At 38.4% G+C, this 288,358-nt stretch overlaps 3 protein-coding genes and 1 long non-coding RNA gene across 4 annotated transcripts; 3 read left to right on the forward strand and 1 right to left on the reverse strand.

Annotated features, from left to right (window-relative positions):
• The first annotated feature begins 10,616 nt into the window (after positions 1-10,616).
• Positions 10,617-156,832, forward strand: LOC127650984 (ephrin-A3-like). The gene is made up of 5 exons (XM_052136672.1): positions 10,617-11,246; positions 141,144-141,445; positions 147,382-147,447; positions 148,474-148,545; positions 155,441-156,832. Exons 1-5 carry the CDS (start codon positions 11,137-11,139, stop codon positions 155,557-155,559), a joined length of 669 nt encoding a protein of 222 aa, XP_051992632.1. The 5' UTR covers positions 10,617-11,136; the 3' UTR covers positions 155,560-156,832.
• An 80,303-nt stretch (positions 156,833-237,135) lies between these two features.
• On the forward strand, positions 237,136-254,905 carry LOC127650604 (ephrin-A1-like). Its single transcript, XM_052136116.1, has 5 exons — positions 237,136-237,416; positions 250,937-251,232; positions 252,304-252,369; positions 252,478-252,567; positions 253,099-254,905. The coding sequence occupies exons 1-5, from the start codon at positions 237,316-237,318 to the stop codon at positions 253,221-253,223; spliced, it is 678 nt and encodes a 225-aa protein (XP_051992076.1). The 5' UTR covers positions 237,136-237,315; the 3' UTR covers positions 253,224-254,905.
• Positions 254,906-271,067: 16,162 nt separating this feature from the next.
• On the reverse strand, positions 271,068-273,731 carry dpm3 (dolichyl-phosphate mannosyltransferase subunit 3, regulatory). Its single transcript, XM_052136119.1, has 2 exons — positions 273,687-273,731; positions 271,068-273,054 (listed from the first exon to the last, which is right to left on the reverse strand). The coding sequence occupies exon 2, from the start codon at positions 273,000-273,002 to the stop codon at positions 272,724-272,726; it is 279 nt and encodes a 92-aa protein (XP_051992079.1). The 5' UTR covers positions 273,003-273,054; positions 273,687-273,731; the 3' UTR covers positions 271,068-272,723.
• A 3,080-nt stretch (positions 273,732-276,811) lies between these two features.
• LOC127650610 (uncharacterized) lies at positions 276,812-281,404 on the forward strand. The gene is made up of 3 exons (XR_007971470.1): positions 276,812-277,136; positions 279,100-279,297; positions 279,885-281,404. It is a non-coding gene; the product is annotated as an uncharacterized LOC127650610 (long non-coding RNA).
• Positions 281,405-288,358: the final 6,954 nt, after the last annotated feature.

Below are 288,358 nucleotides of genomic sequence, written 5' to 3' on the forward strand. Positions count from 1 at the left end.
TTTTTGAAAGCATGACTGATAGAAATTGCAATCTTGAGAAATTCAATTACATGGGACTATGTGTGAGCACTCATTTGGTGATTTTGTGGCTGTCATGTCACAGTGTTGTTTTAACCTGTTTGTTAATGAAGGCATATAAGCCTATCTATCATCATTGATAGAATAAAGCTTAGTAGCTCATTTTATATATTTTATTGTATATATTATATTTAAACTGTATACAGTTCATTTTGACATTCATTTTGAGTTCCTAAGCTAATGAATCAATACTCTGACAAACACACAAAGAAAATATGTACAGTATACATAAATATTGGGTAAAACATTACACACTTGGATTTCCTATCAATACTGTTTAGTACTAAATAAAATGATATTTATTACCAACATTTCCCCCGCTTGGTCTGTCATCTTTCATGAAATTTTTAGCTGAGATTGCCACAATTCTTTGTCTTATACATAAAAGATACACTACCGGTCAAAAGTTTTGAAACACGACTGAAATGTTTCTCATGATCTAAACAATCTTTTGATCTGAAGGAGTATGCTTACATTTTTTAAATTCGTTTTGTAGAAAAAAATATAATTGTGCCATCATATTCATTTATTACATTATAAAACAAAAATTTTATAATAATAAAAAGTTTTTGAAATGGTTGACTTGGACCAAATAATAAAGAAAAGCATCCACTAAGTGCCCAACATAGAGATGGGAACTCCTTCAATACTGTTTAAAAAGCATCCCAGGGTGATACCTCAAGAAGTTGGTTGAAAAAATGTCAAGAGTACATTTCTGCAAAATCTAGGCAAAGGGTGACTTCTTTGAAGATGCTAAAATATGACATTTTTGATTTATTTTGGATTTTGTTTAGTCACAACATAATTCCAATAGTTCCATTTGAGATATTCCATAGTTTTAATGACTTAACTATTATTCTAAAATGTGAAAATAAAATAAAACAATTATAATAAATAATGAGTAAGTGTTTCAAAACCTTTGACCGATAGTGAATATGCAATCCTTCCTCCTGCCTTGGGGCAAAATATCTCAGAAGCATGCCTGATGCCCCAAAAAAAATTATATCTAGGTAGTCAATACAGACCAAGTTTTGAGACCCAGCCAAAGTCACAATCTGATTCAAATATTCCCTTGAGAAACAAGGCTCAGGAAGCCAGACAAATTCAGGTCTGCAATGAAATGCAGACTAACTTTTCTGATGCAATAACTGAGCAGATTTATGGATGAACCCATGGTGCACAGTAATTTCTGTGGTTCTGTCTAAAGCAGTGTTTGATCAGCCATAGAGCCTAAAACTGACTTGCTTTTGCGCTAGAGTTAGATTCTGTAAAATACGGTTTTGTCTTTTGTGAATCATCACACAACTCTGATACGGTTCCTAAGGTCTGGATGGTTGGGCAGCTCCTGTTACTATCTCAAAGCAACTTACAAATGAGGAACATCACAAGCAAGGCAGTTCAGTAGATTGTGGGACGAAGTCCACAACTTTGTCCCAAATCAGGCACTATACACTATGCAGTAAACCGTGTAGTGCATGAATTTCAAAGAGCAGTATCGTCCCAAATGGAACACTTAAAAAAACATTTTTACTACACAGAAGCATTTGCCGTTTAACAACTGACAGAAATTACATTTGAAACACGTGTAATGTGTTGCCACTAGCTTAAGCATATTAACAAACCTCAGTTCAACACTTGCATCTCAAACAACGTTCATATTCACAAAGGGTGAAGTGTTGGTAAAGCATTTAACCTTGATATGTATGGTGCTGTTTTCACTGAAGCTTCACTAACCACATTCTCCATTATTTACATTTATTTTGTCTGGCCAGCATCATGGCCAGGTAACTCCGCTTCTTCCGCAAGCCCTATGTGCATAAAGTGTACAACATCCTCTCTCTGTTTTGACGGTTAAAAAAATGCATCATCCAGGTCCTTTTTAGTACACTTTTTTTTTAGGTGTAAACATACTACTTGCACTACTAACACTACAAAATGATGTAGAATAGTGCAGAAGTGTGTCGTTTGGGAGGCACCTCATGTCTTTGTTTTACACATGTAATGTAAGTGAGAGCAAACAAAGACTCACATCATAACATATATAACTACAAGCTAGGTTTTATGAATTTTCATCTTTTTTATTTTATTTCATTCATCTTCCCATATGAGAATAAGAAAGGAAAACTTTTTAATCTTTTTAGTCAAACTGACCACACACATACGCACACAACTGACCCCGCTAGACCTCAAACCAGACTTTCAGGCAATTATTCAGACAGCTAATTAGGTCATTTGCCTCCTTAAGGCCCCAATAGTACAGCAACATGAAACACCACAGACTGACCCATTGACCCTCCTGCCTCAAGGCTCTGAATAACAGAATCTGTGATTGGTTCACTACCTGCCTCAAGGATGTACTGGCGACTGAAGTCTCCTGAAGTGGTCGCCAGTCTCTAGAGTCCGCTATAAATACCAGGCAGCTTATGGAATATTCTGGAACTCTGGAGTGTGATCTAATATCCATATAGTGCAGTTAAACATTTGATTTGCGGTCTGTGCTAGATAAATCAATAGTGTTACAAGCTTGTGGAGTTTTTCAAAGGTGTGTACCATAATTTTTTTGACTTCCTTCTATTTCCATTTAACATTCTTGTCTCTGCATATTACATTGATTTGTCCAGAAATATGATAGCATCACAGTCACAGTGTTATCAAAACATTTCTTGTTTGAGCATCCCACTGACAACATTGGCTCAACCAGTGACATCAGTTTGGGGCCAGAGTATCTCTTTCTAACTTATTGGAGGAAGGGGGATTGTTTATGAAACCTATTAGAAAAAAGTCAGTGTTGGCTTGACAAATAAACTCAAACTTAAACTAATTTAAACAAACCCACGGGTTGTGATTCTTTGAATGATGTTTTATGTCCACTTTAAGTACAAAAGTCAAAAAAAGAGTGTAACTTGGTGGTAATAAGGTTTTAATAAAACTCATCGAACACACATACACCGACACACTGATTGTGTCAGTAGGGGAGCAATCTGCAATGCCCACCAAGATCAGCACCCATTGAATTCCCCCTCTCTTTGCATTAAGCATGGACGAGATCAATGTAATTGTGAACAAATTGTAATTCTTGAAAACACAGTCAGATGAACACTTGAAAATGATGAACACAAAAATTAGGTTTCTGGTTCATCCAAACACATACACTAATATCATCCCTCAAACAAAATGTTGGTCTACCTACTACCATTATGAGGACTTTCCATAGACATAATGATTTTTATACTGTACAAACTATATATTCTATCCCCAAAACCTAAACCTCACAAAATATTCCATCCCTTTCATTACGATCGCAAAATTCTCATCTGTTAATAGTTCCTAGAATATCAAAATCCACAAAAGGAGGTAGATCCTTTTCATATTTGGCTCGTAAACTATGGAATAGTCTCCCTAACACTGTTCGAGATGCAGACACACTCACTCAGTTTAAGTCTAGACTAACGACTCATCTATTTAGCCAGGCATACACCTAATTTATCCATCAACTCACAATTAGGCTGCTTTAGTTTAGTCTGCCGGAACCAGAAACATTGATCATGACATAAAACTGCAATAAATTGAATGGCATCTATGCTTATATTATTTTATTTGTTTCCCTGTCTCAACCTCGGGACTCCTATCCTGAGGTCACCAGAACCAGCTGTATCCAGCACCATTCCTGCTTCATGTTGGACTCCATTGCTACGTGTTGCTGAATGAAGATGACTAAATGCATCCAGGGCCAGCCAAACATCACTTCAGTCTATTATGATCAGAGGATGAACTGATGTTTTACATACCACATACTAATTTTAGGCTGAGTCAACATAGGGGAGGTCACTGGTGTTTTACACACCACATACTAATTTTAGGCTGAGTCAACATAGGGGAGGTCACTGGTGTTGGCCATGAGCGGGAATCAAACTCAGGTCGCCAGGTTCGTAGCGCAGCGCGCTAACCCCTACACTACCGCTCCCTACACTGGATGTTTTTTGTTTTTGGCACCATTCAGAGTAAATTCTAGAGACTGTTTGTGTGAAAATCCCAGGAGATCATCAGTTACAGAAACACTCAAACCAGCCCATCTGGCACCAACAATCATCCATGCGATTATCTAAGCAGCCAATCATGTGATAGCAGTCCAGTGCATAAAATCAGGCAGATACGGGTCAGGAGCTTCAGTTAATGTTCACATCAACCATTAGAATGGGGAAACATATGATCTCTGTGATTTCGACCGTGGCATGACTTGTCAAAATCAGTGATTACTTCAAGAGCCCAAGGATATTGTACACTGGACCAATCGCAGCTTCGGTTTTCTTTAGCTTCACCAAGTACACTGACTTGAGCTTAAACTTTGCCAATTTCCTTTTAAAAATAAAGGGGAAGAAACCGCTAAAATTAAGCATTTCTGTTAAGTTGGCAAACTTATCCTTGGCGTAAAGCTGACAATTTACACAAGGTTTATTTCTATTTCTTCTGCTTCAAACTTATTTCAAACGTACTTCTCTGTCTGCTCGTATGAATGTAACACATCATAACAAAGCATTTCCCTGCTGTTCAAATGCACTTTGGATCACATCATTTATATGTATAAATGTTTTCCATCTGAAAGGACTAAATATTAAATGAAACAAATGACAATAAAATGCAACATAATCTCTTTGAATGTAACTAAATTCTAATTACCAATTTAAATTGTAACTGTAGTGGAATACAGTTACTTATATTTTGTATTTTAAATACGTAATCCTGTTACATGTATTTTGTTACTCCCCAACCCTGCCTACACCAGCTGAGCATGTTTTTCTTGAAGTCTTCACATCTTCCTGAGTGGTCAAATCAACATTAGTGCATAGCAGTCCATTAACATGACCTTATCAATCAGCGAGAGTCATCAGTCACCCTCAAATTCATCTCTGACTAAACACTGAGCCAAGCTCAGCAAAGTCAATCCAGACTTCTGGCTTAGATGAGGCCAAACACAAATGTCATTCAATCCTTCTGGACTACATAGCTTATATGAAAGCAGGCAAAAAGAGGCAAACTCAGTGTAAGAGATAATAAGAGTTGAAGAAGAAGACAAAGACATAACAGGAACAACAAATGAATGGAAAACCACCCATAGATTCATTGGGAGTCTTACTTAATTACTTCCTTAATCGATTGGTCTGGTTGCAGCTTGGTCAGTGGAGACGGCTGATTTGGGGTCAGTTATTGACCCATGTGTTGATTTTGCATTTTCTGTGCTGTATACAACCAATCCCTCAGCTTTAGAGAGAAGCTGGGAAAAAGACATGGCCTATATGTGAATGGAATTTAATCTAAGCACAAAATCAAAATTTTGAGCAGAATTGTCCATTATTTTAGTGGATTTGTTGAATAAACCTAAGCCGTAGATGTTTGTGCTTCTCATAAGTATCTGTGCATGTTCATATTAGACACACTGAAGAAGATCTGTGAAGTTCTCATGCTTGTGTATTTATATGCTTTTTAAATTTTTTTTATCATATGGTTATTTCCTTTTAAACTGCTTGTAACCGGCAAACTTTAAACTCTTGTATTACACATAAATGTGATGCGTTTAGATGCGTTTTTGACCACATACATATGTGTTTTTTTTATTTAATCGTTTTAGACCCTGTTGAGACCTGTATTTAGCGCTGACCACATGTGATCCAGTCACCAAAAAATGCACTTTAATACCAGGTGGTCCAGGATTGGAGTTTAAAAAATTCAAATTCAAACCTATTTAAAATACAACATAATATTAAATTTGGCAAAAATCTATATAAAAAGTCTATAATTCAGATTTACACAATTCAAATTCAAATTGTTTTGTCATATTTCTGGCTCTATAGTGGAACGGGGTCAATAATAATGCTGATTTGAAGTGTTGGTAACTTGGAGTTTGCAATAGTCTCAGAAATGGTGTAGAATTCTACCAAATTTTATAGAGTCAGTAATATCGACAGATACAAACAATAAACGGACTACCATCAAATAGTTCCAGACCAGACTGATCGCACTGTGAATTTGGCAATGGTAGGTCAAACGTTCTGCTGCTGAAAATCAATCTCTGCTTGCCGAAATTCAAATCAATGCCCCCAATGGCTGAAGCTGCAAGTGTTGTTGAATGTTAAGTATGGGGACGTGTGAGCTCCAGTTTCCAGCATAGCAATGTTCTAATGGGGGGCAGTTGATGTTCTAATGAACATGAGCTACAGGATGGCTTTCACGGTTGTGCACCATCTCCATGTTTACAACAGCATCTCCCGCTGAAAGCATTTAAATGCGTTCCTCCCACGAACGTCGAAGGGGGACAATTGGGTGGTGGATGCCATGAGAGGGGCCCCAATGGGAGTTGTGGGCCCCTGTGCTTCAGCTCATGTAAGCCCAGGTGTTAATGTGCCCCTTACAGTCCAGACTCAGATTCATTAAGTGTTACTGTCTGCCACCAACACAGTAGGTGAACATTCAAAAAGTGACAATGAACTATGGCAAACACTAGGGATATACAGTACACTAATTGGCTAAACAAGCAACATGTGCCAACAATTAGGGCATGGAAAAGAGAACAAGATAATTTCAAATGACTACAAAACAGATGAACCAAGGTGGGGGAGTTAGCGATACAGTTTAGCAGCTGTCTCTGTTGAAGGACAAGTTTTTAAAGCTTTAAAGTGAGGTACTCACACACAAGTGCATTTATTCTTGGCCTTTCCAGCTTATGCCTTTGTACTTTCTGAACATTAAAATTTACATTTCCTATTGCCCTACATCATCCTCTTCTTTAGTCAGTTAATAGCAAAATTGCCTCTATTTTCACTGTCATTATCTGTTTGTTTGTTCCTCTTCATCTTGTTTGTTTCTACCATTTTCTGATTGTCCCTGTCTGTTCCTTCTCTCTTGCTTTCTAACTTTTCCTTTCTCCTCTCTTTTACCATCTATCTTTATAATTAAATTTTGTATGTCTCGGTACATCTTTCTTCTTCTCATTTTCTTCCCGCTTCCTTTCTCACTCTAAATCAACCTTTATGTCATGACACGACAGAATATTGCCAGCGATTTGCCTGGCAGATGCCTTTATCTAAGGCTTATGTTTCCACAATCACATTAGACATTAGGATAGCTGGGGAGGCACTGGAGCGAATCAGGTTAAGTAGCTGCTCAAGGGTACAAAAGCAGAGGCCCACCTGGAGTTCAGACCTGCTCGCCTTACTGATACTCTCTCTCAGACGCACACAAACACACATTTGGACTTTTGTTGGAGTGTGCACATTTACCCATTAAGATGTATGCACATGCATGCAGAAGTTTGCTAATTCAGGTTTGGCATGTGCAGACAGAGAAAGTGCAGTGAATGCATCATAGTTGGTGGGGTGGTTATGTCAGTTCAGTTGAATACGTTTATATAACCCTGAATATGCAGAAAGAGAGCAAAAGAGAGACAGAACGAGAGCAAGAGAGAACAAACCGTTCTCTATATAGCCTATTCTGTTGCATTGAATACATTTCCAGAAGACTTCCCAGCAGAGTGGAAGCTGTTACAGCAGCAAAGGGAGGACCAACTCCCTAATTACACCAATGGTTTTTAAATTAAATGTTATACAAGAACATATGGGTGTGGTTTTTAGGTGTTCAAGTACTTCTGTCTGGGTATCTCTACATACTATCCTAAACAACATACTTTAAAAGTCATCCATGGGTTCAGCACCATGGAAAACATGGGACAATTCAGGACCATGGACAGCTCCCATGGCAGCTCAGTGCAAGTGAACTGAATGCTCCCTACAGTACAGTATATTATGACTCACTTTTTTTTATCTCTGTTCAGGCTGTGCAGTTCTCTAATTGTAAATGAATTACGGGGAAGTGATCATCCCTATGCCTTACTCCAAAGGGCAGAGCCCTAGATATCTTTAGAAAGGAACATGGCATTAATGTCTGAATGTACTGGTATTTATCCCCAGAAGTACAGTCCATATTCAGAATGCTGGATGGTGCGATTGACCAATCAAAATAGAGTATTCCAGGCAGCGGCATTTTATGCACTATAATAATCTATCTATCTATCTATCTATCTATCTATCTATCTATCTATCTATCTATCTATCTATCTATCTATCTATCTATCTATCTATCTATCTATCTATCTATCTATCTATCTATCTATCTATCTATCTATCTATCTATCTATCTATCTATCTATCTTATCTGATAGTAATTTCAAGTTCAAGGAAATATGCCTTTCATAGATTTTTATTATCTTATCACTTAGACCTTAAAACACAATTGTTAATTCATCCACAGTCAAAAGATATGTTCCATGGAAATGTAAGCTGGTTTAGCTGCAGGTCAGTGTGTTTGTGGCTGAAATGTAAGCATTAGAAAAAATAAAGTACATACTGAACAACATCTATCGCAACTGAATAGACTTTGTTAAACTAATTTTACTCGTAGGCATTTGAGTCTATTGGATATAAAACCGACTTGTAATCGCAACAATAAGTCAAATTAATTAATAAGAAGTAAATAAAATGTGTGCTTGAGAGTGAAATGTCCAGACCAATGTGTGATAGCAGACAGCAGGGAAAGAATAAGGAAAGATGAATTAATTAGTTGACATGGAAAAAGTGATGGATGAGGGACAGCTAACAGAAGGGGGAGAAAAGAACTCACCCATCTTCGTGTGATCTTGCATGCCCTGTGAATAAAAACCTTGGGAAAAGCAATTAAACACCAAACAAGGATACATGACTGCAGCGAGTCAGATTGATGATAATGGATTATCTGGATAATCAATGTGCCCATAGCAGGGCTACTCATGAATTAATCACAACCAATACGCGAAAGCAAACAGAAACAGCCTAGTTTTACTAATGCCTCCCGCTGCCTAGCAACGCCTGAGCCACAATGTGCACATCAGCACTTCCCCATTACTCAAAAGCAGAGCCAGATGCATCTGATTGCAGGAGACACATGAAAACATAAAAGACCTATACACATATACATAAAAGACACATGATAAGTCCTGCAAACACACATGAAATGCTGATGTACTGATGGCATACAGTGGCACAGTACTAAACTCTAGCTGCATTCCAAGGTCCCTATGCAGTGTTCACTGCTCCATATACACTAAGCAGAGGATATCTGTATAGGTTTACACTAGTTGACAAAATGTGTTAATTTGGGAATGCCATGCATAGTCATTAAACACGGACAACACTTGAGTGGCACAAATTAAAGGTTTTGGGAAATGATAACATAATTTACTCTTGTAAATAATATAAACAAAAACATTTAATGATAAATAACTGTTGCAATATTTAATATGACAACAAATATGTTTCCATTATTTTTAATTTGCATCAACTTAAAAAATTATGTAATAAGTACAATAATGGCTGAATTGTTAAAATCTCTCGAACTTTATACCCACCTGAGGTGAATTAAAAGACAGACCCTCGCAAACTTCTTCATTGCGTTTATTTTAGCCATTTTTGCAGAAGGTGGTGCGCAATGACTGTTGAGTCAATTTCTCTCTACACTTCCTATGAAGTGATGTATCGATGTACCCTACGCACCCTTTGTGATGGGACAGAACAGGTGTGCCTCATGCACACATATTTGAATGTGCGACAACTGATTTTGGGATAGAAAGTTGATTTGAGAATCTTGTGATACAAAGGTATGGGGCACTACAAGAGAAACATACTGGATGAGAAATGGACTCTGGAGAGAGAAAGAGAGAGAGAAAGAGAGAGAGAGAGAGAGAGAGAGAGAGAGAGAGAGAGAGAGAGAGAGAGAGAGAGAGAGAGAGAGAAAAAAAATTTGATTGACAAGAGCAGCAATTGACATGGCATTGTAGGCCTATGCACAGACAGTCAAGTGCAAGGACGGTAGATAAAGCGAGTTAAAGAAGTGATAGTCTCTCTCTTTCTTTCATTCTCTCCCTCAAGTTCTCTCTCCCTCAATCTCTCTCTCTCTCTCTCGCTCTCTCTCATCCCCTTTACTGCAGTCACCACAGCAACATGCCTGGAGGGGACACAAGAGAGGCAGCGTCCCTGACAAAAACAAAAGAGAAGGGGAGCAAGGATTGAAGGAGGGAGAATGCAAGGAAGAAAAAATGACAGAGGGAAAAATTATACAGGGAATGACTATAGGCGATATACACAGAAAGAAAAGAGAATAAACAAACCAGTTATTAATATAGTATGGAATGAATTGATTCAAAGCTTATTACTATAAGCGTATCAACGTTAAGAGGAAGGAAAAAGCAGGCTGTGCATCCAATCAAACTCTATTTTTGGTGCACAATCATCTTTCAGTGACTCAAAAAAAAGTTTTACAACAATACCGAATAATGAACGTTTTCTAAACAGGTTATAAAAAAAAAGAAAAAAAGAAAAAAAAACATGCTTTAGCTATCTTGTGAGTGGGAGGCGTGGGCGTGGCCGCTAACAGGGCAACTGCAACCTGTCAATCACCCACTGTGGCGGGTGTCTGAAGAGAGAACGAGTGTCTTTGAAGACGCCCAAGGTTGCCTTACTGTTCTTATTACTGTTTGACATAATGACTGCGCTTCGTCAAGAAACGCAACTAAAAGCATAGAGGGATGAGGGAGAAGCTCACACAAGTTCACTCGCTGTTGTGTATCGTTCTCTACACTTTTTTAGTCGTTTTTGTGTCTTTTTTCACCAGTCGACCGCACGTCGCCTAACCAAAGAGACCCCTGCTATTGCTCGTCGACATTTTTTGTTTTCTTGTAGACTATTTTAGTTCATAACGGAATTATTTTCTAACTTGTTTTGGTGAATTCCAACAGGATGCCTTGGATGAGTGTCTCTCTTATGGAGTTACATTCGGGAATGCGCAAAGATCTGTGACTATAAACTCACCACACTGTGGCACGGCTTCGCGATATAAACGCTTTGCGACCGTCTGTCTACTTGCTGAGTCGCAGGAATGTTGTAAAGTACTGTTCGTTTAACGCAGGACTGGGGGACAGAAGAAGGTGAAGAGACTCAACGGGCGTCGGGTGCGCGGGAAAGCGGGAATATTATAATGGCGCTCGCGGCGGTTTCCCTCTATCTCCTCGCGCTCGTCTGGACGAACTTGCGCCCGGTCCACGGGAACAACCGCCACGCCGTGTACTGGAACAGCTCAAACATACAGTAAGTGTGTCAATAAGTTTTATTCGGTCTCAGAAGACGGGTGTGTAGAGTGTACTGTCCCGTACGTTATTTATCACGTAGAGAATGATTGAGAAAATAAAACACATCGTGATGGAACTCACGGAAACATGTCCAGGTCACATTTCACCCCAAGATTAGAAGGATATACTGTATGTATGATATTTTGTTTGGAGAAAATAAGCATGTTATTAAGGACCATGAAATTGTATTTATTTATTTTGCATTGTGACATTATTTTAGCACTTTAATAACACATAGCACATTTCCCCCAAATGTCTCATATTTATAATGCGTCGACACTGAATGGATTGCTACAATTACATTGCACTTTTGAGTTTTAATCCATAATTGTAAAATACTCAGATACAATGATTTTTCAAATGTAGCCTAAATCAATATTAATATTAGTAAGGAAGTAATACCATGATGTAGGTACGTAACCATGTAAATAATATTGAATAATGTTTTTCTGCATTACAGTAATGACAGTCATATTACACAAGGCAAGGCAAGTTTATTTACATAAGCACATTTAATACACAATGGTAGTTCAAAGAGCTTTACATATAAATGATAAAGAAAATACAAGATCAAATTAATTTGAAAACCAATTAAGAACAAGAAATGAGAATAAAAAAGTCATACAATTAATTCACCAAATAAGAAAACAATTATTCAAATGAATAAAAAAGGAAAAAGAATACAGAAATAAAATTATGCTGTTCAATCAGTAAGTGCAGCACAGAGCTCTGTGAATAAATGCACAGTTAAACAGATGTGTTTTCAGTCTGGATTTGAATGTGGCTAATGTTGGAGCACATCTGACCTCTTCTGGAAGCTGGTTCCAGCTGCGGGTGGTATAATAGCTAAACGCTGTCTCACCTTGTTTTGAGTGAACCCTGTGCATGTCTAACTGACTTGATTATAATGATCTGAGAGGTCTGTTAGGTTTATATTCAACAAACATATCTGAAATGTATTTAGGTCCTAGACTATCAAGCGATTTATAAATGAGCAATAGTACTTTAAAATCAATTCTAAATGTAACTGGAAGCCAGTGTAAAGACCTGAGGACTGGAGAAACATGCTCAGATTTATTTGTTCTGGTGAGAATCCTGGCAGCGGCATTCTGAATGAGCTGCAGGTGTCTAATGTTTTTTTATTGGGAAGGCTGGTGAGGAGTCCAAGGCAGTAGTCCACCCTACTGGTGATGAATGCATGAACAAGTCTTGACTGGATACAAAACATCTAATTCTGGCTAAATTTTTAAGATGATAGTAAGCTGATTTAGTTATTGTTTTGATGTGACTACTGAAACTAAAGTCTGACTCCAAAATGACACCAAGATTCCTTAATTGATTTTTTTGTCTTTAGACCCTTGGAGTCAAGGAATGTGTTCACCTTGGGAATTTTGCCTTTGTTGCCAAAAACAATGATTTCTGTCTTGTCATTGTTTAACTGAAGGAATTTCTGGCTTATCCAACTGTTAATATAGTTAATTTAGTCTAATGCACTGGCATAGAGAGCTGGCATAGAGAGCTTGTGGGAGCATATACAGGTTGAACAGGAGCGGATCAAGAATTGAACCTTGTGGGACACCACACGTCATGGATATACACTCAGATTCATAGTTGCCTATGTTCACATAATAACCCCTCCCTTCTAGATATGAACTGAACCAGCTGAGGACCATCCCAGAAAGCCCTACCCAGTTTTCAAATTTGTCTAGGTGAATGTTGTGGTCAACAGTGTCAAAAGCAGCTCTGAGATTTAATAAAAACAGCACTAATATTTTGCCTGAATCAGTATTTAGCCAAATGTCTTTAAGATTCATTATGAGTGCCTGTAACAAGGTTCAGAAAAGGAGTAAGCGGGAACCGAATTAACAATTAACAAAACTTTAATCAAACACAAACAATGAACTGAAACATAACAACAAATTGACACACACAGTGGTTGTGTGCGTCTCTCTCTCTCTCTCTCTCACTCTCACTCTCTCTGGAATCCCCGGCTCACGACTGCTCCGTTCCCTGGAGGAGGGTAATGGCTCCTCTGCTGCCTTGCGGACAGCAGCGAGCTTGTCCACCAAGGAGTTGCGAGTTCTCCCGGACAGCGTGCTCTTCCTCCCTTCCCGGGATTCGGCACTAGTGTTTCAAGGTTCAGTAAAGGAGGAAATGGGAACCAAGTTAATAATTAACAAGACTTTAATCAAACACAAATGCTGAAATGAAACATAACAAATTGGCCCACACACATGCGTCTCTCTCTCTCTGGCGTCCCCGGCTCCTCCTTTATCTCTCTCTCGCTGATTGGGCAACTCCACGCTGGGTGTACACCCTCCTCCTCGGCACTGTGCCATCTCTGTGCAATAATGCAGTCGGAAACCAGACTGGAAATTGCCCAAGAAGCCATTCGTGATTAAGAATTTGTTCAGCTGATGAAAGGAATATTTTAACTTGGTCTGTAACTGTTCAAAATCGAGATCTTTTTAAGAAGAGGCTTGACAACTGCAGTTTTCAGGGACTTCGGAAAACTTCTAACAGATCTTTTTCCAGACAATTAAACAATTATTTAGAAAAAGTATGTGGGGAGTGTGTCAAGACGGCAGGTTGACGTTTTAAGATGCTGTACTTTTTCTTCCTGGGTTTTGACATCAGTTGCCTCAAAATCAGACATCGTGACTCATTTGAGTTTTTGTGGTGGGTGCTGTCTGACCTCAGTGCAATATGACAACGAGCTGATTGCCAGTCTGATATCATTGATCTTCTTCATAAAAAATGATGCAAACTCATTACATTTGCTGTCAGAGAACATTTCACAAGGAACCTGTGGTAATCTCTCTGCAGTAGCAAAAAAGAATGCAGGTGTTTTTTTTTATTGCCGTTAATAATGTTTGAGAAGAAGGTCTGCCTAGCTGTGCCTAGTTCTAAATTGAAAGCAAGAAGGATGTCTTTATTTATATTATAATAGACTTCAAGTTGTGTTTTCCGCCACGTTCATTCTGCTTTGCTGCATTTACTTTTCATGTTTTGCGCTGCTGTTGTGTTATTCCAAGGTGCTTTACACCTGCCAGTAATCATCCTGACCTTTACAGGAGCAAGGCCATCAATAGCATTTTTAACTTTTGCATTAAAGTTATCGAGGACAACATAAACACGTCTGTGGATATACTCAGTGTCATAGATATAGCCTTGATAAATTGCACACTAGAATTCTCATTTATATAGGGGGAAGTGACCTAGTTAAGCCCACCCAAATCTAAGTTTGACATGTTTTCTTATGTAAATGTTAACAGCCTTCGAATAAAGTGAGTATTATATCGAAGATTAATCTCTCATCTAAACACTTATGTTATGTTTTGTCATAAACCTGACAAAATTAAGTTACTTTATTTAACTGCAAATATGAAATGTCCAGAGTGGGCTTATAAAGGAACTTGTTAACCATTTAAGCCCACATGTGTTCTTAATAAGCCCACTATGATTTAAAAAATTTAAATGCTTCACATTTGACTAAATAATCACATCACATTTTTTTTATTAAAAATTACATCATAACCAGTAAATGAAATATATAATTTCTGAATCTGACAGTCCTATTTATTTATTTATTTTTTGCCTATTCATTTTCTCCCTGTAATGAAAATAGATTCAGTATGTAGAGTTGATAAGGAATTCAGATTAATATGAGGTTCAATGGGTTATTTAATCAGTGGGCTTATTAGGAACAATAGGGGTCAGTCAAAAATCAGCAGGAATAATTTAGTCAATGTAAACATAATCTTTTTTCATGAATAAAAAACACAATATTTTCATTTAATGTGGTTATAAGCAGTTTTTATTCATTTTATTTTAAAATCTTTTCAAATACAAAGTATTGGTGTTAAATACAAAGAAAATAAATAATATAAAGTATCATTTGATTTATTAATCTCTTAATTAATTTTTTTTTAAATTCCTTATATGGTTTGTAGCACATGGTCCCAATAACTCAAGAACGAAACATTTGATTGGCTCAAAATAAAAAGTAAAATGATACCAATGGATATTTGCCTTTCCTCTGCAACACATTTTTTTGTCTTTTCTATCTTTCAAAATAAAACAGTAAGTGAAAGTGGTCTTATATGGTACGTGGGCTTAATTGGGTCACTTTCCCTACTTCTTGTTGACAGAGACAGATCTAACTTCAGTGGCAGGAGAAATCAATATTTCAAAGAAAATAAAGAAATGGTCAGATATCACAATGTCCTTAATAGTAGTGGATGAAATGTTCAGACCCTTACTAATGAGCAGATCAAGAGTGGGTCCATGTTTGTGTGTGGGTCTAGATAAAAAATGTTTAAAACTGTTATGAGTTCTTTGGCAGTGTTATGTTCAGGATTATCTATAAGAATGTTGAAATCTCCAGTATTAACAAAACAGTCAAATTCAGAGGAAGTTGTTGATGTAAAATCATCAATAAATCCAGGAGACAGTTTGGAGGCCTATAAATAATTATAAATATAATGCGTGGAGCACCTTTTAGTGCAATGCTTAGATATTCAAAGGTCAAGTAATCACCAAGATTTTGTTAGACTGTTGTAGGTGGACCTTAAACCCTCTAGGGGGGTACAGGGACATGCTCCCTCGTAAGAAAAGTTTGTACATTTTAAAGTTAAATGCATCAATCTTGTGCACTTTGAGAGCAAAATTAAGAGGCCAGATATATGGTAGTAGTAGTAGTAGTAATTTAATCATAAATACATTGGTTGTATAGATATCAATGGTGATGACATGGCAAAAAACACCCACATGGTAAACGAGACAGACTTTAATGCAGTTCATAAATGGGTCTTGTATCTTGGAGCAGTTCTAAGTTGTCACAGTCTGACTGTAGTATGCTCTGTGTGTGGGGCTCAGTCTGGATAGTGTCCCTGAGCAGTGGATGTTGTGTCTTCGCTGTGTTATTGTGAGATTTGTCGATCAAATGTCCATCCAGGTGCTGAAGTGTGATCCTGTGGTCATCCTGTCACTGCGGTGGTGTTTGTGTTTCTTCCAGGTTGAGTGGATTTGTGCACATTGCAGATGGATGAAGGAGGGAGAAGTAGATATTTTCCTTCAGCACTTTTGCACCAAGTTTGTTTGGGTGGAGGCCATCTGATTTAAACATTTCTCTCCAGAAAAGATTGAAGTTGTCAATATAGTTCAGTCCACTCATGTTGCAGGTTTTGTGCAGCTAAATGTTTAGACTTAGCTACCAAAAAAAAACTATTTATTTCTCAGGCTGGGCGCAGTCTACTGATGAATGACTGAACTTTCAATCTCCCAGCTGTTTCAAAAAGGTTAATTGAAATCCCTCTTTAGGAGTTCTGACTGCTCTTTCCGAATTCCCCCCCACATGTATAGTAACCGGAGACAGGAAACAGGATGGGAAAAAATTATGACAAAAGGTGGAATCAAACCACCTTTCCACACAAAGTAAATAACACCCAACAATATGATCATACAGAAAGTCGACATTTTGTTTCCGAAAGTTTCGGTACCGTAGGATTCCTGTCTCCGGTTGATTTCCTCAGAAATTATTTGGTCATGGTAAGGGTCGGGGAGTTGAGAGAAAGGGTAATATTGTAGTAATATTGTAATAACCATGTTTTTTGGAGGAAACCATAGCTTTAATACAATTATCTGCAGTGTTACTACAACATTATGCCGACTAACTGACATGCGTAATTTCCCACCAGACATTTTTGCATTGTTTTCAGTGTGTTTACCTTCCCACATGGCTCAACCGGCAACGTGTTGTGTCAGTAGCGTGACAGACCTGGGTTTGTATCCACGTTGAAACCAGGAAGTAATCGCTTTCACGTAATCAGAGACGAGCTTGATAAGGAAGTTGCACTTTCCCCCCTAACATTACATTTTTACTCTACTAATGGTTAGGTTGGGGTTGGGGGGTATAGTCCATAAAATATGCATTCCTCTTCATTGTATTACATCCTGTACAGCTGAAAGGAACTCGCTTCACAACTAGCTTTTGGCAAATACCCGTGGACATAAGTGGAGTTCACACGTGCCTGTACGCCCTACAAGACTTCTGCTTTGACCACTGGGGACGGGACAGTGTTTTAAATTTTGGTAAGCACATACAGATTTTTGCTCTAGAAAAGGGGACCTACTCTTTCCAATTTCACTGTGAAATCCTGCTGCACCCACACTGTTGTTACACCCCACGCTACTGCAGTGACAACAGGGCTGCAGTTTGTCTTCAGTTTCAGACTATTGGAGGGCAAAGTTGCTATTTACACCTTGTGCATTACGATAATGAGAATGAGGGAGGGGGCTACTTAATTGTCATGAAAATAATGTCACCGTACATACTGTCTAAATGGTCCTAATAATATGCATTTTAAGCACAATATAATTTATAATTTTCGTCTTTTCATTTTGGGGCATGACCCAGACATGTTCTTGACACACACACACACACACACACACACACACACACACACACACACACACACACACACACACACACACACACACACACACACACACTTAAATTTGTCCTCGGGAGTTTTGATTCTGGGGCTCCTGCAGTGAGGAAGTTGATAAAGTGGCTACTGATTGAGTCATGTTTGGTTCTTCCTCTAGACTGATTTATTTCTCTTGCTGTATCTGGACTTGATTCTGTGAATTGCGTGCTGACAGCTGATAATTCAACATTACCTGACTGCCAAGACATGGTAGTTAAATCTGTATGGTCCTTTTTGCCTACCATTCTTCTCTTTTCCTATCTTGCCACAGATCTTTTTCCCCCCACTTTACCTTAGCTGCTTGGCTCCCTTGTCTATTTGAGCTTCTGTACTGTAGCTCTTTGTCAGTTTAATTTCTTTGGTCGGTAATTACAAGAACTGTTGTGGTGATGAATGGGACGTCTTGTGCCTTCAGTATTATTATCTTAAGATTAATCACATTTATCTCTCCTCTGATAAAAAGCGTGGGCGAACACCTCCTCCCTTTTTTCCGCTCATGTCTATTCGTATTCATCTCATTCACTTTTCTCCCGGCTATATTCTGCTTACCAGCTCTGTATTACTTTCTGTCATCCTTTTCCCTAAATTTTTCCCTCTTTCATCTTGCTATTGATATGCATCACTCTGATGGAAATAGTATGGAAATATTCCTAAGAGTCAAACTGGGGGCCAGAATATGTGGCATGAACGCCAGCGAGCATTACACACCAAACATGGGTTTAGCATGAGTCAAAAACCTCTGATGCAAACTACTGGCCCAAACAAGCACCAGCTGCAGCAGCAATTAAGTGTGTCAGAGTGTTAGTTTGTGTGTGCAATGTGTATGTGTGTGTTTGTGTGCCTCTGTGTAGATGTGAGAGGGGAGCCTCATTAATACCCAGATCGTCATTATCTTAACTGCAGCATCTTCAAAGTGCACAGCAGCAGTCACACATTTCCCTGTGTGTCACATTCTGTTGATACCTATTATCTTTAAATATCCTTACTGTTTGAACGAAAGTTTGGTTAGATGTCTACAGATGTCTGTTTAAATGTATTTAAGATGAATCCGTAGCCTTGATATACAGCCCAACAGTCTAATTGCAGAAGTAAAATCTGACCAATTTGAAATTTAATTGATAAGTATGATAACATATACATCTTTATTGACGTACTATAATCCCTGAGGTTGTTGATGGTAGGCTATATGCTCCTGCTGAAGCCGTGAGCCTGCATTATTTCAATATTTCAACTTTAAATTTAACAAAACATTCTGGTGATGAACTACGCTATTCATGATCCTGATGGGGTATATCCACCAATCAGAGAATCACTGTGACCACCCACTCCCATGACACATTGTGAATGATACAACAAGTCGGTCCATACTTAAACTACTTATTTATTAGGGATGAGCACAAGGACTCGGGTACTCGGACGTGGCAACAATGATCAAGTATTAGGGATGGGCACGAGGACTCGGGTACTCGGACGTGGCAACAATGATCAACCATGATCACACATGATGTGACTTTTCACTTAATTTGATATCCAGTGACCTGAAAACTAAACACAAACGTGTCAAAAAGTGAGCTTATTTAAAATTTTTAGATTGATTACGTTTTGACTTAATGTGACATTATCAGTTGACTTTTAGTTTGTGTACTTTTATTTTGAAATTTCCTGTTAAGTTCCTGTTTCCTAGTCTTGTCATTTCCTGTTTTCCCTTCTTGTTCATGTGTCTGGTTTTCATTGGTTCATTGTTTGATTACTTTGATTCAGTTCTAGTTTGTCATTGGTTTTAGTTAATTGTCTTGTTATCTTGTTTGAAAGTTCTGTTTGTTTATTGGCCTTTGTTACCCGTGTCTTGTGTATTTAAACCCTCATGTTTACCTGTGTCATTTGTCAGGTATTGTTTGTGTAACCTTGTTGTCAAGCCATAGTTTAGTCCAGTTTGTATACATGTACCTTGTAGTTTTGTTCTTAGCCTTAGCCTTAGCCTTAGCCTTAGCCTTAGCCTTAGCCTTAGCCTTAGCCTTAGCCTTAGCCTTAGCCTTAGCCTTAGCCTTAGCCTTAGCCTTAGCCTTAGCCTTAGCCTTAGCCTTAGCCTTAGCCATTTCATGTCGTGTCTAGTTTTGTCATTATTAGTTTGGTCCTTGGTTTCTTGTTTTGTTTTCTTTCACACTTATAGTTAGGGGTACTGGTTTCACGTTTGGAAGAAATAAACTGCACTTGGGTTCATCTTCACTTCATCATCATCGTCTCTGCCTGTTTTGTCAACACCGTTACAGTACATTGATTATCAGAGACCTCTCATGGCAAACAAACTGATACAATGCTGCAATGATATTGTTACAATAATCAAAACAAAGAGAGTGTAATTAACTGTTTTTTGAAAACCTGTCTCTGTAAAACATTTGCTTAACACACTTTATTATAATTTAATGTAAGAACTATGACTTGTTAATGGATATTATTTAATAAAAGTTAATGCTTGCGACTGACTAAACCTCCTTGCCCTGTGTGACGTAACACACACCTGCATCTCGACAAAACAAATTAAGATTTCCACTTGAGTTTCCAAGTTAGATGTCCGATATAAAGTGTTATTTTGTTGCACTTTCTTCAGTTGAAAGATCTGGAAATTCAGACTCTCCGAGTTGAATGAAACGTTTCAAGAATCACAGCAACAACAAAACAGAGCATTTCTCAATAGAGCGAACATTTGGACACACACACACTAACACATACACACCAGGCACGTGTAGCAGTGTACAGCAGGCGAGTGTTTCAAACAGCTAGACAGAGCGCATTTAAATGGAACACAATGCAGCATCTTCAAAACTAAACTTCAACTTTACATGCATATTAAATTGCATTGGTTATGGCATTTCCAGTTATTTTAAAATAAACAGATCAGACAGTCACTAAAAAAACTGGTGCACACTTACTAAGATTACTACGGTATGAAGGAAGAACAGACAGACATGCGTTGTGCACATTCTTTCAGAGTTGGGCAGCGAATCTTCACCTAATGACAAAATATGATGCATTATATTTTGATTATGCAATCTTTTTAACATTTTGTAAAATACTATTTTATAACAGCCTGTAATAATAAATAGACAATACACTGGAACAACAAGATGCAATGCAGCAGCCATTGACGTTTGTCAGACATGTTTATATATATATATATAGTATTTTTTGATATACTTTAAATAAGTTGTTTTTTTACTTATTTATCAATTTTTTTTTATTACATAATTTGCAACACTTTATGGGATTGTAGTTAATTGCTACATGAAAGACGTTCATTACACAGTCTTGTACCTCTGGTTGGTTTGGTTTATAGCTTAGAAAACATTTATAAAGTACTTTATGAAATCCCATCAAAAATTAATGGGGAAAATGCTTCTGGAACCAAGACAGCTTAAAAAGAGGGCGGGCATTGTTGCTCTCTATATACCTTATTCACAGTAGTGCTGTGGCATTGTCTTTAATGGCACGGATGGTATAAAGCTGTTTAAAACTCCTAGATCCCATCTGATTTTCCAAAACTCATGTTGTCTGGGTTTTTTGTTGTCTACTGAATGTTCTTGGAAAGTTTTGTCCACGAAATTATCCAAAAACTCTTTAAACTGCAGTACAACCCTTTGAAGAGACAGGTCGTCTGTCCTTCAGAGCCTTGTTGCCATTCCAGTTCAAAAACAAAGATGGCAATGTTGTGCATAAGGTCTATAATTATAGGTGTGTCTACCTCTATGTCAGGCAATGAAAGAAAAGAAAATGCTAAATACATGTAGAGTTGTGTGATTTTAGTCTTGGCAGGTGCAAGTCATGTTATCTGTTTAAATTAGAAGGTAATGGAGAAAATTTCACTATTTGTGAGAACTGGTGAATATTTCTGATGAATATTTCCATAAATTGTTAGTGTTCAGAGCTCTGTGTCAAGATATTTGTACCTGTATATCTATGTTGGTATAAAGCCTATTTCTACGCCTTCCTCCCACACTGGGAGAAGATCTACAAAATAATGCGGAAACTGACCTAGATTGCAGGTAGCTGAGGAACCCGCTGAGGCCTTACGGCATGAATACTGATCCCAGAGCAATCCTGAGAGGCTTAGAGCTCCAGGCCACACACTACTCAGAAGCGCATATAGGCATGGTACAAACTGGAGCAACGTTGTTCCAACTAACCGGATCCCATGAGCCCCTCAAGAGCATGAGTGTGTTTGTGGCCAGGGAACTGCCCCAGTGGGTCATCACAGTTCTAGGTGAGACCCTCCTGGAGTTTAAATGGATAGTTAAGCCAACAATGACAATTCTGTAAAAATGTCTTCACCCTCTTTTTATTCCTAACAAGTAAGATGTTCTTTCCTATGCGGAACACAAAAGGAGATGTTAGGCAGAATTTTAGGGACTGGAAAAACTGGGACATCCAATAGAGATGGACAACATAGGTTTATGCCAACAAAAAAGTTAGTAACATGGCCCACAGCTTACTGTCACTCCGCTTCCCAGCTCTCACAAAAGTGAGACAGATAAAAGTGTTGATTGATAAAAGCACTTAGTTTCATGGATGCAGCGAGAAACCTTGCTCACAGAGTCTGTTTGAAATTTTGCTGGAAAGTCAAGTGAATAGAGGATAATCAATCATGTGAGATGATGTGTCTGGGGAAAATGTCAAATCTAGAAGAAAGTCAGAGAGAACACAGCTCCTGGTGTAATACAACAGAAACTCGCAGGGAGTCTTCTTAGTGGCCCATGTATGTATAAACAACCAAACCGTACAAGTATGGAGCATGTAGATACGGATGGTGAGGATGAATCAGTAACACATGGCTGGGCTTTGATTGCATCTGCACGGCTCCATTAGGAGGCAACGCTCTCAGATTCTGCTGGCACTGGCACTGCAACCCAGGCTCATTACAGCTGTCCCAGCTAATGGAACACACACTCGCACACAAAGTCATTTAGATATGTTCTGTCCTCACGCACATGCAAAGTCCCTTGAATACAAGTGTGCATACTAATGTACTTAATGCGGATCAAAATGACTAGTGCACAAAATGAGAAGACTCGTGCACACAAGAAGGGATTCATTGCCATTTTTTTTTAAAATACCAGAACCGAATGATGTTAATGACTTTCAAATAACCGTTCTGGAACATGCATTAATTCGTGGATGCATATGGAATACTGTACAAAAATATTTGACAGTTTCCTGCTACCACTCACCAGCACCGCAACACCACTATTGAATAAGCAGCACAAAACACCCGATTGGATGACTCTTATGAATCAGATCTTCTGAATCTACACCTCAAAACACTCAGCACGACCAGTGTAGTCCATTTCCCAAATGGATTACTATAACGAGTCAGTTGTTGGGAATCTACACCGCAAAACACATAACAAGACCAGTGTAGCCTGATTCCCTAACGAGTGACTCTTTCATTCATGAAAATGATCTCATCGTTTTGTAACTGGCTGCTAAGGACAGTAAATCAACATTAATTGCAAATATTGCAAATATTTCTTACTCAAACGTAGCTTATTACATTTTTGAAACGTTAATGGAACTGTTCTTGAATTTGAAATGCTAAATTCCTTACATTTCCCATCCCTATTTTTAAACATAAAATATGTTGTTTTTTATAAGCAGTGGTGCTTGATGGAAAAATTCCTTCAATTCATACCATTTAACTACTTATTCTGTTCCATTCCATTACACTCCTTCTAGCTGTTCTCATTTTTCTGTTCTCAAGAACTCATTTTTATATAAACTCCAGAAATGTGTCCATTAGGTGAACACAAAGCCAGCCTAACAGTGCTTTCTTTAAGGCCAATTAGTCCACTAGTGGTTCAGGCAACTCTAGATCATTTTCAAAAAATGTGATTTTGCACATCCCTATACACAAAAGACAGGAATAATCCAGTGTCTTGGACGAAAGAGTATATACCTCCAACACACTGATTAAATAATTGCTGCTTTCAGGTTCTCTGTTAATAAGGCAAGTTTGATGTGGAACATGTGTAGCTAAGCAAGGTGGCCTTAGGGTAAATTTCCTGTGGTGGCGTGGCCTCATGTACCTTGCACCAGGTTGGTGTCACAGCCTGGGATCAGAGCAGGGCTCTGTAATTGGTCAACCTCTGTCAAAATGATGATAACAAATGAGAGCCCTGCTCTCAGACTGCACAGCTGAAAACATTTAGTTTTAGGCAACAGTGCTGGAGTACTGCTTAGGCCTATGTATAGAGCAGAGTTACCTTAAAAGATAGACACAATAAAGTGGTGTGTGTCTACTCAAAAGCAATTGCTGTGTCAAAAAAAGATCAAGCACCCAGTCATATTTTGATCTTTAAGAGCTGGTTCAAATGAATTTGAAACTCACTTCTGGTGAATTTATTCTCACCTGTGGCAATAGAGCTTCTAAATAAAATTTTAGTTCATGTAATTGTTTACCCCTAAAGTAGCTGCAAGACATGATGGTGGCTGCAGATTTCATACCTGCAATTCCACATTGTTTAGCTTGTATCTATAATGGTGGTATGCTTTCAGACATAGAGCTTTGATTTGAACTATAAAATCAAATTATAGAGGTGATAGTGCAATGCTGCTACCATTATGGATTGTTTCTATAATATGTGGTCAGACCAAATGTATTCTGCTTTTCTACTAGATGAAACAAGATAGGGGGTGGGAAAAAACAGTAGCAAAGAGTAGGAAAGTTATTATATATAGTGCACAATCTCCTGTGCTACAGAGTGAATTATCATCTTGACAAATGGTTTTCCTGGGAAATGGAGGCATTGGGTAGAGTGATCAATGACCAACCGAGCAGGAGGCTTCCTCCTGCAGCTCATTACAGTCACATATAACCTATTAATGAAGAAAACAAAAATAGAAAATAGACAAAACTCACACTAAAAAACAATGTCACACACTGAGTACAGTTGCTGACAGCAAAGAATGTCTGCTCTGATAAGAAATACATAGAAGCACGTCTACCATTCTAACTATGGCTGTGCTTTAGAAGTTTATTGACTTGTTTTAATGCTTTTTACATTCTTACAAAATGGTAATATATAAAATTATTTAGTTTTAAGCATTCCTGGATTTATGGTATTTTGAGATACAAGGTCAAGAATAATCACAGTATAGTTGAATGTTTTGGAACTTTGTGGAAATAGCAGGGAAAAGTGCAGTTATGTAATTCTGATAGGAATATGCATTTTGGCATTTGGGCTGCTGGATAAATCAGCTAAAATCTCTGGATGTGACATTGGGTGATGGAGCAAGTTCAGTCAGCGCTACTTTTGACTTGTTGATGTACATTTACATCAGATGAATGTTTTAGCTGTTGCATAGTCTTGCTCAGTGAGCATGTCGTTTCGATATTACAAATATTTTTAAGACCCCTACGTTATGTTCCATTCCATCAGTTGCGGTCTGTCGAGCTGTTTTTGAATGCAAGAAGGCATCCAGTGTGAATTGTTTTAAAGTTAAAAGAGAAATCAGGTGGAAATTTTCACCACACCCTCCTTTACTTAAAATAGATAAAATAAAATAAAGAGCACAAACCGAGGTTACAGTGAGGCACTCACAATGGAAGTGAATGGGGCCAATTTTTGGAAGGTTAAGGGCAGAAATGTGTAGCTTCTAATTTTATAAAACACTAACATTAATTCAAAACATGTGTTGTTTGAGCTGTAAAGTTGTTTAAATTGTCACCATGACTGTCGTTTTATGGTTTTGGAGTTTACGGTTATAGAAAAGGTTAGTAAGTGATTTTATAACACCTAAATCATGTTAACAACACACATGGCATTTATTTCTTGACTCTATTGACTATAATTTTGAAACAGTATACTCAAATTCCCTTACATTTGATAGCCTCCATTTCCAATTAATTTTCTAATCTCCATTGTTGCTGCTCGTAATTTATCTATGTTAATTAATTTTCCAGTCTCGGATTCGTAGCACCTTTTGAGTAATTCCTTGGTCCTCTAATGCTTTTTTCCTTGTTCCGATCCATCAATACCTGACTCTCCTCTTATTTTAGCTAAAAAAAAAAACATGCTCAAAGCCTGAAATAGATTTTATCTACCTGCACAAATTAAGTCCCTTTGGCAAGAGGACTGACTTGGGGAAATAATTTTGAATTCATTACTTTTTTCCTTTTTTTTTTTATATCCAAGTGTGAAATGTGAGGGCAAATAGATCCTCTTTTTGATATTTATAAGTCTGTGTAAAAGCAAATCAGCAATCTCTGGACAATGTCATACATGGTTAATAAGCAACAAAAGTAATTCTATCATTTGCTTGAGTAACATGTCATTTTAATAGGAAATTACGGGTTTAAAATAATTTAATCTCAAACAGCATTTGTGGCATAATGTTGATAACCACAAAACATTTATTTTGACTCATTCCTCCTTTCCTTAAAAAAAAAAGAAGCAAAACTCTGGGTTACAGTGAAGCACAAAATGGAAGTAAATATCAAAGACTTAATGGGACCAATGAGAAAATGTTAAAATAGGTGTTTTTCCACTGAAAAAAAGGTTATATTTAGGAGAGTTATTCAACCACACAGGGTTTAATTCTTGCTATGAGACAAAGGAGCATGTGCTACACAGATCTGTGCTCGGCTGTGCTGTGGCTAAGAAGAAAAAGAAAAATGGATTTGCCAGCCGATTACATGCAAGCCTGTCCATCTGGCTTGGCCTGACAGTAAAATATAAATTTTGCATACCAAATGAACCTTACTAACCAGCATTCAGGATTCAGTCATTCATCTTCAGTGAGTGCGTTTACATGCACAATTTTACATTGATTACGATAAATAAATGTACAAAGTATAAACCGTTTGAGCAAAAGGGTCAATTACATGATGCTCATTGTTTTTTGTCTGGATCAGTCATTCAAAAATACAAAAAAAATGCAATTACACAGAATATTTACTGAACATAGCTTTATTATGATGAAATTGTTTGCAACTTTGATCTGGGGCTTAAAGTTATGAAATGTCTTAGTGGTTTAACCTTCTGGAGGCAGTGAATAAATAAATAAATACATTTTCATTAAAAGCAGAAATTGTTGAAAAAAGAAATGTGGAATATGGAATCATTTTTTTATTGTTATTTCTTAAAGAAAAAAAGAATAAAAAAACTGTGAAATAATTGTGTTCAAAAATATGATTAAATATAATAAAAAAAAATACCCATTTAAAGTCAGGTTGTGTAACCAACATGCAGGTAGTCATTCTGTTATCATGGACCACTTTAGCCCATATGACTGTATATAAAAATATCTGATATTTAAAATAAAAATAATTTGTATATCTCTGTACTCAAAGAGCCCTGCTAACCTGAAAAAACACTCGATATTCATGACAATTTGTTTTGGGTATTTGTAAAAAAAAATATGGTTTGCATAAGCCTCGTGTTTCCTCAAAGCCTTCAGATACCTAATAAATCACAACCCTAATCAAGGTGTGATCTACTTGAGTGAATCTTTAAAGAGGTGGAAGTGTGATAACCTGTTTTCTGTTGCCCTCAACAAGGCTGAATCATTCCTGTAGAAATGACACATCTGTGCTGAACATCCCCCTGGTTCTCTGCCTGCTGCATGCATAAAAAGAATGACTGCCTTGGCTGTCTAGAAGAACGTTACGCAGAGTGGTTAGGTGGATGTATGTGTCCATCCTGTTCCTTCTCTTTATTTTCGACATGGAGGATGACAGTGCGTAAGAACCTCAGTGAATTCCCTGCCATGTTGTGACTCATGCGCACAGCCACATCGAATGGAAACCAGCGGCTTACCATGTAATTCCTCATCGTTTCCCTCTGGAAAGTCAGACTGAGGAAAGAGAAGGTGATCGATTCAAGCTTAATGCAGGAAAGTCCTCTAGCCTCCAAATAAATATATAACCATTAACTACAAGGCCTTTGGTGCGCAAAGAGTGGTCGATTTCAGGCCTTGTGATAATCAATGCGCAAATTCATTTTTGGTTGAATGTGACAGCGTGTGAGAAATACCAGTTAGAATTAAGAGCAGAGTAGGATGAGAGAGGAGAAATTGATTTGAGTTTGAGAGGATAGAAAGTGTACATTTTGGCTCTTTCAAACATTCTACTCGAGGTCACCCCCTCAGACACCAGTCGTTGAGGAACAAAGCGAGAATGCAGAGAGATGGAAAGCAGAAAACGATCGTCAAATGGAAGTCAGTGGTGGAGTGGATGATTTGGTCTGTTTGGGCTTATAAACCTATGACCAAATCCTTCACTCAACCACTTATTTATGCATTGAATGATTCTTTAATAAATATTTTGGCTAACTTGATTATGCTTTAAGCTGTCAATGCAAGTATATAACTTTCAGCTCTATTTAACCTGTTTTACCAAATTTAAATCAGATACATTTTGCAAATTATTCATAGAAAATGTGACCAAGTTCAAGATCCTTCTGAATATTTTCCCATTTTCTGTGCTGATTTTTCAGGAAAATCTGTGGAATGGAAGTGAATGGGGACAGCCCATAAACATTAAAATACATGCTGTTTCAAACGTATAGCCTCAAGACATAAACATAATGTTAACATGATTTTTGTGTGATAAAATCAGAGATTTTATGGTATTAACCAGACTGCAAGGTTTACCTCCATGTCATGACAACAAAGTTGTAGTAATGGTTATAACTTTATACAGATAAAATAAGTAATTCAAGCACACCAAAATCATGTTGTTAAAATGTTTAATGTTTATCTAGTGGCTATACTTTTGAAACTGTGTATTTTAATGTTTATGGACTGGCCTCATTCACTTTCAATTTGAGTGCCTACTTTAATATTGATTTTTGCCTTTTTTTAATCAACAGGGGACAAGTCAAGCAAGATAAAAAAAGGTGGTTGCAGAGGAAATTTTACCTTTTATTTGGAGCCAATAAAATATTTTGTTCTTGAGTTATTTGGGAACATTTGCTACCACTGTTCGGCAGCCATTTTGGAAGTTGCTCTAAAATGTCACTGTCCCCTATCTGTCACTCAATCGAAGTTGTGTCGATGAGTTGACACTAGGGGTCGCTCCTGCGGAGCCCAGATATCTCTGATCTTCAGAAAAGGCCAATGGAAATTGGCGTGTGTAATTTGCATGCCACTCCCACGGACATACGGGTATAAAAGGAGTAACGCTGCAAACACACATCAGAATCTCCTTCGGAGCCGAGCGAGCAAGTCACAGAGCTGAATTCCTCTGCCGCCTCCATTCATCTCTACACACTGTTGGATCTACGGCGCTTTCCAGCAGTTCTGCCCCTCGCACACTACGTTGTGCTGAGCATACACCCCTGGGCGCTTCAGCAGCAGAAAAAGTTCACGGAGTGAATAACTTCCTTTATATTTATATATTCCTCCCTCTAATATATATATATATATATATATACATACCCCAGCGGCTCCCCAACTCGGTCCTTCTACCTACGGGTATGAGACGGGGTCGTTTAACACTGGGGGCAATATGGGGACCTCAGTGGGAGCCTCTCCGCCGGGTATTCCCCCACGGACCTCCCACTCCCCGTCACGCTCGTATGCTCCAACCGAGCGCTGGGGCGAGGTTGCCGGTTTGTTTCACGCTATCGATCACGGCATTGGAGAGCAGGTTCACCCGGCCAGGTCCCCAGGAACGTCGTGGTTATGACAGATGAACAAACTAGACAAGTAATGATAAAAAAATTTAATTAAGTGATTAATAAATGAAATGATACTTTAGATTATTTATTTTCTTTGTATTTAACAGCAATACTTTATATTTGAAAAGATTTTTAAAAAAAAAACTGCTTATAACCACATTCAGTGAAAATATTTAAGAAGCTTCTTGACCTTGGTTACTGGTTATGATGTAATTTGATGGGTTTATTTAGTTAAATGTGAAGCATTTAAAAATATATATTCATAGTGGGCTTATTAAGAACACATGTGGGCTTAAATTGTACACATGTTCCTTATAAGCCCACTCTGGACTTTTCACGTTTGCAGTTAAATAAAGAGTTTTTTTTAAATCCCCGTTTTCTCCCAATTCAATTCGCGACTCCAGGGGTGGTAGTCAGCATCAATAATTGCTGAGCGACCCAGGCCCTCTAATTTTGTCAGTTTATGTCAAAACATAACATGAGTGTTTAGATGCGAGATTCATCTTTGATTTAATACTAACTTTATTGAAAGGCAGTTAAAAATGATATAAGAAAACATGTAAAACTTAGAATTGGGTGGGCTTAAACCCAAAGTATACTCCAATTTTGACACAAAATTGCGTCACTGACTGCGTTCAGCCAAACGCGAGCCTGTCAAAGTATACTCCATTTGATGATATATGCGCATACACAGGCGGTTGGCAGATGCGCACTACGACTGTACAAGACACCAGACTATTTCTCTTCAGGAGTTTAGACCATTAAAGATGTCTATATAGTCCTTCAGACTCGAGTTAATACAATTACAGGTATCTCCAGACCTCCTCACACATGTGCTCTTGACTTACACATCCGCTGTTGACGCGTTTATCTCTGTCTCCTGTTGATTACTGGCGAGCACATCTTCGTAACAACAACTGCTCAAATATGAGTGGTAACAAATTAGAGCACATAATTCCAGGTGCATGCGTATTCTGCACGTTCAAAGACACACTTTTAAAAAAATCGGGCTGCGCATGTTCAGTGCTCGAGCACTCTGCAATTGATGAGAATTGAGTCACACCTCCTGTAAAATAGTCTGACTCTGTTTACTCTAAATCTAAGCATAGGTTAACCAAACCTGTCGTATGCAGGACAGATCATAGTTTAAGAGACCCGTTTTCGGTTAGACCTCAATTTGGACTATTTGTATTTACTGTGTTTTGATTTGTAGATTTCAGGCTTTCCCTATTTAAGTACATAGGAGCTGTAATTGACTAGAAAATAGTTACCCAGTGGCGTTACAAAGATGGCCGGTGAGTGACCTGACTTGCCTTAAAGAAACTTTACCAGACAGAACGACATACTGAATGCACTGTGCTTTTAGCCCTTATAGCCTTGTTTTTGCTTGTGTCAAATGAATGCTATCTTCTCCGAATAAGGTCTATGTTTGCCCAGACACATATTGCTTCACTCCAGGTGTGTCATGTATGAAATAAAATAAAAACATGTTCCACTGAGCTCTCTTTGTTGTACGTATGGTAGCCGTGTATGTGACATCACTCCCTTCAGCCCCCCTGATTGCGTCTCTGGAGAGGCACTGTCAGCATTTTGACCTAATCATCGCACTCGCCATAAGTACAGGTGTTCGGTATGATTGCCATGATGGCATCAAAATAATTAAATATCCATACCATACCTTGCAATCTTGTCAGCCACTAGTCCTAAAACAATTGTAAAGATAATACAGTAAGTGTAGTGGAATACTTGACAAAGCAAGGCGGTGCCATGGGATTTTAATGGTGAAAGAATAGCAATGGAATGTCCCTTTATAACAAGGCTAGAGAGAGAGAGAGAGCAAGCGATTCCATATTGACTTCAATCACCATCACAAGCCATTAATATTCCATCAGTTCCAAGGTTATGGAGTGTTCACTTAAGCAAAGCTCCAAATCCTGTAGAGATGGGTTCCCACTCCAGACAGGTGAAGTCAATTCCAGACTCAATGATTTGAATGCAAATGCTGTAGTGAAGAGCCACCCCAAATTCAAGTCTCTTCTCATTGCATTAATGTACAGTACTTGTGACACTGGAGAGAGGTGCCTATAATTTTCACTGGCAAGTAAAATAGCTTTTGTTGTTAAGCTATAGCTGCTAATCTATAAGGTTGGCATGAGGAGGACATGATTTCTATATATATATATATATATATATATATATATATATATATATATATATATATATATATATTATTTTTTTTGCATACTGTATGATGTGTGTAAAGGCCTGGGCAATATAGCTGAAAAATATTATGTTATTGTAGAACCCTCACGGGAAGGATGACAGGAAACGAGGCTCCAACTAAAAGGTAAGGCTTTAATTGCCGTCTTTCTCACAATAATGTAGCTACAATGGTCTCACACAGAATAACATGGTACAGTAAAAGCACACTGGGTTCGCTTGTCGGGCCTTCCTGACTGGAGGCTCTGTGTCTGCTTTTATGCCGCTCTCCTCATGCTCACTGGAATTAGAGACAGGTGTTAGGCATAATTTAGCTCAGGTGTAAGTGCCCTTACCACTTTCCTCTCCCGGACGGGCGCTTGACAACGCCCCACTGCCACATACCCCCACCGCCCGACTCAGGCCCGGGGCACCATCCGGCCTGTCTACCACTCCCCCCCATTTCTGGAGAGAAAGTCGGCGACAGCCATCTGCACCCCCGGTCTGTGGACCACCTTGAATTTAAAGGGCTGGAGAGCCAGGTACCAACGGGTGATCGGGGCATTAATATCTTTCATGCGGTGGAGCCACTGGAGTGGGGCGTGATCCGAGCAGAGGGTGAAGGCCCGCCCCAGCAGGTAATACCGGAGGGTGAGGACCGCCCACTTGATGGCCAAACACTCCTTCTCCACGGTGCTGTACTTGGTCTCCCTCAAAGAGAGCTTCCGGCTAATGTACAGCACTGGGCGCTCCTCCCCCTCCACCACCTGCGAGAGTACGGGCCCCCAGCCCTCTGTCTGAAGTGTCCGTCTGCAAAATAAAAGGGAGCGAGAAGTCAGGTGCATGAAGAAGCGGCCCCCCACAAAGTGCGGCTTTAATCTGCATAAACGCCTGTTGACACTGCTCCGACCATTGAACCGGATCTGGAGCCCCCTTTTTAGTGAGGTCAGTCAGCGGGCTGGTGACGTCCGAATAATTGGGCACAAACCTTCTATAATTGCCAGCCAGCCCCAGGAACTGCCTCACCCCCTTTTTGGTCTTAGGTCTAGGGCAAGTCGCAATCGCCGCGGTCTTATCAATTTGGGGACGCACCTGGCCATGACCCAAGTGGAACCCCAGATACCGTACCTCCACACGCCCAATCGCACACTTCTTAGGGTTTGCTGTGAGCCCCGCCTGCCGCAGCGATCTCAGGACGGCCCTCAGATGTTGCATGTGCCGCTGCCAATCATTGCTATAAATGATAATATCATCTAAATAGGCAGCGGCATACGTGGTGTGAGGTCTGAGGATCCGATCCATGAGTCGCTGAAACGTGGCTGGAGCCCAAAACAAAACGAAAGGAAGCATCACAAATTGGTGTAATCCAAACGGCGTCGTGAAGGCTGTTTTCTCACGGGACATTGGTGTCAAGGGGATCTGCCAATAACCCTTTGTTAAATCCAAGGTCGAATAAAATCGAGCAGTACCTAACCGATCGAGCAGTTCATCAACACTGGGCATTGGGTACGCGTCAAATTTAGACACCGCGTTGACTTTTCTGTAATCCACACAGAATCGAACAGACCCGTCGCTCTTCGGAACAAGAACAACCGGGCTGGACCAATCACTGTGGGATTCCTCTATTACGCCCATATCAAGCATCGCATCTAATTCCTCCCGAACTATTTTCTTTTTATGTTCGGGTAAGCGATAGGGGCGGCTACGTACCACCACGCCGGGTTCGGTCTCGATGTTGTGCTGTATGACGTTTGTACGGCCCGGTAGAGGAGAAAACACGTCTGCAAATTCCATTTGTAAATCGGAAACCTCTGTGAGTTGACGCGGTGAGAGGTGGTCTCCACAAGTAACCGGGGTGTTGAGATTGCGAGCTTTGTTTACCTCCGGTCCGAGCTCCGCCCTCTCCGGAACTACCGTGGCCAACGTCACAGAGACCGCCTCTTCTCTCCACAATTTCAGGAGGTTGAGGTGATATATTTGCCGCGTGCCCCCTCTATCGGTATGTTTAACCTCATAATCGAGATCCCCAACTCGTCGTGTGACCTCAAAGGGTCCTTGCCACTTGGCGAGTAATTTAGAGCTCGATGTTGGGAGCAATACAAGTACCTTATCTCCTGGTGCAAATTCCCGTAGCCGAGCACCCCTGTCATACAGCCGGCGTTGGCGTTCTTGAGCCTGTGTTAGTCGCCCCAGTGTGTGGAGTTTTGCTCTAAGATCAAGAACGTACTGAATTTCATTTTTGCTATTAGAAGGTCCCTCCTTCCAAGCTTCGCGGATGACGTCGAGGACCCCGCGTGGGCGTCGCCCGTACAGCAGCTCAAACGGGGAGAACCCTGTGGAGGCTTGTGGGACCTCTCGTAGTGCAAACAACAGGGGGTCCAGCCACTTATCCCAATTTCTAGCGTCATCGTGTACGAATTTACGAATCATGTTCTTGAGCGTTTTATTAAACCGTTCTACTAGGCCATCAGTCTGCGGATGGTAAACGCTAGTACGAATCGATTTAATACCCAAGAGCTCGTAAAGTTCGCGGAGTGTTCGTGACATAAAAGTCGTGCCTTGATCAGTGAGGATTTTTTTCGGAATCCCCACCCGGGAGATTATCTTGAAGAGTGCCCCTGCAACACTACGTGCGGAGATGTTGCTCAGAGGCACTGCTTCCGGATGTTGCGTCGTGTAATCCACTAAGACTAACACGAAGCGATGCCCGCGTGCTGTCCGTTCTAATGGCCTGACGAGGTCCATCCCAATTCTTTCGAAGGGGACCTCGATCAATGGTAGAGGGCGCAATGGCGCTTTTGGGGTGGCCGGTGGGTTTACCAGCTGACATTCACGGCACGCCGCACACCACCTGCGGACGTCACCGCCAATGCCCGGCCAATAGAAACGGGCTATTAGACGGAGAAGTGTTTTTCGTTCCCCTAGGTGACCGGCCATAGGATTATAGTGAGCCGCCTGGAAAACCATTTCCCGGTGGCTCCGTGGAATCAATAATTGTGTCACTTCCTTGTTTGTTTGAGCGTCCTGCGTCACTCTGTATAGCCGATCTTTAATCAAGGCAAAATATGGGTATGAAATGGTGATGCCCGGCCGAAGCTGTTGACCATCAATTACTCTCACTTGATCAAGAGCATGTTTAAGGGTTTCATCCCGCGACTGTTCCAGAGGGAAGTCCCCCTCAGGGAATTCCCTGAGAGGAGGGGTGGCCACCTCGCCCCTTCCCTCGTCACTCAGAGCAGCCGAGGATGGCCCCGGCTCCGCCTCCCCTGCCAAAGCATCGCACACCGCACACCTCTTTATGCAGGACCCATCCGCGCAAATACCCTCTAAAATATCTTTAAAACTCGGCCAATCAGTACCCAAGATTAGCGGATGAATGAGGCGGGAACTAACCGCGGCCTCCACACTATGGTTTCTTCCCCTGAATTTAATCGCCAAAGTCACCATGGGATACTTGTGAACATCCCCATGCACACAACTCACCCTCACCAGTTTAGCTAAACCCAAAGCCCCGGGTTGAACCAAGCTTTGGTGGATGGTGGTCTGATTGCAGCCAGTATCCAGCAAAGCTTGGTAAATACCCCCCCTGATCCTTACCGGAATCCGGTATGCTCCAGCCCGATAGGGGGCAGCCTGCGGGACGTCGGAGACCCGCACCACCGTCACCACCTCCATCAGCGGACACTGATCCCGGAAGTGGTCCGGGTCTCCGCACCTCCAACAGGCCGGCCCAGGCGTTGCGGCCGCACTTGTGCTGGCGGGTGCCCCCACCTGAGGAGGAGAGCGGCTGAATGATGGGGAATGGGAGGGTACATTCTCCCAAGGCCGGGACGCTGGTCTCTGGAACCCTCCACGCCTGCGCGGGGCAGGAACGGGCCCTGGGGAGAGAACAGAGGGAGAGAACATAGGGGCGGGGGAGAGGGCAGGGGCAGACACAAGGGAATGGGAAAGCGAGAGAGAAGAAGAGGGCTCGTCTGCCCTTGGGATCGCCGCCAAATGGTCCTCCGCAAGACGAACGGCTTCTTCCAGCGACGCCGGGCGGTGGCACTGGACCCACTCCGCCGTTTCCCGGGGAAGCCGTTGGACGCATTGCTCCAGTACCACCTGATCGACCACTCCCTCGACGTCGCGGCCCCCCGCGAGCAGCCACCTCCGACAGGCGTCCCGGAGCCGTTGAGCAAACGGGCGATCAGACTTTTTAATTTCATGCCCCGGAAGAGCTGGCGATTCTCTTCCGGGCTCCGACGGGTCTGTTGCAGAATGGCTCTCTTCAGGTCTGTATAGGCCAGGAGGTTCGTCGCCGGCAGTTGTTGCGCCGCAAGTTGAGCTTCCCCGGACAGGAGAGGAATTAGGCGGGCTGCCCACTGTTCGCCTGGCCAGCTCCAGATTTCTGCCGTGCGCTCAAACAAATCGAGGAAAGCCTCAGGATCATCTGCTGCCCCCATCTTCTGCAACGTGGGCGGGGCCAGCGTAGCGCCGGTGTCCGGGGACGCGGTTGTGGCCGACGCGGTCTCCTGGCTGAGAAGGCTCCGGATGGCGTGCCGGTCCTCTGCCTGAGCCCGCATTATTTCAAAAAACTGGCGGTCTTGGTCCTGCCGGAGCTCAAGCAGGGATTGCTGGTGGCTTCGGTGTAACGTCGCGAGGGACTGGAGGACCTCCGCCAGCTGGGAGGACTCTATGGGGCGACCTTTCTCCATGCTTGGAATTTTATTTATTTATTATTTTCTTTTAAATTTTCCCGGGTTTCGGCACCAGTGTAGAACCCTCACGGGAAGGATGACGGGAAACGAGGCTCCAACTAAAAGGTAAGGCTTTAATTGCCGTCTTTCTCACAATAATGTAGCTACAATGGTCTCACACAGAATAACATGGTACAGTACAAGCACACTGGGTTCGCTTGTCGGGCCTTCCTGACTGGAGGCTCTGTTTCTGCTTTTATGCCGCTCTCCTCGTGCTCACTGGAATTAGAGACAGGTGTTAGGCATAATTTAGCTCAGGTGTAAGCGCCCTTACCGCTTTCCTCTCCCGGACGGGCGCTTAACCACGCCCCCGCTGCCACAGTTATTTATGAGGTTTTTGATGATATTTGACAGTTGAATTAGAGTTTAATTGGTACATTGAAACTTGGGAACGCTGATTTTCATAACTTTTAGTTCCATTAATGGTTATTGAACATGCCTTTTTCTGGCATGTGTTTCCTGCAGCTGTGCAGCCTTTCTACTGAATCTACTGTGTGAATCACACTGCGCGACCAGTGTAGACTGATTCCCAGGCAAATTACTGTTATGAGCAGGTTCTTTTGAATCTTCAGCACAACCAGTGTAATCCAATTCCAGAAAAAAAATTACTCCATAAGCCATTTTGTTTTAATGAATCAAAAGCCCTTTCTGTAACACATTCATCATGTCCAACTCGAAATAAACCAAGAACAGGTGTGTCATAAAATGTTCTATTTAATGAGCAAATGTTATGAAAGTTATGAACGCTACATTTATATAGAGCTTTTCTGACACTACACTCAAAAGTGCTTTACACAGTAAACAAGGGACCAGCTATTGGTGGAGAGGAGAGCGTAGAATTATAGAGCCAATTAATGGATGGGGATTATAAACAGGACTGGAATGAGAAGGGCCAATAGGAGGAATTTTGCCAGGACACAGGGGTTACACCCCTACTCTTTACTAGAAGTGCCCTGGTATTTTTAATGACCATAGAGAGCCAGGATCTCAGTTTAACATCTCATCCGAAGGACAGTGCCTTTTTACAGTATAGGGTCCCCGTCTCTTCCATTTAAGGCTTATGTAACTTCAATCAGTCAGTGCAGTTACTCACTAGTTGTTCATATGACAATGCATAGTTAAAGATACACATGAGTTTTTTTTTTTATAATAATAGGCCTAATAAAAAAAGCTAACAGGAGCATTGCAGTTTTGTTTCCTTGAACGTCATCTTCCGAATATCGGGGAATGGAATGCATTTATGGTCGGAGATATCAAGTAGGAATATCCCACATCCAACTTGAATGGAACGTAGCATAACCGTGAACCCTGACGAAACTAAATTTATTGCAAGCAACATTTGAATCGCAAATATTTTTAGATCGATTTTTCCAGGGATTATAGACCTCCTTGGTAGATTAATATGACAAATTATGATTTTTAACTGTTCGGTTTCATAAACAGTCATGCTGCAGTTAAAATTAGTGTGTGGATGTGTTTTTAAATTGTCAATTGGTATTATTAGTTAGCTGTGACAATGTATGATGCCCAAAGGCATAGCATGTCTTATAGTGAAACTGTGTTTTCTTAATGGCATGAATCATACTGAAGGCCTAGACTTTAAATGCACAGCTCACCATTGATTTTGTGTGTATGGTGACTAGATTCACAAATTTAGAGCAACGCTGCGCCTCTCATCTGGTGTGGGACAATTAAGTACAGTAAATGTTATATTACTCCTTTGTGGTCCCTTAAAGCTATTAAACAGAAGGCTGAATTTAAATGTGGGCTAATATTAATATGTCGATGCCTCAAAAAAGTATTGTATCAATGTATCAATATTTTATGTCATACCTATTAATTTGTTATAAAGTATCTGCTCTGTCAAATTCTGATATGATTCTATCATTTAGCAAAAGGCTGCTGAGAACAGTAAATACAATAAAAATTGTATTTCTTGTTTACAAATATTTCTTCCTGAACATTACTAAAGAGAATCTTAAAGAGAACCATTAAGAAAAAAGAATTGATAAGAGGAATTATAAACTGAAATGGAGTTGTTCAACTCCTTATGATCCCTATCATTTCTTCACTCTCATTTTGTTCCAAACATGTATTACTTTTTCCATGAAGCACAAAATGAGATTTTAGTCAGATTGACAGCCTCAGTCAACATTCACTTTCTACTGCATTGTATGAAAAAAAAAAAAAGAATTAAAGAGAATGGTGACTGAGAATGCCATTTCACTTAGTATCTCCTTTTGTGTTCCACAGAAGAAAGTTTTGAACAACGTTAGAGTGAGTAAAGGATGACAGAATTTAAAATGATTGGTGATTTATTCCTTTAACACGTGATTTAGCTTGACCATGTATATTGCAGAGCCCTATGTGAGGCATCAACTTTAAGAGCATATCTGTCATTGCTGACAGTATATTTAGATTTAGGACATTCGTTTGCTCTGATCTCTTTGCACATTGTCAAAGCTTGTCTATAACGACTGTACCGCTGGCTGCCATGTCTGAGATTCTAGGCTAAAGCATTTGATTTTAATAAAGAGACAACCACCTCTGACTCTTCCTTGAGCACTGTAAAAATGAGGCACTTTTGACAATTCATCAAGAAAGGTTATTTTGAGTCTGTAAATTAGTTATTCTGTTATAATTGAGAATTTGCCTATTGATGCAGTAATTATAAGATCTTAGACCCTTTAGCTGCCATCAGCGTAGTAATGAGAACATCAGAGGCAAATTTAAATCACTCTCCAGTGTTTTGCACATTTACTCACTCAAAAATTTAATTTGACCTCCCTTCAATGGCAGTCGTGAGTGACCAGAAGTTAAATACAACTACTTCAAATGTCCAGGAAAGTTTAAATCTGTTGATACTTACAAGCAAAGCAAATCCATTAAGATATGGCATCATGCACAATGTAGTTTCAACTCACATTAAGTGATGTGGACAGGACATCACTGCATAGTTAATTGCATACAACCATCCCACTAAAGGGCAACAGAGTAAGAATTCTCCAAAACCAAACCTTTCAAAGACAACTTGGTGGAGCTAATGCCTACTTCATTGCTTAGGTCTAAGCAGCCTACTTCAGAGCTCACAACATCACTCTTATCACCCTACATTTGTTCCTTGATTGAAAAACAAGACTGCAATTATCCTCAATGTATCATCCTTGAGCGAGCAAAAATGGGAAAAGAAACCATCTCCACTGATTAAGCTCAGACTGCCTTGAGTCTCTCAGTGTCACCCCATTTCACAGCTAAACTTGGACCAGAAATCACAAACTAGGATCAATACAAAACCCCCTTCGACATCAACATAGGCTGCTCGAGATTGTTGTGGCCGATGCTCCCTGCACATTTCAACCTCATCATTTACTCTTGTCTCGTGTAGGCATGCATCAGAAATCCATTTGGAATGCATTTGGCTGCCTTGATGTGTAAATTTCTCTATGGTTAATACATGAGCTGAGATATCATCTGCCTACCTGTTACAAATATTATCTACAGCAATGTTTGAAATAGCTTAGAACCACTCTTACTATTGCTGCAGGATATACAGTATGTGTACTGTGCACACAGTATGCCAATTATGCTTATGTACTGTATAAAATACACAGATGACCTACTATATTTGCCAAAATATGCAGTATGCAACAGATGATATGATACAAGTTGGCGCCACGGATGGCAGCCTCTGTGTGGAGCTCTCCAATTCTTTTATTTTTGGATTGCCCTCTGTTTAGTAATTTCTTTCCAATCAGTTTTACCAGGGACGAATTGCTGAACATTCGCAGTCCCATACCAGACTATTTGGATGTTTTGCTGGACATTTTAGTCAGAGGCGCAGCTGTGTTGTTTAAGGGTGCTATGAGATGCAGGCGAGGGAAGCGAGCCGGCGTGCTGGTCAAGCTCCGACAGCGTGGCTTTTGAACAGCACTGCCGAGTATTCATCTAGTGAATCTCTGCTCTCTCCCTAACAAAACAGATGAACTACATCTCCTCATCCATACAAACAAAGACTTTTCAAACTCTGCTGCCTTGTGCTTCACAGAAACCTGGCTGAATGAAGCTATTCCAGACAGCGTTACATCTGCCGGGCTTTCGGCTGTTCATAGCAGTTCACATTGCGGAGTTAACGGGGAAACCGAGAGGTGGTGGAACTTGCTTTTACATCATTGAAAGTTGGTGTACAGCTGGAACAATTTGGAAGTGCTCTTTATCAACTGGAAGCCTTTCTAATCACCGGGGGGATTTCCTTGTTTATTCTGGTGAGTGTTTATATTCCTTCACATGCGTGTGTGAACGCAGCAATTCAACAGCTGGCTGATCAGATCACAGATATGGAACAACAATATCCGGACTCACTTATTGTTATTCTCTGTGATTTTAACAAAGCCAACCTCACGTGTGAACTACCAAAATACAGACAGCAAATTACATGCTACACAACAATAAAGGATGCATATCACTCTGCCCCTAGAGCAGCTTTGGGACTCTCTGATCACTGTCTGGTTCATCTTCTTCCAACCTACAGGCAGAAACTAAAATTAGCTAAACCTGTAGTAAAAACTGTAAAGAATAGACCAATGAAGCAGAGCTGGAACTACAAACCTGTGTTGACTGCACTGATTGGATTGGATTTGAGGCTGGAGACACCAATCTGAATGAGCTCACAGATATTGTGACATCATATATCAGTTTCTGTGAGGATATTTGCATTCCTACTAGCACTTATTTAACAATGACAAACTACGTTTTACAGCTAAACTCAGGCAGCTTTGTCAGCCAAAGAGAATGCTTACAGAAGTGGGGATAAAGTCTTGTACAATCAGGCAGAGAACACTCTGAATAAGGAGATGAGAGTGGTTAAAAGAAGCTATTCTGATAAGCTGAAAAACACATTTTCAATTAACAACCCTGCATCAGTGTGGAGAGGCCTGAAAGACTATACTAACTTCAAGACACCACCCCCCAACAATGTTGGGAACCAACAACTGGCTGACGAATTGAATGTGTTTAACTGTAGATTTGAAAGGCCCATTCTCACACCTCACACCCGCTCTGACCTTCACTTCAAACAAACATCAACACCTCCTGTAACCCCCTCCTCCCCCCTCCTGCTACTCAGTCTGCACTTATGGTCTGTGAAGAGTAGCTGTGCCATGTCTTCTGAAGCAAAAGTCAAGGAAAGCACAGGGCATCTTTACACAGACCTTCAACAGATCACTGGAGCAGTGTGAAGTTCCCTGCTGCTTCAAATGATCCACCATCATTCCTGTCCCAAAGAAACCCAAAATCCCTGTCTTAATGGCTACAGGCCTGTCGTTCTGACAACTGTAGTCATGAAGTCATATGAGATATTGGTGTTGGCCCACCTGAAGGACATCACTGGAACCTTTTTTAGATCCCCTTCAATTTGCTTATCAAGAAAACAGGTCTGTGGATGATGCAGTCAACATGGGATTGCATCATATCCTGCAACATCTGGACAGACCAGGGACATATGAAAGGATCCTTTTTGTGGACTTCAGTTCAGCTTTCAACACGATCATTCCAGCTATTCTCCAGACTAAATTACACCAACTTTTTGTTCCCACGCCAATCTGTCAGTGGACCACTAGCTTTCTGACATATAGGCAGCAACTAGTGAGACAGGGGAAATTCACTTGCAGCACATGCAGGACCAGCACTGGTGCCCCCCCAGGGATGTGTGCTCTCCCCACTAGTCCTCTTTCTGTATATCAATGACTGCACTGCCAAGGACCTCTCTATCAAGCGCCTGAAGTTTGCAAATGACACAACTGTCATCGGCCTCATCCAAAATAACTAGGGTAACTAACTAAAAGTTGTGACACTACTAACATTTTTCAGTAGTATGACAGTAGCTCAGCTATTCACAATAGTGAATTGTTACTTTTCAACTAACAAGCTACTTTTTCCAAAGAATAGAGGTGTAGCATCACAAACCGTTACATTTGTCACATTGTATTGTGAGTGTAGCAATAAATCCGAGGCAGTAATTAAACTCACTTACACTGTCTTCTCTCTTATAGTTATTGCTGGAAAATCCAAATAATTGAAATAATTTTTTTTTTCTTCTTACAGTTCATGTAAATTAAACAGTTAGAATGAACGATTCACTTATATTTAGCTCTGGGAACTCTAATTCAGTAAGTTGATTCATTCGGACACTTAATTTAAATTAATTTGTTTACATAAATTATTCACTGATTCACTGGAGCCCCTGTACAGCTTTAAGGGGACTATCCATTGTTTTTCTGAAGTGAATTTTTTTTTATTTTCTATAAAATAGTGTTTTCTAGTTTTATTAGTCTATATTTAGTGTAAATGTATAGTTCAATTTAATGTTGTCACTCTAAGGACTAAGCACAGCACTATGCAATACGTCATATGTGTAGTCAGTGGGCATGGCTATGAGTTCTGGTATTTTTGTGCGAGCGTGCGCTAAGTCTAGGCGCAAGTGGGTTTGGTTAAATTGCACATGCACAGCGCTAAGGGCTGGGTCAAGTGCAATTTAATTAGGTGATTCTTCTCCGGTTATGGCACCATCTGTGTACTATTATATAGTCCATTCCCTCAAACACCAGCGTTATAAACAAAAACAGCACATTCAAAAGAATTTGGTTGAGTAAAAAGGCTGGTTACAATGAATCGTAAGGATAGAAATATGAACTTATTTTATTTTGTGCATTAACTGCGTACTGCATATTTCTAAGACATGCTCCTATAATATGCATGAAAAATTTGGTGCTTGTAAGGACTTGGATGTAGGCTGTGTTAAATTATAGAGAATGGAAGTATTACTATTAAAATTTATTTACTGACACACAAATCTTGGCTAGTATTAACAGTGATTGTATTGGCCTATCAGGTTAGGCCGTGGATTTTTTCATGCACTTCACTTTTACTGGTCGATTTTGCTTTAAAAATAAACCAAAAATATTTCTAAATTCAAATTACAGTTACAAAAAAAAACATTAAAAATAATCAAAATAATTAAGTGTAGTAACCCCAACCTCCCCAAATGCAGATATTTTACTCTCTTCAACTTTTTCCACCAATCCGTTGGAAAAATACCAATATATATTAGGTAATTAAATACAATTGTAAATGTAGCATAATAATAATAATAATAATAATGAAAAATCAACCAAAAATAAATTTCTCTTTATCACCACCTGCTGGTGGAATCCACAAACTGCGAAAGCAGTATGTTTGAATGTGATGTCTCTACAGCGGACATGGATTATGGAATAGTAAACTGTCCAGTGGAAGCACATTTTATGTACATAGTAGGTCACCTGGGTATTTCACACCTACTATTACTGAAGATTCAGACACCGTAATCCATTGACATACTGCTTTTGGTGTACTGTATAGAAGTATGCATATTCAGATGCAGCCATAGTGTAGCTAACAACTTTTTTTTAAAGAGCAACTTGACTGCTGTTTAACTACTTATGAAGCTACAGTTTCAAAGTAGCATCCCAAACACTGGTTCATGTAAGGTAGTAATCCATTTCAAACATAGCCAACTGATGGCAATAGATGCCATAGCCAATCTATTTCCATTGATGGTTCCACCGAGTCATCCCTCTATACATGTGTGCCACTAATCACTTCGCTGATTCTTGCCTGCATGCAGCGGATCTCATTGACGTCATTTCCAGAGCATAAAAATTGGTGTTAGCTTGTGCATAATTAGTATTCAAAGTAGTATTCATGGGTTTATTCCAATATTTTTGTGTGGAAGCAAAACCTGTCTGTGTTTACATTATATAGAGCAATTTGGTCAGGAATAATGCAGAGTACGCGTGTGTGCCCATCGGTAAATTTGTGTACATTGTGAGCGAGTCTGCCTAATGATGATACTGCAGTGGACTGCAGCGTGTGTTAACTAGGAAACTCTGGGAGAGTCCACATCTCAGATCCTAACCACACTGTGTGGGTGTGCTGAATATCAATGTCCTGCTGTGCTCTCTTCTTGTTCGCCCATAAGAGAGAGAGAGAAAGAGAGAGATGTTAGTCAATTAGTGTTTGCCTGTTCACATACAGGTAACTTATGAAGTTTTATTGTTTATTAAAATAGCATTGTTGTACTGTTTATTTCATTGCATATTATGGGGTTTAAAAGTGTGTAGATGCTCAGAGCATGTTGGAACCTAGGGCAGGATTTGTGTTGGTGTGTGAGTAGGTGGATGGAGTCAAGTGTGTAGCCTGTGTGGGTGAGTTTGTATGCCGATGTCAGGGAGCTATTTAGCTCTTGGTCTTTGTAGTCCACTGCCCACATATAAAAATGTGTAAGTGTTTCCCACTAAAATACTCACTCAATATTGTTTGTGGTGGGCACCTAATGAGCAAAACTGTGTGTGGGTATGAGAGACAGGATATAGTTTGTGAGACCTGTTGTATAGTACTGCACAAGCTCTGCATCAATGGAGAGTCCCAGAGGAAAATGCATGGGATGTGGGAGGTATGTGTATTGGGAAATTGGCTTTTATGATCAATGCCAAGACTATGTTTGGAATACTAGTATACTGTTTACTGCCTACTGCCAAAGTCTTTGTATGGCAAGTCAGGTCACTCACCGGCCATGTTCGTAACGCCTCCGGGCAGCCTGCGGGACTATTTTCTATGGATACATGAACAGCTCCTAAACTTAAATTGTGAAAGATCAAATGCCATGTGGCTGGTAAAGATTGACAGTACATTTTGACAACAATCATATTCTATATATTTGCGTCTTTATCTCAAATAACGCTAAAAAGATTTTTCCCCTTCTGTCCCTCTCTTGACGTTGTGTAGATTGTAGTGAAACAAGGGGTCTCTTCTGAGAGCCTCACATACCTCTGAACTTGAGACAAGGCCAATGTCAAATTAGCAGACAGAATTTGCATGTCCCCATGTATGGGTATAAAGGGGAGCATGCAAGTGTCTGTCAGAGATTTTTTCTGCTGAGCCGAGCGGTTGTGCAACAGCAAAGCTGAGTTCAATACTGTTCCACTCACCTCTTCTGGCGATAAGCACTGCTGTTGGATCTACGGAGCATTCCAGTGGCTTTCTCCTCTCTGTACACTGTGCTGTCCATGCCCCTGGGTGCTTCGACAGTGCTTTCATTGCCTGAAAGAGAGTTTATCCTCCTAAAAGAGTTTCATCTAAAAGAGTTTGAGTTTCCACTCTTAAAAGAGCAATACATAGCAGGTGTTGAACGTCCTTTTCAGGACGCGTCTTTTTCCAGATGCTCTTCCGCCTCTGTGTAGTTCCTGGATGTGGACGATTTCTCTCCACTTCTGACGGTCTTAAAAGCTGCCTCACGTGCCTGGGCTGCGATCACACGCAGGCAGCATTTTATGAATGGTTCATGTTCTCTGTGTGAGAACATAGCCATGGCAATATTGCGGTCACGGCTTTCTTTTCTCATGAGAGAAAGCCACTTCAGCTGCCCCCCCGCGTCGTTCCTTCTTCCCACGGGATTGTGGCATTCACTTTCAAGACCCCGTAATTGGATGATGATTTCGCCGCTGCATTGGAGAGAGTCACAGCGGCGTCTGATGCTGATGACTCGTATGGGCTGCCACCTTTGGGTCTGCTCGCCCAGTCTGAGCCTGATGCTTGGATGTCCGCTATGCTTTCCAGGGCCGCCGCGAGTGCGAGGTGGACTGGAAACCTCCGTCCCATCCTCACGGCTACTTGATCGGTTCCTCGGGCCAGGGCGCCGTTCATAGCCACCCCCCCGGTACCTCCTCACTCGTCCGCTCTCACTACCGTGGACGATGGGGTGGTCAACGGATACACAGAGGTCCCTCAGGTGGGCAAGGCGGTTACGATCCACTTGTGTCCCGAGAATGCCGCTACCTGGCGGGACCGCCCAGTATTCCCATCCAAGGCATGTAGGACCTGCAAAAGCCTACAGCGCCACTGGACAGGCCACCTCCGCCCCGCATGCCATGGCTCTCCTGCAAGTTCACCAAGCCAAGGCACTTAAACAAGGCACTGCACCTGGGTTGTCCTGATCCCGATATGCTGCAGGAACTGCGCCTTGTCTCCAACCTTGTTCTCAGAGCTACGAAGGTCACAGTGCAAGCACTCGAGTGGGTGATGACCACCCTCGTGGTCCAGGAACGGCATTTGTGGTGGAATTTGGAACCTCTGGAACCTCCATGTCTGGCCCCTGGACGTGACGTGTAAGACTTAAGCAGTCCACCACCTGCAGTGCTCACTTCCATCAAGAGGGTTGGGGATCTGCAAGCGTTCTCTGTCAGCGACACTTGCCTGGAGTTCGGTCCGGCAGATGCTCACCTCATGCCCATGCACGACCTCCTTCGGGGTTTAGGCAGTGAACCTGCAAGTGAAGCTGCCCCGGGAGGAGGCAGACCCAGCCTCTTTGTTGCTGTGTCCGGTACGTGCTTTGCGTAGCCATGTGGATGTACACAGGGCTCTAGATGCTCTGAACAGCTCTTTGTCTGCTTTGGCGGACAGCGGAAAGGGAACACTGTCTCCAAACAGAGGTTAGCTCATTGGGTTGTTGATGCTATCCCCTAGCCTATCTCACCCAGGCACCGAGTGTGGCATCCTCGTGGGCACTGGCCCATGGCACCTCCCTAGTAGACAGCAGGCTGGGCAACACCCACCATCTTTGCTAGGTTCTACAACTTCAGGGCTGGGTCTGCCTCCTCCCGGGGCAGCTTCGCTTGCAGGTTCAAAGCCGGTAGAACTCGGTAATACATAACAGCCGAACAGGTGTTCCGCTTGCACCGAGTGCTCTGTGTTGGGCTTCACAGGCATAGTTCCTGCTTCAGGCAACTCCCTGTGATGTATTTTCCACAGTAGGGTCTCCCTGGTGGCAGGACCCGCATCTCACTTGGGCAGTCCTCGCTGCCCCTGATCGCTGTGTCTGTAGCAACTCCTTCCTTGTCAGGCAGGATTTACCACCGCACCATGTCCACAGGTGGCTTGACAACCCCCGTGTGTATTAGCCACAAGTTACACCCCGCCAGTCTGTAGTTACACCCTGCCAGATAATTAATAGTAGCAATGCTATTAACTTAAGTTTTTCAGTAGCATCACAGTAGCTTAGCTAGTTTCACATTTGTGTAATTTTTTCAGAAACAAGCTATCATTTCCAACATGTACAAAAGCTATATTAATCACATTGTATTGTGAATGCAGCACTAGAGCCGATGAAGTAATCAAGTTCACCTAAACCATACTGTCTCTCATGTTGCTCTGGGAAAACCAAATAATGTAAGTGAGTCTGTTCTTTTGGGAGGTTTATATAAATTTATTTATTTCAAATACGTAAATGATTCACTAATCCACCTAAGCTCTTTTATTAAGCAAAGTACAATAGTAAAACCATGTTAATTATCATAGGGAATGTTACCCTATTTACAAATATATTGTACTGTTACTATCAGGTGATATTATTGAATAATCATTAAATGCAGTATCAAATAATACCATCCGGTTGTTATATAAAAACATTTTCTTTTTTAAATGAGTAGCATGACTGTAATATAACTACTTTAAGTTATTAGATTGTAGCTTGGGAATTTACATTTTCAAATTAGCTTACCCAATATTGGTGTTAAATATTATGCAGTATGCTACGATAAACTTTCAAACAGAAGTAGGCAATATTGTTAGTGTGTGTTCATACGAAATCATTCTTGCACTAAACAAAGATAAACAGAACACAGGTGTTTCAAAACACGTTTTCTTTACCTTGACACAGTGTCTAAAATATTTGAGGTCCTGTGTGAAATGGTGAAAATAACACAGTGCAACGAAGGTCAACAGTGCAACAAAAAGGCGTTCGCCGTGAATGGTCCCTTACATGTCACATGATGCATTGCACGTTTAATTCAGCAAGTGTCCTCTGAACACACCTCAGAAATAAAAACTGTTATTTTGCATTTTTAATCCAATTGTGTGTAAAATATGTTTTAACTTTTGTCAGTTCAATCAAATAATGAGGTTTCCGATTAATTCGTCACATCTGAAATGGAAGGTCAAGTTAAGTGCATTGCATTATGAGACACAGTATTTAGCATTTTAGGCCTAATATGCAGTGTTCTCAGGTTGCTTACTGAAAAAAATTGGCAAATGCACTAATTCATTCAGGTTTTATGCATGCAGAAAATTTGCATAACATGCACAGTATGCATAATGCATAGTACTTACTTTCAAAAAATAGTAGGTAGTATGCCTTTTTGAACATACAGAGTTTGTATTTAAATTTAATTAAAAAATGCATGGCTGAAAGGTTACGATGCATAGATTTGCTTTAACAGCAACTTAAAGATGCAAAGCAACTTCCTGAGAGTGAGAGAGACAGGTTGAGGGAGCAAGACTGTATTGCACATGAATAAAAGAGGAAATGGAGAACAAAAAGAGGAATTCAAAAGACAAATATAAACAAATGGCTTTAAAATGAGGAATGACATGAGAGGAGGTGGTAGGAGTTCCGATAAGAGCTATGGAGGGAAGATACAAAGTTTGATGGAGAGACGGACAGAGTAGGGAGGGAAAGACACAACGGAGGCAGTAAGAATATTAATGTTGTGTCAGACAGTTGAGATTCTTCATAGACCAGGAGCATTCCTCCCTCCCTCACACACACACACACACACACACACGTACACACACACACACACACACAGAGAGGTGCTAAAAAAAGGACCACCTATTATCATACATTTAAACACAGACCTGCCAGATTCATGTTCTAATATGAGACACACTATGAGATACACATATTTTAAGGGATAGTAGATCAAAGTAGTCTTCGATCTGAACTCATCAGCAATTAAAAACTGTATTGCCCTCCACTGATTGTGGATCATTGTAATCAAACCTTGGCCGGCTGTAGCCTGTTATGCTTCCATCGTACAAACCTGCAAACACACTGTTTTAATAACTCACACACACACACACACACACACACACACACACACACACACACACACACACACACGTCCATTCCTACAGGTGCTTTGCAAGTTAACGCTATGTCAAGATTGTGAAATCTCTGACAAGACCTGTCACAGGGCAGATTCAGCTTACAGACAGAATGAAGAAGACAAGCTGCAAAAATAGAAGGTGAAAGATTGAATGGGAGAGAGGAAAAGATAGAGAAGGGGTAAGATAAAGGATATTTTTTTGATGTTCGTGATTGTAAAAAGACATCCTGTCGTTCATATAAAACTGTTATATCTCCTAGTCAATGGACAATGACAGGTAAGGTTATATTCATAGAGGAGAGATAGACTAAAGCAAATATAGAATAAAAAAAAACGGGAGAGATAATGTCAGATAGAATTCTGAGAACGATCCGAGCCAGCCATCACGGCACTGTGGTCTTCGAATGTACACAAGAAATAAACCAGTCGTTACCTTTCGTTACGCAAGAGTTCAAGGATTGCGTGAGAAGTGTGTGTACTTTGCCCAAATAGTGCGCTTGACCAGCTACAGAGATAAAACAAGTAACCTTGGCAACTGACAAGTGACCAATCGTGAGTTGCGACATCACTGCAGGCTTTCCACCAGCACAGTTGAGCACGGTTGTCTAACCATGCTGAGAATTCCAGGCCGAGAACGGTTACTAATCATGCTGTGCCAAATCATGCCCAGGTGGAAAAGCTACTGTAACCATTCCTCACTATGCTCAGATCCGTTCGGCACGATGGTGGAAAAGAGACTGCGGTCCTATTCCGAGTGCGATTGTTCCCGGTGCCCCTCGCAGCGTTGGTCTGGTTTCACTCTCACTTGATTCTATCGAACCCTGGTTCATTTGCGTACAATCCATTTGATTGAAAGTCATTGTGGTGTCATTGCTTTTTTTGGACTTTCAGGAATGTGTGGATCCTCGTGTGTTGTCGAAAATAATGATGTCGTCATCGGCTAAAACGCTTGCGTTGGTTACTTTACTTCCTGAACAAGTGCGCACCTGAGTCCGAGTTGCTGTCACATTTATGCGAATCATGCTACACTTCCTTTGCAACCGAACTCAGACCACCTTCTACAGGTAGTCCGCATGACAGCTTTCACGTGACCAATTTTTCATTCGAACCGTGCTCTGTTTCGAACTAAACTGCCAGTGTGAAAGCACCCTAAGAAATAAAGTGTCAGTATTATTGCCTGCTGCAAATAGTCTGTAGGCCTTAAAGGAAACTGTGCTACAGATTTTCAGAATTCAAGCACCCATCATCCACAAATTACTACATATTCGCCGGCTCTTGCATGCTCATCAAGCTTATTCAGATTTTTATTGCAAATGTGCTAATTTAGCCAGGGATTCCAGACATAAAGAAAATTTTAATGCCGTGCACAGCCAATTATATGTTTGTATGTGTTTTGTGTGTTTGTTTGTTTTGTCTATCTATCTATCTATCTATCTATCTATTTATCTATCTATCTATCTATCTATCTATCTATCTATCTATCTATCTATCTATCTATCTATCTATCTATCTATCTATCTATCTATCTATCTATCTATCTATCTGTCTATGTCTGTCTGTCTGTCTGTCTGTTAGGGATGAGCACGAGTATTTGGGTACTCGGACCTGGCAGCAATGATCGATCATGAAAATGATGATCTATGGTGATCATGCATATATATATATATATATGAATGATAGAATGGTATAGTAGGTACAGAGAATGAAAGTTGCAGGAAATGAGCTTCAGACATTATTTTCAGGAAACTTAAGCACATTTAACCCATTATTATAATTTTTTTTTATTTCACTATTGTTTTACCTTGTATTTTTCAGTGATGGCCCTTGTTACTGTAACTTTCTTGCTTGAAAAAAAAGATGTTGTTGTGCAATGATTTTTCAAAGTTAAATTCAGTAACAATGAAAAGCTGTACCAAAAGAGTACTGCTAATGATGTATGTATACTTTACAATTTAAATATATATATATATATATATTTTTTTTCATGTTGCTGTTATCACAATAACCATCTTTTTTTGCATTGCCATGTCCATAGGAGGTTAAAATGTGCACGAAAGAAGATGTTTCATGAAAATAATGTCTTAAAGGTGCACTCAGTAGTTGCTTTCCATTAAAAAAGTTTTACTCCTAAAGAAATGAATTGTAATTTTGAAACATATGTATAAAATCGTGACAACTCTCTTGAGATGAGGATCTAGTCATATCAGTAACCTTATAAAAGCTGTTTTATTCTACATGGGGCAGGAGCACCCTCATGGGATCAGCCATGTTGAGATCACATGACCGGCTGAAAACTACTTGCGTAATATTAGTAACCGTCTTGTTATTGGACACTTTCACTCTTTTAACCTGAGGCATTATGCTTGAATTGGCTGATTTTATTTTATTTTTTTAAATACCTGATTCATGTTTGGTTTTAAATGACTTCAGAACGACTGAAGTTTTCCAACTCGCCATTTTGAGTGTTAGAATCTTGCAATTTCCCATTGATATTCTGCATTGTCATTATCCACATGCAACATGAGCGATGGAGATATAATAGCATAACCATTGCACAGATTGCATGCGTAGTCTCACTTTTAAAACCCAACATGAAATGAACTGTTGTCAGCAGCCTCACCCTCTCCGCTCATTAGGCATCTCATCAGTAGTCAGTCGTCTCATGGATTATTTATAAGTGCAGCATTTTGGTTAATTCTGCAGGCAGCACAGGTTTGCTCTTTAGCTTGCGCACCACACAAGGGAGGTTAGCATTAGCTCATTGTCTGCTCTGATTTCACAGCCCAGAGCAACAGTGCCATTTAGAAAATAAAGTCAATCCCAACAGATACCTGCAAGGTTGAGTCTCAGGTGCTTGATAGCATGCAGATGCCCATTTCTAAACAACCTTTAATGGGATTTGGTAAGCTGCCAGGTTACTAAATGATTTATCCAGCTTTCCACTGACCCACAGTGTAACTCTGTTAACAATCATCCTTTAATCAGTGCACTCCTTTTAACAATGATTGGATCAGTGTCAGGAAAAGTTTACTTTATGCTAACAAACCACAATGGGCTGCTCACCTGCACAGTGTGGTTACCAGTGATTGTCTTCTATGACAGCGGTGTGAACTATTCTAAAATGGTTTCTGACTTTACAGATAAGAAAGAAAACTTCCCTATTTTAATTTAAAGGGTTAGTTCAGTCAAAAAAAAAAGAAAATTCTGCCATCATTTACTCAACTTTTTTTCTTCCCACATGAGCACCACAGCACACATTGTCATAGCATATGAGTTGACCACTAGGCTCTAAAAAGTCTAGACTCACTTTTACTTCAAGCCCTTCTGCACCTGGCAAGGAGCATGGGGGTGAAGTATTACAACCCATAGCTTAAGTATTTCATCAACCTGCAAGCTCGTTTGTCTCCCCCAGTGCATCGCATATTGTAAGCAGATTGTAAAGGGTACATGTACCTCACAATATACTAAGTTTGAGTAGGAATTAATCCTCGAGGGTCTCTGCAGTTTTTTTTCCTCATATCAACTTTGAAACCTAGCTTGTGTGGTCCTGACTTATGGAGTTGGATGTGTAGCATTAGCTATCATTGGTATTTAGTTCCAGTTCTGAAGAATTCCCCAGTCTCTCCCAACCTCACACTCCCCACATGACAGAGGACCGCAGGTTAAACACAAGGGGGAATGCTCCATCATGACTAGATTTGATCCAATTAAGTACAGATTTAATCAGACTCCGTGCATTAGGAGGTGAAGTGTGATCAGCACGGTAACCTCAGACTCCTCGGCATGGCCCATGAATTTCCTGCTTGGCGTGATGATTGCTGGAGAATGCAGGTGGAAGGGTTGGGCCATGATTCAATCCAACTTGTCAGCTAGTTTCCACTTAGATTTTATGGACACCATCTTTTTCTGATGTAATGAGCAAGGTAGCTAGGTTCCGGTTTAATGAGAATCTATGAAGCGGAGCCTGAAAGGAGGGCGAAATGTGTGGATTTTGTGATTGGAATGTGAATGGCGGGATGGGGAATAGGGAAATGGCTCCTCTATAATAGGGTGCAACAGTCTGGTTTTGGAAGTAAAAAAACACCATTTATTTTCTCTTAAGATAAAGTAAATGGTGTGATTTCATTTTCATTCTTTAATTTTTCATAAGTTGTGTTTAATAGATGATCATACAATGTAGAACTAATCAAGATCCTGAAGAGAGTTCCACCTATCAGAGAAGTTGCCGTTAACATAAAAATGACTTTAATTAGTCATTCACCCTACACTCTCACTTACTACTTAACCTATGTATTTGTTCAGTATATGGATGTTTCTTCAACTTTTAGCACTGTGGACTAGGGATGGGCATTTAGACAAATTTTGTAGTCGAGTAATCGATTATTTAACATTTAAAATGTAAATTAAACCTTCAACCTTTGACCATAATTTTCTTCTGAAAGAAATTAGTCCTACGAATTATGAACAACATCTAGATTAAAAAATGACATCATGCATCAACAGCACAAGATGTAGGTGAGAGAAGCAGTTTCATCAGCCTAATCTCACAGTAAAATCGGAAAGAGTAGGTTGACTTTTCTTTAGTAAAAATCAGTATATGCTTACCAATATTTAAAACACTGCCCAGAGTAGGGCTGGTCAATAGGACGATGTTATCGGAAATCGCCGAAATCTTACAAAGACCCCGATGCCGATTGCAGCACTCAATTGACAGACGATGATCAACAATATCGGGAAATGGCAAAACCATATATCTGGGAAGTCTGCAAATATATTAAACAGTGGCCAGGATGTGAAACTAGCACCCACCACCCGCCAAAAGCAACGAGGCTGAATCCAATTCACAAGATTCTTGTCCAAATATATTTCATGCCTGAGTAATTTTTCTTAGCTACCCGCAACAAGCGGTTGACCTGTAAGACGTCTCGGAGTGACACATGACAAGAAATGCTTTTAGTCACAAAGACACGCGCTTGAAGAAAAACACGTTATTATATTTTTATGAATGGATAAAAGAAAAGCTGTCAATGTTTGTGTCTGATTCGCGTTTTTTTCAGAGGCATGCAGCATTATCCTGTCTTTTGGAACACATGCATGTAGGCATGCAGCGTGAGCCTGTCTCGACTCATGGAACAAGCGCCTGTAAAGAGTTTTCACTTTAAGTTGTTTCATTTGTCTGAAAACTGTTTGCAAGTAAAATGTAGTCTATGAAAATTCTGTAAATGATCTCTGATCATCTCAGGAGGTGCTGTGAGTTTTGTTTGCTTTATTTCCATGGATACAGTCGTGGTTAACATTGTGAACGCAACTCTGCAGGTTCATATATATATCTTTGTATTAAAGAAACAAAGGCGAAAGTGATTAAACCCTAATATAATACAAGACACGTTCACCTTGAACCCTAAAATTGAGTTCATATTTTCCTTTAGGCAGCATTATTTATATTACCAAAACACAATACAAACACAAATTCGATAAGAACACACATTTGGCAGCATTATTTTGGGAACACAAGGGAATTTAATAGGCTTATTTATTATGATTATTATTATTTTTAAATGTATAATTGTCTTAAGTTCTTAATTTGTAGGCAATTAGTAATTTCCACCTGTTGTTGTTGACGGATGCTTGCGTGATGGCTAATGGAGCCGTTGGAGATGGTAAATATTTGGATTTGGGAAAGTGATTAAATATGATTTTTTGATAAAGCAAAAATATTCACTGGCCTTCGGCAGCGGGGTTGATGATATAATCGATTAACGCAATATTTTTTAAGGCGAAATATTTTTTATATGGCCAAAGTGGTAATTGCTGTAGGTCTTATAGGCATGTGTGAGCTCCATTTATGACCAGGAGAAGCAAATTCCTTTCAGCTGTACAGGATAGTGAACACAAATGCATATTTCAGGAACTACCCCCCCAACCCAAACCTAAACCTACACCTAACCATTAGTGGAGTAAAAATGAAATGTTAGGGGGGAAAGTGCATCCTCTGAATCACTGATTAAGCAGACATGATTACTTCCTGGTTTTATCATGGATACAAACCTGGGACTCTCATGCTCCTGAAGCTCAATCTCACAGATTTTTTTTTTATTTGTCTACTGACAATGCCCAACAATGTAGAGTATGTACATACATCACACTTTATTTAATTTTTTTGTCCTTTCAGAAATCAATAAAATTAGAAAATCATTAAAATTCCCACCACTGTGTCATTTGCACCACATCTCAAGTTCTGTATTGTGTTTAATAGAATTGTCTGGAAATGACGGTATATAAATTAAATTTTTTATGTTTTTGACTGTTGCTACAACTAGTTTCATAGCAAAATATTTTTGGTATCCTAAATACACACAAATTAAAATGGTATTTTCACACTTTTATAATATTTGGCAAAATTACAGCTCTTTGGAAATGACGGCCAATAATAATTTTCTGCTCACAAGAAATATTTACCTTGAATTTTCTTTGTGTTATTCAGACATCATTCATTTCATATTTAATCTCAAGCATGTTCTTCACTGACACCTTTGGAAAACTTTTGGAAAAACTTTTGGGGCAAAATTGTTTGGTGTGGTGGAAATGACGGCACTACTGTGGGACAGTCATACTGTCCCATAGGAAATAATTTTCACCATAATGAATAATTTGTAACATAATTTAGAAAATTTATTTAATTTGTATTTTTATAATGTATTTCCATAGTTTAATATTGAAAGTCTGGGTCAGGATCAAGGCTAAAATAATTAAATCTACAGGCTTACAGAAAGATAATTTAAAAGGAACCAGCAATCATTTATTAAGACCTGGTAAAAAGTTTCCAAGTCAGTGTTAATTTGACCTTCATTTAACAAAAAGAAGAAAAGTTTAAATCTTTTAGTAAAAATCATCCCCTGGGACATGAAAATGCCTGCAGCATCTTAATATTTTGTAATAAACTTTACACACCGGTAATGAATGACTGTAACTCAATACTTTTATGTTGTATTACTTTGTTAATTAGCAGTACATCATTTGCGAGTAGTTCATAAGTAGTTCATTTAATTTTGTAAAGTGAACGAGTTGCATGGGGATGATAAACAATGTTATTGCCTGACTCTCTCTGCCTGATTTAGCACATCTAAACACAGCCGGTGATTATGCAAAAAGAGAGAGGCGAGCACGGATTCAGTGTTGACACAAATGCTTGATTATTTAAATAATGAAACGATTGAATTATCATCCAAACTGGCAGAAGAAAGACAAAGGAGAGGATCATCTTTCATTATTGCAAGCAAATACAAGCCTATATAATTGAGGACAGAAAGAGGAGATACTTCTGCGTGTGAGGTTTTGGTAACGTTTGTGGCATTTTTCAGAGGATCTCTGAGTTTCTCAAAAGAGAAACTGCAGCGCTGCATGAAATATGGCTCCCTGGTGACACATCTTCTCTCCGATAGAAATTGCATCGTCACCCCGTTGGTTTCTGGAAGGGCTCATTAATGAATCTTGAGTGATTTAAATGACCAAATGTTGAGATCATATTTTAGATCATTCTCAATCCAGTGTGAGACTATCAATCAAGACAGACCAATGTAACCACACTGGACTTAATTAAAGCATCTAAGATACAGGTGTCAGCAGTTTAGAGAGATCTTTGTTTAGTGCTATCTGTATTTATGGATGTACTGTACAGTAGTATAGACGTCTTGTAGCTTTGCATTGATTAAACAAGACCTGAAAACAAAAGCAAGATGACATTATTTGTGGAGGGATATGTAATGATCTCACAACATGAATTAGAATTAGATTTAGAAAAACACTTTCTAAAATGCCAATAATTTGTAGAACCTCCAAGTTACAGTTCATTATGTTTATACTAAATTTGGTTTATACCCTTGTGCTGGAACAAAATCATTAAAAGGTTATTTCAGTCAAAAGAGACCATTCTATACAATGAAAGTGTATCTTTCCCCATTAATGTACAGAGCATGTGAACGAAGCGGTGTGACACTCCGCTCAATAACCTGCTCCATGAGCGTGCACTCTGCTCAATCGTTCACGGTCAAAGCGGACGTTCCGCTCAAGTACCTCTTGCGGGTAAAAAAAAGTTAGCTTAAATCCTGCTCCGACATGATATGTCTGTGTAGTATACTTGCTTCTGGGCACGTACACAGGGGGGTCACTACATTGGCCCAAGCACTGCCCCTTTGCCCACATGGGCTGAGGTGCCCCTCTGGGTGAAATATAGGCCCGGCGTGGAGCCTCCTACAGGAAGCAGACGTCACCCATCTTACGGCCTGCCGCCAAGAACCCAAAAAAGGCTTCAAAGCACTCCTGAGACGGGTGATCCAGGGAGCCAGGAACCCGCTGCGCAGGAGCTGGTAAGCAGACCACTTCATCCCCTGGTGGAGGGCCGGGTGGAAAATACTTATTTACATTTTATGTTGATTATGCCACACCCCCAAGGGGATGTGGTACCCACATTTTCAACAAAAGAGTACACAGGGGGTCGCTACATTGGCCCGAGCACTGCCCCTTTGCACACATGGGCTGAAATATAGGCTAGGCTATTGGCTGACATTGATTAAATGATCAAATATTTAGTAACATACATATCTGAAATTTAGTGATTTAATTTTTTTTTGTAATGGTTTACAACGGCTGTTAGATAATCGGATCTACCAGACCTTCGTTATCATTTGTAATCAGTAAAATATTTCTCAGTTAGCACGTCATTAAACCTTTTTAGATAATGCCTTAACATTTTTTTCAGTTCTAAATTACCTTACTGGCGACCTGTCCAGGGTGTCCCCCGCCTTTCGCCCAATGTTAGCTGGGATAGGCTCCAGCCCCCCGCGACCCTGTACACAGGATAAGCGGTTGACGATGGATGGATGGATGGATGGATGGAAATTACCTTTATTTACTTTCAACAAGTCATCAAACTAGCCTCTTTAAGTGATAAAACAAATGTTCCTTACTTCCTGGGTCACGCATTCGGTGTCCACGGCCATCGTTATCATGACTGCCAGGCATGTTCCTTTATGACAGGTTTAGCACTATGGAGGCGGGCCCCCTGCCCCCACACAACCCGCTGTGGCACAATCACGCCCACGACAGGACTGTCGCGACAGGCCGCAAGGATAAATTCCCTCCTCCCCCGTCCCAGACCGCTCCAACGGTGGGTATATGGAGCCAGGTAAGTGCTTCGATGTCCCTGGACTCAGCACGGCCACTTGTATATGGCCGCTATAGCTGTGCACCACTATGCAGTTTATGATAAGTCTCTTGGGAAGCACGACCTGATCATCAGGTGCCTTAGAGGCGCCAGGAGGCTGAATCCTCTAAGATCGCGCTCATTGCATCATGGGATATCTCTGTGATCCTATAGGGCCTACGGGGAGTGCCGTTTCAGTCCTTGGAGTCAGTTGAGCTTAAGGCGGCCTCTCTGAAGACTGCCCTCCTGACTGCACTCATGTCCATCAAGGTGTTCTCTGTCAGCGACACGTGCCTGGAGTTCGGTCCGCAATACTTTCACATGGTCCTGAGACCCTGAACGGCTATGTGCCCAAGGTTCCCACGACCCCATTTAGGGATCAGGTGGTGAACCTGTAAGCACTGCCCCAGGAGGAGGCAGACCCAGCCTTGTCGTTGCTGTGTCCGGTGCGTGCTTTACGCATCTATTTGGATCACATACAGAGATTTAGTTGCTCTGAGCTGCTCTTTGTCTGCTTTGGAGGACAGTGGAAAGGGAGTGCTGTCACCAAACCGTGGATCGCCCACTGGGTCATTGACGCCATTGCTTGGGGCTACAAGCACACTCTACTAGGAGTGTGGCACCTCTTTAGCAGACGTCTGCAGAATAGTGAGCTGGGCAACGTTGGTAAAAGTTTTTTTCCTAATGCACAATCATTTATAGCTTTTTCTCTGCGCATGAATGCAGCAAGCGATGTCGGAAGATTTTATCTACTAATCTAGAGTCACTAATCTAGAATTTTTTACATTTCACTTATTGTTAAGGTGTGTATTTGGCTTTGGGAAACTGACCAGCAGTTATGTGTACTTTATCCCGAAGCAGATATCGAAAGCATCAGGTGGTTGATTAAGTAAGATAATTTTGCTTTTAAATTCTTTATGCAAGAGCGGAAAACTTTACCAATCAAATGCACAATTGAACAATGGAGGCATGAAAGCAGAATGCTGCACCTGCAAATTAGGCAAATTAGGGCAAGGTCGCAAGTTTATTAGTTTTGATCCAGGATTTTTTTTGTGTGTGTGTGTTCGCCAGGATTCAAGGAAATATGCGTTTGCCAATTTACAGTATTATTAAGCTTACATATTCAACTTAGGGTGCTCTAACATTCGCAACCCCACAGAACCAGGCTTGCTGGCATCTGCACTGACATGATTGCAAAAAATCAAGATACCTTACTATCTACTTATCTATTAATTTAATATGGAATAGTAGTGTAGCTTACTAGCTCACCTTTTGCTGCACAACCATGTTTGCATAGCACATCCTAGTGCTTTCTGGCCATGTGACGCATTCCAAAAGGAATATTTGCCAATTCTCCACACTCCCATTCGATTTCCTCATTATTAACTTTGATTTATACTTTGAATTTATGTAGGCTGTAAGGTTTGCAACTTCACTTGAACAATGTTTGAACTCACTCAGACTTATTGCTAATTTCTAGGGATGCACCGATCCAATACCTGGATCGGTATCTGCTCCGATACAGAAGCCTATAGACGGATCAGCAATCTGTTTCGACGAGCCCGATCCAAATCCGGTATTGTGTTAGTCATGTTCGTTACTGTCAAGCTCAAAAAATTATATAAAAAAAAAAAATAAAAACTCTATTAAAGTATTTCATATGACTCATGCGATTTATTCAAAGCCACTTGAAGACATGCGATAGCTCAGTTAATCACAAAACGCTGTGTTTAATAAGTAAATATATAAAATGCATGCGCAGCTCCAGCGCGTCAGTAAATGGCGCTGCTCTGTTTACACACACACTCGTGACTTTTTTAGCCTTCAAGTGGTGTGCAAAATTTGATCACTACTCATGAAAAACATCTCAGATGTAGATGCTCAAAAGACCGGTTCAGTTATAATATGCATTCAGAATGGCACTGGAGGTGCTTTTTTCTTTGCTTTCCTTTTCTTTCCTTCCTGGATAGTTCAGAATGTCAAAATAAAAGCATTGTGGTTTAAAAGTTAAAGGTGCACGATTGAGATTACTATGTATTACTATTATAATATATTATTATTATTTACATTTTTTTACAAACGATAATAATATTTAAGTTGAATGGGTTCCAAAAAATAACTATGTGAATGAAAAATGAGCTGATATCTTACAAATAAATTGAACAAAAAAGAGATCTGAAACCTTTAATTCCTGATACTTGAATGACTTATACTGGAATTAGTGTTCATTTTGCTGCTACATTATCCAGTATACTAGTTAACAATATTTAATAAGCAATCTTATTAAGCTATAAACTGAGCACACTCAATTAGTTCCACACAAAAATTTTGTTTGTATCCGATAGGTTTCGGCCGATACTGAGATTTCCGATATCAGAATCGATCAGAAGAGAAAAAGTGGTACAATGAAGATATTTCACACAATTTAATATAGTAACAAACATAAAATTGCACAAAAAAAAGCACTATATTTATTCAATTTCACACAAGACAATAATAAAATGATATTTGATTTTAAATGTTAGATAGAAGTTTCTTCAGATTTCTGCTTAGTCATCCAATTTTAGTAATTTTTGTAATTTATTTATGAAAATGAAGAAATTGTTAATATATTAGGAAGGAGATAACAGTACACACAGTTGTTCAGCAACCATGAATTGCATGTCCACGTTAGCAATCACATTTACTCAAAAAATACAGAATCAAACCAATTGTATATAGAGTGAATAGTGATTAAGACATTTACTTTTAGCACTTTTAACATTGGCTGCATCTGAAAACGTAGGCAGCTGACTTGCTACCTTGCTGCCTAATCATTTAATACACTTTTTATTGATATTTGCTTTTTATCTTTTGTGGAGAGACTGTTAGAATATGTGCTTCAGAGGAAGCTTTATTAGCGTTCCACAGGATGTTGGATCTGCTGAAGTTGTGTAAGGTTGGTTTATTGTATATGTGCATATTTGCAGACAGTTCATGATATTATTTTTATTGATATTTGCCTTTTTCTCATTAGACAAGACAGCAAAAAGTTTCAGGGAACTGTTTAAGAGAGAGAGCGAGAGAGAGAGAGAGTGAGAGAGAGAGAGAGAGAGAGAGAGGGAGAATGAAACAGGTGAGCACTTTAACATTATGAGCTCAAACTCGTCTTCCGCGACTCTGATATGCAGACCATTTAAATGACACTATGTTGCACACCGGCATATTATTGTAGTAACATGATGGCATGTAACAACAAAACGAACAGTGACTGGTTGTTTACATGTGTCAGTCGTTTCACATGAAATCACAAGATTTTGGCACCCTCAAAAAAAAAACTTTTAACATTTATCGGCATCTACGATATATTGGTCGGCCACTACTTATATTGCAGGTTCCCATACCAGCATATCACAAAGCACATTCTGGGTTGAGCTAGCAGCACTTAGCGTCCTGAGCAGAATCTTCAAATAGGTGCCCTCCGCTCAGGTGGTATTATTACCGCTCCACTCAATGATCCACTCCGCTCACATGCTCTGATAATGAATGAGTATTGTGACTGAACATTCTGCCTAACATTTCCTTTTGTGTTCCATAGAAGACAGAAAATCGTAGGTTTGAAATAATAAGAGGGTTCTGTAGATAGATTATTCTAAATTCAGTCAGTTGCCTTCTATGTAATTTTAAGTTAGGGGTTCTATCTTTTAAAAATACTTGATTATCATGGTCCCTCAGGTCCCTTCTTTTGATGAAGATGACACAAAGTACATTCAATTAAGAGTACTTCATTTCTGCCTTCAAGTGACTCAATTATTGGATACATTTTAATAAACATCATTGAACTCTCAGTGAGCGGTATCCAACAACTTCCTTAAAGGAAGACTTTTTAAATGTTCTTTTTTATCCCCTTTTCTCCCAATTTGGAATGGGCAATTACCACTACTTTGTAGGTTGTCGTGGTGGTGCGGTTACTTACCTCAATCCGGGTGGTGGAGGACAAGTCTCAGTTGCCTCCGCTTCTGAGATGGTCGATACTCTCTGCGATCCATGCACATCTTATCACGTGCCCCAATGAGAGCGAGAACCACTAATCATGACCACAAGGATGTTACCCCTTGTGACTCTAACCTCCCTAGCAACCAGGCCAATTTGGTTGCTTAGGAGACCTGGCTGGAGTCACTCAGCACACCCTGGATTCGAACTCTACTCCAGGGGTGTTAGTTCGCATCAGTACTCGCTGAGCTACCCAGGCCCCTCTTAATGGAAGACTTTATTAAATGTTGGGAGACTGTTTATCGACCCAAGTAGAAAAAAGAGACAAAGACAATCCACTTAATAAGTGTTTTTTTTCTTATGGCCAGTCCAACTGGAAAGGCCTGCTTCTTATTCAACAATGTATTTGGTCAATTTTAGGTCTGGGTTTTGATTCAGATTTCCGGATTCAATTATTAGTTTGAATTAAGAATGTCTCAATTCGATACAATTCGATATTGGTATATTTTGGTATATGGGTATATGTCAATTTTGCTTACATATAAAATAATTATAAAGTGACCTTCTAACCTTCTTGATAACCCCTTTTTGGTATATTTCTAAAATATAAATTTTACTAATTATATTTGTATTAGTTTTGATCGTGTTGGTAACATTTAAGCATTTTAAAATGTTTCTAATTCAGTGTATACCACAGATGTAATTTCATCACCACGATGAGCTGGGAGGGGGCCAGAGCATATTACAGTGTCTGACATAGTTTTTGACAGTTCACACCTCTTTAACATTATCTCTAGTGATCTCTGACTGGCGAAGCCAGACATCATTAGTGCTGAAATTAATAACAATTTTAGAAAATCTACGTTTAGCATAAGCCAGCACTTTTAAATTTGATCTGATGTCAGGCGCCGAGCCCCCGAAATGCATTTAACAATAGTGGCTGGAGAAACAGTATCTACCAGCTTCTCTTTTTCTCTGACCTCCACTAGCGTTCGGATGCGTGCCTCTTACTCATTAACCTTCTCCATCAGCCTGACTAATTCCTTACATTTATCACATTTAAATCCCTCAATGCTGATAGAAGAAACTATAGTAAGCATGTGGCATGCAATGCACGAAGCAATAACATGAGCGGATGTCATGACAAACTGTTGTTATTGTTGTGGTTGTTCTTGAGCGGCGAGGGTTTGAGATAAATGTCAATCCCTCATGCAATTGTTTGCTGTTGCTGTGGTGGCTCCTGATCAGTAGAGGTTTGAGTTTGATGCAATAATCTGTGTAAAACACAGAGGACAAAACAAATGCATGCAGTTGAAATGTGAGATGTAGACAAGTGTAAAAAATAGAAATGAAAATGGGTGTAAGCGGTAATGTACATGCAGTTGAAACGGAAAAAACCAAAGCATGAGTAAAATGGCAAAGGATAAAATTATGAATTTAGAGGAATAAGCAAGCTAGCATGCTACAAACAAACACAGACTAATGCAGCCTGCCTATGTATATTTTTAAGTGTTGTATCAATCAGCGTTGTATTGGCCATTTACCTCCTTGATCTATCTGCATTGCTCATAAAAAAACATATTGGGCGACCACTAATTTTGTTTTAATTTAAAAGTATAATATTTAGTCACATTTTGTTTTTTTGTTTTTGGCCCATTACTGAGATAAACTTTTGTTTTTGGACACCTTCTCCACTGTGTGAAGAGCACTTATATTGATCCAGTCCAGCCTCCTACTGTTGTTGGAAGGAGAACAGACCTTATAGAAGGGCAAACTTCAACACCAAACTGCTAATGATAAAGGAATATTAATGCCACTGCTAAATAGTTAGCCTTTTTATACAACAATTTGACACTGCATCCTCTATCCTTGGGTTGGCATCGACTTTTATTCCCCATGCCACCCTAGAGCCGTGGGGTCTATAATTGTATTCAAGATGGGATGGAACATAAACAGACTACCCTCCTGTTGTGCTCAGGTATGAGTGGCGAAGGGAAAGGTCAACAATAAAAACTTCTCCCTAAGGATCTGCCTCTCTTCAGGGATGAGCTCGGCTCACCTCCTGGCCTGGCCTGATTGCTCAGACTCCCTTTCTTTTTGTTTTTTGAAGTGCTCAGTTGGGTGTCTGCTCCGCCGTTTGCTTGACGCTCAGCTTGAGGTGCCAAGTGCCGCCCCCCGGACATACATAAACACTCTCATTCTCGTTAAGCATCTCCTTTTCTGCATTTGCATACAGAACAAACAGGAAATTGTGTTAATTTGTATGCAAATGCTTTCGTCCCCAAGGCAGAGCTTTTGAATTAAAAGTTTTACCATCCCATTAATTCCAAATTACAGTCAGGCACAGACACGGGCGCCCATCTTCTCTGACTCGAGGAGGATAGATACCGAAGGAGGGGTCCTCGTCCCAAACAGCCGTGTCTGACTGGGGTGGTTTAGTGTGCCATCTGCACATCACCATCGTAATTTGGCCAATTCAGTGGTCTACAGATTGATCAGTTGTGCTCGGTCCTGGTGTTCGTCTGAACTATCTGGAGAGGAATATGCAGTGATCTAGCGTGATTGATAATGCTCAATATTCTCGAGGACGGGTGAGCTGAGACCTTGGCGTAGATTTGATGGACAGGCTGTTAAGCAGAAAAAGTATGGTGAAGGCCAACGTGCAATATCTTGGCAGAGGGTGTGTGGTTATTACTGATTCATTAACATATATGTAGAGCACATGCAAAATGCATGAGACCTTTATTTTTTGCTTACCTGAACCAGTACGACACTTGGGAAAACATTGTGGTTCTGCGTTAACATTAATAATAATGAAGGGGAAACAGATTGTACAAAGCAACTGCATTTCAGTGAATATTTCCCAGGATATGTATGAGAATATAGAATTTCTATCTTATGAAACCTGTAAAAAACATTTCACCCCAAAATGAAAAGAAAGAAACAAGAAATTATATTTTGCTCAAAATTAATGATCCTGATATTTTTTACTTCAGTTTTGGTTGTGTTGAATATTATATTTGTTAAATAAATAGCAGTTCAACTGCATCAATTGGGCCCTGCAGTTATTTTATAATTAAAAATGTATATTTTCACAATGTACACAGTATCATTTACAGAATTAGCTGAGAGAGCATCGAATCAGAATTGTATCAAATTGTAGTGAAACTGGAATAGTGTTATTGCCTTTCATTTATGCTTATTTAAATAATAATACAAAAATAATCATTGTATTACAGTTTTCTTTTTTTTACTGTAATATAGTGAAAAGATACTGTCATTAGTAATGAGATTATATGGACAATCACTTGAAAAAATTTGGATAATAAGTTGAATTACATTAATGTGAAATTTGAGGGAATTTTAGTTGTTTAATGGTCTTATAAAAAAAATTCACAATGCAAAAATTGAATTGGTCCTAAAGATAGGCTTCATATACTTTATATAAAAAATATAAATTCTTTTTTTTTCTTTTTTTTTGGGGGTAAAATGTGACCTGCACATGTTTTCTTTACTGTAGATTCACCCACATGGTAAAGACTACACTACCAGCATGATATCGACCTTCCTTGATAAACAGATGAATAGGTAAATTAAACCCCTCATGAATTGAGCTGCTTGTATTTATCTAGGAAGTCAATGGCCTGTGAGAGCATAAATAAGAATAATACGATTAAGAGGATTAATTAATTAAATGATTGGATTAGATTTGCTGTTTGCTTTGGCTCAGGTCATATACAGAATGCTCCACTTTCCATCCTTGCATCCATAAACTTTTGCACTCTTTAGTCTTCGGAGTACAGCGTGCATGTTGCAGTGGCTTTTCAGGAGTTTACAATAGTAATAATCCTAATTACATTAATAAATAATTCATTTACTATGTTTATGGGTCATAAGATTAAATCTAAATACCTTTGTAGTCTTTAACATACTTAAAATGAGTTAATCTGCTACAAAAAAAAAATCCTTATTGTAATCTATGCTCATTACACATGAAAGACATCAAAAAGCTGCAGTATATAGGCAAAATAATATAGGAAAGGGTATAACACCAAACCGAAGGTATGACACCATACATTGCACTGCTAGTAAATGTGGCATCTGTCCTAGAAATCCTGGTAGTGTGGTAATGAGGGTCGATGGGGCCATTTGATAGAGAAGGTCGAAACAACTTGACATGCTAGCTGCTGCCACTGTCATAGCTCTGAGGACAGACAGGAAGATGACCACATGCATCTTGTAGCCCTATATCTTTTTCAATACAGTAAAATTATTCAGTGACTAGGGGCTGTCAAGCTCCAAAAAGTACTAAAGAAGTGATTCATTGATGATTGATTCAGATTTCCCAATTCAATTAGACTCCGATTCCCAAGTTCTCGTTTCGATTTAATTCAGATTTTAATTCGATTCATATTCATTTGGTTTATTTCAGATAAAATATCAATTTTGCTTACATTATGGTAGACATTATCTCTGAGCTAATGCTGTTAATTATACAGGGGACATTCTAACTTGGTACAGCATGTAAATATTGAATTTTACAAATTGTATTTTACAGTATCATTAGTTTTTCATTTATTTGGTCACATTTTAGCTTTTTAAAAATGTACAAATACCCTGTATTACATTAATACATTTGATGTCTTAATATTATATATGATAAATATTTATAATATATTTTATAGATATAATAAATTGCAAACATCATCTAAGCATCTGGAACCTTGTGAATTCAACACGGAATGTTTTACTTTAAGATGCTATGTAAATTGAAAATACATTTAATTTAATTATCACCTTGTTTCTAGTTATAAGTCTAGTTATAATTATTCTAGTTATAAATTCTGACTGTACTCATAAATAGACCACTTTACTGAGTTGGTACTGTGATAGTGGAAATGTCCAAGTCCATAACAGATATTGTTTTCCTTAATGATTTAAGTAATTTTTAGGAATAACTGAAGGCAAACAAGGCCAGTTTATTTCCTCAAATCAAATATAATTTGAACGAAACATATATTGGTGGGTAGAGTAGCCAAAAACTGTACTCAAGTAAAAGTACAATTACTTCAAAAAATTAATTACTTGAATAAGAGTAAGAAAGTATCCAATTCAAAGAGTACTCAAGTAGTGAGTAACTCCTTACTTTCACAATTGACATAATAGACGTTTACTCCCCTATTTTACATTGCATAATACACATTGAGCCTGTACTACAGAATTATTATTATTAATGTAAATTCTGTCATCATTCACCATCATATTGTTCCAAACCCGTATGACATTCTTTCCACCATGCAACACAATAAGGAGATATTAGACAGAATGTTTGCCTGAGTCACTATTTACTTTCAGTGAATAATGCCTCACACTGGTTTGGACCAACATGAGGGTAGAGAAATTATGAGAGAATATTACATTTTGGCTGAGCTATCACTTTAAAGAGACAGTATACCCAAAAATGAAAATTCTCTCATCATTTACCCAGATATGTATGACTTTCTTTCTTCAACAGAACACACATTCAGATTTTTTAAAGAATGTTTTAGCTCTGTAGGCCAAAACCTTGATGCTCCAAAAAGCACATAAAGGCAGTATAAAAGTAATCCATAAGACTCCAGTGGTTTAATCCATGTCTTCAGAAGTGATATGATAGGTGTGGGTGAGAAACAGATCAGTATTTGTCATTTTTTGCTAGACTGCAGGGGGCGATATGCAGAGAAGTATGTGAATCACCAAAAACACAAGAAGAATGTGAAAGTGATCTGTTTCTCATCCACACCTATCCCTTCTAAAGATACCGATTTAACCACTAGAGTCTTATGGATTAATTTTATTCTGACTTATGTTTGTTTGTTTAGCTTTAAAATGTTGCCACCCATTCACTTGCGTTGGATGGACCTACAAAGCTGATAAATTCTTCTAAAAATCTTCATTTAAGTTAGGCAGAAGAAAGAAAGTCATACACATCTGGGGTTGCATGAGGGTGAGTAAATAATGAGAATTGTAATTTTTGGGTGAACTATCCCTTTAAGGAATCTTATCAGACCTGGGTGAATTTGTCAATAAGAAGAAAGGTTTGGAAACATTTCTAGTAATTATTACAGTGAAAACATGAAAATGTCCCACAAGGTCATTATATATAATGCTGAAATATAATGCCTTCTTTTGCTATTTTATAGCTTTTAAAGTCCTGTGTGGATTCTTATTTAAGTGTAGTTACAGTTTTCAGTGTCGTAAGTATTTAGCAGTACCACCACTGTATATATGCAGAGAACACATCATACGTTGGGCACCAACTCTGGTCGTGGAACACTCACTGTAAATGGTAAATGGTCTGCACTTATATAGTGCCTTTTTAACCTTAACGGTATTGAAAGCGCTTTACACTGTGACACATTCACCCATTCTTACACACATTCATACTCCCACTCAAGTGGGAGTGTCTCAGCATGCGCAACTGTGAACTTCCGCTATTGTAAAAGTCCCATTCAATAATCTCTCAATAAATTGCACATGAATTCAAATTAAATCCAGTAATGTAATGACCGTAATGCCACACATTGTAAAGAAGTAAAAGTTAAAAAACATCATTCGAAATGTACTTAATGTACCCACTTTTAAACCTACTCTAAAAGTACATTTCCCCTCCAAAAGTTACTCAAGTAAATGTAACGAGTAAATGTATTGCGTTACTACCCACCTCTGTATATTACACAGTATGTTCAAATTAAAATTGCAATTCACTGGAAAATAAATATTTTCATCCACACATAATAGAAACTCATAGGGGTTTGGAACAACATGTAAAGTATGAGACAATGATAGAATTAGTATTTTTGGTTGAACTTTGCCTTGAAAATTCAGTTTGCCACCTGCTTTCCTCGGGAGGCAAAAGCGTGATGTTTATTGGGCTTGGAAAATAGTAGTTTTGTGTTTACGTGAAAAGGAATGACAATTATTTAATTTAAATACTTAGGGCATTTAAGATTATGCCGTTTTAAAGTATATTGCGAGTAGTTAGTGAATAAGATGCTGGTTTTTGCATGGTGCAACTGCTTATTAGCTACAACCCTTCCATTTCCAAATAGTTACATGGATTATTGCAATAAGAATTACGAACATTCAGACTGACAGAAGCCTGCATAGTTAAGATAAACATTCACAATAATCATGACTGAACAAATAATGACAGAAGGAAGTGAAAAAGATATTCAGGACAGAAAGCATGATAGAGGTAAAGGGTTAGGGCTCGCGAGTGGGAATTTTGTGATGATGGAACATTAATGACTCAAAATAGGATTGTGGGAGAGAAGAGCCAAATGATCGACTAGATGAGACCTTTACTGAGCATAGTACTTGATACTTGAAATACTTGAAATGTTCCAATCCACCTTGCAAAGTGAATTTAACCTTATGCTGTTATGCTTTATGATGAAAGCTTTTAAAGCTTCCCTGCCCACAAGGATGTCCTAAAAGCCAATTGACAGCTCTCTTGGAACAAAAGGGAGGAACTTTTCATCTAGCACAACAAATACACAGAATTATGCATAGTACTTGTAATATACCTCACCAGTTTGACACAATAAAGCAGTGATTTCACCTCCAAAAAAATACCCTGTGGATGGGACTTTCTGTACTTAAACTAGATAATGACTAGTTTCATTTAAATCACAAACTGTTTTTCATTATCACTAAGGCACACAGCTCACTTGAAAAGCATCTTAAAGCAATAAATGTTTATAGGCGAGATGCAAAAATAAGTCTTAATGGCTATTTCCTTGTTTTGATTATATAACTTGTTCGCTCACTGCCTGGCTCCTCATGCAAGTGGTTTTATTGGTCTTGAGGCATATTATTTTCTTTCACCTCATTGTATTGTCTGTTTTTTTTCTGTGCTCCAAAATTGACAAGAGTTTGCGTAATGAAGGACAATTAAGACTTCGGGTGTGAAGGCTGAAAGCTGTGAGAGTGAAACAGTCAAGCAGGGAAAACGAAAGGTGAGATTGTGGCCAAGAAAGTACAAGGTGCATTATCTGCCATGCTCTAATCACCACTCTCACCCTCCCCACATCCTTCTCTTTCTCTTCTATTCCTTCCAAACAGTGGCAGCTATTAGTGCTGAATGGAGCGGAATTGAATTAGTGCTGCCCACCATTTCTCTAAAAGAGCCAGGGCCCAGGGGCACCATCGCCATGCTAATAAAGCCAAAGCTCTTACTGTGTGAGGAAAAGTGGCCGGAATTGCTAATGGGAGGAGGGGGGGGGGGGTAGACCGAGGGATTGGGGGGAGGAGGGTTTTCTTCATGATTCAAAGGCAGACATGAGCGGTGAGCAGACAGCTCTCCAAATAAGAGTGCGCACCCCTGCGATCCCATTGGCGTTACGTGGGTCTGAGTGACACTCCAACAATAACTCACACCATAGCGTCCATGATGCTTTAGGAGGCCTAGAATAAATTTAGCTGCTCGTGGTGCTTTTAGAACAGCAGGGCACCACAGTTTAACTGTAATTACATTCATTTTCCCTACTCTAGCTTCCACAAAATGCCAAGACTGTACTCAAGAACGGTGGAAATGTGCACTGAGGGGATCCAGACTAGTTGCTGTTGAGCACATCATCATCCTTACTCACTACTGTAACTTTAATACAAGTTCATGTAAAAGTTAACAGAAGTTGACTTTTTAGTAATGAATGCATAGGAACATTGACTAACCTTGTGAACTCACCAGAGCTAAAGGGAAAGTTAGTCTCAAAATTAAAGTTCTTTCATAATTTATTGACTCTTCTTGTGACTAGCCCATTTTGATTTCTATGCTCCGTGGAACACAAAAGAAGATGTTAGGTTGAATGATTGCCTCAATTACTATTCACTATTTTTTGGAAAAAGGATGCAGTGATTGTGAAGGGTGACTGAGGGTGACTGAGTTTGACTTTCTGCCCGGCGACTCATCTAATCAGCCCGGGGGGGTCAGAGGAGCGTGTCCGGCGGTGCATCATCTCATCCGAACCCTCCTAACTCTGTTCCTGAGTGTACGAGTATGCCATTGTGTGCACACATGGAGATTTGAAGTCGGCTCCCTGAGAAGAGGTGCGCTCTACGTTTTAAAGACAGTGGTGATGAAGCATTATTCACAGCATTATTCACATCAGGCATGCTTCATTCACCGCTGTCAGAACGAGGCTTATTAATCATGCACCTCTTCTTGCACTCCTGCCCAACTCCCGTTGTGTGCCTGGCTGAAGGGCAGCCATAAGAGGCGGGGTGACGATGATGAGCCGGAGAGGCGGATCAGTCCACCACACACCTTTAATGCACCTTCATGCAGAGAACATTGAATAGGAGGGCTAGCAAAAAAGACAGCCTTGTTTAATTCCTACATGGATAAACCGACAGTACGCTGAGCGACACAGGATGCATCTAGGAAAGAATAATCTATGGAATAAAGCACTTCGACTAACGACTCACTTTGGTTGAGCACAGCACATTTGAAAAGAATGGGTTGGTAATAGCCTGCATAATCTCTGGACTGTTAAAAGTATATAATTGACGACCATTAAAGTAGCTAGACAATCCAAACTACCCCTCATTTTAACATAGTTAACACTGTTTTGACCAAAATGTTTTTATCCATCAATAGGGTACTGTAGTACCAATTAACCTTGCTAACATGATATTCAAGATCACAGGCCAAAGTTCAAACTGTTTTAGTCAAATTTCTACTTGGTTGAGATGAGCACGAGTATTCGAGTCAGAAGTAACAGCGATGATCAATCTTAAAAATGATGATTAACAATGAAAATGCGTGACGTGAATTTTCACTCAATACGAAATTCAATAACAACTTTACTCAGACTTGTCTAAGAGGAGACTTATTTTTAATGTTGAGATTGATTACGTTGCCACATTTACTAGCGGTTCATGGTATGGTGTCATAACTTCTATCCTCTTCGGTTTGGTGTTAAACCCTTTCCTACATTAGTTTGCCTATATACTGCATCTTTTTTCAGCGGTACCTTCATTGTCAACAGAGACATCTAAAAAAAAACTATTTGAGAAATGATGCTTCAATGTTAGCATTTGTTATACAGGTTTACGATAGTCAAAAAAGAGAGTATAATTAACAATGTTTTGAACAGCTTTTATAATCATGTAATGTAGAAACTTTGTCTCAGTAATGTGCATTATTTAATAAAAGTGAATGTTTATCAATGACTAAATCTCCCTGACTGCCAACATGTTTGCATGAAGTCACACACAGCATCGGCTAAATCGAAGTTTAAGATTCCCGCACAAGTTTTCAAGTTGAAAGTCCCAACAAAAAGTGACATTCCATTTCACTTTTCCTGGTAGAAAGTTTGAAATTCAGAGTTGACAAGCAGAATAAATCATTTCAAATACAAACTCCAACAGGGTGTAGTGTGACAGCATCACTCTAGAGAAGGGCTCACACAACAGGCAAGTTCTTCCCTTCAAACAGCAAGACTGAATGGAACAACATTTAGGGTCTTTAAAACTATTGTCAACTTAACACAGCAAAAACGCGATTCTTATGGCATCTCCGATCATGCCAACCACAGTTTGAGATACATGGTTCAGAAACAGTGGTGCAAGCTTAAGATAATAAAAGTAACCCGAAGGAAGATCAGAGGGCATTTTTTGAGCATTCTTTCGTTGAGTTGGCCTGCAAGTCTTCACTTAATGGCAAAATGTGATGCATTATATTTTGATTATGCCATCTTTTGTACTAATTGCAACAGATAACGTTTTAACAGCCTATAATAATGAATAGGTGAGACACTAGAAGAATGAGGTGCAACGCAGCAGCCAGAGATATATATCTGACATACTGTACTGACCAAAATGCCCCTCCCTAATAGTAACCACCCACATGACATATAAGGTCCATATAGGTCCAAAGTATATTAACATTTGCTAAACCATAATGGATAAGGAAGCTTTATGTCTATGTCAGGATGTGAAAAAGAGAGAAATTAACATGAAATTGCCCGACACGTCCATTTTATTGAAACCAAAATCTCTTAAACGTTTGAACAATTTCAGTATTCATAAGTAGGAGCATCCCAGGAGGAATGGAATTCAGCATTAATCCAATGCCAATTGGATATACTTTCCTCTGCATTTTTGACATTGATCTTACAACAGCGGGCTTAGGGTTTTCCCTGTCTGTGCCATCATTGTCTGCATACACTTGGCAACCTCTGGCTTTGGCAAAGTTTGTGTCTTCTATAGCATTTTGTATCTCACCCTCATTGGCTGACACAACACAAAGGTCTGCCAACCTACTGGAGCACAGCCTCTTGTCTTTTAGAGGCCCTAAAGAGGCATAGAGCCATTTGTACTCAAAGTGGCAGGGGAGCCTACAAAATGTTTTCTTCCTGGTCACAGTTGTCCTACATTGACACAAGACACAAGAGGTGGCATACAGTCTCAAGAATAAAGTCAACATGAAATGGTGTTTACAACATATTTAACTTTGTAAGGACTTGATTTTAAAAGTCAGGTATTGAACTGTTGCGTACAGAATGGAGCCAGGTGTTTGAAGGGGCAGGGCTGAATGATAGAGGGAGTGGGGATGTCACCCAGTACCGCCGCTCCCTATAAGCAGACTATGCAGTCTGCGTAGGGCACCAACTTCCTAGGGGTGCACCATCTTACCCCAGAAGGGCACCAGAAAGTCCACCGGCTGCTCTTACTCGAACGTTTTACATTATTCAAGGACCCGAACGCAGTTGCAGAACACAGATGATCGCTTCGCGAGAAAATGCAACTGAATCACGCTCACCATTGTTTGTGTGAACGTGACTACATCTTGAATTCCATAGGACCAGAACCTTGAAAGTTGTTCACGCAACCTGCTGTCAATCACTCCACAGGACAAGGTGAACAAATTTGAATTGATGCAATAATATCTGATGGAAAATGGCACTTGTCAGTGATTTTGCAGAATGAGGTTGATTTCAGGGTACATGAACATTTGAAAGATGATCGTGAATATGTTGATTTCCAGTGTGACCATGTTGTTTTAACAACCAGAAAGTGGCACATTTGAAGTGTTAACAATGTGCAAACTATATCAGAGTCCCTTGCAAGAAGTTCAGTGGCTTGTTTAGGGTAAGAACATTGCTGGGATGGCATTATTTGCTTAGTAACTGTAATTTAGTGCCATAAAACAGCTTGATGAATTACATTTTACTCAAACTGCCCATCTGATCACCCCCTTTGTTTTGTGATGTTTTGCTTATTCAAGCAGTCTGCTAAAGTTCATTGTATTTTCCCATGGCAAGTTTTGTTTTCATTTAATTTGTCTCTGGCTGAGTGCATCATAAAATCGTTCATTTGTTTACTGGACACATGGTGTTATATGAGTCTTTTGTTGCAGTTATGTTTATATTTTTATTAATATCATATTCTGAGTGCATGTTTGAGGCTGTAGAGTTAACAAAACAAACAGGCACTGACATTGATTAAATTTATATTTATAGTTCTCCCAAATACTAAATGAATTTATCTGGTCACCATTCACTTTCATTCAGTTTGGCTATATAACTAAATTTTTGTTCCACAGAGGAAATTAAGTTGGATATGAGGGTGATTAAATAAAGACAACATTTTCATTTTTGGGTAAACTATCCATTTAATGAAATAAGCTGTGCCACCAGTAGTTATTTTCATTATGTCATTACAATATGTTCATGCTGATACAGTTGGAAGAATATGTCTCATCCATATTTATATGGGTATTTTCTCTTGGCGGCAAATTGATATCCGTGTCATTAACATGCGTAAAACCTGTTTGCGAAAACCTAAAGATGTCCAGTTTTATTCCCAGCCTGACTTAAATGAACCAGAGCTCAGAGATGTTGCTATATTGCTCCCTATTAGCTGTTTTCACACTGTGAACAAATGTCGTGTGATTTTCCAGTAATCTGCCTCCTCCCGAGAGAAGTATGTAAGTGTACTGTAATGACAGGCCTGTTCCAGCAGCCACCTGTCATGACCTGCCTCGCAGCAGGGCCCCGCATCACTAACCCAACGCAGCCATTCATCTCTGCACGCTGACTGTAATACACTTATTCAATGGATTAGCTGCGTATTTATTCCTCATAATTACATTTATTGTTCTCACTCGTCATTTCCTTGCTCATTTTGTTTGTTTGCATTCACAACTTGCCGACAAAGGGGAAAGAAATTATTTATTGTCATGCCAATGAAACAAGTTGGATTCAAATTAAGTCAGTTTCATTTAGAGTGTAGGGGGCGATCTTAAACTAAAGAGGTGGAAAATTGAAGGGTGTGGTGAACGAGGAATAACAGAAAACAAAAGAATTACAAATAGCTAAATGGTGTAAATCTAAGAGATATTCTTAGCCCAGACAAATAAAAGTTTAATTATTTTAAAGACCCGTGACTTATAGTCTGTTGTATATTGACTGGGGCTTTCTTTAGGCTAGTGTACTCATTGAAACTTTTCTCTTTCTCTTTTGGAAAAAAAGGACAAAGATATTGATGACTTATCTTACACTGGAGCATATACACACCCGAATAGGGTTTGGAAACTTACTTTGGATACCCGAACATGCTATTTATATCCAATGCAGATGGGTCACCGTACTAAAATACTCTGACAATATGTTCTGCATCATTATTAAGTGGCAGCACTGCCCTGCTACTGATTTTATTGTGCAAAAAACATGCAGCTCAGCCAGTGTTGTTCAATTACCGATTGAATGACTCTCGTGAGCTGGTTCTTTTAAATCAATAGTCTGAAAAACATCCTGCGCAACCAGGGTTTTTAATTTCTGAACGAATGACTCTAGCTGTTACTTTAAACTATAATGCAGGAAAAGTGCAGCATGACCAGTGTTGTTCAATTCCCAAACAAATGACCCTTATTATCTGGTTCTTTTGATTCTACAGCTCCAAAAACACAGTGTGTCCAGTGTAGTATGATTCCCGAACCAGTGACTCTAAAGGAGCCATTTCTTTTGAATCTACAGCGTCCAGTGTAGTCTGATTCATGAAGGAATGACTCTAAGGAGCCAGTTCTTTTGAATCTACAGTGCGAAACATAGCGCGATCAATTTAGTCTGAATCTAAACAAATTAGCTGATTCTTTTTAATCTTCAGCTAGATCAGGGTAATCAATTTCCAAAACAAATAACTCTGGACTCAAATGAAGCTGGTTCCTATTAGTGAATCAAAAGCATACAGCTTGACCAGTGTAGTGCGGAACACAAACAAATGACTCTTATGAGCTGGCTCTTTTTAGTGAATCAAAGACCCGTATGCACTAGTCATAGTGGTAAAAATGTATTACTTATCTATCTAGGTTTGATTAGCTTTAAAGGGGTCTGAGTTTGTTTGAAGTGTTCACATAAAAGACAAAATTGCAAACCACTCTCAGACTCCTGAAACGAAGTGTGAAAACATCTTATGTGTGGGAAGTAAAGCCAAACAGGAATAGTGCAGGAATAGAGAGCAAAGCTGAGCGAGTGAAAAAATCTCTGTAGAAGAATCAGTTTGAACTATGTGCTGAGAAAGTATCCCTGCAGGGCTCCTCTTGGAAGGATTATATTTGGTGCTCTTTGGTCTACTGCGTATCTTCAAGTACATCAAGATAAATCCTAGATTGTGTTATAGGCTGCTCTCTGACGAAAAGCCCTTTTCTATTCTTGCTGCTCCATGCTAGCAACACTCAAAGCTGTATTCTTTGTATTTACCGCAACACGCATTGTCTATTAAATGGTTGTGCTTACAAATGTACTAAAATCAACTGCATAATCTAGAAAGGAGGAATAGAAGGAGCTGCCCTGAGGAGAAAAGCCTCCTGATACTGTACATTACAATGACCCATTTCTGTCTGTATGCAAACTCAGTGTTGCAATGAGTGGTCAGGGCAACGTAAAAGTATTGCGATAATGCACAAGTGGTTTGGATTACATTTATTGTGCTTTTATTTTTGACCTTTTTGGAGCTAGTCAGTCCTTGGTCACTATAAACTGTCATTGTGTAGCTTATAGTGTATCTAAAAAATGTTACGCTTTTATGTGGAAAATTAGTAGCATACAGATTTGAAATGGCATGAGGGTGAGTAAATAATTGGGGTGTAAATCGGACGTTTCATCATGATTCGATCTTGAATCGATTCTCTTGGCCTGCTATCCGATATTTGCCGATACTTCAAAACCTGCTGCGTTACGATTCGATTCAGGGGCCTGTGATCGATATTCCGATAATAAAACTAATAAATAATTTGATTATTTTATTCAGCTCTCTGTATCCACATTGGGACATCCACAACAAAATAAGGTACTTCAGATGTTGAGATAAATAATATAAAAAATAATGTCACACACAAGTGATCATCACTCATTTGATGACAGATAATTTTTCAGTTTAAATACTTACATACCCATGACTTGTTTCCAACTATCCATGGATTTCTTGACTACAACTTCCAAAGTTGTAATGAAAAATTGTGTAGATGTGTAGATGTGTAAAGTCTTATCACTGATGCTGGAGCTGAGCAGGTGTTTCTCTTTCCCTCATTAGTGCTGTTCAGAATGTCAGCGTTGTCAAGATGTTTCACTTGATGGTTGAGCTTCTCCATGGTACTTTAAAATAGCAAGTTCTAATATAAAATTCAAATGGGTCACATGCGCAACAATATCGAAGGAAGCCCGAATTAATCGCACATGTGAGCTGCTCTGAATTTGTCACGAGAGCTCACATTTTAAGGAGTGAGTGTTGCCAGATTCGTTTGACATTTTCCAGCTCAATAATTACTCAAAACCTGCACAAATGCATAAAAAACACCCAAATAGTGTATCTGAAAATGAAATGCACATTAACCATAATACTACAGCATTGCCTTTACAACCTTTACAACACAATCAAGTGACACAAAGATAACGTTTCCAAAAACTTTTCCATTTACCCATTTTTTTATTCACACATACAAACAAACACGCACAGAAAAGTCACAAAAATGCCCTGGGATTTCAAGAAGCCAAATAATGAAAGTATGCCAATGTGCTATGATTGCAGAATGTTTTTGTCATTCAATAGGCCTATTTTTTTTATAATATGTCATATAAAGGTTATATATAATCTGTCCTCTACATTTGTATGCTGTTATGGCTCATTCCAAATTCCAAGAAAACTGTAAATCTTTGTAGTCATTTAAGTAAGGTGAATTCGCTAATACACAGAACAGTTAAAGTTCCAAGACAGCTGTCATCATGGATGTAACACAGACGATTTTCAATCATTCCATGTTCCATGTTCCTGTGTTCCTGTCCTGTTCCATGAGTTGAGGAAGAGCAGCAAATTCAAAAGACACTTTTAAGTCATGTTTGATACCACTATGACCACCATGAGTGCCGACTTCACAATATATCTCACAGTGTTCTCAACAGCATTTAACTAAAAGCTAAGAAGTCATCTAGCCAAAAGGCATTAGTGGCCTGGTCATGGGAAAAACTCAAAAGGGCAATTTCTCAAAGAAAACCTCCATAGATCCTGGCATTATCCACCACTTGATAGCAGGGTAATTTCCTCATTTTCGATAAGTTCTCTTACGTTTTTAAAGCTTAGTCATTTTTAAGATTGTCTCATTTCTATCACAAAAATTAACGAGCAACACATGCAGATCGTGCACATTCAGAACTCACTGGTGAGCGTGCCAACTCATAGCTCCTCTGAACAGGATTAAACACATTTTCTTTCAATCAGTGTTCTGGCTATTTGATTGAATGATTGTGTGTGGAGATGTTTTCTTTATTTTAGTTGCATGGGCAATTCTTAATTTTCTCATTTAAAAAACCTGCCAAAATCATTCCACAGCAGCCCAAATTTTGACCACAAGCCCAGTTACATTTTTGCCCGCACAAATCTATTGAAAGTAGCCCAATCTGGAAACACCGGCACTCACACCGTTCCTGTCAATGGAGCTCGCATTTCGCGGGAAACCCGGTTGACGCGTGCACACGCCGCACGGATAGCAGAGCACAATTTGGCTTCAAAGACCCCGCACATATCGGTGTCCAGAAATTCGGTGAAAAGCATATTTAGTACTCATAAAGTGAAATTAATGTAATATGGTTGCTTCATTGCCTGATGGAAATGTGCATGGATGTGGCTGACATGAGAGTATTAAAATAAAGGTACGTCTTGAAAAAATTTCTATATCGATATTTACGTGTTGTATCGATAACATTGAATCGTTGGTCATTGGAATGATAGATCAATCCAGATCGATGGATCGGTACACCCCTAGTAAATAATTACAGAATTTTGTTTGGTAAACTATCCCTTAAAGACTTTCAAATTAAAAGTAAAAGTGAAATGGTCTTTTGACTGAATGTATTTTGGTGCTCTGTCCAGTGTCCAGGGAACTGGACTATTCAATGGAACTGGACTATTCAATTTGTGTAAAGCGTTTTTGACAGAAAACGAAAATTCCGAGCAGCCCCTGCAGATGGTGAGTGAGCCGGGTTTCTTGTGCTCCCCATGTTTGCAGTTAGAGATCCCATGGGCCTCGTGTAACACACACACACACACACACACACACATACACACCAGTGGCCCACTGATGGTAGCTGCTTGCCTGAGCCAGGATTACTGTGCAGGGCTTCAAACTACCCCTGAAAATCAATACTCAACTCAACTGTGTCCAGCCGGCTGGAACTGGCTCCTATTTCCTCCCAGGGTTCAATACACAGCTCAGGCTCTACCAGCTTTACACTGTGGAAATGAACAAACTCCATTAATGTGTTATTACTGTAGTTTAGTTTTTTGGCGAGCACGCGTTGAAAGAATGAATGAAGTTGAGTAAAGGAATATATAAAGTCTCTTCCACAATACCATACTACACTATACTATAAAATTAGTGCTCTCAATCAATTAAATTGTTTATCGAATTAATTAAATGGTATGCCGATTAACTGATCAAATCGCAATTGATCGCATATATAAATATTTGCCTTGAAAACTGCTCAAATAACAATAATTCAATAAATAATTATTAAATACTTAGAAATAGTTATATTTAAATAATTATAAAAAATTATAATATAGATAATTAAAATGCATTACATCATTGGGGCACATGAGTAAAGCATGAAAAAAGATGGTAACACTTTATAATATGGTTCCATTTGTTAACATTTGTTAATAACATTAGTTAACACGAACTAACAATGCACAAACAATTTCACAGTTATGTTATTTGTTATCAACCCACATTCATTATTAAATAAACAGAGTACTTTCTCAGGATTCGTTAGAATTTTAATACATTTTGTTCATATTAAAACCATTTTAACTGCTAATTTTAGAAAACACAACAGCAAAAAGAATGACTTTTTACATTAGTAAATGACCAATTTACTTGTCCAAAGGAAAAGCCCATCACAATGCTTAATGTTGAGCCCTGTAATCTAAAAGCTCATCTAAAACATAACCATTCCATCCAGTTTTCTGAGCTGGGAACAGAAACTGCAGTTGGAGATGAAGAGGGGCCTTCTCAAATGAATTTTTATTTTTTGGACATTCCGATTACTATGTCTGAATATTCTTAAGAATTAAAAGTTCATTGCTCTTTGAAAGGGTGTATTTATATTATTTTCATAATTTTACTTGATTTTGTAATTTGAGATTATTCATTTTGATAAATAGAATTTACAGTGGCACAACATCTAACAAATGAAAAAGGAGCCTACCCCCAAAAGAGAGAGAATGTAGAATACTACCCCCAAAAGAGATGATCCAGTCAGGTAAGAGCCAGGTCTTGTGTTCATTCTGGAGAAGAGGGGAGAGAAAAGAGATGTGAACACTTAGATTTGACATGAAATGCGCAATATCTCTACCATGGTTGTGCAATACCTTTGCAATTAGAAATTTTTTTTTCTCCTTTTCTTTGTCCTCGAGTGTGATTTTGGGCACTCCCTCGAGGGCCCCTGGTTGTGCAGAATCTTTGCCAAAGACAAACAACATGGCCGGTGTTGCTGTGCAGTATCTTTGTTGAAATATAAACAACATCTGATTATGAAAACCCTCAGACGAGGGTAGAATTGTTTGAGGTATCTTTGCCGAAAGGTGAACGACATGTGTAAAGCCATACGATTATGGCGAGATTGTGTGCAATCCCTTCGATGAAAGAAAACAACATTTGAAATGAAGACCCTCCGACGAGTGAAGAGTTATTTGATGGTTATCTTTGCCGAAAGGTGAACAACGTGCGTTGAGTCATACGATAATTGCGACGTTGCGTGCAAAACCCTTTGTGGAAAGATATTCCATGAGGCTCAAGCCCTCGAACGAGGGCGGCCGTTGTATAATGGTTATCTTTGCCAAGGTGAACAGCATACATAAAGCCATATGATAATGGCAATGTTGTCATGCAATACCCTGTTGAAAGATATCCCGTTATAGTGTGAGCTTTCCTGTGAGGGCGGCTGGCTTGTGCAATACCTATGCAAAGGCCTGGCGAGGATGGTAGATGCGCTATCCTTGCGATCAGTGGACGTGCTTGAATTTAATCATTGTGTAGGGATGGATGTGCTGGGAGAGACCCACCAACCACCACCAGATCAAACTTATGACTGATGGAGAGTTGTGCTTGTTTGATGATTTGGGTTAGGTCAAATATATTTCAGGTAGGATTAGGAAGACCAGCGGCCGAGCATCTTGACAGTGGATTCCAGTATACCTCGAAGAGTGCCAGTAGAAGCTGCTCTGATGCAAAAGGAATACCCTGAGAAGAAAATGAAGGGAGAGACCATAATGTTTTAACTAGTGGCGCTACATGGGAGCTGAGTGATGAATAGGAAGGGAAAAACGTATTAACAATTTACAAATTTACAAATTTATGCATTTACAAATTTATGCAATTATATAGGGATGATAAATTGTATTGGAAAGCACCCACTACGTGATTAGAGCGAGGCGACTAACAAAACAGGGATATCTTACTGAGTAGAGTGATGGGACCCCGTACAATAAGCACTGACTGTACATGATGTTATGCCTGAATAATGATCTTAATTACCCAATGGGGAACACTCGGCATTGCAACACGATGAATGACATGCGAGTGAACCTTGACCGAGTTACCCTTGTGTGATCAAGCTGTGAATGCGTGTACTGTATATCAGTACACGCATGTGTACTGTATATCAGCCATCGGCCTACCTGCCCTCTAGCATCGGTCATTTAAAAACCCATATCAATTGACCTCTACAAAAAACAAGCGTCTGTGAATCAAACTGCTTTAAACTCGCTCATTCAGACTGGTTGTCATTACTAATAGATATATACACTAATTGAAACACTTCATGCGCACAACAAACATGCCTGTGACCAGATACAATGCTAAGTGCTGGGAGAAAAAACATGCTGCAAAGGTTAATGCAATAGAAGTAGACCTGAATGGAATTTATAATTGGGCTACTATTTGAAAATAAATAAATTGAGGCATTCTCACATTTTTCATCAAAAAAAGTGAAGAAAAAAGAAAAGACAAACATTAGCAAAGAAAACACACAACACACACACACACAAGCACAAATTAATTTATACTATACTGTACTGTACTCTACAGTATTGTTCCGTACTACATTGGATTCATTTAAGTAGCACAGCTGTGTACCATGATGAAATTAATGAATTTTAGCAAAGGAATAAGTACCAAACTGCACCATACTGTATTATACCATACCATAGCATACTACTATATGAACAATAGAACTATTATACTATACTATATATATATAAAAAAAAATTATCCTTTTACTGCCCCTGTAGTTCTGGTTGGCTGCCTTCTCTCCATTTCTCAGGCTCTATATCGACTGGATGGGTGTTGGGCTGCGTTAAAACAGCGCTGATGTATTAGCAGGCATTAGCCTCCTGAACTGCCGTTAATCTTACTGTAATAAACTTACACAGCAGCATTGATAAGGCGGATGTCACTCTCTCTCTCTCTGTTTCTCTCTCACTCACATATACACACACACAGTTGCTTAATACAGTTTAGTATCTATCCATCCATCCATCCATCCATCTTAGTGTTTGTAGTAGTGGTATATCAGGTATCTGTATATGCCTGTGGAAGGTGTGTTAGGTTTGTGTGCCGTTGTAATCCTCACTATGTTGTTTATGGCATAATTCACTCATAAAGCTGTAAGAATCAGTAGCACTAGTGATGGAGCTCTAATTGGAACGTAATCGGAGAAACGTTTTCAATCATAAATTATATTCACACACTCTGCTTTCTCTCGCTCTCTCTCTCTCTTTCTGAAGTGCAGTTTTTAATATCCCAGGCCTCACTTGTTCAGGCTCACTCTCATTCTTCTCCTTCCTGCAGTCTTAGTGGTTTATGTCAGTCATGTTCAGTGGAGCGACTCTGAGGAACAAGCCCTCCTACCAGCCCCAGAGCAGCAGGGTCAATGTGCATCTGGAGAAACAGTGTGTTCAGGGAAGTGGGTGTATATGTGTGTGTGAGAGAGAATATTAGTATTACACCGAAGAATGAGACACAGAGAGGGGCCTTGAGTTTGTTGGGAGGAATGAGGGAGAGATTTGAAAAATCACTGAGCATCACAGAGGGAAAAGGTTGAAGGAAAATAGTTGCCATATGCTACCAGTCAAAAGTTTGTATACATTTAATTTGCTGTATGTTTTTCGTGATCTTAAAAACATGTTGATCTACTGTAAAGGCTTATCTTTAAATGCTTGAAATACCAAAAAACCATCCCAGGTGGCACCTCATGAAGTTGGTTGAGAAAATGGCCAGACTATGCAGAGCTGTAATCTAGGACAGTGGTTCCCAAGCTAGGGTGCCTCCACGACTAGCTAGGAGTACCACAACATTTCTGCTCGGTTTAATAATTTAATAGCCACCAGTTAAAAGAACATGCAGTACCGAGTACTGACTCAATGCCGTACCTGCGCACTGTATGTCTACTGCCGGTAGCTTTTTAAATGCTGACATGCGCATGTGCATGTGCTCTCTATAGAGTTTCTCATGGTGAATGCAGCTGCGTGCATGAACATTTAAATGCACTTCTTTATGCAATATGAACGTAACAACAGACGTTAATGTATTACGGCAGTTTTAAAAGATGGGACAAAAATATGCGCAGTCCTGATGCATTATTAATGTAAAAGCCATTAATGTATTACGTGATGGACAGTAGACAGGACAAAAGGCTTATATCAAAATATCCAATATGTGCGATGTGTAAATGCAGCCTAGACATGCTGCAGCTGTTAGAAGCGGTTAATATTAATCAAACAACAGTAGCCTATTGACAAGAAAAAGAGAAAATCACTCACCATCCTTGGCTGGATAACTTCAGAAGCTTTAAACCCAATAAATTTCAATAGCAGGTCTGCTTTTCAGTCAAACTCTGACTGTATTTAATCTTTATTTATGTATATACAATAATCACACAGTAAATTTAAGTTTCTAATTAAATTCTAATTTTCATTTAATTACGTTTAATGTTTTTGTATTACAATTTTTAAACAATAAATTGCTGCTGTTCCTAAAATAAACTTGTGACTACTTTGAATGAGATAAAATATAAGATAATTTCAACCTGGTTTCATAGAATCACTTTACCATACCTACATTTGTGCAAAATGAGTTGTACGTGTCTCGTATGAATTGCTGCAGTTTCCTTGTGAAATGAACACTACAGGCGCAACAATAATGACTTTTAGAAGTAAACGGCAGATTATCAGTTTATGAATGCTTACTTTTTGCCATGACTGCTATGTTGCTCGGACCTGCACACAAGAATTTCACCTATTGTTGCACTTGTGTACATGGTAGTGTGACAATAAAGTGATTTGATTTGATTTGTTCCTCACACAAACACTTTTTCTATTGCGCATGACTTGTAAGGTGATACATTTTTAATGTTTGCGTTACATAACCAATAATATTTACAAGTTTCTTTGAGAGCGATCAAATTCTGTGATATGAGTATGAGTCCCGCAGTGCATGTGAGCAAAAAGTGTCATAGAAGCACAACAAAAGCAGATTCATGTTTTTCCAGTGACAGCGGAGGCCACTAAAATATGAACAACGCAATATTATAAAAAACAAATACGATTAAATTATGAACAAAACACGTAAAAAATTTACAGAACAGAACTCAATCAACAAGTCAAATTGTCCTCCTGCTCCGCATCAACTTAAACTGGGTGCTCGCCTGTGCGTAATCAAACGTATCAAGGGAGACTGATGTTGAGGCAATTGTCATTCGATTTTGCATCTTTGCCTCGGACCGACGACTTCTCGTGGCAGTTTTCATTTGGTTCTGGAGGCTGAACCCAGCGTCAAGCGCCACATTGCCCTCCACATGACAAGAGTTACAGAAAGCGTCACAGAGGGGCGATTTTAAGAGTCTGCCACGTAAAAAAGTCGGAGGTGTGCACAATAAACATTGAAAACATGGATTTGGAAGAGAGAAAAAAAGCTTGCAGTTGCTTTGATAGCAGAAAGTAATAAAATGACTTGTTATGTTTAGGTCGAAGCATGTTCTTGGTGAATTTAAATTAGATCAATATCTGGGGTCTCTGATATTCGTAAACGATAAAGTAATATTTAATTAAAATAAATGATGAGACATTCAATATCTCTTCACAAATTTGGACAGTTTTTAAGTATTTCTTGTTGCTTATTACTCTCAAAGACATTATTATTGAAGCAAAAACGTGTGTGTGAAAAACACTTTGGTGTGACGTCACTTCATAGACTTCAATGTATTCTGCAGCGCTGACGCGAGTCACCTGAAAGACCCTTAACGCTTATAAATATCACTCAGATTTACACATTAATCATCTCTCTTCACAATCACAAAAGTGACCGATTATGTTAAGGTGAGGAGTTTGGATCTCTGAAATAATTTTTTTTTTTGTGGAATTTTATAATTTTCCAAGACACACCAGAAAACCTTTCACAGCACACTAGTGTGTTGGGAAACACTGGGTTAGGATTCAGGTTTAGAGTAGGTTTTAGTTGACTTAAAGGGGACTTATTATGCAATATTCACTTTTACATGGTGTTTGTACATAAATGTGTCGGCAGTGTGTGTACACAACCACCCTACAATGTTAAAAGTCCACCCCTCTTTCTTATATTTAAAAACTGTGTGTCAAAATGAACGGTTTTCATTTCTGCTCTAAAGTGGCACGTTAGAGTAGGGCTCGCCCACGACTGGTGTCGGACTCCACCCTATTATCATAGATCCTCCTCTCAGTGATCTACACACAGTCCGCCATTTTTGTTCCATGCTGGAGCAGATACAGTGATTAGAATAATGTCTCAGCTTCGTAAGCGTCATAAGTGTTCTGTTGTTGGCTATAAAAGTGAACATACGAGTCTTCATGTACTCCCGGCATCAGAGCCACTGAAGACGCAGTGGAAAAGTTTTGTTTTTGACGGAAATGTGCCCCAAAACATACCAAAATTTGTGTATGTTTGTGCAAATAATTTTACATCGGACTGCTTTGTGAATGAGTGTCAATATAAAGCAGGATTTAAAAAAAATGTGATTCTCAAGCATGGATCAGTGCCAACTGCTCATGTTCCAGCTAAAGCTAAAGTTACCATTATATACATTCTTTGGACACCTGAGACTTATATTACATCTTGTAAAAAGGGGCATAATAGGTCCCCTTTAAAATCTATAGAGCATTTAACTTGGTAGACAATACAGTTTATCTCACTTTTAGCATCACACAGTGGGCATTTCACCTTGTAAGGAATTATGTAAAATCCTTTTTGAAAAATGTTGCCACAGTCACGTAATTTTCATGAAATCAGGCTGGACAGGTTTGATTTGTTTAACATATTAGTACCATTTGTGTTATTTCATAGTTTTGATAACTTTTCATACTAAATGTGGAAAATAGAAGTAATACCAAATGTGTAGGTGTGTCCAAACTTGTGTCTGGTAGTGTAGCTTAAAGGGATAGTTCACCCAAAAATTTAAATTATCTCATTATTTACGCACTTTCAGGCCATTCAACAGATGTTTATGGCTTTCTTTTTCTGCAGAGCACAAATTATGATTTTTAGAAAATTATTTCAGCTCTGCAGGTCCATACAATGCAAGTGAACAGGTGCCAAAATGCTGATGCTCCAAAAAGCACTTAAAGGCAGCATAAAAGTAATCCGTACGACTCCAGTGTTTTAATCCATATCTTCAGAAGTGATATGATAGGTGTGGGTGAAAATCAGATCAATATTTAAGTCCTTTTTTGCTAGAAATTCTTCTCCCTGCCCAATAGAGGGCGATATGCATGAAGAATGTGAATCACCTGAAACACAAGAAAAAGTGAAAGTTATCCACAGTTTTCCTGAGTAACCACTGGGCGGCGGCTTGATGATTCTAATTGATTGTTTTCTGTTTCTTGTCTCGAAACGCACTTTAAAAAACTACCAAAATGACTGATCCAGACAAAGAACAACAACCATGTTTTTTTTAGAGTAAAACATTATTTCAGGCTCAACTTTTTATTGAGTTATTGGCTGTCATAACAACTCATAACAAATAATAAATGATATCAACATAACTTATCTCTGACCATCCCTTCATGCCATCTACACACTCAGGTGAAGCTCTGCCTCTAAAAAAAATGGTATTCTCAACTCTGTGAAGTATCAACATGTTTTTTTTGACAATTTTTATAAATGTAATACATTAAACATTACATTGCGGGCTAAGATTATATGCTGATGCGAATGAAAACACTGGAGACTGGAAATTGAAAACAGTCGAATCAGGAACACTTCCACATTCAGGAAAAACATGGATATTGGAAGTTGACTGGGCAAGGAGGAGAATTTATAGTAAAAAAGGACATAAATATGTCTCGCCTATACCTAACATATTTGTTCAGAAGACATTGATTAAACCACTGGGGTCTTGTGGATTACATTTACGCTGACTTATGTGATTTTTGGAGCTTCAAAATTTTTGGCACCCATTCACTTGCATTGTATGGACCAAAATAGCTGAGAAATTCTTCTAAAAATCTTAATTTGTGTTCAGCAGATGAAAGAAAGTCATACACGTCTTTGATGGCATAAGGGTGAGTAAATAATGAGATAATTTTTATTTTATTTATTTATTTCCCTTTAAAGCCAGAAACGTACTTTACGCAAGTACCCTTACACAGATGCAAGCCCTTGGCCAACCCATTGCCAGCATGCGGTCCAGATGCAAGCGCTTACCATGCATTCTTGTGCATCTATGCTGGTAACAAACCTCATTACTCAAGGGGCCGAAAGCGTTACCTTTAAAGGTCTGTGCCATTAAACTAGATGTGTAATTATTCAGGTTATTTACTCTAAATATATTGACTTCATCTTGCTCAGCAATATTCTCTTCAAACTGTTGCCTGCTAGACTTCATACTAATGTCCGCTGTAGCGGCCCTTACAGGAAATTGAGCTTTCATACCTAGATTTGTCTGCATTCATGTACGCTTTTGTATTATTTTAAGTTCTCACATTTTAGTTTTTACTTTTCAAGGGCTTTGGGGTATTTTACTTAACGCTAGTGTATTTCATGCTAAAATGCACAACAATAGTGTTTTGGGGGCTCATCTGGAATGTAATGCATTATTTTAGTGATGATTTTCAGGGCCATAGAGAGCATGAGAGAGGATGTGGAGACAAAGAGAGTAAGCATCTTTATTTGGCACTGGAGGAGTGAAGGAGACCACAGAGGAAGTCAGGAGTGTTGCACAAGGGTTTCCGTCTCACCTGCGAACTACAATAAAAGCCAGCGTAGAGCAAACAGGCCACTGATTGATTTTGATCGGAGAGAAAGCAGAAAAAAAGCAAAAGAGAATGGATGAGAGGGATCACAGTATGCAGCGAAAGAGAGAACTGGGAAAGTAAGCCGGGATCAAAAAGAAGCAGAAAACAAAAGTGCTCCATTCACACCGTCTCTGGTTTTGTGTGTGCGGTAGCACTGCAAACCCTACCTGCATTAACGTTAATCAGTCTGTGCATCACAGTCTTGCCTGTGTCACCTCCTGGCTCAGATGGTAGAGCGGATCAGCTACAAATCGCAGGGTTGGTGGTTCGAATCCCGGCCCACACGGCTCCACATGTCGAGGTGTCCTTGGGCAAGTCACTGAACCCTGAGTTGCACCTTGCAGGCAGCTGGTGTGTGAATGTGGATGGGTGATTGGGACACAGTGTAAAGCGCTTTGGTAACCTCTAAGGTTAATAAAAAAGCCGTATATAAGTGCAGACCATTTATCATTGCCCCAGAAATATTTGTGATAAACAACATTATTGTCATTTTAAGACAATTTTATGCCACTATCATGATAATATAATTGCATAACAATGCAAGTACACCCTTTCAAAGAGCGATTAACTTTTATTTCTTGAGAATATTCAGTCATTGGAATCAGAATGTCAAAAAAAACAAAAAACAGGAAGGCCCATATTCATCTCCAACTGCGGTTTTTGTTCCCAGCTCGGAAAACTGGATGGAATGGTTATGTTTTAAATGAGCTTTTAGATTACAGGGCTCAATGTTAAGCATTGTGACGTGCTTGTCCTTCACACAAGTAAATTGGCCATTCACTTGAGTAAAAAAGTGACTTACTTTTTTTGTTGCTGTTGTGTTTTCTAAAATTAGCAGTAAAAATGGTTTTAATATGAACATTAAAATGCATAAAATTCGAACGAATAATGAATGTGGGTCGATGACAAATAGCATAACTGTGAACTTTTATCAAGATTGAAGATTTATCAACATATGTACATGAATCAACAACCCCACACCTTTACACTTTAACATGTCCTCTCTAGAAACATGTCTTACATCCCTGACATTTGGCATGTACCAGCAGGATCAAATGTCAGATGGAACAACCCACCAAAAAAAAATCATAATATTCATGACATAAAAATGTATAATATTTGCTCAAATTACTTTTACTTTATATATATATATATATATATATATATATATATATATATATATATATATATATATATATAGCTCTGGAGTTCAGCTTTGAAACCAAGTACATTTGGACTTATTCTTCCAAACTTTCTGGCTAGAATTATGCAGTCGTCGGGAAAAACACCTATTAAAACACCTATTAGCCTTGAGTAACTCGTAATCTTTGCCTGTCATTGTCCGCTGTGTGTGTGTGTGTGTGTGTGTGTGTGTGTGTGTGTGTGTGTGTGTGTGTGTGTGTGTGTGTGTGTGTGTTGATTTACCTGAGCATCGCCTCCGACACAGAGCGGATGAGAGCATAAATTCAGCGTGACTGGCTAAAATGTCGGTGACATTCATTCTTATGTAAACAAACACGCATGTAAACACAATGGGCAATATCGAGGTCAGCAAAAACGATCGAGGTCATGCCGTATATCGTACTATAAGCCAATAATGTAATTATCGTGACAGGCCTCTGCAGCAAAACCTCACAGCTGCTTAATTTGCGAACTTGTTCTGAAAACCTCAAATGCCATGGTTTCTAAAGCCACAGGGTTACTCATATAAATTAGCTAATCTTTTGTTTATTTCAGGATGCCCCGAGCATGCAGATGTGCACTTCCTCCTTGTTATAAAGTGCTGTGAAAAGTATTTGCCCCTTCCTGATTTCTTCTATTTTTGTGCATTTTTCATACTGAATTGTTTTAGATAATCAAATAAGATAAAACATAAAACAAAGGCAACCCAAGTAAACACAAAATAAAGTTTTCAAATATATATATATATATATATATATATATATATATATATATATATATATATATATTATTTTTTTTTTTTTTTTTTTTATATAATCTAAAAAGTTGTTCAACACCTACATCAACCAGGTGAAAAACTAACTGACCCCTTAAACTTAATAGCTGGTTTTGTCACCAACAACTGCAACCAAACGCTTCCGGTAACTTGACATCAGTCTTTCACAACGCTGTGGTGCAATTTTGGCCCACTCTTCTTTGCAGAAATTAGTTCAGCCACATTGGAGGTTTTTGTGCATGAACTGTCCATTTAAGTTCCTGCCACAGCATCTCAATCAGGTTCAAGTCAGGACCTTGACTAGGCCACTCCATAAATTTAATTTTGATTCTTTTGAGCCATTCAGATGTGGACTTAATTCTATGCTTTGGATCATTGTCTTGCTGCATAATCCAGTTGTGGTTGGCAAAATTCAGATGAGTCTTAATGTTCTCCTTGGTTATCAGTTGCTTTTTCCTCACCACTCTTACATGGATGGCATTTTTGGCCAGTGTTTTTCTGATAGTGGAGTCAAGAACAGTGACCTTTATTGATGCGAGAGAGGCCTGCAGTTCCTTGGATGTTGTCCTTGGCTTTTTTGTGACTTCCTGGATGTGTTGTCGCTGTGCTCTTGGAAAATTTTGGAAGGTCGGCCACTTCTGGAAGGTTCACTACTGTGCCAACTGATGTATTTCAATCTCCTTTTTCCTCATCATTTCCAGAATTTCTTTCGACCTTGGCATAGTGTGCTACTGGGTGAGACCTTTTAGCAAATTTCATGCTGCTAAAAAGTCATATTTAGGTGTTGATTTGATTGAACAGGGCTGGCAGAAATCAGGCCTGGGTGTGTCTAGCTGAACCCCATTAGGAATGCAGTTTCATAGATTTGGGGATTTAGTAACTAGGGGGGCATAAATACTTATGTTAGATTATTATGGGGATAAATACTTATTTACAATACTGTATCTTTTAAAATAATCATTCACCAAAACAAAAACTGTCATAACTGTCTCATCCTCATGTTGTTACAAGATTTTTTTTTTACATTGAATACAAAAGGGGTATTTTTGACAAATCTTCTTGCAGCTGTTTTCTACACAACAACAGTTTATAGTGACATTTTACATCTGTCAAGTCCCAAAAATCTCCAAGCTTTCGAAAAACACCATAAATTGGGTGGCTGTGGATCAGGTGGTAGAGTGGGTCGGCTGCTAATCACAGGGTTGGTGGTTCAAATCCTGGCCCACATGACTCCACATGCCGAAGTGTCCTTGGGCAAGACACTGAAACCCAAGTTGCTCCCAATGGTAGGCTAGCGCCTTGCATGGCAGCTCTGCCGCCATTGGTGTATGAGTGTGTGTGTGAATGGGTGATTGGGACACAGTGTAAAGCACTTTGGTAACCTCTGAGGTTAGAAAAAAGCGCTATATAAGTGCAGACCATTTACCATTTACCATAGAAGTAGTCTGTATGACTTACAAGACAAGTCATACGATATCTTTGTGTGAGTGATAGATCCAAATGTAAGTTGCTATTCAAGTAAAATATTTACTTCTGCTCTGAAGTCTCATTCTACATTTTACATTTACAGTTACATTTATGCATTTGGCAGACGCTTTTATCCAAAGCGATTTACAGTGCCCTTATTAAAGGGACAATCCCCCCGGAGCAACCTGGAGTTAAATGCCTTACTCAAGGACACAATGGTGTTGGCTGTGGGGATCAAACCAGCGACCTTCTGATTAACAGCTATGTGCTTTAGCCCACTACGCCACCACCACTCCATGTATATTCAAACTACCAGATTCAGTTACGACGAATGTAAGAACAAGATCAAATGCTTAAAAGTTTGGTCTGTTACAAAACGATCAAATGGCTTCAGAAGACTTGACACAAGAATCATGTAGACTACTTGCATGGTCATTTTATGGTGTCCTTTATAGAGCTTGACATATGTGGTCACTATGAACTGTTATTGTATTAAAAAAAACACAACAAAAGTTTATATAAACATAGGGTTGATTAAATAAGGACAGAATAAAAAAAAGTAAACTATACCTTTAATCTCTTCATCCTCTGAGAGAAGCTTTATCTGGGTTTATTTTTGTAACATTCATAGGCACCAGCCCACAAATATATAGCATTTAATAACTATATGAAATTCTAAACAGTCAGTTATTCTATTTTTCTAATTATGGCCTTGAACTTAAAAGGTACTAAAAGCCTCCTTTAACGACTTTGCTCTCATTTTTTGGAAGCTAAAAGTAGACAAGGTTTTTGAAAATGTCCCAAATGATTTGTATAGACAGAGAAGAGAAAGTGCTCAAAGAGAAACCACAAAGGAGCCTAAAATCATGGTAGAAAGGGGAAATCTAAGCATAACGTTTTTTATGCTATACAGACTTAAATCCTCTCTTTTTCACAGTGTAGGAGCACAATGCATTCACCATAAATCCATTCTGTCTTTCAATTAGGCCCAATCTTTTATTCATGAAACTCATGCCATATATACCCATTGATGCACAGGCTATTCGATTTTGTGCAATAAAAAATAAATAAAAAAACTTGTCCAAAACGAACTCTTGTTAAAGCCAATGTTAACTGATATTTGGGACTCTACTTTTATTTGCTAATAACTAAAAGCAAACAGTGCTACTGGCCAGTTGACCTGGAACATTTTCAGGAAATTAATCCAGAACTCCATTTGGAGATACATTTATGATACATTTATGTCCCAAAATATGTGAAACATAGTGAATATGGGTTTTGATGTTTAATTGACTGATGGATTGCATTGTATTACGACATTATTATTAATGCCAATTAAGACAATTTCCCCCAAAGTTCTCTATATTAAAATGAATTATTTTAATGCGTCCAGATGTTTATTTGCTAATTCTCATTATTTTCAAAGCTGATTCTCATTACTAGAAAATGTTTATTTTAATGTACATACTACAATACAATTACTGTATTATTTTTTTTAAATAATTAAAGCAGAACAATGAATAATTGTATAATGTATAAATGTGCTGCAATTTAGATATTGTTCTTATTTTTTTGTCTTTGCAGTAATAAAGAGATATTCGTTACAGTAATGAGAATGTGGGTGGGACGTGAGCTTAATTGTGCAATGCAAATAAAAACTTTAAAGTAAACTAACATATTTCTCCTATGGACAACCCGGGTTCGATTCCCACTTTTGCCCCAGTTTTTCCCATCCTGTTTCCTTTCTCCAACTCTTTGGAAAAGGTTTGGTCTGGGTTAAATTAATCATGGTTTTACTATAGTAATATTGTTGTAACCATGTTTTTTGGCAGAAGACATAAAGCGGGTAAGCTCAGATAACGCTAAATATTTGTGGAAACGTATTACCTCAAAACTTTTAAGTTAATAAACGTAACATTTTTAAGTCAATTTCACTTAATAAACTCAAAATTGCTAATTTGAATGGACTTAATCGTTTTGTGTTAATTATCTTTAATCATTTTATTTACCATAACTCAAAGATATGTATTTATTTATTTTTAAGTATGCTTTACGTTTATATTAATGATATTATTTAAAAGAAAAACTCTAATATTTTCATTACTGGAACATGAAAAAGCTTGTCTTTATGAAACTAACTAACTTATTGACTAAATAGTATCAATTTGCAGTAAAAAAATAAAATTAATTAATTAATTAATTGTCCATCAAGTAAGCAGATTTCAAAATAGGCAAACACATTTTATTGTGGAAATGGGGGGGGAAAAAAAAAAAAGAATCCTGTCATACTAAAATCATACATGGGATGGTTATATCACTTTAAACTGGATTACATGTTTACACAAAACAAAATCATGTCATTGCAAAGTCACCAGACAGGACACAAGTAAAAGTTATTTTGCATGTATTGTGACAATTTTAAAATGAAATAAAAAGTAAAAACTGTGCTTTCATGGTTTCAGTAAATACATTCAAGTGTTTAAATTGTGAAAGTTAAAAAATCAAACAAAAAGACAGAAAACACTGTCAGTTTTGTACACACTAAATACTACAACCACTCTTGGAAATGTCACTTGCTCTGTAGAGTCTGTAACAATTAAAATAAAATAATAAGTCTGCCATAATTGAATCACCCTTATTTTGTTTCAAGCCGTAGAGTTTCTTCTGTGGAAAAATAATAATAATGATAATAAACGTAAATGGAGTCTAACATCTGCCTTTGTGCACAAATGAAGGAAGTCATACAGGTTTGAAACAACATGATGAGAGAATTTTCATGTTTGGTGAGCTAAAATAGTTAGTGTTGTCACAGAAAATGAATTTAGGAAAATGTTCTGAATTGATGCAAATTTCATTTTTTTTTTTATTGATTTATTTTTTACATTTCAGAAAAAACTCTGTATTAGAGGAGAATATTTTACTGTGTTAGGAACATCAAACTAAAAACAAATAAGTGCACTGGACTCATGTATCCAGACATGCAGCAAATTTCATTTTTGACGAAGTTGAAGGTATGGGTCAATTCTTCATGATAGTTGAACTTGAAATACATCACATAAATCAAACTAATCATCTGAAGAAAAGCACAAAGCAAAGGCAGATCTTCATGAGTGTTTCAAGTGGATAAATAACTTTAAAACTCAAATGATGATATATAACAACTTACATTCCAGGTCTTGAAAATCATCTTCACACAGGTAGACTGGAGGGGCCAAAAAGCAGCTGCATGTATGTTGTTGATATCAACATGTTCCTGAAAAAAGAGAAGAGCGTTTTAGCTGTGACAGAAACGACTATAGAGGGCAGGCGGCAAGTGAAAGCAACAACAAACGGGAAAAAAAAAAAAAGGTTTTTTTTATTTGTTTAAACACTTGACAGATATCAATATCTCTTTATGAAGTGATTTGTTTAAATGAATACATTTTAACCACATTTTAAATTGAAAATAAAATGCTTCTCAATGCTTCTGCCATCTTTCCAGTGCGGACAGCATTCTGTCTGTAGATGGCCATCAGTCATGGAGCATGTTTGTCCAGCTCAGCATAGAATTTGTTCTTTAGGTTGATATTTGTCTGACCATAAAAATATGTATAATACATGAGAGTCAAACTAGAGAATGTAAGAAGTAGCAGAATGCCAAAAACACAAATGAAACATAAAAAGACAGCAATTGAGAAATTTTACCAATTAAGACTCCAATGAAAGAGTTGGTCAGTTTTCCAAAAAGTCTTGGACTGTTTGTGATGTATTGTGTTCAACAACATGTTTGTGTATTATTAATTATATAAAAACATATGCGTAAAAAAAAATAACGCAAGTAATTATGTCCCCGGACTGTGATAAGGAATATTCCTTCCAACTGAGCAATTCAAGCTTGAAGTACCACCTGTTTTCTCCAGGGGGCAGTAAGCGAAACTTCAGCTGTTTGGGCAACGCGATCATACAGGGACCAAACCACACTCACCGACAGCAGACAAACAAGATGAGAATATGTTCTTGCATTCAAACACATCTTGATGGAGTGCAAATACGAACACAGGGATCTTAAGACGTGTTATTCTAAGCTTGTAACTATGTTGACACAGCTACCTAAAAACGGTATGTTTATGACGCTCGCAAATGAGATGCTCCAAAAGCGTCTGACGCAGGTGTGCATTGACGCATCCATAGAAAAGCCCTCATAATAAATCTGTCTCGGACTGATTGACTAATTCAATTGCAAAATGGATTGTGTGAACTGTAGGCCAATGATAGGCCGATGACATAAGTTCAATAGTGTGGAAATAAACAAAATATTGCATACTAAAGCCATTTTTTGAATTGTCTTTTTGGTAACAGTTTACAATAAGGTTCTTTTCGTTAATATCAGTTAATGCATTAGGTTTCGTGAACAAACGGTTAACAATATATTGTTTACAGCATTTATTTATCTTTGTTAATATTAGTTAATAAAAATACAATTGTTGATGTTAGTTCATAATGCATTTACGAATGTTAACAAACACATCTTTTGATTTAAGAAATGTATTAGTATATGTTGAAATTAACCTGAACTAAGATTAATAAAAGCTGTAAAAGTTTTGTGCATTGTTAGTTCATGTTAACTAATGTTTTAAACAAATGTTAACAAATGGAACCATATTGTAAAGTGTTACCATCTTTTTTCATGCTGTACTTATGTGCCACAATGATGTAATGCATTTTAATTATCTATATTATTATTTTTTATCATTTATAAAGATTTAAATATAACTATTTCTAAGTATTTAATCATTTTTTATTGAATTATTGTTATTTGAGGTTCTCTCTTAGCAAATGTTTATATATGCGATCAATTGCGATTAATTCGATTAATGAATCGGCATGCCATGTAATTAATTTTATTAAATATTTTAATCGATTGACAGCCCTAATATATGTATGTGTGTGTGTATATATATATATATATATATATATATATATATATATATATATAATATATATATATATATATATATATATATATATATATTATGTGCAGGCCTATGTATGTATATGATTTTTGGTTTTCTAATTTAGGGTTGAAAAATTACAGAAACACTTTTCACAGGTTTCATGAGAATGGGCTGTAAGGGAATAATGGCTAATTCCATTATCATTAGTACAACAAATTATTTCATGAAATAATGCAAAATGCAGTTTCATAGCTGTTAAGAAATATTTATGGACAGAAAATGTTCCCTGTTCACCAGCCATTGGCAGTGTGGCAACAAGTATACCGTGTCTGGACTGTGTATACAAAGTTATATGTCCATATTTTTTCAATTACTGAGAACTTTAAAAATAGTAAACATTTTTACTGAATGTAGAGGACCAAAAATTTGTAACAGGTGAGAGAGAACAAAAATCCAGAGAAGCAGCAGGAATGGATTGGTGGAGGGAGGAAATGGCATGGAAGACAAGTTGGCATGGATGAGGAGAAAGAATGAAACGAGTTGGAACAGAGGTGAAAGACACGGGTGATACATGGGCTGACGGGGAGAAAAAGCGAATGCATGGAGGGCGAGCCAATCATGTAAGAGAGGGAGAGAGAGGGTGTGTTGTCAAGGGACAGAGGAAGAGAGAAAGGGGTGAAAAGGAGAGAGAGAAGAGGAGGAGGCTGTTGTTTTAAGATCAGTACGGATGAATGCGCTCTCTCTCTCTCTGGGGATGAGGCCTGCTGCCTCTCTGTGTCTGTCATTCCACTCATCTGTGCAGAGTCGAAGAGTGAGGGGGGCCTTTCAGAAATTTCAGAAATATTACCATGTGCAGTCTTCTGGAATTTTTGGAGTGAATTTCTGTTGTGATTTTGTGCCCATTTCTTTTTGGATTACAGAGTTTACTGCTTTGTCGCACAATTTGTGTCTAATTGGAAGAGTTTGAACAAGTAAAATGTGTGAAATGGGAGATTAAAATTAACTGCACTTTGCAGAACTGAAGCGTAAAGGTTTCAATAATGAACCAAAGCTGGCAAAAACAACAGCACTTTAATTTGTGTCCTTGGTATGTAGGATCTGTAGCTAGGTGAATGACTATAGAGAATCACAACTTCTCTTAAAGGGGACATATCATGGAAAACTGGATTTTAATGGCTGTTTTGGAAAAAATAAGAGCTGTACTATGTACATATGGAGGTTTTAAAGCTGAATCAATTTTCAGGGTGAAAGGGAGGGTTGAGTGTGTTCATTCATCTTTCCATCCTCTATTGCCACTTGTCCAGTGTAGGGTTTCGGGTAGTAGCCTATCCCAGCTGTCTCAGGCCAAAGGCAGCGAAACACCCTGGACAGGTTGCCAGTCCATCGCAGGGCTAACACAGACATACACATTCACAGTCTCACTCTATGGGCAATTTAGAGTTTCCAATTCACTTAACCTGCATGTTTTTTGGACTAGGGGAAACCTGAGCACCCGGAGGAAACCCACACAAACCCGGGAGAACATGCAAACTCCAGACAGAAAGGTCCTGTGTGAGCCGGGTCTCCCTGAATGTGTACATGCAAAACTAAATGGACTATGCATGGAATGCAGGGTGATAAAGAACTTCTGGTATCATATTCAGCCATAGTGTCAAGAGAGTTGCAGCAAACTACTCTTCTTTCTAAAATAAATCGATTGATCACAACAAATGTGATATTTAGTAAAAGTATAAAAATGATCATAGTAATGAGCTCCAAAGTGTAAGTTTAAATACATACCGTATGAAGCTTGCAAAACATCCAAAAGTGATTGTGATTTTGACTTTTCACAGTGACTCGAGTCTTGAGTCCATTCACCAAAAAGATTGATTCAAATTCTTTCTTTGATTCGTTCATTGGTCATTTTTGCAAATTACGCCTTTGCGCCAGTAGATCCATCTTTTACGCCCATATATTATTGTAATGTTTGGTCATCAGTCACCTTTATACATACTTCATATGTCCCCTTTTCTTGATGAACAATATTGCAGAACTTAAATGAATGACTCACAACCTCCTCTTGTTCAGCCAGTCAGCTGATCCTCATTCACGAAAGAGATACCAGATTCATTAATTTCATTCGCGAACGAGTGTACCTGCACATTCGGTTTGTTTTTGAAGAAGATGTCAAATCTCGTTCAGACTCAAATGAACGACTGACTCATTCAGTAAAGTTTGTATTCGTTCAAAGCAACACAAATGCGATATGCATGTATTAGGGATGTACGAGTCTAGTCAACTAAACTGTTCTGATGCTGCTAGTCAACACTGGATTTACTAGTCGGTTAATATTTCCCCCCAATGAACTAATCAACATTTTTACACATTTATGTTTGGCTTTATATTTTTACAGAGGCTGCACTTAAATTACTGTCATATTAAAGTTGCATATTTTAAATGGAATTAATAATACAAATATTATGGGGGCCTGGGTAGCTCAGCAAGTATTGAAGCAGACTGCCACCCCTGGAGTTGCAAATTCAAATCCAGGGCGTGCTGAGTGAATCCAGCCAGGTCTCCTAAGCAACCAAATTGGCCCGGTTGCTAGGGAGGGTAGAGTCACATGGGGTAACCTCCTCCTGGTCTTGATTAAGTGGTTCTCGCTCTTAATGGGGCACACGTTAAGTTGTGCATGGATCGTGGAAAGTAGCATGAGCCTCCACATGCTGTGAGTCTCTGTGGTGTCATGCACAGCGAACCACGTGATAAGATGCATGGATTGACTGTCTCAGACTATATCTGCTGAGGCAACTGAGACTTGTCCTCCACCACACAGATTAAGGTGAGTAACCACACCACCATGAGGACCTAGTAAGTAGTGGGAATTGGGCATTCCAAAATTGTGGAGAAAAGGGGATAACATTTTTTTATATATAAAATAAAAATACATTGAATAAAGAGGATATCTGGAGCCGATACAAATGAGATTTCATCTCAGGCAGTGCGTGCTTCTCTCTCTCACTCTTGTCATACGCATGAAAATGTCCTTTCACAAGACAAGCAAACTCAGCAAAGTATTTATGAAATCACTTTGGTGATTGTGCAGATATTAGATCAATGGCTAGTGCATGACTGCACGTTGTGAAATACGCGCAATTCTTTTCAGCACATTTTTTTTCTCTAGAAGATTTTGCTTAACCTACCAGTTAATTATTTTCAACAATGTTCTGTCAGTTTTAATATTTTAAATACATTTTACTTGGTGAATTTATTTTAGAACAGGCTGGGATGCTCTATTCATTCAATTGTTTTCAATAAATATGCCTGTTAAATATTCGCTAATGTTGATAAAGTGAATGTGTGTCATGTTCTATATTTAATGTACAATGATCATAATACAAGATGAGCACGTTGCAGATAAATGCCATTTTTCAGTGGAATTTATTGTCAGATTTGGAATAGATTAAGTATTTTAAAAGGGTTGTGTATACACTTTTTTGTGTTGTTTTCTGAAGGTTGGTTTCTTTTTAGACTAGTCAACTTAAAAACTTTCATTTAAACGCCAGTGAAATTAGTCGTTCCGCACATCCTAGCATGTGTACAAATATACAAAGACACTTTAAAAATAGAGTTTATACAACATGACAGTTTTTACCAAAAATGACAAGCGAGCAGGTCTTTTTTGTCCTATATTTTGTCAAATGCAAAGACATAGAGAAAAGCCTTTTTGCACCAAACACAACATTTCCGTATGTAAATCATGTCATTTAAACTACAAATTCAGTAATTTTTACATACTCATAAATTGAGGATTCTGTTTTGTGCATACCTATAAACTTGTCAGTGCATCTCCCAACATTTCATATTGGATGAACGCAACATGCTGAACTGAACGAATGATACATGTTCAGATGGTCAGCAAATCCTCGTTCACGAACGAGATAACTGAATGATTCATTAATTTAGTTTGCGAGTGAATATAACAGTGTATTCAGTTCGATCATGAAGGAGATGACTAAAATGAATGACTCGAGTGGTTCAGGTAAGGGGCGTATTTGTTCAGCGGGTGAAACCTATGCTCCTTCACCGCTATCAATAGATTGATTTGTTTTTATTTGTATAAACTGTAATATCACACCACAATATTCATAATTAAATAACAGTAATGATTCAATAACATTTATTTATTTTGTCATTGTTAGGGGTGGGTAAAATTATTTTTCTGATTAATCACAATCTTCATTTGAACGATATCGATTAAATCCCTTAAATCCCAAGATCGATCTTTCACTCAATGTGCAACCCTCTACTACAATGAGAGGAAATCACCCGCATTTGCAACCAACTTTCACGCCGTGTGACTAAAGTGAATATATTTGGCAACTGGCTAGAGTCAAAGTTGTTCCGTGTAATGTGTGTCCAATGCGATCATCGCAACCCATTTGTCACTGAATACTGTCTCTTTTAATACGCTTTCTGTTCTTTACAGTCAGATATTGATAAAAAATAACTCCAAAAATATCATTTAATTGTAATCATGCATTGCAAAGATGAGGTAAAGCCATTTGAGTCCTCTCTAGTTAACATGTGCTCATTTAAAGCATAGTTTACAGAAATGCAGTTTTTTGTTAAAGAGACCATTCTGGTTTTATCACTTGTTCAACAAATGAATGTAAATACTTGTAAATATTACAAATAGTACAGGCCCCGGATCCATTCCCAGCCCTGAAGCTGCCCCCGGATACTTTCCCAGCCCTGAAGCTGCCCCTTCGGCCTCCTAATCATCCTCCTTGGATCCTTCATCTTCTGCATCATCATACCCTCCTCATCCGTCATTGGGCACCAGGAGTCTGCATACTGTACACATACATGCCACGGACAGCTAAGAAGATTGTAGATAGCGGACATACACACACGCAAACAAACACGCACACTTGATAATGCTACTACAGCATATTTGAGATAAGAAAGTTAGGTTGATTGGATCTCTTTAGCCAAGTTGCTGTCTTTGTCATGTTGCTGTAATTTTGTTAGTGTTTTCAGTCAATATTGAAGTACTTCTAGAGATATTAGTGTCAGTTTGTATTTTTCGCAGGTTTTATTGGTTTTAGAAAGTAATTTCAAAGTAAAGTAATTAGTAATCTGATTACATTCCACATGAAGTGATCATTAAAGTAATTTCATTACAATTTTAGATAAGTAATCAGTAGTGGATTACTTTTTGAAAGCAACTTACCCAACACTTATCGTGACAAAGATATTGGTCATATCGCCTAACCCTAATAAATAAAAAGAAATGAACTAATATTGGCCTCAGACAGATAGTATGGTAAGGGTCACTGTGTTAGGACATATATTATCATTCACTCCTGCATATGACATGAAGTCAGAGTATTTTTTATATTCATATTATATTAACTTAAAATATCATAATGGTATACTTTATCTAACAAGAATCAAAATAATGACATGTACAAGTACAGTATGTACAGTTGGAAACGGGGACCATGCTAAGCCAGTTCTGGTCTCTGATATGTGAATTTGCAACCTCATATTTGTCAATATATCTTGAAATATATGTTGTTAAACCCCTTCTCATTTTTAATGAATGAAGCAACAGGTCATTGTCTTAATGTGTGATGGATATTGTTCAATGTCATCCACAACAACTCCTGTAAATAATGCATGTAAACCTTTACTTGATTAGTTATTTAATGCCAATTTTCTCAACAAAAAGTGATTCATAACCATTTTTTTGCAACATTTGAAGTATCGACATAGAGTTTATGAGCTAGAGTTAAACAGAAAAACATGATGCCAAACTTGTGAAATGTTAGTGATAATTTTCCATTTTCCAAGTTAATTATCCATCAGTGTTTCCATCAGGTATATTGGTAAACTTTTTGATGTACTACAACTTGTGTCGCAAAAAAACCCTTGGATGGAAACATAGTTATTGAAGCACTTACAATGAAAGTGAAGACACATGAACTCTTTATTCAACTTTATTAGTATTATTAAAATTGTTGAAATCGTGGCTTTACTCTCATTTTAGGGTTTACAGCAATACATCGTCTTGGCAACATAGTAAAATTGTATACAACCTAACAAGGAAAAGGTTAGTAAGTGATTTTGTCACACTTAAATCATGTTAACACACAGTATTTTAACATTTATGGATTGGTCCCATTCAATTTCATTTTAAGTGCCTCACCCCAGATTTTGTGCTTTTTTTTTTTTTAAGAAAAGGAGGGTTAAGTAGAAAAACATTTTTGTGGTAACCACAAATGCTGTTGATTGAGTTTAACTTGTATTGAATCCGGAATAACCTTTAAATCAGAAACAATATTAAAACATCTCTGTCTTAATACCCTCATACTTCAGATTCTAGGAATGATCAGAAAACTAGTCTAATGCTTAACTATCTTTAGGAAATGTTTTGGAAATTAATCGTAAAAATCATTATGACATTCACGATGTTGCTTCATTTTATATTGCGGCAAAATAATCTTGAATCCCCACATCCCCCTTTTCTCTCTCTTTCTGTTTTCCTCCCCAGTGTTTGTCATTTTTCATCTGTCTCTCCCATCTTAATCTTTGTCCTCTCTGCTGTCTCTGATTCCATTCATCATCTCGGCTGTGGCCTCCCGGTGAAGGTTACAGGCACAGGATAGAAGGATGGAGAAAACAAGAGGGCGGAGAGATGACTGTGTGGAGTGACAGAGAGGGCTGGAATCTCTCCTCTCTAACTCTTTCTCTTCTATCTTCATCCCTCCAGCTGCCCATTGACACCTCTCTCCATCCGTCTTTACCCCATATTCTTGTCATTCTCCCTCTCTGATGATCAATGATGAGCCTGAAGGGAAGAGTGACAGCTGTCTGACACACAAATTTGGTCCAGCATGTCTGTGTGTGTGAGTTAGTGATATTAGCCAGAGAAAGTAAAATATAAGCTATGCTACCTTCTAAGAGACTACCTTTCAAGGGACTGAATATGTTTTTATGTCCATCTGTGCTGTTTTGTATTTATTCCCCTTTATTAATATGCGCCAGACTGACGTCTTTAACCGTCATGCCGCATCTTGCGCAAAAGCAACACATTTTTAACTTGTCATGTCCTTAACTTTGCATCTTGAAACATTTGCGTTGCTTTCCATTTAAGAAGAACAAGAATGCTACACAAATATTGCTCCGCACAGTAGACTCAACTCACATTGATCTCATCGCTAACATGTTGCGCTATAATCAAGTCAAGTCAAGTCAAGTGGTTTTTATTGTCGTTTCAACCATATACAGTTAGTACAGTACACAGCAAAACGAGACAACGTTCCTCCAGGACCATGGTGCTACATAAAAACAACAAAGGACCAACATAGGACCACATGAGACTACACAACGAAATAAAATACCTATATAAACTACCTATATATACCTATATAAAGTGCACGTGCAAACATGTGCAAAAAGTACAGGACAGTACAACAAATTACTGACAATGAACAGGACAATAGACAGTGCAGCACCGACCAGTACTCAGTAGTGCAAAAAGATGACAGTTTCTAAAAATGTAAACATAACATACTATGAGATAATGTTCTATGCACATAGCAGTTATTGAGGTAGCAGACAGTTATAAAGTGACAGTAATTAAAGTGCAACTCAGGACACGTGTGTGTCAAACCAGTCTCTGAGTGTTGAGAAGTCTGATGGCTTGGGGGAAGAAGCTGTTATACAGTCTGGCCGTGAGGGCCCGAATGCTTCGGTACCTCTTGCCAGACGGGAGGAGGGTAAAGAGTTTGTGTGAGGGGTGTGTGGGGTCGTCCACAATGCTGGTTGCTTTGCGGATACAGTGTTTTTTGTAAATGTCTTTGATGGAGGGAAGAGAGACCCCAATGATCTTCTCAGCTGTCCTCACTATCCTCTGCAGGGCTTTGCGGTCCGAAACGGTGCAAGTCTCAAACCAGGCAGTGATGCAGCTGCTCAGGATGCTCTCAATAGTCCCTCTATAGAATGTAGTGAGGATGGGGGTTGGGAGATGTGCTTTCCTCAGCCTTCGAAGAAAGTAGAGACGCTGCTGGGCTTTCTTGGTGATAGAGCTGGTGTTGAGGGACCAGGTGAGGTTCTCCGCCAGGTGAACACCAAGGAATTTGGTGCTCTTGACGATCTCCACAGAGGAGCCGTCGATGTTCAGCGGAGTGTGTTCACCTTGTGCTCTCCTAAAGTCAACAACCATCTCTTTCTAATCTAATCTAATAAGCATCACAGTGTGTAAGGAATGGACCCAAACACAGCGGCAACAAAACAGGGCTTTATTAAAGAAAACAAAAATACAACTGACACTCTTGACAAAGAAAAACACAAAAACTGAACCAAAACTTTGCAAACAAAACAAACAAGAAATGTAACTAAGAAAATGGCAAAGACTAGAACCGGACATGAGAGGAGCTTATATAGGGGATCAAACAAGGAGGGTAACAAGGAAGGCAGGTGCAACTAATGAACTAATAACAAGGCAATGGAGAGGGCAGGGTATCACTCAAGACAGAAGAGCATGTGGCAATGAAAAAACCCAAACAAAGCCATATGCTCACACACGACAACACAATACAAGTGTCAGGATTCAGTCACAAAATTATACAAACCAAGTGACAGGATTCTGACACGACACAAGAACACATGGCTATGAAAACAAAGCTAAAGCTATGTGTTCACACAAGACAGAACAAAACATGGATGGCAGAATCCAACCACAAAAACTATAAACTAAACCAACAGAAGTGGCTGGATCCTGACAATAAGGATAACAATACAAAATACAAACAAATATTGGATAATAGACTGAAATTCTTTTTTATTTCAGTTTTGTATGTAATATAAGTTTACTTATAATTAACATTTCTCTCTCCTCGTTCACCATCTTTGATAAAATTTTGCCTCAGAATTTGGCCATAAATCTCCAAAATTTTTGAAACTCAGTACATTTACATTCACTGGAAAAGTTTGATTTCAATCAGACTGAAAAAAATAATTTGTTTAAGTCTTTTTAACGCTTTAACCCTTTATGCCTCCTACACACTACACGACTTTCAAAGAAGTCGGATTGTGGTACCGTTCATATTACACAACTGTCTGTCTTGTCTTGGAAGTCATAAGGTTTTCTAATTACATGATGAATCAGGGACAGGGGGTGAACACATTACAAAACATTTAACTATTGACGAATCCCTGACAAATCCCCGACGACTCTGCATGGACTCCAAATTACGTTTAACAACAGAGTACAAGCAAGAAGTGATACGAGATACGAAAACAAATGCATGATCATATGTTGTGCATTTCAGAATATGATGTGTATGTTTTTAATAGCTTAAAGGCATCATATATTGTATTGGTTACAATATGAAAAAGTAGCTCCTTCTGAAAAATCTACTATTTGCTCACCTGACTGTCCAAGAGAATTGGTAGTTTCTCTCCAACTCTTCTCTTTCTCCACACAGTTGTGATACAGAGGAAACATAAAATCTGGTGCTCTTGCCAATGTTCCACTTATTTGTCCTCCATTTCTTCGGTCCAATGAGACTTTCTTGATATCGCAAGCATGCTAGTTGATGTTCTGTTGCAGGTACATCAGGACTCCTCCCACTGAAACTTCCCATGTCCCATTTCTTGCTCTCTTATTGGCTGTAGGTCAACACTGCAGTTGTATTCAGTCAAAACACATTTCACATTGCGTGATTTGGAATCGTAGACAGGTCCAGATACTTAACATTCTAGATATCATGCTTACATCTGCGGTGCACCTGTGCTTCTCTCAGGTCACATCTTTTATAATTATACATTGCGTTCGTCGCTCACGGGAGCGAGCTCTGATTTGCCTATGATTTCTGGCTTTTGTCTGCGATCTCCACATAACTGTCGGAGAGTGAAAATCAGACCTAACATCGTGTAGTGTAAACTCGCATTAGTCACACTGAAATCGTACCATTTTTTTTTCGAAGACTAACAGACCTAGATTATGTGATTATAGCTCAGATTCGTCCGGCATGTATTCGAGTTTATTAGGGCCGGGCAATACAATGATATGAAGTGTCAATCGAGATTTTTCTATATTGTGTATATCATGATATGTAAATATCCATGTGCGCATCATAGACATATCTATCAGTGGGCAGGGCTTCACGTAAGACTTAGAGAATTGAAAAGACATGGACAGGGTTTTTCAAGCATTACAAATTTCAATGAAATTCCCAAAATTCAATGACAATGATCTTGCTTTCAGCAATTCATTAGAGTTACATTTGCTTCTCATCTCACACGTGCGCATCTTTGTTTCACATGAGTCACGTGCTATCACTGGAGCATGCAAATGCGTGAGTTCAGTAGGCTTTCCGAGATTTGTGCTCCAGACACAGGAGAGCACAGAGCGGAATCACTCGTGGCGAAGATCACAAATCTTACCTGAGACATTTGAATTCTACTGATTGTTTTTTTTTTTTAAATACGGTGGTAATCAAACAGCTTGACAGCCCAACAGTCTAACCACCACTGTCAAGAAAAACACTAACAACACTTTTATGGGCCAAAATGGGTTTTTTAACTAAACATCATCACCTTAAAATTCTGTTCAAATAATATTAAATATTAAGAAACACAACGGCTGTGTTTGCCTTCAGATATTCATATATTCTTTATAGCAATTATTTACATCATTAATTGTTTATTTTCTTGGGACATTTTTTTACTTAAGTATTAATTTTCTTTATTACATTGCTTTGAGAAGATGTTGAGTTTCTTGAGGAAAATGTACAATAATAATTATATTGATCAACATCATATCAGACTGAAATGTGGCTTAATGCGAAATTTAGTATTATGGTAATGGATTTAATAAATCATTTGAGTGTTTTTTTTTTTTGCCAAATAAAGAGCAAATTATTAAAGATGAAGTATTGTTAATTTATATATTTAACTCATTGACTGGATTATCCTAATTAGACATTAAAATATGGTTATTTAATATATAAAAATTGTTTTTATTGATTTTCCAGGAAAAAAAAAATACTATATAGTGTTTTTAACGATATATAGTGCTATAACGATATAAAATATTCATATGATGAAAAAAGATTTTGGTCATATCGCCCACCCCAGCATAAACTGAATCACAATTGGACCTGCCGTTGTACACATGCATGCTCCAAAAGACAGGTGACGTGTATTACCGGCACTTTCTATGCTGACATCCTTCCTTCATATTTCGATTACGCATTTTGCTGTGCATACTCGGACAGACAGAGTAAGGCTGCTGCTCGACTATGCAAAAACCTGCTGTATCTCGATAATAACTGCACATATAATGTACAGTCAGTCTTTGTGTGGGGAGCGGGCCTTTGCCATAAAATCCTGCCTCCATAGGCATCTCAATTGGTTTTGAAACAGAGCAAAAGTGTCTCTTAAGTGTAAATATAATAATATAGAAATGTTCTAGTAATTTTCTTGCAGTTGATGGAGCTCAAATACAGGTACCGCAGCCCAGCGAAAAGCAATTAAATAAAGCGCTGGTTTACATTACTCTCAATTTGTTTCAGAAAGGCGGGCCACTCACCTTAATAAATTATGTGATGGCTGTTGTTTCTGTAGAGGTAGTGCAGAGTAATAAAGCATGGAAAGAGAAAAAAAAACATTAGATTAAAAAGCCATTCGGTGTTGATGAAAAATAATAAACATACTCCCTTTGTCATATGTATAATGGTACATTAGGGCATGGAATGTGTATTTTAGTGTGCTATTCCACTGTTCCACTACTTTTCTGTGAATAAAATGAAAGTTTGGGTGAAATACTATTAAGGGCTTTTCACATACAAACAAATTAATTCTGCTTTTGTTTCATGAATAAAGCAAAGTATGTCCATGTTCTGTCCTCACAATCATGATCATGCACAGCTCTGTAATAACATGGCGTTAGCTCGCCCTCTGGCACAGATGCTGTCCGCTCACATTGGCAGCTGCTCCCATTTGCTCAGCTCATCACAAATAACCTCAGACATTAAGCTATTGCTTTCCTCATCTAAATTAGCAAAGTGTGTCAACTGTCTCTGTGCACCTGCAACATGTATATTCCCTGTATGGATTGAGCCTTTGTTGACTGTCTTGTGGGGCTGAGCACATGATTTGACCAAGGTTAGCCAAGATTGAGCTTAGGGTAGTTCAGCAAACATAAACTTAAGAGTAAAACAACTTGATGGAACCCTGTAATCAACCCCTTACAACAAATTACTGACAATCACCATCAGACTTTTTTTCATCAATTTATGCATGAACAGATTTCCCACTAACGCTACTGCAACCTCCGAGACACAGGTTTTTGTTACTGTAGGAACCATAAACCATAAAAAATTCAACTCAGAAGTTGCATGTTTAATACACTGATGGTTAGGTTAAGGGTTTGGGAGTAGGGTTTATAAAATATGCATTCCTGTTTACTGTATTACATTGTTTACAACTAATAAAATAGAAACTTGCTTTTGGTGCCACTCTGTGGACATTTAATCTGAAACTGACGCTCATACATGTCCAAATATTCAACAGCAGTTCCAGCTTCGACCACTGCGGGGCAGTGATATGAATTTCGGTAAGTACCGACCCATTTTAGCAGCAAAACTTTTGACCTGCTGTTGTCACAATATGATCAGTCTGGTTCCTGTTTACTACCATTTGTCACGGTATGTGTCAGGAGGAACCCAATTGCAGACAATCAGCTCTTCGAAAATTATTAAAGAAAATATATACAAAACTACCTCATCACATCAGAGGTGCTATCAATAAATCGAAAATCAAAACCAACAATTACCAAACATGACCGACCAAGAGAATAAACAGACTGAAACAAGAGGAAGAAACCAGCACAGGACAGATGTTGCCTTCATATGCTGTCAGAATTATCCTACTTCCCACTTCTGAAGTGGTAATTAAGAGTACGTCATGTTCACTTTGTTGTCGAAAAGAACAGGAAACATGGACAACGCCAGGATCATTCATACATATTTCTTGAGGAACTTTTATTTTGGCACCATAATACATATCACTCAGTTAGCTTGCTGACGATAATGGAATTTGGTCAAATACAAGCTATTTTCATGGTGTTAAAATATACAAAATGCATCAAATGGAAACATAAATTAATATGACTGAAATGGCAAGTGTTAACAATTAGCTGTATTTAGAAAAACTAATAAAACCTGTCATTCACTGCAGAAACCGTATTCTCCTCTGCCATGTTGAAAGTTTACATCTACCATCTCAGAAACTCGGGTATCAAAATTATCTCCAAATTTCCAAGACGAAATTATGACTTAAGGAGTCGTTCATGTGCAACTTCAGAGTGGGTAACTCATATTTACGATAATTCCGATAGCACATGAAGGCAGCAAGAGTACATGAGGGAAATTTAAAGAGGGAGAAATCAAGCAGGCAAAGGAGAAAGGAAGGTGGAGCAAATTAACAGAAGATCAGAGAAACAAGGGGCGGGGCCAGGGAACAAGGCAGAGAACAAACAGGAGGGGCAGAGGAACACGTACACACAAAATAACAGAAAGGAAACAGTAGTACATATGTGTCAGGGTCCTGCCAGTAAACAAGAAACCAGACAGGACATGATCCTGACACCATCATCCCAATAATGCTATACTTTGTTGTACCAAAGTATACATTTTTAAGGACAATGTGAACTCAAAATTGACCCTACATTCTTCATACAGTATGTATTAAGAACTAAGGGGAATTTTTTTTTCTTTTCATAATTTTTCATCATATCTTTCTCTGCCTCATTTCTTCTGATGTAATATTAACCAACCAGAAAAGGAAAGTTTAAAGAGAACGTTGGCTTGACAAAGCTGCAAGTTTAAAAATGTTTCAAATAACCAAAATATTTAAAGGTTATATAGCATGGATAGATGGATGAATGGATGCATGGATGGATGGATGGACGGACGGATGGATGGATGCTTGGATGGATGGATGGATGGACGGATGGATGGATGCTTGGATGGACGGATGTGTGGATGGATGGATGGATGCATGAATGGATGGATGCTTGGATGGATGGATGCATGGATGGATGGATGGATAGATGGATGCATGCATGGATGGATGGATGGACGGATGGATGGATGCTTGGATGGACGGATGCATGGATGGATGGATGGATGGATGGATGGACGGATGGATGGATGCTTGGATGGACGGATGGATGGATGGATGGATGGATGGATGGATGCTTGGATGAATGGATGCATGCATGGATGGATGGATGGATGGATAGATGGATGCATGCATGGATGGATGGATGGACGGATGGATGGATGCTTGGATCGGATGCATGGATGGATGGATGGATGGATGCATGGATGGATGGACGGATGGATGGATGGACGGATGGATGGATGGATGGACGGATGGATGGATTCATGGATGGATGGATGGATGGATGCTTGGATGAATGGATGCATGCATGGATGGATGGATGGATGGATGGATGGACGGATGGATGGATGCTTGGATGGACGGATGTGTGGATGGATGGATGGATGGATGCTTGGATGGACGGATGCATGGATGGATGCATGGATGGATGGATGCATGGATGGATGGATGGATGGATGGATGGATGGATGGATGGATAGATGGATGCATGCATGGATGGATGGATGCTTGGATGGACGGATGCATGGATGGATGGATGGATGGATGGATGGATGCATGGATGGATGGATGGATGGATGGATGGATGGATGGATGGACGGATGGATGGATGCATGGATGGATGGATCGATGGATGCTTGGATGAATGGATGCATGCATGGATGGATGGATGGATGGATGGATGCTTGGATGGACGGATGCATGGATGGATGCATGGATGGATGGATGGATGGATGGATAGATGGATGCATGCATGGATGGATGGATGGATGGATGGACGGATGGATGGATGCATGGATGGATGGATCGATGGATGCTTGGATGAATGGATGCATGCATGGACGGATGGATGGATGGATGCTTGGATGGACGGATGCATGGATGGATGCATGGATGGATGGATGGATGGATAGATGGATGCATGCATGGATGGATGGATGGACGGATGGATGGATGCTTGGATGGATGGATGCATGGATGGATGGATGGATGGATGCATGGATGGATGGACGGATGGATGCTTGGATGCTTGGATGGACGGATGGATGGATGGATGGATGCATGGATGGATGGATGCTTGGATGGGTGGATGCATGCATGGATGGATGGATGGATGCATGGATGGACGGACGGATGGATGGATTTTGAAAAACCCCTAACCCAATTTTGTAAGATCCAGTCAAATTTAATTGAAAAAAGTAGAAAATTCCTGCTCTACACAACAGAAGATAAATATTTTGTGAATACTGTTTCATGTTGTCTTGAAAGTTCAATAATTTTTTTTTTACCTCAAACTGTCTTGTATATGTGTAACAGGTGTGGAACCACATACGTAGCAAACCGATTAACATAAAGTGACACATTTGTCTTCACCAATTAAGCTGGTAAAGGCTGTAAATCTGGAAAGCAGCGTCTAGAGAGAAATGACATGATGTCCAGCACAGCTTTTTTTAGTGTATTCAATTTCAGTGCGTTTCAACTTTAATGTTTCAATTTAAAGGCTCTTTCGCTCACATACATGCATTAAAATGGATGGGTGTTATCTAACATTAGACACGTAACCTCAAACAGGGGGTGACTCTGCATGCATCAGTGCCCAGACAGTCTCCTTTAGACTTCATACACTCTCCTGCATACATGAGTAGATTTCTCTCCCTGTTCACTCTTTCTCCGGTACTGTCTGCTTTCTTCTTTGTCTCTCTCTCTCTCTGCAATATCACTCACTCTGTACACCAGCAGTGAAGATCTCACCGCACTGGCCATTACACAACACCCATGTTCATTATAATTTTCCTTCTTGATCGCTCCTTCTCTGTCGGCATCTTTTGTGTGTTTTCTACTCTTGTCTTTTCTCGTATCACTGTTCCACACTGTCTTTTTCTCTTTTGTTCTACCTGCTCACCTAAGCGGTGTCTCCATGTCTTGCAGACCATCACAATTTCTTCTTTTTTTCCCTTTGCTTCCAAAAACCAGTGACCTGTAACTGTAAATGGCAACCTAATAGTGTGGAACCGATCCTGCTCGATCCGCTCCAAGTGGGATTCGAACCAGCACCAGCCAGCATGGGAGGCGTGTGCGCTAACAAAGAGGCTAAAGGCTACAGCCTCTAGCGTCATTCGCTAGTGTGCTTCTTGAGGCCAGGGAAGTGATGTTTACACATGCTGCACAGCTATAACATATCAGCTGGCTCCCATTATACTCATCCCCCTAAACTCACTTACATTCTAATCAAGGCACCACTATAACCGGTCCTGATTGACCAGATCCAAGCTGGATTTGAACCAGCTAGATTTGAATTCAGCCAGCATGGGAGGCAGATGTGCTAACAAGGAAGCTAAAGGCTACAGCCTCTAGCATCTAGCATCATTAATTTCTTAGCGTCTTAGTCATTCCTTACTATGATGCTCACAGTCATTGGTGCTACAAGATTGTTAAAAGAATAAAATCCCAAAAGCAGTCTATTGTGGAACCAGAATCCCAATAATAACCAGCAAAATTAAGATTTGATGCATAACGCGGGACTTATAACTATAAACAAGGCCTAAATACACTGGGGACTCTTATTTTGAAATGACAGACATTTGGCCCCATTACAATGCTCTATATGCTCTTTAAGTATTTACCAAATTAAGCTTTTTATAACCTACCAGAATAGTTTTGTAGATATATTTCACCAGATGAGGTTTATTGATGTGAAATAATAATAAATAAAAAAATTAAAAAAAACATTTGTAGATATTGGCATAAATTTTTGCTGTTAACCAATAGTTCCTAAAATCAACTATTGGCACAGATTAATCGTTAAATTACTCTAATACAAACCTTATAAAGTTACCAGGGACTTCATACATTTATAAGGGATTCAACATAATAGACAGTGTGTCAAATTGTAAGATTGAAAACCCTTGCTTATGACACATGCAATTCAAAAGAAATACATCAAACCTTAAAAAAATAAATAAAAATAAAATAAAATAAATTAAAAAAAAATTAAAGAAAACATCTGTTGTTAAATAAAATAGTTTCCCTCAGTGGCGACACATGAGATATATTCCTTGCATTATTAAGACACCAAAACGAAAACGTGGAAAAAATGACAAAGTGTCTTCATGTTTTTGTGTCGAGTTTCGTTTCACAAAGAGACGGAGACTGACTTTTCTAAAGTAACACATTGACCATTGCGGTTACTGTGTAAAGACAGAACTTTTTCAAATAGAAAACGCTAAATATACAGTAGTTTCAAGCACAGTAAGAATTAGCTATTTATGGATTGTATGGCTGAAGAAGGATTGCTTTCGACCCTTTTAGGGAAAATAAAAATAAAAATATTTATTTATATTTTAATTATGCATTAATACCACATTTTTGGAAAACCAGTAAATATAATACTTTGTAAATGAGAGGTACATGCAGTAATGTTATTTTATTTTTATTTTAAACATGTTTTTAGTGCTAAACAGTGCAAGTTCTCTTGTGAATGCAAAAGTAATTGTGAACCAGCTTTTCTCATAGCACTCAAAACTGATGTGCAATGGATGTCAAGATTTTCAGTGAAAAATTACTTATATTCCAGGTTGTTTCTTACATAGAATATAATACACAAGCCATGTTAAGTAGTCCTGTCCACCGATAGCTCTGTGGAAATATCTCTACTGGTCGATGCATATGCCATCACACCACCCAGCCCTACTCCCGTCATTCTTGCATGAAGCCATTGGTGAGGTTCAGGTTTGCTAAACCTTCCCTGGAACTCTGCTGTGTTTACACATTATTCATGTCTAAATAGCCTCCTCCCTTATCTCTCACCTTCTTTTTCTCTCATCCACCTTTCTTCACCTTTCGTCTTGTCCATATCTGGAAACAAGCTGCTCCACCTCTGACTTCCTCATTTCCATCCATCCCTGAGCTTATCTAATCCACCTGTATCCCTCCTTCATCTTCCCTCTCTGTCTCTGCCCAGTTCCTATGAAATACAGGCTGTCCGGTATCTCTCTCATTTGTCCTCTGTATGTCTGTCTCTCATTCATTCTGTCCCATTTCCCCAGGTGTAATGAGAGATGGCTGCATTGAGCCGGGTCAGTGCCTTTCTTTCCATCTGTCTCTTTAAGAAAAAGTACAGAAGAGTTAGGGAAGGGAGATTAGCCACATCAGACCACAGTAGCCTCAGTGCACACTGGGCAGTTGGGGTATTTTTAGATGACTATTTCACATTCTGCAGGTCTCACAGATTCTGCTTTGACTGCAAACACACACACACACACACACACACACATGCTGAGAATGAAAAAGGTTAACCTGCATGCCAGGACAAATATAAATATACAAACAGACAGAAAAATTGCTCACAACTTCCTGAGGTGGGAGTAAACAGCTGTATCAGTGTGACCAGAGACAAACACACACACATGCTCCCGCACACACACACACTCACACACATACACACACACAGACACCTCACAGTAGCATTCTCTTTATGGCTTGGTCTCATTACAGTAGCTGTTCCTGCTGATCTTAGCTATTTTAAACCAGTCTAGCTGGTATCCCAGCCTGGCCAAGCTGGTGTTCAAGCATTCGGCAGCTGGTCAAGTGTTCAAAACCCCTCTAAGAGTAGCAAAATTGGCCAGACCAATCAGTTTGGCCTGACTGGGAAATCATTAAACTATTTTAGGCTGGTTTAAGATGTTGTATTTTCACAGCTTTTCCCAAACTGAGTAAGGTGCCTTGCTGTTTATTGCCTACATAGGATTCCTAACCAAAATGGAACCTCCTAAGGGGATGAATTGGAAAGCCCTACATGCAATCTTAGTCTCATAGAATGAATGTTACTATAAATATTTTTCGTGCAACATTCTACATTTCGCTGCAGTTCCCTGGTTAAAATGAACACTTGAGGATCTACAACAACTGTGCAATTTTTCACTTTCACACAAATCACGAGTACAACATGTCAGTGAGGTGTAGAAACAGGACCCAAGAGCAGAGGGAAACAGTTCAATAGGATATATTAAACAACAAAAACAGTTCTCAAGCAAACAACAAGCCCAGGCGAGATTCTCCCCAAGACGTGGGCAGAGACTGAGGAAACCTCCTTCACAGGAATAGGGCTTCAGTACAAGTAAAGGTGGCAGCAAATGAGAAGGTAACCACACCTGTACAGACAGGCAACAAACAGACACACAAGCAAGCTCCAACTACACAAGAGAGCACAGTTAACACTTGACAGCAATACCTTTGCATTTGACAGTCACAGAAAGAAACAATGATCCGACATCGAACATGACACCCGAGGGGATTTAAATAAGCGGGGAAACAAACTAGCTACAGGTGTCGCTCGCAGCTGAAGGTAGTAATGATCAGCACTCCCATGGAAACAATCAGGGTTCCCATGGAAACACTGATTCAGCATGTCAGTGGCACCTGAAAACACATAAAGGCAAAACGTAAAAACGCTTTCACAAAAACAGACAGGGGATGATGATGCCACCGTGAAATCACCGGAGAGCGCACAGCGTTAACACTCGCATGGTGGTCCCAAACAACCGGACCCATGCACTCACACAAAAGGAATACACAATGCTGCCTTGGATTTTGGCCAAAAAATGGTATTTTAGAAAGTACATGTTGGAAAGCTCTTTTGAACAAGCTACAGGTATGTGTCTATACAGTAATGCCCTCCAATGTTGTACAGTAAGCAGCTCACTAGGTTTTGCAACAGATCTATTGTTCGACAGGTGGGACTGTCAGTAAGTAGAGTAATTAACACTGATTAGAAGCACTAACAATGCTTTCACACATTGTTTATGTGTGTGGCACATGTGAGGATTGGTGGCGTGATGATTGCTGTTTGTTCTTTGGTGCGAAAGTGAAAATGGTGTAAGAAAGAGCTGTGGCATAGAAGACAAAGAAGCACACTGGGAGTGTGTTTGTGCAGGTTTGTCTGTGTATGGTTTATGTTACATCTCTGAACAATAATACAAATACATTTTTGTATTTCTTGGCATACTCGTATTTCCATCCGTACCATAACAGTTCACACTCCCATACAACATACCTGCAATGCATAAAGGAATAGATCACAGAAAATACAAATTCTCTCATAATTAATTTACCTTGTTGATTCAAAGACATATGACTTTTTCTTGGGAAAAAAAACTAGAAAGGTGAGGGGAGGATGCGTGAACTGACAGCCTTGCCAGACGATGGACGAGATCCAAGATGGCGACAACAAACATCCAAATATCCAACCGAGCAAATTACAAAATATAACTACCATTTTCCCCTTCTTCTTACATTCCTACTTCTGGACTAAAAATACACCCAAACCATGTCAGCCGTGGAAAAATTGGAGACTCTAGAAAGCTTTATAGACAACAACTTTTTCTGACTTCTCACCATGCAACAACCTCAAAAAAAGCAGGCATGTTGGGAATACTCTACGTAATCCGATTCTTCCAGCAACAGCAACACAGCAACAGTAGAGGTGAGTTTTCTGGAGTCAATGAATAAACAAACTAGCAATCCTCAAACTCTTGCGACAAAATGTAAAAGACTAAAATCTAGTCTGGAATTCAGCCAGTTGCAATTAGAATCACTGCAAAAGGAAAACAATGAACTGCGAACAAGAATCACAACTCTCACAACACAAATTGACAACATTTTAATGGAAAACAAAACAATGAAAGAAAACATACTTGACCTACATTGTCGTAGTATGAGAGACAACCTAATTTTCACAAGCATACCCGAACAAATACAAGATAACCCTGAAGAAGAGATTAAATAATTCATGCAGTCAGCTCTAAAGATCCCTAAAGCAACCATTGAGAAAAATCTCCTTTCGCCACGTCCACCGCCTCGGATACAAAAACAGCCAGAACACTAATACCAAATGACCCCTCCCAATAGTCTAAAAATGTGAACATTACAAACACAAAGAACTTTTAGAAAACAAATGCAAAGAATTGCGGGGGACCGCACTTCAGGATCAATAGATCAGAATCAATGAGAAATTCAAGAAAGACTAAAAAACTAATACCAATCATAAAAATGAGGGAAAACGAGTATTGCTCTCCATGGAAAAGTTATATATAAATGGATAATTATACAGAGACATTGATACCACTTGGATATAACACAGCAATACTTAATTATCACGTCGCCAGTAAAGAATCCGTTTAGAAAACACTGAACAAATTATTATCCAGCCGTCACATTCTCAATGCATGCTTCCCACTTCATTTTCTATGTATGTTGCATATCTTACTTTTATGTTCAAGTCTTCTATGACACGTATGTCCTGTGTTAATTTTCAGCTAAGATCTGGTCTACTATACATGCTAAGTATCACTCTGTCTAACTGGGGAATGAAAGTTATGTGCAAGTATCAAACAGAAAAGAGAAGACTGAAGCAGCATGAAAAAGAGGCACTATCCTACTGATTAAATGGAACAAATAAAATGTGTTAGCTGGAATATGAGAGGCATCAATTCATAGATAAAAAGAAAGAAGGTATTGAATCAACTTACAAATGCAAACGTATTCCTATTACAAGAAACACACTTACTGGAACACAAACATATAAAACTTTACAAATATATTCAGCTTCTTATAACACACAGAGGAATCTCAATCCTGTCAATAAAAACATACCAGTTGTCAAAAGCACCTTAATATCAGACCCAGAAGGGCGCTTCATTATCATCAATATCTATATGTACTATAAAGATATGACCATTGCTAACATTTATGGGCCAAACTTAGACAATGTAAAAGAAAAATCATAATTTTTTCTCACTGATTAATGACTTCTCACAATCAACAGTCATCATTGGAGGACACTTCAATACAATCATTAATCCAACATAAGGCAAATGTAATAATTAAGATCACAAAAAATTGGCATTTCATAAAAGTATGTAAAGAGGGAAGATAATATCATGTTCCACATATAGTTATTGCAGTTATCACCCTTTATCTCTTATTAACACAGACATGAAAAAAATAAGCAAAGCATTAGCCACATGCTTAGAATCTGTCATATCATCTCTCATTCACCCTGACCAAACAGGCTTTATAAAAGGATGTAATTCATCAGACAATACACATCATTTAATATCATGAACATCTGCAAACAACAAAATATCAATACAGTCATTGTATCACTCAATGCCGAAAAGGCCTTTAACAAAGTAAACTGGCACTTCCTTTATTCAGCACAGAAATTTGGTTTCGGAAAGTCATTCATAAACTGGATCAAAACACTGGCGTCAGTTATCACAAATGGCATCATATCACCAGCTTTCCAATTACAGCGAGGGATGAGACAAGGGTGTCCACTCTCTCCACTACTCTTTGCATTATTCATAGAAGCGGCCATAAGACAAAATTAAAACATCATAGGCTTCACATCCAATAACACCAACCATAACATTTCACTATATGCTAATGACATTCTACTTTATCTGCAAAATCCAGATAGATCACTTACAGAAATCATTCCACTCATTAATGATTTTTTTATATATCCGACTACTTTAAATCTTCAATCCTTACATTAAATAGAAATGTTGCAAACGCTAGAATACAAAGCACCCCAATTAAAATGGGTGACATTACATATTTAGAAATACACATCTCCCCCAATTTCTCAGACTTGTTTAATCTCAACTTCACCTCAGTATTTAAAACAACAACCTACAACGTTGGATGAACTTACCACTCTCAATTATAGGATGAATAGCCACTATCAAAATGTCCATATTGTCCAAAATCAATTACCTCTTCACAATGATCTCGATACAACCTACAAAAAATTGTTTGATACTGTAGATCGCATAATATGTACATTTTACTGGGAAAATACAAACCTAGAATTAAAATCCATACATGACCAAGCACCCAATTTCCAATATTATTTTTTTGCAGCTCAATAACAATATCTTAGCAAATGGACAAAAAAAAGTAACCCTTTCACAACCCATGGCTACAGTTAGAACAATCAATATGCTAAGAAATAGCCATATCTGACCTACCTCAATCGGCATAGCCGATTTTACTGTAAATAAATCTGCACTTGTTAAAGGGTTATTTCACCCAAAAATGAAAATTTTCGACTCTCTTGTGAGCACGTGGACAGCCATTACCGGAGGCCAGTGATTATAGTTTATAAAGTTATAAAATGGATATTTTTCGTACAAAAATGCATTGCTTCACTTCAGAAGGCCTTTATTAACACCCTGGAGCCCTATGGATAACTGTTTTGATGGATTGATGTGCTTTTTTGGGCCATATACGGTACCATATACTCCCATTATAAAGCTTGGAAGAGCCAGGATATTTTTTTATATAACTCAGAATGTGTTTGGCTTAAAGAAGAAAGTCATATAGACCTAGGATGGCATATGGGTGAGTAAATTATGGGCTAATTTTCATTTTTGGGTGAACTAACCCTTTAACAAAAATTTGATTAAAAAGATATCACACACTTACACCATCTCTACATGGACAATAACTGTATTACATTATCAGAACTGACAAAGAAATACAACATAAATAAAAATCAATATTTCTTCTATCTACAAATAAAAAGTTCCATCAAAGAAAGAAATAGGAAACACACAATTAATAACACCGCCACTTATTTAAATTATTAATAAGATTAGTATCTCCACATAATTATAATATCTAATTTATATAATTTACTATTATCTTTTGACACATCATGCTCAGTACCTATAATACTCACACTGTTATAATGTGTGTAAACAGGAGAAGGCAGACGGGGGTGTGGATCCAAGTGCGGCTTTTATTGACACAAAACAAAAGAAACCAAACACAGGAACAAATCAAAAATCCACAATGGGAAAAGGCAAATCAAATACTGGAGGATACAGAGGGCGGAGAACAACAGGGTAACCTTGGACGGAACAGACAGGGAACAGGGTAACCACGAGAGAGCGGACAGACTGACAGGGAACACGAGCAGCGAGAGTGAAAATAGACAAGAGCGTGACATGGAACGTCAACGAACGACAAAGGGAAGGGGAGAAAGCGGGGTTTAAATAAACAGACAAGGTAATGAAAAAATAACAGAGAGTTGTGGACAATAACACAGTGATCAAGGCTGGGAGTGTGATCCGGGAATTGTGGGAAGTGCAGTTTCACACACGGACAGTGAGACTCAGGGCAGACAACAGGGGAAACGTGATATGGAACGGGATCGGTGACGGGTGAAACGGAAAACACGGAGCAGACAACAAGGAAACGTGACATAAACATGACTAGTGAGACAGAGAACACAGGGCAGACAACAGGGGATTGTAACATAGCCCCCCTCATAAGGACCGGATTCCAGACGGTCCTAAAAGACTAGAAATTAACAGAAAAAGGACCGAAGAGAGAGGGGGTAGACTCAGGGGCAAACAAATAGACCAAGGGGGACACCAGGGGCACAGAGACAGACCACGGGGGTAGAAAGGGCAGACAGGGAGACTGGGGGGCACAAGGGGCACAGAGACAGACCAGGGGGGTACAAGGGGCAGACAGGCAGACCAGGGAGGCCGAGAGAGCAGGCAAGCAGTCTCTGGGGGTGTGTGAAGGGAACCGGGTCAGGTGGCCTGGGGGGTGTCCACCGGGTAGGGGCCGGTTTAGGAGGCCAGGGAGGTATCGACCGGGCAGGGACAGGTTTAGGTGGTCTGGGAGGCATCCACAAAATGGGGATAGGTTTGGGTGGCCCGGGGGCTGGCCACAAGGCAAGGGCCGGTCCAGGGGGCCTGGGAGGAGGAGTGACCTCTGGGGAAGGCTCGGGAGGCGGAGCTGTAGGAGGCTTGGGAGGCGGAGCCGTAGGAGACTCGGGAGGTGGAGCCGTAGGAGGCTCGGGAGTCTCTGGGAGAGGAGCCCTGGGTGGCTCGAGAGGCGGAGCCCTGGAAGGCTCGAGAGGCGGAGCCCTGGGAGGCTCGAGAGACTTGAGAGGCGGAGCCCTGGAAGGCTCGAGAGGCAGAGCCCTGGAAGGCTCGAGAGACTTGAGAGGCGGAGCCCTGGGAGGCTCGTGAGGCGGAGCCCTGGAAGGCTCGAGAGACTTGAGAGGCGGAGCCCTGGGAGGCTCGAGAGGAGGAGCCCTGGAAGACTCGAGAGGCAGAGCCCTGGGAGGCTCGAGAGACTTGAGAGAAGGAGCCCTGGGAGGCTTGGGAGGAGGAGCCCTGGAAGACTCAAGAGACTGGAGAGGCGGAGCCCTGGGAGGCTCGAGAGGCACTGACTCTTGGACGGTCATGGCTTCTGGCACTGGCTCTTGGACGGTCATGGCTTCTGGCACTGGCTCTTGGACGGTCGAGACCACTGGCGCCGGCTCGGGGATGGCCGAGGCTACAGGCGCTGGCTCAGGGACGGTCGAGGCTACAGGCGCTGGCTCACTGACATCGGGGGCTAATGGCACTGACTGGTTGACCGGGGCTGACGAGGGCTCAGGCTCGTTGACCATGGCTGACGAGGGCTCAGGCTCGCTGACCGTGGTTGACGAGGGCTCAGGCTCGCTGACCGTGGCAGGGGTGGGCTCTGGCTCGCAGACCGGGGCAGGCGTGGGCTCTGGCTCGCAGACCGGGGCAGGCGTGGACCAGGAGGCGGAAGCCCATCTTCTATTCCTCCTCCGGGCAGACGAAGTGGACCGTGCAGGCTCAAGGGATCGACTGGTGTGGGGGTTTGTTCGCTGACTGGTGGGGCAGGCGTGATGGGAAGAGCCATGGGCGAGTGGAAGGTCGCCACCGCAGGAGGTGAGGTAGGGTCCTCCTCTGCCATGCCCACAGTGAGTGGCGAGCCGCTGACCAGCAGAGTCTCTTCCACCATCTCCTGCAAAGTCCAGCCGTGGGTCGCCGGTGGCAACCGCTCCTTCAGCGACGCGTCCAAATTGCCCCTGAAGAAAACCAGCAGGGCTGACTCCGGGAAGTCCGACAAGTGTGCCAGCTCCAGGAAGTCCCGGATGTGGTCTTCAACTGGTCGGTCCCTTTGCTTCAAACCAAGCAGCTGGTAGTTGGCCTGCTGGACCGCTGGATCCATTGTGGGTCATTCGTTCTGTTATGATGTGTGTAAACAGGAGAAGGCAGACGGGGTTGTGGATCCAAGTGCGGCTTTTATTGACAAAAAAAAAAAAAAAAACGGGAACAAATCAAAAATCCACGATGGGAAAAGGCAAATCAAATACTGGAGGATACAGAGGGCGGAGAAAAACAGGGTAACCTAGGATGGAACAGACAGGGAACACGAGCAGCGAGAGTGAAAACAGACAAGAGCGTGACATGGAACGTCAACGAACGACAAAGGGAAGGGGAGAAAGCGGGGTTTAAATAAACAGACAAGGTAAAGAAAAAATAACAGACAGGTGCGGACAACAACACAGTGATCAGGGCTGGGAGTGTGATCCGGGAATTGTGGGAAGTGCAGTTTCACACACGGACAGTGAGACTCAGGGCGGACAACAGGGAAAACGTGACATGGAACGGGATCGGTGACGGGTGAAACGGAAAACACGGAGCAGACAACAAGGAAACGTGACATAAACGTGACTAGTGAGACAGAGAACACAGGGCAGACAACAGGGGATTGTAACACACACAATGGGAACAGCAACAATATATTCAGTTTTAGTAGAAATACAAACATACAATTAATTCAATGCAAAATCATGCACAAAACACATTAAACACAGCATAAAATGTATAAAATGGGGATAGTAGATTCGGAAAATTGCACACATTGCACTCTCAACACAACAGACAACTATCTTCATGCACTATGGTCATGCCCATCTGTAACCCCATTCTGGAAAGATGTTATCACTAAAATATCAACCTTCTTCAATTGCGATATTCCTGCATTTCCATTCATATGCCTCTGAGGAGTCCTCTCAAAAATAACACCTACAGTTGAATACACAGCTCCACTTCTTTTGTCTGTAGAAAAATAAAAGCCAAGTGTCCGTCACACAATGGCTACAATTAATAAAATATCAAATAACCAATGAAAGACAAACAGCTTAATTTAAAAATCAACTTCATAAATTCACTCTGCTATTTACTCCACTCCTTGTAGGTTTAGATATTAATACAACAGTGAATTCCCTCAATTGAATCGACAACCCACACCGTGTAATTTTATATATTATATCTCCGAAATAAAAAAAAAAAACAGGCACATAACCACTGTGAATTGATGCCCCACTCTACATGATTATGAATAATATATTCTATGTTATGGTTTGCTGTTCAATTATATTCTAGTCTACCATGTCATTTTATATTTTGTATAATATATTATATTACAATATTTATTATGCTATATCAACTTATGTATTTCAGTTATAAATAATATTATAATATAACTGCACATTTCACCCTTTAATCTGTACTGAAGAACAATTAACATCATAATTCTCTAAAGCGCTTTTTATCTCAAGAGTTTGCACACCCCTTGCAGAATTAAAGAATTATTATTATGTATTATAATAATATACTGTATGATATTATAAAGTTGGCTTATCACGAAAAAGCATATGTATCTTTACAGTGCCACCTTTAAGAACACTAAGAAGGTCTGCACTGGGCATCCTACTCAGGGGTTTGCATGCCCTTGGCGTGGTGTATTTCTCTCTCTCTGCGGTGACTGGGTCCCACAACTCACCCTGAATGTCTAAGATGGATCTCAACATCAAAGAGTCACTATTGGGAAGCACTTAAATTGTCCCCCAATTTTCTGTGATGTCAATGTTAGATCTTAACATTGGGTAACCAGTGGTGGGTGGCACTCTGGTGTGCAGAGAATGCATGAAGACAGAGGAAATTGCAATGCTCTTGGGAGCAGAGGACAGTACTTGACCGTTCGAGTGAAGCAGGAACTCTGGACAGCTATTATGGAGGGTGTAGGCAGTTGACGATCTCTGTGGGGACGGCACACCTGGCTGGGAGCTGGCGGTGTGTGGGGGCAGGATCGGTTGTGTAGATTTAGGTGCTCTTTCTTATATATGGAATCTAGGTCTATATCATCACATACCATGTCATATCATATCAATATGTGAAATTCATAAAAACAGGTTATTATGTAGTTACATATTTTTATATTTGACTATATTTTATTATGTATATGTATATTTCATGCTCTGTATTGTGTGTTTAGAGTTTTAGATGTTAATAATGTTTATATCCCTTTTTATGTTATTGTGCAATTGTTTTATAGTTGATTTCAACAATATATTGTATTGTCTATAAGTACTTACAGGTATGTGTGTATCTCTCTTGTTATACCTTTTTTATATCTTGTTTCATGTATCCATTGCCATATGCTTCTTTTGTATGTTTTGTTGCTTTATTAAAAAAGAAAAGAAAAAGAAAGAAAGAAAACACAAAATGTGAATGCCTGGTTACAAGACATGCTAGAACTAATGGCATTTGCCTTCATTGACATTAAACCTGCTGTGCAATGCCATTGGGCACAATTTTAAGTGTATAGAGAGATCAATTTGTGACTTTTCCTCTCATAAAAACTTGAAATACACTGTATGTGTGGATTCGTTTTATGGTACTGTGAGAGGCAGTTCAAACTGAACACGTTATTGCTGCTGTATATGCGCTAGATGGATGTCTTTTACCATTGCACTGCACCTTGCAATTTTGCAAAATTGTCCCTGAAATTCAAAATGGGGTGCAAAGAAATGCTCTCATAATTAATTTTTCTTTTTTTGTTTGTAACATCTGATATAATATGTGTTTTATAGGTAATGGTGTCAAATATAAACTAATTTTGATTTAAGTGGTAAGACATTCTCAATCTTGAAAATTTGTACTAATGCATTGATAAAATTTTACTTGACATAAACAGATAAGACAGTTTATGTTTTAGATTGTTAAAATAAATATGCCCTCATTAAGGTAAAAAAAATGCATGATTCAGAGAGTAAACATTGAGCGCTGCTCGCGGCAGGCAAATGCGGAAAGGAAAATTAATGTGAGATCTTCGAGGAGTGTTTTTAATTCTTGAGTAGCTGGTTCAGAACAAATACTCTATTACTCGGTTACTCTTTTACATACCTAGTTTGGAACATGACAGAGTAGTCATTTATGGGCGAACTAACCCTTTGAAACCAAGAAATAGAGACACATCCAAACTCCCACACTCACATACTGAGCAACGTCCAGATTGTTGAGTTGATCAGACAAAAGTAATAATGAGTTTTGTTATAAACCCCAGGACAACAATCACTCAACAACCAACTACCACCTTGATTCATGTCTTTCGCTTGATATAGTGCTTGGAATGTAGCCAAACAAACACAATGCAACCAAATTACATATGTTCCTTTGCAGAGTGGCAACTGTTCAGGGGTGTGATTATTGCCATGTGGCTCAAGGTTCTTCACTCCAACAGGCAGAAACCACTCATATGTTCTTCAAGTGTCTCCCGCAACTTTTTTTCAACTGGAGTTACTCTCTGATTGGCCCTTGAGCAGAGCCCGAACTCCAAATTGCTGTGGGGCTTCTATTGGCTCCTAAGCTAATAGCCCATTTGATGGGTTCTAGGGTGTGTTTATTAATGTCTACACACAGATACACACTTTTTCATAATGTTTTTGTCATCAAAATACATTCTTCCCACCCAGAGGGTGTAATTTGACCTTAAGGGTGGGCAATAGGTTGTCTTCTTGTCTGATGGGGAGGGAAGGTGGGGAGGACACAAGGAAAATCTAAGCCAAGAATTATTTGCATGCAGTTGTAGGTTTTTGGTCACGTTTAGAATGAAACCGAGTTATGCCATTGTGTTGAAAGCACGGGGAGAGAGTAAATTAAACCTCAGGGACATGTAATGTAAAGTATCTTTGGAAAGCTTCCCAAAATATCAAGAAATATGCAATAATAGGACAACATTCACAGAATGAATGAGAGCAGCATTCTAATGAAGATAATTCTAAGACTTGGCAGACTTTATTTGGGATTTTGTTTAAGCCAGTAATTTCTAAGAATGTTGCACATTTGAGCTTTACTTCAATACAAGAATGTTACACATCAGAATTTTAGAGGACCTTTGTACACAGTTAAAATCTTATGATTCCTATTTGTCAGATCATAAGTCAAAGAACACTCAAGCAGTGTTTTGCAGCCAGTTGAACATAATAAATGAAATCTGATTCAGCTGCTAGTTGTTGTGGAGAAAAGAATATATGAACAGGATAATGTTCAGTTAGCTGGTCATTATGAAAATAAACCCATACAGGGTGTTCCTGTATTGCCCTGATAGAGTTTAGTTTGTAAATACACTTATTATATGGCTGCTTGACAAACAATGCATAAAACACTGATTGTATGATGAGAAGAATGAGACTTCAGAGTGAAATGAGAGACATGAGACAAGAGGCAATGGTTGGTTGGGACAATGGTCAGTTATTCAATATAATGACCACCAAGGTCATTATGATTTTCTAGCAAACATGCCTCATATGTGTCATGCACATATGTGTCATGCCTCATATGTGCATGACACATATGAGGCATGTTTGCTAGAAAATTATATTAATCAACAACTAAATAGCTATTTTGCACATTGTCTATAACTGTCAGAGCAAGAGTGAGACAAAGGAACCCAAAAGCCAAGGAACAGTTCAAAGAATCTATTCACAATAAATGTCAACTTAAAGTGTAATGGCGAAGGATGAGAATCCCAGCACCGGCTGCAGTAGCAGGAGGAGAAGTTTGTGGATCATAGACCGGTGTATGCATTGTGGAAGTCAGGAGCAGATCCATAGGAAGTCTCCATTGAAGCGTAGTGAGGTGCAGAGAACAAAGGCCAGACAATTAGGAGGCAGCCATATTCCCGGCTCGCAGGCAGAGATCAGGAATCCTACACTGGCGATTAAGTAGGGATTAAGTAGGGAGTAAATTAGAGTAGAACAGGTGTGGCCAAGGAAACACTGATCATGCATGCATGAGGGAGAGAGTATAACAAAACACACAGAATATTCTGGCAAACTCACTGTAAACTTACATGCTATTGTTGTCAGTAATGCATCCTTTCAAAAATATTGACAATAGTTAAAGTAATTTTATGCTGATTAATAGATGCTCTCGAGGGTGAACTTGACCTTCTTTTCCCAGTCAAAAAGTTTGCTCAATAATGTGTACCAGCAGTGATTCAGAAGGGGAGGAGTTCTCCACAATCGACTGTAACCCTGCATACAGATCTGGCTCCATTCTGGTATGGAATGCCCATTTTTCACGATCCAACCAATAGAATTCATCAAGTCCCATCCTGCATTTTATTTCTCATTTAGTGTTCTGTTTCACTCAGTGATACGTCACATTACACAAGTAATATGGGTTGCGAATGTTGGTGCATTTTGACTTTAAATGTCTTGCATGTAGAGTTGTCCTAGTTGTGGAGTTAGCCAAATACTCACGTAATCTCCAAGTTTTGTGTGTCTAGCTTTCAAACCTTGCTTAATTTTTGACTCCATTGTCAGTTTAGCTGGAGAGGAACAGTTTTAACCACTAACATGTCTTACCTCTGAAGAGCCATTAAGACAAATAGCCGTTCGCCCTCTCTCCACACTTTCTAACTGATGATAAACTCTGACCTTCTGATGGAGGCCTTTATTTGATGTGAACCTGATAGCACCATCTCTCTGACAGACACATCCCACCTTTATTCCCAGAATGCCTTTGGGAGGCAGTTTCGTGTAATGGGAGTTATATAAGCTAGATGTACATTCTCTCCAGGGTTGAGAGAGAGGGAGGTGACGGCAGACACACAGAGAGAGAGAGAGAGAGAGAGTGGGAGTTGGGGATGGTTGTAAATTTTTAATTTATATGGTACAGCACAGCAGCAGCCAATGAGTTCTGCCCCCACCTCACCCACTGTCTCCGACTAACTCGCACCAGAGCATCATCATAACAAACACTGTGTGTGTGTGAGTGTGTTGGTCTGCTTGTGTCTGTGCCATTGTGTACAAAGTGTTAATAATTACTCTAGCTTTCTGGTTGGCTGCTTTAGCTCTGGGGTGTTTGAACAGTTATTTTAAAAGGTTGGCTATTTTTAAGATACAATCAAATATTCATAGAGCATAGAGGCCTTCCAATGACGCACCTGTTCTGTGTAAGAGTGGGTTTATGAGTGTGTATGTGTTTATGCATGCACAATAATACACATTTATGAACACATGTGTACTTTATGAATTACCATGCCTTAGTTTAGGACGTATAAGTGTGTGCTTTCTTTGAAAGTGTTCTCTTTATTGTGTCTTTTTTGCCACCTATTGACAGCAAAAGAATACGCCTGTGACATTATTTTACATGAATAAAGCAAACATTTCCCCAAGTTTCTCACTTCTGTGATGTACAAGATCTATACATTTTTCTTTTATTTTATTGATTTATTTGCAATTCACATTATTCTCAGGGGTGATTCTAATAACCATAATAAAATACAAAATGAGAGTAAATATAATTATTTACAGACAATTATTTTTTTCCAATCAGCCCAATTTAAAGAGATACAAATGCTACCATAATATATAAATACCTTAGAATTATATATTAGAGGGTGACTGATGTATATTGTTGATATTGTGTATTATGTTGATATCGAAAACTAAGGTAGTGTGAAACGGATTAATCGGCTGATAGTTTTCAAACTGATATCTTGAAATGTAAAAAATAAATAAATATCATATACTTTCCATACTATGATGGGCACAGACAAAGAGTTCTAAATAAATAAAATCCCAAATGCAGTTTATTGTTCAACCCAAAATCCTCAAAATAACCAGAAAAACTTCAGATTTGGTGCATAAGTAAAAAGAAGCCTGAAATACACAGGGACTCTTATTTTGAAATGAAGAAATGATGAGTACTGTGCAAAAGTCTTTTAAAAAACATTTGTCTTAAGATGGTTATTTACATTTTCAGCTTTAGTGTATCAATAGGAAATATACATTTTAAACTCCAAAACATTTCTTTTGCAAATAGAATAGAATAGAATAACAGGGATGGCATGGTCCCCACAGAGCCCCCCACTGAATATTGAGTCAGTCTGGGATTACAAGAAGGGACAATTGAGAAAGCCGAAATATATAGAAGAACTGTGGTGAGTTCTCTAAGAAGCTGGAACATCCTATCTGCCAACAACCAGGAAAAACTGTATCCAGGTATAACTAGGAGAATTGGTGCCAATTTGAAGGCAAAGGTGGTCACACCAAATATTGATATACTGTAGCTTTTTATGTTCACTGGACTTTGTATGACGTTAATTTTATATATGAAAGCTATATATATATATATATATAGCTATATGATTTTATATAGCTTCTGATTTTGACGTGCAAAATTATCTGGCATGTTCTTGATATTTTTTGTAAGATTTACCCTTGTGAACTCCACCTGTGACTTTGGTACTTACATTGTTCGGGTCCGAAGGTCGGCATCATGGTATTGCTTCATTTTCAACATATTATAGAGGGAGTCTCTCTCTCTCTTTCCTCCTGACTCACTCTAAAAGGGGAGCGTAGAGTGAATGCTCACACCTCAGTGTGTCAGACTTTCTGAAGAGAGTAGCGGCTCCCACCACTGTTCTCTTCAAAGACAGCGCTGCTCACTCTTGGCACTTTGAACAGACACAAGTGGCTCTACTGTAATTTGTCTGCCAAATAAGCACTTGGAGATTGCTGTGTTTGAACGCCGTACTGTACAAGCTGTGCTGGGAGTGAGGGATGTTTCATGCATAAATCATTTATAAACTCATAAATGTTTGATACAATTGATTAGCATGTAATTGCTCACATAATGGCATCTCCAGTCTACAAACATTTATATTAGCCTATATTGATTTGTATGTGTATGATTGTTTACAGATGTTGAATGGCATGATTTGTTTATTACAGACTCAAAATCAAATTCAAATTAGTAATATTTTGGAAAATAAATAAATAAACATGATGACATAAAATGCATAAGACATATTTCAGATTCTGCATTAATTATAGGCCATTGATCAAATAAGCAAATTGTGATATTGACCATTTTAACTCCTTTGTACAAAATGTTACATGTCTTGCTTCCAATGAAGCACACAAATTTCTGATTGGAACATTCCTAAATCATGCATTATAATATGGATCTTCAGGCTTTGCACTTGTGGAAACATGCGCCAGGTTTTTTCACTGATGAAATCATTTCTAATAGAAACTTTATTAAATTTAGAAAAATGTAAGATGAAGGTTAGTAGTCTCAAACGTTTGGGCTCCAATGTTAACAAAAACCTTATAATATGCTAATGTTTGTGAAGACTTCAGTTCAAGAGACAAACGTCCATATATCAGGCACAAATAATGAGATCATTTCATAATGTCTATCAAATATAACCAGATAAATGTCTGTCTGGTGAACTAAGAAAAACACAAGATAGAACTACTTTCACAATGTTCTCATGCAGTACAAGATTATCATTCTTTATTGAAAATGTTGAATGAAAATATGTCCTCTGATGTAAGAATCCTTTACCTTCCATTTAAAAATAAATAGGATATACAGAACCAACTGTAGATATGAAGTGAAATAGGCCACAGAATATTGAAATGCTTCTTAAAGCGCACAGATGTCTAATAGGAATGAAGATTGAAGAAGAGAGAAAGGATGTTTCTTCGTCCGTGCTTTCTATGAAAAGCTATTCTGCTTTTTTTTCAGAAAGAAACGTGTTGAGAGATTAAATATGAGAGCTGATGTCTATGTAAACAAGCATGAAAAGGTCATATTTGTTTTCTTTCATACACTTCAAGCATGTGGAGTGGGCGGTATTATTTGGAAACTGTACTCATTCACTTATTACTGAAGTGGGCAATACGAGCACTTGTATAGGTCTCAATTATAGTTCTTTAAAGGTATGTCTTTTGCATACTGTATAGGTATGTGGATCTAGATGGTTGCCACAGACATCCTTTAAGCTGATAGATTGGAGCTTTGTAAAGAAAGTAAAAAAAAAAAAAGGATTATTTTTTTTAAGGTACTCTTAAAAGTACATTTTAACAACTGTATTTGGCTCCATCACGATAACATTTTTAGCCAAAGGATCTCAATTCTCAAATTTCAGCTATTATCGCAGATGTAACAGATTTGGGTTTTGGGTTCTTTAGATTATGTATGGTAGATACTCTTGAATCTTGCTCCTCCTCTATATCTCACTTTCTCTCTCACGCTGCCTCTGTATGCAGCCATGTGAATCATTTGCGGATTGCCCCAGGAGTGAATTTTCTGTGTTAGAGCTATAACATTTTACAGGGAATCCATCACAGTTATAGCCAGCCAAGACTGCGTCAGATACCATTTCTGCAGTGTTTAAAGCTCAGAAACAGTTATGTGCTGTTTTTACCAGATAAATAAAAGCGTATGACTGTATAGAGCACAATAGTGCCCACCCACTTTTTCAGGCATCTTGGTTCCGCATTAATTTTTTCCAAAGGGATGGAAAACAAAGAGATCTAAGCCATGAAACAAACCAACCAGCTCCGTTACAAACTTTGATTTCAAACATACAAATATTTGAAAATCATACAAAAAGGTACAAGAATGTGTACTAATCATCTTCAATGAGCATTGTGAATGATGTAATCAAATATAAATGATGGAAAAATATATAAAATCACTGAATTAAAGTTGTTGATTTTAAGTATATAAACAATAATTTATAAATGTATTGCAAAATGTTAAGATATTTGCAGATTTATAAGTAGGTTGAATAATCCATTGCTTGATTCACAGTGCATCATGGGAGTAAAAGCGGCACCACACTAACCAATTTTTCCAGTGGGTGAGAGACAGAGCACGCATTAGTGTCTGCCAGCTAGATGTAGTTAATCCTTTGACTGTTGGGATTCCCTGCTGAGTTTATGGCTTCAAAATAATAAAAAGAACATCAGGCTTGCTTTAAAAAAAAAAATCGCTCTGTTGCCAAAGCAAACACATGTGTTTTCTTCAAGTGAACAATGAGCTTCTTCTTACTGAAGAACTGACAAGACGTCAAGCTGATCTGAAAGTTTTCATCGCACTCGTGATTCTGTCACCAATCATGTTCCTGCATTATTCTCCCACATTAAATAACTAGTGAAATCAGAAAGAGGTGCAACAACAGTTGAATATAATTTCTTTACTCTGCATGTGGACGTATGCGTTCTATGGCAAGCCTTGAGGGGAAAAATGAGCAATCACACTTTCACAAGGTAAAGTTACTTCTATCGGGAAGACACGCAGGCTTGAGTGAGGTTTAAAATGCCATTTATTTGATGAATGTAAAACAGAAAAGTAATGTCTCTCTTTGGTGTAGGCCCCGTCTGGCGGTCCGAGGTAATTGTATTCGGAACCAGCATATCCTGCCGGAGATAGGAGGCAGGGGCGAGGAGACTACCCCGTGTGGGACGGGGCTCAACTGGTGGTGGTGGGGTGGTGGAGGTTGCCGTGTTAGCGCACTGGAACAGCAATGTGATAGATTGTGAGCAGACTTATAAAGCAATGGCTTACATGTGATTGGCTAGGAGTTACCCAGCTAATGGTGTGATGATGTACAGCTGCTAGTCTTCCCGCTAGAACTACGCTGCGCTTCTATTCCATGAATCGTGTCCTGAATCTCTCTACTACAATTGTTAATGCTCACACAGTTCTCCTGTTGTTATATCAGTGAGCTCCACGTGACAGGGAATCAGAGAGAGAGAGCGATGCAGAGAGTCTGTATGTTTGTCACCCCTTCACCATTCTTGATTGGCAAGTGTGTCATACCTCCGACTGAAGAGAGCGAGATCTCAGCAAAACAGTCAGAAAAGTTGTTTGGAGTCTGCTAGTGTGGCGCCAGCTTAAGCGGTCACTGCAGAGCTCTTTTGACACGGTTTATTTTCCTGAATTCTCTGATTGCAGGATCTTGTTTTACTGGATCATGGGTAGTAAAGATATTTCGCATAAATTTCACTATTAAATGTGATTTAAAAGTTAAAAAACATACAGTACCATTGATTCAAAACCTCGGATCTCATGGTAAGTCTGTCTTTAAATGTTTAAAAGTTATCTTTAAAAATCTAATCCATTGTGGGAAAAAGAAATGTGATTTTTCTTCCAGTACCAGATGCTCTATTGGCATGAGGAGCTTGTCACAGACTAAACAAAACAGTTTGATGTGGATATCTGGACACAGAAGCATCCTGCCCATTCAAACTAGTGCACTCCCTCTCCCAGTAGATTTTGAATGCAATTTCCAAAAGAAATTAATTGCATCTTTGCTTGATTTGAAGTTGCAAGGTTATTGTTTAGAAATCAACCATTCACATCTAAATTTGGGAAGTCTATTCGCATTCGCACCTTCTGCAGAACTTTAAACAAAAAAAAGTGAATCATCTGCACATTGCTCGAAATGAGACTTTTTTATAATATTAGAGGAAGGATAGCTAAATTAAAGATGTTAAAGTGCCGAAAATGTATATGATTATTGATATTTTAAAAAGAGATGCTTTATGTAAAATAAAGAAATGTCAAATTTAGCAGGCTAAAAGTGCTGAATTCGTATCTACAGGAAGAGCAAAACTGGAGTGAAAACAAAAGCACAATTAACACCAAAGATTCAGCAGCCGTCTGTTTGACTCGTCAGACTAATCATATAGTCATTTCTGTCCTTTGAGAGAGCTCTGAGTCACTCATAACAGACAGATCTACTTCTGAGCAGCACAAACACACATCCAAAAAACACTGCAAAATATCTGTAATGTGTCTCTTTGGATGTAGTGGGTAAATTGTGTATCGTATTTGGTGATATTGGAGACTTTTTATTGTGTTCTCCTCAGAGGATTATTAGCAGGATACAATGCTTTTGTGCATCTCCCCTCACTTTTATTTCTCATCTTATGTCTTACTACTCTCTTTCTCTTGTCTTATTACTAACAAGGGTTTCCTTCCTCCTGAAAAGAGAATGATGATGAGACAGCAGAATGGGGAAGTGAGAAAAGAGAGGAAGAGGGAAAAACCATTACTCCGTTTTCACACTTCAATACATGTGCTTGTCCCTTGGGAGTGCTCCATCTCTCTCTCTCGCTCTCTCTCTTTCTCATTCATGTCTATTGGTGTCAAGGGGCAGACATATAGTTGCATAACACTTCACCTAAAGAACTTGTACAGAGAAGTGCACAAACATGCACTCATATGTGAGGCACAATGATGCTGTAGCATACTGTACTTGTTCGGAAACACACCCACATTATAAAGTTTGTTCTCTTTTAGCTTCATTACACAAAGGCTTCTATTTGCACGTTGCATTAACATCTGTTTCATATCCGGATATATTCTGGATATTCTTTAGCTGGATTGCATTTACACCTTGCAGTCAAATGCATCTCCACTGTGATAGTATAGAGATCTCATCAGAGACACCTGTGCAAAATGGAAAACACTACTCACATATTACATGAGACGCAGTGGTAACTGAAAATAATTTTTTTTTTTAGCAGATTTTAAAAACAGGGTTTTTCCTTCATTTAACATTTTTTGGCAGCTGCCAAAGCTACAGTTACGTGTGTCGATCCGATCACAATGCATCTGGGGTGCATTAACCCTTGTCCTTTAATGAGGTCAAGTGCAATCTGATAGCAATAGATCACCAAAAATGCATGTTAAAGGGTTAATTCACCCAAAAAAATGGAATCCCAGATATGTATGACTTTCTTTCTTCTTTCATTTTAAAAAGAATATCTCAGCTCTGTAGGTCCTCACAATACAAGTGAATGGTGGCTGGAAGAAAGGACATTAAGGCAGCATAAAAGTAATCCATAAGACTCCAGTGGTTTAATCCATGTCTTCAGAAGTGATATAATAGGGGTGTGAGAAAAAGATCAATATTTAAGTCCTTTTTTTTTATATATATGTCCACCTTTGACCAGCCCCGAGAAGTAGGTTTTAAATTTTTGAAGCCAACGGTCAAGGGATTAATGACATCCTGCTGGCAGATGCTAATGTGTGTGTCGTCACCACCTGGACGGTGATTTTGTAAATGAAGCTCACACCTGAAAATAACTGGAAAAATCAGCTAGTGTGCCGCCTGCTTTAGGTTGAAATGGGATGACGTTATAGTCAGGTGTGAACGAGGTCCAAAACCACCTTTTCATCCACATTCGAAGGTGGTTAAATGTGGTCGAAAACGCGACCAAATTGCACACACGCGGACGTATAAATGCGCATCCACTCGAATGTGTTTGAACAGCAGCAAAGCAATGCCTACTCACCTTCAATCAGCTGCTACACTAAAACAAGTGTTTACATTGCCAGTTATGAGTACTTTTGGAAGGAAATAACCGTCCGTTCTGAACATTTTTAAAAGCACGTACAGCACTATATACATATACTGTACTCTTACATGGAACTTCTTCAGTGTGTTTGATATCACAGTGAACTGACACAGATCAGAAGCACACACACACACCTGAAGCTCAGTTAATACAGGTACTAAACTAAAATAAATACAAATGTTGTTGTCTCGTTTGTGCTTAAAGTATAATAAGGAGAAATGGCACAGGGACTCTTTCGCACTTTCTGTCTTTGTGACCAGGTGTCTCGCCTGTCCAATTGTGGTCGGATCACCGAAAATGCATATTGATACTAGGTGTAAACAGGGCCTAATTCAGTCCGCACACACACACACACAAACAAACCCACACGTTAACATCATCTTCAAGAAGGTGTCATTTACACCCACTGTGTCAGTCTCTACGTAGTTTTCTCATCCTTTGTTTTCTGCTCTCTCATTTCATCTCTCCACACTCTTTCATCTTCTCCCTTCATCTCTTTCCCCTTCTCTCCTTGGCTGTTCCTTCTCCGTGTCCCTAAATATAGCTGCTTTGAAGCATCCATCCCCAAAACACACTGCATGACAAAAATTGTTCATTCAGTCTGTTTGTGTATATTTGCGACAGCTATCGAGAGAGAGAGAGAGAGAGAGAGAGAGAGAGAGAGAAAGCAAGCCCTAATCAAGGATGTGATTGCCATCTGTTGTCTAATGATAAAAGGCTAAGAAAGGCACTGATTAAAAAAGAGAAAAAATTTAGAAAAAAAGGTAAAAATAGCAGATACAGCTAGAAAAGATATTTAGGAATAAGAAACTCTAGTCAAACATCCTAAGGGAATGTGTTTAGGATTCCTATTTTAATTTTTAGCATAATCTGGAACCAATCTTAAAGGATCTTAATACTGTAGGATCAAATAAGAATCCGCTAAAGCTTTGTTCAGACAGGCAGAAAAGAGTCTGATATTGTTGGAACATCTGACTCAAATCCGGTTAGTTTTGTAGTATGAACAACGAAACACCACATTAAATCCAATGTTTACCATCCTGAACCAAACCACATCCATGTTTTGAAATTAATGAGTCTAAATCTGAATGGTTGTTTCCAAATTAAAGTAGTTTTTCGTAATTTATATTGTAAAAGTAATGTCATTCACATTGTGTATGATGTTACTGATGCTAACAACATTACTTTCGCAACAGATATTGACTATACTGTCTGAAGAAATTGATATGATTTCGCCACTTACAAAACGACAGTGTGGACAGATCAGATTTGACAACCAAATCATATTTGTACGCAGTGGAAATAAAGCCTAAGAATGAACATGATGCAACAGGATAAAATGCAATTCCTCCAGGATGTTTAAAGTCCTATTAATATTCTGTTATCTTTATGAGAACTAGATTTTGGAATGTCTTAATTCTGGATATCTGCTTGAAATCAAAGGGATCCTTCACAATTGGTTTTAAACTATGAATGAAATTCCAATTGGAATCCTGTACACATTCCTTTTGGAAATGTTGACTATGCAACAAAGTAATTAGAGCTAAAAACAGCACTTGACTGTGTAATGCATATTATGGAAAGTAGAAAAATACAGCAGTGCATGTACATTAGTAGTAAGTAGAAAGTGTGCAAGAAAGAAAAGGAGGTGAAGAGAGACAGAAATCGAGGAAAACCGGGTTAACGGTGGATGTGTGGAGAGGATTGGAGGAGTGGGCAACATTTCTGATCCTCGTTTTGTAATTGAATAATAATCTCCTATGGGACCTGACCTAGAAGCACGCAAGTATGTGTATTAGCACATTATTTTCATGCAAGACAAGGAGATCCGAATAAGAAGGGCCAGCGTGAAATGAAACACTGCTCCCTGTTGTTTGATGAGTGCATTACACAGATTAAGAATGCTAAATGATCCATTTTAATGTGCCGTGACAAAGCATCGAAATGTAACTGCTTCTCCGTTCAAGCAGGACTTATAGATTTTGTAAATGTCAATGAGATCCATTATGCTCTTTCTCTTTTCTCTATCACTCTCTTCACTTTTTCTCTCTGTCATTTACACAGACTGGCCACCATAAATGTCAATGACTCTTTCTGAGTTCATTATGGCATTCTATTATTCTACTATATTATTATACCAAATATAGATATGGCAGAAGTAGTAAGCGTAGTATGGGTAGTATGCCATACCAAACTCAGCCCATGTTTGGAATAGCATACAGGGACGGATTTAGTGATTTTGGGGCTTTAAGCAAAATACAAGCCCTCATCACGCCCTCTTCAATTGCACACATTTACCTTGATTTTCCCTGAGCTTGCAGCTTACAGCCTGATCTGAGGGGGATGTGGGGTTGCTTGCATTGACAGCGCTGAAAGTAACAACAATTAATCATATCGGTGTTATAAAATTTCAGCATATGTTATTTAGCTTGAATACACGGCTCTCTGGAATACTCAATTCTGATTGGTCAATGGCGCCATCTAGTGGTTTGATAATTCTCGGTAACAGCCGCACTTCCACATATCAGACCGCACATCCAGGTATTGCAAGCCATCTTTCCTGCCTCTAGGGATCACTGTGCAACCTCTACAAGCTAATAAAATGATTTAAACTCAAAATAAGTTTCATGTATTTATTTATTTTTCAATTAGTCTTGTCATAAGATGCATAATGAGCAGTCAGATATTCGTTAATGATAAAATAAACACCAACAGAACTCAGAGGTGGATTTTACATTTACATTTATGCATTTGGCAGACGCTTTTATCCAAAGTGACTTACAGTGCACTTATTACAGGGACAATCCCCCCAGAGCAACCTGGAGTTAAGTGTCTTGCTCAAGGACACAATGGTGGTGACTGTGGGGATCGAACCAGTGACCTTCTGATTACCTGATTACCAGTTATGTGCTTTAGACCACTACACCACCACCACTCCATTTTAGCTGTTCAGCGATTTATTTCTTCTGAAATAATTACATACTTTCAACTCAAGTCAATATTTTATGTCCATGTATTTACTTATTTAGTGAGAAGTGTGTAATAAGCGGGATAATGTACATTCAGCCGGTTGCTATCGCAAAAATAAACCTCTTCAATGTGATACAAGTCCTGATCACACAGTCGGGCATTATTTTGCCATAAAATGTTTTGATTTTACAGTACATTATCCCTTAATTAATAATAATGATAAATAGTATTTGTATTTTTAAGGGGCCCTTAGCTTTTGGGCGCCCTAGGCAGTTGCCTATCTTTGCCTAGTGCTAAGTTCGCCCCTGACAGCATGCAAACATACTACTCTTACTACTGCTACAGTGTAAACTGAAGTATATATACGGTGTACAGTATGCACATTTTGTGTCATGTTAAGCATACAATACAGAACAGTGCTTTTAATACTGTATCCTACAAAGAACTGAGCTTGACTTCACCTTTAATTTTCAGTGAAATAATTAAACCGGAAGTAATTTTTGTTGTGGTTTTCAGCATCTGAAATGACTCTTTGACTCTTTGATCAAACATACAGTAAGACATTTCTACACAACACTGGGTAAAAAATTCTAAATGAACGGTTTTATTTCTGAGATGATAACTGGACAGCCTTCGTTGAATTTAATATGCAACGTGATAAGGTCATGTGATGGTAATGTAGCATGCTACTGTTTGAAACATTCATCGTGGAATAATGCTTATTGTTTTACTTACTATTTATTTAAATAGTAGGCAGTATACAGTCTATCCTGCACAGTATTCATTAAATAGTAAGCTAGTATTTCATTGCGAACATAACTAAAGTACTTTAGATTGTTGCCACTTAAATCACAAAAATAATGTAATCTTTTTTCCTTTCTGTTTCTCTCTTTCCAGTTTGCGGAGAGAAGGCTACACCGTACAGGTCAGCGTTAACGACTACCTTGACATCTACTGTCCACATTATAACCAGAGCCAACGGGGGGCGCTGGAGCGTGTCGTGGCTGAGCAATACATTCTCTACATGGTCAGTTACCGAGGCTACCGCACCTGCGACCCACAGATGGGCTTCAAACGCTGGGAGTGTAACCGACCACACGCCCCCCACGCGCCAATAAAATTCTCAGAGAAATTCCAGCGTTACAGCGCTTTCTCGCTAGGCTACGAATTCAATGTGGGTCACGAGTACTATTATATATGTAAGTATTTGATATTGGCAAAGTTTTTTTGATATAGTCAAATCATCATTATTACATTTGTTTTATTGCATTGCTTTTGTATGTTACAGTTAGTTATTGTTACTATTCACAAGTTTCTATTTACAGTGCTTCAAACTCAAACAACATACACATAAACATGTTAACAGTTACAATGGGAAAAAACTAACGTACAATTGTTTATTTCACAAAGAAATTGGATTTCTGTCAGCATGGTTTTGGTTTGTTTTAACAAACTGAGGGAAGAGTGGAAATAGTTTTCTGTGCAACAGGTGCCGTCAATAGTTCTTAAAGATGAAGTATGTCATTTCTGCGACATTAGCCCCACCGAATGAAATTGTGAAAATAAACAATGGTTGTGTCTCGTTTCGAAGGCTGTGCGCTAGGTAGGACATGTCCTTTGAAGGCTGCAATATACCGAGACTTAAAACAAGTCTCTTTTAAACGAGACGGCCTTCGTAGGACAAACAGAAACGGAACATAACACGGTTGCTATGACAGAACGCCACTCTGTGCTCACAAGTGCGAGCGCTTTGAGTGAGAAGGGAACAAAGTCCCTTGGAAGGGAATATATGAGGTCAAATATAGGAGTTATAATGATATAAAGAGATAAGAAAGGTGTACAGTTAGTCTAATACTTTATTTTAATTATATAATTATATCATTATACATATTATAAACTTTGCACCCTTCTACTGAGGTACTTCAACTTGGGAATTAACATTACTTGTGTTTAATCATCATATTATCAGGCAAATTGGCCTAATTTTTTTAACCAAAGTATTGTGGGTTGTGAGTGCCCGGATACACCTCATGCATCCTCCGAATTCCTGTGAAAGAAGGTCATATTCGAAGGCTGCATTCGAAGTGTCCTACTTGCTTTTCTGAAACGAGACAGCCTAGATCGCATATGCAACCTCCGTAGGACGCAGCCTTCCAAACGAGACACAACCATTGTCTTCAAACACATTTCGAAGACACCATCTGTTTTTCATTGGTTTAACTAAAAGATAGTCCCACCCCAAAGTCATGCATTAGTTGAGCCAATGTTGCTGTGTCGGGCTGGTCGGGATTTTCAGGCAAACAGAGAAATGTTTGCCTGAAAATCCCGACCAGAGCCACACTTATTGCTATTTTATGCATTTGTTTATACACGGTTGAGCCATACGTGCTTGTTCAAAAAATGCACACTACGCGCTGTATTTTCGCGACCACGCTAGGCGCAGTACGACGTGGAATGAACGTGCACCTATGTCTTATTCTATTTTCGTGAGAGCACTAATTCTTGAAAAATGCAAGTGGCTGCCTGTGGTTGTATGCACGCAAACTATCTATGTCTTTTATGTTAATGAAGTGGCAATGTGCATTTTATTATTTTCCTGAGACATAGTTAATTGCGTTAAGACATTAGAGAAGCACGTCCAGTTGCAGTTTAGGGATTTCACCAGCGGATTAAATAAAAGAGCTATTAATCACTTTTTAAACCATGATTTGTGTGTCAGTAGATCAATAAAACAACAACAATTTTAATAGGCTAAAAATAATAAAAAATAATCAATCTATGGCACTCGAATGAGCTGATGACACGCAAAGACGCCACTCATGTGTATAAAAAAACTAGACCTAGACAGTCCGCGCATACTATGCTGATGACCAAATTTGCATCATGCACACTGTATGTAGAACTATTTTCATGCGGAAAACAGAGGTGTGCTTGAAGTATGCTAGAATGGGAAAAAGTACTGTCTGGAATATTCCTGTAATTAGTTTTTTTTTTTTGCCAGTTTGCTGTAGGCATACGTTACCTAGACTCTCCAGACAGAAGAGGTTATTACCGGTGCACATACTGGTGAGCAGATGGAGGTTTAGTGCTTTTTTCAAGGGTGCGTTGTTAGCAGAAGTTGTTCCTTGGCAGGATGTTCCCTTTCATAGTGTGGAAACTGAGCCAATCATGGCCCTTCCTTTGGATTCAATAGTTGTTTGAGATCCTGTTGAGAGAATATAAAGTAGGAGCGAGAACTTTCTGCATGGGCACCAATGTGAGCAGGGTTACAGTTAAGCAAATACAGATGTAGTTAACACAAGGAAAAACTTGTGAAGAGAATTTGTGGTTTATAAAGGGTTTTGTTGTTATGAAATGGTAGTTTTAAGGTTAGCTGTAAATTTTATCACAGTTGGGCTTCATGTTTCCAAATCACTTGTGTTGAAGAATAAGAGACACCCCTAAAGGCACAAATGCATCTCTCAAAGCAATCCTTTTGCTCTCAAATATGCCTTGTAGGTGAAATCGTGACAGCTTTGCCAGACAAAGGAGCTTGTTATCAGGATACAGACATTACAGAGGGCCACTGGTCCTCAATCTTCCTGGCATTTGGGTCAATCACTACCAATTAGAGAGCACCCTTCTTAATTGAAAATGCCTTTATATTTAATGCAGGCTATAAAATGTGTTAATAGAGCATTGCTAATGATAATTTTCTGATGCATGTCTCGCCTAATCTGTCTTATTCATTTTGCTTTATTAGTGCAATCTGTAATGGCTACATCTGGCAGGCTATTAGTGATTATACAACAACAAATAGCCTTGAGAAATGATATCACTCTCAAATATTTCTATGAAAATGTTGCCTGAAGAGGGCTCAACATTAACGCTTGTCCGGGACAAGTGGAATTTTGAACGGGCAAGTTAAAGAGAACTTGCCTGACTGGACAAGTAGCCTGATTAAAACCTCAATAACGAATATTAGCTCAATAGCGTGTGATTGCGGGGCTTGAGCACAATTTTAATCATTCCCGCATGTTTCACTTTCAAAATGCGAGGAATTCCCTCTTTCGCATCACCCTCTCTCCCTCTTGCCTTCACTCGTGCAGCTTTCAGCAGCTTGTGAGCGCGTGCAGTGGGTAAGCGCATATAAACTTGTATAAATCTGTTAATTGGGCAAGTGAGTTGTGCTGCAACTAACGATTATTTTGATAATCGATTAATCTACCGATTATTCGACTATTATTGCAACGATTAATCATTAGCTCTTAACCGATTATTCAGCTTGTGCCCTGGCTTAAAAGGTTGTATTAAACATGCTTACTAACAATAGAGGAAAAAAATCATCTTTTAAAAATACCTCTAAATGACATTCACTGAATTAAAGGGGGGAAAATACTTTTTAATTCAGTAAAGAAATTCACTGTAAAAATCATATTGTTATCAAGTGTTTTTGTCTTGTTTTCCATTTAAAATTGTCTAAAAATCCTTAAAACAAGATCAATTTCATTGAGAAGCAACATATAAGATATTTAGGCTTGCTTTAAGAGGATGTATTTTAAATATAATTGTATTTTGTATATACGTCAATTGTGAATGCAGTAAATACACAATATACTTCAATTCAAGATCAATTCTCTATCTTACATGCTGCTTCTCAGGTGAATGCATCTTTTTTTAAAGGATTTTTAGATATTTTTAAATATTTGTATTTTTAATATTATATTGAACATTCTCAGATAAAAAAAAAAAAATTCTTCTGCAGTATAGCTGCTAAAAAAATCGTTTAAAACAAGTTTTACGTATTTAAACGTATAATGTTGCAGTGTATAATGGGGCAAAGACTTCCCTCTCTCACCTTACTGTTCCAATCCATCTTTAACTCACAAAAACACAAACTCTCTCGTATTAATAAAGCTGCGTATTGTCCATTTTCTTCATGATAAGAAATGCACAGTGACATATATTATGATTCAATAAGTCGCGAGCCAATACGTTATAATCTAGCTTTAGCAAGTGCGGGCTCGAGGGACGAGCGTCCCCGTGACAAAGTGTGTATCAGCCGGATGCAGTTTCAATCTCTCCCCCTTAGATCCGGCACATTCGCGCAACTCATAGAAGATGTGCTGACCTCACAGAGAAATGCCAGAGTTGGAGTTTGAAGTTAATTATATTACCTGCTTCCGTATTATTGGAACTTTAATAAAGCTATAACGCATTAAAACTGCATTTAAGATGTAACACTGGGGTGTTTCCTTTAAAGTGCTCCTACTCCACTTATTCCTCAACAAGAGTGCTACTGTATTTACTTATTTAGTATTTTTGCATAATTCCCTTGTACTTTGTGATGTACATCACCTGAAGCTGTTTGGAAAGTTTAGAGTGCATCTGGACTGTGATCTTCTCCTCAGTCAGGCGCGAGCTGCAGTGCTGCTCTCACACGTCATCATTAGAGCTTATTGTGATCTCATGTTACGTTAAATGAGATCAAACGACTATTCGACCATGAAAATATTTGATGACAATTTTTTTGTTGTCGATAATGTCGATTAATCGTTTCAGCCCTAACCACATCTCTGTAAGCGAACGATGCGATACAACTATTGCTCCTGTTTATAATCAACAGTGTTCATCGCAAGTGTGCAATGTTGTAGAGATCTAATTTTGTCTCCTCACATCGTGGCGCTACCTCATAGCTAATAAAGGCAGAAATTGCAAAAACACTTTGTGTAATAAAACCATCTGTAGAGTGAAGAGAAATGCATAAAACAGACTTATGCACCGTTACATCTCTCATTATTTTCTCTGCCATGTGAATCAGTCAATTTGAATAAGTATATAACGATATACATTATAATATATATGAAAACTATAATATTAATAAACTGCACAAAATGAAACATTATCTATCTTTAAAATACATATCTGTTTTGAATATACATCATAGCTGATTTAGTGAACATTAATATTTTCAATTCATTTTGTCTTTGTATTAAACTGCCGTTTTTAACGTAACTGTTGAGAATTGACTCTCAAAGAGATTATTTAACCAAAGGTGAAAATTTGGTAACCCTTTACAAAAGGTTATATTTGATAATGTTAGTTAACTACATGAGTTAACATGAACTAACAATAAACACCACTTTTATATAATTTATTATCTTTGTTAATGATAATTCCAACATACAGTATGAGTATATTAATACATTTTCCAACATTAAAATAAAATGTTGTATATGTTAGCATTAGATCATGCACTATTAACTAACAATGAACAATTGTATTTTCTTTAGTAACTAACATGAACTAAGATTGATAAATGCTGTAAAATATTGTTCATTTTTAGCTCATGATAGCTAATGCATTATCAAATATTAATGAATGGAACCTTATTGTAAAGGGTTAATAAAAATGAAGGTAACCTTAATTGTTCTAAACCTGATGACTTTCTATTCTGTGGAACTCAAAAGTAGATGTTAGGGAGAAAGTTAGATTCTGTGTCAATTCACTTGTATTGTATGGAAAAAAGAAGATGCATTGACTTTTTTACTCGGACAAGTGATTGACCAATTTAATTGTCCAAAGGACAAACACATGACAATATCACATGCTTAATATCGAGCCCTGCTGTAGGTTTTGCAACCTAAGTATAGAAAGCTTTTTCTATGCCTTAGCTCATGGGAGATCAAGGTTTTATCAATTACAGACCATATGTTTAGTTTATGGAGTGGATTGATTTATATATTTACCATATCTTTTTTTGGATCAGCATTATTTATTTAGTGCTTCAAAAGGAGCCTTAGATATCTTAAAGGGCCCATATCATGGAAAACTTTTCCTTGATTTTCAAAAGATGCACTCTTCAGATATACCCTTTCTTTCTTAGTGCAAATCACCATGCCAAGGTTGTAACTTATTTAACATATGAACAGGTTAGTCAGTCATAACAGAGATAATTTGCATATTGAAGTCTTAAAGGTGCAGCTGCAGCCCACAAAATGTTAAGGGTTAGTGACAGTTGTAGAATTGTATGGTAGTAATGCTATTCTGCACTTACATTAGCCATACTGTAGATTTAGAGAAGGGTGGCAGTACACCTCACTGTCCAGAAGGAGGCAGTAGGTTAATGTTTGTACTCTCATGTGTTATTGTGCAGCCACACCAATCCATCACCATGGACACAGCTGTTTAAGACTGCGGGTATTTGTCTGCTGTTCTACAGGTGAGCATCTTCATATAGTTTCACAACCACACACACATAAAAACATGCAAACCACAATAAGAGGTCATGATTGTTTTTTATTGAGATGTGAACATGTTTGAATGTGTATCTGGAAACTGTTTTTAAAAGTTAATGAGCTAACATGTTCTGTGGCCACTGATCAGAGCCATGTGTCGAGAGGTCATGTCATCCTCTTCCCTCTTTCTGTTTATTCCTCTTTTCACTCTCTCGCTCCCTTTATTTGCCATTAAAACTCTTGTGAACACAACTTTAGCCCTCTCCCAGCATGAATCACTAATAATTCCCAGTTATACAGTATGTGAGCTTGTTGTTGTGGCTTTGTGCTGGCATGCCTCATTATCTCAAAGATTTGTAACCAGTGAAATGAATATCTAACTAAACAGGCAATAAATATGTATATATATAAGGAACAGTAATACTTTAATTTTGTGAAATTTGAAACAATATTCTTGCAGTGAAAACACTTATGTCACACTTAAAATGTCATTAGATAACAAAACCTGGAACTAAGTGGCAATTATTTTTTTGTTTCAAAAGATAGGACAAGCACACTATTCTAAATTAATTTCCAAAATAAGTTTGTTCAATTATAAAACAAGAGTGTTACATTTGTTGAATTATAAAACTATACACTGTTATACAATTTACTGTTATATACCAATATATACTGTTTAAGATTATGTAAAAATAGCATTTGGATCCTTTTTTTGTTATCATATTTAGTGAAACATGTCCATAGTTAATGTGATGGCCACCTGTGTGAACTTGAGGCACTTCATACATACACTATTAATACATCCATTTGGGACCTGTTGGATAAAAAAACTATTGTAAAAATGGCTCAGAAATCTGAAGTTAGTTCTGAGAAAATATCTAGCATTATTTGATTAAAGATACTTTTTAATTTTAAATTGTATTATTTAATGCAATGAAATTCAAACTTTTTAGGGGTGGCTTAAATGACACTGTATATTATGTACTTAAGTTGTGTTTTGTTTGCTACAGTCTCTAATGCAGATGATGACTCAAACCCAAGCCCTCCTGACTACACTGTCAGACCAAAACTGCATGACATTGGTGAGTGAATAATTGCCATTATAAACTTATACTCAACTTTGCAAGACATTTACAAGTCTTACCGTGTTAAACTGTTTTGCTTGATTTGTATGCTTTCACACTTCCCTATGGTTATTTCCTATTTAAATCTGGATAATCAGCATCTGAGATGTTCTCTTGAAGAAAGGATGACCATTAAGCCAGCTAGAGTGCCATAGTTGGGTTTCTGAAATAAAAATGACTTGTGTTCCCCGTCTGTCACTCACTCGACGTTGTGCCGATGAAGTGGCACTAGGGGTCACTCTTGGCAGCCAGAGACACCTCTGATCTTTGATAAAAGGCCAATGGGAATTGATGAGTGGTATTTGCATGCCACTCCCCATAACATACAGGTATAAAGGAGCTGGCGTGCAAACTGCTCATTCAGATTTTCTTTTCGGAGCCGAGCAGTCGGTATTAATTGAGCTGAATCTTCTCCCCCCTCTGCACTGGTGCACTGCAGAGATCATCCCTGGGCGCTTCAGCAAAACAACTAAAAGAGTATATTCTAAAAGAATATAAATCCTAAAAGAGTATATTCTAAAAGAGTATAAATCCTAAAAGAGTATATTCTAAAAGAGTATATTCTAAAAGAGCGGCACGCACATAAACGTCTTTTTATAGACACGTCTTTTTAAAAATGCCTTTTCGTTTGTGTCTCTTGCCTTCTGACGGCCACGATCTCGGTCTTTCGTGTCTGGACGCTGACACCTGGTGCGGGCACCCGAAGCTCCTGTCTAGCACCTGTAGGTTTACGTCGTCCCTGCGCTACAAAAAAAGATTTTCTAGACAAGTATTTTTGTCTTGTTTTCCTGTCAAATTATCTAAACTTTCTTAAAACATGATTTATTTACTTGTCAAGCAAAATGGGATAAGATATTAAGTCTTGTTTTAAGATAAATTAAGTTTATTTTGCTTACCCCATTGGCAGATTTTTTTTTCTAAAGTTCTAAAGTCTAAAGTTCACTAAATTTAGTCAGATTTATCTTAAAACAAGACTTAATATCTTATCCCATTTTGCTTGACAAGTAAATAAATCATGTTTTAAGAAAGTTTAGATAATTTGACAGGAAAAGAAGACAAAAATACTTGTCAAGAAAATCATTTTTTGCAGTGTGACGGCCAAAGCTTACGGTACCGCTGGACAAGCTGCCTCTGCCCTGCACACCATGGCTCTCCTGTACGTCCACCAAGCCAAGGTGCTAAAAGAACTGCACGAGGGTAGTTCCGGCCCAGGATTGATGCAGGAACTGCACTCGGCAACCAACCTTGGTCACAGCACGGTCTCCACCTTTTGTGCTTGGAAATCGCTACCCTCCTACGGAAGGGTGCGATAGAGCCTGCCCCTCCGGCCGAGATGAAGAAAGGGTTTTTCATTGTACCGAAGAAAGGCAGTGTGTTGTTGCCAATCTTGAACCTGTGACTACTGAACCAGGCCTTACAAAGACTCCCGTTCAAGATGCTGACGCAAAAACGCATTCTAGCGAGCGTCCGACATCAAGATTGGTTCAATACGGTAGACCTGAATGACGCATACTTCTATGTCTCAGCTCCACTTCGACACAGACCTTTCCTGCTGTTTGCATTCGAGGGTCGGGCGTACCAGTACAAGGTCCTCCTTTTCGGCCTGTCCCTGTTCCCTTGCATCTTCACTAAGGTCAAAGAGGCAGCCCTTGCCCCATTAAGGGAAGTGGGCATTCGTATCCTCATCTATCTCGATGTCTGGCTAATCCTAGCTCACTCTTGGGATGTGTTGTGTGCACACAGGGACCTGGTGCCCAGCTAGGGCTTCGGGTCAACGGGAAAAGAGCAAGCTCCTCCCGGTTCAGAGCATCTCTTTTCTCGGCTTGGAGTTGGACTCAGTCTCGGTGACGGCGCGCCTCACAAACGAGCGTGCACAGTCTGTGCTGACCTGTTCGAAGGTGTTCAGACAGAAGACAGCGGTTCCACTGAAACTGTTTCAAACTGGGCATATCGCGTCCTCAGCGGTGGCCACACCGCTCGGGTCAATGCATATGAGACTGCTTCAGCACTGGCTCCAGACTCGAGTCCCAAGATGGGCATGGTGCCGCAGGACACATCGCGTGACCATGCTGGTCTGTCGCCACTTTTTCAGCCCTTGGACCAACCTCACATTTCTACTGGCAGGTGTTCCCCTAGAGCAGGTTCTGGCCATTGATCCAGTGCAAGCATGTGTTGGTTCACAAAGACAACACGGCAATGGTGGCATATATCAACCTTCAAAGCGGTTTACTCTCCCGTTGTATGTCACAACTCTCCCACCGTCTCCTCCTCTGGAGTCAGCAGCACCTCAAGTAGCTGTGAGCCACTCATATCCTGCGCGACCTCAACACTGCAGCGGACACGCTGCCATGACAGATTACAGTGAGACTCCATCCTCAAGGGGTCCAGCTGATTTTGAGTCAATTCGGGCAGGCAAAGGTAGACCTGTTCGCTTCCCCAGAATCCTCCCACTGCCTGCTTTGGTATGCCCTGACTGAGGCACCCCTCGGTATAGATGCGCTGACACAGAGCTGGCCCTCTGGACTACGCAAATATGCATTTCCCTCAGTGAGCCTACTTGCACAGACCCTGTGCAAGGTCAGGGAGGATGAGGAGCAGGTCGTCCTAGTAGCACCCAGTTCAGCTAGTTATGGCGTTTTGTATAGGGACCCCTAGTGTCACTTCATCGACTCAAATAGGGAACGTTCTGGTTACTTCCGTAACCTCCGTTCCCTGATGGAGAGAACTAGATGTTGTGTCCCTCCTGCCACAACGCTGGACTACCCACTGAAATGGCCGGGACCTTCTCTCTCGGCTCCTCAGCACAAAACCTGAATGAGGGGTTCGCACGCCAGCTCTTTTATACCTGTATGTTCGGGGGAGTTGCATGCAAATACCACTCGCCAATTCCCATTGACCTTTTATCAAAGATCAGAAGTGTCTGGGCTCCCAAGAGTGACCCCAAGTGTCACTTCATTGACACAATTCCCTCCATCAGGGAATGGCGGTCCAAAGTAACCAGGACTTTCTCCACTGACAAACAGATTTTTAACAATCCATTTAAAACCTTTAAATGGTGAGGTATTGTAAGCTCAAAGGTTGTTAATCGATTTGTTAATGATTTGATTGCATCATTTGCAGCACTTCATGGGATTCATTGTAGTTCATTCCCTTATTAAAGTCATTAAGTACACAGTTGTGTTTCTTTGTCGTTTAATCTGAATTTAAAATCAAAGTTTGCAATGTTGTAGTCTCCCTTGGAGCTGATTAGTTTGGTTCATGGCTTAAGAACACTTTTTTTAAAGATTTTTCTAAAACCCAATTTAATAAATGAATGGGGGGGCTGGGTAGCTCAGCGAGTATTGACGCTGACTACCACCCCTGGAGTTGTGAGTTCGAATCCAGGGCATGCTGAATAACTCAAGCCAGATCTCCTAAGCAACCAAAATGGCCCGGTTGCTAAGGAGGGTAGAGTCACGTTGGGTTAACCTCCTCTTGGTCGCTAAAATATATGGTTCTTGCTCTCGTTGGGGCACATGGTGAGTTGTGCGTGGATGCCACGGAGAATAGCATGGGCCTCCACACGTGCTACGTCTCCGCGGTAACACGCTCAACAAGCCATGTGATAAGATGCATAGATTGACAGTCTCAGACGTGGAGGCATCTGACACTCGTCCTCAGCCACCCGGATTGAGGCAAGTCTCTACGCTACCACGTGGACTTAGAGCACATTGGGAATTGAGCATTCCATATTTTGGAGGAAAGGGAACAAAATAAGAAAGACAAAATATGAAGAAAATAAGAATACTAAAAAAAAAAGGAATGGGAAAAATACTTCTGAAACCAAGACGGCTGAAAAAGTTAATGGCCACTGTTGCACTCTAAGCTCTCAATGTGACCAAAGAACAAAGATTAATTATCTCTATTTTTTGCTTTCATTCATACAAATACTTTTATTTATAAATGTTATTTAGATGCATCTAAAATGCCCAAACATACAACAAATACACAAAGTCACATCAGTACCACAGATTAGTTCATCTGGGCACACAGCATTCTGGGAACTGGATTCACAGCTTGGCTCAATAGCATATACCCTTTCTACTAAAAAGCTGGCATTTCATACTGCCCTAGGCATTCAAAAGCACTCTAGCATTAGGACATCTATATGTGTGTACTGTATATGGTATGTGTGTTTATGCACTGAGCATTAATATGGAAACTGGTTCATGTGTCCATTTATGTCTCATGGATATTGCATGACAAAATGACCCTTTATTTGTCCCCAACCTCCTACATCTAAAGCAGCAACTGCTGGGGTGCAAGTCTGTTCTGATCACAGACAACAGGTAAAAAAAACTATGCTATATATAAATAATAAAATGCAATATCACAATTTAATCATGCATAGTTAGGATAGCTAAATAAATAGACTTTCCTAGTTTTAAAGGGAGGATTTCAAAGGGATTACATTTTTTTGTTGTTGTTGTTGTCAAAGGCTGAGCGCCCAATCAAACTCTACAAAATTTCTCTCTCACTTGGTAGAAGCATGCCAAATTACAGAGAATAAACATGTTCTGTGCTGACCACAATTACAATTTGTGCATGAAACTATTGGCTGCTACATGCATGAAACCATTGAATCAATTTTCCTATTCAGCCAATGTGATTTAATAATTATATTAACAATATATTTAAATATAAATATTTTTGTTCATTAATATTAGCTTATTATATGTGATTTTCATTAATTTAAAAATGAATATTTCATTCATTTAATATTAGTATATTTATCATATTAAATATTTAAATATAGTAAATATAATGTATTTTATAATCTGGATATAATCTAGATATTACACACACACACACACACACACACACACACACATATATATATTATGCCATTGGGTGGCTCATGGTAAACATTGTTTGATATTAAAGACATTTAATTTTTATTTTGTAAGCTTAACAATTTTTTGAACACTTGATGTCCAATGTAAAATCTGATTCCTGAAGAAAACCCAGTTGAGAGAACCACTACCCTAAAGCGTAGTCAACTCCATGTTAACATGACCTAACATTCAAAAAGACACATTGCTGACTGGCCAACCACCCCTTTATACGAAGCGGAAAAAATCATACAAATGCACAGTGCAGCGTTCTTGGTGCTTGGTGCTTTTTTATTTGCTATCAGAAATACCATAATTTATGCTGACACTGCACTATAACAGCTATTCCACTCAAGAGTGTGCATAACACACATTATATAGTGGGTTTCATGGATTATCCTCCATCAAAAGGATTTGATAAAATAGTGTTATGAATGTCAAAAAAAAAAAAAAAAAGATAGCAATGCATAATCACTACTCTTTTAAATGCAGCCTCAAGCCAGGTCTGAGGGCAAGAGGTTCTGTGCTAATATCAACATTCAGTCTGTTTATTTGACAGATACTGTACTGTGGAAAGAGATGAAATTATTGGGGATAGAGACAGGGGAATAGGATCAGGGCATGTTGCAAAAAAAAGTCATGTGAGTTTGGAATGATATTATGGTAGTAAATGTTGACAAAATTAAAATGTTTGGGTGAACTATCTATTTAAGGGTTAGGGGTAGGGATAAAGTTAGTATTATGTTAACAGGAATATTGTTCCAGGCCAAACAATTGATGCTGATCAAGGAATGCATTCTACTTAGCAAATTAACCGAGCATGGAAGATCTGAGCAGAACCAGTCCATTTTTACCTGCCTAAGTCAACAATAACACATTCTGGACAGTTCTACAATGTGCTGATTTGTCCATTGGGATGTGTACTTATGTTCTGAACATCCATTATGAACATGCAATGTGGCTACTGCAGATTTTAAATGCTGCGCATTCTCTCTCTGGCTTTTTTGTTTCTGGTCACTACTCTTCAAAGTCTTATGTATACATTTTATAGATAAGATTTCTTTCTCACTCTCTCTCTCTCTCTCTCTCTCCCTCCCTCTCTCCTATCTGTCCCTGTCTTTTTCTGATTATTTTCATCATCAGTAACCTTTGCAGAATTTTATATTGAGTTTTGGGGCCAGTAATAATATGGAGAATGAATGGATGTGTTTTATCTTCTTATATTTCAAAAAGGCTGTTGGGGAAACCGAGGAACCTTTACAGTTGTCAAAGGTGATAGCATTACTCAAAGAGAAAAAGAGGAGTCATTATTTTCCCTGATCTCTTTTGTTATTTTCTAGTATTTAGTAGGTGGATCTTCAAGAATTGGATGTCTTTGTAGGCTTTTTTTCTCTCTTAGTTTTTGCTGGATTAGCAGTTACCGAAGATGCACCAGACACATTGAGATGCAGGTTTGATTCCTGCATCATGATCCAAACGTGTTGCCTCTCTCTTTCTGCCCAGTAATTTCTTGCCAATAGTTAGTGAAAGTGAAGCTGGTCCACCGACATGGTCTTTCTGGTGAAGCGGTTTTAGGAAGTAAGAGATAAGTGCTAACTCTTAAGAACTGTTTAGTTCAGGAGTGTGGTGTGGACACCAGTACACCAGCATAACAAATGTCTGATGTCACTTTTCAAAAGGGTAAGATAAAATAAAATTATTTGTATGGCTAGTAACCTGTTTTCTTTCTTTCTTTCTTTCTTTCTTTCTTTCTTGCCTTCCCTTCCTTTTTATTTCCTTTCTCCCTTTTCTCCCTTTTTTCTTTCTTACCTACCTTTCTTCCTTTTTTATGTCCTTTACCCTTCTTCTTCTTCTCCTGTCATTGTTTTTGTCTTCCTACCTATTTCCTCTTTCTCTCTTGCTCTTTCTCTTTTTTCTTTGTTTTTCTTGCTTTCTTTCCATTGTTTCCTTCCTTTGTTCCTGTCTCACTGTCTATCTCTCAGATGAGTTTAACCCCGAGATCCCCAAACTGGAGAAGAGCGTGAGTGGCAGCAGTCCATCTGGAGACCGACTGTTAATCACTGTGGCGACGCTCCTCCTCGCTGCTCTCCTCGTGTCCTAGCAACCGTCTCCCTCACTTACATTTCTGCGCCAGCAGGTCCAACGCTCCAAAACGATCGCCTTCCATTCAATTTGTGCGGGAGAATATTCAATCAGAACAGATTAACCAGTAGTTGAGCCCTAACACAGGAGCTAATTGTAGACCTACCACACCCAATCAGTGGCCTTTGTCTCCACAATTTTGATACACACTAAAATGGAACTGAGGAAAAAGGACAACATGCTTGTCAAAGCATTGATTTCAGAATTTGCCTTTGTGATGGTATGTCTGCACTAACTCCTCAAAAATACTGGAGGAAAACAAGGTCAGCAAGACAGTGAGGTCTCCCTACCTCCAGCTACACCCTCTCTTGTGTTAAAGAACCCATCCAGACCGGGACAGCTTTTGTGGTGGATACTCTGAGATCGATATGAACCAAAATGGATTTGACAACCATTGCAAAGTGCTCAGTCCTCATCGTATGGATCTTGGTGAAGTGACTCAAAGATTGGTGGAGGCGTCTGATCCTGTCTTATGTTGCACCCTATACCTTTGTGACTGCAACGGGTGTCAGTCATTGATAGTGTTGCAGAGAGATATCACAAACATCCCTCAAAGATCAATAAAACTAATTTGTCAGTCACTAAGTTCAGGTGTTACACTTATAAATCGATCACAGAAAGGCACAGCTGCTACTTCTGCTAGTTGTTGGGCTGATGTTGTGTCTGTAAGCTGTATTAATAACACAGTTTACATGTAGTTTCCTAGTTCCATTCCTGAACTTGGAAACTAGAGGCACATTATTGTATAAGCCAGACCATCACTTTTGTACGGTATATATTGGATGGTCAAAATAGTTTGGTCTTCATTACAGTGTCTCACACAAGCTTGTGTGTTACAACCTAATAAAGGGAATTAAGACAGGCCGAATTATAAGTGTAGATTATATTACGTTATTTTGTTTCTTGTATTATGTGTGTTATCACGGAAAGGTACCGTTCAGTGATTGGTCTGTGGCTAAAGGAGGCATAGTGGAATTTTTTGTAAGAGGGGTAGAGTGGCAAACTGCAGTTCACTGTTTTATATTAAGGAATTGCAGTGCAGAATTAGTTTTTACTGTACCTCAAATATTTAACAACTGCTCTTTGAGTAAGTAACTTTATATACTTAATTTATTGAGTTATTTATTGATCATTTGATCATTTTTGAAACTTTGTGAGTTTTCGTCTGCTTTCTTTAGGGATCTTCCTTCGTCTTTGCAAATGCCAAATTATTTTGTTTGTTTTATGTTTGTATCTGTTCATGTGCCAGCAAATTGAGTCGCTTCAATTCATAATTACACTCTAGGGAAAAGGACATTCCTTAAGCATTTCATACATTGCCAACAACGCTGTTAGTTGAATTAAGTACATCATCTCCATAAGGAGAGTCAATATTGGACTATGTGAAGATGTTGTAGTTTATATTGGTGGGTGGGTCTAGGAGGGGTAGTAGGGTGTGGTTCTTGTGGTTGGGTGTGGCTTCAATGCAGTAATGGAATAAAGCATTCCTCGTACTTCTGCATAGTCCCCCATGCAGACAATGTCAAGAGTGAATGTGCTTGTATGTGTGTCTCATGAGTGTGCACTTTACGGGGGATTGTATGAATGTGTGTGGATGTATTTTGGCATTTTCATATTCATTTAGATACACATTTGTTGGTTTTGAATATTCAAGCTTGCGTGAGAGTTTTGGGTGGCGAGGATGTGGAGGGCGATGACGAAAGCATTTAATGTACCAGTCGTGTTTACCTTAGAATGACTACAAACATGTAAACGAATCATGAATGACAATTATCAGAATGAAACTTAATAAACCATTGTTATTTTAAGCATCGTTTTGGTCTTATTGTCTGACGTTTGCCTTATTGTTGTTTGTATTTGTTTACGTTCAGCAGAATTTCGACACCCGAATGTTTTGTGTGAATAACGTCCTGCACTATAAAGAGAGCTATTCATGCTTAATTTAGAATAATCATGTTGTTTGTGCTTTTGCTTCTTGTTATGGTTGAGTACTGTTTTCAGACACTCCTTTTCCTTATGGTATGCTGACTGTCAATTTAAAATCGTCAAAGAGCTACAACCTGTTCCTGGGTTAAATTACAACATTTATGTCATACAAAGTTTAATAGTGGTGCTTCAAACTTGTTTTTTTTTTTTTACTTTACTCAATAAGTTAAGAACCAAACAATGCCTCTAGTTTTGGGTAATGCATTTACATTAACATTTACATTTATTCATTTGGCAGACGCTTTTATCCAAAGCGACTTACAAAAGAGGAAAACATAAGCGAATCATCTTAGGGAGACAGTGGTACAAAAACTGCCATATTACAAAGTTTCACTATCATCAGAATAGTATACAAAGCAGATTTAAGTGCAACAAGAATTTTGTTTTATTATTATTATAATTTTTTAAGTGACTGGTTAAGTGCTCTTGGAAAAGATGTGTTTTAGCAGTTTTTTGAAGACAGAGAGTGAGTCAGTTTCACGGATGGAGTTGGGAAGGTCATTCCACCAACGTGGTATGATTTTAGGTATGCTGGAGCAGACCCAGTGACTGTTTTGTATGCCAGCATCAAAGCCTTGAATTTAACATGTGCATCAACCAGCAGCCAGCGAAGAGAGAGACAAAGAGTGGCGTAACAGTTACAAATAACATGAGTTATGTGAACACTAAATGCATGCAAACTATGTCAGGGGAACAAACAATTGTCAAAAGTCTAAAAAGTTTCTAGTGTAAAAAAGAAACAACTAAAAGGTAACAGTGGTTCATTAACAGTGAACAATGAACCACTTTTACACCACTTAATACTCTTGGTTAATTTTAATTTCATACATACATTTTTTTATTAAAAATAGAAAGTATATGCTGAACGTTAGTTAATGTATTATGACCTAACAATGACAATTGTGTTTTAATAAAATGTACAAGATTAATTAATGCTAATAATACCCAATGCATTTACTAACTGAATTATAGAATGTTATAGAAACTCATGCTAAAAACTGTAACCTTATTGTAATGTGTACATTTCAATAAACCTATATACTTTTATGGTAAATTATTCTTAATGCTTTAAATGTGTAAATAAAAGTCGCCAAAATACCATCCCATAATGCCTGAAACATTGACACTATATTATTTATGGTACATTTCTGTCAAAAAAGTGATGCCCATTCTTTTTACTGTATTTATTTAGCTAATTTAGATTTTTTATTTTATTTATTTTTTTACACTATCTACTACCGTACTGGAAGCAAAAACGCTAATATTTCAAATGTATTACTTTTAATTAAAAGTAACAATGTAACACAATTATTTACTTCTATTGAAGGTAATGCAATGATGTCACATGTAACAAAGTCATATTCCGCCACACTCTATCCTGATTAGCATTTACTTTAATTGGAGTTTTCAAACAGTGCTCACAACCAACCGAGTCTGTTTCTAGAAGGTACTGTACATCTGTCTCTCCTTTTATCTCTCCATCTGTGTTCTCCACTTTGTTCCTGCCTGTTAATTTATCTGGGCTCTTTGTTTCATACCCAGACATACTCATTGAAATTCAGGCAGACCAAAACACAAGTCTGTTTCCTTAGGTAAAAGGATCCTGCAATGATGTGGATCTGACAACAGAAATGCATGCAATACACCTGGATAGGCTGCTTCTTTTATAACATACAAATAAAAAAACTTCAAGGTGCCCATCATTTGAGAACACACGCACAAACACAACATAAAACACGCTGAGAGTCCTGGGAAAATCATTGCCGTTCCTCTCAATTTCGTCCCATCCAACTTTGGGCAAGATGCCTTGGAGCAAAACGTGTTTGTACACATCTGCCTGTCTTTCTTTCACCTTGTTTGCAGGAAAGTGTTGCTCAAATCCAAGGACATACCACGTACAAGCAAAGAAAGTCAGAAAACATTGGGATACAAGGAAGATCAACAACAGTAATCAAGATTAAAGCTGAAGTTATCGGCTTTCAATCAAGCAAACAGTTGTCATAGTGATGTGCTGCATGTGAATTACAAAGAGAATGGATTGACGTATCATGAAATGCACTGACCGGGTTTAAGCTCCTTTTCTGATTCCCTTTAGCAACTTCTCTAAGTGTGCTAACAGCTGACTTACTTCAGGGGATACACATGCTACTCCTCGAGCTCACAGATTGTGATGGGAGTTATTTTGAGTTAACAGTCAATTATTAAATAGAGCGATAAGATTAAAGACAAACTACATGAAAAAGGATAAGTCATGTGTTGTTGTTAATACATAATAAAAACTAAAACATCATTGTGAATTAAATACAAGTACTTTAATATAGAATATTTAAAATGTATAAACTTATTTAATAGAATAAAATACAACTCTGGTTTTACTGTAATGCTTCATCAAAGCGACTTTAATGTTCTCTATGTCATCAATAAATCCTACATTAAATAATTAATAATGTTTGGACGATACAGCTACATTATATATTTAATATTCAGCATTTTGATGATATTCAATATCTATTGTTGGTCCGAAAGAGTTTTTTCTATATATATATATATATATATATATATATATATATATATATATATATATAATCAAGTTAAAAATAATAAAGTTATATTTTCCTTACTATTTTTCACTAAATAAACTCAAAATACCATGGTATTCAATCATTTTTATTTACATGCACCAATATAACATTATAAAACTATAAACATCGATATTTACTTACTCATGTTTTAACATTTCAATACATATAAAATGTCATGTGGGGACTTCTGTAAACATTTTTGATCAATGACAAAATGTAATCATTGGACCGACTGATTAAACGGCTGTTTGAACTAATTCATGAAGATGAACATACCAACACTAATGCCATGTTTGCAACTGAACATTTCTTTACGCTCTCATACTCACAATTTGATATAAAGGAGATAGAAGACAAAACTAATGGCCAAATTAAACATTTAAATCATTGTTATATGTGCAATGTTGCTCAATTCTGTATCACCAGTAGCATCATTGTGAATATATCGACAAGCTGACAAATTTTTAAGGTCGTTGCAATTCACTGGCCATTAAAACATCACTCTTGCCTTTTGAAACTAAAGATCTGCTCATGTAATCAATGACCGTGAATGAGTCTGTGATCTCAGCCCCTCGGCCTGGCATTTTTCTCTGGCTTTGAGGGGTTCATTAGCATGCGGTCTACCACCAGAGGGTGTTTAGTTCATCCTTGGGCTCCAAATCCCAATTATCCTGCACCATAAACAAGGTCACTATTGTTACGCTTTATGGCGATTGTGTCACTCACACAGATGTGCAAAAACCAGTGGGTACTAAAAGAGCTCATGTTGTTCATTTAGAGTTTTGGACAGATTTGGCTCATTTGGCTTTTAGTAATCACACTATATTTGTAAGTTCACGTTACAGTGAGTTAGCAATGGCAACACATAATGTTCTGTTTACAGGCACTTTGTGTGCTGAGCTAACTGAACTAACAGTGAACCATAAAGCTAGTTATGCTTTGGTATCTACTTACAGTCAGACATCAAGGCAACTTTATAAATGTGTCGGCACACCATTTCTCATCTTTTCTTGTTTAATTACCTTTACATAAGTAGGAAAGGAAAGCTGTTAATCGTTTTTGCGCAACCTGATACTAACCTGCTAAAACTGCCATCAGCAACACTGTTGTAAACAGAAAGATCAAAGCTGCACTTTAAAGGAATATTCCAGGTTTAGTACAAGTTAAGTTCAATCGACACCATTTGTGGCATAATATTGATTACCACAAAAAATTATTTTGACTTGCCCCTCCTTTTCTTTAAAAATGTTAAATCAATTCAGGGTTACAGTGAGTTACTTACAATGGAGATGAATGTAATCCGTAAACGTTAAAATACTTTTTTCAAAAGTATAACCACAAGACATAAACAATATGTGTGTAAACCTGATTTTGGTGTGATATAATCACTAAAATCACACTTTTTCTATGTAAAGTTTTACATAGTTTTACAAATGTTACAACTTCATTGCCATGGCGACAAACCCTAAAACCTTCAAATGACTGTAAAAACGACAATTTAAATAACTTTACAGCTTAAATACCAAATTGTTTCACAAAATATTGAATGTAATGCTTTTATAAATTAATAAGCTTCACATTTCTGCCTTTAAATCCTCCAAAAATTGGCCCCATTCACTTCAATTGTAAGTGCCTCACTGTAACCTAAATTTTTGCTTTTTTTAAAGAATAGGAGGGACGAGTCAAAATATATTTTTTTGGTAATCAACATTATGCCACAAATGTCAAGTCAAGTCAATTTTATTTGTATAGCACCTTTCACAACACACATCATTTCAAAGCAGCTTTACAGAAGATGAGGCTGCTGCAAAATGCATTTCTGCATTTTCATCACTACCTCCCCGAGTCGGGAGTGGGTAATTTGTGCGCCTGCTGCCTTCCTTGGATGTGGTAGCCGTTTCTCAGGCTCCCTCTCCGGAATCGAACCCTGATTCCCTGATACTAACCTGCTAGACTCTAGATAACCTCGGGCCGATCGAGCGCCCTCCGCAGCGGCGACGACTCATTCTAATGTCTGCCCAATCAACTTTCGATTGTACTTTAGGCGCCTATCATGGTGACCGCGGGTAACGGGGAATCAGGAATGCTGTCGGTTGAGCTTAACTTGTTTTGAACCCGGAATATTCCTTTAAGTTACTCTAATTATAAATATCCTCACTTCCCAGTAAATGGTGAATTGCCAAAAACAAAAGAAGAACAACCCTTAGGAGAGAAGAGAGTGCTTTGGAGGGCTGGTAAAAAAAAAGGACTTAAATATTGATCTGTTTCTCACCCACACTTATCATATCACTTCAGAAGACATGGATGTAACCACTGGAGTCATATGGATTACTTTTATGCTGCCTTTATGTGCTTTCACCATTCACTTACATTGAAAATACCAACAGAGCTGAAATATTCTTTAAAAAATTGGCTTGTGTTTAACAGAAGAAAGAAAGTCATACACTTCTGGGATGGCGTGAATGTGAGGAAATGATGAGGACTCATGACATGAGACTGGACTTATATAGTATCCCACATCACACAATTTTCACATTTTCTGTCTACCCAAATCCATTTGGTCGGAAGAGGCTCTCAGTGAAGATATAAATCACTTATTGAAGCTGAAAGGTGTAAATCTGTTCAAATGTAGCTGCTGGCATGTTTTGAGATGTAGATAAACCCCATTCTGTCTTCCTAGATCACCCTGTCAGTATTAAAGCAGTCAGTATTAAGTTCCATCTGGCTGACTCTAGGCTCTGAAATGCAGATCGGGATCAGGTGTGTCAATGATCATCCCTGCCTCATTATAAGCTTAAAGATTACACCCCTCCATGACCAATGCCCAAGAGCAACATGCAGAGAGCACAAGGTTATGGTATGCGGTTCGATTTGTGGTCTGATGGACCCATGAGAGGTTAGGCTGGTAGAAGTTCTGATCGTATTGTTAATAAATTACCCAAATATGAAAAATACACAATTATTTACTCATCATTATGTTGTTCCAAACCTGTCGCCGCTCTTTCAAAAATTCCCCAAAACACCGAAATTTAAGTCATTAATCACAAAAAATTGCACTTCTGCATGTTGAGACACATAGACAAATGGCATTTGGTATCATTGAGCATTTATATCCACAGTCTTACACCGATTACATTTAATAATCCAACAACATGGAAGGTCATGTAAATGCCTTAAATGGTTTTCCATGATCAACGTATGGTCATTAACGGTTTAGGCAAAATGCGATCAGACACATTCACTCACTGAACACTGTTTATTAAGAACACCAGTACACCTACTTAATCATGCGATTATCTAATCAGCAAATCATGTAGCAGCAGTGCAGTGCATAAAATCATGCATATACAGGTCAGGAGCTTCAGTTAATATTCACATCAATCATCAGAATGGGGACAAATGTGATCTCAGTGATTTCGACCTTGGCATGATTGTTGGTGTCAGATGAGCTGGTTGGAGTATTTCTCTAACTGCTGATCTGCTGGGATTTTCATGTGCAACAGTCTTTAGTGTTTACTCAGAATGGTGCCAAAACCAAAAAACATCCAGTAAGCGACAGTTCTGTGAACAGAAACACCTTGTTGATGAGAGCATTCAACGGAGAATGGCCAGACTGGTTCGAGCTGACAGAACGTCTACGGTAACTCAGATAACAGATTAACAGATAACCACTCTGTACAATTTTAGTAAGCAGAATAGCATCTTAGAATACACAACATGTCGAACATTTTGGCGAATGTGCTACAACAGCAGAAGACCACGATAGGACCATAGTATTTCTAATAAAGTGCCGGGTGAGTGTAGATTTTTGCCCATTTTTGCCCAATTACCCTTTGCCCATTGTGGCTTATCCAGTGTGCACAAGTGTTGTGTGCATGCCTATTTACGTTTTGATGTCAAAAATAGAGAATAACTGATGATTTCAAATCTTAAGACAGTTTTCTTACATTGTCAGATTTTTTGAATAAGCCTATTTTTGGTATTTTATGTATTGGTGTGCATGTAAACACACACTGCGACAAATCTAGCATAATGTGTCTTGATGATATGCGTAAATGTGAATGAGTTTTAAGAGCTACAGTCTGTGGAAGATTCTCATATAATAGCAAGAACTATCACATGGCTTCAGAACACTTGAAATATTGTGCATGATTTATAAGGGATACTGTCATTCGAATTTTTGGTAAGTTAGTCTTTTAAAAAGTAAACTCATATTACATGATAAAAGATATTCAGTGAACACTTTTTAAATAAAGTTTCCTAAAAAAAAAGGTTTTCCTGCCTGATGCCACTTTAAGAAAACAAAGTTCTAAGGTTCCTTTGAAATTGCCCTATGTACTGGTGCTTCAAAAACCCAGGAGGCTTCACTTTTTCTCGAACGATACCTTTAATGTAACATCAAGAACTTTTTCAAACTCCAAAGAACCATATTGATTGCTGAGTTCTCCAAAGAACCATGGAAGAATGTTTATTTGAGTGTATGATGCTTAGTATACATTTATGTAATGCTCAGTGTGTGTTTGGAGGTTATTTATCATTGCTGAAATGCTTTTTTAACTGAGAGAAGAAAAAGTCATAAATTGTAAATGGGATGATTTGTTTGAAAGTCACTTTGGGGTTATTCTACATTTTCTGCATCATTAGTGCAGAGAGAAACCATCTGTGTTTGTGTGTGTGTTTGTGTGTGTGTGTGTGTGTGTGTGTGTGTGTGTGTGTGTGTGTGTGTGTGTGTGTGTGTGTGTGTGTGTGTGTGTGTGTGTGTGTGTGTGTGTGTGTGTGTGTGTGTGTGTGTGTGTGTGTGTGTGTGTGTGTGTGTGTGTGTGTGTGTGTGTGTGTGTGTGTGTGTGTGTGGTCGAGTGATTCCCTTGTCTAGCTATCTAGAGCGTCTGGACTCATCACCGATACAGATGCAGCCCAAAGCATTTGCTAGATCTCATGATCTCTCTCTCTCTCTCGCTCTCTTTCTCTCTCTCTCTCTCTTCCCCTCTCATCCTGATTTGTTTTTCTTCTTTTTTCTCATCAGCTCTAAATCTTTTTTTATCACTCTCCTGCTGTTACCATTTCTCTCTCTCTCTCTCTCTCTCTCTCTCTCTCTCTCTCTCTCTCTCTCTCTTTCTCAGAACCTCACAGAAATATATTCAGTTCAGCCTAATTCATTAAATTGCATTCAGCCGTTTCTCTGCGAAAACAATCAGTTTTGTTTTCTGCTGGAAGTGTAATGATGAGTGATTTGTTGAATGGAATTACAGTTGCAACAATTATGTAGAATTAATCTTTTAAGTTGTTTCTGGCTGTCAAACATAATGTCTATGATAGGGATTAAAATGCAAATTGAGTTAAAGTGTAAATTTTGCTCTCTGAATGAACTGCCAGGAAGAAAAGAAAAAGCAAAAATCTTGAAATATGTTGAACTCAACATAAAATGACTTGTAGAGACTGAGTAGTGTTATAACACATGTTGTTTAAACGTCTAACCTGTGTGTGCGCGCGTGCGTGCGTGTGTGTGGCCTAAGAATGAACCTAAGAGAGCACATGTTACACCACTCTTTGTCTCTCTCCACTGGCTGCCGGTTCATGCACGTATTAAATTCAAGGCCCTGATGCTGGCATAATGTAAATGTATCTACACCTGTTACAACATTCACTATAATACTGGTACTATTTTTGGCTTAAAATAATTAAAAGGAAATATAATATACTTTACGTAAATTAAAAATGAATAGAGACAGATATACACTATCTAATGGTAAATGGTCTGCACTTATATAGCGCTTTTTTCCTAACCTCAGAGGTTACCAAAGCGCTTTACACTGTGTCCCAATTACCCATTCACACACACATTTATACACCAATGGTGGCAGAGCTGCCATGCAAGGCACTAACCTACCATTGGGAGCAACTTGGGGTTCAGTGTCTTGCCCAAGGACACTTCGGCACGTGGAGTCGTGTGGGCTGGGATTCGAACCACCAACCCTGCGATTAGCAGCCGACCCACTCTACCACCTGAGCCACAGCCATACAGTATATCTGTATGAGATCTATATGATATTATCAAAATATTGATGTTTAAATCTGCTTTTGAGATATTCAGAAATTTCACGCACATATTATTTATCTGAAATAATCCATGGTTAGGAATTCTATACAAGCCTACATAACTGAATAATAATAATAAAAAAAAGAAATCCAGAGAAAATATTCAAAAATTTTTATATGTGTTTCTAAAAGTTATTTATTTGAAACAAAAAGTAAAATGTCCTGTCGAAAAGTTTCCTGTTTGTTTGGAAGTGTGCAATAACACATTTAACAGAATTGTATGTGTATTTGTTTCCCTGTGCATGCTTACTGATAAAAATACAGTTTATTTGCTTGCCCACAGGTTCGCCATATTGCACAGCATCTCCCACTCAAAGCCCCTCAGCAGATGTAGTTATATAAGCCACTGTCCAACTGCTTATCAACAATGTGTATTACACTGTCGGCTTAAGAGAACACACTAACTCCACACACACTGACTGGCTGTGATTTAATTTCCATGTATTTATTCGCAGTAGACACTAGCTACTGACCGCATAACCCACCACAAAATCTTTACATTTATGTAAGTCGGTTTTGACATACTTTTCATACTCTGTAAACTCTCATAGCCGTACGTTGTCAGACATACAGTGAGGTCTACAAGTCTGAGACCACATTGAAAATCGAATTTAAAACAGGAAGTTTTATGTTAACTCAAAAGGTCAGATTTCCTTGCTTCCACTGAAGCACACAAGATGCTCTTTGGAAAATATAAGTGCATTCTGCCATTAAAGAAAAAGAGCAACATACACATAAATACTAAGCAATTCTGAAACTCATGTTCCTTTTTTAATTTAACATTTCACACTCAAGCTGGTCTGAGGATACATTTTTTAATTATATTAGAAAGTGCAAAATAGAAGCATTTTCATTCAGACTTTTGGACTCCACTGCATTGCCTCTGTGTGTAGTTCAGTACAAAATGTAAGCAAAATTATATATTTGTACTTGTTTGAATGACGGGCATTAAATAACTTCCCATCAAACACCAGACACCAAGAATAGTCCACACATACACAGACACATCCTGGAACTCTTTGATTGTATTCATCTATTTTTACACATTCTTCTCAATTCTTTCACATTCTCCCACAGCTCAGAGGTGTGATATGTAGATCCATAAATATTTTTAGTGAATAAAAACCTTGTTTGTTTTTTGTTGAGTTACATCAGATGGATCATGGGATGCTGGCTTTAGATCATGATGTGAACATGATGAGGAAAAAGACTAAACTGGTAGGCTGTTCTGAGCTGGTCTCCCACTCTGGTTCAGCTGGTTTTAGATGGGTTTTGTGCACCTTTTAGATCATCATGCAGGGAGTCAGCATTTTAAATGGCTTAACCAGCTAAAAACCAGCTTGGCCAGAATGGAAAACCCATCTTAAACCAGTTAAGATAAGCCAACTATATTAGTCTGGTTTAAAGGTGTGGGGTGGGGGGCAAAGTCTTTTAATAAGTAACATCACTCTGTGACCATCTTTGGAAAGCTCCCGGGAAGCTATTTTTCTTTGTAAACAAGCAGCATTCAAGCACAGCTCCTACTTGAATGGGGAAAGACTGAAATCTCCAAAACGGTTAGTCAAGATTACAATTAAAGACAACATTTCATATCAGCAGTAAAATCTGACAACAGTGGTATTATAAATTGTGTTTCTTTATCTCAGATTACACAAAAAACTAACATTTCCCGGCTTGTACAGCTAATGAGCATTCGCCTACATGAGTTGATTGACATGCCATGTGTGTATCTAAAACCTGATTGGCTCTTTTACCTGTAAGGTGGGACTCCTTTTTCTACATCCGTTGAACGTTGGTGTTTCAATTTCTCCAATTCATTTGAATGTAAGTAGCCTGTCTCTGCTACATAGTCTCTGTTTAAGGGGTTAACATGTTTGCATCTTCCATTCAAAGTGACAAAATACATTGCAATTCTTATGAAGTAAGTTCTAGTAAGTAAACAAAAGAGAACAAATGCCAAACCAGAGACGACTGGCTAGAAAGAAACACAAAGGCTTACCGTGAAGTGTCACAATGCAGTTAAAAATAAAATGAGCACACGCAAACATTTACACAGAGTCATTTGAGGATTGCAGGTTTGGCCCTGTGTTGAAAGATCAGTCAGACAGGGTTATGGGTAATAAAGATATGGAGACATATTACAAAACGACATTATATTGAGTAAGTCGGGCTGAGATAATCTCTCTGGAACTTTCTGGTGGAAATACAGTTTGCAGGCATAAGCCCAGAAGAGAATGATCATTTTTGAGCAATGGGTTCTTTCAGAAATGACTAATGGGTTTTTAGAATAGCAGTTTTTGATTTACAAAAAAGTCAAAGAAGGTTTGTGGCAAACATAACTTGAAGAGACTTTCACGTTTTGTTCTACAATACAAATTACAAACAAATTACAAATAAAATAAATATGAATTTTAAAACTGTTGCTTTAAAAACGTAAGTTGCTAACAAGTTGCTACTGCATTGAAGGACTGTAATGGTGGTCTGATTAATAAAGCACTTAAACCAGAGACTGTTTAGCAGAGATGGGCCACTTCTATTAAAATGAATGGGAGAAATTGGAACGGCCAACAAAGGCGCATGAGCCCAATGGTCAACAGCTGTAATAAGGAAGTCCAACCATACTGGCAAAAGACCCAAACACCTTTTAGATACAGACATCGCCTGTCAATCAACTCTAGAACGTGCATGCACATTAGCTATACAAGCTGGGGGAAAAAGCATTTTTTTTCAGTGGAATATGAGGTAAAGAAGCATAATTTACAATACCAGTGCCATCCTATTTAACTGCTGATTTGAAGAATTTCAACTATTTTTAGATGTCTTTATTTAAACTTTGACTTTCAAAATGTAAATCCAATTTTGCTGTGTCGAGCTGGTCAAGATTGTTTACTTACAGTATAGTTGCCTCTGCGTATTAAATAAACGTTTTTGTATTTATTTCTTGGACTGTTTGTGCAAGTAACTTAGCAAGTTAAACAGGGGTGTAAATTTACTAAATCATTTTTAAGTAAAAAAAAAAAAAAAAAGATAGCCCTGTTCAGTTTAATTCACTCCTAAATTTCTTTGCCGCACCAAAAACTACATTAATTCAAAATACCAAGTCCAGAATCGATGCTGGCCAGCTAGAGGTTCCGTTGATGCTAGTGCACAGACGGGTCAAAACATATCCCGCAATTAGAGTCATTGTTTTTGAAAAGGCTGCACTGCTGGAGGTGGGGAAATTGTCAGCGTGCATATGAGCAGGAGCTGCGTGAAGCTCCCGGTTCCTCAAGGGCTTTTCAGCAGGCGCTCATTTGGGGCCCAGCCAGTGCTCTTTGATTCGCATGGCCCAGCAAGTTGACAGCTGTGGAAAAAAGGAAAACATTAACTTTTTGATGAGAGACTTAGTTAAATATAATACAAAGAAAAGAAGCTGGAGAGGCCAGAGAGGAAACGGTCTATCCTCAATGCAAAAACAAGAAAACGGTCTATCCTCAATGCTAAAAAGTGGCAACATATCAGCATATGACAAGTTTTTCAAAAACAGCATTTTTTTACCATGTTATATGTTTATCATAGAGGCCATCATCTCTGAGCTATACATTTGTATTTGAGCAGAAATTAGAGAGGAGCACTACAGCTCTTGTAAACACCTCTATTTCCTCTACAAAGCTTATATTTGAAGAATAAAATGTTTAAAACATTATATCTCGCATTGCCCAACCAATGTTTCATGGAAGAAGATAATCTTCATATGAATGTTTTAAATAACATCTCTTGCATAATCAGAAAATAATCCATCAAAAAATAAGTGGACGTTTTTGCACAGCACTGCTTCTTGTAAATGTTGATATTTTTTAATCATATCTCTCTTGATCTCAGATGTTCCCTCTATGTGTTGCAAGTTTCCATTTTGTTTTTTAGTCATGTATTTGAAAACTCCTTTCCCCTTCTCTCTTTTTCTGTCTCATTTCATCTTGCCATTCTCTTTCATTCTCTATCATTCAAACGTCTTCACTCATCTGTTCTAATCTTCCTTCTCTCTGTCCCTCATTTCCTTTGAGTCCTTTCAATCCTTTGGTTTCCTAATGTTACCACTCTTAAATATCTTGTTCTTTTTTAGTCATCTCTTCATCCCTCTCAGTCCCTCTTCCATCCTTCTTTTCACTCTCTGATCCCTCTGTCTTTTACCCTATATTTAGCAGTAATCCCTTATTTTTCCCTTGCATCTGTATTGCGCTCAACAGCTGGGGCTGAATTCAGGCATAGATCCACACCCACACACTGCTCTACATGGACAGGCACTCTGCACAGCACACAAATATCGCCTCACATGGACGACTCAACTTAGAATTGATTTCAATGGAACTAACGCCACTCCCAAGCAAATGGCACCTTTTAAACACCCTGCTGAAGAAATAAATCCTTAAACTAGCCTAAGATGGTTTGCTGGTTAGCTGGTCTCACAGCCTGACCAGCTGAAAAGTGGCCAAAGCCCCTCTAAAACAGACAACAGATCTGCTTAAAAAAGTGCCCAAAATCACTCCAAAACCAGCCAACAGACCAGCTTAATTAGCTGAAAATGGCCCAAATAAACCCATCTAAAACCAGCCAACAGACCAGCTGAAAAGTGCTCAAAATCCCTCTACAACCAGCCAACAGACCAGTTTGATTAGCTGAAAATTTTCAAAATAAACCCATCTAAAACCAGCCAACAGACCAGCTGAAAAGTGGCTAAAATCCCTCTACAACCAGCCAACAGACCAGCTTGATTAGTTGAAAATTGGCCAAATAAACCCATCTAAAACCAGCCAACAGACCAGCTGAAAAGTTCTCAAAATCCCTCTACAACCAGCCAACAGACCAGCTTGATTAGTTGAAAATTGGCCAAATAAACCCATCTAAAACCAGCCAACAGACCAGCTGAAAAGTGGCTAAAATCCCTCTACAACCAGCCAACAGACCAGCTTGATTAGTTGAAAATTGGCCAAATAAACCCATCTAAAACCAGCCAACAGACCAGCTGAAAAGTTCTCAAAATCCCTCTACAACCAGCCAACAGACCAGCTTGATTAGTTGAAAATTGGCCAAATAAACCCATCTAAAACCAGCCAACAGACCAGCTGAAAAGTGGCTAAAATCCCTCTACAACCAGCCAACAGACCAGCTTGATTAGTTGAAAATTGGCCAAATAAACCCATCTAAAACCAGCCAACAGACCAGCTGAAAAGTGGCTAAAATCCCTCTACAACCAGCCAACAGACCAGCTTGATTAGTTGAAAATTGGCCAAATAAACCCATCTAAAACCAGCCAACAGACCAGCTGAAAAGTGCTCAAAATCCCTCTACAACCAGCCAACAGACCAGCTTGATTAGCTGAAAATTGCCCAAATAAAACCATGTAAAACCAGCCAACAGACCAGCTGAAAAGTGCTCAAAATCCCTCTACAACCAGCCAACAGACCAGCTTGATTAGCTGAAAATTGCCAGAAAAAACATCCAAAACCAGCCAACAGACCAACTGAAATATGCACAATAAAATATTAGTTTATTTTGGCAGTGAAATTTTTTGTTTATAATTGAATTATAGACAATAAAATAAATGTATTATTTGATGACAGAGTTTGTGTATGAAGCTAAACTTAATGTTAAGAGTGGAATTTAGTTGGTTATGACGTTTTTATTTTAAATGTTTATTTTATTTATTTTTATTGTAAACCACCTTTTTAGCCTATATCTCCGACGCTTCTGAGGACAATTCTGTCCAAATTATTATTCTCCATGTTTTTGCGGTTACAGAAGAGCTCAATGAAAATTTCGGACTGATTTCAGACTGATTGCAGACCAACAAGGGCGGCTGCTGCTCAAGCAAATATCAATTATTATTATTATTTTTATCTTCTGCGGCAGCAGCTGCGAATCGCACATGGACGCATCAGGGATTTAGGTATACGAGCAGCACACAGAACTGTCCTGTACTGTGTGGTTTCCCGCAAATGAACTAGAAAATCATGTCCGTCTACCACCCCTGGATTCGCAAGTTTGAATCCAGGGTGTGCTGAGTGACTCCAGCCAGAACTCCTAAGCAACCAAATTGGCCCGGTTGCGAGGGAGGGTAGAGTCGCATGGGGTAACCTGCTCGTTATATGTGCGGATTGATGGTCTCAGCCATGGAGGCAACTGAGTCACTACACCACCACAAGGAAAAAATAAAGAAAAAAGAAAATCATGTCTGTGATGACATGGCCCTGATATTATCATTGGGCTTTTCCAGTGTTTCAGGATGTAGCATTCGTCATATCGAGCATAGAAGTCAAAACGTGAGATGTAACTTCTCAGCGAGTGCTAATTACTACTGTGTTGACTCATCTGTATGTACGGTATTTTCCCAAATAGGCAAAAAATATTCTGAAATAATTCTCAGAATAGACTATTATTTCGTTAGATAGGGATAATTTTAAATAAAACTAAATTTAATTTAATTGACAAATTGAAATTGAAGCAGAAATAAAAACTAAATGAAAATTCGAAATAATAACTTTGGCTGTAATGACTAACATAGATTTCACTTTCTTTGGAGTATGTTTGAGTGGAGGGGAAAAGCAACAAATACTTGAAATGTCAACAGAACTCAATAAGAATTGTGTTGAAGGACAGTTTTGTCTTCATACACCTAAAGCATATGCATTCATTCTGAGATACTAATCATAAAATGTACATATGAAATGCAACAGAGGTATTTTTGGTACATTTATATTGACAAACTGATTAAAATAAGTTTAAAATATTGATGTTGAGTTTATGGTTCGACTCGGCCTCAGCCTTTTTTGAGTCAGTTTTGAGTCCGACTTGGCTCCTTTTGGACTCAACTTGGACTCGATTGTTTAAAGACTAGGCGTTGACTCAGACTCGGATAAGGTGGACTCCAACCCAACATTAGCACTAACCTTCTTATACCAGCATGGGAACTGCATGCTGGTTAAGCTAGATTTTTAGCATAGAGCAAAGCTTGACCAGCTGAAAAGTGCCCAAAAAAAAAACCTCTAAAACCAGCCAACAGACCAGTTGAAATGTGGTCAAAACCCTTTAAAACCAGCCAACAGACCTGTTGAAATGTGGTCAAAACCCTTTAAAACCAGCCAACAGACCAGTTGAAAAGTGGCCAAAACTCCTCTGGAAGCCAGCAACAGAACAGCCTGACTAGGTCAAAAGTACCAAAAAAACCCATCTAAAACCATCTAACAGACCACTGGAAAAGTGCCCAAAATCCCTCTAAAACAAGCCAGCAGAGCAGCCTGACTAGTTGAAAAGTACCAAAATAAAAACATCTTAAACCAGCTAACAGACCACTTGAAAATATTTAAAAATCCCACTAAAACCAGCTAACAGTCCAGCTTAAAGGTGCCCAAAACCCTTTTATACCAGCCAGCAGACCAAACTGACCAGTTGTTGAAAAGTGGCCAAAAGTCCTCTAAAACCAGCCAACATATCAGCTGAAATGTGGTTAACCCACCTGCAAAGCCAGCCAACAGACCAGACTGACCAAGATGGGAGAACATTCAAGATTAGAATTGACTGACTGGACATGTGACCAGCCGTGTGTTACCATGTTACTACAGGCATTCCACCAGCATGGTTCTCTGTCCTGAGTAAGGTTAGATAACCTCACTGAGAAATCCGGGCCAGGTACTTTTTACAATCGTTCCATACTGATCCAGGCTAAGTAGAAAACGTTATTAACCATGCTCTGAACAGTTCGACCAATGGTGGAAAAGCACTATAGGTTTTAGAACAGAGCATTATACACCTCTGCAAACAAACACACAAACCTCTGAAATTCCACATACACTATAAAGATGATGTTTCCAAATATTGCTCTCCAAGCATACATGCTAACCACTCATACACATATATAGACACACACAAAGAGCCCATGCAGGCAGTGTAATCCTTATCCTTGAGGACCAGAGAGGTTCAGCTGATTTTCCAGCTAACTACAATCGGGTTGGCCCCCCCGGAGTTCTCATGCAAAGCAGCGGTTTAATTGATCACAATAAGGCGGTCATTAGTTTGCATCCTGGAGAGAGGCCCCGCAGTGTGTGCACTGGACAACGACATCATAGCCAATTCTGTGTGAGAATCGCAAACAAATTCATCCCGATTTAGCACACTCATTAGTGCCCCAAATGAAGGGAGAGAAATGGCTGTAATAGGCAAACAAACCAGCTTTCTTATGTGTGTTTTTGTGTGTGTGAGAGAAATGGTCTTCACAGTTGCAGTTTGTGTCTCTTTGACTTTCCTGAAGGACATCTTTTGATAGCTGTTATAGAGAGAAGAATGAGACGTGGACAAAACAGGTGATGAAATTACTCCAGAGGGACATTTTTTGTGCACAGTGGAGAAAATGGTAAATGTAAAGTTGCCAGCTTGGATGTGAGGCAAGCTGAGGTGCACTTCTGAGGTAACTAGGTAGACGCTGCACTACAAAAGCGCGCGTGTGTGTGTGTGTGTGAGCATGTATTTATCACTTTGTGGGGACCAAATGTCCCCATAAGGATAGTAAAACCCAAAATTTTTGACCTTGTGGGAACATTTTGTCGGTCCCCATGAGGAAAACAGCTTATAAATCATACTAAATTATGTTTTTTGAAAATGTAAAAATGCAGAATGTTTTCTGTGAGGGTTAGGTTTAGGGGTAGGGTTAGGTTTAGGGGATAGAATCGTCTAGGTTACTTTAACTTCAACTTTATAAAGATGCGTCAACACCAGCTGTGTCTTTTAAGGAAAATACTCTCTTTTTAGAAGCGCTGTCGAAGTGCCCAGGGGCAAAGTTGCACTGCCGTGCACAGAAGGACGCTGATATGCACCATAGCACCTCTACAGAGGTGAGTGGAACATTAGTGATCTCAGCTCACTGATCGCACAACTGCTCGGCTCTGAAGAAGTAATCTGAATGAACAGATGCACGATTCCCTCCTTTTATACCCGTATGTACAGGGGAGGGACATGCAAATGTCCGCTAGGGTCACTTCATTTGACACAATGTCGAAGTGAGCGACAGATGGGGAAATAAAGTTTGTACAGTATAAAAACCATTATGTCTATGGAAAGTCCCCATAAAACATGGAAACCCAACATGTGTGTGTGTGTGTGTGTGTGTGTGTATTTAGAGCTACTGCAATTTTCATGCTTGATTTTCTATAAATCTATGCAGAGTTGAGCCAAACCCAATTCCCCCAAGCGAGATAGTCTAACAAACCTGTTCTATTTTTGTACTAACTCAAGCGATAAGACATCACCGTTGTGCTTCAGCAGGACTCTCTCTGCCCAAAAATGTTATGCTGTATTTATTTATTTTTTTGGTTGTTTTTTGGTGACATTGCGGGAAAGTCACACTATTGTGGCGATAAATAAAATTTCCTTTCTTGAATATTGAATATTAGAGATAATTTCCTCACATGCCATAATGGTTGACATGAGTCAAATGGATATAATTTCATCTCATCATGCATGTTATGTTGTATTTTTTACCATTGTCAAGGCAAAAGTAGTATGTGTACAGTTTCAGATTCACTCCTTTTTATACAGCGTAGGGCATAGTTGTATCATGAATGGCCTTTAGCTGTAACAGACAAACTAACAAACATCCAAACTGGCCTGAACTCCATAACTGACCTTGAACTATGAAATGTAAAAGTGAATACAATCAAATGCAAACTATGCATTCCTTCAGCTCAGAGGGCTCGATTCCCATGGAATGCATGTACTGAGAAACTATATGCGTTGAATACATTGACAGTCCTTGTGGATGAATTGACTGTTGAATACATTGCATGTTGTATTTCTCAACAAACATGCACATACACTCACACAAAAGTACACTTAAATGCCAATTTTTTTTTCCTCTCATATCATAACAACAACAGAATGTCCCCAACCATCATTCAGACAAGGACTTAGCTGACACACAGTGTCAATTTGGGTAAAATTGAAAATCCTCAATAACATGGTGAACATCCAGTTCAAATCAAATGCTAAATTGTGTATTTAAGGGTAATCTAGTGGTTCTGCCAGGAGAAATAAATCATAGTGTTGAAAAGCTTTCAGGATTATTGATAACCCAGGCAAACTGGCATGCCCACAGCAGTGTTATTTTAGTTAATGAAAACGAAAACTAACTCAAATAATATTCGTAAACTAAAATAAAATACAATTATTGGAAAAAACTGTAAACTAAAATACTTTTTTAGAACTCCAAAACGAACTAAAAAAAAATAAAAAAAAATTTGGTTTTAGTTTTTGACATAATATGGGCAAAGTGGGACAATTTTGGAAATTTTATTTTCTTGACACTTTAAATTATGATCCAAATGACACATAACCTAATCATCTACCTTAGTCAAAAGCAGAAATGAAGAAATATTCAATACTGGGAATTAGAACCTTTGAAGATCCTCTTTTGACCAAATCCTTGATGTGTTTAAGCAGCAGGGACTACTGGTAAAGTGGGACAGAGGACAAATTATTCTCTAGAAAATATATATATATTTGAAAATATTTTGTATATTTTCTTCTTCACTTTCACATCATAACATTGTTGACTTTTACTTGTTTATTATCTTAACTAGATTTACCTCAAATTACTGTCATTTTCTTTACCATTGCTTTTCCCACCTGTGGTTATCAAATTAGTTCTGACAAAAATCCCAAAGTAAAATCATAAATTGAGACCTCAAAAAGATAAAGTGATAGTTGACCCAAAAATGTAAACTCTTATTATTTACTCACCCTCATGCCATCTCAGATGTATATGACTTTCTTTCTTCAGATGGACACAAACAAAGATTTTCAGAAGAATATTTCAGACCTGTAGGTCCATACAATGCAAGTGAATGGGGTCTGAAACTTTGAAGCTCTAAAAAGCACATAAAGGCAGCATAAAAGTCATCCATAAGACTCCAGTGGTATAATCCATGTCTTCTGAAGTGATTTAATCGGTTACAAAATGTAATTCCTTTTTCACTGAACATCTTCCAATTGCAGTCTACAGGAACGATCATGATTTCAAGCTCGATTACACTTACTAGTACAGTTCACAGAGTGCTAAATAGTGCTGGGAAATATAATCAAGCCTGAAATCATCATGGCCAAGGAGACTGATGATGTCAAGATTTACAATAAAAAGTTAAATATGTATCTGTTTCTCACTCACACATATCATATCACTTCTAAAGACATGGATTTAACCACTGGAGTCATACGCATAACTTTTATGCTGTTTATGTGCTTTGTGGAGCTTCAAAGTTTTGTCCCCTATTGACTCCTATTGACCTATGAGGACCTGCAGAGCTGAAAAATTCTTCTAAAAATGAACTTGTTTTAAGCAGAAGTAAGTCTTACACATCTAGGATGACATGAGGTTGAGTAAATTATGAGAGAACATACATTTTTTGGGTGAACTATCCCTTTAATTGTTTACTCCCCAAAGATTAGTTTAGTAATGATTAATAATCGTTTAATGAAATGCATATGGGTACAGTGTGGATCAAGCTTAAATGTATTTTGTTACTTTGCCCATATTTGCCATTAATTATAAAATTTGCAACATTTACAATCCACATTAAACATGAAAATACCACTAGACAGAGGTAACACAAGACTGCCCAGAGAAATGTAATGTTAGACCTTTTAAATGATACCTGTAAACACAAAAAAACACTGAGAAAACGAAACTAAAACTAACAGACAATGAAAATGAACGAAAACAAATTGAATATAAAAACTAAATAAAAAAATCAAAACCCAAAATAACACAGTGCCTGATCAACTCAAAAAACTCAATGACAATATTGTTCAAATGTTGTATAACCTTTATGTCCTGCTGTCAACAATGTATATTTATATAATGTCATGTATATTGATGTGTATCCATTTGCAACATAAAAGTAAAAAATAAAACATCAATGCCCTACTTTACCTAATAAATTAAGAGCATTTAAAAATGTTTCACAAACAGCCCGATGTAATCATTATTTTGACAAATTACCATGAAAGTTATGAAAGGCTAAACCCTTTACCCTGTATGAACTGTACCGTGACCACAAACAACAAACCATCTGTCCTTTGAAAAGAGGTTATGAACTTTACAGTATGCACTCTGTTATAATCCACAAATGCACAAACCAGAGCAAATCCACTTTAGAAATATGCATATTGTCAATGTTTCAATAATCACTAAAGGCTTCATTTAATCCATGAACATTCCTCAGTGCCCAACTGGACATATAAGGGTTTTGAAGTGCATCTGAGTTATTTCGCCATCAGATATGTAATGTAGAGTTATATATGCCATCAGTTATGAAACAGCATTATTTGAGCAAACAAAAATGGAATATTGAGGACAACCAATAGAAAATGACTGTTCCATCTGTCAATAAAGACATATACTTGTCATGTCACTGCATGTCACTTGAGTACAATTGGATAATTTCACATGTAATCCAATGCGTTAAATCGAACATTAGAAAAGTGGAAAGGCAAAGGAAAGAATTATTAAAGAAGACTGTTGTTTGAGGTGAGAGATTTGCGTACATACAAGATTATAATGTGATATTTCTCCTGAAATGAACTTTGCTTGATCACTTCAGTTCACTTTATGATTACAATTTCATATTAAATTCACCTCTTTATTGCGAAAGTGCCACATATTTATGACAAAACGTAAAAAGGGCTCTTTAGATAAAGTGTTCATTAAAAAAAGGTGTTATTAAGATTATTTTATATATATATATATATATATATATATATATATATATATATATATATATATGTATATATACTGTATATACACCTAAATTTGCTACAAGGTAATAACTGAAAGTTAATTATCATTTATGTTTTGATTCAAGTCATAGTAAAAGCGATAGTAAATAAACAGCATCAAAATGAGTGTGTTATGAGACATAATAAACAGCTCTATTCAATTACGCTAATGTTATAAGATGTGTAATCGCTATTAAATGAAGTGTTTCTCTTTTCAAGAGACTGTAATAATCGTTTGCCTTGATTCTGATTCACAGTCTCCACAGTTATAAAATACTGTGCACATTTTTTTTTTATAAAAAAACTTCAGAGAAATATGCATTACAATGTCACTCTTTATAACAGCCCACATAAAAAAAAAACTTAGAGTTTACCAAAGTGCTTTACACTGTGTCCCATTCACCCATTCACACTCACACTCATACACCAATGGCGGTAGAGCTGCCATGCAAGGCGCTAGCCTGCCATTGGGAGCAACTTGGGGTTCAGTGTCTTGCCCAAGGTCGTGTGGGCCGGGAATTGAACCACCAACCCTGTGATTGGAAGCCGACCCGCTCTACCAGCTGAGCCACAGCCACCCTAAAATCTTGATTTCACAGGGAATGTAAAAAAGTTTTAACACTATTATATTGAACTGCACATGTGTCTTAATTTCATAATAGAAATAGCAAAGCATTTCCACATTAATGTCCCATTAAAAGAAGCCTTGTAGTTTAGCAATATTACACAATCAGTAAATTGAATACATAAGCATTATAATTTCATATGTTCCCAATTGACTGTTTTGGTTTGTGAACATTTTAAACAAATTAATGGTAAAGGTTACTATCAATACTTTGGTTTGAGCCACTGTTACAACATATGCCATTAGCACACAGTAATCCATAATTGTCCACGTGTTCATAGCATCACTTCCTCCCAATAGGGGAGAATTAAGGTGAATATACTCTCTGGCTGATTTATCATGATCAGAAAAGGCTTATATGGTTTTAAAATATATGGTTATATAGTGTTAAGTCGCCATGATGTACACAGGAGTGTTGTTACTTTTTAAGGGCACAGTACAACAGTAAGTTTCATGTCCATAGTACAAATGTATTAATAAGTATAAATAGTTATAGTATTAGTGATAGTGACTAAATAGTCTTTTGTTGTAATACTATGATTTCTTTAAGCTCTAAGTGATTCATTTATGTTTATTTCTAGTTAAACAGAAAAAAGCAGTATCACAAGTAAGGACTGTAATTGTATCATCCTTTTACAAAACTAACAAATCCCTCCATTATTTCTGCAAACAGAAATTCCTTTCCACTCTTTCTCTTTTGTACATTCTATCCATCAAATTCAGAGTCATTACCAGGAGACTTTGAAAAGGCCAACACATGTCTTCAGTTAGCCTCCCTTATTAAACACAATGTTTGATCACTTGAGTTTTCCAAACAAGCTGAACCTTGTCAACCATTTTTTTGTCCGCCGGAGGCAGACATTACTGATAATGCCATCGGTTCTTTGTCAATCTCATTCCCTGCATTTTACGCTCAAAGTTCTGCCTCTAAGGGGGGAAATATGGTGCTTTAAAGATAAGCGATTATTTTGGAGCAGAGCGATTAGCAGTCCTCATTTGTCCCTCTATGCCATAAGTGATTGCCCTTCCCGGGTCATTAACCACAGCACTGTTTGACAGTGTAATGAGCAACTGGAGGAGTCCTATAAAACAAAATGGTTATGAACACTCAGATTTTAGAGGAAAATTATGGCATAAATTCTCGCAGTCACACATGCGCACACCCACATACATGCTCCTATTATGAAACACTAAGCAGTGAGATTCAGCTAACAGAACAAAGTATTAATTCCCACGAATCTGTGCCATAAATATGCCCTAAAGTAGATATGCAGTGATGTTCTGAAAGCAGGATCAGCAGAAGAATACACTGTAAGCAGTCAGTCGGCAGTTTGATGGTATTTATATGTCTTTTACTGTATTGCTAATGAATAGTAGGACCAAAAAAACAGATGACAAGGAAAAGTTCATCTTAGTAATGTCATTCCAAACCGGTTGTTATTTTTTTCAATGGATCACAACAACAGAACATTTTGAAGAATCATTACGCAGCTCATGCCATACAGCGACAGTTCATAATGACCAGGGGTTGTCAAGCTCCATAAAATAAAATTTTTTAAAAAACACCAAAAAGCACCATAATTATTATTTTTTTTTTTTTAAAGTAGTCCATACAACTCATGTGCTATATTAAAAGATTTCTGAAGTAATGCAATAGCAGGACAGACTGAAGCTGAGTTATTAATCAGTGTGCCCTCCACAAAAGCTTCCGTCTAGCCTGCATTCGCATCCACAGTTTAAAAAAAAACTGAGTGACTATCTGCACACCTGTGTAAATAGTATCTGACACAGAGAGCATCTATTTTCACCCCAATAGTTTGTTGGAACCACAGAAGTATATGACAAACTAGACAACAGGTGTCGCTCCAGTAGCGTGGGGTGTAAAGATGGTGTGAATGTGTTCTGTTATCCTTGCGACGCCTGTTCAAGTTCAAGCCTTTTCTCCCACTCATTTTCCCATCCGATTTCCTGTTTCCACTCTTAATATTTCTTTTAATACTACTTAAAATAATAGATAAAAATGAACATACATTATTTCATTATTTCATCGCAATGATTTTGTAATGTCAAATGTCGGGGAGTGCAGATAAGTATTTGATCTAGAGACGGGGTCTGTCAATCGCACTCGTTCCAGTGGCTTGGCATCGCCTGTGTGTACTGCAGATTGCATCACTGGCAAAGTAGGGGGCACAGGGGGTGCATCAGCCAGTCATCTCAGTCAGTCGACCCGTGTCACCTGTTGGATCTGTCCCGGGACGTCCTGCCAGCGGGCGTTCGACACTTCACGTGGCCTTAACGTGCACATAGCCTGGCACAAGTGTCATGGTAACGTCACCTCCACTTAGTGGCGAATGGCGGTTGTTGTTGTTGTTTTTGCATTACAGTATTAATATTGTAGTAACCATGTTTTTTGGCAGGAATCATAATTTTAATGCAATTAATGACAGTGTTGCTACAGTAATATGGTGGTAATATAGAAACCATGGTTCATTTTGTGGTTACTGTATATTCACAACAAAATACCAGTGAAATACCTAGTGAAACTAAACTGTAGTAAAACCAAGGTTATTGTTCTAAGGCAAGGTTAAGGTTAGGTTTAGAGGTAGGGGTTAATGTAGTGTGTTTGTGGGACTCCTAAATAAACACAATAAACTCTCTGCAGTGATGCCCATATACTGTAAGTTAGTATTTAAATACGGGTGCAAAAAAATTCATATCTACCATTATTTGCAACAGGGTTGGAAAACAAATTATATCTGCCACTATTTGTAATGGGGTGTAAATAGCATACCATTATTTGCTCAATAGGGACAGTTTAGCTTTTGCTCTTTTTTCTCTCCACAAAAAAGAGTGAAATTTGTTAACCGACCGGGGTCCACCAGTGTCCCCCATGTTGGGGGGGTGTAACTCCCAAGGGGAAGACACTGTGGAGACCACACCCTGCCCAGAGAGGTGTATTTTGAGTGGAAATACGTCACATGGCTTTGGCGAGCCTTGTCGGACGTATGTCATGTGGAGAAGTCCCATGGTAGGTCCTACCCAATTGGGGAGGAGTTTCTAAAAACATGGTGATTGGGGCAGAGGGGCCTCTGCCCAAGGAAGATGCAGTTTACCAAGTCAACTCAAGTCAAGTGGTTTTTATTGTCATTCAACCATGTACAGTTAGTAGAGTACACAGCGAAAGGAGACAACATTCCTCCTGGACCAAACTCCAGGCACGTTTCGCTTGTAGGTCTCCTAACCGCTTGATGGGAGTGAGCGCAGTCAGGAGGGCAGTCTTTAAAGAGAGTGCCTTAAGCTCAGCTGACTCCTAGGGCTCAAAGGGGGGTCCCCGTAGACCCTGAAAAACTACAGAGAGGACCCATCGTGGTGTGCCGCTGTAGCGGCTACATACACCTTCAAGGTGGAGGGAGACAGCTTCCACTGCAACCTCTCATGCAGGAAGGAAAGCACCAATCTGACTGCACATCTCTGGGGGTCTTCGCATTGGGAAGAACACCACTTAGTAAACAGACGCCACTTCAAGGCATACAGGCGCCTCATAGAGGGCGTGTCTACCATGGCGGGTGGTTAACCACTTAGGTCTTCCACGTCCCGTCCAAGGGCCAGACATGGAGATTCCAGAGGTCTGGTCATGGGTGTCAGATGGTGCCCCGTCCCAGAGAAAGCAGGACCTTCCTCAGGGGAATTTGCCCGGGGGGGTGGGCTGTCGCAAGGAGTGTGATGTCCGAGAACCAAGCTTGTTTGTCCAGTAGGGTCCTACTAAGACGACCTGCTCCTCATCCTCCCTGACCTTGTACAGGGTCTGTGCAAGTTGGCTCACAGGGGAAAATGCACATTTGCGTACTCCGGAGGGCCAGATGTGTGCCAACGCGTCTATACCGAGGGGTGCCTCGGTCAGGGCATACCAAAGCGGGAAGTAGGAGGATTCTCGGGAAGCAAACAGGTCTTTCTATGCCTTCCCGAATTGACTTGAGGTGCTGCTGACTCAAGAGGAGGAGACGGCGGGCGAGTTGTGACATACCAGGAATAACACACGAACGGAAAGGCATCTTTAAAAAGACACATCTTTAAGAAGACATTACCGTGTGCCACTCTTTTAGAATATACTTTTTCAGGTTTTATACTCTTTTAGAAGATGCTCTTTCAAGGATCTGCCGAAGCACCCATGGGTGATCTCTGCAGTGCACCAGTGCAGAGGAAGGGAGAAGCCGCTGATATGGAAAGCAATGGGAATTCAGCTCAGTGAACATCGACCACTCGGCTTCGAAGAGAAAATCTAAATGAGCGGTAAGCACACCAGCTATGTTCAGGGGAGTGGCATGCAAATACCAATCACCAATTCCCATTGGCATTTTATCAACGATCAGAGGAGTCTCGGGCTCCCAAGAGTGACCCCTAGGGTCACTACATTGACACAACTTTGAGTGAGTGACACATAGGGATCCATTGTTTTGTTTGTGTCAATTACATTGGATGCCAGACTAGACACAAACTAGCCACGAGTTTTTGTGGTTATGAAGATTATCAGTAGCCTTTTTGTCCTTTTTTAAGCTTGCCAGCCCCTTGACACAATGACGTTGCGTTGTATGGAGGGCTAAGTAACGATTCTTCAAATATTTCTACATTGTGTTCCAAAAATAAAAAATACGGGTTTGGAATGACATAATGGCGAGTAAATACTGACAGAAATTTATAATTTTGGGTGAACTATACCATCAAAAAAGAGGTTACCAGACTGTTCTAGGTTGTTTGAGAGAGTCAAAAATGTGGCTGTGGTAAAACAAATCTTCTATTACTTTTGAAGTATGAATGTCTGCTCACCATTATTTTTACAATAACTGCTAGGAAGCCTATTCCTAGAACCTATTCCTAAAACATACCATTAAGTTTGCAGGTTGACCCCCTTGAAGCTATTTACAGTAAATCTGAGGCATTTTAATCTCAGTCCTGAGACAAATCATAAGCTAATGAGCAAGGATACATGCAATGACATTTTCCAAATCCCACATTAAATACAGAGCTTTGTGACCTTGAATTCAACAAAATATACTTTATATTTTGCTCTGTTTTCCTTAATGACTCTTAAAGTGTTTTATAGGACTATTAGCATCTGGTTTCTCTTGATCTGAAAGATCTACCGAGACAATTTCCTCAGACTTGCGTCCTTTTCCTGGACTAACTCAATGTATTGAAAGTCAAGACTAACATCCAGCTCATAAATCTTTCGCAAGTCCAAAGACCCTCTGGAGAGAGATTTAGCAGTTAGCTCATCACACCAGATGTTAACCCATACAGGATGAGGATTAGCATCCATCCAGACAGCACTAGAATTAATGATTTACGAGGGCGGATCCGTTGATTGTTTATTTCTATCTTTGAGGTCTTCTATGTATAGCCTTGGGATGAAAACAGGAAATGCATGAAATAGTAACTCAGTTTAAATATAATTAATCTTCAGTGATGCAAATTCATTTTGAGAATGCATTCAGTAAAATTTGGTGATCTGTATGATGCAAAACACTTGAGCCTATTTCTAATATTAGGATAAATGCAGATGCTGAACTGGACCAAGGGGAAGAGAAAGAGTTTTGTTTAGGAGCCCTGAAGCAACTGGGATTAAGATCAAGGATCCAGGAGGAGGGTGTTTCCACATTGTGATTGAACCATACCATTCTGGAAAATTGCCCATTTCTCTACTAAGCCCCATTCAAATAGCATAGGTTTCTCAAAACTATTCTCAAATTGTTATATGAAATCAATTTTACATTTATAGTGTGGAATAGGTGCTTAAAACAGGAACTTTTTATGAGCATTTCAGAACTGCCAAACATCAATGCAGTCTGTTCCACTGGAAAAAATATACATGAAATCTCTTTAATATCTCACTTGACTCTTAAAATATAAATTACAGCTTCATTTTGGCCAAAAAATTATGTTTTTTTTTTTTTATCTAAGTGTTATTGGAGTTGTTTGATCATCAGTATGATATCAGTTAGGATATCGAGTACTAAAATAACCGAATAAGATAAATAATAAAATTTTAAAACAATGTGTCATCAATGGGTGTTCTATGTATTGTCCATTTTCACAGCCTCTTTCTTTGCACTATTGGCACTTTTCCACTTTTTTTATGGTTTGAATTACCTCTCAAACTCTACTCGCTTTACTTTTCTGAGCTTGCATTTCCACTGCAGTTTAGTGGGATTATAGGCTGATCGTCATAGTTGTGCTGTCTCTTGTGATTTTACACAAGTGTAACAGTTAAATTCGCCTGGTTGTATTAGAAGCAAGCTTCCAGTAGCTGGTCAACTAAATAAAGAGAAGCTTTTAAGCAGAGTATAGAGTTAACGTAACAAAATGTACCATCCTCCATCATGTCTGAGTCCAGGGCACTCTCCCTCCCATTGCTCGTCGATTTAGATATCATCCATTTGGTAAAACCACTTCCACTTTTTCTTGATGGTTCTGTAGTCACTTAAGTTTTTTTACTTTTCCCTACACTGTTGGTAGCTGAGACACTTCCTAGAGACTTTTTGTTTCGCTCATTGCTAACGAGTGGACCGTCTGTACCTCATTTATTGACCATGGCGTGGTTTTGCGCACAGCCATTTCTTTTTTCACAATTCAAAAGTTGCGTGAACAAATGATACTGTTATGGCTGTTGCTAACTTTAAAACTATCGGGTTGATGTCGCGTGTCGGAAATCCAGTGACGCAGGTAGTGACGATTCTCCCTGACCAATCAGTGATCTGCAGGATTTTGATGTCACATTTAGTATCGGCACGGCTCGCTTGGAACCTCGACTGATGTGGTACTAAAAAAAGGACCAGGTACTATCCACAGTGTAAAACCCCAAAAAAGCGAACAGAGTCGAGTTGAGTCCAGTTGTACCGTGCAGTGGAAAAGTCCCTTATGACAGCATGATGCACAGCTCAAATCAAATTGATACCTGCCTTTTATTCGTATTAAATTTACTCTCATAATTCTGTTTCTGAAATGACTTTCAGGCTTGATAAATCACTTTGCGGGTGCAAATTGATCCATTTGCATCGGCAAAGCTCTATATTTTGCAGATTTGTTGGCAAGCCTCTAAATTTGGTATTCATTTCAGGGGAAAACGCAAAAATTTGCAAGACTTGCTGTTTTGCGCATTTGAAAGATGCAATCCTTAGAAGACTACTAAGGATAATTTGCTTTGGATAAAAGTGTCTTCTAAATGACTAAATGTAAATATACTACATTAATAGATCAGCTCTGACCTTTTTTGCAATTTTTTTAATACACATAATTTTTAAGTAATCAGGGCCTATGTCAGATCACTCTGAAGGTCTATGCCGAGTTTGGAGGATGTAGTTTGAAAGCTCTAGGAGTTACTTTCCTTTTCCTTAAATTAGCATTAACAGCAATTATCTAGCGATTTAAGTATTTTGAGTTCAGTGATGCAAATGAAATGATTACTGTAAATGTAAAATCAGACAACTGATAAGAAAAGACATAATAACGTTGAAGAGTATTGCATAGGAACAGATTTACACACACACACACACGCACACACACACACACACACACACACACAAAACAAGAGAAAGTGAAAGAGAGGTGGAGAACTGGGTCTTTGTAAGCCCTGGATTCTGTAGTCTTTTGTTCTTTTTGTGCAGTTCCTGGGCCTCAATACCACTTGAAGATGGCGAGACTCCTCTGGGCTGTATTGTCCACACTGGACCCCCTTTATTCGGCTGCATTCATAAAGACTCTATTCACAATGGAAAACAAAGACAGAGAGGGAAAAAAGGATGAGAGAGAGAGACTGTTAAATATAATTAACAATATATATATATATATATATATATATATATATATATATATATATATATATATATGTAATGGATATAATTCAACTACTGTTCAGTGGTAAATGAAAGAAAAACTAAGCAAACATAATAATCTGATTATTGGTAGATACAAATCTAGATCTCTGTAGTTTCTCTGTACTTTCGCTGACACACACACAATGGGACAGTATCTGCTTTTCTGACAGTTCTTTATACATTATATTTTATAGCAATTTCTTTCCCCAAAGTTCATTGAAGTTAGCAGTTTTTAATACCACAATACCAAAATCGTTATATTATAGCCTTATAATTTTGGACCATTTGTACTGTACCTTAAGACATATGTGAATTACTGTATGCCAGTGTAATTAAACACTGTTGTTCTTTAGGGTGGGCCAAATGGGTGAATACATTGATATGTAAAATTGGTCAGCCATGTTCTCATGCTTATGACATTATAATCAAGATGATTTCTGTATGACCCTTTTTGCAGCTTAGTTTCTATAAACATTTAGGTGGACTGGAGAAGAAGCTTTGCACCGTGAACATTAGAGGATGCTATTTCTACATAGAACATTGAACAAAGAAACTCTTTTATTTAAAAAATACAAGGAAAATGCTATTATGCTATTCTATAAAATGTCCCCATACAATCAGATTTATTTCTCGCAAATGTTAATATATTACTACCACGTTAAACCATATTAACATCTCACCTGACCCCACCCTTGTTTAACTTTAACTTTTTTTCTTTTAAATCTAAAGCTATCAAATCTGTGTGCCACGGGTTGATGAAATCTGTGTTATAGACTCTGTGTGACACCCATTCAGTTTTTAAGGTTCTCTGATTAGATAGTATAGAAAAAGAATAAAAAAACCATTTGCCAGTGGTTCACGGTTGATTGCTCTAGGACAAAAAATTTTTTTCTGTTTCTTAGTTATCTTCGTTACATATTACATTTTTACCTGTACAGCCGGAAGGGTAACGCAATGTTCCTTGGCCTGAGGCAAAGGAGGGAGGAGGGCAGGGCCGAGCTGGGCCATGAGTGCGCACGGCCGGTCCCCAATCGGGCTAATAAGCCGAGGAAAGGGATAAGGCCGAGCCGGATTCGGCAGTTTGGGAGAGAGAAAGCCACATGCAGCTGCCATGTTTTTTTTTATTTTTCATTAAACATTATTTTAACTGTTCAGCTGGTTTCAGCCTCCAACTTGCCCATTTTAAACCCTGTTACACCCTCTAATTAAGAAGTTATATTAAAGTCATCACAGATATGACCATGAGAAGTCAAACACCAAAGTCAAAGACTTGCACATACAGATTATTTATTTGTATTGTTGTGCAGTTGCTAGGGGGTTCTGGATGGTTGCTAAGACATTGCTAGATTGTTGCTATGGTGTTGTGGGTGATTGCTTATGGTGGAGTCAAAAAAGCCCACCCCCCAAGTCTCTATGATATTCTGATCCCAAGGCATGGCTCAGTTCTCTCCTTCAATGTAAGTCAATGGGATTTTTGTCATAATTATATTCAGAATAGTGTTACTCTCTAATTTAGAAGTTCTGTTAAAATCATCACATGTATGTCTATCTGAAGTCAAAAGCCAAAGTCAAGACTTTCAAAAGTAAAAGTTTGGATAGTGGGAGAATTTTGGCATCACTATCCATTCATTATCCATTGAGCAATCATTCACCACATCCACCTTCCCGTTCAACGCAATGACAATTGCAGTGCATACAGATATTTTATTTATGCAAGTAACCTTGACACTAGAACAAACATGTCTCTGTATGGTGCAAGAGAGCACTGGCAGGCCAACTGCATCCCGGAGAGGCAGAACAAAAAATAGATGCTACGTATGTACAGTATGTTGTATATGTGTTGAATACACAGTTCAGCTTTGCCACTTCCTCTTGGTTTGGTCCTCAATCGCGATTCTCTCAACTTGGTCACCCATCCATGGAGCAAAAGTCAAGTGTGTGTGTGTGTGTGTGTGTGTGTGTGTGTGTGTGTGTGTGTGAGCGTGTATTTATCACTTTGTGGGGACCAAATGTCCCCATAAGGATAGTAAAACCCGAAATTTTTGACCTTGTGGGGACATTTTGTCGGTCCCCATGAGGAAAACAGCTTATAAATCATACTAAATTATGTTTTTTGAAAATGTAAAAATGCAGAAAGTTTTCTGTGAGGGTTAGGTTTAGGGGTAGGGTTAGGTTTAGGGGATAGAATATGAAGTTTGTACAGTATAAAAACCATTATGTCTATGGAAAGTCCCCATAAAACATGGAAACACTACGTGTGTGTGCGTGTGTGTGTGTGTGCGTGCGTGCGTGCGTGCGTGTGTGTGTGTAAAACCCAAAACCCAAGACAAGGTTTCATTGTGTGCTAGGCCACAGATTAAAAAACCATGTAAAACCTCCTGGCAGCAGCATCAATTATTGTAAAATGTTTTCCTAAAATTCATCTGATATGACAGACATTGCCAAAAACTATAGCATGGGCAGAGGCAAAATGCATTTGAATGAAGTTTCAATTCAGCGCTGGTACAGTACATTGTGCATTATGTTTCTCTAAAAGAAAATCAAGGTTCTTGTAGAGTCAGACTACTATAAATGGTGGCTGTCTAATATATAATAGAAAGGAAGGTTTTAATACATATGGTACAATTTGTCTAAAGGCACCCCTAAAGATTTTTTCTTTTCTTTTTGGAAAAAGGGCCACCAGTTTATTTGTTTATTTGTACTGTTTATTTCAGTCAGGCTTGGCATTTCAGAACATCTTATTGTATAAGTAAATGAATCTCCATTGTGAATGGATAAGTCAATGTGTGTCTTCTTAAAAAAAATCATAAATATTTTCCCTTCAATAAAGGGTGGGTCTGCAAGCCCCAGACTTTTTACCCCAAATGCAATCTTTTCACTTGATGGAAAGTTATAAAAAAAACGTGTTTAGGTACTTTATTTACTTACATTATTTTTTGTCTCAAAATAAATGTGATAATTTCAGGGATTTTCATTAGCTACATAAATTTGCAACATTTTAAATGTTATTAAATAGACAGTACACGCAATTTTTTAACAACCATGTGTTTAGGAAAGTACTGTGGTAATTGTTGTTGCTATTTAGTGTTTTTGGATAAAATAAAATCAAAAGTGCCTTTTACCCCTAAGAGTCGCCGGCTGATTGTTCAGGCAAAACTCGCCACTATGAAGCTAGTGTGTTCTGGGTGTTCGCCAGGATGTTGCTAGGTGGTTTCTAGATGATTGCTTATTATTCCAAAGAGCCCACCCCTAAATCTATGATATTCTGGTCCCTACAGTGCCCAGGTTTTATTTTCCTCTGGTGGAAAATGTAATGGTAGCTAGCTGGTATGTGATATCTGTGCAGTGTTTAATCCTCACTCTCCTGGCCTTAAGAGACGCACTTGCGACCGAGGCTAAATGCCATGACTTTTAGGGTGTGTTCACACTTGGCAGGTTTGGATCGATGAAAACAAACTCTGGTTCGATTGCTCTATTAGTGCAGTTCATTTGAACAAGCGTGAACGCTGCCATCTGAACCTTGGTGCACACCAAACAAGCGGACCGAGACCCCCTGAATATTAACAATATGATAAACAAACTCAACGCTGGTCTGTCAGCGCATTCACTTACGAAGATGATGACCGATTGATGGTGGCTGACCGGCAGTACAATGAACAGAAATAAATCACATTTGCCAACAAAAGTAACAGCTAAAGACCGTGCAAAACAATTTCCAAATGTTTTACATGAAAGTGGGGGGAAATAGTTTTGCACTCTGTGCAACATTGTGCTGCAACACAAGAGAAAGTCGACAATCGACAGCCACTTCGAATCAGCAAAGCATATGAGAATGTCAGAACAGTTACCACAGCACTATGACTATGGCAAGCGCTGAAAGAATTATGGTGAGTGGTATTTTACTCAAACTTTTACTCTGCTAACCTTGGCTTTAGTAGGGTGGTTGGCACTCTTTTCTCCCCAGTCTGTATATGGAGAGCACTGCTCAAAGCACTGAGTTTAATTTGTCAGCTTTGCCATTTTAAACTCTGTATAAAACTTAATACGGATCGTGAAAGCACAAAAAAGTATTTTAAAAGTATATATCAACCACAATATTCTATTTTTATTTTATATAATGAATTGGTGCAATTGTTATTTTTAAGATTTGTGAAGATTAGGTACGCACTTGCACACCAGTCAATGTGCCGCTTTCCAAAATTGATCACCCCTCAATGAGGCAGTTTCTGAAGGAGAGAGTCATCAATGGTGGTGCCATCCCTGGATACCACCAGCTACAAGAAATGTACTTGGGAGATGTCTACCTGAAAGTGAAGGAAGAACTCAAGCAACATCTTGCAGGGAAGCCAGTGGCAGTCATCTTTGATTAAACTAGATTTGTACTAGAAGGAAGATGTGTACTAAACATCCTCATCGCACCACTTGAAAAGGATACCTCAGGGAGAATTCTTGCCTAACTCGCAGAGACAGTGTTTCTAGAGCATTGCAACCATTCAACAGTTTCCATGGTGGTGGTAAAATGTCTACAAGACTACAATATCTCCAATGATGACGTTGTTGGCTTAGACACAGACAATGCTGTGTACACTAAGAAAGCCTACAAAGCTGCACTTCAGTCATTGTTCCCCAACTCCCTGCACAAAACATGCATGGCTCACATCATGAATCTGATAGGTAGTGCTTTCCGTAAAATTTTTGATCAGCTGAACCCATTCAAGTTAAGTTTTTTGCGGATGTTTTACCAGGCTGGGCCCGCAAAAGAAGATACCTCACCTGGAATTCATGGTTCTCAGCAGTGCAGTACCACTCAGAGCAGTTTGGCTACTACAAGGAGATCATAGAGATGGAAATTCAGGTATAATTTAATCTACAATCATTCTACAATTGCTTAAGTCATTGTCATTTATGTCATTGTAATTATGCAAAAAAAAAAGTGGCCTACATTTTTTGTAATTTTACAGTGAGTAGAAGTAATATTTCTTATGTTCCTCTTTTTTATTCTTTGTCATTCATAGGTGTGTGGCCGAAGTGCACCACAGTCTGTAGAGAAACTCCATGAAATGCTACAAAATCAAGAGCTGATTCAGTTGCTACAGATTCAGCTGAACATCATGACAGACAAGTGCAAAATCATCCTGCAGCTTCTCAACATCTTCCAGAGCAGACGCCCCATGACAACAAAGATTTTTCACTATTTAGAGAACTTGCAGATGAACGTTGCAGCCAACAAAGAGCAACAGTACACGGCTTGTTCACACTACTTTGATGGAGTTGACGACTTGCTCTTTGCTGTGAAAACAAAAATCTTGAGCACTGTTGAAGAGGCATACAGCAATGCAGAGGAAAAACTTACAAAGTACATGTTAGATGGACAGCCTGCCATGGATTTCCTTTAAGAAGTTAGGGTGTTTGATCCATGTCACATTGCGTTTATGGATGACAGATTGTCCAACTACAAGGCTATTCCAGGCTTCAGTAAAAGTACCAAGAGATGAAATGGATGCCTACTTGACCAATGTTGGACCAGCATGTGTGTGGTGGATTTGGATATCTTCTGGGATGGACTTCAAGAGAGACTTAAGGTGCTGAGCACCCTGGCCAAACACTACAAAGATTCAGTCTCAAATTCAGCTGATGCTGAGCGAAGCAACAGTATCTACAAACTTGTGTTGTCCAGCCATAGGCGATCAACCACTAACAACAGCCTACGAGCCTTGGTCTTCATATACCACAACCAACAACTCTGCAGTGGAGCAATTGATATGGAGGAGGATAAAATGGAGGATGAAATGGCTGATTACACTGAGATATAGGCCTAGATGAGCTAGGCCCTTGGTCACCCCCACCTCTCGTTATGTTCAGATAGAAGAGCTGTGTTTGTTAAAAAAAAAAAGAAACGCAAAACCCAAAATAGCACTTTGTCTCTAATTGTTTTCATGGAGATTAACTTGAGATATAATATGTTTTCATTGCAGATTGGACCCCAGGTTTATATTTTGTCCTAGTTTAATATTTCTTAGTACCTACAGATTATGGGGGCATGCATTTGTTTTATATTGGAACTCTGAGCTAGCTTCCACCCCTTTTTTTGTTCAGAAAAAGAGCTGTTTGTTCAAAAAAATATACAAAATTGAGCACTTTAAATGTTTCTAATTGTTTTTTTATTACCTATTCTGCTTAAAATCAAATCCTAAAACCCTAAAACTGAGCACATATGACTTTTTATTGCTTTATATGAAATTCATGTGAAAAAAAAATTGCAAAATGTATCGCAAAATTTCAGAAAAGCTGCCACAAAATCAAGTATTTTTGGCCAAACAAATCACAAAAAACATCACGAAATCTTGGAGGGACTGATTAAGCATGTTTTTTTAGCAGAAGACATAACTTTAATTCAATTAAACATGGTGTTACTACAGTAATCGTCTCGTTTACTATTGTAACCTCCGTTCCCTGATGGAGGGAATGAGACGTTGTGTCGATGTATGGACACTAGGGGTCGCACTTGGGAGCCCCAAACACCTCTGATCTATGAGAAAAGGCCAATGAGCATTGGCGAGTGGAATTTGCATGCCACTCCCCTGGACATGCGGGTATAAAAGGAGCTGGCAGCATCCACACATTCAGGTTTTGTGCTGAGGAGCCGAGACAGGGTCCCAGACATTCCAGCAGGTAGTACAGCATTGTGGCTAGAGGTTCACATCATCTCGATCCCTCCATCAGGGAACGGAGTTTACAACAGTAACCGAGACATTTCCCTTCTGTCACTGCCCGTTCGGGTGCGGCGAACACAAAATAAAAGGAAACATAAGATTTACCTCCCTGCCCTCCACCAGGGGACAGAGTGGTCTGGACACCAGCTCCAGGGTTCCAGCGGATGTCTTCCTCCCTGGTTCATCCATCTTTCGCTGCCACAGGGGGATGCCCTCGGCGAGCAGTCGGGGGACATGAATCGCGCCGGGGCTGTATTGCTTACGACTGCTTCTTTACCACTGAGAACTGCTGGGTAAAGTCCTCGACCAGATTCAGCCAGGACCACCAAGGTGGACATCACCTGCCCGAGTGCTCACACACAATCTTCATTGCCTTGAGGGGGGATCAGGACTATCCACGTGCAGTTCTTTCAGTGACTTGGCCTGGTGGGCTTGCAGGAGGGCCATGAAATGCAGGGCAGAGGTGGCCTTTCCAGCGGCACTGTAGGCTTTGGTCACCAGAGACAACGTAGTCCTACCGCATCCCAGCCCTGGAGGAGAATGATGGTCGATCCCGCCAGATGGCGGTGCCCATGGGCCACCCTGCGCCATGAGGGTAGCGAGAGCGGACAAAGTGGGAAGTCGGGTTCGGGCAGAAAAGGTGTCCTCCACGACCTCTCGGCTGTGAGTGGCGTCCCAAACCCAGGAACCAATCATCCAGCCGTGAGTGCGGTGACCCGGGCAAGCATGAAGGTCAGTTCTGCGTCGGCCTCAGAATGGGTGGGCAGACCCGAAGGTGGCAGCACTATTCGAGTCCTCGGCATCCGACATCGCCAGCACGCTCTCCGATGCAGCGATCGAGGGCTCATCCTGCTTGCGAACTCCAAGCAAGATGTTAAGCTGGCAGTAAGATGAGCTGGTCTCATCTCTGAGCTCGACAGGGGCAAATGAGTGTGCTGGGGAACGGGGATTTACCTGGCGAGGGTAGGTAGAAGGCGCGGCACGTGACCGCAATGTTGCCATGGTCATGTTCTCGCAATGAGAACATGAACCAACCACGAACACTGCCTCAACGTGATTGCGGCCTAGACACGTAAGGCAGCGCCGTGGCCATCGGGGGTGGAGAGATAACGACCGCATCCAGGAACTACACAAAGACAGAAAGGCATCTTTAAAAAGATGCGTCTTTAAAAAGACGTTCATGGCAATGTGTTTTGCTCTAATAGACAAATATACTCATTTGCAGGAATATATACTCTTTTAGTGCCGTCGAAGCGCCCAGGGGAGTACTCTGCACTGATCGTGCAGAAGGAGAGAAAGCCGCTGGAATGCGCCATATATCCAACAGCATACACTTCTTCATTTAGAGGTGAATGGACCGGCAGTGGAATTCAGCTCGCTGATACACAACCACTCGGCTCCAAAGAAAAAATATGAATGAGTGGTTGCAGCCAGCTCCTTTTATACCCATATGTTCGGGGATGTGGCATGCAAATTCCACGTGCAAATTCTCATTGACTTCTTCTCAAAGATCAGAGGTGTTTGAGGCTTCCAAGAGTGGCCCCAATTGTCACTACATCGACACAACTTTGAGAGAGTGGACAATTAGTGCACAGTTAGTGGACAGTTAGTGCACTAAGTACAAACAGCCTTAAATAAATAATTTGAAAAGTAATAGCAAACCTCTCACAAGCCACATGATTTGTCAGATGTATCATTCATGTCCATAGTCAAGTCATTTTTATTTTTATTTTATTTATATTCGCTTTCACAACTCACATTTTTTCAAAGCAGCTTTAAAGAAAATCGTGCTTTAACAGAAAATGAAAATTTTATATCTATAAAGTCTTTGAGTCATCATTGTTTAGTTTGATTAAATATGTTTGTAAATTGTGTATAAATATAAATAATTATATAATAATTGTATTTAGAACCCCATTGAGCAAGCTGAAGGTGACTGTGGCAAGTAACATAAAACTCCATAAGATGTTGGTTAATGGCGAAAAATAACCTTGAGAGAAACCAGACTCACTGTGGGAGTCAGTTCCCCTCTGACTAACAGCATGAATATAATACCAATATTAGTTATTTATGTGCAGAGCATGTCATGGTTTAAAATTAGTACATAGATGCATTGTCCTTTGTTAGTTGGCTGATGAAGGCTTTTGTTGGCAATTCATTGATAGTCTAGGTACTCAAGTTTATGCAGGCAGAGTTCAGTGAGGTGCATCGCAGGTTCAACCTGCAGGTAATTTCATTGAGGTCTATGCTAACTAAAAGGTTCAGGCAGTGCATATGAAGTATCACATGTTTTATGGTTGGAGTTGGCCTCATTTCATCCCCTGAAGTCCATTGTAATAGACTGAAGTGATGTCTGGCTGGCACCGGCTGCATTTAGTCATCATCACTCAGAGAAATGTAGCAGTGGAGTCCAACACCAAGCAGGAATGGAGCTGGATCTGGTAATCTCGGGAAATTAATCCAGAGGTTGAGACAGAAAAACTAATAGAATAATATTAGCATAGATGACATTCAATTTATTGCAGAGTTAGAGATTATGATAAATGTTTCTGGTTCCAGTAGACCTAACTAAAGCAGCTTAATTGTAAATTGATGGATAAATTAGGTGTATGCCTGGCTAAATAGATGAGTCTTTAGTCTAGACTTAAACTGAGTGATTGTGTCTGCATCCCGAACAGTGTTAGGGAGACTATTCCATAGTTTAGGAGCTAATAGGAAAATGATCTACTGGATTTTGATATTCTAGGAACAATTGACAGGCCAGAAGCACATCCAAGAATACTGAATACAAGAGTACTGAACAATACTAAAAGTTTTTTCAAACTCTCAGTCTTAAATATTAACATTAGTATAGTGATGCTTGCCTTAGCTTATTGTGTAATACAACACTATAGGAAAAAAAGAGTAAAAGATATGTGGGCGGTTACAGTACAAGGACAAATAGCTTTTGACACCAAGAAACACTATACAGTAACACATATATTGTGTAAAAACACACTGTTGAAAGTACAGTAATCATAAATAAATTTTCATAAAGGAATTTGCTCATGCAGCGAATACTCAAATGAAGACTGTGAGATTCTTACATGTTTTTGAGATAAATAGTGTTTTGTGTGGGGTTTTTTTTGTGATCACTCTATGATTACTTGATTGGTCTAGTCTCCTCCCATTCCTTCTACACCAATGAAGTACTGAGTACTCATTGTTTGCAGCTGTGTTGGTGTAGAGACTTTTTTAAAAGCTCATGTTTTGGATGACCAGGACACAGCAGTGGCTGGCTATCTCTGGAAAAATACAGTTACTCCTCTTCAGTTCTTTATTTTTTCTTCTTTTAGTTCGAGACCACTTTGGGCTCTATAAGTGGGGGTTAATATGCTTCAATACATTTAAGACATTTTTGGTTTGTTACTTGGGAGAGTTCCTCAGTTTTCTGGTCCCCTTGTTGAACAAACTGAGTGCAGGTTGCAACTTGTCTTGCATCATTCCTACCACCACCTAATGATTAATTTAGCTATAAAAGTATGCATATACTAGATATCAGAATTCATAAAAAAGCTGAAATTGTTTCAGCACCAACAAACTGAGCCACACTATACTACTGTACCACTCTCTTCATCTCGTGGATTTCTTTCAATAGCATGTCAACAGGAAATGGGTTGGCTCACTCTGACTGACTTTAAGTTGTACCTCAATCTTGCCAGTTTGAGCACATGCACTATAGTTATAAATGATGTGGGAACTCTGAGGCAACTATGACTTTTCTTGTGTCTGAGACTCCTTCCTGCGTTTATAAAATGGCATTTATTTGATAGTAGAAAAAACATCTGTGAGCTGACCAAAACAAAGGTCATAGTACCAGTTAAGTTTTTATCCAATAGAAAAGAAAAATCCCAAATGAGATTACTATAATAACTTATAAAGTAGTGACATCAAATGGAGACATTTTAAGTCAGATTTTCCTCAAGATACTAAACGTAATACTCTCACATATCAGAAGAAATCTCAAAACAAAGTTAATACTTCAGAGAATAACATAACTGAGAACTCCAATAAATCTCCTTCAGTAAAAAAACAACCTCTAAGCAAAAACAATTTTCTCTGGGTTTGTCCGGGACATTGTGGAGTGTATATATTAAAGTCCTTAAAAATTTACTTAGACATGTATGGGCGTATATGCACCCTATATACGTACTACCATCCCTCAAAACATGATGTTCATACACAAACATGCACACTTGTGGTCGTGTTTGTATTTGTGAATGGACTCCAAAACTCGAAGAGCCATCCATATGTTGGGGTGGTAATTATGGAACATTTGGAACATTTAATGGTCTGAATACAGAGTGGAAGTGGTGGGCAAAAATATTTGAGTGTAATGTTTGTGATGGAAAAAGGGAGAATATGGGGTATGGATGTGCAGATGAGTGGGATAAAGGTTGAAGGAACCCCCTTCGAGATGGGGGAATGGAAGTCGATGGAGAAAAGGGGAAAACTGGAAAGAGAAAAACAGTGATTGAGAACCACACATCCCAACCACACAGTGACAGACTGTAATTTGGAACTCCCCAGAATAGCCGGTAAACGAGAGGGGAGGAGACAGACTACTACACAAACTCCTCATCAGCACGCAATTCACACACACGTACACACACACACACAGACACACAAGCACACGGGTCAAGGGAAAGCATAATTGAAATTGGCCCTGCTAACACCAGCTGGACACAGACAGGTCTAAAGTAATCAAAGCTATGAAAAACTTTTTTAAAAGTTGTCACAGCTTCAGATTTAGAAAAAGAAGTGTTTCTTTTCTTTGACACTAGAGTTGTCTCAGATTGTGTACTATGCACTAACACTATACTGTATACTTGGCCATCTAGTGAATAAATGTTTCAACAATACACGTAATTTGTAAAGCAGCTTTACAGAAGGTCTTGTCTTAATGTCTTAATGTTCCCTGTAAACAGCTTTATTGAAAATCATGCCTTATTACCTTTAGCTGAGTGTGTATATATATATATATATATATATATATATATATATATATATACAGTATATATATATATATATATATATATATATATATATATATATATATATATATATATATATTACAACAGATAGTTCCGGTCCTCGAATCTGATTGGAAGAGAGACGTTCCATGAGCACTGATGGTCTGACACCATCAGCACTCCGACGCTTCACTGTGTGTGTATCACTCCACTTGCGTTCATGCTGTACTATTCTAAAGTGTAAGAGCAGTGCATATCTGTTAAGAGCTATGGTTTGTCTTTTTTGTTTAATATTACATATGTTAGCCAGCAGGTGGTGGCAAAAGATAATTTTTGTGTGTAATATGAGCCTGTAAGGTGATGTGAAGTGAATCCTCATCAGACGTTTACATACAACAGCTCTTCGTGATCGCTAACTACACTTACTTCACTACAATACTAAAGCTAGGAAATAGCTTTCAACGGCTTTAAACAAACAACCTCAGCATTACTGCTCATCACAGCTGAGAGACACAACAGACTGACTAATTACAATGGGTGGTGTTTAAAATGGCGGAAGACATTGCGGTGTCTATAGTGATCAACTCTTGCACACCAGCTACCAGGAAATAGGGAGAAATACCCCTGCTTGGATGCTATTTTTCCACTGAGAAACTGACCGTCAGAAAGTTGATAGCATCTCTGCTTGGGTGTGGCAATGCTCCGTCTCTCTCTCTCTCTCTCTCTCTCTCTCTCTCTCTCTCTCTCTCTCTCTCTCTCTCTCTCTCTCTCTCATTCACACATACACACACACACACACAAATACACATCCATCCTTGTTTATCCAATAACTTGTTCGAAACCCCACAAGCCGTGATACTATTTCTGAAGTGACATTTTTGAATTACTAAGGAAGGCTTGGACACATCATTTGGTTTGAATCTGACTCGACTCGTCGCATAAGAAAGTAATTACATGCACAAATGCATTTTTTATGACTGTACAAATTTTTTCTTAATTTTTACAAATTTATTTGTTCATTGATATGTTGTATTTAAGCAATGTCACACTTGCAATCATGCTATATGCCCCTAAATCACCACTGCTGTGATTACCTACTGCACTCGGCCTGCAGCCGAATCACAGCTGTGCTGATGTAGGGCCATATCGTACTCTTGTTTGTGTGTTATTGCTTATATATACATTCACCTAAAGGATTATTAGGAACACCATACTAATACTGTGTTTGACCCCCTTTCGCCTTCAGAACTGCCTTAATTCTATGTGGCATTGATTCAACAAGGTCCTGAAAGCATTCTTTAGAAATGTTGGCCCATATTGATAGGATAGCATCTTGCAGTTGATGGAGATTTGTGGGATGCACATCCAGGGCACGAAGCTCCCGTTCCACCACATCCCAAAGATGCTCTATTGGGTTGAGATCTGGTGACTGTGGGGGCCATTTTAGTACAGTGAACTCATTTTCATGTTCAAGAAACCAATTTGAAATGATTCAAGCTTTGTGACATGGTGCATTATCCTGCTGGAAGTAGCCATCATAGGATGGGTACATGGTGGCCATAAAGGGATGGACATGGTCAGAAACAATGCTCAGGTAGGCCGTGGCATTTAAACAATGCCCAATTGGCACTAAGGGGCCTAAAGTGTGCCAAGAAAACATCCCCCACACCATTACACCACCACCACCAGCCTGCACAGTGGTAACAAGGCATGATGGATCCATGTTCTCATTCTGTTTACGCCAAATTCTGACTCTACCATCTGAATGTCTCAACAGAAATCGAGACTCATCAGACAGGCAACATTTTTCCAGTCTTCAACTGTCAAATTTTGGTGAGCTCTTGCAAATTGTAGCCTCTTTTTCCTATTTGTAGTGGAGATGAGTGGTACCCGGTGGGGTTTTCTGCTGTTGTAGCCCATCCGCCTCAAGGTTGTGCGTGTTGTGGCTTCACAAATGCTTTGCTGCATACCTCGGTTGTAACGAGTGGTTATTTCAGGCAAAGTTGCTCTTCTATCAGCTTGAATCAGTCGGCCCATTCTCCTCTGACCTCTAGCATCAACAAGGCATTTTCGCCCACAGGACTGCTGCATACTGGATGTTTTTCCTTTTCACACCATTCTTTGTAAACCCTAGAAATGGTTGTGCGTGAAAATCCCAGTAACTGAGCAGACTGTGAAATACTCAGACCGGCCCGTCTGGCACCAACAACCATGCCACGCTCAAAATTGCTTAAATCACCTTTCTTTCCCATTTTGACATTCAGTTTGGAGTTCAGGAGATTGTCTTGACCAGGACCACACCCCTAAATGCATTGAAGCAACTGCCATGTGATTGGTTGATTAGATAATTGCATTAATGAGAAATTGAACAGGCGTTCCTAATAATATATATATATATATATCAGTTTTTACCCGGCCATCAACTGTGGCTTTACACATGTTATTATGGAGAGTTTATTGTACATCTATTAATTAGATTTTTCTTATAAACACTTTACTTAATTTAAGCATCTTTCCAATACTCTCACACACAATTTTTAAGACTCTCATTGGAACTGCATCATTTTTACAAACATGGAAACACATACACATCCAGACACAAACAGACACGCACACATTCCTGAACAAAACAGACATGACTGATGTTACAAACATAACAAATGAACTAAATCAAAGGTAGGCTGCTACTGTCTAAATGGGGTGTGGCAAGAGCAAAATTTCATGCACACATTAGTCTAAATAGGTCTTAGAAAATAGAAAATCTTCCACATTTAACCCTGCAGCCATCTGATGATGAACCTGCTTGCAGCATTCTCACGCAATAACATTTGGCAGTTCATGAGAGTAAATAGAACAGATTTAGCTTAAAAACATAACAAAGATTTATTAATGTTGTGGACTTGAGTTGTACAGTTGTTTTGATGATGTTAAGTTAAAAAGAATACGTTGGTTTCATGAATTTAACCACCAAGTTTGATTGAGCATGTATGAGTAATAGGAAATTTAATCAAATTACTAGTAATTCTGACATTAGATGTTAATATAAATGTTATACTATATTTAAATGAAATTTCCCAAAAATGCTGATAAAAACGCATGTCTTCACATGTGTCATGCTAGTTTTGATGTAGTTAATGTATTTTTGAAATATAAAATAATTAAAAATAAATTAAAACCATCAGGTTATAAATTATTTATAAGCTTTAATTGCACCAGGTTAAAATTGACCGGTGGATGCAAAAGGTGTATGCAGATTCTGAATGCAATAGGAGTGTTTAAATTTAGGTATACTCAACATATATTCCAAAAAAATATTACAAATATTATGGCTCAAACCAAGTTTGCAACTTAAAATACAGCCGTATATGTAGGTTTTAGAAATAGGGATAGTCAAAGGATGGGGTTACTTAAGAGCTTGACCCACATAATCGTCCTCTGATTTTAAGGGTAGATTTAGGATTAAGGGACTTTTCCATATTTTGCCTCAGCATTACTGAATACATTGAGCTCTATGGAATGAAGTGCCAGTGTTGACCCGAGCACGCTACAATGCAATTCTGTCAAGCGTAATAACACGCCTCCAAAAGTTCAAACAACTTTGACCCCATTGCCACTGATATTTTGAAACCGTGACCAATGTTTACCAGACAATTCAGGTGACATATGGGTAATGCCAGTGCTAAAATAAAACAAAACATTCTCTGTAACTACGTATTTTCCTCGGAAGGTCAAAGCGACGATTGCCGTTGAGCAGTGCGTTTATGCCCCAGCACGAGCCATGTGAATGCCCCTTTAGGGTTATGATTATGGCCAAATATTGTCAAAAACAAATGTTAGATTTAAAACACGGCTATACATATATGTTATATGTAAATGATTGCTTAATTAGAACATTGTTTACCCAAAGTTTGTCTGGACTGAACTCGATCTATGCAGCAAGCCACAATGGGATGCCTCATCTCCACCAAAACAGCATCACCATCACAATGCAATATTCTCAGTTATACAAGCTCTCATCAAATAAACTTCCTGCATGGTTCATCCTAAGGGCACAGGTGCTCTCATCCATGCTTACACTTGATTGGTCGTTGATGCATCAGGACTGTTTGCGTAATCTTGAAGAACGACCGTTCCTTGTCATCCTCCATTGAGCAGAACACTCAGATTACCTTTGTTTTAGAGGAACAAGCATGTTTCTTCACCTATTTCTGGCTTTCAGGACACTGTGCCCTCAAGAACTGCACTAAAAAAATTGTTTCCAAATGTACTCGCCAACATGTTTTAGAAAGCAAGTCATAGCACATACAGCTCTTAAATATTTTGGATGAACAATAATATTGCCAGTAAGCTTAAGAGTTAATAAAGTACATCTTTAACCAACTCTTAGTAGACACTGGTTAATAATTGTCCATCACTCCATACTTATAACATTTATCCATTTGAAAAGTAATAGCACACCTTCTTCCACAAGTGGAAGAACCCCTACCTTCAACATTGGATCCCATTTTTCAGTACCATTAGTACCCACTCAAATGTCATGAAGTAATGCTGAATGGCTTTGTTGTCAGTATTGCAGCTTGGACTGTTTTGTATGTTTAGATGTAGACATGACTTATATGGGACTCTGGGAAATCAAGCGAACAGCAGTAAGCTACTGATGATCTACCTGGGATTCTGCTGTCAAGGCTATCAAAACCTTTTTTGATGTGTTTGTGGGCTCTCAAATGTCATCAGGAATGTGCTTCTCCTCCCCACATCGCTACAGGATGCATCTTCACCTCATCCAAGGCTACTGACTTTAGCTGGAGTCTGTGTTTTGGGGTGGTCTGGGACATGTTGCCTGTCACTCAACTCTGAAACTCCCTCTTTAGATGTGCATACAGTACATAGCCGGCATTGCTATCAAATATTGATGGCATAGAAGGCCGTGTACTGATGGAGCCCAGCAAAAACATGCACTTAAAAAGAAAAAAAATCTAATTTCAAGATTTAGATAGTAAGGTAAAGACCAATGGATTTTCCTCCTTTGTAATCTTTTAAAGATTTCATATAGTAAATATGTAGTATATGTACTGTAAACAGTATTCAAATAGTAACTCAAGAAACTGTGTATGAAGATACATTTTTTTATTTATTTAAAGGAGGATGAATTATAAATATTCTGGTTTAAATGTTTAATAAAATGGATAAGCCTGGTTTTAAAAAAACTGTTGCAACATATTTGAAACTTCTCTGTTCATCACCTCCCAAATATTCTATTCAATTTATTTCCATTTCAGCTCCATTATGTTATTGCAATAATAGTGCACACCCTTTTGCGTTTGCTTCAATGATATATGATATTTGACCTGAGCTGAAATAGTCTTTGATGTGGCATGTAACATTACTCTTGTGGAATATGAGGAACACAATGAATACACTGTTATACGAACCTTCTCAACAGCTTGACTGTGAATTTATACTTTGCACCAGTCTGGCAATAATTTCTCACCTAAATTTGGATCGAAACTTGCTCCATCTGGTTGCGTTTCTGTCCCAAAGCTCTCTTAATCTATTGCTGCTTTTCAGTGCCATAGCTCATATCAAAAGTCCTGTATGATGATGTACATTAAGGGAGCAAGGATTTGGGCATACACCATAGATACAGGTAACCAAATCGGTCTGTATAAGCAAATGTAAAAAATTTACTTAATAAAATGTAGCTAATGCAACATATTGAAGATTTTAACTCGACTTAATTACATTCCATGCAATCAATTTAAAGTTGAATAATGTATACTTAACCCATTAGTGTTGGGACTACGTAAATAATTTTGGTTGGCAATAAATGGATGTATTGAGCAGATCAAGACCAACACAGACATTTTGGAAATGTATTCATCCATCCATAGAGACTACAGATCATATATTTTATTTAGTTCAATGCTCTACTATATATAATAAATTGTCTTTATTGTATTGTATGCCAGAAAAAACAAATAATATCCAATGATTGGTATAAAAAAATGTTTTACGGTATTACTGTATGTAGTATTAAGTATTAATATTTTTAATACTGTATTAAAGAAGAGTGACTATCCCAGATAATGCACATAGTGCATATGCAGGTGACCAAAGTCGTTTTTCATTGAATCTAGTAGACATAAAAAATGAGTATAGTTTGTACACGAATAGAACAAATTCTTGTTTTTTTTTAAGAGACTTCATTGAATTGCATGGAAAATTCTTCCTCAGTTTAGTTAATTGAATAATAGCGTATTTTTGAGTGCAGAGATCCGAGAGATCCAATCTCCATCCCTAATGTTCAAATTCACAAAGACGGCTGTGCTGATCAGCCCTGTGTGCCAATCCAGAAAAGAAATGAGGTCCACACTAAAACAATCCCTTTGTATTAGGTTACTGCATTATGCACATAAAAAAAGTAATTTCCTATGCAAGAATAAAGGGATAACTAAAAAACATATAGCAATAATTAATTCAAGATGAAAGTCATTTGAGAAGGGATTCCTGAAAACCATGCAGTCTAATTGTACATTTGTTCTTCCTTCACAAGTGTATGCACACAATATAGAGTTGTATAAGAACACTGTGGTAGGCTGTGTGTAGAAGATTTGGCTTTCTGCCCATATTGGATGGTCTCAAACACAAGTAGACCCTCTAGTATCGTACATTACTGTGGGGAGAACAGGGTTAGCCAATGTTTACATTTGCTTATTGTTGTGATTGGCTGGATTACATGTATTACGTGCTGACTTTAATTAGGAAAAATAGGTATAGATTAAATAGATCTGTGCAACCTTGGGTTTAAAAGAAGGCCTGGGGATCATTAGAGCATTTTCAAAAGAACTCAGTAAGTTTTTCCTCATCAGTGTTTTACCCCTAAAGAAATTAATGCTGTTTAAAGTCATCTACACTCACATGAGATGATAACACCAGTCATATCAGTATAGACAAATAAAAGCTGTTTTATTCTACATGGAATTGGTCACCTCATGGGGGGCGCAATTTTGAGATCACATGATTGAAAAAAGTGACTTTCTACAATATTATCAGTTACTGAAAGCTATAGCTTTTGTATGATGCTGTTATGTTGCCAACAAAATTACTAAATCCACATTTTAACTTTAAAAATAATTTTTAAAAACTTTTTGGGTGTAAACATTGTTCTGTTCCAGCTTAATATACAGAGACAACTATAAGTAAACCATTTGAAGGTTAATTTTCTCAAACTGTAAACACAGTTTACAGTTTTGGCACTGTAAAAATTCCTCTGTTTGATTGAGCGGCACATCCAGGGGTGTATTTTCCATGCAACAACATAACTTACTGCTTAACCACCATAGTTCGATACATCGTTGGAGAAATCAACTAGCAAGTCACGACTGTTTCCTGAAACTATAGTTACTTTGACGCACATCCATTGTTCGAACCACATTGATTCATCAATATAGAGCTGACATTAAGGACATTACACAGGGGGTGGATAAATAAAGAATATTAAATTATAAAAGCTCATTTACACGTATACCAGAAAGCCGTTAAATGCGAGAAAGCTTCTGAAGACACAAAAGCAGCGTGCAATGTGTAATGAGAGAGATTGCGCTGCAATAGTGGGGTTTCCCTCTATATGAGACTTCGTTGTTCCTCCGATGCACTTGAGCAGATGCACACTCTTCAAAAACATATAAACTTTCTCTTAACAGCCTTTATTCCCTTCAACGGCTGCATTCACGTTTACATGATGTTTCAGAATGCAACTTTTATCAAAACCCCGAAATAAATTGTTTTCTTAAATTCATGTAAATGTGGTCCAAGTCTTGACAGAATGAAAGATATACTGTATATGGAGTAACAGATTAAGAAACCTCTGCAATGTCATATGATGCCCACACAGCAAACTGACAAGCAACTTTGCTTGTAACCACAGGTAAAACGCTGTAGTTTTAACCACACAACTGTGTGATGCTGTTTGCGAATGTTCATTGGAACTACAGTTTCGGGAAACATCAAATCGCTGAACTATGTTGGTAATGATGGGTCTTGCGACCATAGTTGGCTAACAATGGTTTTGGGAAAGGCACCCCAGACCAACAAAACAACTTTGACTCAACCAATGGTGTAAGTTGGAGGCGTAACTATTTGTTTGTTCGATCAACAGAAGACGGGGGGCGTATTCAGATCTTTTTGCAATTCCATTTGATGCTGCCGAAATTACACAGTTCATCTTTTAATAAGCAAAAACTCAAGCCCACAAATACACACATGCTCTATTTACTTCAATTATATTGTGAATATTACAGTTAGGGCCTTTGGCTTTGATAGGAGTCAGGCCAAGAAGAAAACAGGTCATGCAGAAAATGGGGTCATCTGTTTGGCATATGAACTAGTACATGATGAACTCGCCTTTTGGGCTGCTAGACTGAGGAACTCTCTAAACTGCTACAATCTCAACAAACGTTTAACAACAAATGAACATTTCCTAGATAGATTAAAACATGTAGATGTGCCCTGCAGGTTGCATATAAGTCAGTGAAGTGCTGCTGTATGGTTTTTTATTTGACTTCTGTTTAACTTTTAAAGACCCCATGATATCAAAATTCGAGTTTTGTAGCTTTTTTATCCATGTGTGCAGTTCTGCAGCCAGTTTCGATATCTCCCAACCCAGCTTGTTTTGCTTGTCAATTGATTTTCATGGGGTCTTTAAAAGGTAGTTACAACTGGTGCTAGAGAATTTGTTTTTATTAAGTAAGCATTATTTTATTTATATAAATAACAAATTATTAAATTAACAACATTCTAATAATTGTGAAATATTTTTAATGGTTACTTTTTAAATCTAATGCTACTACAGAAAAACAACCTTATTGTTACTTATGTTATTTTTGTTCAATCAACTTTATTTAATGGATATTGTATGTATACAATGATTTCATCATTTTAAGAATCTAATGTTTCTTTTTTATATACAATAATTATGACAGTTTATTCAAAGGTTCAGATGATCCAGTTTTCCCAAAGGCAGCTATTGACTCTTTCCTTTGCCACTTCTCTTGACCCCTACCAGCTCAGTAATTCTTTAGACTTGCAGAACAACTTGAACAAGAAATTGCAGTGACTGCTGCAGGTCTTAATGTGTGCAGCAGCCCGAGTTTGATATGATTCGTGTTGAAGTGTTTTCCAGCATGTGTTTAGAGCCTAAAGGCCTCTGGATCTCTGAACACCAGCTCGACCTGTCAAGCCCAACTCCACACTTTTCATCTGATGTTATTGTGTTCTGCCTTTACAAATGAGCAAGACAAAGACTGACAATGTGTTTCTCCACATCTCAGGGCGTTTTTTCTTTCTTGAGTGACAGCAAGATTACAGCGTTTCATCACTTTTTCAATACTCTGCTTTGTCAATATTTTGATAGAGGTTGTTTTGCTCTTTTTTTTATTGTTGGAATGACAATTGCCTCAGCATCGGTCTCCCTTGATGAGTTTGATTACGCACAGGCGAGTTTAAGTCGATGCGGAGCAGGCAGAAGGATTGAGTTGTTGATTGAGTTCTGTTTAGTACATTTTTTACATGTTTTGTTCATATTTTAATCGTATTGTTTTTTGTAATATTGTGTTGTTCATATTTTAATCGTATTTGTTTTTTGTAATATTGTGTTGTTCATATGTCGTGTTTTAGTGGCCTCCTCTGTCACTGCGGGAAAACATTCATCTGCTTCGTGTGGTGTCTCTGTTTTTCATCTGTTCTCTTCATATATATAAATAAATGCAAAATCTGCTATATGCGTTCTGTAAGTTCATGATTGAAATGAAAATGTGAACGAATATAAAAGCTATTAAATGTGTAATTATCATTAAAATATGAAAATTAAAATGACGGGTAATAATAGATTATGATGGAATTTTTACGACCCTGTCCGGACAATGAGAAAGTCTAACGCAAGCACTGTATGTGACTTGTTTGTTTTTTTATTTGTTTTTTGCATAGCCAAATTTCAAACATTACAAGTAAACACGCTACTAAGATGGACAGAAAACATGGACAAGTTCTTGACAAGCCAGACAAGGAAATACACGTATATTGACGATGGTTAGCCTATGTGGCATAGTGGTGTGCCGAATAATTTTTAGTCGTAAAAATTGTGCCAATATATATAATATATATATATATATATATATATATATATATATATATATATATATATATATATATATATATATATATATATATATATATTGATATATTACAATTTTTGCATCATTCATATAGTTTTAAAGGTGGCTTAAGTGTCCATATAAATTTTGAGGCCCTTGAACATAACCAACAAGCTTATTTTATCCTCCTACAGCTTTCTTCAGCTTTGAATGATTGTGGACTCAAATTACACATTATATGTGTGTAATTAATTATGTAACATGTTAAAAAAATTTAACAATTTTATTTTTCACTCTCACCTCTTCATTAGTGTTTGCACAAGGATTATAATTTTTCTCACTGAATCGGTACTGTTAATTCTTTTTCAAACAGCATTATACACTGTACTGCACACTACAGCAAGATAGATAGATTGTTCTCATGACTGTTGACTTTGAGGATTAAGCCTGTTGACATGTTGATACATGCAGGAAATACACTGGCAGCCAAAGGTTTGGAATAATGTACAGATTTTGCTCTTATGGAAAGAAATTGGTACTTTTATTCACCAAAGTGGCATTCAGTTGATCACAATGTACAGTCAGGATATTAATAACGTGAAATATTACTATTACAATTTGAAAAAAAGTTCAGAACTTCTTAAACTACTTCAAAGAGTTCTCATCACAAAATCCTCCACATACAGCAAAGACAGCTTTGCAGATCCTTGGCATTCTAGCTGTCAGTTTGTCCAGATACTAAGGAGACATTTCACCCCACGCTTCCTGTAGCACTTGCCATAGATGAGGCGGTCTTGTCTGGCACTTCTCAAGCACCTTAAAGTCTAGCTGTTCCCACAAAAGCTCAATTGGGTTAAGATCCATAACATTCTCTTCGAATTATCTGTTGTTCAATGTCTGTTTCTTTGCCTACTCTAACCTTTTCTTTTTGTTTTTCTGTTTTAAAAGTGGCTTTTTCTTTGCAATTCTTCCCATAAGTCCTGCACCTCTGAGTCTTGTCTTTACTGTTGCTCATGAAACTGGTTGAGCAGGTAGATTTCAGTGAAGCTGTCACCTGAGGAAATGTGAGGTGTCTATTTCTCAAACTAGAGACTCTGATGTTCTTATCCTCTTGTATAGTTGTACATCTGGCCTTCCACATCTCTTTCTGTCCTTGTTAGCGCAGTTGTTCTTTGTCTTTGAAGACTGTAGTTACACCTTTGTGTGAAAGATTTTTTCAAGCATTGTATAGCCTTCATTCCTCAAAACAATGATTGACTGACGGGTTTCTAGAGAAAGCTGTATCTTTTTTGCAATTTTTGACCTAATATTGACCTTAAGACATGCCAGTGTTATGTGAACTGCTGACACGGGTGCAAGCAGGCTGCTGCGTGCTAGAATCAACTGTATCTCAGTGGCTCTGAGAGTGAGGTCGGTGGCAGAGCACGGCTCCTGCAGCACATCGGGGTCGGGACTATCCAGGTGCAGTTCTTTAAGAGCCTTGGCTTGGTGGACCTGCAGGAGAGCCATGGCATGCAGGGTGGAGGTGGCCTGTCCGGTGGTGCTGTAGGCTTTCGAGGTCAGCGATGACGTCATCCTAGGGGGGTCAGTTCCCGGCATTAAAAGGTGCCCTCCACGACCTCGTCAGCTCATCATGCACCTCCGGGAAGAAAGCTACCGGGGGGGCGGGGATGGGGGTGTAGATGGGAGCAGCACCCTGACCCAAGGTACCAATCGTCAAGCTGTGAAGGCTGTGGGGAGGATGGAGGGTTCCAGTCCAAGCCCACGCTCACGGCGGCCCGGGCAAGCATGTCGGCCATCTGCGCGTCGGCCTCAGACTGGGCGGGCTGACACGAATCTATGTATATACATTTTGGAGAAATATCGACCGCATCCATGAACTACAAAGAGGCGGAAAGGCATCTTTAAAAAGACGCGTCCTGAAAAGGCCGTTCAACGCCTGCTGTGTATTGCTCTTTTGTGTAAACTCTTTTAAAAAAAACTAACTATTTTAGGAGGAAAACACTCTTTTAGAGAGAAGAGCTGTCAAAGCGTCCAGGGGCGTGGATTGCACAGTGTGCAGAGAAGGAGAAAGTCGCTGGTGATGCGCCGTAGATCCAACAGCAGTGCTTCGCCAACAGAGGTGAGTGGAACAGTAGTGAGACTCAGCTTGCTCTGCACAAGCACTCGGCTCCGAAGAAAGAATCTGACTGACAGAATCTGACTGTCCGGGGACATACGGGTATAAAGGGAAGCGGGCGTGCATCTGGGGATGTTTTTGGTGTTACTCAGAGGACAGGATATAAATAAGTCTTTTGAACTAATAATGCCATCTTTTACCCTTGCTACAGTATATAGATCACATGGGCCTTATTCTGATTTCCTTGTGAATTTGCTAATTATAATATTATACAAATATTTGCTGCGAAAGCCCATCATATAAAAATAATTAAATATATAATGATATATACATTTATATCAATATATAATTATACATATTTATCTTTAAATATGTATATATATATATATATATATATATATATATATATATAATAAAATATATTCAGATAATTAAATGCATTACATTCCTGTAGCAGAAGAGTTAATCATTGATAAGACCATACAAAAAGCGGCTTTAGAATACAATGCATTGTTTACTACCATATTATTGATCATAAATCAATCAATGGCACACAGTTCACAGCAATCCATTTCACAAGTGAATTTGTCAATCAGTTCGAGATTTATTATGAGGGCTTGTTTAAGGACCCGTCAATTTACACCTACGTCAGACATGTTTGTGTAGCGTCTCGGATGCGTTGTGTCATAAACATAAAATGTTTAGGTCACTGTGTCATGTTAAATATAGTTTAATACGCAATCTTTAAGCACATCTTGAGATCCCTTAGTTCGATTTGCGCTCCATCAAGTGTTTTGAACGCAAGAACTTAACACATGTTTGTGTTGTTCTGCCTACTGAAGTGTTTTCTTCACTGTATAAACTGCGCGTTGCTCATACAGCTGAAATGTCACATACTGCCCTCTGGAGTAAACAGGTGGTACTACAACTTGCATTTACATTTACATTTATGCATTTGGCAGACGCTTTTATCCAAAGCGACTTACAGTGCACTTATTACAGGGACAATCCCCCCGGAGCAACTGGAGTAATGTGCATTGCTCAAGGACACAATGGTGGTGGCCGTGGGGCTCAAACCAGCAACCTTCTGATTAACATTTATGTGCTTTAGCCCACTACGCCACCACCACAAATTTCCCAGGAATCTTCCTTATTATGGTCCGGGGGCATGCGATTAATTGCGTCAATAATTTTAATGCGTTATTTGTTGTAAAATTAATTGCACTGAATTAACGCGTTAAAACGACAGCCCTAAAAATTACACATTGGGATTAGCATTTATTGATATTCTCTACTCTCTTGGAGTCAGACAAAATGTAACAGGACCAACTCATCGCCATAATCATATGCTAGATTTAATTCTGTCATATGGATCTGATGTTGATAATATAGAAATTCTGCCACAGAGCGAGATCTCTTATCATTACCTCATGTATCTTGTATGCTGCGATCAGCTAATGTTACTCAATTTACACCACGCTATCGTTCAGGTAGAACTATTCTTTTGACCACTAAAGATAGCTTCACTAATAATCTTCCAGATCTGTTTCATACACTCAGTAAATCCCAAAGTCTAGAAGAACTTAATGAAATAACTATAATAAAAATATAAATACAGTCAACTCTAGCACTCTTGAGAGTGTCGCAGCCCAACCCCCCACCCCCCTTCAATTAAATAAAATGTAATAAAAGTAAAAGCCCTGCAACATGGTACAATGATCACACTCATGCCCTCAAGAGAGCAGCTTGGAAAATGGAGCGCAAGTGGAAGAATATAAAATTTGAGATGTTTCGCGATTCATGGAAGGATAGTGTCTGTAGCTACAGACAGGCACTAAAAGCTGCCAGGTCAGCATATTTTAGGAAACTCATAGAAATACCCCCAGTAATCCTAGGTGTTTATTTAGTGCTGTGGCTAAATTGGTTAGGAATACAGCCTAAACAGAACCAGATATTCTGTCGCAGCACAAGAGAAATGACTTTACTGAAAACATTTAAATAATCAGAAATAAATTTGGAATTATGCAATCATCTGTCATTGCAGCTCAGAAAACAGTGTCTCCTAATTTTCCTCACAAGCAACTTTAATCCTTTACTGTCATAGGTCATGAAGAGCTAACAAAACTTATTGAAGCATCAAATGCCACAACATGTTTTTTTAGATCCAATACCAACCAAGCTCTTAAAAGAGGTATTCCCTGTAATCTCAGAACCTCTTCTTATTATTACCTCCTCGCTATCCTTAGGACATGTCCCAAGAAACTTTAAAATGGCAGTTATCAAACCGCTTATTAAGAAGCCACAACTTCTGTCACGTTCATTATGATCGCAAAATGCTGGCCTGTTAATAGTTCCTAGAATATCAAAATCAACAAATGGAGGTGGATCCTTTTTTATATTTGGCTCCTAAACGATGGAATAGTCTCCCATAACACAGTTCGGGATGCAGACACACTCACTCAATTTAAGTCGAGCCTAAAGATTAATCTATTTAGTCAGGCATACACCTAATTTATCCTTCAACTCACAATTAGGCTGCTTTAGTTAGATCTGCCGGAGCCAGAAACAGTGATCATGATCTATAACTCTGCAATAAATTGAATGGCCTATCCTGAGGTCACCAGAACCGGCTGGATCCAGCTCCATTCCTGATTTGTGTTAGACTCCACTGCTACCTGTCGCTTTGTGATGAAGACTAATAGCAGCCAGTGCTAGCCAAACATCACTTCAGTCTATTACGATGTACTTCAGAGGATGAACTGATCCAACCATAAGCCATGGGATACGTCATATGCCATTGCCTGAACCTTGGATTTAGTATAAACCTCACTGAAATTACCAGCCAGGTTGAACTGTGATGCACCTAACTGATCTCTGCCTGCATCACCTTGGCCTATTGATGGACTACACTCTTGAAAAGGAATACATAAACTATCAATTAACTGCCAACAAAACCCTTCATCAGCCAACAGCACAATTGCATCTATGTGAACTTCTGCAGTTAATCTAGGATGGACTTCAATGACATTAGTTATTAATCTTACAGTTCATACAAAATCTTTGTTTAAACACTGACCTGCACTATGCAAATAATATTGGCATTATGTTCATGATGTTGAGACCACAGTGAGTCTGGTTTCTCCCAAGGTTATTTTTCTCCATTAAATAACATCTTATGGAGTTTTGTGTTCCTTGCCACAGTCATATTCGTCTTGCTCACTTGGGTTATTAATACAATTATTATTTAATTAGTTATTTTTAAACACAAATAACAATAGTATTTTATCTAATTACACAATGATGATTCATCGACATTATAGTCATTACAGTTTTATCTTCTTTTAATACCTAATCTTCTGTAAGGCTGCTTTGAAGCGATGTGTGTTGTGAAAGGCGTTATACAAATAAAAATGACTTGACTTGACATAGATATATTTTTAACCTTGACTAACAAAATAAGTGATAGAATAATTAAAAAAAAAAAGCAAACTATGACCCCTTTAAGAGGTACCTTGTTTATATATTGTGTTTCCATGTCTTTAGAATTATGAGTGACCTAATATCCCCCCCAGTGTTCACATAACAGTTCATGGATAAGGTTGTTGGATTGCTGCTTTATGGCACCCTCTGTCCTGTCTGTGTCCCCTGCCATGAGGTCAGCTCTATGGAAATGCCACTAAAACACCACTGGAATGAGTCATAGTGAATACGGAGAAAAACTTAAACCGCCACCTCTAAACAAAGTGTTGGCAATCAATTGGCTCCCTGGGTAACCACTCAGCCCTGCCCAGCACATAAAATGCATTTAGCCAGGTCATCTTTTTCGAGGATTCTGTGTAATATCAATAAAGTTTGATGCGGTTTGAAAATGGTATGTGGTTAATGGTTTGTGGAAATAGAGAGAGCATCATCAGAGCTCAACAAAGAGCTGGCAAACTAATGGCAATGTTTTTTTGTGTTTTTTTTTTTTTGCCTTTAAACTGATGGCATTTCTGCAGGGTCAATAATCTAATAGTTCATTCTGGAACATCTGATAAAGGTTCAGAGAAGTTCAGACTGAGTTCACATCGTGTCTACTCTGTAAGTTAGCAATGTGAAGCAAGAAAACTAGAATGTTCCTGTTTAAATTAACATGTGGATAGGGTGTTACCTTTCAAAATGTGTCGGACGTGTGAACAGCGAGCTCTGCGCACTTTGCTAGTTTTAATAATATTTGTGTCCCGGGCATGTTGAGTGACTCCAGCCAGATCTCCTAAGCAACCAAATTGGTCCGGTTGCTAGGGAGGGTAGAGTCACATTGGGTAACCTCCTTGAAGTCACAATAATGTGGTTCTCACTCTCGGTGGGGTGCGTGGTGAGTTGTGTGTGGATGCCGCAGAGAATAGTGTGAAGCCTCCACATGCTCTATGTTTCCACGGTAATGGGCTCAACAAGCCACGTGATACGATGCATGGATTGATGGTCTCAGATGTGGAGGCAACTTAGATTTGTCCTCCGCCACATGGATTGAGACAAGACACTACTCAGGACTTACGAGGACTTAGAGCCCATTGGGAATTGGCCATTCCAAATTGGGAAGAAAAGGGGAGATAAATCACACAAAAAAAGAAGTATAAATAATATGTGTCACAAACCAGTGATATACGATACACCCTGACCTTTAATTGTTTTGGGAAGACAATATGTCAAGGAATTCAAAATCCTCTGGCTCTGGAGATCTTAAAAGACACATACGTGCTCGGGCTGATTCACCTCAGCAGCCGGCCGAAAGCCTCGTAATCAATTCGGATGGTGAACTGAAAGAAATCTAGAGTGAATTGATGAATGTGTCTGCAATGCTGATGAAGGTCATTGCAGACTTGGAGGATATTGTTGTATTGTTGTTGTAATATGCCGATTGATCACTTCCATGAAGGCGAAACTCACTGAGTTGGTTACAAGAGATGCGGATCGATTATTGGAGTCATCGGAGAGGGAATTAGCTGCTAACCTGCTATCGGCCAAGACAGACTGGAGGATTTAGAGAATCGTAATCTTATGGAATATTTCTTCCATTTCTTGGCATGTGTTGCACTTGTGTAACATGGACCAGCTCACTGAACATTCGATTGACTGCTCCGGAACTGAACAGCCTTTTTTCTTTTTTTTTAGCTGGTTCCACTAGCGGCTGGAGTTTGTTTTGTGGAGGAACACACCTTCGGAGCAATCTACAATTTTCTATCCCAGAAAATTTTCATAGCAACTTGAGCAATCTGATGGCAAAGTTGTCGCGGGGACTCTCATATGTGTACATGGACTGTTTGAGTTTAGACTGATGGACGCTGGTTGGCACTGTCGTGTATGGGGCCAATGCACACATTTTTCTTTTTTCTTGGTTCGGGGGGAAGTTTGGGGTTTGATTGTTGCACTAATGTTGGAATGTGGTCGTTATAATTTTATTTTTGTTATACAGTCAATTTTTTCTGATATGCAAAATATCAGATGTTAATATGAGTGGATTGTCTCTCTACGTGGAATGTGAATAGGTTGGGGGGCAGCCCATAAAAAGAAGGAAAGTTATTGATTTTTCTTATACGTAAGAAATATGATATAGTGTTTCTTCAAGAAATGCATCTTTCCTTGCAGGAAGCTGCAAAATTTGGGAAGATATGGGGTGGACATGTTTTCTTTAATGCTGGCTCAAGTAAGAGCAGGGAAGTAATTACATTGATAAGTAAACATCTACAATTCAAATATCTCAAACAGATTAATGATAAATTAGGAAGAATCATTATTGTTTTAGCAGAAATTCAGTCTTATTTTGGCTAATATTTACACACCTAACATTGTTGATCTTTTTTATAGATCTTGAAGGGATGTTGAAAGCTACTGACACCCCTCATGATATAATATTGGGAGGAGACTTTAATCTTTTGATGGACTCAGTTTTTGATCATTTTGAAGCAAAAGTGTGTAAGCGCCATAGAGCAACAGTGACGCTTCATAGGATGTGTAAAAATCTTGGTCTCACAGATATTTGGAGACTTTTTACATTTTTACATTTAGTTTATTACGATCTGACTACGTCTGTGAGGCACGCACAATATAAAAGTTTGTGTAATTTCCTGAATGAGACCAATGATTTTTCCCTTCAATTCTAATTTAATATGGTAATTGTTAGAAAGAGCAGAGCTGGAATAAATTATAAAGAGGAAAAAGACAGACTTCAAATAGACAGAGCCAAGAAAGAGAGGCTAAAAAATAAAAGTCATGGAGAAAGAGAAAAATGGACATGGAGGGAGTGATTTGACCGTGCTGACACTCTGGAGACACTGTACTTGGCAACTGCGCAAGCTGCGGTCTTGTCTGAGAGCACACACACACACACTAATGCATATTCTTGTGTATGCTGAAGAGTGATGAGGACATACTTGGCCCAAGTGTGTATGTGTGTGTGTGTGTGTGTGTGTGTACCCATTGTGAGTCCATCCACCCTTGCCTACAAACACAAACCTTCATTTGATTCTTTAGTTTGTACATTTCCAAAGTTTGCGTGTCTTCATCAAGTCCAAATGTTGTAACCTTTACTCATCATCATGCTTTTATTGCTTTTAAAGGATTTATTTATCCTGAAATGAAAATTCTGTTATTGTTTACTCACCCTCATGTTGTTTAAAATCACTGTTCTGTTATTTTTTGCATGGAACACAAAAGGAGAAATTCTGATGAATCTTCACCACACCTGTTAAAGGACAGTTTAACTATCCTTTTCTGTGACTGGATCATTTGAGTCAGTGAGTCATGAACAAATTGTCAAGAACCATCTCAAAATATTTTATATATATATATATATATTCTTTATTTTTTTCTATTATTATTAGTATTATTATTGTTTTTATTTAGTTTTTTTGTTTTTTTTTGTTTGTGTGTTAGGCTTTTTTATCTAGTGTTTTTGGTATGGATTCGTTTGGTTTGCTTTTTGTTTTTGTTTGTTTTTTTGTTTGTTTTTGGTTTAGTTTAGTTTTTTTCTTGGTTTCGTTTTGCCTTGTTTTGTGTTTTTGTTTTTTGTTCTTTTGTTGTTGTTTCAGTTTGTTTGGTTTGTTTCTACTTTAACAGACATAGTCACTATGAATGTACAAGACCTGAGTGAAATTTAAATAAATTTACAAACTTAAATTTCGCTCTTTGAGATCCATGGAAACAAATATCAGTCTACAGGTTTGGATTGTAAGGTGTAAGAGTGAGACCTCAAACCCCCACTGAGACCCCAGAGTCTGTTCAGCTTGACTATAACCTGACCCTAAGGGTGTCCCAAAGGTCTGATGTGGGATCAGATGTCTCACCTTCATTGCTGACTGCAGTTATCATGTCACAAGGCCACACTTGCTCACGTTCTGCTCTGAGGCACAATTTCTCCCTGTAGGTGGGCCTTAATTTAAGTTGTCCTATGCTCGGTTATGTAATGCTTATGTCTGTACAGAACAGTATACCAATGGTGCTATAAATGCACATTTCTTTCTTCATTGTCCTGTTTGAGTGAGTTTATTTCTTTCTTCTTTTTTTTTTTTTTAGGAAAGAAATATGGCTTTAATATCTTGATTGTTTCTTGAAACCAATGAGAGTAAATGAAGAGCAAATGGAGACTTGCTTGGGTCTCCCACGTTTCCCATTTTTCTCTTGGGAAATAGACCCCACACTTTGATTCTCTTAAGAGTTTCAGAAAAGATGTAGGGCCCTATTTTAAGAGCGCTAAATGCAGTGCTATGCCATAAGTCATAAGTGCAAAAACAATGGGCATGGCCATTAAGTTTTGGTATTTTTGTACATGTATGCACTAAATCTAGGCGCAAGTGGGTTTGGTGAAGTCATGTGTGCAATGCATTGATGGGCTGGCTATTGTGCAATTTAATGCAGAGGTTTTTCTCTGGTTGTTGCAGCGTCTGCATCCTGTTATATAGTCCATTCCCTGAAGCACTAGCAATATAATCAAACACAGCACATTCATAAGAAGTTGGCAGTGTAAATGGACTGTTAAAATGAATTAGAAGAATTAAAAATATAGACATGCTCCTTTTATAAGCTTAGAAATTATTATTCTCATCAGGATTTGGATGTATGCTCTGTTAAATTAAAGGGAATGCAATTACATTAATAAATATTCATCATTTTCATATACTGACACACAAATCACAGCTAGTATAAATAGTAATTTTATTGGCACATACTTCACTTCTACCGGTCGATTTTGAACAATGAAATGAATTTATTTAAACTTTTATAACCCCAAAAAAATTCTACATTTTTGCAGGGACTTAAAAATCTTTCTATGACACCAGGTGGAAAAATACCAATACAAATTAGATCATAAACACAATTGTAAATATAAACATAATAATAATAATTGAAAAATAAGATAGTTTAACATAAATCTCACACATTTTGTTTTCATAAGACAGCTATACAACTCTCATTGTCAGGGACATAATTTGATGTTCCACTATATTTTAAGAGTTTGTACATAAACTTAGTTTTGATGGAATCCCCAAATTGCAAATGCAGGAACTGAGTTTGGGTTGTGCACTGAAAACAGAGGTGGTATTAAAACGTCTTTGTGCAATCACCTATTTTGCAGAAAAATAGCAAATTGCTCTTTATAGCCCGTTTATAACATACAATACACCCACAGTTTGCATGCATACACTCACAGATATTGCTAACACTCCCACTCACAACCACTCGCGCTTTGCACTGGCACGTAAATTGCACTTAGAATTAGCATGCTCACGAAAATCAGATGAGACGAAGTGCGTAGGACGTACTGCTGCGCTTTGCACACTCACGAAAATAGAGCCTCCAATGTCTCAAACTGTGCTGTAATTTGCAAGATGCCAATGTCTGCAGTAAAAAGTCCAACTCTTATTGAAGTGAGGTGTGCTATTACATTTCTAAGTTGTTCATCTTACAATAAAATGGCAAAAATCTAACAAGCATACAGTACATGGAAGGAGGAATCAGAGGAACCAGAATATCAGAGAGACTTGGGGGTGGGCTCTTTTGACCATTGGGCCAGTAAGCAATCACATAGCAATGCTATGGCAACAACCCAGAACCCTTGAGCAACCACATAGCAATGTATTTAACACTCAGGACATTTTAAAGTGTTGCACATTCAAGCACCACTCATATTTTCTTCAGAAAATGGAGAAATCTTTATTTCTACTTTTATTTCAGAGAAATCTGAGACTAAATTAATATTTGAATGAAACACTATGTTGTGAAATGCAACGTCTTAGAAATAAAAATGTCCATGTTGATGCTGTGAAGTGTTTCCTATAGTGTCATTCACAATGTAATTCATTGGAAGTGGATTATTGGACTGTACTGTTATTGATTAAACACTGTGGGTGGATTTTCTTGTTTTATAATGTGTGATTGTGATTGCAGATGCAGGAGGATGTCTGGGTGTTTGCTGTGCGGTTGCCTGACTCTGCGGGCACTATTTTCAGTGCAAGCTCCGCTGAGCTTTCAACAAAACATGTGGCAATAAAGCCAACGTGGTAAGTGAATCGCAGGAACCTTCCCTCCGATGCAGCAGTATTTGAGTGTGTGTACATACATATGTGTGTGCTTTAGGCCTACTTTATTTTAGGAACTTATTGTTTGTGTTCAACATGATCATACAGGAAATCGGCATGTTGTTTCTGAGAGTTCCAGTATGCTTCGATCGGACACATTATGCTGACTCACTGACAAGTGGCATTTTTGCATTTCAGATATTTTTTGCATCGACCCAAGTATGTATACCTTCCCTTGTGGTGCGACAGGAAGCGCATTGTGTCAGCAGCTTGGGAGACCCGGGTTTGTATCCCACATTGAAATCACAAAGTAATCGTGTTTGCATAAATGGTGACAAGCACAATTTGAAGGTAGCATTTTTCCATGTAGCATTACTTTTCTATTCCGTTGATGGTTAGGATTAGGTTTAGCGTTTGGGTTGGGGGTTAGGTTTATAAATCTGCACTCCTCCTCACTGTATTACATCCTGTACAGCTGAAAAAAGCTCACCTTTGTTGTCCCTCTGTGGGCATTTCACCCCGAAAGTAGAGCTCACACATGCCCATATGCCCAAGAACACTTACCGCTTTGGCCACTGGGGGCAGTGTTTCAAATTCCTCGAGCATAGACCGTATTTAACTAAAGAAAAGTCAGCCTACTGTTTCCGATTTCACTGTGTGATCAGTCTGTTGTGTTAACGCCGTAAAATAAACACAGTTAATGTATTTGCTTGATTCCAATTGAATATCATTGCAGTCCAGGATACATTCTGGTTAGGGTTTCCCTGCTGCATCAAATTTCTGCAATTATGATGCAGCTTAACATACAGACTCAAATCAAACTTTTTCTGTTGAAAAGTTCAGCCTAAGTTGTGGTATCTATATTTCTTTTTTGTACACCTAAGGGGCCATTCACACTGGCCGTGTTTTTGACCTTTTTTGCCATGTCTCGCTGTTTATTTCAGCATCTCATGCAAGAGCGCTGTCTAATATTAGACGCCATGTCTAATATTAATTCAACTGTTAAAAACAAAACTAGCTTTTTTAGTGCAAGAAAGTGCTCGGTCTGAGCATTCCCTAATACTTAAATGTAAGATGAAAGGTTGAAACTCTCCCTTTGACTTATCGTCCATTCGCGTCACGTCGGAATTACCATTATTACGAGATGAACGTGTTGAACGTGTCATTATAACTTGTAAATTCATAAGCTCCAAATTTATGTCATTGGTCTTGTCTCGCAATATTTAGAGATTAATAGCCGTCATTACTTTTCACAGTGACTGTTGAATTTTTTTTGCAGTCGACTAAAAACAAGATGCATACTAAGTGTCATAACAATGGCAAAGTGGCTCTAATGCAGCATTTTGGTAACTCAAACATTATGAGGGCAGCTTCCCAAACTGGAAAAGCCGGTCACTACATGACTATTATTAAATCGCAAAAGACTGCTATTTAATTAAATAATTATGGACTCTGTATTTGCCTCACGCTACAACATGAATTTGCACTCCGTTTACTGTAATCTGAATGTTTACATTATGACATTCCTACGTGAGATGGTATCGGTTTTTGGTCTCAAAGCATTTTTACGAGTACGAGTACCAGTACATGATCGCGGTATCAGACCCGACATCAATCCCAGGATCTGTATTGGGACATCCCTACGCAAAATCAAAGCCTTAAATCTAAACAGTAGTTTTGCTACTGTGATAGCACTTATATTTCCTGTTGAATATGTAAATTTAGTTGATTAGTCATTTGAATCTGTTGACAGCCATAAACATTTATGTATTATGTATGGATATCTCTATATACTGTATGAATCATAGCAAATATAAGCTGAACTGTCTTCATGATGATAAAAAATTTGAGTGTGTATTCCTGAAAAGGCATATTGTTGTTTGCAGGTTTGCATCGTGAAAGGTTGCTGGCAATATGAACCAATAAAACAAATGACAGCGGGCATACTTAGCATGGAGAGCAGCAAGCCTGAAACCTTATCTACAGTATCTTCACACCTTCAAAAAGTCTTCCTCCTTTCTATACTCATTCTCAGTTTCCCAGCTAGAGGAAACTATATTCCATTGTATTGTTTGTGGGTGGGTGGTATGGCCTCATAAATTCACTTCTAAACAGACACATACTGTACCTTTTGGTGAGGGATGCTGGGAGACTTTCCTTTCCAAACCAGTGACATCTTAATTCAGAAGAGGGTTTTAGGACAAAGGAAATGTGCAGTGTCTTAGCTCTTCAGTAATTACAAACTGACCATATAATTTCCTGAATGCGCACATACACTCAAACCACATACTTAATCATATTCGCTGGCTACACACACACACACACAAAGCCATCCAACAGAACAATACAAAGGGGCTTTAAACGTGGGGAAGAAAAATCAATCATTCTGATGTATACAGCACTCACGCAAACATTGTACGTTATGATTGTCCTGACAGAGTTTCACAAAAATGCCCACACAGAGAACGTGGGAGTGTTATGACACTGGTAATGAACAGAATACAGAACAGCAGTTAAAGTGAGCGAGAGACAGAGAGACATAGAGTGGTTAGCATCTGGCTTGCAGATATGTTTAGGGCTTGTGGTCTCTAAGAATCTGCCTCCATCTCTGAGAAACTACCATATATATATATATATATATATATATATACACACACACACACACACACACACACACACACACACACATCCCTTTCTCCACCATTCCACAACATTTTGAGGCGACCAGTTCAGGCTCTAAACCTAAAACCAGAAGAATATCTTCCACATAGACAGGGGTGTACAGTGGGGTGCAAAAGTCTTACGGCCACATTACAAAAACAATGATATATATTAGTTTTAAGTTCCTGCATTATTTCTAGGTCACTCATCAGATAAGGAAACATGGATCATCCGTTTTTGCACAAAATTGTGAAGTTCATGCCTACTCGAATTCATATCATCATATATCACAACATACTAAATATCTGAAATGTATGCTAATTTTGCAATTCAACTTCTCACTCATGGAAATCATTTGTATTAAAACCTGTCTATATTATGCAAATACCATATCTGAAGGTAAAATCTTAACTGGTTTGCTTTCACTGCTAGACATATCTAGACTTGAGTTCCTCCAGGCCACAAATAAAGAAAGCCAGAGAGATGGGATCTGCACATTGGTTCTCACCGTCATAATTAAGGTGTATCTTTGTACAGCTTATGAAACATCGTACAGCTTGCAGTGCTGTAAGGCATAGTAAGTTGAAAAGAGGCCTTGAAATATTAGCATGTTTTCATTAAGTATTTGATCCAACCCTTACAAAACCGTGATACCTTAGATACCATAAGGTTAGAAGTAAAAAAATAAATTAAAAAAATACATCAAAGAAGGACAGAAGTTTTAAATGTGCCACAATTGGAGAAGAGGTGTTTTTTTTTTTTTAATCAATTCTCTTAAAGGCTCTGTGAAAAGGGATGACCATTTTGGGGGAAATACTTTTAAAATTGATTTTCTGCCTCTTTAAAAAAAAAAAAAGAGTAGCTTAGTGAAAGGAACTGGGGGGACAGATGGAAAGGAAGCTATAAAATTGATCTCAACTTTTAAGTGATGTGTTGAAGGTAGAAAATGGAATGGGCCATTCTTTATAAGGTCATTTCAATGGGTGTCACTATGAAAAACGATGACTTAGCATATGTAATGATTGTCATAGGAGCCATCCACGAGCATAGATAGACTTAATGTGTGAGGCTTAGAAATGTATGGTGTTGAAATTCACTGAGCTTTGTGGGATACGTCTGAAACAACTTAATCATGTTTTAAATCTGTATCATCTGACAGCCAGAGAGTAAGAAAAAGACAGATAGAAGGATGCTACAAGAGTATGAATGAAAGAAAGAGACAGATGGTCAAAATGTAGTGAGCTGTCTTTGTAGGGAGCATTTTTGACTATTTTACCTAAAAGTTGTGTGTGCTATCTTTTTAATGCTTACAGAGTAGGCTATCATGCTGTTAGCTTAGCAACATGCTAATCCAAAATCCAGTGTGATTTGCGTGAGAGGTGCAATTTGAATTCCGCAAAGAGTTGCTCTCTATGTAGAGTGTTCCAAATCAGTCTCTTATGAGGTTCCATTGAAGTATTCAGTTTTTGGAAGTGAGGCAGCTCACTAGGTTTTGGAACCGAGCCACACAGGTAAAAGCTAATGTTACATATACATTTGGCAGACGCTTATATCCAAAGCGACTTACAGTGCACTTATTACAGAGACAATCCACCCAGAGCAACCTGGAGTTAAGTGCCTTGCTCAAGGACACAATGGTGGTGGCTGTGGGGTTAGAACCTGTGCCCTTCTGATTAACAGCCCTGTGCTTTAGCCACTACGCCACCACCACTCCCTGTTACATGATGTCACGCTCTCAATGGTTTAGAGGGTCTTTCATTTCTTAAATAATGGTTAAACAAAAGAAAAAATAGACAAAGGAAGTAATTGTAGAAGTGTGCCACTTTGGGAAGGGGGAGGGAGGGTGGTCTTAAGAGCTTCCTCTTAAGTAATAAGAGTCTGTCTGTCTATCCATCCATCTGTCTATCCACCTGTCTGTCCATTCTTCTATCTTTCTATCTATCTATCTACCTATCTGTCTGTCTGTCTGTCTATCATCTGTCTTTTCAGTCTCTCTATCTATCTATCTATCTATCTATCTATCTATCTATCTATCTATCTATCTATCTGTCTGTCTTTTCTATCTATCTATCTATCTATCTATCTATCTATCTGTCTGTCTTTTCTATCTATCTATCTACCGACTGTCTGTCTGTCTGTCTATCGTATGTCTTTTCAGTCTGTCTATCTTAATATCTATCTGTCTGTCTTTTCTATCTATCTATCTATCTGTCTATCTATCTATCTATCTATCTGTCTGTCTGTCTGTCTATCTTACTATCTGTCTGTCTTTTCTATCTATCTATCTATCTATCATATATCAATCTATCTGTCTGTCTGTCAATATATCTATCTGTCTGTCTTTTCTATCTATCTATCTATCTATCTATCTATCTATCTATCTATCTATCTATCTATCTATCTATCTATCTATCTATCTATCTATCTATCTATCTATCTATCTATCTATCTATCTATCTATCTATCTATCTATCTATCAATATATCTATTTGTCTGTCTTTTATGTCTATCTATATATCTGTCTGTCGGTCAATCTATCTGTCTATCTATCCATCCATCTATTCATCCACTTTTTTTTTACATTAATAGAAGGCTTGTTCTACATTTGCATTTGTAAATTACATTAGAGTGACAATCTGCATAATTTATTTTAAAAAAAATTAGGAAATATTCAAGCATCAAAAGTCATGCTTTGCTAAGGTATGATACATCCATCCATCCATCCATCCATCGTCAACCGCTTATCCTGTGTACAGGGTCGCGGGAGGTATGATACATTTATTAAAATTCAAGCAAATCTACACATGTTAGACATTTTATGAAAAATTATTTTAGATCTCGGTAGCCTCTTTCCCCTCACATACCCAATCCAATCTTCTTGAATATTATCAGAGGTTAATTCTGTGTGACATTAGAGCAGAAGAGAAACGGGAGGAGAGGACGGTACAGTTAATTTTCTGATCAGCAGAAGTGTGCCAGATGGGGGGGTTGACCAGGCAGGTGATGGATGGAGGCAGTAAAATGTATTCTCTCATTCTGTTGAGTAGTGAGGGTCAGTTAATGCAGAAGTGTGCCAGTATGGATGGAAAAGAAGGGAAGCTGGGGTGAAAAGGAGGAGCAATGTCCATTAAAGTGCTTTTTATTAGCACACACTAGAACCCAACAGACCACCATCCATAAGATTATCACGACATAATGGAGGGAAGACCACACACACAGTAAACCAACAACTGGAGTCACCTCTAAAGAGCTTTATTTGACCTGGCAGGCTAAGTCAAGTGCCTTAAAGGAATATGGCATATAGTTCACTATGTACACTCATATAATTCTATATGTACTCTCTTAAAACAAAGATTCTTTAAACATATTTTTGCTGCACCTTTGGTTTAGCAAAACAAAAAAATCTTAAAAATGTTAAGGATGCAGGATTTTTTAGATGGCTCTTTGGTTCTTTTTTAAATGTAAAACGTTCTTAATGTTATATATATTTAGGCCTCTCAAAGCTTATTGCATATATAGTCCTATAACATTAAGAACGTAATACTAATTTTTTTTAATTTTAATTCTCAAGTCATTCCAAATTGTGTGACTTTCTTTCATGAAACAAAAAAGAGAAGTTTTGAATAATGTTTATGTTGTTCTGATTCATAAAACAAAAGCATACAGTGACCAGGGACCATCAAATTCCAAAAAGCACAAACAAGCACATTAAATGACCGTATGACCATATTCCAAGTCTTTTTGAAACCATTCGATAGGTTTATGAGAGGAACAGACCAAAAATAATTTTTTTCAGAATGTAAAAACATTTTTTGGGTTCAAATTGGAACTTTTATTTTGAAAAGTAATAATTCCACAACAAGAACCTTATTCTGTGTCCTCAATGCAAAACAACATTTCTGAAGGAAACTATTTTAAAGGAGTTAGCAATTCCCATACAAAACTTAGTAGGCTAAAGGTCAACCTTGGCTACATATTCTTAAATAAGAAAAATACATATGGAACCCTGCTGGTAGCATCAAGAGAGTTTGGTTGTCATCACAACAGTAAACATGCCTCGTGATTCCATTATGACATCATTCTTACATTTTTGAGGAGAGTGCAGTCTAATGTGATTTGTCTTTTGCCTAATTACAGCTAGATCCGGTGTCAGTGGTGGAGGTTTGTGGCTCTGTCCCCAAACTACCTCAAGCTGCTCTAAATGACTTGAGCTCTTACATTGGGATGCTGCCTGTTTGTGCTTCCATTGAGAAATTAAATTACTTTCAAACTTGGAGCTTAAGACATTTTTCAAATCTACATTAGAGCGGTCTCTCATAATGAAAACATACTGTAAGCTAGAGAAGAACATGAGAGAAAATAAGCTTATTAAAAGAACCCTTCACAAAACACAACTAATGTATCACAACTATATATATATGGTCAATGTCAATAAATGTTAATGTGGCCTTGAGGAATAGATCAAATGTGTGTCAGTAAAAGTTTGTGCTTCATGATGATGGAATTCATATGGTTCTGAAAACATTGGCAGTTCCTCTCCTCTATGGCGGCACAATGATTCTGACACTTGTGTGAAGCCTGTGTGGATGTACAGCGAGTGTGTGGATGGTGAGTGTTTGGGTTAATGAGGACACTGAGTTAAGGCATGTGTGGAGTGGTATACTGTAGTGTTGAGAATACCCACTTATCTCTGACATCTGGCCCCTGGTGCTGCAATGAGGGGAAGACTGTGTGTGCATGCTGCAACAGTGCTCAGGCACTGCTAACATTTTAGACAGGCTGTTGGCATTGCACTGTGTTGTTTGGTGAAAGCTGACATTGTGTGTATGTGTCCGGGTGGTCCTGCCTCTGTTAAATTTGTCTCTGTGAAACACGAGTGTGGGTTCTTTATACCTCCACAAAGACAACTGCATATTGCTTTACTTCCTTGGCCACATCCTTTAGTGCTGTAATCAGCAAGATATGCAAAGTATTGATGTTATTTCTGGTTCCAGAAGTATAAAATCGAATTAATTTTCTCCAAAGACAAACTCACTTTAAACGATAACATGTACACCATTAAAGATTTACTTGACCTCCGAGGTTGTTAATCAATGGTATATGCTTCTGTTAAAGCCATCAGTCTGCATTATGTCAATTACATTTTTAAAACTTATATTTAATAGTGCAATTCCTAGTGAAGAACTATACTACCCATGATCCTGAAGTGAAATGATCTACCAATCAGAGAATAACGGCGAACAAAGTGTGCCAAAAGAGCTCTGAAACGACTGCCTACTCCCATGATGCACTGTGAAAGTTGCAAACCGAGTCAGTCTCCCTACACTCTCAAACTAACTGTATATTAATAAACTGCTATATCATATTTTACAATAACATTCTTATACATTATTCTATAATATAATCAACTTTAAATCAAAAATTTAAATTTAAATGCGATTTACTTCAGAGCTGGATGGTTAAGTTCATGGCTTAGAACTCTTTTATTAAGGATATTATGAAATCCCTATGGAAGAAATTAATGTGAAAAAGTGAGCAGGTTAAATTGTTTATATATTTTGGAGGCTGAATTTATGAGCTAGGAGGGCCTCTCTTCTTGACAATTAAATCTTGTACAGTGCACTGCCCTCAACATGATCACACTCAAGGTCGACATGTTGTTTCCGATACTTTCAGCACACTAGGATCAGCCAGATGGTGCCGACTAACTGACAAGAGGCATCTACTAACAGACATGTTTGCATTGGCTCCAGCGTATTTAACTTCACCTTGTGGCATGACTGGAAATGCATTGCATCAGCAGTGTAGAATATCTGGGTTTGGATACCGCGTTGAAGACAGAATGTAATCTTGTTCGCATAATCTGTAATGAGCGAGATTCAGAGGTTGATTTTTTTCCTGTAACATTACAATTTACTCCACTAATGGTTAGGTTTAGGTTTGGGGTTAAGGTTGGGGTACAGTTGATAAAACACGCTTTCCTCTTCACTGTATTACTTCCTTTACAGCTGAAAAACAACTCGACTTCACATCTTGGTTTTGGTGCCCATTATGGACATTACATCCAGATAGGGCATGCCCATACACCCAACAACATTTACTGCTTTGGCCACTGGGGGTAGTGTTTCAAATTTTGGTAAGTACAGACCGATTTTAGCTGAAGGTAATCTACTGTTTCTAATTTCACTGTGAGATCAGTCCGATTAAATATTTGGTTAGTCCCATATTTTTTTAACAAAATAAATGTATAAATCAGTGAAAGTGAATGACAGCGAAAGCAGCCATGGCACCATAAAGGAATATTCTGGGTTCAGTACAAGTTAAGTTCAATAGAAAGCATTTGTGGCCTAAAATTGATTACCACAAAAATGTATTTTGACTGAAAGCAAAAATCTGGGTTTCAGTGAGGCACTTACAATAGAAGTGTATGTGGCCAATTTTTGGAGGGTTTAAAGGCAAAAATTTCAAGCTTATCATTTTATAAAAGCACTTACGTTAATTCTTCTGTTAAAACTCATGTATTATTTGAGCTGTAAAGATGTTTAAATTGTCATTTTACAGTCATTTTAGGGTTTTAGGTAGAGTGACCAGATTCCTGCTTGTGGAAAACTGCTCAGCCCCTTCCCAGCAAAAATGAAATTGGCGTATCCTTACCTAGGCGCAGATAAATGCGAAGTAGAGGGTACATCCGCATCTGTAACTGTTGTCACCTTGTCTGTTTCGCTGGCAGCAATTTTTATCAATGTGCGCTAGTCTTTCAAAAGTTTAGCATAAAATGCAGAGAAGTCCAGTCCAAAATTAAGACTTATGGAAAGCATTGCCTTCATGACTGTTACACTGAGTCTGGATTTTTCTGGTGTCCATGCTGCGTTCATTAATGAGAACACACGCTCCACAGATGCAGATGTCCCAGGCAGGCATAAAACTAATTCTACAACCTTGGCTAAGACTCCAAAGTTGATGGTCTTGCTCTCCAGTTCACGAAAAACATCTGTCCATCTCTCAGACATGACCGTCTTTGTTCACGTTCCACTCAGTGATGCGATGAGTGATTATGTTTTTCGCACAAGCCCACTCAGCAAAGGGCGTGGTTTTGTCAATCAAACTGAGAGCGGGGATCCTGGAGTAGAAGTGTTCGAGGCTGCTCTAAATGTCTTTCCACTCTGGGATGTCTCTCAGTAGGGCCCACTCAAGTTTTTCTTTGCTCTCCAATGAGCAGCTCCAATTTTGGAGGTAATCTACCGATGCTGAATAAAAGTTTCTCTTTGTGGAGACTAGAGCCCTGTGATTTTCTCCACAAGTATTCTCTCATCATCCGCTCGCATGTCACCAGCTTCAACTAGGGCATCCAACCGCTTTTTAATGTCAGAGGGTATGAATGGTTCCTCCAGCCTGGCCTGCAAGACTTTTTTCAGGTCATCAATGTACAAAGCTATGGCCGTACACAACAAAACGATATGCAAAAAGTCTTCTTTGCTTCACAAAAAAAATTGCTTACTTTTGCTGCACAATGTCGGTGTGGCCTCCATGGGCGATGGAAAAATGAGCTCCACAAATCTCACACTTCACTTTACTAGGTTCTGTCTTTGAAGAAATTTCGCTCTTTCAAACTGACTCTTCAATCAGGTCACTAACTGGAAGTGTATTGATAGGGGATTGTGATTGGATAGTTTAATCCAATCATGTACTTTAAATAACACGGTGTGATTTTATTGGTTTTACAAGGCCTATCCTTGGCTACCTTTGATTAAAATACTCACGAAAGCTAGTATAGGGAAATGTTAGTAGAGGGGAAATACGTGACAAAACACAATTTGTTTTAGAATAAGTCAGGACGCTAGAAAAAGTTCTTAAATATGGGACTGTCCTGGGAAAAACAGGATGTCTGGCCACCCTAGTTTTATGGTTTGTTGACATTGCATCGTCATGGCAATGAAGTGGTAAAATTGGTTATAACTTTACTTAGTAAGGGTTATTAAGTGATTTATAACACTAAAATATTGTTTGCATCCATATTGTTTGTCTTGTGGCTATACTTTTGAAACAGTGAGAATTTTAATATATTTATAAATATTATATATAAATATGTATAAATTGACCCCATTCACTTCCATTGTAAGTGCCTCAATGTAACCCAGATTTTTCTTTTATTAAAGAAAAGGAGGGGCAAGTGAAATTAAGTTTTTGTGGTAGTAAATACTATTCCACAAATGCTGTCGATAGACCTTATCTTGTATTGAACCCGGAATATTCCTTTAAGAGACATGGCCTAAGTATTTTGTATTCAGACGGAGGGGGCATGCTGGGAAATTTAAACTAAAGCAACTACAAACGTTGCAACCTGAAATCTGATATCTGAAAATACTTGGCAGGTATTATCAATGTTGGAGATTAGCCAAATTACTTGACTGTGAAATGGTGTACAGTATACTGGCATGGAGAAAGCTAAAAATGCCTCCTGTCTTTTATAAGGAATGCAAAGCATCTGTACTGAGGATTACGGTCAGAGGTCCTTCTATAGAAGTTCATCTCTGGGCAAGGTTTATATTAGCATCATTAACTACCATTCCTGGATTTAAATCTACACTGTCCGGTTAATACTCACACCTCCGGATAATAGTCTTAACAATCTACACCTGGCCACCTGTAGCCTACTTAACACTCTTACATCATGTAAGGCAGAAAGACAAAACTAGGAGATGCTGTCTAGCCGCTCACAGTAGGAGCTTGAGGCCAGCTGAGTTTTGTAATCGTTTGTCAAGCTTTTTGTGTATTTTTTTTTCTCTGAAAGTAACTGTTCCGACAATAATAAGGTCAAAAGCTTCAGTTCGGTAAAATGCTAGTTGTGTCACTAGACAAAATGGATGGGATTGGTGCTGTTTATTGCCAAAAACAGTATTTTTGAGGTCAAGTTTTGTCAAAGTAATTAATCTTTACAAGTAGCCTTGTCAGCTTGATAGCAAAGACTGCAAAGTACAGTGTGAAAACAGTTCTTATAAAGGCGACTTTACATTCACAGACCAAACTTTGCCCTGGGCTGAAGGTCACCGTTAGCATTGTACGCTGAATGCATTTTATACTCCAGGAATCTGTTTCCAGGACACAAGACATTTTCAAGTTGATTAATGTTTTTTTCCCCCTTGTGCATTTACTTTCTATACATGCACGCAAGCAACTTCTGTTTCTCTAAGAGTGTGTCCAGAGAGTATACAGAGTATGTAACAATACATGCAAAATACACCGTGAGAAAGTAATGTGATCAGTGCTAAGAAGTTTGTGCCAGCTGTGCCAGCTTCCAAACATGTAATTTGTGGTAAGGTCGCCACAGCACTCATGCAGTGCTCTGACCCCATATCTATAATAAATGTGAGCGATGTGAGAAAAGAACGAAGAGGAAAAGGCATTTTGAGAAAATGTATGCTGCCAAGATCAATACAATACCCAAGGAAAAACATGTTACATCAAGCCTCCAATAAGTTTGCTGCACATAGGAAAGCCCATGCCCAGTAAATGTAAAATAAACAAACGCTGACTAATTATGAGTCTGACATCAACAGCCTGATTCATGCGCTTGCTGTGTAATGCAGAGCAGTCATCGGTGAATAGGAAGTCACACGCCTGTTTTGCTGATATATGGCAATTTTTCCTGCCTCTCTTGTCTGGTTTACTGTACCTGTTGGGTAAGACAGCTGTTGCAGACAGAGATTTATTAAAACTACACACCTGAGTTTCTGGAGCAAGCTGGATAAAACTGGAATAAGGGTATAATACAATCAAGAACAAAGTAATGCAATACAGATGTTTAAGAGCAGTTAGCAAAGCCAGGGTGTGTTTATACAATTCACAAACTGAATGGGGTCCATGACAACGGACATATTTCATTAATTCCTTACAACTGGGTTTTGTGGGACAGTGGCATTGCTGGTTAATGGGGCATGCATTGGCAATAAGATGGGAATTTCAAAAGGGCAAATGTTAGAAATAACATTTTAAGAGGATGAGGTATTGTAAAATACATTGTAAATGTGATCAAGGATCAGTTTTTTCTATGTTTGTGTGTTGTAGTGTTTTTGTTGTTGTTTTTGCACACTTATATACAGATTTATAACACTGTGTCAAAACTAAGTCTAACTACCTACTAATTAGAGGCTACATTTTTTTATCAAATTGACAAGAAGGCTTCAGAAAAGGAACTAACACACTGAAAAAAACATTATTTATGGATAAACATCAAAAAGGAAAAGAGGGAGGAGTACTAAATGAAAGAATGACATACAATTTAAGGGTTTTCAGAAGAACATCTGTTAGGTTATGGAACAGTTTTCAGTAATCTGGAACCCTGTGATTTTGACATGTCACATTGAAAGGTCACTTAATTTTAGTTTACCCAAAAATGATAATTTACCCACACTTATGTCGTCTCAGACTCGAATTACTTTCTTCCGTGGAATACACATGGAGATACTTTTATGGAGGTATGTTTGTCTATAAAATCTTCTTAAGCGAATCAGTTGGTTTTGGGTGAAAACAGACCAAAATGTAACTTGTACATCTTGCAATTGCAGTCTCTAGCTTTTAAGCTCGATTACGCTTCCTAGTGCTTGACACATGCGAAGAGCGCTAGATAGTGCTAGGAAAAGTTAGCGAGCTTTGAGAATATCAAGATTTATAGTGAAAAGGAGTTACATTTTGGTCTGTTATCAACCAAAATTGATTGGATCACTTCTGAAGACATAGATTAAACCTCTGGAGTCTTATGGATTACTTTTATGCTGCCTTTATGTGCTTTTCAGAGCTTCAAAGTTCTGTTCACCATTCACTTGCTTTGCATGGACAAACTCCATTAAAATATCTTCATTTGTGTTCCGTGGAAGTAAGAAATCCTTAGAAAGTTTGAGACGACATAAGGGGGCGTAAATGATGAGAGAATTGTCATTTGTGGGTCAATTATTCGTTTAAGTCATATTAAACAGAATTTGGAACCCTATGTGGAATTGGACTGTAAAAACTGCCCAGTATCAAAGTGAAACTTTTTATGATTTAAAACAAGGCTACTAACTAGGATTTCTATGTTTTATATCCTTCATCAATTCAACGTGTCCAATCAATGTTGGGTTTGGCTCATTGTTAAGGGGAGAGACAGTGGAGACTTGAGGCCTGTGATTTTCTCCACAAGTGTTTGAATAATGTATTAGTATTCAGCAGAAGTAACTGCTGTTTTGACAAGTGTGCTAAAATGCCTGCTGGCTCTACTTGAATATGCCAAAAGACAGTGTGTATTGTGCAATACACAGTCATGTTGTGAGTGTGTGATGGAGAGAGAGAGAAAGACTAGTGAAGATAAGGTGTGCAGATATTTGTTGAACAAGTTTAATTTCCTATACAATAAGTATGGTGTGGAAATTTCAGGGTTTAAATGGGAATGTTCACCCAAAAATGAAACATTATCTCATTGTTTACTCACCATAATGCCATTCAAGATGTGTTTGACTTTCTTTCTTCACAAAGATTTTAAGAAAAATAAATCAGTTCTGTTGGGTCATTTAATGTAAGTGAATGGTGACAAAACTTTGAAGCTCAAAAAATCACATAAAGGTAGCATAAAAGTAATCCACTCGACTCCAGTGTTAAAATACATGTCTTCTGAAGTGATATGATAAGTGTGGGTGAGAAACAGATTCAATGAATGTGTCTCACTTCGAAGGCTGCGTCCTCCGGAGGTCACATTTGTCGGCCGCATACGTCATCAAGGCTGTCTCATTTCAGAAAGCGAGTAGGACACTTTGAATGCAGCCTTCGAATGCGACCTTCATTCACAGGAATTCGGAGGATGCGTGAGGTGTATCCTCCGTGGGCATTCACAACCCACAATTCTTTGCTCCAATGGAAATGATCATCATTTGTCAAAAAAATAAATAAATATGACGCCAATTTGCTCGAAAATCTGATGTTCAAATGCAAGTCATGTTAATTCCCAAGTTTAAGTGCCTCAGTAGACAGTTAGACAGAGTATATAATATGCATTATTATATTAATATATAATTAAAATAAAGTATTAGACTAAAAGTACACCTGTAAAATCTATTTTCTTTGTTCTCTACATCATTATATCACTCCTAAAATATACCTCATGCACTCCCTTCCTGAGGGACTTCTCACTCAAAGCTCTCGCGCTTGTTAAAGATTGGCATGCTGTCATTGTAATCATGTTACGTTACGTTTCCGTTCGACCTATGAAGCCTGTCTCGTTTAAACGAGGCTTGTTTAAAGGAAGACGCTTGATATACTGCAGCATTCAAAGGACGCATCCTAATTAGCGTGCAGCCTTCGAAACAAGACACAGCTAACATTCAATATTCAGATCAATATTCTGTTAAGTGCATATCGCCACCTACTGGACAGGAATGATTAATCTATAGTAAAAAAGGACTTAAATATTGGTCTTTTTCTCACCAACACCTATCATATCACTTAAGAAATCATTGATTTAACCACTGGAGTCACGTGGATTACTTTTATGCTGCCTTAATGTGCTTTTTGAAGCTTCAAAATGTTGGTAGCGTTCACTTACGTTGAGAGGACCTAGAGAGTTGAAATATACTTCTTAAAATCTTTGTTTGTGTCAGCTGAAGAAATAAAGTCAGACATATCTGGGATGGCATGAGTGTGAGTAAATGATGAGAAAGTAAAAAAAAAAAAATTGAGTGAACTTTCCCTTTAACAATTGTTATCTGACTGGGAAAAGCTCTCTGGGATGTTAATCGCTTCATCAAATATCAACTGTAATCCGTTGTTTACACTAGAGAGGGCAAATGAAGACATTTTAATTGATTGACCAAAGAATAACTAGTATGTGTGAAAGTCTTGTTGGCATGTTTCTTATGCAAACGTTTGTTGATTTGGGAAGATGAAAAGCATTTATCCCCAAAGTGTTAAAAGGTGCCTTTACGAATCGTTTAACACAGTTCGCTCATATCCAATCAATAAGGCTCTAGCTAGTAAACGCTGAAATTAAATGCTTTCTCGGAACGAGTGAATCGATATTAAACTGTTTATTTTGAAACCCGGGCTGTTCGATCATAAGGTGTTCCGGGAAGCCTCTCGAATTTATCGATATGTTCAAATATCACTTGGAATATTTGGAAAATATGATAACAGTCGATCCCTCAACCTCAATCTGAGTTGAGCTCAACTGTCTGTGTGTTACTGTGTCTACAGAGAGCGAGCGATAGCTTCTCCGTTGTTGGGAATAAAATTCCGCGTGCTCATTGGCTGTTGGAGGTGTAGTGGGCGTGGTCTGTCCGAAGCTCTTTTCTCAAAACCAAAGTGCGACGCGGAAAAAGTTTCATTCAGAACTGACATGATACATAGCAGGCGCAAATCTGTTGAGTTGTCATTTTTTTGTTCGTTTACATTGTGCTGAGGAGAAACCAAATATTAACTAACTAGAAAACAGTTACGGCTGTACGGGGAAAAAGGAGCTAAGAAATTACCCCACCTATTGCTGGTTAATTTCTGTCCTTGGATTGAATTACAGAGCTTCAATGATGGATCTGGTGTGGCTCTTATACATCGGAGCGAGTATATGCGCTTTCCTTGTCTCTGCCGAGAGGCACACTGTTTTCTGGAATAGTACCAACCCCAAGTAAGTATTTATTTTGTATTATTATTATAATTTTACCTTTTTTAGAAAAAAATAAAATCTGAAACAATGCTGGTTAATAACAAAATACATTTTGTGAACTCGAGCAGCGCAGTTGATTTAAATTGTTATAACTTTTTGCTCCTTTTATTTAAAATATTTTATTTATTTTTTTAGCTTAATCTTAATACAGTTACGCTCAGTGTATTTGGGCTGCTGACTCGTGTGTTGTTTACATTGTGGTATCTTGGATTCAATGTTACGCCGCCGCTGTGATGTTGATGCATCTTTACCTGTAACAGATTGCGTAATCCAGTAACTCTTTTTGCGCCATCTGTCTTTTATTCATCACTGGACTGTTTGTTTACCTCTGCTTGTACAGCGGATTTGATTCAGAAATCTCTACTTCTCAAAGGAGCTGATGCCTGCCAGTGTGTGCGCTGACTGTGCTCATTCTCGTACAGTTTAAATGAACAGTAACTTTTAAAATTATGTCCCACCAACTTTATGGTCATTCATGATTAGGAGCATAATTATTTAATCTAATCTGTTGTCCCTTCACTCTTTTCTTAGACGTATGACACGTCGTTAATTTATGCTGGAAGACCAGAACAGGATTTAAAGAAACAGTTCACCCCAAAATGAAAATGCTCTCATCATTTACTCACCCTAATGCCATCCCAGATGTGCATGACTTTTGTTTCTTCTGCAGAACACAAACAAAGACCTTTAGAAGAATATCTCATCTGTGAAGGTCCATATAATGCAAGTGAATGGTGACCAGAAATGTGAAGCTCCAAAAAAGCACATAAAGGCATCTTAAAATACTCCAGTGTGTTAATCCACATCTTCTGAAGTGATACAATCGATTCTGGGTGGATGAACACCTTTTCCAATGTACATCTGGCCATTGCGGTCTCTAGGCAAGATTAAGATTTCAAGCTTGATTACACTTCCTAGTGTTTGAACGCTAGATGGTGCTAGAAAGTGTAATCAAGTTTGAAATCATGATTGCCAAGGAGACTGTTGATGTCAAGATTTATAGTTATATTTTGGTCTGTTCTCAACCAAAATCGATTGGGTCGCTTCAGAAGACGTGGATTTAACCACTGGAGTCGTAATTGCTGCCTTTATGTGCTCTTTGGAGCTTCAAAGTTTTGGTCACACTTGCGTTGTATGGACCTACAGAGCTGCGATTTCTTCTAAAAATCTTCATTTGTGTTCTGCTGAAAGAAAGCCGTATACATACGGGATGTCATGAGGGTAAGGAAATGATGAGAGAATTTTTATTTACATGGGGAAAAATACAAGGGGAGTTTTTACTGCTGAATGAGTCAACACTGTGTTGAAATATTCAATGGATGCTGAGTGAGAGTTCCTCTGAATGATACGCACTGTTACGCTCAAAGCTGACGGCTGGTGCTGGATTGCAAAACTCGCTGAAAGGAGACAAATAATTGTTCTTGAGAGGGTTGATACGCTTCATTTCTAACTGAATTGGATTGTCACATTGGTAGAAAATCTGGGGGGGGGAAATGTTTGGCTAAATATGTGTTTAAACTACAAAAAACAGACACATTATATGTCACGCATTGACTTTTGACAACCCTTTCAGGTGGTGACTCAAGAACCAGCGAACAGATGTTTTTGAACAGCTCCATTAAACAAACCGATTTGTTCAAATGAATCTGATTTATCAATATTAAAAATGACTCCTTTCATGTTGAGTTACAGTGATCTGAGTATGTGGTGCCAGTATTTAGAGGCCACAATTGCAGCGACTGTGAATTATTGTACACAGAATGCAACAGGTAAAGCTGATAACCGAAAAAAAAAAAGCCTGAAGCAACAGAGTGTCCGCCCCCTCCACACTCAAACACACAGATTTATCCTATCTGTTCTTCTGAGAAAGGCGTACAGTATAAGCCCAGAACAAGAGATGTGTTTGCTTCAGCAGATGCAAAGGTTACATCAATGGCCAAACAACAGCGATCATTTCATCGAATAAAAGTGTAATCCCTACTAAACGTACTATTTCAGATCTAAATATTTCTCTCTGTGTTATCTAATCTGGTTTTCACAGAAATATCTGAGGGGTTGGGGAAATGCTCTGTCATTCTTTGTTTCTTTCTTTCTATTTATTTATTTATTTATTTATTTATTTAAATGCCCAATTAATTTATTTCTTATTAAAAAAATCAGGCAAATTTAATTCCACGAACTCCAGGAATATATAACGGATTGCATTTGTGTGTTGTTTATGCATTCATACCTCCGATGCACATGGTTGACAGCGCATGTGTGTGTTTAGATGTGTTTGTGCCTTTGGGGAAGGTTGACTCCAGGGTCGATATCCACTGCAGCTGAGCGTGTTTTTTTAGGCTGTAGAGGTGATTCTGTGTCAGGTCAAGTAAGCCTGCATGTTTTAATTTGTTGGTGCATGCTCTTGTTACGCTTGCTGCTGCTTGTTGGTAACACATGTGTAGTAGCGTTGCTCAAATTCAATAGTTTATCTAATGCAACACTGTATGTGTGAATAAGGAGTGTCCGAGTTTGTAGTTGTAAGCCAGTGCTTGGGTTAGGATGTACTGACTCACTCATATATTTATTAACCAAATTTCCTCAGTTAGCCTAACTTTTTGGTACACACTTGTAGAGAGTTAAGTGTGTTTCTCCATTTCAGTTTTGTTTGCTTGATTGGAATGACATTTCTTTGGCATTACAAAATTGTTACTAACATAGATGCTAAAATGATAAATTGTGCAGAGTAAAATAAAGTAAAATAACAATACTTCAAACTAAGACATTACATTTCAATGTAAGTCTATTGGATTTTTGCGAAAACTGTGATTACGATCAGTTAAACACGTTTTAGCAACCCAGGTCAGAACAGTCTGAAGGTCTGTGCCAAGTTTGGTGGATGTAGCTTGAAAGCTCTAGAGGAGATTTGGTCTCGGTTTACAGATTTTGGAAAAGCCCTAAACCATGTCTGTAGAATAACAGTATGTTGGCTTTGTAGAGCATTATGTGGTCATAATGGCTGATTAACAAATCAAATATCATTAGTGCAACATAAAATGAAAATGAAGAAGAAAAAAACAGTGCAGAGTAAACAAAGTAAGTAGCAATTACCAAAAGTTACACTTTTACTGTTTTTCTGTATTTACACCATTTGAAAGAACCACCATACAGCCAGTCGGTCACTGTAATCCATTAATATCAGTTCTATGGTTGCTGAATGTTTTCTGTTAGTGTTACTCTTGGTCTTGTTATTGTATGAGCTCTCAAAGGCTTATAGAGATTCATTTGCTTTCTATTTGTTCTCTCTCTTTTCCCTTTTTTCTCCTCCTTTGGCCTCTCTTTCCTACCTGTCTTTCCCAAACCTCCTCCCTTTTCCCTGGCTCTGTGCCCTGTACTGCATGGTTTACTGGTACAAAGTTCACCCACTCCTCTGCTCCTTTTTCTTTAACTCTTTCCTTCAATCATTTCACGCTTTCCCTATCCATCTGTATCCCAAAACTCTCCGACCTCCTCACATTTTTTTTTCTTTTCCGCTTGTCTGCCGTCACCCCATTGTGTTACGGTTTCACCCTACAAAAGAGGCCTTTTACATGGTTTAATTGAGCCAGAATCTGGGCTTTCTTGCATTTCTACCCAAAATGTCCCATTCAATTGTATTTTTTTTTCTTCCAAGGGAATGGGGCTTTGCTTGTGGGGTTTTGCCAGCTAAGTGCTTTTTTGTTATATGTTCCAGCCAAATTAGCACGTTCCCACCACAGATCTGTGGCGGAACAAAAACGGTGCTAGTGTGACCAATCGTGGGGCAGAGTTCGCTGGCGAGATGAAGTGTCATTCATGCTGTATGTCTGTCACTGCGTGCATCTGTATGTGTGTAAGGAGAGAAGTGGAGATAGAAACCAGTGATGAAGTGCTATTTTTCTTTTGTCTGCATGTCACTTAGCATTAAACTCATCAGATCTGTGTGTATGCGTGTTAGAGTGACAGTAAGAGAGTGAGTGATGAAGTGCCATTCACTTTATGTAGTCTCTCAGTCTCCGGTGGTCTTCAAATAGGGAGGCCGCCACTCAAGTCCACCTCTCTCCCCCCTCCTTCCTGGTCTCCGCTTTATTCTTCTGGTCTGTCTGGCTTTGCCCCTGTTCCCTCTCTACCTTTTATCTCACCCTTACTTGCTATTGCTTTTCATCTTTTTATTCAGTTCCTGTCCTTATTTCCTTTCCCTCTGTAAAAGAAGGAAGAATAAAGAGAACGAGGTGTTGAATTTATTTCATTGCCTTGGTCCTTTATTGGTTTTTGCAGGCATAACCACCAGAGCCTGTTTTACTCCCCTTTTCTCCCCTCTTTCACCTTATCTGTGCTGTGCTGGAAAACACCCCCCAGCTCCACCACCCAAACCATATCTTTGCCCTAAATGTATTATAACTACACCACCTTTAAATGTGTGTACTGTATGATCACTCACACAGCATTACTTCAGGTGATTCAAATCGAACTGGTCCACTCTGCCATCCATTCCCTGGTGGAAAAATCCCCCTCTTTTCTCTTCTTTCCTCCATTATACTTCTGCTGTAGCTTTTGTACCACTACCATCTTGAATTTCTGTGTTGTTGTACTGCTATAATGCTAGAATAAATTGCTTCAGGGATCCTACGGTCATGAAAAATCTGGAAATATCTTCTTTTTTTTTTTTTTTACTTTGTGTTTACCAGGAGTGGAAAATAAATAGAATTTCAAAATAATGGAAAAGTCATGGAAATGTATAATTTGCTCACAAGCCATAGTGATGTCTGTTCTGTGAAGAAATGATTAGTTTTAGTCAGATCTTTCAAATGAATTGTTTGAACGGATACACAAATCGTTCTGAATCGGTCTTCACTTGTAAATCAGTGTAAATCAAAATAATTTAAAAGATCCTTAATCACATACTGCTCTTAGAACATTTATTAATATTCACTGGTCATAAAGTGTTGCTAGTGTTCAAGATAATTTCAGTTTAATATATTCTAAAGATTCCCACCAAATGGCAAATATTCACAAAGTACAAATCCACTGCACTTTGTGTGTTTCTTTATCCATTTCTAATAAAAGTTTCATATGCTCGCTTCCGTCTGTGACTGTTTAGCAGAGACGGGGCACTTCTATTTAAATGAATGCCCAACCAAGAAGCTCTAAGTGCCAACGGTCAATGGATGTAGAAAGGAAGTCACACCTTACAGGTAAAAGAGCCAATCACTTTTTAGATACAGACATCGCCTGTCAATCAATTTGAGAATGTGCATGCTCTTTAGCTAAACAAGCCAGGAAAATATTTTTTTTTTTAGGGTAATATGAGGTAAATAATCACAATTTATGATTCCAGTATTGTCCTGATTTGAAATATGTTCTTTGATCGTAAACTTGACCATCCATTTTTGAGATTTTCTTTTAGTCTTTCTCCATTCAAATCAATAGGAGCTGCACTGTCATGACTTGAAATAGCCTCCAGAGAGCGCTCCAAAGATGGCCGACAGTGGACTGACTTGCTAGAAAGACTTTGGTTCCGTTAAACACATTTAACGATGTTTAAAGCCATTCCACACAATTCCGCAGATTCTCTGACATAGAAAATGTGAAAAAAGTGTGCGGATTTCTTTCTGTTTAGACCCACTGATGACTCTCTGTCCTTTTATTTTCTTGGAAATAATGCAGAAACCAGTGATTTTTCCAACTAGTCCATCCTCATCCTCCTTTCTAGTAATTCTCCATTCCCTCCCTCCTTTCTCCAGATCGCAATCTGCTCGCTTAATCTTTAGTCTTGTGAATTGAATCTGCCTAAGATTGTTGACCCATGATAATCTTCTCCAGTAGACTGCTACATCTAGTCCCAACAGGCCAGAAGTGTTTGATTAATATGTGTGAAATATGTGATATTTTTAAAATCATGTGAGATTTACTTGACCTGAACTGATTTGCTCACACCATATTGAGAATACAGACCTAAATGAGCAAGCGAATTAGTGAACTGTGTTCAAAGGTTTTCAAGGGGGCAGTGCGTATATCTGTTTCGCGAAGAGACTGCCTTTTCCTTGTTAAGCGTGAGTTTCCTGGCCAAGTGTTTTCCCGGGAAAACTGCACATCCTGTGCGTACAATAAACAATACTTTTCTCACACACTCGCTCACGCAAGCAGCTTGCTTCTTACACAAGTTTCAGACATGCACTTCCATGTACACAAGTTAAAGTGATTAAGAATGTCATTTCTTGAGTATTATCTACTGCTCAATATTGGAAAAACATATTATTAAACGCCCCCCTATCCCCACCCCTCCATATATCTCTCTCTGCATCTTAAAGGAGACTCGCCCATTTTTTTACACCTGCAGTAATGCTGTTATCTTTCCGTTTTATCTTACAGCTGCTCACTCATTTATTTTACTCCTTTAGAATTCCCAGAATCTTTGTGTATTCTCATGGTCATCCCTTTCACTCCCTGTCATCTCATTCTTGAAACATTTTTGATTAGCTGGAAATATCAGGTGATTTGAAATATAAAAAAAAATGGAAATGAATAAAATCAAAAATAAAGTCATGTCATGTCATGAATATACATCAAGGTATGCTCCACTCTATAATATTTCATAATGTATTGCTCTTATTTGTAAGCAAGTCAGTGACTTTCTAAAATCAATAGCCATTACTCGCAAACGAACCCTGAATACTTTCTTCATACCATCTTAAGGTTTATGTGCGTGAGGGTTTTAAATGTCGTTTGCGATCATATGCTAAGTTATTTTAGGCTACACAAAGGATGGTAACGGGCCATTAAGTTTGTGTGAGTGTATCGGTATGTTTGTGTCATGTTGTTGTGTTGGGCACTTGTTGTCATAATCGCAGCACCAACGTCAGGTTTTTGATTCATGGTCTTGTTGTTTGTCCTGCTCTTTAATGGGACTGTTTTTTGAGATGAAGGTCCATTCCCACGACACATCGGATGCATGTTATTACAGCGTGTGGTGACGGGATGGTGCAAGAGGCAACTCCCCCTTGAAGGGTGGCTGAGCCTGTTCCTAAACAATGCAAGGAATTACTGAGGATATTTTCATAGTGAAATGAGATGCCTTATGTATTATAATCAAGTCATCTTTCTCAATTATCCCTTTAATAACCCTGTTTTTCCCATGTTATCAATTATACAATTTATTTATCAATGAGAGGACATTGGTGCCAGGCGGTTAGTACAGGGTCTGTGTTTTGTATGATAGACTGGACAAATAAGGAGTTAGATCACTATTTCCTGAAGCACCTTTTAAGTATACTCACAGTTAAGGAGTTTAGAAATGCAGCACTGATCATACACACTTTACGTTACAGGATTATATTAAGTAAAAAAAAATTGAAAGGGCTGTTCTTATGGATCATTGGATGAGAATGCAAACACTGTTATCTTTGAGTAGATCTTTATCAGGTGCTACTTAGCCATTCTTGTATGAAAGAAAGTAAAGAGTTACATTTTTGAAAAGGCTAATCTGACAAGTTGATCAATGAAGCAGACGGACAAAAGGTTGAGCGAATTGAAGGAAAATAAAAAAGATTGATGAGGAGAGGATGTATGAAAACAAGATGGATTGAAAAAAAAAAACCTTGTGTGGAATATGGTCTTGTTAAAGGGCGAACTGGTTGGATTTTGGTTGCCATGGCAATGGCATGGGCCAGAGTTAGTGTCCACAAACGTAGGTCACTAACTTAACATGCCTCGAATTCCAACTATATGGACCCTGATTAGATGAGAGCATCTGGGGTGGGTTTGCAGGGAGAATGAATGGGGGATCAAACAGGCTTATTGAGCACTGAGAGACAGACTGAGGAAGGAAAGAGAGAGAGTGGGCAGAGATGGAAGGATAGAAGAAAAAAATGAAAGAGTGGGACGGGTCTGAGTCAGGACCCGGACAGGCACAAGAGCAGCCTGTGCTGATGTATCAAAAGATTCTTCTCTCTTTTTGTCTCCTTTCTTCCCCCTCTCCTCTTTGTGTTAATGTCTCTTACACCTGCACAGTATAAAGCAAGTTTTTGAGAAAATCCAAACAAAAGACATTTTCCTTTCCTTTTAAACCCAAACCTTTTCTTTCCCTTCAAACCAAACCTTTCCTAACTTACCTTTCCTAATTAAAAACCTTTTTTCCAATTTCCTATATTTTTCAGAACTCCTTTTCTATTCAAACCAAACCTCTCCTTCCTTTTCCTTTTCATTTCCTGTGCTTTAACTTTCTTTTTCAAGCCAAATCTTTCTTTTTCCTTTCCCTTTTCCCTTCCTTTTCAAACCAAATCTTTCCTTTCATGACCTTTACCTTTACTTTCCTTTTTCTTTCCTTTTCACACCAAACCTTTCCTTTCCTAACTTTTTCAAACCTTTTGTTTTTTCATTTAACTTTCTTTCCTTTTCAAACCAATCCTTTCCTTCTTTTTTCTTTATTTTTTTTCCTGTACTTTTCAAACCAAACCTTTCCTTTCCATTTCCTTAATCTTTCCTTTTCCTTTCCTCTTTAAACTAAATCTTTGCCTTCCTAACAGTTTCCTTTACCATTTCATTTCTCAACCAAACTTTTCCTTCTCCTTTCCTTTTTCTTTTCAAACAAACCTTTCACTTCCTAACTATTTCCATTTTTCCTTCCTTTTCTTTTCAAACCAAACCTCTCTTTCTTTTTCCTGTACTTTTCAAACCAAATATTTCCTTTTCATTGAATTTTCCTGTTCCTTTTTTAACCAAATTTTTCTTTTCCTCTTCAAACCAAATCTTTGCTTTCCTAACTATCCATTTCCTTTCCTTTCTAAACCAAACTTTTCATTTTTCTTTCTAAACCAAAAATTTCCTTTTAATTTCCTTCCCTTTTCCTTTCCTTTTAAAACCAAATCTTTGCTTTACTAACTTTTTCCTTTTGGTTTTCCTTTCCTTCCTTTTCCAAACCAAACCTTTCCTTCCCTAACATTTTCAAACATTTCTTTCTACCTTTCCTTATAATGTCTCGTGATTTATTCTTACTTGGTCTTTATCTCTCTTGTCTATCCCTCTGTTTTCCTTTTTTCGATCTCTCTTATCGGACTTTGTTACATTTACATCAGAACCACTCTAGTGTAACGCTCTGGCTGTTTTTCACAACAATAAAAGAGCTTGCTATGGGCCCCTCTGCTTGCTCTCTCTCTCTCTCTCTCTCTCTCTCTGCTTGCATAAAGCCAAATGAGGCCCCTGGCCCCCTTGGCAACCTAGGCAGAGTAATCCCGGCGCACAGAGCACCCGATGATCCAGCCGCACTGCATTCCGAACCAGTCACCCGGAATGATATTGCTTGCATTAGCAGTGAATTAAAATGGCATGGGGGAGACGATCCGCTTGAGTTTTAGGGCTAATGACATAGTCAATTTAGAAAGACAATGCAGGTGTGTGGAGAGGTTGGCGTGAATGATGGACATAAGAATAGATCGGGGGTCAGAATTTTGTTAATTACCTTTAGATTGTAATATCAGGTGGTGAAAGTTACAAAAGATCACAGATCAGATGACAGAGATGTTGGCCGACCTATTGTTGCTGTGTTTTTGTGTGTGGGTTTACCTTGCTATACTTTGAGGACAAATTGTCCCCAGAACCTCCCTGCCAAACCTACCCCAAACAGGTGAATATGGAAATAATTTTAACTCGCACATTTTGTTAGAGTACTAACCAACCTCCCTACATCTCTGTTTGTGTTTGGTTATAAGTGTGTGTTAAGGTCTATACTGCTGACTCAGAGCATTTCCTCAACCTCTCACCCCTCGACTGATCACCCACCCCTCCCCGAGCTCCAACATTCCAGTGAGTGATAGAGTGTTGAAATGAGAAAGGGAGAGGGAGGAGAGGCCAACTGATAGAAAGACATAGAAAGGGGGTAAAAAAGAACAACAACAACAATAAATTTTGAACTAAAGTTTAAGAGACCTCAGATTAACCCTACAGTTGCACGTTTGATACCAAGTCAGTCCTCCTGACCGAGCGCTCTGCTGATGATTTTGGCAGAAAGTGAGTTCAGGATTAAAGAACATTAGCTTATCACGCATTCCGGTAAGCACGGACGTGACCCACAAGCACCCACATATTCATCTGCCTGGTTTCGGTCTTCATAAATCAAACATGAAGTTAATTTAGTCCCTCTAAAAAAAGTTCATTCAGTCCCTCTAATTTCTTTTATAAACTTATAATGGGTGAGTCTCGTAAACCAACATGTGCAGGTCATATTTCATCCGAAAATTGAATCACTCTAAATAAATAAATAAATTAAATTAAGAAAAATTAAACAATCTAGTTAAAAATGTATCTTTAATTTCCCTATGACTAAAAAGAGTGCAAAGAAAATTACAATAATGAGAATTTGGGTAGAAAGTGCTTAATTGTCATGACTTGATAAAACGTGAGAAAGCACAAAACATGGATGGGTAATGAACATCAGCGGGTGTTACAGATGAAGTATAGGCCTGTATGTGTGTGAGGAATTAATTAAAATGAGCGAATGGCGCATTAATGCATGAATAAAGCCATTGATAAAGTAACTGTAGATTTGCGAAGACATTGCCGTGGGGACACCCGCTGACCCCTCTATTGAAGGAGATTCCATCCCCCACAGGTTTCTCCCACCCTCCACTCTGACTCCCAGACCCCTTGGGTGGAGGGGGGAGCTGCATAATTGCCCTCCTCTGGGGCCAGTTTAATTTCACTCTTTGTGTTTTAATTGCCCCCCCCCCTCCTGACACCCTTTTGATAAACACATTGGGGCCATACCACCAAACAGATTTTAATCAGGGCTTTAACAGGGTGTGTGTGTGGTTGTGTTGGAGTGCCAGATGACTGCTCTTAAGCATATTGTGACTGCTGTTAAAGAATGTGAGTTATGTAAATTGTTATTGGGGAGGGGGTATATTTGCTTCATTCATCAAACAAAGTCGTCATCGCCCGGATCAGTGTGCGACTTCTGTACGAAGTCTCAAGAGAATTGAAGTGTGTGACTGGGAGTCACTGTTTGCATCTGCAGCGAGTGAAAGCAGCAAGCCAGTTAAAAGCTGTGCATGTGTGCGTGCGTGTGTGCGTGCGTGCCGTGTAGAAGGGGTCTGGAGCCATATCGTCTGTCCCAAGACCAGGGGGTCCCACCATCAACAAACAAGAAAAAGAGAGAGACCCACTTACAGACTTTGATCATAAAGCAGACGTGTGGATGTAGTCACACATGGACCGAAACACCCACTCTGGGTAACAAAGCTACTGTTGTGTCCACCAGACCGGGAGAAAAGCTAAAATTCTCCAGAAAATAGAAGGATGTCAAGCTTGGTTAGGAACTTGAGAGGTTTTGTTATTTGATGTTACAACATCAACAGATCCATAACAGTGTTAATAAGTGGTGCTGCGAGGGCAAGTTTATTACTATTACTATTGTTTATACCTAGGGTTAGAGATTTCCTCTTGACTTTGGAAAGTAAAACAAACACCTAGTAACCATACAGAACACATTAGCAACCAAATAGGAACATGACAAGAACCACTCAATGCCCTGGCAAGCCCCCACAATATCACAGTTTCGAGGAAACGAGATTTGCTCTGGCAAGCACCCCTTCATAGAATGTAAAAATTGATAAACGACAAGTAAAACATGATCTGTAATATCCATCAAACTACGAAAAATAAGATGGCGCAAAAAAAGATTTTTGAGAGCATAACAAGTGAACCTAATCACCATCCAATAAGTGGTGCCCAGGGTGCCCAAAAAGTTATTTTATCTGATTTCAGACATGCTGAATGTTTGGATGATATCAAGCTCAGAATGTAAGAGTCTGAAACTGAGCTGATCTCAGAAACCAACATATGGAATCTAAAGTGACATCCGATGATGGATGGCTAAAAGGATGAATAAATAAATGAGGGCATCAGTGGGCTGCACATAAACAGAGATAGTAAACTGCCAGCAGAACAGAGAATGAAACAAATGATGGAGGGAAGAGTGGAGAGGAGCAGACAGGCAGACTGTCTCCATCGCTTTCCTCTGTGTGTCAAATGAAAGGGAGGAGTGTGGCATAGACAGGGTGTGTATGACTCTTGTCAGTCGAAGTGCGTGTGTTTATCTCTAATGAATAAGGGAATGTGTCAAAGGCTGCGGATGAAACGCAGATTTATTTCACTGTTTGTGTTTGTGTTTGTGTGTGTGTGTGTGTGTGTGTGTGTGTGTGTGTGTGTGTGTGTGTGTGTGTGTGTGTGTGAGCGTGTATTTATCACTTTGTGGGGACCAAATGTCCCCATAAGGATAGTAAAACCCGAAATTTTTGACCTTGTGGGGACATTTTGTCGGTCCCCATGAGGAAAACAGCTTATAAATCATACTAAATTATGTTTTTTGAAAATTTAAAAATGCAGAAAGTTTTCTGTGAGGGTTAGGTTTAGGGGTAGGGTTAGGGTTAGGGTTAGGGGATAGAATATAACGTTTGTACAGTATAAAAACCATTATGTCTATGGAAAGTCCCCATAAAACATGGAAACACTACGTGTGTGTGTGTGTGTGTGTGTGTGTGTGTGTGTGTGTGTGTGTGTGTGTGTGTGTGTGTGTGTGTGTGTGTGTGTGTGTGTGTGTGTGTGTGTGTGTGTGTGTGTGTATAGTCAATAGTCATCACCTATTGATGCAACCCAACAAATTGCTGATGTCTTTGCGCAAATAAGACTCTGCTCTCACGAGACGAGCAAGATCAATAAACTCACACATTCATGTCAACGCATCCAAGTTCCTGTCATTCTCACTGGTAATTCTGTGACTGCAGACAACAGTTTAATCAATAAAACCATGTTTATAATGATCTATTTTTATGCATCTGTCCCATCTCTTGTCGTATAAAGAAATCAAGGTACTCATCTGTCTCTCATTTGTTCCCTATTTATGCTTTCGGTTTTTCTTCTCTGGTTTTGTCCGTTTGTGATTTGCGATTCGTCTTTGAGATGGCATCAAAATCAATGTGAGGGCAATTGAAAATGTGATTGTGTCAGGCTTGGCATTCAAGTCAGACATTCTATAAAAGTTCTCTAAATTAAGAATTCTGCTTGTCACCATTGGTAGTGGCATCATTGCAGTTTTCTTGTTTTTCTGCTTGATCTTGTCACAGAAAATGTTCTTTTTGTGTTGATAAAATATGCTTTATTGTTCATACTTTATGTCCTATTTAGCCTTGAGGCTAGTTCACATTGCCCCAACAAATGTTAACAAACACAAAATTCAAATGTTTTTTTTTTTATCAGTGCTTAATCATGGTTGGTGTTTGTTGGGGCAGTAAGAAATTTATTTGTTTCTCAATATTTTAAATCCTTAAAAGCAACCTTTTAAAATGTTTCATATGTTGGCATATGTTGACGTTTGTTGGTGCAATGTGAACCATCTTAAATAGAAATCACTGATATGAAGTTTTGCTTTAATCATACAACTAGGATGTTCCTTACAAAAAGTCTTTACAAAATCTCTCTTATTGTTTTAGGTTCCGATGGGATGACTATGCGGTTGAGGTACGGTTGAATGACTATCTGGACATTGTGTGCCCACACTACCCACTGGGTGAGGTACCGTCGCAGGACGCGGAGCGTTACGTGCTCTACATGGTTGAACATGAAGATTACAATTCCTGCCGTCCACAGTCCTACGACCAGATGCGCTGGGAATGCGGCCACCCATTCGCCCCACACGCACCTGAGAAGTTTTCCGAGAAGTTCCAGCGCTTCACTCCGTTCACTCTGGGAAAAGAATTCCGACAGGGAGAAAGCTACTACTATATCTGTGAGTATAGGCTTTAAAAAGTTTCTCTTTGCCTGAGCGAAGTGAATGTACAGTATGTAAATACAAGAGAACTACGTTTATGTTGGATCATTTAAAAAAATTGTATACTGAAAATGAAAACTAGGTTGAACGTCCGGAAAAGGCAACTAGCACACTTCTAACTCCAGTTATAGATTTATTGCCATACAAACCGTGCAATTAATAGTAAGCCTGTGAGTCACATTTGAGCTGTATTTAGCACCACAGTAATGAATACATGCATTGCATTTGAAGCTAATCCATATTGTGGCTGGCTTAACTGGCAACAAAACAGTTACGTGTCCTATTTGGCATCCCCGTAGGCTATCCTGGAGGACATTGGGCAGTTGAAAACACAAGGAGCCATTTTAGCGAGCTTGTGGGCTGGAATATTGAATTCTAGAATTAACAATGGCAGAATCGAGAATCAAAACCAAACCCCTCTAGGAAACAGTATTGCTAAAAAGGAATATAAACATTATGCCGTTTTTAATGGAATGGTTAAGGGCGTTTGCACACAAGAGGAAGCTTTGACAGGGGTTTGAAGGATAGGAAAGCATTAGATCAATTTTGGGGGAGTAGAAGGATCTGAGAACGTTTGAAATTAAGTGAATACAACAAATTGTTTATCTAAAAATACCTGCCTCTCTGAAATTCCCATTGGTCTATGGATGCCTGCTTCAGATTGTGTTGCAAAACGGTTTGATTTTCTCTAGATTTTGGTAGCAAGATGAAACATTAAGCCTTACAATTCACTATCCAAACTGAAATCAATGGATTTTCAGAGTTCTTCAATGCAGTGTAAACTCTATTGTGTAGGTGACTGAAGAAGTAGTACAGTTAGTCCTCCCCTGTTGTAGGACAGATCAGATCAGGTCACTGGTCCAGATGGTTTCAACTTAAACCTCAAGTAATCTAAGGAGAAGTGGATTAGCCATTACACATCTTACACTATTACCCTTGTTTCTAATTAACCTATCTGCAACCCTTTTACCTCCTTCCATCATCCTTTAATTTACCTCCATCTTGACACTCGTCCTCTTTATCTTACAGCCAAACCACTGCACCACCATGGACAGGAGTGTATGAGGCTTAAAGTGAACGTAGTTGCCAATGATGGTGAGTATGGCCACCTGGTGGTGTGTTGAATCGGCAGATCTTAAAATTGCATGTCTTGCATTTTAGTTGGCACATGTTTTAACTTTGTTGGTTTTTTTTTCTATTCAGGCTCCCAAGAAGCCAGGGTTGGCACAGGAGGTGGAGCCAAGGTGGGAACAGAGGGAGGAGCCCACACACCATCCAATCGGTTACCAGCAGGTACGGTAACAATGATTAGCATTCAAAACTCAAAGTCTCTGTAAGGCCCGAAATATACTTGAACGCAGATGTCTCTTGCTACGCAAACTTGATTTCATGCATTGTTGCATTAAAAATGCAATCCATAAACAATGTAATTACACTTGGCATTCTCAGTGTTGCCACAAGGGGCACTATTGTGTCCGTTAGCAGAAACTATCTGCTTTGATAAGCTTCATCATTTTCAAACTTGCATACTTGCGTAAAGTATGTTTCTGGCCTTATTTGAGTACTGAGGTTTGTTACTGCAAAAGTAACACAAGAACACAAGTATAGAAAATTGGACCGCACACTCGCAATGCATTCGCCAATCTTCTGTCATCTCCATACTTACTATAAATACTTAATCTGTGTTCTTGCAAGTATGCATGTGCGTTACATTGGCCAAGAATTTGATATTTGTGTACATGCGTTAAGTATGATTCTGGCCTTTTTGATGTATACGCAATCTCCGACTACAAAAAACTGAAATAGCTGTTCTTTCTCTTACAGACGATCCAGTCGTTGCTCTTCCTGAAGTACAGAAAAGCACGCGGACAAACTCTGCAATTTCAGTAGCATCCTGGACCGTGCTCACAACGTTACTCCCCCTCTTATTATTGCTGGTCTTACACTGAGATGATAATTGGACTCCAAATTACACTTACAAAAGACTACAATGACAGCGTCATGTGTTGATGAAAACGCACAGGGGTAGCTCTTTATAAACCCAGTGCTGGACATTGGGGGAAACGGACAGGAAGTAGAGCTCTCTCACACTGCTGGTGCAAACTGAGAAAGCATAACTGGAATGAAGAGGGCTTTGAACTTTCTTACGTATGGACCCTTCTAAAGAAAAAAAAACAATGAGACGTCAGTATTTTTCTGGAAAGATAATTCATGCAAAGGGAGATTTTTGTTCCCTTTTGTTTTTTCTTTAAATTACGTATACATTTCTAACTACACAAAACCTGGAAAGGAACCAACTGAAACAATAGCACCATTTGAATTGTAATAGCATGTTCTTCAAATATGGACAACCCCTATATTTGAGTGTCATAATTGGGGGACGCAAGCCAAGAATGAGCCAAAGACCACAGAGCTTCTCACGAAAGAGTAGAGCGATCAAACCTTTCATTGTTTACTCATTTTTGTTGATCCAGAGAAATATTTGATATACGTGTTAATTTATGTAGCATCAGTTCAGTGGGGTTTATTCTCATCCTCTCATGATTTTACAAAAACCTGGCATTTAACCCAGGAAACACACACACACACACACACACACACACAAATCACACTCTGATACTGTTTACCAAACCCACTGACACACTTGCTGATCCAGAATTGCTGTGTTGTTTTTGTAAATTCATTGTTTGAAGAGTTAGTAAATTATTAGTTTTGCTGCAGAACAAATGACTGTATACAGCAAACAAAAATGTTACTGTGTGAAAGGGAAAGAGAGAGAGAGAGAGAGTAATAGTGAGCGGGTCAGTGTGTATGTAAATGTGTAAATGTTGGAGAAAGGGGGAAAGGTAACAAAAAGGAAATGATGTCGATTGGACAAATACACACACTGCCTCTCAAGTGTGTGGTTGTTAGCTGGATGAGTTAGCTCGTGCACCCTCAGCATTTAAACTGCCAAGCACAATCAATGAAAAACACACACTCATACATAAAATGTAACAACAACAAAAAATTACAGGTGTAAAGAAATGCATATGTGGAAAGAAATGCACACTGTAGTAGTTATAATTCTTTTCAACAGTTTTTAGAGCAAATATAAAGCTTTTTTAGTTTTTCCCCCTTAGAAAACTTTAGGTAAAACTGTGTAATATAATCAGAAAATACAAAAGAAAAGCAATTAAACTAAGCTTACTATGCCAATATTTTAGTGATTGACCAATATCGGTTTGTAGATACAGATATCTAGAGCGCTAGGTGGCTGATACTCAATGAAAGCTATAAACATACTGTATATATAATGCAATTTAATGAGATGCAAAACATTTATGGAAATTTATGCAGATTTACTTTCCCTACATTTACTCAAATGTTACCGCAAATACTGAAAAATGTGCATTATTCATTGGCTGACGGGAGATTTTGAAACTGACACAAGAGGGAATCGGCCAAGCAGGCAGTTATTCACAAGTGCCGATAATCTAAAAATGGCCAAATATTGGATGATTAATCGACCTGCCCAATATATTGGTCTATCACTAAGATATATAAACACTCAAATCATTAATGAGCATTTCAATTTCATAACAAAATTCCATCAAATTAATTGGAGTAGTTTTTAACTAAATAATAATAGTTTTATTCATTTAATTTAGTTAAAAATTACACTGTTCAATTTAATGGAATTCTGTTGTTAAGTTGGAATGCGTAAATGTAAGAAAATATGCTAAAAACCAAATTGAGTGTAACTATTGTTACCGGGAGCAGGAGAAACTGGACTTTTGAACGTTTTAATTTATGAAAGACATACACTTATAACACTAATCAACTAAAACTACAGCACTATGAACAACACACAACATGACATAGCATTCAATGTAGCTGTTTTAGCTCACTTCCGAGCAGTTGTTTGTGCGACTGATGTAGCCGTATATGACTAACGTTAAATCACTCCGATTCATTTTTCCAGTTTGTTTGTTTTTTCCTTTATTCTCGTATGCCATTCTTATATTCTTATTTTGTACATGTGTTGTGTGAAATGTATATTATGTATATAAAGAAGATTATATAAAAAAGAGACATTTGATAAAGAAGAAAAAAAAAGAAGTCAATGTGAAAATTCTCATGTGAAAATAAATAATATTTTAGGAAAGTGTGATCTTGCTGACCTTCATGTGTTTATTGCAGAGATATGTGATGTCACTTGACGTGCCTTTTAAATGCATCATTAAAATAAGCAAATTCCTTAACTACAATCCTTTCAATGGGAAATATAGCCCCTTAAATATAAATGAAGGTTATTAGTTGATCTCTGGATGTGTATTTATGCTCATATGTATCTACAGTATGTTCCTACAGTTCAACCATTGCTTTGGATAAAAGTGTTTGCCAAATGTATACATTTGAATATGGCCAATCAGCATCCAGGATGGGAGCTATCTGTTTAGAAGTTCCTTAGATTTCCCAAGCTGAGTGAAAGCACATATTTTCTTCCTGGTGTGTCAATAGAAGTGTTTTGTCTCTCAGGGTTAATGTTATACCAGTGACAGAAATAATAAATAACAGTGATCAGAGGTCAGATACATCAGTTTGACTGTGCGTGTGTGTGTGTGTGTGGGGGGTGTTTGGGAGGATAATGTGCAGGTGTGACTCTTGCCTTTGTACTTTATCTAAACTTGGGGCATTGCCAGTCGCCTCAATAAACACAAGTGCACACCTTTTCTGTTATATTTTTCCATTTTAGAACTTCTCACTCTATGCAGACTCGCTTTCTCATACCACCTCACTCTTCCCCAACACTTCTGAAATGTTGTAAGACACTTTCTGGGAATACATTTTTATATGAGAACATATAGTTATGTTATTTAAGCTGACTAAAATTAACCTAGCATGAAAAGTTGCTAGTTTTTAACACATCAAATGTCGTCATCTCTCCTTAAAATGGGACTTTGGCCTGTCCCATCTGAGAGGTCTTGACCTTTTCAATTGTATGCAACAATTACGATTATATGACAATGTTGTAATTTTTACATAATCTGTTGAATTGATATTCAAATCAGTGTAGTAAAAACAATGTAACAAATTCTTTAAGGAATATTCAGGGTTCAATAGAAGTTAAGCTCAATCGACAGCGTTTGCGGCATAATGTTGATAACCACAAAAATTCATTTTGACTCGTCGTTCCTTTTCTTTAAAAAAAAAGTACAAATCTGGATAACAGTGAGGCACTTAAAATGGGAGTTAGTTAATGGGGCCAATTTGTAAACATATAAAATAATCACTGTTTCAAAAGTACAGCCACAAGATGTGAACAATATGCATTTTTACAACTTTTTTGCCAGGGCAACGTAACACTACAAAACCTAAAATGACAATTTAAATAAATTGGCTGCGTAAATAACACGAGTTTAAACAGAAGAAGTAATGTAAGTGCCTTTGATAAAATTATAAGCTTCAAATTTCTGCCTTTTAAACCCTCCAAAAATTGGCCCATTCACTTCCATTGTAAGTTTCTCACTGTAGCCTCAATTTTTGCTTTTTTAAAAGAAAAGGAGGACGAGTCAAAATATGTTTTTTGCTGATACAAATACTTTACATTACATTTATATTTATGCATTTGGCAGACACTTTTATCCAAAGCGACTTACAGTGCACTTATTACAGGGACAATCCCCCCGGAGCAACCTGGAGTTAAGTGCCTTGCTCAAGGACACAATGGTGGTGGCTGTGGGGATCAAACCAACGACCTTCTGATTACCAGTTATGTGCTTTAGCCCACTACGCCACCACCACTCAAGCTCAGTACTTTCGATTGAGCTTAACTTGTATTGAACCCAGAACATTCCTAACTAATTTTAGTGAAGTAAACATAATATTTAGGCAATGTCCCATGTATTGTGTGCAACCTTAGTACTACATAATCACAAACATTTAAAATAAAAAAATGACACCAAAGTAACATCATTATGCCACCTTGTACAGCATGATGGGAAGACAAGTAAATCATTATATTATTCCATTCTCTCATTTTGTTGTACATTTTTTGTACTGACTGCATTAGTCAAGCTCAACTTTTCAACACTGTTACAATTTATTGTAAGAAAAAATGATCAAACAAATATAATTCATCAATAAACACAAACTGACATTTAGTCCCAAACCAGCTAGCCCATATTGAGTGAGTAAATTTGCAACCTTGTAAAGCAAAAAAAAGATTAAAAAGATGTGTAAATACAATAGCTATCAAAAATCAGGGGTTAAAACTGTATTTAGACATGTCACAAATGTTGGTAACAGGGTTGCAAAAATGCAGCTCATGATATATAGTTTGAACTAATGAGTTAAACGCCTCCTTTCACTGAAAAAACACATCACACCTATCATTTTCTCAATCTCATTCTGTCTCTCAGCATCTCAATTTCACAATTTCATCTCACTCTTTCTCTGTTTCTTTCAGCCTCAGTTCTTCGTTTACCTTCCCTAAAGCTCTCTCTCTTTCTCTGTCTCCATTTCTCTATGTCTGTCTGTCTCTGTCTCGTACACACCATTGTTCCTCCCTTCCTCCTGCTCATCTCCAGAGGCCTTTCTTTTCTTTTTTCTTCTTCTTTTTTTATGGCTGTGACCATAAAGGCAGCTGTCACGCTGCAGACGGGCTTCGCAGCTCACACCCTGGCCGTGTGTCTTCGGAGCTTTGACCCTTTGACTGTAAATCAGTCCCTCTCTTAACCATTTGACCTCCTCTGAAGGGTTTATGGAGTTTAAAGAGACACCAGAGGACTTTTGCTCTAAGTAGTCATTATTGTTGAAGAGTTGAAAGAGTGTCAGAACACAACAACAGGAGCCAGTGTGAAAAATTATGAGTGGAGACAAAGAAGTCAGTATGTTGTGGGAAAAGAACACCTGTTTAGGTAGAGCTTCTATATAAAGTGTGAAATTGGATGGGAATAGTGTCTAAATTGGTTATTTCTTTGAAGTAGCAGATTGTGTTGGAGAGAGATGTTCAGTAAGCTAAATAGTTTCTAATTAGAATGCCAACATGGATTTGAGCCATTGTAGGCCAAAAGAAGATGATACTTGATGATAATTGTAAAAGTAACGGCACTGCAAGTACTGCTTTTTCTTCTTCTACTGATTATATTAAAGTGAATTATTTTGAGGGTTGTTTTATTAACTGAATTTCCAGTAACAGCATTTGTGGCATGTTGTCGATAATCACTAGATTGTTTTAATTTTTTTACAAATGTTCAAACAAAAATGACTATAGGATCAGGTATCGCACCAGGACTAATGTTAAAATACATATTTTTGAAAGTATATGGTAACCTGAGACTAGTGTGAAAAAAATGCTAACTTTTTTCCATCTGTATAGTTAAATCCTTTTTTTTCCAACTTATGTCAGGACCGTGTAAAGCTGGTTCACCCTGTAACTATAAATCTCCACTTTCACTTTCACTTTCGCATTCGCGTTCTTCTTCTTTTGTGTTTTGGCGATTCAAATTCTACTTACATATTCCCACCTACTGGTCAGTGCTGGTCAAAGGGGGAGATTTATAGTAAAAAAGGACTTAAATATTGATCTGTTTCTCACCCACACTATCATATCGCTTCTGAAAACATGGATTAAGCACTGGAGTCGAATAAATTACTTTTATGCTGCCTTTATGTTCTTTTGGAGCTTCAAAGTTCTGGCCACCATTCACTTGCATTGTATGGACCTATAGGGATGAGATATTCTTATGAAACTCTTTTTTGTGTTCTGCAGAAGAAAGTAATTGGATTAAATGATTAAATAATTACATTTTTAGGTGAACTATTCCTTTAAATGGACTGTTTACACCAAAAAATCATCCACCCACAAGAATTACTTTTGAAACTAGAAGTACCACTAAATAACATATTTCAGCATAAACAACATATATGCAACATTTCTGCTTTTAAACCATCTGAAATGCCTTGCCCCATAGACTTGTAAGTGCACTATTGTAAAAACATGTTTTGCATGTTTTTACAAAACTGGGGGATTAGTTGCAAGTTATTTCTGTGGTAATCAACATCACATAACATGACATAATTCCTCAAATTGTAGCGTTTTCAAAATGAACAGCACTTTCACACAGGTTTCAGCAGAAAACTGCAAGTGAACTAGATGAACTTCAACCGTGCAGGGTTCAAGAGACTGAAAAAACAAAAGGGGCAAGATTTCTCCTTCCTTCCTGCATATTATTCATCTCACTTCTGAGATGAATGTTGGCCCTCGTTTATCAGCGTTTCATGTCTAATAAAGTTTGAGAATGTGACTTTGGTATTTTTGTTAGTCATTCCAAAGCGTTATTCCAGCACATCTGTTTCTGTGCTTTATGATAAATATGTGAAGCATTTGTCCTTGAGATACAAATAAACTTTGAGAGAGAGTTTGAATTGAAATACATCACACACATACTTACACATACACAATTGATCAAGACATATGCTTAGTATGATTTACGCTTGTGCAAGTTGATGTAAACACTGTCTTGATTTTCCATATCTGTTTTTCCTTTGATACGGCATGTTGTAAGAGACAAGGACAATTCATTAAATGATAACACTCGTATTTATTATTATGCCTTTTATTATATCATTATTATTATTATAATACAGTCACAACCGCATGGATTGATCGGAAAGAAGCTTGAATGAAAGCCGCATAACTTAAAGAAGATTTGTGTATCTTTTTGGTTCAAATGTTTTTTTTCTATTCCAGCTTAATATGCAGAGACAATTTATAGCAATTATTTTTATTCCACTGAAAAATGTGAAAACGCCGTAGCTCTGTGGCATCATCAAAACATTGCTCTGTTTGTTTGGACTGTCTGTGTTTTGACCAATGATGAGGGGAGCATTGAGCAAAGATTTCCAATTTCTTTTAAAGGTGTCATATAATGGTACATGCACTTTTTCAAGTTGATTATACTGAAATGTGTGTTGGCTGTGCCTGTACACAACCATCCTATTATGATAAAAATCTATCCAGTGTTTTTGTTTTAATCTCCTTATATATTTTCCCCTGCCTCAAATCGAGCCGTTCGACCTTGTGACGTCACACGGTCGGACGCCCCTCCCAGGATTGTTGATTGACAGCAGTGTTTCAACACAGACCCGCCCTCGCTCGTGAGCGAGCTGTCAATCATAGTCCGTCATCATTGTTGATACACTGGAGCAGAATGGCGCCTAAGCGATTGTGGTGTCCTGTTCTTCGGTGTAATAACGAACACAGCAGTCATTTTGATGTTCCTAAATCTGAACCGCTGAAGACACAGTGGCTGAGTTTTGTTTACGATGGGAATATTCCCCACGAGCAACGTCAATGCGTTCATGTTTTCGCGAATCATTTTTCACCAGACTGCTTTATAAACGAGGGTCAGTATAAAGCTGGTTTTGCTAAGAAGGGGTGGGGTGACCAAAGCTCATTATCATTTAAAGTCATATGCACTGAAATGGCGTGCTTAAAACAGAAAATACTAATGAGAATTTTTAATAAAAGTATATTACAAAGTTTTCATTTAGACCCTAAAGATTCATATTAACTTGTACAAAAATGGCATTATATGACCCCTTTAATGACATTAGTGATGCAGAAATTACACACATGACCTTTAACGGGAATTGGATTATAAAATCGATACAGACTGTTCATGTAGGTGCTCCATTTGCTGATTTAAGATCAAATTTGCTAATTCCCTAACAGGGGACGTTTATACAGGACAGATTTTTGTATCCATTTGTGCTGCTAGATGAGCAACTTTGACAGCTGCAACACATCCCGCTACTTTTTCAGTGTCTTATATTTGCTGATTTATTTTTTTTTGTTTACACAAAAAACGCATTCAGTGTGAATGGCCCCTAAAAGTGCAGTTCAGTCCTCAGTGGAGGGAGCAGGTTGAGAACAGCAGCTACTTGTCTGGACGCAGCATGGAGATCATGGGGAGAGAAATATATCATAACTCTTCCTCAGACAGCATATGTCTCATACTGTGAATCAACATGCACAGGGCATTGGAGAGACTCCTTACTGAGAGAATTATTACATTAAAGTAGAAGCAGGAAGGAGGACAAACACTCTGAAGTTTCTATGCATTTGTTATAAATGATACGCATTTTAAAGCAAAAATATCTAAGCTTGCCATGATTTTAATGTCAGAGATATTTATAAGTATGATACTGGTAAATTTGAAAAAAAGAGGGTTAGACAAAATTTTCTCTCACTAACTCTGTATTTAAGCATGAAAGAAGTCAGTTAGTAAAGTATAATTATGTTGGCTTGACAAAGCCAAAATACTGTTATTTGACAGACCTGGTTTAGGGTTTGAACCAAGATCAAAATTGTCTTGGAGCATTCAAGCTACATCCACCAAACATGGCTAGCCATTTCTGACTCAGGTTGCTTTCCAACTCATCGGAATTAAGTTTTTCGCACAGCGGACAATCAAAACTCACATAGACCACATAAACACTGTAGCCAAATTTGGTTGTCGGTTAACATTTAAGTGCTTAATTCTGTTCTGTACACATACAGTTCGATAAAATATGGGAGAATTTTAAAGTTTGTCTTGGCAAACTTTACTTATCTGGTTTTGTTAAGTGTAATTCCAAATAACAATTGGCTTTTATTAGAGTAATATAACATTTTATAATAGGACTATATATAGTATTAAGTACAGCAGAAGTCTACAGTGTAGAAATGAATATAGTATATTAAACAATTACATTTTGTTGATGCCTGTTCTGCAGATCATAACAATTATGTTGGACACGTTATTTCTACCAAAGCTATTAATCAAGTAATACAAAATAAAAGAAAACAAGGAGCAACTCAGTAAATTGCATCAGACTGTTTTTAGCCTACTTGGAAATATTTTTGCAATTTTCAATTAATAAATGATTTCCAACTTTTAAATGATTTTCCCAAGGCAAATCAAAATGTGTATTTAGCTTTAAAATCCCCAATTCCAAAAAAGTTGGGACAGTCGAGTGTTTACGTTGTGAAATATCACCATTTCTTCTTATAACACTTATTAAGCATTTGGGCACTGAGGACGCAAGTTTGTTAAGTTTAGAAAGTTTTTCCCCCAATTATCCATTATGTATGTCTTCAGCTGCACAACTGTACAGGGCATTCGTTGCCAGATTGTGTGCTTAATAATGCGCTACACATTCTCAGTTGGAGACAGGTCAGGACTGCAGGCAGGCCAGTCTAAAAAACAGTCCAAAAAATACTGTTCCACTGTTCTACTTTCCATTTAAGATGAGACCGAGCCCAGAGAAGTCGGCAGTGCTTCTGGACAGTGTTGATGTACGGCTTCTCCTTTACATAGTGAAGTCTTACCTTGCATCTGTGGATGCAGTGGCATACATAGATTTACTAAAGTAATCCCAAACCCATGTTCATGATGTCCATTACAGATAAATTATGTCATTTAAGTCAGTGACATCTGAGGGATCGTCGATCACACACATTCAGAAGTGGTTTTCATCTTGTCCTTTACGCACAAGATTTTACCAGATTCCTTGAATCTTTTAACTATATTGTGAACTTTTGAGGGTGAAATGCCCAAAATCCTTCCAAATTGTCTTTGGGGAACATTGTTCTCAAATTGTTGGATTATATGCTGAAGCATCTTTTGTCAAATTGCCAAGTCTTGAACGATCCTTGCTCTTGAAGGACTAGGCTGTTTTTGGAGGCTCCATATACAGTATACAGTACTATGACACAACTGTCTCAGCTGTTTAACATCTCCTGTTTCACATTGCCTTAATATATCAACTCATCAAATTGCTATTAATCTTAAATTACCCCTGAATCAACTTTTTTGGAGCGTGTTGCAATCATCTGATTTGAAATTACTGTACAATTGAAAAATATATATATAAAATTCACAGGGTAAAACATCATATTATGTGTAATTTTGGTGCTTTCAATATACCAAAGAGTGAATATAATGTAAAAATCACTCCTTTTTGTTTTTATTAGCTTTTTCATACTGTCCCAACTTTTTCAGAATTGGGGTTGAATACAAAGACCAACCTCGTCTCATAGAATTACATTACTTTGCTTTAACACTGAAGTCTTTCTCAGTGTTAAAGCAAAAGTCAAGTGCTGGCCTAAAACTAAATATCACCTGACCTAGATTTCTCAATATCCAAATGCTGTTGAGATATCGCTAAACATTGAGAAATCATATTTTGACCACATTTGGCCTTAAAAGCAGACAGCTCATTGAACCTTGGTGAGTGAGCATGGAACATTTCCAACAAAACAAATGAATCATAGTTCTGATTATGACTAATAATCTCATCCTGGATGACTATCAATAAATAATTCTGCCTTTCTAAAATATGCATGCAATCAGTCATAATGAGTGTTGAACAAAACCGGGACTTCTTAGGTCATTCTTTGGATTTATTGGGGAATAAGAGAAATCAAATAAGCTTTTCCTTTTCTTTTTCGTTTTTGAAATATTATAGCAATCCAATGAAATGAAAATTATGAATCCTTAAAACCCCCTAATTATAATCAAGCTATTAAAAAACAATGACTGGTCTCTCAGAATGGGGTCGAGGGCAACTCTGTCCTGTTTTTTAGCTTAACTTGATTCTTGTCCAGAGAATCAAAATGTGATTGAATTTCAAGCTCTTGTTCCAATTAATTTCTGAATAATTCACCATGACACTGCTTTAAAGCACAGCGTAGACTGCTGAGTTTGATACAGCCACTACAGAACTGGTCACCTCAGAAATCTGTTTAACTAATTCATCCTACATTAACAATTTTACTGGCAAAAATATCTAATAAAACAAATGTTTTGATTGTGAGGTGAAAATAAGGCTCCAGAGTCACACAAAAAAAGACTGTGGGGTTGGGGGTAAAAACAAGCAATTACAATTACAAATTGTGATGTCACACTGTGGTAGACATTTGCATCTGACCATTTCCACAACAACACATCGACGCCTACTTTACCTTATCACCTCCGTAGCCCCGCCCAGAAGTAGTGAGCAGTGTGATGGCAGGGACAGAGCAGGTCAAGTCAAGAGCAGAAAGCCAATCAAAACAGTGGCCATTCATTATCAAGTCTTAAGGGAGGAGCAGCACCACATGCATTACTGAGAGATGGCTAGAATGAGGGTGAAAATTGATCATGATTTTTATGACTGTTTTTTTGTGAGAAAAATAAGTTGTAAGTGAGCCTCAAGGAACATATTAAAATAATTAAAAAAGGCATGTCATGACCCCTTTAATATGGGCCAAATAGGTCATTGATGTGATTGCAGATTTTCAATCATGGCAACCTGATATTTCAAATGCAGTCAGATTATTTACTTAAAATAATTACATAATGAATTCAAATAATTTCTTCAACAAGCTTTACAAACTGTTGCCTTTTCAGACCCATGTGTTTAATGTGAGCAGAACAGGATGGTGCTCATAAATGAGCTGGTGATCTAATAGCCTCCAATGTATAACTTCTATACAATGTCCTCTTGAATAGATGGCCTCTACTATTTCCTGTCTCAAATAAGGACGTATTTGTGTGGATCGGGACTTCTGGGTCACGGAAAAAGAAAGCTGGAATTCTGCCATGTTCTCGGATTCTTTGACAAACAAAATCGTAAGGTGCATACAGTACACACTTCTGAACACTTTGCTAGCACATTTTGAGCTAATTAGCTTAAAATATAATGTTTAAATTTACTGGCATACCTAGTTTCAAAAGAGGTAATGTGTTCAGGCATTACTCTACACTTTCATACTTTTTCTTTTCTTTTTAAAATTTTTATTTATTTTAACAAGGCTCCTGGCAGGCCAAGTGAATATTTGGCTCCTGGCACTCCAGATTGTATTTCTCTTTGTTCACAGTTGAAGTTGGCAGCACATTGCTGAGACACTTTTAAACATTTTAAGCAATCCAGAGGTTTGGTGAACTTGAAGTTTTATTTAATGCAATGTTAAACCTTGTAAAATACTATTATAATAAAATAGGAAGCACATAGTTGTCAAATTAGTCTTTTAAGGTAAAAGGTGTTCATATACAGTGGTCCCAAAAACTATATAAACACAAGCTACACCTAGAAATGTATCTGTACCTGCAACAGAACATCAACTAGCATGGCTGCAGTATCAAGAATGTCTCATTGGACCGAAGAAATGGAGGAACAATTAGTGGAACATTGACAGGAGCACCAGATTTGATGTTTCATCTGAACTGTACCACAAACGGGTGGAGAAAGAGTTGGAGAGAAATTGCCAATTCTCTTGGACAGTCAGGTAAGATTAGAAATAGGTAGATTTTTCAGTAGGAGGTACTTTTTCATATTGTAACCAATTAAATATATGATGCTGTGGCAGGGCGGAGGGCGGGGCCGGGTCGTGATCATACACACCCGGTCCCGTATTGGGCTAATCAAGCCGCTGAGGTATAAAGGTCGACTGCAGAGTATCGTGCGGGAGAGAGAGATCGTTAGCACACATGTCCGTCATGTGTGTGTTTATGTTGTCTTTTAAGTTTACCATTAAACTATTATTTATATCGTCAAGCCGGTTCTTGCCTCTTCCTTTCCATTGGATACCTTGACAGATGCCTTTAGGCTATTAAAAACATACACATCATATTCTGAAATGTATAACATATGATCATGCATTTGTTTTCACATCTCGTATCACTTCTCTCGTGTACTCATAACATAATTTGGAGTCCAGGCAGAGTTGTTGGTATTCGTCAATACTAATCTGTAGTCTTGTAATCTGTTCACCCGGTCATGGATACGTTGTGTAATCTGAAAACGCTACGACTTAAGTGGCAAGAGAGACAGTTTTGTAATATGAACGGTACCACGATCCGACGTCTTTGAAAGTCGTGTAGTGTGTAGGAGCCATAAGTCCTCGAGGCGTAGTGACTCGCCTCAATCCGGGTGGCAGAGGCCAAATCTCAGTTGCCTCTGTGTCTGAGACATCAATCTGTGCATCTCATCATGTGGTTGTTGAGCTGATATCCCGCGCTCTCTGTCTCTCTCTCTCTCTTTCTCTCTCTCCCTGTGCGTCTCCGCGCAGCAGTGCAGCACAGCACACATTGGCACATCAGACACACAGGCAGCAGGCTCCTATCCCAGTTGTGTTTTTCTTGGCTTGTGTGGAGGTGAGTGGTGATGAACAAAAGACTAAGCTACCAGTGCCTCGACTTTACAGCTAATTAGCCAAAAGACAAATATAGTTAACTTGTGTCTTGCTAACATGCATGACTACTCATGAGCAGTTAGCTAAAGTTTAGCTAACATCATGGCCATACAGGCTAATGTACTGTACTTAATGGAGACACGACAGGTGAATACAGTCAAATTTGTGTCCAATATTGTTATCACAATCGCCACATTGATATGCAAATTAAGCGTTAACTAATTAAAATGCACTAATTTACATACATTGAAGTGTTATGTATTCCATTATCACCAAAAATTTGCAAAAATGTATTGCCTTGTGCAAAATAAACAAATTATTAGTGAAAATATGTCCCTCTCCTTGGTGCAGTCATTTATTCTAAATATATACTTGTAGCATTTTTTTTTTTTTTTTTTTTTTATGCATTTGGCAGATGCTTTTATCCAAAGTGACTTACAGTGCACTTATTACAGGTACAATCCTCCTGGAGCAACCTGGAGTTAAGTGCCTTGCTCAAGGACACAATGGTGGTGGCTGTGGGGATCGAACCAGCAACCTTCTGATTAACAGTTATGTGCTTTAGCCCACTACGCCACCACCACTACACATACACATTGTGGCTTGGTTTCCTTTGCTGTTGCCTGCTCTTGTGATAATACTAGTGAATAATAAAGACCATGGTCTCTGTGTGAACTAATTATTTTGTAGAATATGAAACAATTGCATGAGTGTGAGGGAATTAAAATAATTTGGTAAGGAAGTCAGAGTCCAGTTAATATATTTAACGTTTTGTTATTTTTTTATATATATATATAGTTATGAGAAGTACCCTTTTTTTCCACTTGAGCCTCTGTCCCCTAACATGTCTGTGCACGTCACTGGTATGAAGTTCCCACAGACTAAACACAGATGTAGTTCATCAACTAGAAATTGTCCAAATACGTCTTAATCTTAATCTTGTACATTAAATATTGGTTAGTATTCTGCTTGGAAAGTGTGCTTGTGGCATCTGTGTTTAATATAAATGCCTCTTGGTTTGATATTTTTATCATCTAATCCATTTTAATGGTTACCATACCATGGTTCAGTAACCATATCAGATGGTAATCCCATAGTATTTACTGACTACAGTAAGGTACTTCAAATTACTACCCTGATGGTTTTACAATAGTCTTTTTAAAAGTAATACCGTGAAGGTTTTTGTAAAAGGAGAATTTGAATGTTCTTGTTGTAACCAAAACCAGCAATCAAAACATAACTTTATCAATTCTGTTTAAAGTTCTGGCACCTGAAGACTGTTGGACTGAAAATGTTCTATTGTTCTGCTAAATATAGTCAAAGGAACCCAAATATGAAAATTCTGTCATCATACACTCAACCTCATGGCATTCAAAACCCATATTCTATATTTTTTCTTCTGTGAAACACAAAAGGAGACCTTTTGTAGTTTATATAGCTCTTAAACCTCCTGTGCACATTCAAACTTGGCACATCGTTTCACAGCGCGGCAGGTTTGACATCAAACATCCTCCATTTTCGCATGTAACCAGGGTCAGATATTAAAGGAATAGATCACACAAAAATGAAAATTCTCTAATCATTTACTCACCCTCATGCCATCCAAAACGTATAATGATTGTCTTTCTACTGCAGAACACAAACAAAATTTTAAATGAATATTTCAGCTCTGTAGGTCCAAGCAATGCACACAACTACCCATTTAAGGGGATGAATTCTACATCAATGTGGGGGGGGTGATCGTGTGGCGACCCTATATGTTGCATAAATAGTTTTTGTGCCTCTGAATGCAAGTGAATGTCGATCAAAACTTTGAAACTCCAGAAAGCACAAAAAGGCAGCATAAAAATAATCTATACAACTCCAGCAAGGACATAGCCAGGAAATTACTTTTGGGATGGGCCTCAATAAAAATGGAAGGGCCAAGTTTTCGCTCAAAATGTTTTATCAAAATATCCTTAACAGAGAAGCGGTACATTCAAACAGTTCTTTCACACTTTCAGAAATAATTTTTACAACGGTTTTATAAATATATGTAAAGAGATTAATGGAAATGAGGAGGCGAGAACCGGCTTGACAATATAAATAATATTTTGATAATAAACTGAACCAAAAAGACAAACGCACAAAGGTGTCATTAAATCTCTCTCTCACATTGCAGCCTCCAGTCGGCCTTTATCCCTCTCTGAAGCTTGATTAGCCTGATTAGGGGCCAGGTGTGTGGGTGTGTGACCCGGCCCCGCCCTCCCACAATATATTTGAAGTCAAAGAATTATAGACTCCAGTGGTTTAATTCAGCATGTCTTCTGAAGTGACGTATTCAGTTTTGGGTGAGAACAGACCAAAATGTAACTGTACGATCGTGATTTCAAGCTTGATTACACTTCCTAGTGCTTGACATATGTGCTGAACGCTAGATGGCGCTCTGAAGGGTAATCAAGCTTCAAATCCTGATCGCCAAGGAGACATTCTCATTCAAAGCTGATTGGATCGCTACAGAAGAAATTAAGTAAACCACTGGAATCTTACGGATTACTTTTATGCTACTTTGTATGTGCTTTTCACCTTCTTTCTGTCACTTTTGTCATTAAGTGACAATAATGCACCAAAAATTCTAAATGTGGGGACAAAAATTGCTCCTGTAATGAACACCTGTTTTTTATTTGACACAGATGTAATTCTTAAAGGAATAGTACAAGTTCAACCCAAATTATGCTCAATCGACAGCATTTGTGGCATAACAGTAATCAGTATAAAAAATAATTTTGAGTTGTCCTTCCTTTTCTTCTAAAAAAACAACAACAACAAAATCTGGGTTACAATGGAAGTGAATAGGCCAATCCATTAATATTAAAATACACAGTGTTTCAAAATTATAGCCACAAAACATAAATCATATGCAAGTAACTTTTATTGCCATGATGACATCATTCTTAACCAAGTAATTCCAGTAAACTGCCATTTAAACAACTTTACAGCTCAAATAATTAAGTGCTTTTATAAAATTATAAGCTTCACATTTCTGCCTTTTAAACCCTCCAAAAAGTGGCCCCATTCACATCCATTGTTAGTGCCTCGCTGAAACCTTGATATTTGATAAGAAAAGGAGGGATGAATCAAAATTACTTTTATGCCACAAATGCTGTCCATTGAGCTTAATTTGTATGGAACCCAGAATATTCCTTTAATATTCTATTATAGGCTTATTTATACAAATGATGCCATAAACATGAGATTTTAATTGAACAAAATATGCCCTCATAAAAGTACAAAATTAAACCCAGGGGGCTATTACTGCCCCTTAAAGGAAAAGTTAATTTCTGATACTGCTTGTGACCAATCTCAACAGGCGAAGGCATGAATGAGACTGGAGCTTTACAGTAAAGTAGAGGACTTTCAGCAAATAATGACAGAAATTTAGGAACTTGAAAGCCCCCGCTTACTGATCTCTCTGCATTTGTTTCACAACTCTGAATACAAAACATCTATGAATCAATGCACATATAAATGTCACTGTTATCTACTGCGGTGTGAGTGTTTGAGGTGTTATTACTGCAGAGACATCAGCCACAGCTGTCGATAACTCATTTTCCTTCACTTGTTTCCTTTGCGCTTTCCCAAAGCTGACAATGTCTGAATTAGTTCAGTGATACGTATTGATCAGTGCCAGACAATTACTGTGGAGCAAAAGACAATCTTTTACAGGGTTTCTCAAACATTGTTCTTGTATCAAGATTATTGAGTCAGATCTTAATTTAGGCATGTTTGCCTCATTTGAATCTCTTTAAAAATCCTTACAGAAGAGAAATATTCTGAAATGCACTCACAATAAATAAATAAGATTTACCCATTTCAATTTCAATACAAAACTCCATCAAACTGAATTGAACAATCTTTATCCAAATTGAATATCGTTTTATTAATTTAATCTAGTTAAATATTACACGATTCAATTTGATGTAATTTTGTAATGAAATTAAAATGTGTAAACCTTAAAAATAGGGTAAACTATTTTTTATTTTGTTTTTTAGTGAGTGGTCTCGAAGTATTTGGATACTTAAAATGCATCAATTTCATTGCAATAGTAGATGTCCTTTTTTTAAGATCTATTTATTTATTTATTTGTCATTTTTGCTATTACATTGAACTATCTGCTCCCAAAGTCAGTTTGATATTTTGTTATCTAAAGCAAAGACATTACATATTGTAAAGTGTGCCTTCAGTGTCCAAATACTTTCTGGGGCCGAATAAATGATTGTAAATAACTTCCACATTTTCTGTTTGGTCTGCATTTCATTGCAAAAACATTGTAACAACGTTAATCATCATTTGGTTTCAATGCAGGGAATTGTTAAAAGACTGTGCTACTAAGGGTTTGTGGAAAAACAGACTACATGCTTGAACAAACAGCTTGCAGGAGGGCTGTAGGGGGTGACATCACATGGCTTTGAACAGTAGCCAATCAGCATTTGGGCAGAGCTCAATCGTGCAGTTTTATGAGAAAACGCAAACTTTACCTCGTTTTTTTGTTTTAGAGCCCTTTATAGGCCTATCGAGATGGGGTAAAAGGGGCATGAAAAAGAAAATCAAGCTCCAACAGCCTACTTTAAGCCTGGAGAGTGCGAATGAGCTTTACTTGGCAAAAACATCAGATTAATTCTGCACTATATACAGTGCTCATGTGCACTTAGTGGCTTTGGGATTAGTGTTTTAAGAGCCAACACATGGACACACGTCACATTTCAGAATTTAAATGCACAGATTTTTTTTTGTTGAAATAACACATAGTTGCATCATGTGGAATCTCTGACAAGGAAATACATTAAAAAAAATAAATAAATAAATTTTATTATTCTTATTTTTTCACCTTTAACAAAAATACATGTGGGCCTCTCCTTTTATCATGAAGCATATCATTATAACATTAAATGATTTGACAAATATAGTAGTACCATACATTATAAACTGACCCTCAAACTACATGGATTTCAATAAGTTTTGCGAGGAACCCTAATTTAAGATTAAACAGCCTAAAGATCCTGCATCTTGTCTATTACATCAACGTCTTACATCAAAATTCTAGTGCATATCTTAAAGGGATAGTTCATTCAAAAAAGGAAAACTCTCATTATTTGCTCACCCTCAACCCATCCCTGATGTGTATGACTTACTTTCTTCTGCAGAACACAAAGAGAGTTTTTTAGAAGAATATATCAGCTCTGTAGGTCCATACAATGCCACTGAACAGAAGCTAGAACTTTGAAGCTCCAAAAGGCACATACATAAAGGCAGTATAAAAGTAATCCATACGACTCCAGTGGTTTAATCGGTGTCTTTTGAAGCAATATGATAGATGCTGGTGAGAAACAGACCAATATTTAAGTCCTTTTTTCCATAAATTCTCCTCCCTGTCCAGTAGGTGGCAATATGCATGAAGAATTAAAATCACCAAAAATAAAAGAAGAATGTGGAAGAGAAAGTGGACATATATAGTAATACTTAATAGTATACATGCTCACATTTGAGTCGTATGGATTACTTTTTTATGTTGACTGTGTTTTTGAGCATCAAAGTACTGGTCACCATTCACTTGAATGTGTGGACCCACAGAGCTTAAATATTCTTCTAAAATCTTAGGTTTGTGTTTTGCAGAAGAGAGAAAGTCTTACACATCTGATATGGCATGAGGGTGAGAGAATTAGAGAATTTTAATTTTGGGGTGAACTATCACTTTAAGATTGGAAATGTTGTCCTACTTTGTAGGGCTGCAGATTTGCACAAATGTGGGTCTACGTAGTGGGATTGTTTCTAAGTCGGACTCAGAATTCTGACTCTGCTAAAAACAACTGGGTCAAAAACAGGCATATTAACTCCCGTGCCAATGCAAATACACTTCCTCTCTGGAGGTTACACAGAAATAGCATTGCTGTCCATTGACAATATATGCATGTCTGTAAAGTTTCAGAAAGCAGATCTCAGGGCTTGACATTTACATTGCAAACTTTCAACCATAATTTGCATCACAGCAAAGAAAAGAAACAATTGAACTTATAGGTGAGAAGCTTTGAGAACCAACTTCACACATTTAAGCATAATATACAGTGCAGAGGTCCATACAACTGATGTCACTGTGGAGGAAAAGATTATGAAAATGTGTTTGCATCTGTGAATAAAGGGGATGATAAAAAGCTGAAATGTAGTAGTATGTGAGAAACATAGTTTATGTAGTCTTCTCAAACAAATCTTACATCTTCAACCCTTTCTTTCTCAAGTCCTCTTTGGCTTCTTGTATCTGCAACTGCAGCTCCTTGGCTGCATCCTCACAGTCATTAAATGTGGCCACACGATAGCCAACAGTCGCCAGTGAATAACACCCAAATGCCACCAGCAGATACACAGGCATCGGCCAAGCCATCTCCTTATACTGTGGAGGCAACTGTAAGTCAAGAAGGTCAAAGGTAACAAGTCCCCATGCAATGCCAATCAGTGAAACACCAAGAAGCCACTCCAGAAGCTTGGTCATTGTGAGCAGGACAGTGGGATGGTAGAGGCAAAATTATAACTGTAGAATCCCCCTACGAAAATAAATGGGATTGTACGATGTTAGATGACAACTCCACATATTAAGACTTATTACATAGACAGAATGTTTTTAATTCTAAAAATTTGGACATTAAAATATAAGCACAACATATGCAAACACAGGAACTGGTGCAGGATGATTATGACTTTTGTATAATAAATATTCTACAATTTATATTTAAAAACATAATGCACAAGGTGGAAATTAGTTCTCAACTCAAGATTTTCTCATGAGCTGATAGTATAAATTGATAATTAAAATAGTAGTTTTGAGCATTCTTACATTATCTCATACTTTAAGAAACGTTAAAGTTGCCTTTATAACGCGTAAAAGCAGCAGCGACTTGAAGCTGGCAAAATCGGGGGATTAATATATCAAAAATATTACAGGGAAAAACTCCTAACGCCATAAGAAAGGTTAGTTGGTGAGATATTAGCATTAATCCAAAGCGGAATTAAACAGTTAATAAAACGGCTAACTCCTAGAAGTAGTTACAATCAAATATGGCAAGGATCGAGAAAAAAAGAAGTTATCTTGTAACCTAGTAACAATTATCTGCCCCTAAATATCAAATACTAAAATTACAGCTTAAGTGTTGTGATGTAAAATCATATACTTTCTCACCTGCTACTCAAAACCAGCTCTCCACTTTAGAAACGACAAAACGCACGTTGATGACATCACGGTGCCGAAACGCATGATGGGATATGTAGTGTTTTACGGCTTGAATAACGTTTCTATGAATTTTATTTTGAACATGATAAAATGTGTCAAATGTTATATACATAAAAGCACATTTTGCACATTTAAACCACGTTTAATGTTTTTCTTTTTCACAAATGTATTAATTTCATTTATTACAATATGTAATAATATTATGAGACGTTGCTTTCTGCTTTTAAAGAGATAAATATATTTGAAGATTAGAAACAGGAAGTGCTATTTATTTATTTATTTAAAAAAAATATAAAAAAATTAATAAATAAATGAATGTGTTTAAAAATATTAACCCATATATGTTTTTATGTACCTCGATGGATTTTCTTTGGCTTGAATCTTTCTAGTCTTTCAAAAAAAAATTGCAGCTTAACTGATCTCTTTTGAATAATACACCAAAAAAATAAACACATTTTTGAAATATCTAAATAAACAAAAAAAAAGGCTATTTGTATTCAATATTTTGAAAGGGGCATTCAGTAGTGCTAGCATTAGCTTTGCTCTTCTTTGTGTACTTTAAAGGGGACCTATTATGCAAAATTCACATTTACATGGTGTTTGTACATAAATGTGAGTCGGCAGTGTGTGTACACAACCACATGTTAAAAGTCCACCCACTTCTCTTTCTTATATTTCTATTAATCAAAAACAGTGTGTCAAAATGAATGGTTTTCGTTTCTGCTCTAAAGTGATGTCTAAAGAGACATGCATTTGCATTTGATTCCACGCAAAAAGAGGCATTTATAACATGTCATAATAAATTATCCATGGGGTATTTTGAGCTGAAACTTCACAGACACATTCTGGGGACACCTGAGATTTATCTTGTAAAGATCTTTTAAAAAGGTGCATAATATGTCTCCTTTAAGTACCGATATGACAGAGGTGTTAGGCGCTGTACTGCCATCTATCGATGTGGATTAGCATGTCAAGTCAAGTCAAATTTTATTTCTATAGCACATTTAAAAACAACAGAGCTGCGCCAAAGTGCTGTACAATATTACAATATGCAATTTAAAAGCATTGAAATAGACAAGGCAAAAGACAGGTTTATACATATAGCACCTGATATAATTCATTCAAAAGATTCATATACAATCAATCAAGCAGTTTAATTAAAAGCACTAGAGAATAAATACGTTTTAAGAGCCGATTTAAAACTTGTTAGTGTCGGAGCAGACCTCACAGCAAAGGGCAGACTGTTCCAGAGCTTAGGAGCAGCGGCAGAGAAGGCCCGACCACCCTTGGTTTTGCAGCGAAAGCGTGGAACAGTTAAAAGAAGCTGATTACACGATCTAAGATTTCTTTGGGGAGTGTACATAGTCAGTAAATCACATATGTATGTTGGTGCAGCACCGGATAGCGCTTTGTACACCAAAACTGCAATTTTAAAATCAATTCTGAACTTAACTGGGAGCCAGTGTAAAATTTCTAAGACAGGAGAGATGTGATCTCTCTTTTTGTACCAGTCAGAAGTCTCGCTGCAGCATTTTGAACAACTTGCAGACGAGTGATTGTAGATTGAGGCAGACCACAGTACAGGGAATTACAGTAGTCCAGTCGTGATGTAATGAAGGCATGGATTACAGTCTCTAAATCTTTTGGGGACAAGAACTGTTTTACTTTTGCAATAGATCTCAATTGAAAGAAACTGCCTTTTACCACTGAGCTGACTTGTTTTTCAAAGTTAAGTACCGAATCTAATGTAAATCCAAGATTCCTTACATGAGGTCGAACACTGACAGGGAAGGAACCGAAATTAAAAGTAGCTGAGGAGCTAGGTGGGCCTAAAATCAAAATTTCGCTCTTACTTTCATTTAATTGTAAGAAATTGTTTGCCATCCAGCATTTGATCTCATCAAAACAGTCACACAGGGCTTCCAGGGGATAAGACATATTGTTTTTTGCCGGTAGATAAAACTGTGTATCGTCAGCGTAACAGTGGTAGGATATTCTATGTTTCTCAAATATGGCCCCCAGTGGCAGCATATATAGTGAGAAGAGAAGCGGGCTTAAAATGGACCCTTGGGGCACACCACAGACTAGGGGAACAGATGCAGAAGTAAATTTACCCATATTTACTGTGAAGGTTCTGTCTTTGAGATACTGAGGCCAACCACTGTAAGGCACGCACCCTGAATCCCCACCACGTTTTCCAACCGATGCAACAGGATACTATGGTCGATAGTATCAAAAGCGGAGCTTAAATCTAGTAGGACAAGCACTGCATGCGATCCGGTGTCAAGGATTTGCAAAAGGTCATTATTGACCTTCAACAAGGCAGTTTCTGTACTGTGCATAGATCTAAAACCAGACTGAAAAGTATCTGAAATGTTAGATGTGCCGAGATAAGTATTCAACTGGTCATGCACGACTCTCTCTAGAAGTTTAGAAATAAAAGGCAACTTTGATATAGGTCTAAAATTATTGAGGAGAGATGGATCTAAATGAGGTTTCTTAAGAAGAGGGTGAACTACAGCATGTTTAAAACTAGCGGGAACAATTCCAGTCACTAGAGAACTGTTAATGATATCTGTTACAGTTGGACTCAAGGTTTCAAAAGCTTCCTTAAAGAGACGAGTAGGGACGATATCAGACTCACAATCTGGAACAATTTGCCTTAGAAACAATATCAGCCAGCTGAGAAGAGGAGATAGGATGAAAACAAGTTAAAGAATTCATCGGTGAGCAGGTAAAAAGTGGATTATATATTGCTGGCTTTATTGAACCCTTGATCGTCAAGACTTTTTCATGAAAAGACTGTGCAAAATTCTCGCATGTTTCTCGAGAAGGAATTAGAGTAGGGGCTGATAAAGGTTTTAGCACAGAATCAATTGTCTTAAACAGCATTCTCGGCCGATTTGCATTTTCTGAGATGATTTTAGAGAGGAATTTGAACTTTGCCTCTTTTACTGATTTTTGGTAATTGATTAAACATGCAGTTAAACATTCATAAGAAATTTGAAGTTTATCTCTTATCCACTTTCGCTCAGCCTTACGACAATCTTGTCTAAGAGAGCGAGTAGAGTCATTTAACCAAGGCTGTGTGGGGCGCTTTCCCTTAGCTTTCCTGGGCTTAAGGGGAGCAACAGAGTCTAAAGAAATGGAGCAGGCTTTAGTAAAAACCTCCACCATCTCTTCAGTGTTTAATTTGTTGCATGGGATAAAATCTGCAAAGTTGGCCTGATAGTGCTCAGAAAATAAGCTGGCCGTAGAAGGCTGGATAAAACGAGAGTAATTCAACAACTTTGAGTGAGACAAGGTGGGAGAATCACAGACAGGATCAATAGTGATAGTCTCTGCTGCCCCGGCCACCTCTGGAATATTATTTGCTTCTGGAAAATGTCTGAGTTTAAGGTAATTTATTAAGTTATTTATTACTACTATAATATAATTGCTTTGCCTAAAAACAAACCTCAGAATTCAAGCAAAGAGTCTTTGGAGTTCAGCCATATATGTATGAATATATATGTATATCTGTGGTCGCTGAGACAATGGTAACTGACAGTAAGCGTTTTCGGGTTAAAAATGTTAAATAATGACATAGCTCTGATCTCCGTCAATCAGAGACAATGGTAACTTTAGCTGCATTAGCCGTGGAATCAGCAAACAAGCACATTGGGGCGGCTGCGGCTCAGGTGGTAGAGTGGGTCGGCTGCTAATCGCAGGGTTGGTGGTTCGATTCCTGGACCACATGACTTGCCGAAGTGTCCTTGGGCAAGACGCTGAATCCCAAGTTGATCCCAATGGCAGGCTAGTGCCTTGCATGGCAGCTCTGCCACCATTGGTGTATGAGTGTGTGTTTTAATTGGTGATCGGGACACAGTGTAAAGAGCTTTGGTAACCTCTAAGGCTAAAAAAAAAGTGCTATATAAGTGCAGACCGTTTACCATTCTATGGTGAAGGATAGATTATTATTGTCTTTCACATCAATAATCTTTAGAGACTGTCTACATATCACGTTATTTCTAAAGACAGTTATTATCTTTATTAGAGAACTGCTAAGCATGAAATAAACTTCAATTATCTAGCGATACATAACTTTTTTGTGAAGGAAAGATTAAAATTGATGATAAAATTTAGCATGTCCATGAATACTGTATTTGAAGAACTCGTTTTGTTTCCAAGCAAACCAACGTCATGGTTTACTGAAAATCCACAACAATCGCTGTCCCAAGATACTAAACGATTGAAGACCATACCTGTCAACACTCCCGTTTTTCCCGGGAACCTCCCGTAATTCACACCCATCTCCCGCCCCCTCCCGTTTTGTATTTCTCCCGTGAAACTCCCGTAATTTGTTTGGCCCAAACCTCGTTATATGAATAATCACATCAATATATTATTCCAAGTTTGTCCAGTTGCCAGATCTTAAATGAAACGCATCCTACTCACACAATCGACACATCATAAACATTTCAACCCATTTGTGACCTCAAACTAGCAACCTACAACCCAGTTGTGCTGTTGACTTCTGTGCAGGTTGTAGACGTGGGAAGTTGAATCAAGCATCACTGGTAGATGGGAGGAGAATTCTCAGCTGGTGCTCTGGCGAAAAAAAACTAAATATACATGTAAATTTAACAACAGCTGGACAGAAGAATTTAATTATAAACATATCGACATTGCCACACCTTTTGCAAAGTGTGTCGCACTGATTTTAATATCGGACACAGTGGGAAAAATGACGTTACTCAGCACATTAAATCACAACGGCACAATTTGTATGTATTTAGACTCTGCCATCCAGCACCTTTTACGCTTCAGTAGTACAGCTACTTAATCTCCTGTTGTCTACGCTTCTAAAGCACGATAATAAATATGGTCCATTGTGTTCTTTTTGCTCTTCGCATCACCAAACAACTCTGTGCTAAGCATATCCATGTATATCTACATAGGGGCAGCCAATAAGTACGAGGACTTTCTTCATCAACGTTTAGTGAAACACCTGCTGTCCACACACAGCAGACCATGCCATTTCAACATGGCGAAACACATTGAAGAGGTGACCCACGCCATGTATAATAAAAATGCTTTTTATAGAAAAATATTATGAGTACAGTCTTCACCTCATGTGAGTGTACACCATTCAGATCACTCTTCACAAAAACAATTCATTTGTTAATGTGTAAAACTTTTAAAATTAGCCTCAAATTACCAGATGCACCTTTAAGTCATGTCCTTAATCACTGTTGATAGGTCTATTAACCCCTCTTTGTCCTTTGGAAGACTACACTGTAGGTGTAATTCTATCAGGAAATGAAACGCCTGCACTGTATCAGTCTGAAAGCTGTTTTGTCTCTATTTTACTCTGCATTAGGCAGTTCAGTGTCTTGTAGATGCCGCGGGTGATTTCCGGCCATTCAGCACGGAGAACAGAAGCACCCTGGTGGGCTTCCGAGTCCATGACCCGTCGCACCTCCTCACCAGCCAAGACAGCATTAACGTCACTCACCCTCAGAGGGCACAGACAGGCTCCCGAGGCTCCTGACAAACAAACATCACCCTTACAGCAAATGTGAGGTTATTCTTAGAGGTGTTTACAATCCCTGAGTGCCTCTTTCAATAGTACAGCTGTGATGTAAAGAAGAAATATTGCTGTAATCAGCCATTTGTTGGGTACATTTCAGTAATCTCTTTGGTGCAACACTTCAGTTATTCACTAATTATTATTGAAAATATTTCAGTCCTTATATGACTGTGTAAATTGAAATATAGAGAAAAATTCTAATGACTTGTTCTCACCCCATATAAACAACGACCTGGTACCATAGTCACCACCACCACTGTACGTCATAAAACAAACATTAGGCTATTACAATGTTTGAAGGAAATTTCCATACAAGTTTATTATAATCAGGGGTGGTTTTTGAGTATAATTAGAGTATAATGTTGGAACTTGATTCCAACATCAAGATTTTAGCTTACAATGTACAATGTTACAAATCTATCTATCTATCTATCTATCTATCTATCTATCTATCTATCTATCTATCTATCTATCTATCTATCTATCTATCTATCTATCATGTTTGTAAATCTCAGAAAGGTTGAGATTTCTTTCATAATCTGTGTTATTTTTTGGTTGCCTGGGCGTTTGTGTAGGAGTACGTGTGCAGTGAGCAGAATGTTCACTAATCGCAGTGGGAAAAAAGCAAGTTGGCTGTTCACAGGGTTTCAGACTGCCAGTCCCCTGTTCTCCAGCTCAGGAAACCTGTGATCCAGCAGAGAGCAGTTGGCAGACACAACATAACAGCCTGCACTGATAGAGAGGGGTTGGCTGAGTCCGGGAGGGGTGCGGAGAGAACAACGATGCTGGATCAAGAGACTTTGTATTGCCACATGACAGTTGTAAGCACAACTTTAAGACATACAAAGCAAGTGTGTGAATGTGCAAATGTGCAAGTATGCATTTTTGCAATGTATTGTACATGCAGTACAATACAATATACACAAAACAGTACAATGTATAATGTAAAATAATACAATACTGCAGAGGCTCTCAGCCTTTTTGAGACCAAGGCCCCCCATTGTCTAAGACAATATTCAAAGGCCCCCATCCCCCAGAAACTAAGAGTGTCAATAGATTAACATACTTTATCATGATTAAAGGGATAGTTCACTCAAAATGAAACATTTCTCATCATTTACTCACCCTCATGCCATTACAGATGTGTATGATTTTCTTTCTTCAACAGAACATAAACAAAGACTTTTAGAAGAATTTCTCAGCTCTGTAGATCCATACAATACAAGTGAACGGTGGTCAGACCTTTGTAGCTCCAAAGATTACATAAAGGAAACATAAATGTAATCTATAAGGCTCCAGTGGTTAAGTCCATATCTTCTGAAGCGATATAATAAGTGAGGATGAGAAACAGATTTTTACTCTAAATCTCCACTTTCACTTTCACATCTGAAATTCACATCTGTAACTGAAAGTTACAGTGGTGGTTTAGAGTAAAAAATATTGTTCTGTTTCTCACCCACACCTATTACAGTATATTGCATCTGAAAATATTGATTCAAACAATGGAGTCACTGGGGATTTCTTTTATGTTTCCTTTATGTGATTTTTGATGCTTCAAAGGTCTGATGCCATTCACTTGCATTGTATGTACCTACAATAGCAAACAATATCCCTTTTCTAATCAAGAATGTTTTTTCAAAGTGTAGGGTTCTTGTGATGGCTTTATGGCTCTTTGGTGATTAAAAAGTTCTTCATGTCACACTATAGCTTTTTCAGATGTGCAAATTGGTTTCTGAGTGTTAAGAAGAGATCTAAAGACAATAATTGACATAGACAATAAATGAATGCCAACAAAAGCCTTCTTCAGCCAAATAAAATATGACACTGCGTCTACATGCACTTCCATAGTCAATTCGGGATGGGCTTCAAAGCCACATCATTAATCTAACAGTTAGCTAGCATTGCTCACCCACATATACTCAGTTTACTCACATAAAACAGGACTTGTATTACACACACTGTAGAAAACTAATATTGGCATTATATATGTATGCTGTTTAGCCAGTGTGGAACTGTCTCTCATATTTACTCACCCTCATGTGGTTCCAAACCTTTATGGCTTGCTTTCTTCCGTGCAACACAAAATAAAATGTAAGCTTCAGTCATCATTCATTTTCATTGCATATTTATTTGCTATACAATGAAAGAGAAGTGGCTTACATCTTGCATGTGAGTCTCGCAAGCCTTTTCCCAGAAGGATGTTTACCACTAATGCATTACCCTTAAAAAGGTTCAGGCTATAAAACAATTTTGTTCTATTTGGAAACTATAGAGTGTGGGTGCTTCTTGGATGAAATGACAGAGAGAAAGTGAAGAATAGTGTGCACTGGCAGTAGAAAGAGAGGAGGGGGTGTTGGGCTTGGCATGGAGTGCTACAGGTGCAAGCTGGTCAGCAGTTGACCTTAATGGTGCATTAAATCCAGATGCTTAAACAGCTTACATACTTAAACGGTGGTCCTCGGCCACCACCCAGCAAGAACAGATCTAGACTATGTGTGTGTGTGTGTGTGTGTGTGTGTGTGTGAGTTTACTTACGAAATTGTCCCCAGAAGGGAGCTAAATTTTACAAAACCTCCCTTTCTCTCAAAACAAATATTTAAGCCTATTTTTAAGATTTACGCATTTTAATTTCACAACAAAATTCCATCAAATTGAATTGTGTAATCTGTTACTAAATTAAATAAATTAAAAAAAACGTACATTTAAGTTTTATTAATTTAATTTTGATCATTTTGATTTTTGTTTTAAAATTAAAATTTGTAAATCTTAAAAATATATATTTTTTAAATGTATTTGAATGTGGAGGACACCTAGAAACATCCTCAATTGGAGAAAAAAAATTATAAATAAAGTAAATAATGTTTCTTTAAATTCTAAAAGTGCAAAAAGTTTCTTTTTGGGATTAGGATTAGTCTATAGTAATCATAGAGTGAGTTTACATGCACGATATCACACAGATTACACTTGCAACGTGCCTGGGCATGTCAGACATCTTAAACAGCTTTCCTTCAGTGGAGAGAGCTCAAAAAACAATCGGCACACATACATTTATATCCATTACCCCAATTCCGTGATGCATGTATCATTACTGGTGTTCTAACCAGTTTATCCAATGTGTGCATGTCTGTTTTGACATCAAAAGCAGATAATACAGAATACTGAAATACTGAAATTATATCAAGTCATGTAAACACTGGTAACCACTGGTGATTTGTGGTCGTTATCGGTGCATTGTGTGCATGTAAGCACATGTAAGTTAATGCTTTATATCAAAACAACTGAAGTTTTTTCCCTCCCAGATGTGTATGACTTTCTTTCTTCAGCAGACCACAAACAAGGATTTGCTCTGTAACAAACATCTCAGCTCTGTAGGTCCATACAATGCAAGTGAATGTTGGCCAGCACTTTTAATCTCCAAAATACATAAAGGAAACAGAAGTAATCCATAAGGCTCCTGTGGTTAAATCCATATCTTCAGAAGCGATGCAATAGGTGTGGGTGAGAAACAGAACAACATTTAAGTCCTGTTTTACTGTAGATCTCCACTTTAACTTTCACTTTTGCATCTGAAATTCACATGTGGTGGTGTCTGTTTAGTTTCACTTTCACATCCAAAAGTGATTGGAATTGGAATTGTCCTTGAAATGTTCAGCGTTAATTTAAGCAACAGTAACACTTCAGACCCAAATGCATTTTCATTAGAGACGTGCAAAGATGGAGAAAGAGAAGACAAGGTGAGGCAAAGATGTGCCTTTGTTGTGGGTTTACCAGCATGAGTCTCTTAGATGGGACAGACAAAATATGATTTAAAGGGAACAATTACAAATAAGTGTAGAGGGAGGGAGACAATAGCTCTTAGTTCATAAACAGGAACCCTCTGTTTCCTGTGCCCAAGATCTCAGTCTACTCTCATGATCACACACACACACACACACACACATAATCAGTGACTCTAACCATCCAAGTTGTTATGACAGTATATTTGCAGGTTATTTATTTTAGTCCATGTTAAGGACATTTATTTATGAATTGTTTAAACGTTTTAGTGTTGCTTTTAAGTATCAGTATTATTTTTGCTCATAGGGTGAGGGCTTTCAATAAACCCCTGACTCTTAGTATTAAACTTTTTGCCCGTCACACACCATTTACATTCCTTACATTCATTTTACATCACAAAGGTAAATTTCTAGCTTGTGAGTTTTATTATATTCAGCTGGGATATTTATAAATGTAGCTGATAACATGCATGCGCACCAACAGACATGGTTTAGATGAAGTGTGAACGCCCTGTTCAGGGTTGACCTGGCTGGATCTGCCTTCATATTCCACTATCTGTGTATTTTGGAGGAATAGTGCTATCATTCTTGTCTTGTCTCTGAAAACAGTTCCTCAGTTCTGGCCAAATCCTGACACGGATAGTCAAGACTTTCCAATTCTTTGCTGTCATATAGTTTTTTGATATAGCTTTGATGTGCTATGCAGTGCGTTTGTATTTCTTTCTCTCTACCTAAGTAAAGAAACTTCTACGCACATGTCAAACGCTCCATTAATGAAGACTACTGAGCAAGGGACAGCTGGATTCATAAATATTCATTCTATAGGAGCAATATAAACAGCATAAATTCAGAGTCAGAAGGTGTATGTGAGTGGGAGCGAGGGAATTGTGCCCTTCCTGTCAGAGTCCACCTGTTTTTGCTTCACCCATGGAAAAAGACCAGAAAGAAATAAAGGATGGAAAGAAAGACACGTGGAAACAGGAATGTGCTTTTCACAATCCCCCTGTCAGCAGTTCTCTGGTTTACTTTAACATCTGTTCCTCCACATTAATAATATCATCTACATCACAAGCACCAATAAAGAGTGAAACACTATTTTTAAATGCTGGTAACCGGTTAGAAACGGTTAATTTTGTTCTGATAATTTTTCATGAAACTAAAGGCCAAAGGGTTTATCACAGTAAATGTTTGATACTACGCCACTTCATGTTGCCTGGAAAAATGAAACATGTGCTTTGATCCTGAAGAAAAGCGTTGCATCACACATTTCTTGCCCAAGCGCCCGTTGTGGATGAATGAAAACCTTTTTAACAATTAAGTATAATTAATACATATACACATAAACAGCTAATCCAGATACAAGGAAAACATTATTAGAGGTAAAAAGTATATTTCTCAGTTGTTTCCAAGTCTTCACTGAATTATTAGATATGATGCATTTATACAGATTTGATGATGCCGGGTTTTGATTCAGAAGCAGATCTGTAATTAAAATTTTAATTAACTTCTTTATTCTGATAAATCCATCTCACAGGAAAACATTTAATTGCTTATTTTCGCTTATTTTGGTGAGGCACGTGGCTTATTTTGGGCTTGTTTTTCCAGACTAGGTTACTTGTTTCTCTTGCCAGATCTGGCAACACTACAATTGGTGTCTCACGCGCCCCTTAGTGCACAGTACTGTCACTTTAAAAAGAACATTATTAACCGTTCTTTTATATTGTTCTAACCGGTAATCCTTTGGAAATGAGTCTGCAGAACTTCTGATTCGGAACAAAAAAATACAGTTTTTGCTCATAAAGAGCCGAAATAAAAAATAAAAAATTAAAATTAAAATAAAAAAACATTTAATTTTTAGTATGTTTAGAATTATTGTGTTATGAACTGTACTGATCAACTTTTTATACAAATGAGAGAAAGGCAAAAGGAGATGTTTGGTAAAAAGTCAGACTGCATTTTTTTCATACAATGAAATTGTAATGAAATTAGTGACTGTGCCAAATTTCTCCCTAAGAATTTTTTTGTTGTTTGCTGCCAGTTTCAGTTATTTGTCATATAGCAATAATTCAAGTCAAGTCAAGTCAATTTTATTTGTATAGCGCCTTTCACAACACACATCGTTTCAAAGCAGGTTTACAGAAGATCAGCATTAACAGACGATAAGAACTGTAATGTCTATAAAGTCGATTAATCATCATTGTGTAATTTAGATAAAATACGAATTTTAATAGTGTTTATAAATAATTAAATGATAATTGTATTAATAACCCCAGTGAGCAAGCTGTAGGCTGACTGTGGCAAGGAACACAAAACTCCATAAGATGTAGATTAATGGAGAAAAATAACCTTGGGAGAAACCAGACTCACTGTGGGGGCCAGTTCCCCTCTGGCTAACATTATGAATGTAATGTAAATATTACTTATGTATAGGTAAAATCATGGTTTAAAATTATTAAACTAAGTGATAAGGGTCATTGATTAAACATAGATTGTGTTTGAACTGTAAGATTAATAACCAAAGTCTTTGAAGTCCATCTTGATTAATTGCAGAAGTTCACATAGATGCAATTGTCCTTGTTAATTGGCTGATGAAGGCGTTTGTTGGCAATTGTTAGTCTAAGCATTTCATTTCAGGATCGTAGTCCATAAATAGACCGAGGTGATTCTTCTTTTGATTCTTTGATTCTTTATTTTTTTTTGAAAGGGGACAGTGTACATTAATCAACATTGAAACAATGTAAATGTACCCGAGTTAGCTCAAAAGTGCTAATTTTCATCGGTAGCCCCCCAGCCGGGTGTAAAAAAGGCAACCTTAAAAATAACCACAGGCATAAAATCACAAAAATACAATTACATACAACACATTATGGTTAAAAAATACAATTCATATTAAAATAAATAAATACACAATGTTTAAGTGTACACAGAAAGCATTAGCTTTAGAAAACACAGATGCAGGTTGGAGTTGGCATAATTTCATCCTCTGAAGTCCGTCATAATAGACTGAAGTGATGTTTGGCTGGCACCGGCTGCATTTAGTCATCATCATTCTGCGACATGTAGCAGTGGAGTCCAACATGAAGCAGGAATGGTGCTGGATCCAGCCGGCTCTGGTGACCTCAGGATAGGAGTCCCGAGGTTGAGACAGGGAAACAAATAAAAAGATGTAAGCGTAGATGCCATTGAATTTATTGCAGAGTTAGAGATCATGCTCAATGTTTCTGGTTTCTGGTTCCGGCAGACCCAACTAAAGCAGCCTAATTGTGGGATAAATTAGGTGTATGCCTGGCTAAATAGATGAGTCTTTAGTCTAGACTTAAACTGAGAGAGTGTGTCTGCATCTCGAACAGTGTTTGGGAGACTATTCCATAGTTTAGGAGCCAAATATGAAAAGGATCTTCCTCCTTTAGTGGATTTTGATATTCTAGGAACTATTAATAGGCCAGAATTTTGCGATCTTAATGAACGTGTTGGAATATAGCATGGTAGAAGATCACTTAAGTACTGCGGAGCTAGACCATTCAAAGCTTTGTACGTAGTTAACAGAATTTTAAAATGAATACGGAATTTAACAGGTAGCCAATGTAGCGATGATAAAATGGGGCTAATATGATCATATTTCTTGGTTCTCATTAGCACTCTGGCTGCTGCATTTTGAACCAATTGAAGTTTATTTATTGATCTTGCTGGACATCCTCCCAGTAATGCATTACAATAATCTAGTCTTGAGGTCATGAACGCATGAATTCAGAGCTCATCTTTTTACTCGATGTTGTCACAATCATTGTGATTTGTGTGTAAAAGGAAATTGTAAAACGCAGGTGAACATTGACGGGTCCTTAAACAAGCCCTCATAATAAATCTCCAACTGATTGACAAATTCACTTGCGAAATGGCACACAGTTCACAGCAATCCATTTCACAAGTGAATTTGTCAATCAGTTGAGATTTATTATGAGGGCTTGTTTAAGGACCCATCAATGTACACCTGTGTCAGGCATGCTTGTGTAGCGTCTCAGGTGCATTGAGTCATAAACATAGTTCACTGTGTCAAGTTAAATATAGTTTAATACTCAATCTTTAAACACATCTTGAGATCCCTTAGATCGCATTTGCGCTCCTTCAAGTGTTTTGAATGCAAGAACGTAACGCATGTTTGTGTTGTGCTGTCTGATTGTTTTCTTCACTGTATAAACTGCGCGTTGCCCATACAGCTGAAATTTCACTTACTGCCCTCTGGAGTAAACAGGTGGTACTACAAGCTTGCATTTCTCAGGAATCTTTCTCATTACTTCCGTGGGCACGCGATTAATTGGCAAAAAAATTTTACCGCGTTATTTTTTGTTAAATGAATCGCACTGAATGAATGTGTTAAATCAACAGCCCTAATATATATATATATATATATACACATTTAAAGATAACTATGTATAATTATTTCATCATTATATATTGAATTGTTGTTATATGAGGGGCTTTCTCAGCAAATATTTGTATATGTGATTAATTAATTGTGACACCATGTAATTAATTAGATTAAATTTGTTTATTGATTGACAGCCCGTGTGTGTGTGTGTGTGTGTGTGTGTGTGTGTGTCTGTGTGTCTGTGTGTGTGTGTGTGTGTGTGTGTGTGTGTGTGTGTGTGTGTGTGTGTGTGTGTGTGTGTGTGTGTGTGTGTGTGTGTGTGTGTGTGTGTGTGTGTGTGTGTGTGTGTGTGTGTGTTTGTGTGTGTGTGTGTAAAAGTTTAGGAAATTCCAGAAGTTGAATAGCACATCACCATAATTAATCTTATAAGACATTTCCCAGAAAGTGTTGTTTTTTGAAACAGGAAATACTACTCATTCAACAGTTTTTAAAGTTTATCTCACTATCAGCAACTGCACAGAAATAGATCACCTGTCTCAGCAATATTATTAATGTCCTGTTCTTTCAACTACTTCTAAAACATCCCTTAATGAAGATTTCACATCGTTGTGCTAGACCTCTAAGAAGAGTCCCAATACAAAGGGATAGTTCTCCCAAAAATGAGATTTCTGTCAATATTCACCCACCCTCATGTTGTCCCTAACCCAAATAACTATCTTTCTTCTGTGGAATCCAAAAGTAGGAAATGTTAAAAGTAACCGTGAAGCTCCAAAAAGCACCCTAAAAGAACCTAGTCTATGCCACTTAAGCGCTATATTCTAAGTCTTCTGAAGCTATTTGATAACTTTGTGTGATGTTATTGTTAGGCAGAAAGACAGCCTGAGATACCATTCACTTTCAAAAAATG

The sequence above is a fragment of the Xyrauchen texanus genome, chromosome 10 (genome assembly GCF_025860055.1).
Source record: "Xyrauchen texanus isolate HMW12.3.18 chromosome 10, RBS_HiC_50CHRs, whole genome shotgun sequence".
Classification (NCBI taxonomy): domain Eukaryota; kingdom Metazoa; phylum Chordata; class Actinopteri; order Cypriniformes; family Catostomidae; genus Xyrauchen; species Xyrauchen texanus.

What these genes read in the sequence shown, in the direction of transcription:
- dpm3 (XM_052136119.1), bottom strand. Translation starts at nt 273,002, where the DNA reads ATGACCAAGCTTCTGGAGTGGCTTCTTGGTGTTTCACTGATTGGCATT.
- LOC127650984 (XM_052136672.1), top strand. Translation starts at nt 11,137, where the DNA reads ATGGCGCTCGCGGCGGTTTCCCTCTATCTCCTCGCGCTCGTCTGGACG. An exon ending in TCACGAGTACTATTATATAT is followed by an intron (nt 141,446 to 147,381) that starts GTAAGTATTTGA and finishes GTTATTGTGCAG; the next exon opens with CCACACCAATCCATCACCAT. An exon ending in ACCAAAACTGCATGACATTG is followed by an intron (nt 148,546 to 155,440) that starts GTGAGTGAATAA and finishes TCTATCTCTCAG; the next exon opens with ATGAGTTTAACCCCGAGATC.
- LOC127650604 (XM_052136116.1), top strand. Translation starts at nt 237,316, where the DNA reads ATGATGGATCTGGTGTGGCTCTTATACATCGGAGCGAGTATATGCGCT. An exon ending in AGAAAGCTACTACTATATCT is followed by an intron (nt 251,233 to 252,303) that starts GTGAGTATAGGC and finishes TTTATCTTACAG; the next exon opens with CCAAACCACTGCACCACCAT. An exon ending in ATCCAATCGGTTACCAGCAG is followed by an intron (nt 252,568 to 253,098) that starts GTACGGTAACAA and finishes TTTCTCTTACAG; the next exon opens with ACGATCCAGTCGTTGCTCTT.